The sequence below is a fragment of the Tyto alba genome, unplaced genomic scaffold (genome assembly GCF_018691265.1).
Source record: "Tyto alba isolate M040663 unplaced genomic scaffold, T.alba_DEE_v4.0 Super-Scaffold_27, whole genome shotgun sequence".
In the NCBI taxonomy this organism is placed as follows: Eukaryota; Metazoa; Chordata; class Aves; order Strigiformes; family Tytonidae; genus Tyto; species Tyto alba.
This window is the reverse complement of record NW_024881301.1, coordinates 14508342-14796699: the sequence shown is the minus strand read 5'-3', so window position 1 is coordinate 14796699 and position 288358 is coordinate 14508342. Positions and strand designations below refer to the sequence as shown.

At 40.9% G+C, this 288358-nt stretch overlaps 4 protein-coding genes across 12 annotated transcripts; 1 reads left to right on the top strand and 3 right to left on the bottom strand.

Annotated features, from left to right (window-relative positions):
* Positions 1 to 12754: 12754 nt before the first annotated feature.
* On the bottom strand, positions 12755 to 16694 carry MC5R (melanocortin 5 receptor). Of its 3 annotated transcripts, none has more exons than XM_009966700.3 (3): positions 16645 to 16694; positions 16446 to 16560; positions 12755 to 15608 (listed from the first exon to the last, which is right to left on the bottom strand). In XM_009966700.3, exon 3 carries the CDS (start codon positions 15524 to 15526, stop codon positions 14549 to 14551), a length of 978 nt encoding a protein of 325 aa, XP_009965002.1. In that variant the 5' UTR covers positions 15527 to 15608; positions 16446 to 16560; positions 16645 to 16694; the 3' UTR covers positions 12755 to 14548. The 3 variants fall into 3 exon arrangements, with proteins under 3 accessions (XP_009965002.1, XP_032866474.1, XP_032866473.1); XM_033010583.2 differs by having other exon boundaries at positions 16454 to 16560; positions 16645 to 16656; XM_033010582.2 differs by having other exon boundaries at positions 16454 to 16668.
* A 30820-nt stretch (positions 16695 to 47514) lies between these two features.
* On the bottom strand, positions 47515 to 69179 carry RNMT (RNA guanine-7 methyltransferase). Of its 3 annotated transcripts, XM_042798040.1 has the most exons (12): positions 68960 to 69178; positions 68394 to 68469; positions 66724 to 67000; positions 63852 to 63984; positions 62294 to 62416; positions 60841 to 60956; positions 58743 to 58924; positions 57978 to 58142; positions 56712 to 56829; positions 53723 to 53824; positions 51231 to 51264; positions 47515 to 49326 (listed from the first exon to the last, which is right to left on the bottom strand). In XM_042798040.1, exons 3-12 carry the CDS (start codon positions 66982 to 66984, stop codon positions 49289 to 49291), a joined length of 1272 nt encoding a protein of 423 aa, XP_042653974.1. In that variant the 5' UTR covers positions 66985 to 67000; positions 68394 to 68469; positions 68960 to 69178; the 3' UTR covers positions 47515 to 49288. The 3 variants fall into 3 exon arrangements, with proteins under 3 accessions (XP_042653974.1, XP_032866527.2, XP_042653973.1); XM_033010636.2 differs by lacking the exon at positions 68394 to 68469 and having other exon boundaries at positions 68960 to 69179; XM_042798039.1 differs by lacking the exon at positions 68960 to 69178 and having other exon boundaries at positions 68394 to 68503.
* FAM210A (family with sequence similarity 210 member A) lies at positions 68611 to 87150 on the top strand. 3 transcript variants are annotated; one of them, XM_033010639.2, is made up of 6 exons: positions 68611 to 68783; positions 69446 to 69564; positions 79905 to 80031; positions 81317 to 81789; positions 83949 to 84060; positions 85307 to 87150. In XM_033010639.2, the coding sequence occupies exons 4-6, from the start codon at positions 81341 to 81343 to the stop codon at positions 85571 to 85573; spliced, it is 828 nt and encodes a 275-aa protein (XP_032866530.1). In that variant the 5' UTR covers positions 68611 to 68783; positions 69446 to 69564; positions 79905 to 80031; positions 81317 to 81340; the 3' UTR covers positions 85574 to 87150. The 3 variants fall into 3 exon arrangements, with proteins under 3 accessions (XP_032866530.1, XP_032866529.1, XP_042653977.1); XM_033010638.2 differs by lacking the exon at positions 69446 to 69564; XM_042798043.1 differs by lacking the exons at positions 68611 to 68783; positions 69446 to 69564 and adding an exon at positions 70414 to 70552.
* Positions 87151 to 105066: 17916 nt separating this feature from the next.
* Positions 105067 to 287994, bottom strand: LDLRAD4 (low density lipoprotein receptor class A domain containing 4). Of its 3 annotated transcripts, XM_033010605.2 has the most exons (5): positions 287536 to 287994; positions 251623 to 251763; positions 119190 to 119344; positions 108033 to 108086; positions 105067 to 106736 (listed from the first exon to the last, which is right to left on the bottom strand). In XM_033010605.2, exons 1-5 carry the CDS (start codon positions 287573 to 287575, stop codon positions 106194 to 106196), a joined length of 933 nt encoding a protein of 310 aa, XP_032866496.1. In that variant the 5' UTR covers positions 287576 to 287994; the 3' UTR covers positions 105067 to 106193. The 3 variants fall into 3 exon arrangements, with proteins under 3 accessions (XP_032866496.1, XP_042653975.1, XP_032866497.1); XM_042798041.1 differs by lacking the exons at positions 251623 to 251763; positions 287536 to 287994 and adding an exon at positions 123122 to 123165; XM_033010606.2 differs by lacking the exons at positions 251623 to 251763; positions 287536 to 287994 and adding an exon at positions 122423 to 123082.
* Between the last annotated feature and the right edge of the window lie 364 nt (positions 287995 to 288358).

Below are 288358 nucleotides of genomic sequence, written 5' to 3'. Positions count from 1 at the left end.
AATCTAATCCTGTGATTTCTGCATCAAGATGATTGACGTCACTATTCCTCACTATTAACAACTCAGTTTCAGTAAGTTCTTGTCACAGCCTCTTAATTTATTATGTTAATACAATAGTGGCACCAGACATGAAAAGTCACATTTCCACATGTCTTGTGAAAAATTTACTCCATTGATGGTATCTACACAGTCCCTTGTGTTTTCTTGCTTCATCTTTGCTCCAAAATAAAACATGTGCACATTGTATGAAGAAGGGGCAGAGATTAATAACACTTTGCAAAACTAAATTACTTGATGAGTCATCTAATATCATTAGGCACTTGAATTAGTCAAGTACAGAACATGGAGACAATGATCCAGCTAAACAATTTACTCAGAGTACATCTACCCCTTACATTGGGCCACAGTGCAGAGATCTTTGAAGAAGTTCTAAACAAGCTGGTGCCAAACCTGTGGGCAGCATAACAGGACCTGACAGTGCCTGTCAGCAGCTGGATGTTACACTTAGCCCAAAAACACCACCATATTTACGTGGCTAGGTTACCTGGGAGCCTCAAGTCAGTCCTTGTGCCCTATTTTAATTTGTTCTACAGGGATATTGGGTCTAGTTGTAGGATCTCTAGCACAATCTTCTTATCCCAGAGTCATCAAGTATGCAGTATTACCAATTTCGGAAAGATAGTTTGCACTCGTAAAGTGCAGCCTGCTCTTATGTATTTGCTTAAATTGGAGACTGAGTCAAGAATGCTACCATAAAGTTAATGAACAGAAGGTGCCACTCAACTACAGATCTTTTAAAAGAAAAACCTGCAAATTGAAAAAGATGACCTCAAACCATATAACTGCAGATAGACTAAGGGGATTTTAGACCAAATGGCTACGTATAGAGTGAGTAATCAAAGACAACAGCCTTAGTAAAACTAAGGTATTTTTAAAAGCTTTACATGTTTTTATCCATCACTGATTTTCTTTTTCCCACAGGATGAATTAATTTTAAATTTAGTCTGTTTCTGCAGTGCAGAGGAATGTGTTGCTGCAGGAGGCACAAGCAGTGCTTATCACTACCTGCTATGAAAGTCCATGCTTATTTAAGGAAGTTCTCAGTAGATCCATAATACTACTAGACTGGAGCAGAAGATTGGTGAAGAGTAGAACTGCAAAGAAAACCATTATATGTGCAACAAAAACTGCCTCATCTGCAGCACAAGCAATACAAAACAGCAGTGAAGGGTCACTGACAGCTAACCAGCAATAGCCCCAACGTTCACAACAAACTAGGAGTCAAATGTGACTTAGTAGACAAGTAGAATAGACTTTTAAATGATTCCTACCCAATACAAGAAAAATAATTTCTGTAGAATAAAAATTGCTTCCATTGGTTTTATAAATATCTCAAGTTGTAGAAAAATATTAGTTTAAAACTGTAGATGTCATTAACAAATCTCCTTCTAATTTCCATATATTTGCACATTTCAAGAGCACAAAATGGTGTTTTGTATTCTAACTGCCCTTTTTTTACAGAGAATTTTCTAACTCCTCGGAAAATAGCAGGGAGTATTTGACAAGAGCTTCTGTCTTCGCCTTGTTTGTGGTTTTGCCAAGACATTTGCATAACAAATAGTGGTTTTAGACTACCAGTGTCCTTTCTAAGCCCTTGAGCTACAGTCTGAGCATGCTTCACTCTGGAACTACTGAGCCCTACACTATAGGCCAAAACAGAAAGAAGGTGGATGTAGACACTCATATCAGGGTACCTGATAGACATTTCATTGGCAAAATTTTTAAGTTTAAGATTCAATACTCTGTCAGGTTGAATTACTTTGGTCACTTCAATCTAGAGGTACTTTGCTATATCTTTGTATTCATTATATCCCACCTCTGCCCTACAAAGTTTCCCTGTCTGAAAAGTATTTTAAATAAAAGCAGATATTATATTGAACATACAGTTAAATTAGAACATCCATAGGAAAATACAGAAACTCATCAAGCACAATTTTTGAAGTGTGTTTCGTGTGTGGCCTGACTTACTAGAAAAACAATGTCAGTCTAATAAAACCTTACCTTACCTATCAGCTAAGTCTATTGCTAACATCCAAGCCAGTAACAATTAATGTGACATCCTTAAGCCTTGAAATCCTGTTGACTGTCACTGCTTCAGTTAATTAATAAAGGAAATGAGTTGTATTTTGTTTGTTATCAGAGGACAGTCCTAAGCAGTACAAGCATTTCAGAGGACTAAGTATGCATTAGAAGGGTTTACTAGTGTGCAAAGTGTCCTCAAACAGTTTGAAAATGCCTCCAGACACTTTCACTTCCTGCAAGTCACAGTGTCCCACTCCCTATCCTTAGCCTATGTTTTAGAAATGTATTTATATATTCAATCTCCTTTCATTGCAGTGATCATAGCTGCTGCTTCAGTTTTTCACATTACAGAATGATCCTGGACTTGTTACAAAGATGCTACTCACAAGTCACCATCCACAACCTAGAAATCAGGAAAAAAAAAAAAAAAAAGAATTCACCCAATTGTTTTTATCCCCTGAGAGAGCAATCTCATCACATCATCAAACAATGCACTTGTATGTTAATACTTCCTCCTGTGCTCTCCCTGTGTCTGGGCTCCAGAGGAGAGGAGGAAGAGTCAGGGATGGAAATCCACTTTTTGAGAAAGAGGAAATGCCCTGCCTGCCCTTGCAGTCCAGAAGGGACTCCAGCATCACAGCTGATACTACAGCACAGGGCATAACCCTTTTTCTCAGATCTGGTACATGAGGAAACTAAGCCTGGGACCATCCTACCAACCTATCTTAGACTGTGTATGTCTTTTTGGTGTCTTGGATTCCAGTTCTTAAGATTACGGGGTGATTTCAGAGAAGTGCTACTTACCCACAAAGGGACAAAATCAGTATTTCCGAGCTCTGCTTTCAAAAATAACTCATCTTTAGATCTCTATCTTCACCCTCAGGGTGATGCTATGCTTCTGCAAGGATTCTGGCAGCAATGATTTGAGATTTTATTCATAAGTGTTTGCAAAATACTTTGTGACTCTCAGAAGGGAGATGCTACTGAATTCTAAATATCTGATTAATTAGCTCCAAATCAATTTGGAGATGGTTAAATACCTCCCTATTTCTCTATGGGGAAGGCTTATTATATCTCTTCCAAAGTGGATGAGTGCCAGGGCCCCTTGGACGATCTCTTCCCAGGGCTGGAGTGTGGGTGATGGGGACCTGCTGCAGCCAGTGGGTGGCCTAGGACAAGGTCTGGGAGAAGCCTCCATGGCGCCTCTCCTCTATCAATGAAATTAGTTCACCACAGATTTCCTTCATTATTATTGGCTGTATTCTTGACAGTATATGCTTTTTTTTCACAGCACTAAGAATGCTGGCACTTCCCTGGCCATTATAAATTCAGCAAAGTTTTAAAGTAAGTCTAATTCCAGGTGTCCAGCCTCTCTGGATCTTTGCTCTGGTTCTTCCCTGAGCATTAAATCTTTCATTATTCAATCCAGTTATTTATTACCTTCTTTATAAATTCAGTACAATCTTCTAACTGACATTTTCAACGAAAGGTCATCTGAAATACACACAGTGTTCCTTGTATTGCCTGCATTCCCCTCTAAAGGTCCACCAGAGCTAATGTTGTACTTGTCATCTATTTACTCATTACATTGTGCAATAGGCCTTTGATCCCCCACTTGTCTGTATGCCAGAGCTGTCTCCCATGAGGTAGCTCTAGGGTGGCTTTCCTCTTTTCCATTCCCTTCTAATTAAGCTGGACATGTTTTCAATATCCCCCACTCTAAACACAGTTCCAGTGTATTGCTTAAAGTGCCATGTCTAAATTCAGTTATTAATAGCACATGACTGGAGTGCCAGGCATGTGGCCAACAAAACCAAGGAGCTGAGTGAGGAGCTGGGAGCCTAAAACCACCTGTTACTTCTTGTGCCTAAACTTGCACCTTCCAGTTTTCTGGAATCTGACCACCTCTGCTTTGGGCAGCAGAGGCACAGAGGGCTACAGACCACAGATATCATCTTAAAAATAAGTCCAGTCAAAATTAACCAAAAAGATATTTCTCCACTTGTTTCAGTAGAGAGACTGTCAGACTTTCCCAGAGTGTGACTAAAACAGCAGGCTATACACCAAATACCACTTTTTTCTTCAAAAATCCACCTCCATATTCAGAGGTGGCCATGCCAATGTCCCTTTTCATAGTGAAAACCTGAATATTTATTAGCTTCACTGTGAGATGAAAGACCTGGACTTCATTCAAGGACTTACCTCCTACCTCTTAATTTTTATGCACTTTATGCAGGGACATGAACTGTCATTGGAACTGCACTTGAAATTCAAGTGATTCATCTCTTTCCTTTGCCATTTGAAATAAGGGCTTTTTAAGCACCTGCTTTACAGACTGTGATTACCAAGAAAGGCACTTAAGCCCAGGAGAAATCAAAGGTTTAACCTACATTAATGAAGAACAACAGGTGCCAATTGCTACCACAACAGTGCACGGGCAGCAATATCACACTAACCGAGATTCCCTGACTCCTATCCATAAGCTGATTCATTGACTGGAGAGCCAAGGAGCGTTCAGCAAGACTTGCTCACCCTTTAACAGTCCCATGTGGCCAGTGCGAAAATCTAATGGAGAGCGGAGACTGACAGTAGACCATCATGGCCTGAATGAAGTCATGTCACCTCCGAGTGCTGCCATGCTGGACATGCTAGAACTTCAATACAAAGTGGAGTCAAAGGCAGCCAAGTGGTACACCACAACTGATATCACTAATGCAGTTTCCTCAATCTCTTTGGCAGCAAAGTGGAGGCAACAGTTTGATTTCACTTGGAGGAGCATCCAGTACACCTGGAATTGAGTGTCCCAGAGATGGAAACAGAGCTCTACCATTTTCCATGGACAGATTCAGACCACACTGGAACAGGGTGAAGATCTGTAACACCTGCAGTACATTGACAACATCATCATATGGGGCAACACAGCAGAAGACCAGAAGACTTTTTGAGACAGGGAAGAATATAGTCCTACTAGCGGTCACAATCGCAAATAGAACTTATCTACACAAAGCAGATAAGCAGGCACTTCTTTATTCCAGCACTGGGGAACACGGGGGATAACTCCACCAAAGATGTGTTCACCGACAGATACAAAGCACAACATATTTATACACTTATTCAGCAGAGTCATGGTTACAGAGTCATGGTTACATAGTCATGGTTACAGAAGATCAACAAAATTCATAAAGTTTAGTTTGATAATGATTGGCATTCAATTACCTCACCTTACCTTTTCTACAGAAATCATTGGTCATCTTTACTGATTGATTTAAATAGAATGGGGGGAAGGTAATGATTAGCATATTCATATTAATTCCTGGAAATCATTATCATATGTAAATGTCCCTAATGCATACGTGGTTATATAGGACGGGGGGCCTCTGGTGGTCGTTGATAGCCTTCATCACTGTGTCTGCTGATTGAACTCCATCCTTGCGCATACTCATTTCATCTTTGGCTGATTTTCCAAACCAAAACCAGTCTCTTCTGGTACTTATTGCCTATTGTTTTGACTCAAGATCCATAATCAGTACCCATTGTTTTGATTCAGAGTCCATAACGATTCCTATAGTGATTAAGGCAAACACCATACTAGTTACCTGTTCCTAAGGGCCTCAACATACCTTATATTGTCATAACTGCTATAACTCCATTTTAAATCAAAGTCATATTTTAAACTAAAATCAAAATAATATTCTAGGATTCAAACTATTTTATTAAGGTAATTGCAACAGTCCAAAATCTTTTGAATGACAGTTTTGCCATAAAATGAAGTAAGGTCAAGGGACCTGCACAGAATATCCAGTTCTTAGGAATAAAATGGCAAGATGGATGTCATCAGATCCCAGTGGATGTGATCAGAAAAACAACAGCTATGTCTCCACCAGCTATCAAAAAGGAAACTAAAGCTTTCTTAGGCACTGTGGATTTTTGGAGAACTCATATTCCAAATTGCAGTCAGATTGTAAGCCCTCTCTAGCAAGTGACCTGGAAGAAGAATGATTTCAAATGGGGCCCTGAACAACCACAAGCCTTTGAACAAATTAAACAGGAGACAGTTCATGCAGCAGCCCTTAGGCCAGCTTGAGCAGGATAAGATATTAGAAAATGTGCTCTATACTGAGGCACAGGAGAATGGCCCTACCTGGAACCTCTGGCAGAAAGCATCAGGGGACACTCAAAGTCAGTCCTTAGGGTTTTGGAATTTGGGATACAGGGGATTCGAGGGCTGTTATACTCCAGCAGAAAAAGAAATATTGGCAGCATATGAAAGGGTTCAAGTTGCTTCGGAAGTGATTGGTGCTGAAGCGCAGCTCCTTCTGGCACCCCAACTGTTGGTGCTGGTGTCCTGGGTTGAGTGAGTGGTGGAGTTTTTTGGTGGCAGGGGAGGGGGCTATAGGGGCGGCCCCCTGTGAAAAGCTTCTCGAAGCTCCCCCAGCTCCACGTCAGCTCCACTTCTGTTTGGGAAATTGAGCCAATCGGCTGCGCCTCTGCGATAACGTTTTTAAGAAGGGATGTGGTGACGGGCAGTCGGACTTGTGAGGAGGAGTTGCTGCAGCTGCATGAACACCAAGGTCAGTGGAGGAACAGAGGAAGATAGGAGGGGGGAGGTGTGCCAGAGCAGAGACCCCCCTGTATCCTGTGGTGAGACGGCAGGGCGGCCCCCCCCTGCCACCCATGAAGATCTACGGTGGAGCAGACATTGATTTGTGCCCTGTTGTTCCTGCTCGGATGATCAAGGTTCTGTGCCTGAAGAAGGCCGGGGTCTCATGGGAAAAGGTAGCCCCGCTGCTGTAATTCAGTGCTGGGAGGATTGCAGCATGCGGGGGAGTCCCACGCTGGAGCAGCTGGCAGGTTCTCAGTCTGAGGAACATGAGAAACAAATGTATTTGTTGACACACTGATTTTCCACTAAAGTTTAAAATCTTATTTTCTTTTCTAAGGAGGAAGGAGCTACAGAACTACCACATCCTGAATTCCTAACATGTATCTTTGTGGGGAGAAGGTGTCTTACAAGACACTTTAGTGGAATGGGATTCAGTCACACTTGGTGAGGGTCTTACACATACAGTTTCGGTCAAGTTTCAAGCACTCAGTGACACTTTCTCTAATAGTGAATTTGGCACAAGTTTGTCTACTACAACATTTTTCAATACAACTCAGTCCTTAGAGCAGGAAAAGGGAATTCATCTTCATCCTCTGTAAGAGTCAAGTGTGAACACAACACATATTTAAAATTCTTGTTTCCTCAAACTCTACCACCAACCTACCATTGTATGAGCAGAGAGCAGGAATCTCCTCTCCTTGTTATAGCAAGCGCTCTTTATGTCCTCTGGGAAAAACTTTTGGGAAAGAGATACTTTTGGTTTCAGTGATGAACCCCTGAGCTGAGGTCAATGTTGGCACTACTAATAATTATGCTGCTATAGACTTAAAAGAAAGTTAAAGTATAGGAGTATTTCCTGCTACCCTTTGAGAGGAAGAATATCCTGGACAGATTCCCCTGACTTTAAAAAGCACAAGGAACCTGTGAAAGAGAAATAACAGTGGCTATCCCAACACTATGAACTGCTGGGATATAGGAATTCAGGGATTTAGGTCCTGACTCAAAACCCATGCAAAGCTTTCTGGAAAACAGTTCAGAGAAAATCTATGATCAACAAAAAGCATAATAAGAAGATGATAGGTATTCCTGGGGTCATTTCTTCAGGGTAGGTGAAGTAGGTATGAAGTTTCTGTGCAAAATACAAAAGCCAATGTGAAAGTTAATTTATGGGCAACACTGCTTATTGCTTGCCAAAAGTAACAGTATCCTGTTAAAAACTGGCAAACTAGGGAGAAAAATTAATCCCATTTTCTTTGTGGGTTTTTGTTTTGTTTTGTTTCTGTTAATTAGTGCATTTATTCAACAAGACATCAAAAAAGTTCATTTGATGCCTTTGAAAATCATCTGGAGCCAACATACAAATCTCATAGTTCCAATTCTCACCTTACTTTAATCAAGTGTAAAACGAGCTTAATTGAAAGGAGAGGAGTGATGAATCCCCACCTGGATGTAGCTGTGCAAATGACATTCTTACCACACTTCTCAAAGAAATGATGGGCTTCCAGGATAAGTTTGTGTCTGAACTCAGGGTCCCTGATCCTCAGCCGCGCAGGGCATGGCTGGGACACAATGCAAGGCCCTTCCAGCCTCTATGGCCAGGCTTCCTTGCCATCGCAGGCAGGGAGATGGAAGCTGTGTCCATCAGATGAGTTCTGCTACACAGATGGGACACAGACAAGACATGTACTTGGACATGGAAACACAGAACTCCTAAGCACTGTATTTTTGGCACACATGACCAAAGTCCTCACCACTGAAAATGTAAGCCTATTTAGATAACAGAGTATGTGTACCTGTGACCATTTTCAGAGAAGAAATGCCTTTAGAGATCTTGAAATCTTCCAAATCATATTTCCATGCTGTACTGAATGAAAGTATGTTGTTACATACTACTAAGAAAAGAATAGAGAACAAAACATGAAGCATCATCTGACACTGTGAAAATCTAGTTTTCACCTATATCTGGATTATTATATGCTCATCTGGTCCCCCCTGAATCAGAAAGAACATAGGAGATCTAAGAAAACAACATAAGGACAAGGTATGAAAGTACCAGTAGAGATTAAATAGGCTAGAATCCTTGGCTGGAAAAGAGAAACTTTATAGGGGAATATAAGGGAGTAGGATAACGAATGGCACAGGGAAAGTGAGTGGGGACCAGTTACTTCTCTTCTTTATAACATAAGGACTCAGGGGCTTTGAAGAAAACTTCGAAGCAGATGTTTTATAAGAAAAAAAAATCACTTTTCCACACAGCATATCTAAACTGTGAAACTTACTGTCACAAGATTTTGCAGGTGAGTATAAAGGGATTAAAAAGTGATTAGATAAATTCTTGTAAGAAACATTCATTGAGAGCTATCAGTCACAAAACAGTAAGTATGACCTCCTGCCCAAGAAGTCCCTAAATTATAGTTTGCTGGAAGCTGTAAAGGTATTCCAGAGGATTACCATGTACATGTCCAGACTTTGTGTAATTCCCCTGAACAGCTGCTCCTTATTTTGATGGAGACCTTTTACTCTCAGTGCTCAGTACAGCCAAGCACACATTTTTAGGGGTTTTTTTAGGAAAGCAGCTCAAGAAGAAACTGTTCTAGGGATAGTACTTAAGGACCATAATAATTTAAATATTACTAGACAATGTAATGGTTTACAGAGGAGCTCTTTGTTCTGTCACACTGATTTACCATCATTTTCAAAAGCTCAGGATGCAAAAAAGCTCATGAGGTTTTTTCTTCAACTTCAGATTTATACTGTTGTTAGTTTGTTCACAGGTGGAGGAAATATGTGAAAAACAAGATGCAAATTGGAAAGTAGTTGCACTGGGTTTGTGTGTGGCAGGTTTTTAGTAGTGGGGGAGGGGGCTACAGAGGTGGCTCCTGTGAGAAGGTTCTCAAATCTCCCCTGGCTCCAAGTCAGACCTACCTCTCTCCAGGGCCAAGCCAATTATCAACAGTGGCTGCACCTCTGTGAGAACATATTTAAGAAGGGGAACCTGGGAGGAAGAACGGGCCTTGTAAGGAGGAGTTGTGAGGAGGACACGCAAACACCGAGGTCAGTGGAACATAGGAGGAGGAGGGGGAAGGTGTGCCAGAGCAGAGACTCTCCTGCAGCCCATGGAGGTCACTGTTGGAGCAGATGCCCATCTGCAGCCTGTGGAGGGCCCCATGCAGAGCAGGGAGCTGTGCCCAAAGAAGGCCGGGACTCTGAGGGAAGCCTGCACTGGAGCAGTCTGTTGCTGGGAGGACTGTAGCCTGTGGCAGGGACCCACACGAGAGCAGTTCATGAAGAGCTGCAGCCCATGGGAAGGACTCATGTTGGAGAAGGTTCATGGAGGACTGTATCCCATGAAAGTGAACTCACACTGAGGCAGGGGAAGAGTGTGAGAAGTCCTCCTCCTGAGGAGGAAGGAGCAGCAGAAACAACTGGTGACAAACCGACCGCAACACTCATCCCCTGCCCCCCTGTGCCACTCAAGGGGAAGGAAGTAAAGAATTTGGGATCAAAGCTGAACCTGGGAAGAAGAGAGGGGTAGGGGGAAGGTGTTTTTAAGATTTGGGTTTATTTCTCACTATCCTACTCTATTTGATTGGTAAAGTAAATGATGGTGGTGGTGGTGTCCAAATTAAATTAATGTTATTTTTCTTCCCCTAAGAAGTCTGTATTTTGCCCATGACCACAATGGGTGAGTCATCCTTCCTTGTCCTTGTCTCAATCCCCAAGCCTTTAGTTTTATTTTCTTCTCCCTATCCTTGAGGGGGAAGGAGTGAGTGAGAGGCTGTGTGGTGCTCAATTGCTCTCTGGGCTTAAACCTCAACAGTAGTGTAACAAATATCTGGATGGCAAAGAGCAGATAGGTTAAGGGAAAAGAAACTATACATCCTCACATACGTTTTGTTTGTTGATGTCATTTGTGATTATACTCTATATTTGGAAGTAAACTTATACACACATAAGCATTATGTAAGAATAGACAGACACATACATACCTCAGATTCTCCTTTTCTGTCCTGTATGAAGAACAAGCTGGATCCAAGATGCACACAGCTCAAGTTGTAATACATTATAAGATTAGAAATGGATGGAGAGCATCTCACATGGAGATAACCTAGCACAGAGGTTTATGCAGGCAGCTCCTCTGCAGCCTGCATGACTCTCCATCCCTGACATGGGGATCCCCATTTCCACATCTGTGTTCCCATATCTTATTCACTGACTCTACCTAACAGAAATGGCACTGTGCATGCAAACCAACACAGCTAAAGACTGGAACCATTCACTGCAATTCCCGAACGCAGCAGTGGTTACCACAAGCTGGTCCTTTGTACAGGAAGCTAATCAGCAACAGAAGCAGCATTTAGTGCAAAAGAGGCAGGAGAATCCCCAGTAAGTCTTTGGAGACAAAACAGAGTCCTTTGAGATTTTAGAAGCTGACTGTGTGAGGGAGTTGCATGCTTTTCCACAGATGTATAAATCTTTTCTGCTTTCTTAAAGGAAATGCAGAAAATTCCTGTGGTTTCTGAAATTATTTTCCACAGGATTTCTGGAAAACACCTCTAAAGTCTTCAGAGAACCTCTCAGATAAGGTTTTCTAAAAGGAGAAACCCAAGGAGTGGGAATGTGCAACCCATTCTCAAAAGGAAGTTGGACACTGGTTGCATGGAAGTTGAAGGCCTGTAGATTGTAGAGCTGAAAGCAACCAACCCTCCCAGCCCAGCCCCAGAAGTGGTAGTACTCAGTAGTTAGAGCCCTTTGTGGCAGACTTGTGCCCATTTGGGAAGCAGGATCATAAAGCCCAGGATCATAAACAACCTCTTTGCTCTATTCAGTTATGGCTGTTTTGTGTTACAGGTGATGCTAAGGCTCTTGGAAAATTAGTATTTCCAGGTACCTTATTGCAGCCTTGGCCTGGAGAAAAGATTCAGATTTTCTTAATGATAGTATAGGAGCACGCTGGGTATGGGGTTAACTAGGCAATGCCATCATTTGCAAAAGCCAACCTTCCGCTTCAGTCTACTAAAGCAAGGAAAACTTAGAGCAATGTATGAAGTACTTCAGTGTAATCTGGAGACAAGATTGCAAGAGCAATTTACATATTATCAACCACCCTTTGCATTATTATAGACTAAAGAATTCACCCTTCTAACTAGATGAAGTTCTGGTGCAGCTAGAAATTTTTGTGCTTTTTTGGTTTGGTTTAGCTTGGGTTTTTTTGATATTCTCCCTGCTCCTACTCATCTACTTAAAATGCAGATGAGCTTATAAAAGTTGATGTCACCTGCAACAGGAGAGAGTTCAGAATAATTTCTTATTAAAGACTAAAATAGCGACACACAAGTTAGAAGCAGTGAAGTGTTCAGTCATCAAAGCAACAATGGGCAATAGAAGTTGGTTTTGGGACAGAAATAGTGTGATTTGAGCTTCTTTCCAATGACTGATACCAAACCATAAATGACTGGCAGTGTAAGCAAGAGTAGTATCATTATCTGTGGGGGACATGGTGCAATGTCAGCCAAGCAGCTAATTTTTTTTGTGACTGTCCTTTGACAACTGATTTCATACTTACACAATGTTTGCTTGTACAAACCTATCAGAATACTTAGTGTTTTCCAAGCTCTGGTAGAAATGAAAGCATGTTAAACGTTGGTTTTATTCTGCAGCTAAACAGGAGAAAAAAACAGGTTAAAACACCTCACAGACTCACAGAGACATGTATTTTATCTTCATTCTTATAGTGCAAACAGCCTTTTTTGCAGTAACTGTTCTATCTAGTGAGTTCTTGAAAATACTTTCATTTCCCCCTTAAGCTGGTTTAGCTCCCCACCTGTAAGGCTTATAATGAGGTTGTGATGCTGTCACCTAGAGGAACATAGGTATGAATACAAATACATTTTATTAGTCTGTAGCTCTCTTTCAGAATATGTTCCTTAATAGAGCATCTGTTTAAATTGAGACATGAAAGCCTGTAATGCAATATTCCCTCTGTGAATAATCTATAAGGTTTAGCGGACACGTTACATAACAGATAATAGTGGGGTTTCCAGCAATCCAGTTTAATAGTTTCTTCATATATCTGCTTAAACATCAAATAAACTTCCAACAAAAAAGGTAATGTACAATTCAAGAAAATACCCAAAGCTATTACAGTTTTGGCTTCCTCTTTATCAATTTGCAATTATGTACAAGACTGTCTTATTTGCAATACCTAGTGAAGATTTAATGATTTATTTACATCAGCTGGTGCCTTTCACTATGCAATTGAAGTGTCTCCTTTTGTTATTTACATTCATAGCAGCAAGAGCCCACTCTTAGGTGCCATTTATGGATAGGGTTAAGAGGTGGACTTAAACAAGCCAAGATTCTCAGTACCAACCACAAACATACCTTTGAAATCCTGTTTTCAGATATAGCTGAAAGAAAATTCCAGCGCCCAGTGCACTGATATAACCATTATATTTACAGTCCACATAATAAGGTGTCTCCACTCAAAATAACATCCCCACTCATGTCAGAGAGAGATATGTGTGAGCTGGAGGCAGTATATATTTTAAGGTGCAGCAGACAAAATATATAACTCTGATGCTAAAGATGTACCCTACTTATCCTGCCAGAGACCTCCAAAGGAAATGAAGACACAAAGTATGCTATATTTCTAAATGTGTGGACAAGAATCTTTTACAATTCTTCTTACACAAGAGATTCAATTGGGAGGGGAAAAAAAAATATAATTTTATCATAATACGCAATCTGTTTCATAGAATGACAGAATAATTTGAGCTGGAAGGGACCTGTGGATATCATCTATCCATAATCATTCAAAACAAGGCCAACTTCTAAGCTAGAGTCAGATTTCAACTCAGAGAAGATTGTTCAGGGCTGTGTCAGTCAAGTTCTGAATATCTCCAAGGATAGTGATTGTATAACCACTGGGCACCTGTTCCTATGTTTGACCACCCCTGTGGTAAAAAAATTTTCCTAACACCTGATAAGAATTTCCACATTGGAGGTATAACCTAAAGCCCACTGAATCAATCATAGTTCTTCCACTGACCATGACAGTCTTAGAGCATCCCTAAACCACAACACAAGGGATATTCTTTCCACTTTTCAGGCATTACATGACCTTAAATGTACCCTTTATTTCCCTAGCCCTGGTGAATAAAGAAAACAGACAAACAGAATCAGATCAGTCTTCATATTCAGCCTTAAAATTCACCTATGGTATATCTTACCCCACAGTGACAAGAGGACATATAGTCAGATATAAAAAAATACTGTATTCAACCTGGCAAATCTCATGGTAACACTGTCCTCTTACATAATACATATTTTAAGACAGTAGCAGTCATGACTGGAATACAAGACTGCTGATATGTGCATATATATTAGTCCTAACTGTTGAGCAAGGTGTGTGAACCCTGATAATTTGAGCTACTTCTCTGGTTTATTGTCTTCAGAAGGAAATAGTAAAAAAACTGTTAATTCTGAGCATCAAAATAAACCATGCTATATCTAGAGAGACAAAGAATACAATGAGAAACACTGAGACACTGATGGGCTCATTAGCATGGCAGGTCACACTTGTTGCAATCCTCTTATAAGATCCAGTCTTCAACAGGGTAAATGATATTCAAAATATTCTTTCTCCCCATAATACAGATGCATTGAGTAGCTCCTACCACCCATGTGAGAGGTGTGTGGAGGGAACGAAAGGTAAAATCACGTATTAAAAAATGCTTTCTGATTGCCGTAGAAATCATGATAGCTGATTGGAGAAAGATATTCCATAAACACTTCAGCAGAATTACAAGATGCAGCGAGATGTTGCATTTACATTCTCTTCCCTGGTATGGTTTTATTTTCTTAATACTTGTTTGATAATCCACAGACCATTCTCAGGCTATAGCAACAAATTATCTCTTTGAAGGTCTTCCTCATTTCCTGGCTACGAAAGGCATAGATCAAGGGATCAATCACTGAGTTGCACATAATGAGAATGAGGTACATGTTGAAGTGAGACATGAAGCAAACACAGTAGAGGTTTTGAGGGCAGGATATCATCAGTATGAGATGAAGGAAGAATGGAGCCCAGCAAACAATGAAGATGCCAAGAAGCATAGTCAGAGTGATAGCTCCTTTCATGCTGGTTCTTTGATGGACAGAGTTGTACCCAGGCAAAGCAGCTATTTTCTTCACATGAGTACGAGCCAGAAGGAACATATGGATGTACAGTGAGACCATGAGGAACAACATGGTAAAAAACATAGTGATGAGACAAATGATCACATAAGTTGATTCATAATAAAGAATGAAGATAATCCCACAGCCTGTACAAAAGGTCCAGATGCATGCAATAATAAGACCTGATCTTTTCACTGTCATGATGTTGTGATAACGCAGGGCATAGAAGATAGTGACATATCTGTCTACTGCTATAGCCAGCAAACTGCACATGGAAGCCACCACAGATATGCAGATCATTGAATCAAAGACATTGTCTATATGACGGACAAAGGCATCTTCCATAATTATGTGTCTATTGTTTATTAAGTATATTGTTATGGTTTCCCAAGCATTAGACACACTAACCAGCATGTCAGCCACTGCTAAACTGCAAACAAAAAAATACATGGGTGAGTGCAAGTTCTTGTTCTTAACTATTGCACATATAACTAAGATATTTTCAAGGAGGCTTACAATGCCCAGAGTTAGGAACACCTCAGCTGCAATAACTACTTGCTCACATGGCGATGACTTGCTCTTGACAGTAGGCACAGTAAAGTTGCTAACAAAGGCACTCAGGTTTAGTTCAGAAACATACAGTTGAGAGGACATGTTCATTTCTGCGACCAAACACGTTCTGTTCTTTCTGAGGGACTTGCCAAGGAGCAGGCTAAATGCATTTTCCAAAAGGCAGAAGACCCTGCCAAAAAAAAAAAAATAAAGCATGATGAGAACAGGCAGAAGTTGACAAAACAAATATCACCCATTTCCATTTAATCTGGCTTGTACACATCCTGCCTTTTCTACACCATATTCTTCTACTGATTCTAAATTAACCTCCAATTGGCTCAGAGTTTTTCTACCCATCCTTACTGGGAAATTAAAATCACAAATTAACAAAGAGATTAATGCACACTTCCTTCAGAGTTTTGTTTATTGTATTCAGTCCCCCAGAAGTGAGAACAATGTCCTGGAAATTCTGCTGAACACCAACCAACAATTCTCAAAGTCTCAATTCTCAGATCCCAGAAATGCAGAATATAACATTGGGTTTGGCAGAACCTGGTCACTTGAATACAATATATAGAAGTTTGAATTATTGCCACAACTAAGAATTGAACATTTTCAGTAAAATATTTAAATGCTTTCCTGACCTTTGTACTTCCTAAGTTCATACGAACTGTGTCATAAGCAGCTTATCTGTGAAATACTAACATGCTCACTTAAGAGCATAGTAACAAACATCTAACCAAGGCAAATCCATACCTTTCAGGATACACTAAGGATGCAGAAACATTATGGGTGGAATTCTGTCATAAAAATAATTTGTATATTCCAGATTGTGAGTATTTTATTCAGTGTTCTTTTGTTAATGACAGTATTCAGGACAAGTTTTAAGCCATCGGATTCTTAATAAGGGGAACATTTAAAACTGATTGTCAGTGACTTGTTGCAAATAAAATTCAAATCATAACAAGATAAATAATTTTCAGTTTTTAAAAATAACCTTTTATTTGCAATCAAGAATTAACTGTACCTATTTACCAGAGCTGCTCCTTCAGCTGCTCTTCCTCTTCATCGCCTACAACCTTTCCTCCAGAGAGCAGAAGTTTCAGCCCCCCTCCTCTCCCGACATCTGGGGCTAGGGAGTCCTTGGAGGGAATAGATGACAAAAGTAGAGGAAAAGGAATTAGTAAATCCATACAGTCAAGACTAACCACGTATAAATTACTTACTGTGCAACTGCCTTTTTATAGACTCCAAGCAATACTGACTTCAGTACTCAAACTGTGGCTCCTCCTCCCCTTCTTTCCCATCTGAACTTCTCTTTTCGCAGATTTTGTTAGCAAACGCTTGGGTTTTTACCACCATCTAGTGGTCTTCTCCTGTCTTTCTAACTGAACAGTGATTCTGATCTAAAATTCATTACAAGCTTTTCATAATATTAAAGGGGAAAATGCATTAGGCATGCTCCTTTCCAAAAACGTTCCCGTTTTGTTTTCTCTTCTGTTGTTAGTACTCACTGACAATAAGTTCATATTGCAATAGTACTCCAAAAGAGTTGAGAGCAGAAGATTGGTATTGAAGTGGGAGGCTTATTACTGTTATAAATATTTGTCTCGTACTCACAGTTATAATTTTGCAAGAATAAGAACCACATCATTAAAAATCTCAGAGAACATACAGCCAAGCTCAACACATCACCAATAGGAGATACAACTCAAGTAATTTTTGTGAAAAAAAAAAGTAGAAAAAAATAAATAGTTGTGTTCTAGTCCCCTTGATAGAATAGAGATTTCAATGCAGACGTGGAAGGAGTATCACAGTGCATTATGTCAGGAGCCAGGGCTTCCCGAGATGGATGTGAATTCCTCCAGGTTTTACGTGGTCTAAGAGCAGGTAAACTCAGCACTCAGTATTACAATGGCTGAAGTCCTTCTGTGGGTCCAGCAGTCAGACAGCTGATGCCCATTCTGGGCCTTACCCAAAAGGTGGCAAAATCAGTACAAGTCATTTCTTTAGCAAATGGTCTCTACTCCTGTGCACAGAGGAATGCAAAGCACACACCTTCCTGACTGGCAAAAGCCCTTTATGTTATCCACTAACCAGCCTGTCAAATATCATGCAGGATTTGAAGTTAACTTGAGATAAAACATCTCTGCTGCTCCAAATCACCACCTTTCCCCCCAATTAAGCGATTGGGGTTTTTTCATGGTATGTAACAGCTTCAAATACTTATGCATTTTTCTTAAAGAATTGCCACAAACAAACACAAACTATTGCTGTATCCTGTGCTATTTTTGTGTTCTCAGTGTTCAGATAGAGTTTATCGTTATAATGCAGCAAAATCTGTATTTCTAACTATTATACTCCACAGAAGCTTCCTCTATTGTTACTACTAGCTTCACTCAAGGGATGCTGAAAGACCTGGGCCATGTTCTTATGTACAGTCCCTGCACCAAAGGAGACACTGAAAAGCATTCTTTATTCATCTGAGTAAAATGGCTCCTCTAGCACTATGCAACTGTAGTCCGGAGATGAACTCTGCATGTCCCTTCTCCCCACTACTGGAAAGAGAATTTATATTATCACAAACTAGGGGTAGAAAACTATGCTCAAGTGCAGGTGTTAGGTCTGAGCAGACATTGCCATCTAGTGAAGAGTAACACCCCACACTGTATCTCATCCGTTTGTGTGACAAATCTGAGCTCAAGGTTCTTTGCTATGCCCAAAAGAAAATAATAGAGGATGCCCATTTGCAGTTCCCTTTCTGTTCTTTAATGTAAAGTATGTTTTAGTTCTCCTAGGTTATCTTTAGTTATCTTACTTTAGTTATCTTTGGTTATTTTTTGCATAGTTTTTGATTTTCCCATTGCAGACCCTGGAAATCATATACCTAAAAGTAAAATTTTACTTCTTTCAGTGTTCTGATATCTATCAAGAACTGTGCAGACCTTGTGCTCTTTCCACTTCCAATTATTTCTCTTTCAGTATCCTATCTTTTTTGTTTATTATACACTCTTTTTAAATTCTGTTCATCATCTCATTTACAAATTCCTCTGTATGTTCAGTTCAATAAAGTTCTTTGCAGCCCAGCTTAGCTGCCTTTACAAAAGTTCTCACTGTACCTGGTAGGACTCAGTAGACCAGCTGACTACAAGAAATAAATCACACATCAGACTGGATGGTTTGGCTGTTATCCCTTAGAGCATTACCAGCTCTCTTGCATATAAATTATGAATCAGCCTTTGGATTATTCTTCTACAAGCCAGACATTGCAGGCATAAACCCTGGTAGAAGTGTCTGTGCTAGACAAAGAAACTTTGAACTTTGTTATTTACAAAGTTTGCAGAAAAATTATCTGCCTGAAAACTGGGGTAGTGATATAGATGTAGCTTGTTTATGTTAGGGGACAAAATGAAAGAAAAAACTTTATTTTTTTCTCATAAAAAAAAAAGAGAGTTTTATTTTTATGTTGTTGCAGCAAGCAGCTATAAGCATTATAGTTTGACAAGCAAGTAACTGAAGGGACACCCAGTTAGCAGTGGGTTGAGGCATGCCGATGAGTTATAAGGATCTTAAGTAAAGGGGTACGGGAGCAGATCTTTGAGTTCTCTTGGGAAGAATCTAAGAGTGGCTTCACCTTCCAGCCAGAGGACTCCTGATTGAACAGGTCTGTTTTTCAGATATTCGTGATCTTGGTGTTTGCCTGGCACTCAGTGTTTTCCAGGGCCACAAAGATCATATCTGGTCTTCCAGAGTGTGCAAACAGTACTTCATGCATTGCAAAGCCTGTGTTGATATTGAGCCATTGGGCTGTACTGACACAGCACAGGACCTGACCTCTTCAGTGCACAGAGTGGGTACCCTGAGGAACACACCGAAGCCCCTGTCTCTTCTCAAACTACCATTTTCTTTCCACTGATGGAAAGAGGAAAATAGATTGGAGCGGGGGGCCATACACTGAGGATCCTGGATCTGGAGTTCTTGGGAGTGCTCCTGAGGTCCATGGTCATCCCCAAACAGATTCTAAAACATACCTTTAGGAAAAGATGTTTTGTTCTGTACTTCATGTATCATCTTATCTGGTGTAAGGAAAATGCTAACTGCTTAAAGTCCCTATGCCACTGAACTTACCAAAGGTTTGGTTTGGACTCCAGGACAAAAAGATTTAAAGTGCCCCAGAAAGACATCAGTGAACATAAGAAAGAAGTAAAATATGATTCTAGCAGAGAAAGAGACATCAGGGCCTGGTTTTGTCCCATGCCATTTCTTTCCATTGTGAAGCAGTGGGAGAGGGCAGAAAACCACTCCAGCCATAAATCTGCCTCTCAGGCTTCATCAGTGACCGGAGTGGGAGCTGTGACAGCATCCCTCACAAAAACCCAGACCCTGCCTGCCACCAGCAACACCAGTGATCACACGAAATCTTCCCTTTGTCCAGCACATCCGCTGGAACAGAAGAGGCCGCAACTACCCTGACCCATAAGCCAAATTACATCATGTTAAAACCAGCTGGAAATTGCATGCTGCCTTCTTGACAGCAAGATACTGATTTTATCAATGAATGCATAAATGAGGCCAATGGTGCAACATGCCCCCAAAGAAGTTTCTGTAAGAACTTATTACGCTCGGATACCTTCTGGCGGTAAACTGTATTAATCTTAACAGGTTCAGAGAAGAGTTTTACTGACAGTAATACAAATCTACCCAACTTGTCTAGTGTTAATACATTGAAGCAATTTAATTCCAGTGTCCTTCTGTAGCTATTTTTATTGATTTACTTGATAAAAATACATTTGTCCTCCACAACATAGCTTTGGATCGGTGATCTTGGACTATTTACGAAATATCTCTTCTGCTTGATCCTCTCAGACTGTTTTAAGAGATAACCCATGGATCACCAAAAGTGAAGATCATGGCCTTCTCTGCATTTGAATCACATAACAAATGTTTTCTAACTTCTCACACTGAGAAAACTATTTCTGTTGACCTCTGTGCCAAGTAGCTTTGACTGAGCCTCATGAAGGTCCCCACTGTTACCTCCCCAGCATTACCATCCAGTTATCCTTTAATAAAGACAGGCAATTAATTGAGATAAAAAGTAAAAGGCATCAGTACTTCCTATCCTTAAATAAGAGAGCTGGATGAAGTGGTGATAAAACCTCAGTGGTTCAATCCCCTCCCCTGTCCAGAGGATGGCTGAAAAACTAAAAGTTAGGTTTTGCAGTGAGCAGTGGTGTAGTGAATACATTCTTCTACATCATGACTCTAATCTTCAAATCAACACTTGAATGTTTTTTGCATGAAGAATCACAGAAAAGCAAAACTGAAAAAAGTCATCAAAATATCACATAAACTGTGCCCTATCAAAGGGTAGGATCAGTCATATTTAATATGACGGCACTAGCACTTCCAATCATCACTCCTTTCATCTGAGTCCTTTAAAATGGTTTGAGATAAGTTCTGGCTGCTCTCAGTTAGTACCTATCAGTGGTGCTTCTCACATCAGAGTAGAAAGCTGAGAAAGATGCAATATGGTATAAAAAGCAATTTAGAAAGACATATCCTAATAACCTAAACTGGATGATGTCATAACTAGCCCCCTAAACTGTAAAAGGGTAATAAGAGGTTTAGTAACCATCATTGTTATATGTCTTCTAATGGGAGCCAAGTCCAGTAATGAATGATCCCCTAACATTTTGTTAAAGTATGGGTCAGCAGTGCAGACCTGGTGAATTATACAGCAGTGCCAGCTGCAGACTCCACAAAGCACAGATGACCAGTGAAAGACTGTAGAAACTTTCTGACAGAAAGTAGGGGTAATTCAATAATGGACAAACAGACTGGAAAAGAAAACAAAAAAAAACAAAACACTTCTCAGGTTCTTACTAGACACTACTTTCTACAAGAGAAAGTATTTCTTGCTAGACCACAGAGAAAATTTAATACGTCTTTATCCATTATATAAATATAAGAATATAAATTATTAACACTGCTACTTTAATTACATATTGTAAGACATTTCATGTCTCATTTCTGCAAGCTTATCTTGCAGCATGGCAAAGGCAAACATTAAGAGCATATTGTTCATTTGTTTCATAAAATGCTTGTGCATAAGAAACTTTTTTATATAATGCTGCTAATTTGTTGTGCAGTTCTGCTCCTCAGTGAGACTTTGACGTTTGAACGTTTTAACTTTGTTAGAGCGATCACAGGCAACTCAGCGAAAGCTGATGTATGATACCCATCCTTCAGTTTATTATATTCTAATATTGAGCAGAAAAGTACTAGATATTACTTAGAATAGAATAGAATAGAATAGAATAGAACAGAATATAGACTAGACTAGACTAGACTAGACTAGACTAGACTAGACTAGGAATAGAATAGAAAGAATAGAATAGAATAGAATAGAATAGAATAGAATAGAATAGAATAGAATAGAATAGAATAGAATAGAATAGAATAGAATAGAATAGAATAGAATAGAATAGAATAGAATAGAATAGAATAGAATAGAATAGAATAGTTCAATTGGGAGGGACCTACAATGATCATCTATTCCATCTGCCAATTCACATTCACCATTCCCCGTTTTTCTAGCCCAGTTTGTCACACCAATGCTAGGCACATATTAGCTGCCAGGTGGACCTTCCAGTCACCCATGTACTAATAGATATTCACAAGTAGTTTATTCTGCAGTGGGAACTATTGCAGGTCTGCTGTAACATCTGTTCCCAGCAAGAACCAGATGACTTCATTCATACTCTTCTTGACAGGATCTAAGAAGAAGTAGCCCAGCCTAAGACTCATTTTGTTTCGGTCAGGACCAACATGGGGAGCTCTGATTTTTTAACAGGCCTACACTGTGATGACAGCCTACCAACTATTTCCCTTGGCTCAAGAAACAGAGGTCTCCTTTTGATGGCGAAGGCCTTTTAAAGGACGTCTTTGAGCAGGATAGCCACACATCCACTGTCTCATCCTCACCACTAGCACATGGAACAGACATTGAATCTTAAACATTCCCAGTCTAATCAGAAACACAGGCACCATTCTTCTGCCCTAGAGTAAAGTTTCACACATTCTCAAAATACAGACCATTTCTAAAATTCAGGCTTTGCTTTTCTGCTCTCTACCCTCATGGTCCAGCTCTGGCTTGTCTTGCAGCTTAACTCCACAGTTCCTTAACTTTCATAACAGTTGTGAGCTCCCTGGTTTAGAGTTTGCATCTTCCTCATGAAACAAATGTGATCAAATTTGTGTACAACCAGGCACTGCACAGAGTGTCTGAGAACATCATTGCATTTACATTAACAGATAAAAACCAAGAGCTTACAGACCACTAGCAAACAGCAAACCCTCTAAACCCAGTTCACTGCACTTAGGTCATCCTTCCCTTGGAGTCGCCTGCATGTCCATTTGAGTATAAAGAGCCATGTATCCCTCAGAGTAAAAAAATTCTGGTTTCTGAGGTTTTATAAACTTCTGGTCTAAAGAGATCCCCTGAACAGATGCTTACTTCACTCTTCCCTCCTGTCACATGAACACGGGAGTATGGCATGAAACCTCTCCTGGAAACATTGCATTCCCCATCCCGGGCTGCCTGCTTGGTTTGAGCAGAGTCCTGACAACTCAGTGTCTCTCCATCCTGTGTTATCTCAGTAGCCCAGCGTTGGTGTTTTAGCCCAGCATGGGTATGGAAAGATGACAAAGAAGCTGAAGGACAGCCTCAAGAAGATGTACAGTGAGAATAATCATTAATTCAATGTACCCACAAAGAGACATTGCCACTCACACAAAATTGCAGATGCAGCAATGTGTGCACATAGTTCCTGTCTAGGCAAGTGCAAATGTCTCTGATTCAATACATAAGATAATTAAACATAGATATACATGCTACTCAGGCAAATTTCAATAATGTTATGACATAAATATCAACATTTCTCTATTTAGTAGTAACTTTCAGCACTAATCTAACATCTCTGCATTGATCTACAAGCTTTTTCCTCACTTTCTGTTAATGTTGGTAAAAAATTCAGTTACTTCCTATTTAATGAGGTGTCTAAATGCACCAGAAATGAGAATTAAATAATAACCATTTAGTTCAGAACTTATTTTTTTCCAAGCCCTTACTACACTACTTTTTCTGAGCTTCCTTGCAACACAAGTTTGTAATGTACAGTATCTTTTTTTAATGTCAGGATGGCTTTTTAATCACTATATTCTGAAAGGAAAAATAAGCAACATTATTTCAGGAGTAGGAATTACTTCTCTCCTAGCACTCACCTGCTAAGGAGTGAAAATGTGGAGTATTGTTATGGCTGAAACCAAAGATGTCAAAATTAAAAAGGAAAATTATGCTAGCTAGAAACAAACAGATCTGCAGAAAGGAAAGAAGCCCAGTATCATGTCTGAACCCAGAACAGTGTCTTCCATACTGAAGTAACCGGTGCATTCAGTTGTACCAGTGAGAACTTAAATCAGTTTACACTAAAGCATTGTCCTCAATGGCAAGCTGTTTGCTAACATACAAAAATCAAGTGACTCTCATACATCACCCAGATTCAGGCCATTCAAAATTTCATCACCATTAATCCCTCACAAAAGCAGGCACTATGTGCCAGTATTAAAAATGAAGCAGAACCTGAGAAAATTCTTGTCATACTGATTTGGTGAGGCTGCCAATAAGCTGCAGCTTTCTGGCTTTCCTGGGTTTACAAAGTGCCCGGTTATAAAAGAAGACCACAAAAAAAAAAAAAAAAAAACACAGAAAACTCAGTACATGGGTTAATCATTAGGCTAAGAGGGATGGCAGATTTGTCTCCAAGAAATCAGTTGCTGTTGGATCAACTGAAAAATCAATTTCTGCAAGAACTAAACTAGATTATGACATGGTTTCTCAATTGAATTACATTTCTTCATGCCATCTCTAATTGCTAATATATAAAAATAAAAAATTGCTTGGCATCTACAATCTTTTTTACTTCCTCTTGCTGAGCTCCTCAATTATTGCATCATGGAGGTCAATACTGGCTAAATATCACAGCCCACAAAGGTGTGAAAAGTTGCATCTTCGAAAAAGTGACTTTCATGCTTATTAAAGATGCTGAATGCTTAAAATGCACCTCAAACTCTATGGTTAGTTGAAAACTGCAGTTGAAATATTTCCATTTGGGGAATGAAAGACAGACACTTTAAACTTCTGGGGGAAAAAATTGAAGCTTCAATCTTAAGGAAAAATCAAACTGAATTTTTCCTGTGAATACGTATTTGAGTTACCAGCCTTTACGTTCTCCAGGGCTGACCGGCAGAAAACTGGAGGAAAGATGTAATTGTGTAGACCTTACAAAAGAACAACACCATGATAGGAGTTCCTGTTCCATATGTCTATATGTCACATCAGTGGAGCAGCAGTTTGATACCACAAAACCACCATGGCCCTCTTAGTTCCAGTGACTACACTTATACTCCTTGTACTCTCCCGCGGACATATAAAGCCACTACCAATGCTGTTACAGAAGTTTAAACAGCAATGATTGAACTCATTAGTATAACTCCATTAATGTCAGTATTGTCACACAGCTACAGAACATGGCTCTGATTCACAAAACCGAGTATATTTTTGTTGATGCATCCTGGTCTGTCAATGACTAGCTGATATGATATATTCCCTGAAAGCCAGCAGAGAACGACTAATAGGTCTGAACACCTACTTAGGAATGCACAAAGGAGTAACAAAGAATTAACTTTGGCTTCAGGGAAAGTAGTAGCAGGGTAGTCAGCTTATATATATGCAAATATATTTTATTCAATAGAAGAGGACAAACAAGTTAATCCAAAGTTTCAAATCAATTAGAAGAATCAGGACAAAGAGAAATTGCAAGTCTCCTGACTTTTCTCCAGAGAATAAATTTGCAGACAGAGCAAGTCCACAGGTTCTTATTCAAAGAATAGGACAAAGCTAGAGGAGCTTAATTTCCAGCAATGAGAAAGAAATGCCCTAGGTTAGCATACATTTCAATTTTAGTAACAGAATTAATATTGACCTACAGTACCAACCGTATCACATTCAATGATACCATCACTTCTGAAAAACAGGAAACACAAAGTATACTTCCCAATACAACCTGAATTCAGACTTAGCAGTAGGACAGTTGGAGCTTTGTCTTAATACACAGTGAGAAGCAAACTAGAAAAAATTTATTATCTCACTAAGTATGATCAGTTAATTTGAGATTTGAAACCAAGTAGTTTTTCGTGGTGAGAATTAAAAGTAGCTGCTACTAATGCAGTGACAATAAAAATGAGAAAACAAAACAGTAAGATACAGTCTTCTTTTTCAGATTTATAAAAGTCTATTCTCTGCAGACTAAATAAGACTAGGAAAATATTGCAGTGCTTCTCAGTTATAAATAATACAACAATTGATTAAAATACAAAGGCAAATGAAAGTTTAATATTATTATATAATTTATAATGTAAGAGAGATAATTGAATCAAGTAATGAAATTTCCACCTCTTCATCTTCACTAGAGTCTTCCTAAAAGACAGTAAATTTGTCAGTAACTAGCTGCATCTTCTTCATGTCTTTTTATATTATTTTGGGATTAACATCATGAGCTTGTAAAGTGCCAGAGAATAACAGGAAGGCCATGAGAATTTCTTGCATAAACATTCTCCTACAAGTTAGAGAATGCAGTGAGAAAAAGTTCAGGACACCTGATTCAGTGGAAGAGATATTTTTGTCCTGAAGGTTTGTGCCAGATTTAGCACAGAGTAGAGTTTATGCCCTGCAATGGGATAATCTATGCCTGACCTGACATAGAATTAGAATGGGGTGGACAGGCAACTCAGGCACTGCAATAAAGCATGTCAGTATCAAGTTAACCCCCCAGAATTGTTTAAAGAAATTTGAACCAGCTGAATGAGTCTGTATTGCATCAGAGCTTTGCATCACAGCCAGATTTCTAAGAGAGGATCAGAACATTAACTTTATTGCTATGTCAAACCATAGGTCCTACATCCCTTACAGTTGAGGTCCTTGCCAATTTTACTATTGCAGGCTAACATGCCAACTACTTGCAATTGTGATAATAAGACTTTTTCCATGTGAATGTATGTCCACTACACGCTCTCAGTAAAACCAAAATATATTAGATCTTAATATCTTGGCCCTATCTAAAAATTTTTCTTCCTATTCTGTCATCCCATTTTTTATTTTATTCTTAACTTTTGATTATTTGAATTTCCTGAGGTTGTCCTACACAATCATTGAATTCTTTTTTTCCAAAGGCATTCCAGAACAGATTTTCATTAACAGCAGAATGATCATTACTTTTGAAATTCAGGACATATGATTGGGTTATTAAATATTGACTTAAAGGTTAACTCCAGGCACAGGTTTTAGAAAACCTTGCCCTATATATTCTCCAGCCTAGAGTTATGAAAATATAATGGAGGGTGAGGCCTAAGGGTTGGTATTTTGTTTGGGTTAGGGGGTTGTAACTTTCTTATTTCTTTGGCATAACTGAAGTTATCTGAAGTTATCTGAAAATTATAATTTGCAAATAAACACCAGAAAACAAAAACATGAAAGTAGCATGCGCACACAGTATGACATGAGTGGAAATCCATTTATTTCTACAATTACGGCCCCTTAAACTGCTCTCAATTCCCAGCCTGGCCTCCACCCCAGCCAGGCCAGCAGGAACACTTGGAAGTCATATGACAAACAGGATCAGGGAACAGTTCTGAGTTGAAAAAAAAAGTAGCCTCTTAAAAGAACGGTTATTTTTCTGCTAAATTTGAGCTCTAGGTCTATGTATTCACACACAGATATGTGCAATACAAGTGGGAGAAAAAAGTGGCCAATAAGAGACAGAAACTGTTGTAGCCAGCGGAGACACAAAAGAAAATCTGTGCCAAACCACAGCCTTAGAAATCAAAACTGTGCTGTTAGCTTAAATGTTTTTTCACATACAAATAAAATAAATACAACTGACCTTACTTGTTGATGTGTGTGCTAATAAACTAAATCTGTTAACAGGAATACAGATGCACAGCAAATATTTTTTGTATTTACTGAAACACAGCACAATTAACAAAGGGGTGAGCTAGCTCAGAAAAAGACTACTTAGATGAGGGAGCTAATTAGTAGATTAAGTCAATGAGATGGTTTCCCTCAGCAGAAGGATGCTAATGCAACCTGTCTCCCTCATGTCCTGACCCAGACCCAATCACAGCATTTAGCTGCCTGAAAGACCATATACTTAATTGAGAGAAAGAAGAGTTGAGTGCTCTGAGGTTTATTGCTCTTTCTAATCCAACAACAATAAAACACTTTGTACAGGGAACAAGGTCAAAAATACCAGCTTCTCCTCTCTCAATGGAGGGTCCTAATGACCAGCTACTATTAAAAGATCATGGGTTACTATTGTTTGATCCTTTTCCAGCTCCAGAGACCTCGCTTTGGTGTAGCTTCAACAGAAGAGTGCCTCTGACAGCTGTTCTGCAGTCAGACAAGCAAGTCTTATTCCATGGGAACTGGGAGGCTTGGGGTTGAAGCCCCTGCCTCTGAGGGGGCCTGTGATGGAGGCACCACTGTCCTGAGTGAAGCCTTGGGCCCCAAGGCTGTTCTATTGAACATTGTATATGTTCTATACCATTTATTAATGGTAGGCACCTCTTTCAACACATTGCTTGAGATCATATTTACAGGGCTCAAATTCAGCCTGATGCTATATTTATTTCACCTACAGCAATCCCAAGCTCAGTGTAACTGTAATAGAAAATATGTCAGACAGAGTGCATTGGTTAAAAAGACAAGCTGTATAGCATATCTTCCCTTCCCATAACAGGACACAGGGCATCACTTTCCAAGTGAGCAATGCTGGCAGGACAGGAGCAAGACCAGGAACACCAAGCTGTAAAGAATATTCCAAAGCCTTGAAGGTTGGAAATGCACATCATGACAGGAAGATCAAATTCCAATTCAACATTCTTTATCTAGTTTATGAAATATCTATCGATTAGAGGTATGACTTCTTTACTAGCATAGTTTTGCCTGGAACACTTCATTGTACTTTAATGGCTAGAGTTGTTTCTGTGTATAACATTTGTCTTTTTGCATCTGTAAATGGGCTGTAACAGTGCAACTACACCTTCATCGAGAAGCTGTACCACTTTCACTTAACTGGTGGCACTAATGCAAAAGAGCTGCTGTCTATAGGGAAGCCCTGGGTGAAACTGGATGCTCACACACAACCTCTTAGAGTAGAAATGATGTATTTGTTCAGCCTATTTCTATTTGCTGCCTGAAAAAAAGTCAGAGCAACTATGTCAGCAAGGCACTCTGCCCTTCTTAAAGGGCACAGAAACCTTCTTTTAGGCCTGATGCTGAAATCTTAATTAAAATTTACCATGCTTTTGATTTTTTTGGAGCAGCTGTGCTCTGACATTTCACCCTGAAATCAACTGTTATATCTAAATACCTTTTTGTGTGAACTTTTGTACTAATTGCACTTCATTCATTGTTTGCAAAAAAAGCCAATATTACTATTAACAAGAAATAACCACCCATGCATTCACAACTGTAGTTTGATTTCAAGCTCTCTACTCCAAATGTTTCCCTTGCATAGCTTTGAAAAGGCTTGCATAGGACAATCTCTATTTGTTTCAGACTTGGTTTAATATTTTTACTTTACAAGACTACCAACATTTCTTTGATTAAGGATGGATGTTGTTCTGAAGCAGTGGTACAGACACAGTCGCATTGATGACAGTCAGATACTGGACTTCAGAGGAATAGTGTCCAAAAATTAGCTTTCAGTGCAAGGACCAGAGTTCAGTCTTTGTGACGAATGTTATCTAGGCAGAAGGAAATTCCACTGGCTCTTTCGCTAGCACAGGATGACACAGTGACAAAAACCTCCAGCTCATACATTAGGAAGTATGAAGACATGAAACATGCTGCTAGGTTTGGATTCACAGGAGTAGGGCAACTGCAGTAGAGTGAACTTCCTTACCTACATCTCCATCTTGGAGAACAAATACTTTTACGTGTCTCTTGAAGCTGGAAGCTTCTTGCAACATCTGTAGCACTAGATTTATTCGCATGAGATTAGGTCGCTGTGTAAGAGACATGCAGGACTTGAAGCTCACTGAGGAGTGGATTTTCATCTCAGTGCCTGTTCAGTTTATTCTCCAGATAAGATATGTAAGGTGATAAGAGGCAGTGTTGTATCTGTGTCAGGAGTAGACACACACACTGAGGACTGATCATTTTGTTGGGCTAGAAACAACTCTCAGACAATGGAGCTGGAGTGAGAGAAGGCAGGAAACCCCAGCTGCTACACGATTCCTAAGAAGGTCACTTGCCTTTGTCTGGCAGAGACAAGAAGTTAAAGGAAACCATGTAAATACATTTCACTATCCCCAGTTTTTCTTCATTGGTCCAAATCAAAAAGTTACTTTATGAATTGTTTCTTTTTCAATTAGCATTTGGGAAGCCAATGCCCTCTGCTTCATCCGTAAGATGAGTGAGCGAGTGAGCTTTTTTCTTAGTGATGAGATCAATAAACTAACAGTATTTTGTGAATTCCAAGCTTCCCATTAGATTAAATTCTACCATTTTCTTTCAGAAGAAAAATGATCATATTTAAGTATACTAGATTAAAGTAATTTGTTATCTCCTAAGTTCATAACAGTCACTTCTTTTAACCTTTTTTTTTACCATTAAAATCAAGTAAAAAGTATTATCAGACTTTAAGGCAAACCCTTAAGTGTGGCAGTAGCCAAAGCACTGGCATGTTATCAACAATGGTTTAGCCATAAATGCAGAACACAGCACCATACAGGCTGACATGAACTCCATCCCAGTCGGGCCTTGTACTTACTATATTTGATTTTGCCAGTGTTCCTGCAGACTTTGACAGTGCTGGTTTGTCTAGGTACTGGTTTTGCTATTCCATCTATTATTTTTGGCATATATGCTAATTGCAAGCCCACTGGGCAATTAAGCTAACTCTTTTATAATGAACAGTAAACTAATGCCCTCAGAGTTCAGCCTATATAGAAGAGGGATTATAGTAAAATAATTTAGAATACTTAAAGCATTACGGCATTGTACTTGGAAAATACCTTAATACAAGTCCAGAGTATGTATTAGAATGCTTTCATACTGTAGCCTAATTGTACAACCAGACACTGCATTTCTACCTTTAAGAAAAATCAAAATGGTTAGGTGTGCTGTGTTTCTGTGGCACGGTTTTTGGTAGCAGGAGAAGGGGCTACAGCAGTGGCTCCTTTGAGAAGCGTCTTGAAGCTCCCCCAGCTCCAAGTCGGCCCCACCTCTGCACCAAGGCTGAGCCAATCAGCTGCGCCTCTGCAATAATGTATTTAAGAAGGGACCTGGTGAGGAGGAGTTGGACTTGTGAGGATGAGTTGCAAGGAAGACACCCATGTGAACACCCATGTCAGTGTAAGGAAGAAGGAATGTGGGGAGGTGCGCCGGAGCAGAGACCTCCCCTGTATCCCATGGTGAGATGGCAGGGCCACCCTCTGCCATCCGTGAAGGGTCACAGTGAAGCTGAGGCCAAGCTGAAGCCTGTGAAGCCTGTGGAGGAGCCCACACCAGGACAGAAGGCTGCACTTAAGGAAGCTGGGACGCTGAGGGGAGATGGAACCCCCCAGTCTTGTAGTTCAGTGCTGTGAGGACTGTAACGACGGGGGTGACCCACATCAGAGTAATGTGGGAACGGCTGCATCCCGTGGGAAGGACTCATGCTAGAGAAGCTGCATAGAGGACTGTCTCCTGTAAGAGCGGAGACACATGGAGCAGGGGAGGAATGTGTGGCATTCACCCCACCTCCCGAGAAGGAAGGAGTGGCAAGACTGACTGTAACCCCCATACCCTGTCTGCTGAGCCACTGTGTGGGAGGAGATAGAGAGATCAGGAGCAAAGCTGAGCCCATGAAGAGAGGGGTGGGGAAAGGTGGTTTTGGATGTGATGGCACTTCTCACTGTACCACCTTCTCTGTTAAGTGCTGGTTTTGCTAGCATTTGAATTAAAGTGATGTACTTTCTTTCTTCCCTCAATGAGTCTGACTTTTGCCCATGACCGTAATGGGTGAGCCACCCCTCCCTGTCCTTATCTGGATTCCTGAGACATTTATACTTCATTTTTCTCCTTCCAATTCCTGAGAGGGGAAGGGGTGAGTGAATGGCCCCATGGGTGCTCAGTTACCCTCTGGGCTCAGACAACAACATTAGGTTTTATTGAACTTTAATTCGGAGATTAAAATGTATTATGTGAAGAGGCGAAGACAACAAACCTTACCTTGTCGGTGATGGTCTTCAAGTAAAATTCTTAGAACTGAAAAATGAGTCATAGATTTGCAGAACTCTTTTGCAATGTTTGAAAGAAATCTCTTGACAGATGGGCAGTGTCTCAAGAGAAATACTCTTTATGTTAAACAAAGACAGGGTAAATGTGCTGTGTTGAAATCTAGCCTCTATTCCAAGATAGGTTGTTTGTGACAATATGCAGACAGATCTGAATTGCAGCTGCATGCCTGCTCTGAGGCAGAAATGCACACACACAAAGTAAAGAGGGAAAAATTATACATTAGATATGCAAAAATACCTGAAAAGGAGCCAAGGAGCTTTCTATTAAAGTACTGGCTTGGAAGACATTTAAGACAAAGGCACTATCCCTATCTGATTGATACTACCCTGTCAATTACATAGGACTTTCTGGGCCTTTTTGTTGAATAAGCCTCCTTATTCAGGATCCTGGCAGTGTAGCACAAGTCTTATAAGCTACTCCCTCAGGACTAGACAAATAGGAAAAACAGCTTTCTTCTGCATTGTGCTTTACTGATTTCACTGTCAGCTTACTTATCTGGAAACTTGGCCTGAAGTCCAATTAATATACTGAATCTTTTTACACTGCAATACTGGTTTCCTACATCATCACCTAAGATCCTGAAGATGGCTTCAACTATGCCTTTGCAATAAAGTTTATACCTCTGTATGGTATAACTGAGGACATACTCTGAAGATGAAGCAAAATCACAGGTCAGCTAACTTGTCTACATGATTATTACTATCACTTGAGAGATATAGAGTCTATAAGACCATGTGGATTTCATTCCTGTCATTGTAAGGCTGGTAGCTGAGTTATCCAACTTAACACATGTGAATGAAGCAGTCTTATAATGGTAGTAACTAACACACAAAAGATCACAACTCCTCTGTACTCTCCATGATGCTTCTTCTGAAGGGAAGTGGCTCTTGTACAATTTCCATAGGTACTGTCTTTACATTTCACCTTTCCACATTCTTGTGCAGCTGAATACCACCCTTTACCCTCTATTTGTATTTCATGGTGAATCATTCCAACCTCTGTGAGGTATATGAGGCATTTTTATATGAAAAACACTCAGAGCAGTAAGTGGCTTTAGTATTATACCCTCAATTAACAGAGGTTTAGTCTCTTTATAGCCAAATCTTCAGGCACACTGAATAGCACCTCTTACTTCATATACATCCTCTCCTTAATGTAACAGCCTACATTCTCACCTGTTGTAATAAAAACTGTAAAATTTGTCTGTAATTATGAGCTACCTTTTGCCTTTCTTCAGTAAAAGAATGAGAGCAATTTGACTTCACCTTGTGCAAGTAGTATTGTTTTATTCTGATTATACCTGACAGGGTTCCAATGGCTGCAAAATGTGTTGCAGGGCCACTGTTTGCTGCAGAAAAACAATCACCACAGTCAGCATATAATTATGCTGTACTAATTGAAGCAGAAGATATTTCCTGTGTAGTAATGAGTACTAGAGAGGGTTTAATGGACCAAATTGCTACAGAAGCTCAGTCATTCATTATTCCTTCAGTAGCTGTCCTGTGCTAAGTCAAACTCAGCAACTACACAAAATATCCGATGAAAACCTAAGTGTGCACTGCAATAATATGATTTTTAAAGTTTCCACCAACACATAAAGCTTTAAATGTGGTATTTTATGCACCAGTAAAAGTCACATAGTGCCCAGATCTGCAGAGTATCTTCACTTCTACACTGGGATTAGTTGTTGGAGAAAAAAACGGTGCCAAAACCACCTAACATGCCTCCTTGTTCCACATGTGATCATAATAAATTTATGCTTATCTTGCTTTACTTTTTTCTACTTTCACTTCTCTTAGGAAGAACAAAATGACTGAGTTTTTTCATTCTAAACATTTATCAGTGTTTATGATGCAAAGTCCTGCCAGACAGCTGAAAAAGCATGACCTTTCACATGTGCTCTGCTCCCTACTGCAGTACATGAGAAGCAGAAAAAGCTTTCTCAACTCAGAAAACCATCTTAGATTTATGGACAAGTGGTCTTGTCTCCTCCAAGGAAAGTGTTGCTTTTTATTTGTGATGACCGGGGTTTCTCACAGGGTGACTTACCAGCTTCAACTTACCAGTTCTCCCAAAGAAAGTCCCCCAGGATGCATGAGATGGCTTGTCTCACCAAAAAAAGTCACATAGCAATAAGCAGCCCCAGTCAGACAGGGTAAACCAAAGCAAATACTAAACATTATGACACTACCACATCAGAATATACATCCCAACTTGTTTTAGTGTGGCCAATATGCTGCAGATTCTTGTTAATAGATAGGTCATGTTTACTCTGAAGTTAATCTGCTTTGTATTGCAGCCCTTTAAAATCAGATGCAGGCAAAGAAATGCATGAAGAGAAGTTTGAGATTCACAGTAAAGCAGAAGAAAATATATGCCTATGCTGAATAATATGGACACTGCCCCTTTTCCTACATTTATTCAGACATATTCAGCCAGAGCACTGGTGTTCACTGTTAGTCAGGGCAGTCAAAAATTTATCTCCACCTCTGCAAAAACACAGGAGCCTGGAAGAAACACCCTGTGCCAGGAAAAGTAGACAATTCTTTCTTTTCCTGCCTGTATTTACTGTTTTCACACATCACTGTTACCTTTGACCACCATCTTCTGTACCAACACATAACAAAAGACTCAGTGATGCTTCTGCTCCGTTTGTGGGTCATCCCAAAGGAAAAGCAGGCAGGTAAACAAAGCACTGACTTTTGCACCACTCTGTCCTTTTCCTCTTTCTGATATCAAGGGGCAACTGTAGATACTTCTCAGTATTAATTCAGGTTTAAGAAGAAGAATGCAGACAAATGCCTAAAACTCTTCATGTGAATATGTAGTCAGTCCCAATCAACACATCCTGTATGGAAAAAAAGAAGCAAAGAAAAGCTTTAAATTGTGTGAATGACAACAGAGTGCCTAACTTTTGCTAGGATGGACATTACCACCTTGCAAGGCTATACACAGGTTTGCAAGCACTTTTTCCCCCTCACTTAATGAGCAATCTTTACTCTTGGAAAAGTATGTAGCCCCTTACGGTACTCTGTATTGCTCAGCATTTTTTGTCAGAGTAATCCTGGTGGCAAGAAAAAGTTACCCTGTCTTAGGAGAATGTAGCCACTGTCTTGGACTCGGGCAGCATTTGATGCAAAGCTGCTATGAGGAAACCTGACCTTGGTCTTGGACTGACAAAGAGGGGGTTGAATAAAAAAGGACGCAGTACAACATGGCACTCCCAGGTTAAGCATTAACTAGTTTTTCCTCTGCTAAGAAATGGACAGAATGTCTGTTGGACATGTGATACCAATCAGCAAAGGGACAAAGGCAAATGCCAAAAAAAGGACAAATAGTGTGTTTGACATTCACATCTGTGTAACCACCAGGCTGCTCAGAATTAATACAACCGTATGATGAGCCTGCATTCTGATTATGGCCCATCTGTGCAAAATCAACACCAAGGAACAAGCTGAACTGTGAACTAGCTTGACAGAATAATTGTGCAAGCTGACGAAAAAACGATGACAACTACGAACCAATTCCTTGGATTGTCAACCTCCTTCCAGAGGTATAGTGGTTCCACTAACAAGCCAAACACACTCAGGGTCACAAAAATAGGCCACCTCCAGCGCAAGAAGCCTTTATTGGATCAGTATTTTACATGCATTTCTTTGGTAGCATCAGAAACTGGAAAGGGCAATGACACTTCTAAACAGCATACGAATGAGTCCCAGTTGCCATCTACTCGTGTTTCCCAGAAGTCTGTAGCAAAACTTTACTCTTTTCACAGTATTTTCCACCCTGGCCCTTACTGAAAACAGTCAGAAGTTAAAATTTTAAAAGGAGCCTAGAAAGGCTAGGGACAAAAAATCGTAATTTATTTGATGCAAATCCAGATCCCAGCTCCCTGTAGCCTCATTGGAAATTCTCAGTCCCTGCTGTTTTGAGAGCTTAAGAGAAACATTAAAGAAAATAAAGAATTCTTGCCTTAAACAGTCTTTACATTATGACATTAAAAACTACTGTACACACAATACAACAGGGTAGACATACACAAGCCTAAATATTCAGTGTGTACAGCACCACTGTTACTGTGCAAGGGAAAGGGAAATCTCCAAATGTGAGTACCTGCAGCCTTTTGAGTGAAATATCCTCCAGAAGAGACACCATATGATACCTGGGTTACCCTGATGCTTTGCACTTGAAAAATGCTAAAAAGTTTTCAAGTAATGAGGATGGCTGATAATAATTGTATCACCAGATGCAAACAGTTAATGAAAAAAGCAGAATTTAAAGATGCAATGGAAATTATTTTAAAGGCTGCAACAGCCAAACATGTAATCTACTAATAAAACCTACTACCATGTTGTTACTTTATCCTTCCAGTTATGTCAGTGCTCTGATGTGATTAAGGAAATATCTCAGTTATTTTATGCTTGACTTCTTTTCCTCTGTCAGGCTTAATTTATGTGTGTCACTAATGGATTTCTCTCTGAATTACAGTTCCTGTCAAATTCTGCTTCTGAATGTACTTGAAGCTCCCACATGATTTAAGGAAACCATTTCCAAGTGTTGAGGTATCATTTGGTTTCTAGCAATTGAAAGTTAGTACAGAAATCAGCAAGGCAAGGGACCAACTTATTTCTTTTAAAAGAAGATGGCTAACAACATAAAATGAACCTTTCAAAGTATATATTTTTAGTTTGGATTCAGGCACAATGCACACAACGCAGATATAGACAGATTCTCCTGCATAGCTGTGGAACATCCTCAATAAATTAGTGGCAAGTTATAGAAGACTGTGGAAAAACGCCCTCTGACTGCAGTGGAATTCTGAGTGAAGCTTGATCTTAATTTCATGAGGTTTTTCATCCCAACAGCATGTGCTAGCCTAAGGTTTTCAGCAAACGTTGAGGTGGGCCAAGCATAAATGGACTCATAAAAGTTTAAGAAAAGTTCAGAGTTGTCATATTTTTAGGACTGAAAGTAAATGGACTTCTAATTTGGCATAGGTCTACTACAAAAAATACCTAAAGGCTTATACCCATTCCATCATGAAAACTGTAGTTTGACCATATTTTTCTCCAGTGTTGAGTACCAGGCACAAAAATTACATCAGGCACGTGTTTATTTCTGCTCCACACAACTCATGACTGTCGCTATCTGGCATGAGAAATGCTGCCTTCAAGTCTGAGACTACAGAGAAAGTCACATACCAATTATCAAGGAAACACCATCTCCCTTTATTTCAAGATGAACCTGCTGCCTTCATTTCTGCCATTTGAGAATGTCTTGCCTAAATAAGGTATTGCCTTTCAGAATATCAGCAAGCCTCCAGCCAGAGAAGATTGTTCTGTTGCTGTTACTCCACTTTTCAGTAACAAGTTGGAGATCTGCATATAAGCTTGAGTTGTACCTGGATTAGCTTGTGTTCCCTGAAGCACCTACCCTAGATTTATTTTTTCACAAGCAGAGTAACAATTATAAATACATTATGGCCTTCATTTAATAAAAATGTTCATCAACTGAGTAGATTTATGATTCATAATTCATAATAAAATTTCACTTTAAATTACTGATCATTTCCTCTTTGCTTTTCTGGCCTCTGGAAATAAGTAAAAGAACTTAGAGAAGGATTGGAAATAAAATCTAGTGGAAAGTATGAATTACATTTTTGGTGACTTCATTTTTCCCTGCCCTGCTCCTATTTTTTACTACCTACACAGAACATGGTTTGCCAGCTCTTTTTAATGCACATTTGAGCAAGGAAGACTCTGGACAAAGACTACAACATTTGGACTGAAGAAAGACTTTTTTGGCCTGACTCTCTGTACAAGCATTGTCTAAAGAACTAAGTCAGAAACCTATGGCCTTTGGAAAATGACAATGAAGGCATGCTGTAATTATATTTAATGGAGAACTGGATCTGAGAGAAACTCATTCTAGCAAAGACTGACATGAAATGTTATAGACACGCTGTTGCATCAGTACTGTATATGAATGCAATTGAATGCACAGGAACAGGACAGAAAGATGAAAACCAACCTAGACCTACCAAATACTGATATTTGGTACAGGCAGAAAAAATGTTATGTTATATATGCAAAAGCAGACAACCAGCAGTTAAAAGCAAAACAAACGGCTTTTAAGGGACAGTGTTAAAATACTATAGAGTAACCCTGTTGTTATCTACAAACCACTTTCTGGCCAAATCAATCATCTAGCCAGGAGACCAGAAACATTTTTGTGTGCAATAACACCCAGAGATTTTGCTGAGTCACTTTGCATTTTTCCATGTCTATCAGCATATCAATAGATATCAGAATTCAACTACTTATTCATACAGTTGTATTAGCTCAGCATTTCCCAGAGCCCTGAGCTTTTGTTGGTGGTGTGCAGGTCTACCCTGCATTCATTCTGCTGCCTGCCTTATGTCATTATATAAATTTGTATAATTGCCCAGCAGAGCACTGCCTGGCAGGTCTCATTAGCATTCTTTAATTACAGCAGGACTCAATGGCATGTCATTTACTTGTAGAAACTATTCACTGTATAATACAAAAGTGATTATAAACTAATCTCTAAGCTTTGGCTTTAGCTTGGACCTGGCATTTTTATAGGCATCTATACTTGATTCTGGTAGCTCTTGACAACATATTCCCTTGACTAAGATGTTGCCTGTTAATAAGCAATCTTTCCCAATGCATTATCTCACACTTTGTTAAGCACAGGTAAACAAGAGTCTGGGAAATTCTTTTATTGCTTATTTAACTTGTTAGTAAATGTTCACACTGATTTAAGCTGTTCTCCCTCTTAGCTCCTACTTGCTGATTCCTGTGACTAAAAGAAAAATTACATTTCAGATAGAGTTATGTAAGTTTTGTAGGACAAATACAAATTAACATGCTCTGCCTCCATATTGGCACCTCTACCCTAGCTCTCTTTCTGTCCCTTCTCTTTGTAGAAAGTTATGGCAGTGAAGTCCACCTGAAAAAAAGAGACTGTTCTAGGTGATACTTATTTAGCTCAACACAGCCTGAGTAAATCCACTGGATCAGGCTTCTCAAGGACTCCACCACAGAAGAGGCAAAACTGCACTTAAACTTGGGCAAAGCAAGAAAAAGGGGAGAGGAAGAAAAAGGAAGGTTTCTACAGGAATTTGGAGTCTGCTGCACAGGTGTCATGATGGAATCATGAGGAAATCATGATTTCAAACAGAAATATTTAAAACTTCTTCTCAGCACAGTTTTAGAGATCTAAGATCTTTGTATTATTAGCCTTTTGTCTAAACCTGTGCCAAGCAAGCCGGAGAATAGTATAAAGTTTTGCCTCACAACACAAGGTTGAGCTGCATAAAGTCTTAGTGGTCTTAGTGAATGATCTACAGGAAACCCTGTCATTGCTATCTACATAGATGTCATCTCCTTAGTTGATCAAACTGGATTATGTTTTTAGATCTAACATTTTTAAATCTAAAAAGAGTTTCAAGGTGACAGAAGTAAAACAAATACTTCGCTGTGTAAGTGAAAAGCCAAGATTACCCGGTTTGGTTTATTACTGAAAGAAAGAAAGAAAAATTACTATATCCTGTAGGGAGTATATGCCATTTTCCATTTAGACTGAGGAGAAATGCAGTTAGTCACACAAGTTGAATATAGAAATGTTGACTATGAATTGGTTTTTCTCCACCACACTGAACACAGTCACCTTTATACTGAGTGAAGTGGGCAATATTAACACCCTAAATCAATCAGGATTTAGTTTCATGCCCATATAGGAGGTTCAGCACACTAAATGACTCAAAGGTACCACATGTGTGAAAGATTCATTTTTCTTTTTATGAGACATGCTTGAATGTATAACTGATAGATTGCTGATAGAAAGGGCAGCTGTGAGAGGAAAAAACATGATAAGCAAAACCACAGATACTGTCTGGAGACAAGCACACTTTCAAGAAAGGATGAAAGATAATATTCACTGATTTAAGCTGTTAATAAAGTAGAAGTTGCTAAGGAAAGCACAATAAGGGCATGTTCTCTGTACCATGAACTGCTTCTGGCCTTGAATCCACAAACAGAATGTTGTATTTCCCCCCACTGTGGACAATTTATGGAAAACTTCTCACCTGCTAGACCCCGAATGTTTACAATGCTTTGTAATACATATTTCCATCAGAATCTTATTTGTACTGGAGGACCCACGGTCTTTTAACACATTAAATTGAAGTGTTTCATACAATAGGAAACAATTTATTTAAGGCAGTGACCACCACTAACTGAGATTCATTTTAAGTAAAACAAAGGGGCAGTGATTATTCTACACTATAGTTTGAAGGAACTCCTGCAAAGCTGAATAATGTATTTTATTAATAAGTGTTCTTCTCCCTAAAATACTCTCACTATAAAAGTCTGTTACAGCAGTTGAACTGATCATCTCCCACAGGAAACAAGAAAAACTCTTTCAGCATAGCATTTGATAGTAGAATAGAGAACAATGAGGGAAAAGGAAATTAAAAAAAAAAAATCCTTTTATCTGATCTTTTGTTTATTGTAAGGTGTACTGCCCTACTCTGTACAAACCATTTTTAAAGCAAAACTCAATGAAACTAGTTGCTGAGCCAAAAAATTCTACAGCAGGCTCCAGCTGTGACTCATGTGCAGGTGCACAGACACTGCGGATGCTCTTGGTTAATGCACCAAAGTAATCTCTGGAGTTAACACAAACTGACAACAGGAATTATGACTAAAATTAAAAATAGTACTACAAAAGTAATGTCAGAATAGAAGAAAGTAGTTCAACACACTGACTTCTTCCATTAGGCTGGTTGTAAGTAAAAGTCAGCTAATAAAAGAACATTTTAAACAGTCTTTTAAAAGTGGTTTCTCTATAAAACTCCATTTTTTTGTCTTGAGACATTTGCTTGGCATATGAAAACACTGAAGACATCAGCCAAGTTACATATTTAATTTCCATTTACCTCAGGAGTCAACAAAAACCTCTGAAAAGGGAAAACATAAAACTTGCTTTTTTTGCCTCTCTTTTCTAATATGCTGCTAGTGATTAGTAAAACAGTAACCTCATCCCCATCAGCAGATTAATTTCATAAAACAACAATGATTTTCTAATTTGTTTTCTGGCAGGGATGAATGTATGGCAAGAACAAGAAAAATATTTCAAAACTGGCAAAGCTGATATAAGTAACATGCGCTTTATATAAAAAATTATATTCCCGTAATAAATGGGTTATTGCATCCATTAAGTGTCCTGAGTAGTTTTAAGGCATTTAGTAGAGTCTCTTTGCCTTCTGTGCACCCTCCTGCCTCAGATTTTGGGCTAACAGCTTCTGCACAGCTATTTAAAATCCTGGTCTCAAGGGCTAATGCACATATTTATTAATTGTTATAATAGGTCGTTGGGCAACTATGTAGTCATGTGGTGGCAAGAACTATGATAAAGTGCCAGGTTTTGCTACATTAATTTTGGATGGTTTTAAATACCAACATACAATAAAATGTTGTTGCTTTGCTCAAACTTATTTAGCCTGGAGAAGAGAAGGCTCCAGGGAGACCTTATTGAGGCCTTTCAGTACTTAAAGGGGCTTATAAGAAAAATGGAGAGAGACCCTCTACCAGAACCTGTAGTGAAAGGACAAGGTGTAACAGTTTTAAACCAAAAGAGGGTAGATTTAAATTAGGTATCAGGAAGAAATTCTTCACTGTGAAAGTGGTGAGACACTGGAAGAGGTTTCCCCCTCCCTGGAAGGGTTCAAGGCCAGGTTGGACGGCGCTTTGATCAACCTGGTCTAGTGGAAGGTGTCCCTGCCCGTGGCAGGGGGTTGGAACTAGATGATCTTTAAAGGTCCCTTCCAACACAAACCATTCTATGATTCTATGAAATTGCCAAAATATTCTTATATTACAATAAAACATCAATTCATCTCTATTCAGGCACAAACCCATAGTACTGCTGAAGGCAAAGGCCCATCTGGGTAGGGCAACTTCGAAAACCATTGTCTTCTGATTTAAAGACTGTTCTTCAGAGGATAAACTATTCTTTCACCTGTCTGGACAGCATCTAGCATGCAGGTGCTACCACATCACAAACAAGTGATATAACACACAAGCAAAAGGACAAATTCAACCTAGTAACTGACAGGTATGTCTTTAGGGCAGCCTTAGGACTGTCTTCCTCTCAGATTGTGTTACATTTTATATAAACTTCACCTTAAACAAGCGTTAGACAAACTGTACACTATGTAATCAGCCCCTTGGTTATTGTAGTTGAGGTTCCATGGGTTTGCCCAAAAGCCTTCTGTGGGCTCAGACTCACAGTAGTCGGCCCAGATCCCCCAGTTTCTAAAAGGTCCAGCAGTCCATACCATCATACTCAAGGTGTAGGGGGCCCTACACACCCTTAAGGCAGCCCAATTATTCCACAAGGCTGTTATTAAGAGGAAGCAGTGATTTGCTTCTAGCTGGAGAAACATTTAATTGAATCTTTTATGAATTATGCAAGGAAGCCAACAATTTCCAACCCTGTAATTATTGTTATTTGTTCAGCTCACTCACAGCTCTTTCATAAATAAAGAAGCAGGCTTCAGTTCCAGCTGTCTGTTGCACAGATGTACACTGGCAGGTGTCAAAAGCAAGGGAACTGAAAGAAGAAAAGAACTACTTGGACCAAAGAATTCAGAATAATTCTGCTACCAGAAAATTACTAGTCCACAGAGTAGTTTCCTTGGACTATAAAAATTTTATATTTTAAAGCTGTATTTTATATGCAGATGAAGGATGCTTTTGAGTTTATCATTTCATGTAGGTTTTTTGTAGTTTTAAACCAACAAACAAAGACTATTCCTGTGCCTAAAGTTAGAACAATTCCATCACTGTCAAGTTAGAAGAAACGAGTGCAAACTGAGAAGGAAGCTGTTACTCGTTGGAAGCTAGCAAGTCATCAGCTGAGTTAGTCTTATCCCGAGACTATGAGAAAGCCATAAAAGTCAAGAGCCAGGTACCTAAGCAGGAGTAGGAAAGTATGATTCTAGAAAATGTGAATATTTTTACTCTGAATCTCATGGTGATGTTAATTTCACTGGTAAAAGTAGTACATTTCCAGTTTAATTGCTATTAATGCATAATTAAGTATGAGCAAAAGCACACTCTTCTATCTATGTGTCAGAAACACAGCTTGTATGAATTCAGACAAGACTGTAAGACTCAGAGAGAGCGCGCAACTCTTATGAAGCTGCTTATTGAAACAATATGGCCTATGAACTAAAAGAATAGCCCTTCCTTGGGCTTCAGCTATTAACAGCACAGATCAGTCAGACCTTAAATGTTCAAACACCTCACCCTGAAAGTGAATTTCAGCTGCTGGGAGACACATTAAAGCAAATGAAAAAATGACAGTGTTGAGAACCAGCTTCAATAAAATGAAGAAAGGATAACAGCTCCCATTAAAATGGCATTTAGGCACCACTGGAAAACTTTTAACTCATCAAAATCTAATTTATCAAATCAGCTTTGTTCTGCCTTATGTCTGTTGTCTAAGTAACAGAAACATTCAAAGCAGTACATTACTCTATGATGGTGATGTATCGAAGGTGTATGCTATAAGGGAGGTTAAGGGAAAACCATTTCACCAGCACTAGCACTTCTATGTAAAATGCTACATACTGAAGATGCAAAAAACTGAACTGTATTAACAGCTTTTTGTTTGGTACACAGTATTCATAATGTCATCAGCACAAGGATTCAGATTTTAGACTTTTTTCTTTAAATCCCAAATGAGGTTTCTTGTTCAAAAAGCACTCAAACACCTGTCTCCATGTCTTCTGGCACTTAAATGACCTGATTTTTGTACTTCACACTTCTGAAAAATCAGGACGCTTATCTGCATTCATAAATAACAATACAGATGTCCATTCCCCCCACTTCTGTACAGACAGAGGCTTTTATTTGTAGCATACGAGAAACACTGGGGACTGATATTACAAGACTACTGTTAATCCTGATTGATATTAGACAAGCCATTTCTCCCCCCAGAAGCATTATTACTTTGGCAATAAGTGGATTGCAAAAGTGGATTTATTATCAGCCCCTTAATTACTCTGTAGATATTTTAAGTTTATTGCTACCTAGCTTAATGTTCCCTAAATGAACTGTTTTCAAAGTCTTTACAAACACAGTTTAGCAATTAGAATACAACATATAATTATTCTTTTTAATAAAAATAGCTATTAAAGAGAGAGTGTGTGGTTTGTTTTTTTTTTTAATAGACTTTGACTCAAAAGGAAAACACTTTTAGTCAAAGGACTGAGATGTTCATTATCTAAATTAAACTATTCAAGTGGTGTAACAGGAGTACGTGTAAGATTTGCAGCAAGACTAGCTTCTTAAATCAAAAACATTCTACCATGCAACACACCTCCTTAAGTGTTTGCTTAAAATTTAAGCACAAAACACAGCACATTTAAGTGCTTTGCAGCAATTTCTACCACACCCATGTGTAACTCACAAAAAGCAAAATCATACAATATAGAACTGATACAACAGTAAGGTACAACAGCATGAAACATTTCATGCACAAATACAGTATTTCATTTCATTATTTTTGCCATAAATGTTGCAGAATATCCTAAGCCCCACAACAAACAGTTACCTATACTAACAGTGCTTGGGAAACTTTGTTGCCTCATAACCTCAGCTACAGGACAAGGACAAAAAATACATAGCTCCTTCTTTCAAAGGCAAAGAAAGATGGGAGAAAAAAAAAAGTGGCAGCCAAATAGCTTTTTCATGAACAAGTCTCCCATCCTTACCTCAGCAAATGCGTCTTTCATGATCACTGTATCCATCTTAAGTAGATAGGGCTGGTGCTTCACTTGACTCTTCATCAACACAAAATTGTACATATAAAGCATTGTACCTTTGGGCATATTAACCAAGTAGCTGAAACAGGATTTTCATACATCCACTTTCATGGAAAAGTGAGGTGTTTCCTGAGGCAGGGAATCTATTTAACATAATTGCAAGACAGTTTTTTCAGCTGTGCTGGCTCTCCACAGTAACTCCATGCTGAGCAATTGGGTTCTACCATAGTTCTCCAGTGCCTGCCATCACAGAAAGAAGTAGAGCAAAAGGCTGCACCTCTTCTAGCTCCTGTTCCCAACTTACACATCTCTACACCTAGGTGAGAGGCTAGACTGAACTACAAAGTTAAGTTTTCATTTCTAACTTTAATTCCTTGATTGTGTAAAATGAACTTGAAAATTGAACCACTTAATTGGTGGTTCATGTATCACTCCTCCATCCTTTCTTAATTCAAGGGATTGCCAAAACTCCTTCTACTGCAAAAAATCATCCAGGTCAGATGATCTCAGCAATCCTTTGTCCTCACTTCTTCATCAGCAATCTGAGGGCCTTGGTGCTCTGCACTCCTTTAATTGCTTCTCTGAAGCCATCCAGTTCCACTGGGAAGATATATATTGTATCAGGAAATGTTGCAAGTCTACCCAGTTGCTGTTGCAGGACCATGGTCTTGTTGAGATCAAGGAGTCCGGTGGGATGATTCACATGACTGCAGTGCTGCAATGAAGGGGTACAGGCACTTTAGGAAAGACAGGCCAGGATGACAAAGTGAAGTGGTGCAGTTGCCATTTGTGTGAGAACACAGCCGAAATGCATGGAAATCTGCCTTGGGATGAACAATGAGCCAATTGAAAGCTTATGGGTAAGGGCTAAAAAGATGACAGATACAGGTGATATTACAGTGGGTGGTAGCTATAGGCCACCTAACTGGAAAGAAGTGGATGAGGCCCTCTACAGAGAGCTAGAAGCAGTTTCACATTCACAGGCCCTGATCCTCAATATCTACCAGAAGGACAACACAGCAGGACATAAGCAGTTCAGAAGGTTCTTGAAGAGCATTGATGACAACTTCCTGACCAAAGTGATAGAGAGGTGCTCTGCTGGACCTCATACTCAACACCAACAAGGCACTTCTTAGGGATTTGAAGGTCAAAGGCAACCTTGGCTGCAATGACCATGAGATACTGGAGTTCAGGATCCTGAGATAAGGGAGCAGGGCAAAAAGCAAGCACAGTGCTGGACTTCAGGAGAGCAAATGGCCTCTTCAAAATCAGCTTGATAGAATCTGATAGGATAAGGCCCTAGAAGGAAGGAAGGCCCAAAGAAAGTTGGTTAATATTCAAGGAATCACCTCCTCCAAGCTCAAGAGTGGTTTCTTCCCACTGCATGTCAGACAAAAACACCAGGAGGCCTGCATGGACGAACAAGAGCTCCTGGCAAAACTCAAACACAAGGAAGCCGTACAGAGGGTGGAAGCACAGACAAGTAACCTGCTAGGAACACAGAGACACTGTGCAAGCATGCAGAGATGCAGTCAGAGAAGCCAAAAGCCCACCTGGAATTGAATTGGTCCAAAGATTTCAAAGGCAACAAGGTCTTCTGGAAGTACACAGGTGAAAAGAGGAAGGCTAGGAAAAATGTGTGCCCAGTGCTGAACGGGGCAGGGGCAATGATGACATGGGAAAGGCTGAGGCCCTGAGCACCTTCTTTGCCTCTGTCTTTTCTAGCAAGACCAGCCTTCAGGAATCCCAAGCCCCGAGACCAGGGGGAAAGGTCAGAACAAGGAAGACATTTTCCTTAGTTTAAGAGGATCAGGTCAGGGAATACTTAAGCAAACTAGACATGCATAAGTCCACGAACCCTGATAGGATGCACCCACGAGTGCCGAGTTTGCAGATATCATTATGGGGACACTCTCAATAATTGTTGAATACCCATGGTGACAAGAAGTGCCCAAAGACCAGAGGAAAGTAAGCTTCGCTCCTATCTTCAAGAATAGCAAAGAGGAGGACCCAAGGAACTACTGTATGGTCAACCTCACCTTGATGGAGCAACAGCTCCTGGAAATGATTTCCAGACACATGAAAACACAGTCACCACTGATTCACTGAGAGGAAGTAATTTTTGTCCAACCAGATAAACTTCAATGATGAAATAAATAACCAGCTTGGTAGATGAGGGGGAGCAGTGGATATAGCCTACCTTGACTTCAGGAAAGCTTCTAACACTGTCTTGGATGGACAGTGAGATGGATTGCAAACTGGCTGAGTGGCCAGTCCCAGAGTGATCAGTGACACAAAGTCTAGTTGGAGGCCACTAATTAGCAGTTTATCCCCTGGGTCAATACTGGGTCCAATCTTGTTCAAAATCCTGGAGCATCTCTTATACAAGATGCTGGAATTGGAGCATCTCTTACATGAGGAAAGGTTGAGAGAGCTGGGGCTGTTCAGCCTGGAGAAGGTTCAGGGTAGTAGTTTTATCAATCTATACAAATACCCAAAGGGAAGGTGTAAAAATGGAACCAGAATCTTTTCAGTGGTGCCCAGTGACAGGGCCAGAGGCAATGGGTACACACTGAAACACAGGAGGTTCCCTCTGAACATCAGGAAACACTTTTCAATGGTGAAGGTGACCAAGCACCGGCACAGGTTGCCCAGGGAGGCCATGGAGTCTCCATTCTTGAGATACTCCAAAGCTGCCTGGACATGGCCCTGGGCCATCAGCTGTAGGTGAACATGCCTGAGCAGGGGGTTGGACCAGATGACCTCCAGAGGGTCCCTTTCAACCTCAACCATTCTGTGATATGTTGAAATTTGATTAAAAGAGGAAAGACACTCCACTGTATTTCCCCTCTTTTTATTACTCTGATTTCTTCCAAAAAATAGCATACTTTCAAATGAAATTCCATGCAAGAAATTTAGCAGAACTAGCTTTGACACACACAAATTCCAGTGAAACACTCCAGCACTTCAGAAGTGTCAGCATTTTTCAGCTAGTTTAACGAGTACTGATTCTAGCAGACAAGAAAGTCTTGTTTTCTTAAATTCAGCAGCAGAACTGGCTGATTCTACTGCTTTGGTGAAAGTTGTAGGTGGTCTATACAATGAACAAAAAAAAAAAATCAGAAGTCATGGAGTATGACCTAATTACAGGGGGAAGGCAACACAACTACAAGCTCAAGTAATTTAAATGCATAACTGTAACAGAAATGTTCTTTACTAGGTTTACTGTAACTTTTTAAAATACTCATGTACTATCAACATTTTCTCACTTCATCTCTATGTAAACTATATTATCCAACAGCAGCAAACAGCTACTGTTAGCCCAAGAAGGGAGAGAAAAAACATGAAATACCCAGACCCTCTCAGTAGTGGGTGGCTACAAGCATGTGGAAAGCCAAGAAAACACCATGTCAGAAACCCCTAAGCCAGATCTAAGAGACTGATGGGCAGTTAGGATGGTAGTTAGGCACAGGTCTGCCTACTGATATAATTAAGTTACATTCCCAAACAAAGTATTTGACTCTAATTTGGGGATCGTTATCCACATGCACTGGGGTGTGTACATACATATACAGTCCTCCCTCCCAGAATGAATTCCTAGTATCCTCAAATGTTATGCAGACTCCCCTCCTAGCTCATGATCCAGTAAATAACTATGTTCCTAATGCCTTATGAACTGCAATGAGGTTCCCATCACCACTCATCCTTCTGCCAAGCCCATCTGGAATTTGATGAAACAAGTAAGAAACACATCCTAAGATCTGTCTAATAATTTTCAGAAGACATTAAAACTACCAAAAAGTCATGAGAGTCTTTAATACAATAGAAAATGTTCAGTAATCTAGGTTCAGCAGCTGTTACTGATTACCACAGTCATATTTGGAAAAACAACACAGAGATTTAAAACTCCTGAAATTCAGTTCTTTCAGAGCAGTTTTGTACAGAACAAATTCGTTTAATCTTGAAAGCACCATGAAGTGACACTACATATTAGCAAGCATGGAAAACAAGAGCATCGTGGGACTTTACCACGTAAACTACACCTTGAATACCACTAAGGTAGATTTACACTGCAGGCTTGAGCACAGCACTGAGGTACTCAAACTGACTCAGGTATTATTTGCCACTTAGCTCTGCATGCAATGTAGACATACCCTATATTTCTGAATATATCTCATTATGAATTAACTGAGCTCTGCAGTACAATATTTAGGCCCTCATTCTGCACCAAAGTCAACAGTCATTTTTCCATCAATTTCAAAAAGTGCAGGGTCAGGCTTGTAATCACAAACACACTTCTACTAACAAAACATTTGATTTTAACAAAGTTGCGTCAAGTTCAAACATGAGTTTTGAGAGCATGCAGATTGCTTACAAATGCTTAAAAAGACTGGTTCAGAATCTTTCTTATATATACACACACAAGTCCATCTGTCACAGACAGGCAACCTAACTCAGAATCATGAGCTTGCTATAGGTTTTTGGTAGTGTCCTGCACACTTCTGATAATTAAAAAATAAAAAATAAAAAAATAGTTGCCACAATGGATTTCTGACCATTCCAACTTGCACATGGATATGATCTCTTCTTGCTGCACCCAGTATGTGACGTTTCACAGTTGCTTTTCAAACGCAAATACCAAGTAAATACCTGAAAAATAAAATGGGAATATTTAAAGTTTCAGCTTCCTCTGTGACTCAATTAAGTTTTCAAAATGTAAACAGGCTGATACTCCGCCCAACCTGTTAGCAGATTACTGAAATTATAAAAAATGCTGTGGTTTCCCAATAAATAACTCTAGCATTCAATTCCAGCATGGTTTTAGACATGTTTTCACAACAGAGCTAAGAATGCACAAGAGCAAAATACTTTAAATACTGCTAATACGGTTAATGCAACACTAACTTCAGTTAACAATATTACTGAAGTGTGAATGGAATTCATAAATTACTATGCCATTCTACACATAATTAACATTCACTGGTGCCTAAAAAAAACATATGAAACTGAGTCTAAAGACCTCTTCATACAAGCAGTAATGGACAATTAGGGGTAAAATTATCAACTTCATTTTTAATTAAAAACTGAATAAACTATTGGTACAAAATTATTCATTTTGTTCTTTTACATTATCACGAACAAAGAAGAAATATTTACAAACACTAAATGGCATTTTCTCAACTCCAGAACAGTGTGATTCCAGGAATGGATATTCATACAGCCCACACCAGCACCCTCGAGAAACTCTTACTTGGCACACAGTCAATGCCAGCTATGTCAGATGTTCTTATGCTTCCTACCAGACAGGTAAGTTAAACCAGTTCCTTGAGACCATGATGTCTAATTAAACATTTAAGGATTTCCACTTGAAAACAACATCTATTTTAATGGATGAGATGCCATAGCTTCATTGCAATCTTTCAAGACAAGCCTATCATACAATCCTTAGCAATAAAGCAAAAAAGTTCCATGTAACGAATAAGATGTGCTTATACCCCAACTATCAGAAGCTCTGTACTCCAAATCTCTAAAAAAAAAAAAAAACAAACCCTAAGAAAATAGTCATCATTGAACTTCTAAAAGGCATAAAAAGCCCCTCTAAATTAGATTAATAGTTACATAATACTTCTACATTGTTGGAACCTTATGATTCATACCTTTAAAAATTAGATAATAGATTAAGAAAGTAAACATCTTAACTAAAAATTTTTTTCATTCATGAATTGAACAGAATTTTTTGTTTTTAAAACACTAACACAACCAGTATAATGGTCTGCAAAAATGCAAATGCTTGTTGGTTACAGTTACACAGAATTAAGTAACAATCTCTCCAGGAATCAATTTTTATTTAGAATTCTCAGTCCCTATATATGTGAGTTTAATTAAATTCAACATTGGCAAAACCTGATGTCCAAAGTTTTCCATTGCACATGCTCACATAATTTCAAAATATATTTAACAATAGCGTATCCTTTTCAGTGTCTGAGGCACTGACTTTTTTCTTCTCCCTTTATAAAACATTCAAACACCTCTTCACCATCCATGCTTTAATTGCTTCTTCCTGAAGCATACATCACTACAGACAAAGAGTAAAGCTTCAGTCCCTGTCTCCCCAGAACTGATCTGTATTATTTTTGAGGAATGTATGTCCCAACTGGATTTTGTTTTCTAGTTGACTGATAACAGTATAATATCCAAGTGCACCAAACAGAAATATAATATTTAATTCTCTAACAATAGCAAAATAATTCTTTAACACTGGCATCCTCTTCTCATACATCCTAAATAAGGCTTCCCCAAACTATTTTAGCCCAAAAGTTTGCACAGTAGAAACTACTTAAATAAAACAAAACTTCAACCCATTTTATACACTTTCCTCCCAATTTCTTGAGATGTGTGCACTATATATATATATATGCAGGCATTTGAATAACACAAATAAGAAAATCTTGTTATATTTAAAATCTGGATTTTCTCCCATTACCAGCAGGCTATTTTGCACACTTTCCATAGCAGTCATTCAGTTAATACTGAGTTTTCAAAGCAACACTTACTTGTTGCTTCCCATTCTGATTTACTCAAGGTTCCCTAGAAGGGGACAAAAGAGAAAAAAACAAAATCAGTTTCAACAAAAAAAAAATGAGGAAACAACAAAACACTGATTTAACTCAGGATAATCAATCTTTTGCAGACCTACTTCTAACCACCCACACTGAATGGCTATTTAGGGACTAGAAGAACTCTGCTGTAGACCACAGATACTTATAACTCCAATAACTAGAACAGTAGGGAAGTGGAACACCTCAGGTAATGAAAAACACCTAAATTACACAGGTATAGGCAAATGGGCCAAGACTCTGTTGGGCTGGATGCCTCTGCAATGCAGAGCACAGTGTGCCTTGACCTGGCTGCGGCTGCTCTCCAGTCCGAGATGCCCAATACTTGTGCAGAATTCAGGAAGAGGCCCTATATTTCACAGTGCTGCCACCTTCCCTGGGAACACTGCCTGCCTCCACCTAACACCTCCCCACAGCCCACAAAAACTACCTGAAACAGACTAACTCCCAACCCAGTTCACATTTTGTGAAAAAACAGCCTGCCTTGCAGTCTAGGAAACCTAGTCCTAGCTCAGCCTTTCAGATGAAAGCAGGGCAAGTGCACAAGTAAAAAGCTGGTGCCATTTACACTACAAATTAAGAAGCATGAGCTAACAAGCAGCTGGTTTTCTGATCTGCCTACTCCATCCCCTTCCAGTGAGTTCACAGGCATGATTTGGCCCACCTTCTACCCACTGACCAACCATGATCAAGTGATTCATCTTTTACAGTGCTAGTGAAAAAAGGCTAGTTCAAGCAGATTTCTTCTTTGTCAGGTAACATAGCACCTGGCAAAAGAGGTCTTTGGTCTGACTTGACCATTCTCATGTTCTTAAGCTTATTTCTTAAAAGAAGTGGTTTTCTTTTTAAAATTTTTACATATCAAATACAGAGAGCAAGTTTCTTTTCCCTCTTGATGTAGGATTTTTATATATAAAGTAAAAGGAATACATTTTCAAGAATTCAGAAAATGAATGGTAGATAAATCAATGATTAAAAAAAGAAGAATCCAAACGGGAAAAACTTCAAGCTGACCAGCCTCATCCTATATGTATGACAATGAAATAGGATGACATCTATCAGTAACTGCACATGATTTTACTAAAACTACAATCTTTACTCAAACTAGTCTCTTGTCAACAGGCATAAAGTTCAGACTGAAAGAGTAAGCACAGCTTATCAGGAACCATTCAGCATGAATAGTTAAGTTAAACCAACCCTTGCAAGATTTCCATCTAGCCCAGCTCCCCAAGTGCACAGACAGAAGCAAAAACACAGCTATATGCAACCCTGAATAGCTAGCCTGGCTACAGATGGAGAGGCAACAGCCAAATGGCATCAGTTCCTGAGGCAAAATGACAGCAGACATTGCCTGTCCTCCTGCTCATTTCCCAGGAACAGCAGCTGTGCAGGCTCCTGTCCATCATGAACCCAACTCTGAGACCAATACAGAAGAATGGAAGGCTGTGAGTGAACCAGCTGCAGACAACTACAACATTGTCATGTACTGTTAGGACAATGGAATAAAGAAAAACCCTTTATAAAAACATGAGAAAGATAAGAAGCTCAGGAAGGTAGTATGTGCATTAGAAGACGAGTCTAGTAGCAGAAAAAACATATTTAATTGGACCACTGATCTAAAATCTAATATGACCTCATTAAAGATGGTTCAGTATTCTTTTATTTCTGAAGTCATAAATCAAGCTGCCAAAACAGGAGAAATGCAGAAAAAAAATGTGACAAGATAACAAACTAAGTTTTGTACAAGGTAAGATTATAATCATCACAAAGAAAGTTTCTTTTCATTCCAGAATGTGAACAGAATATCATATATAATAAAATCAGGGGCAGAAATATATGGATTTAGTTTTATGCATGTAGGACTAGTCTAATGCTAGGAGCTATGTAAAAAAAAAAAAAAAAGGCAACACAGCAGATTTAAAAACAATAGCATTTACAGAACTTTAATAAAATCAGCTGAGAAGGGAGCTGGATCTTCTTCACCCAGAAAGACAATAGAAAAACCGCACTTAAGATTTCAAATACTGTGTTATGCAGTATTATGAAGAAAGTTTCCAACTCCTGTCAGAGGATAAAAGGAAGAAAACTAAAGTGTTAAATCAGTAGTATGAAGATGCAAAAACCTACAAAAATTCTTCAAATTAGGAAGAGTTATGTTAGAACAGCTGCCAAGGAAGATGGCAAAATATTTTCTCCCTTTTGCATTGTTACAAATTTCTTAATAGCTAAAAAATTAAGTAAATTTGACTCTAAGTACATGGTATAGATTAGATGAAGTCCTCAGCCCTGCAGCTCTGCAATTTTTCACATGCATACAGACATTTATACCAGTGTCACTGCAGCTGAAATGAAGAAGGCACCACATTTCCAAAAGATCAGTACACCAATTTTAGGCACCATTTGCTCTAGTGAAGTAAGAAGGAACTTACTAATGGTAACTTTGCCTTGCCATCTTTGATGAATTCTTTTGCATGCTCATAATCATCAGCTTTATCAGAAACAAGCCTGGAATCACCAAATGTAGAATATGGCTGAAGAACATAGAAAAAATAAGAAAAAAATATTAATTGCATAGAAGATACATCACATAAGTCAAGGTTTTGTCACAATATTGCCCAGAACAAAGGTCAGTTAGAGGACCTTAAATTCAGACTTCTCCTTTATAGCACTTACGAGATCAGGTCTGATATACCCGAATTGCCAGAATATCTGACAGCCAGGATTTATGAATTAACTTTCATCCTTTTATCTCCAAAATACGGGGAGTAACTATAAAAATTGTCCTCTACATACAGCTCGTTATGAGTATTACCTAGTGTCCTGGTTTCAGCTGGGATAGAGAAAATTTTTCTTCTTAGTAGCTAGAATAGTGCGGTGTTTTTGATTCAGTATGGGATTTGGTATGAGAAGAATGCTGATAATACACTGATGTTTTCAGTTGTTGCTGAGAGATCAAGGACTCTCCAACTCCCCATGTCCTACCTGTGCACAAGTGCACAAGAAGCTGGGAGAGAGCACGGCCAGAGCACTGGACCCAAACTGGCCAATGAAATATTCCATATTGTGTAACATCAGGCTCAGTTTATAAAGGAGGGGGTTCTCTCTCGCTTCTGGGACTGATTGCAGGATCTTGGTATTTCAAGATCACTAGCTGGGAACAGCCTGGGTATCAGTTGGCAAGTGGTGAGCACCTGCATTGTGCATTGCCTGTTTGTACTTTCTACTATTGTTGTTGTTTTATTCTATTTCAATTATTAAACTGTTTTTATCTCAACCTACAAGTCTCCCTTTACCCCTCCAATTCTCTCCCCCATCCCTGCAGCTGGGGAGGGTAAGTGAGCAGCCGCATGGTGTTCGGCTGCCAGCCAGGTTTACACCATGACACCTAGGTATATCCTCTTTTAAAACAGCAGCTGAACAAAGGTGCGTCTCTTAAACAGAAGTACTAAGAAATGAGCAACTGTAAGATTTCAAGCAGAATGCTTAAAATGCTTCAATAACAGAGAAGCTGTAACAAAGGACACAACTGATTCTTCAAAACTAATATACACTTATTAAGGATCTCAGTTACTGCATAATGGTCTGTACTTAACAATGCAGTCTTCAATTGTAAGTGGCCACTAATTTAAAACAGTTCTCACTTTTCTAAGGACAGAGATGATATGTCAAAGGATGTGTCACCATGCTACTGGCAATATGAGCCTATACAAAGCACAGTTACTTTCAGAGTCAACAAGGACAGTCAAGTCCACTTGCAGCCCATGTGACTCAGTTTAATAAGTCACCAGATAATTGACAATAGTTTCATGCTGAAAAATTCTACTGTTTGAGGGAGGAAGGAAACAGAGAACTGTGAGTAAAACCCAAGCCTCAGAGATGGCATTGAAAAGCTCCTCTGAAGCTGCTGAAGTCATGCAGGATAAGAGCTTGAGGATAAAAAAGCAAAAACATTTAGGCAAAAACACAAGCTCAGTTACAGTTAAGTACCATTTTCTTCTACAAACACAGTCCATCCTTTTATTCCTACAAAGATTACTTCCTGTCTTTTCAATCAATATTCCTTGCAAAGATCCAGCTTTCAGTCTCTCTCTCATGAGGAAGAAATGCATTAGTTATCACTATGACACCAGGCATGATTCTTGTGCTTCTTGCTTACTACTTAATAAAAATAAAAACTTGCCTCAAAATTTAAATTTTATCTACAAAACTGAATCACTCTATTGGGTGCTGTGCCCAGGTGATGGCAGCAGGGGCAGCCTCTGTGAGGAGAGGGCAGGGCTGTCCCATGCAGAACACAGCTGGTTCCACCAGCTCCAACAGAGCCACCACGGGACAGATCTGAGCCCCTCAGCCATGGGTGGAGCACCTCTGGGAAAGCATACTTAAGAAAGCCCAAAAATCCTGCAGAACAGCTGTGAGAGAGGAGTGAGGAAAAACGTGAAACTACCCCGCAGACATTAAGGTCAATGAAGAAGGAGGGGGAGGAGGTGCTCCAGGTGCTGGAGCAGAGACTCCCCTGCAGCCCAGGGTGAAGACCACAGTGAGGCCGGCTGTGGCCCTGCAGCCCATGGAAGTTATCGGTGGAGCAGATCTCCACCTGCAGCCCATGGAGGAACCCACACAGGAGCAGGTAGATGTGCTCTGATAGAAGCTGCAGGCTGTGGAGAGCCCACATAGGAGCAAGCTCCTGGCAGGAGCTGTGGCCCATGGAGAAGAGCCTAACCAGGCGCAGGTTGTCTGGCAGGAGCTGCAACCCTGTAAGGAACCAACCCACACTGGAGCAGTCTGTTCCTGAAGGAACGTACACCATGGATAGAACGCACACTGGAGCAGTTTGTAAAGGACTGTATCCCATTGGAGGGATCCATGCTGGAGCAGGGTAAAAGCATGAAGAGGAAGGAGAGGCAGAGACAAAGTGTTATGGACTGACCACAACCCCTCAGTTCCCCATCCCCCTGCACTATGGGGTGGGGAGAGGACGTAGAAAGGTCAGGAGTGAAGTTGAGCCTGGGAACAAGCAGTGGGTAGGATAAAGGTGTTTTTAGGTTTGTCTTTTTCTCCTCACCATCCTACTCTTTTTTGTAATAAATTAAATTAATCTTCTCCAAGTTTAGTTTGTTTTGCCCATGACAGTAATTGCTAAGCAATTTCCCTGTCTCTATCTTAACCCACAAGTTTTTTTTCTTATTTTCTCCCCCCATCCTGTTGAAAAGAGGGAACAAAAGCAAGTTGGTGGGTGTCTGGCAGCCAGTCAAGGTCAACCCACTAGTCACACTTTCCACCTGTGAGTTTAGTTCTTCTAATGGTAGCCTTTAATTAATTGCACAATGTTCACAACGGGAATCTAAATTATTGCACAAATAATTAACAAGATGTAAAATGCTATTTAAATGAAAGAAGTTAACACTCCATATTTACCTCCAAAGCCTGCATTCTCCTTAACAGCATTTTATGCTCCTCATTCTTGGTTTTTTCTTCATAGAATTCCCGAAATGTCATTTTGTAGACTAATTTCATACCATGCTTCTTTGCCATTCTGTCAAAATAGTAAGCTTAATTAGGGAAGCCACAAAATTATTGTAGTTTTATTTTCAAAGGAACAATTTTATACCACAGTGACATCTTATGGTATTCACTAGCATTACACTCTGTCTAGAATTTGCCTTTTTAGTAAAGACATTTAGATGAAAACAACTGCACTACCACCACAAACTGTACTTTTTTTTAATTAGGACAACAAAAATCTACACAGAAGAAATTTACAAACATTTTAATAGAAAACATTTGTTTTCCCAACACACAGAAGTAAGTTCCATTTGAGCTACCAGACAGACTTTGCTATTTTCCCTACAGTATCATCACCCTGTCACATCAGCTACTATGGATGTATTTAGAGAACCTATTTTGTTAGATTTAGGGACTTACATCTCAATTATATGTAGACACTGCAGTCGTACACCACTGAAGTTACAGGTGTCAGTGACAGATATAGTTCTCTATAAAATATACTAACAAGTGAAGTGTGTGAAAATAAACAGGTTTTAAGGTAAAGCTTCATATTGTTTAACAACCGTACCGAGCTAGAACAGCATGAAAAAACCCAACATGGAATCATTTGCCTGTACCTTGGGAGACAAGCTAGGAAGGGCAAATCTGAATTCACACAGAGGTCACAGCAAAATATATGTTCACGGATGAAGAAGATTTAAAGGAAGAAAAAATAAGTCATAGGAAAAATCCTATGAACATCCAAAGAAAGTTAGAGAAGGCAAGAGGCACTGTGATGAAGAGGATACACAAGAAGGCTTGCTAAAGGACTAAAGAAAGGTAGAATGAAATCCCTTGAAAAGTTAAGATTAAAGAAGAAAAAGTTGACAGCAATAAAGGTTTGTCAGCAGATCCAACATATCAGGTACAGACAGTCTCATCTGAGACCTAGTTTAAGTCTTCACAGCTTCTGACCAGAGCATCTTCAACTGAGTGCAATGGACAGAGTACAGTTCTGGATGGAAATGCAAGAAATCACTGCATTTGGAGCAACAACAAAAAATTAAGAATTTAAAAGTATAGTAAGACATCCAAAATTAAATTTTCTGCAAGTATTATGCTGTGACACATAAACTAAACAAATGCTTATTATGTTTCACAGCTTTCATTGTGTAAAGAATTCAAAACTTAACTTACTCTTCTAGTAGTGGAAAGTAAACCAAGAACTCGGGAACATCAACCACTTCTTCCAAGTGGAAGTCATACTTGCAGCCAAACAAGGGATATTCTCCCTTCTTTTCAAATTTTACACTGTATACCTCATTCCCAAATGAGTTTGTTTCTGAAGCTTCAAGTCGCTTTCTATAAAATGAGATATAAACAAACATGAATTGACCAGTTTTCACTTTAATAGACAGAGAAAACTATATGTAAGAGGCCTGAAGGTGTTTCTCCCAGTACTACAGCATTCATTGTGATCTCTGTAGTTCCTCACCTCCTTTATCTAATAAGGCAGTGAAACAATGAAATATGAAGAGAAGCAGCACACTAGGTTTTAACAGCTTATCATTCCTATACAACATACCAAGGACTAAATGGACCCAGAAAATTAACCCTTAGCCCAGACGCAGTCTATATGGACAAGCAGGGCTTCTTGGAACCACCACAGCAAAATCCTGACAGTTACTCCCCAGGCTGTGGCTATTTTGCCGGTATTTAAGTCACGACAGAGGGTTTATGCACAAAGATCTGTACTCTATACCAGGAAAGCCATGGGTGCAAGAGATAAGGATTAGTATAGATTTACCTGTTTGAGTCAAGTTCACGAGTGACATTTGCCTGACTAGAATCCAGACTTGTTACAAAAAAACTTGCTTTTGTTTGCACAAACTGTAAGAATGACTATCACTTAACAATGCTTCACAGACTTTCGAAAGACTAATAGAATATAAAAGTACTCACACAAGTTCAAAGCTATTTGGAGTTGTGCCAATGAAATACCCTCCAGGAGAGAGGTTCCCACAAGCATTTTTAAGCATCATGTCAGCCTGCTCATATGTCTCAAATGAGTAATGGTAAACAAACTGACAGCTGCAAATGTCAAAGCGCATATCTGGATCATTGTATTTGGAAGACAAGAGATCCTGAAACAGATTAAAAAGAAAAAAAAGTTCTAACAAAAGCTACAGAAACAAGCACGATTCACTTAAATCTTCCAACAATTATGTTATTCCCGCAATGCTTTGAAGTTTTTCTTTCCAGCCTCCATTCCTTCACAAGTTCAACAACAACAAGATGAAAAAGATAAGAGTAAGAAAAAGTCCTCTGCTACACAGAAAACCATACACAGCATTTGGGAACAAGAATACACATACAAAGTTATCATGTCCTCAAATCCTTTTCACATTGTCAAGTAACACCATTACACTCGAAAGGCCAAAACCCAAGGTTAGTTACCTAATATTTTTCAGAGATATTTTACTGATAAGGGTTTATAACTGGCCACAGTTTAGCTGGAAACGGTTATTATAATAAAATGAATTTTCAGTTTACTAAGTCTCTGTAATGAGAACTCACCCATTAAACATATAATTGAAATGAGGAGGGATTGTTTTAAATGTGGCAATTTGCACTGCTCACCAAGTTACATTATTTGTCTGTATTGTCACACACGTGCATACATGTGTACCATGTACTTGTCCCACCCCAGACCAAGTAACCAGTAATTCTGAAGAACTTGGAGCCCTTCAAATTTGTCAGGTTAAAGCCTTGCCACAGTTTGATCCTGTAACTCAGCAGTTCTCTTAACTCTTCTTGATCAGGCTTCTTTTATACAATACTAGTAGCCACCATAAATAACACAGGAGCACACAAGTCTACCCTGAGGCCCATCATACACATTCCATGCTTAAAATATGTCACACTTAACAGTTCTACTCGAGTTTCTCTTCTCTCCCAGATGTCCCATCCACCCACTCCCAGACTCCCCCAGTTCATGCCACATACTGTCAACATTTTGTACATGGCAAGACAAAACCGGACATTTCACATACCCATAGCAATTTTATCTGTTCATTTACTCCACCCACACATTTTGAGAAACAAAGATAATGGAGAAACAGAAATGGGCAGAATTAGACAAGCTGCGAGAATGAGATTTTGCACTATATATAACATAGATGATAGAGATACAAAGTTAGGGAGATGAACTTTTGTGTGCATGAACAGACAGAACAGAGCATGCAACAGAAGATACGTGTGCATATAGGACTGAGCTGTAACAGCAACATGAAAAATATCCCTTTCTTTCCTGGCCAAGGTTCCCTCCTCTCTCCTTTGACTGCAATTTTGAGTCAAGTGAGATGACCTAGAACCTGCAACAGATTTTATTCCTCAGGAGAGGCAACCAATAACTCAGGCAAATAACACTACTACAAGGCCAGAAGAACAGGCTCAGCCTTTCCACAGATATGCTTGAACCAAACAGGCTCTGACCCTCGGTCTGCATTTCTAGGAAGCAAAAGCAGTGCTGGTCATAAGAGTGTCTTACAAGCCTCAGCAACATATTCACTATCACCTCCAGACAAACTAAAAAACCTGCTATTATCATACACGTTTTGAAGATATGTACTATAGTAATTAAAGTGCTGCCAGAAAAAAAAAATACTGGGATAAGGAAAATGTACAAGTCAAATCAGAAAGCAACCCTTGTTCATTTCAACATAAAAACACATTCACCGAGATAGTTTTCAGCATCCTGTGCTGGCTCCTGCTGGTCAGGTAAGCCCCCTTGTCAAGTGAAAGAAACTGAAAGCACCAGATTTACTACCTGGAAAAGACATTCAGGCTTCAAGAATGTTACACTGTAAAACAGTAACAAAATGCACTTAACTACATCTTACGTAACTTTTCAGTAGCCCATATGGTTGATTCTCTCCACAGTACAATAATCTGATCTTAAAAATACATGCCCAAAGTATTACAGCATGACCATCACTCCTATGCTGGCTAAATAAAAGAATGATAAATCTTCAAATATTACAAAGCATAGGAACTGTACCTTGGTACTATCTGCCTGTATAAATTCTGCATCAAAGATATGCTCGTTATAACGACATCGGGCTTTCATGTCTTCGTATCGCTGCTTGCACTGTTGCACAGAAATGTCAGCAATATCTATGTACAGAGAAATTAAAAAAGAAAACAAGTGCGTAAATGTCTCCCCAGACAAGAAAACTGGAATGTTTACTGGAACACAGCAGATCCACTATGGCAAGGGTAAAAATTGATCTTCAGTTACACTTTGAGGAAAACAACCACTTTTATTTCCAATTTGTAGAAAAGGAATTTAATCTGCAAGAGGTGTTTGGGATTATAGCTCTTTGCCATTTTCAGTCTTATCTTTAAGACAAAACTTTTCATCTTAAGATTTTAGAAAGCCCCCATCCTCAAAAGTACAAAGCAAACCTCCAAAATTTCAAGTGATGGATACTAGGTGATTGATACTAAGTGCTGTCAGCATTGACTAGTATGCATTAGCTAAAACAGTTCAGCACCCAGGGTTTCTCACAGTACTGAAAGCTCTTCAACTTACAAATATACACGATGTTGAAATGCAATTATTTCTGATATACACTGATATATTGCATCATAGGAAATTTTTTTTAATTTTCTTTTTAAGAGTGTTCCTCTCGAGCATCGAGTTTCACTGAATAGTAAGTCTGCATAAATTTTAAAACAATATGCAATAAATTTATGTAAGAAGTTTGTAATTGATTACTTTGTAAGTAATTAATTGTATTTGAAGACTGCCAACTGAAAAAGGCAAGAACAAACTATAAAAAGTAGAATACCCACTCCCACTAAAAAAATCTTTATGAAATTTTTGTATCTAATTAAATTTGAAGTAATACTTCTTGTGATTATCCTTGGGATATCATCTTCCCTTTTCCCAAAAACTATCTCCCTTCAATATCTAAGCAAACTATCTAAACAAAGTATTTTTTTATTCAGCTTTCAGCTCCTCCCCTTTCTGAGTCTGAAAACCTTTTGTTGATTGTAACATCCAAGACCATTTTTTGTCACAACACTGTGGGGTTTATTTGTTTTTCAAGTGCAACTCTTCACTGTGTTTTCAGAACAGTCAAAAACACTACAAGAGATTAGATGTGGGAGAAAAGACATAAAATACAAAACGTCAGTCTTTTCCCCTGTGCTACATTTTGCCTAAGACAATCTGGGGCAATTGTGCGTTTCTTCAGTGGCACTAGTTTTTATCTGTGAGTTGAACTGAAAGCTAACTACACAGAAAATCAATGGTTCTTATATTTATGCTGGCAATCAAGTTGAAATATTCTGGTTAAAACACAAAAGACTTTTTGACAGAAGGTGTATCATTGCATTTTTGGGTTTACTTAAAAAAAAAAATAATAGAAGACTGGAAATGTGCTTAGTTTTCACATAAAACAGTAATGTACTTTCCCTGGAAAGTTAAAGTTATTGTGTCATCTTACCAGTACAGACAAGTTTTTTAATTCTGCCTTTTTTCCATTTCAGTAAGTCTCCACCTTTGCCACATCCAAGATCCAAAACAGTTATATCATTCTTTTTCCGTCGTACCCGGTCTATAAATTCACCTAGAAAAATAAAGAGAGTGAACACATATACAGGTGTCTCTAGTGTATTTGTATTGGATAGAGGAGCCTAAAGGTCCAAAAGCATTTGACAATTTTAGAACACCTCAGAATTTACTTTGCCTGTAAGTCTTCTTAACATTATGGACTTAAATCTTTCTAGAAACCACTAATGATGAGAGGAACCACAAACTTTTAAAACTATGGACAAGAAAATGAATATTTTCTGTGCTTTGACTGGAGCTCTGAACCGTTTCCCTGGCAGACAAAGGCAAAACTGCACATTGCTAAACCACCACTCTGTTCATGAGTAGGGAAACAGAGTTCCCTTTCATTACCATTATAATGAAGACAGATGTTATTTGAAAGCATGGGAAAGCCTTTTCCAGAAGAGTAAAAGCCAATTAAATACATCAGCCACAACATTTCCTTGTGGTTGCATTACAAAAATGCATAATGTTTTCCACTCATTCTCCTAGGCCTTGCAATAACATGAGCTATTTGTTTGCTGTCGTTTTACCACACATATACCAGTTTCATTTTCTCTTCTATCTCCACTCTGACTGATGTTGGCATATTAAACAAAACATATCAGCATGCTAACAACTTTTCTTCACAGTAAGAGACATATGTTTTGATACAACCGCTGTAATACCACACTACTGAAATTCATCATGACAGAAAGTCTTCAACAACAGCTTTATATAAACCTAAAAATTGCTTCTAACTGCTCTGATACAACACAACAAAAAGCAGCATGCTAAGATAAATGGTGCCAACATCTCCTGGCATAGATCCCGCTTCATGGATCCGTGGTGCTGTGCTGATAATTCTTTTGTTTGCAGGTATCTGATGGTTTTGTTTCCTCACTTTGGAATTAATTTTGGGGACAGCATATTTTTCCTTTTATAAAAAGCTGCTGATTCTTAAAGAACTACATCCTCCAGCTTTTCATCTCTTAAGCCACTGACTATGGGTAATACAGAAAATATTTATGTGTCTAAGTTCCCTGCAGAATTGCTTAATTGAAACCTGAGGACAGACTTTGGGAAAATGGCTAAGAAATTATTTGAGATAGATTTAAATAACAAGAACATATTTTCTTGTTAGATTTAGCTGGATTCTTTATGATTTAAAGCTGTATCATCTTCTTTTAAAATGTAATGAAGAACAGTTTCCAGTATGGATTTCTTTTACTTTTCAGGTCAGTTGATCTTTAAAACTTTAGCATACATTTGGCACTCCAACAATATAAAACACTATCACAGAAATTCAAAATAAAAATAAATACAGATATTTTATTGGACTTCAAAAATCTTACTTCATATTAAGAGACAAAGTACCATAATCAACATCAGAAAGCAGAAAAAGTTACATTTTGATACCAAAACTAGTTACATTTTATTAAAGTTTAAGTGATCAATTAAGGGAAGCTTACCAATGAGGACGCTCTTTGTCCAATTATTAAAGTTTCGGAGGTAGAATATGCGAGACTGGCTACGTTTTTCCAATCCAACTTCTTGAAGTTCATTATAATGTGCAGCTACAGCTTGCCCATGTCCTATCTCACGCTGGAGAAATAAGGGAAGGAATAGAGTCTAGCAGTGAATTCTTTTTATTACTTTTTCATTTAATCAAATGACATGTGTTCACTTTAAGGATTTAAGAAAGTAGACAAGAAATACTATGAAGAACACCACTCATATATAGAAAAACATTTCCCATATCTGACCTGGTACTGACATCAGCACTTGAATTATCAGAGACAATGCCCTTCAAAATTTAATCCCCCTTTCAGTTGGTCCAAGTAGTTTCTGATGGATGATGACCAGCATCTTTCCTTTACAGAAGTATTTAACTTTCAGTTCTCTAATACTCTCACCACTCTCAAAGAATCAGTTTAATTCCCCTTAAACCTGGGATTGAAGATGATGTTCCTTCTCGGGGAACTTTAAGCTTCTTCAAAAATCCCATTTCAGAAATTCAGAGTTTACATCTAACAGAAGTGTATAACTCAGTTTAACCACAATGCCAACTGGTTGATGTCGCATAAAGCCCTAAGTGGATGATCCCACTGCCAGAGCTTTAAACAGACCATGGTAAGGGAATGAGAGTAATGACTTGACAATGTATCCCATTTGATGCTTAACAGTTAGCTGCAGAAACGTGTCTCAGCCTTGACTGTAAATACTCCAAGAGATTTCTGTTCCATGTAACACAGAGAAGCAGTCTACGTCCAGATATTATGCTCTTAATATTTCTTCACCTTGAAAGGAATCTTCAACTACATGCATAAAATTAAAGTAAATTATAAATACAATATAAAGTAACAGAGCATGGAAAACCAACACAAGTTCTGTGAGGCACAAATGCATTTGAAATAACAATACAAACTAGAATGAAGATTCTCAGTTAAAACGCACAAGTGTGCTACACAGCCCCAGCCAGTACAAATTCACACAGCAATTAAAAACATTCCCAACAGTTGACTACAAAAGTCAACATCCCCACATCGTATTTGCGGAGCCGCAGACGAACAACACGCCGAGACGGGTTCAACGTGGAAGATAGAGCATCAATCCACGTGTGTGTTTATTGGTCCAGGGTACATACATTTATACAGACAATGATAATTATTATGCCTACTAGTCACTAGCTGATTGGCTTAAGCTCTAAAGGTCGTATTCGCACGGTCCACCTACTTGCAGTTAGCTTACAGCACAAGCTTCTCATAACACTAAGTTTCTCATGTTACTATTTCTGATTCCTCTTGACTTGTTTTCGATACACAACAGTACCATAACACAATGTTTCTCAGACCACCGTTACCATAACACTGGGTTTCTCAGACCACTATTCCCAATTCCCCTTAGCCTGTTTTCGACACACCACGGTACACAAGGCCAAAGCGTCCTTGACAATCTTCATGTATCAGCAGCTGCGAGCAGCTGCAGGCAAACCCTAGTGAGGCCCAGCATCAGCGAGGCAGCATCAGCCCCTAGAACAGGCTCTGATCGTACAATTGCTCGGTGGGCTCAGGACCCTTGCCTCTGAGCCATTCTCCAACACTTACTCAAATAGCAGTTCCTCAAGAGAAAAGATGGTTTGACTGACTATAATATACTACATGAATTCTTCAGTGTTTCATATAATTTTGGTAACATTCAGAATGAACACAGACATGCTTGTCTGGAATCTCTATGACCCCATCATCTGTTTATTACCACACTCAGCTGACTGATACTAACAAATATTTTGACCATTTTTACTCTTTTTTAAGGTAAGGACAGATGGCTCCCTGAATGGACACTGAGGGTGACGTAAGCTAGAACAGCTGACTTTGACAAGTGTGGGTGATGTATTCATACAAACCATTAACACATCCCAGCTGCTGCAAGCACAGTTGCAAACAGTCATCAGCAGTAACATCTAGATGCTGGCAGCTGCGCTCAATGCAGTCACCTCTCTACACCCTTAGGCTACACAAAACCAATGTATTTCTTATTCATCTAAACCTTATCCCAGAACTACCTTACTGAAGAGATTAAAGGGTTAATAATGTTTCTACCACAAGAAAGGGCACCCTTTATTTTACCAGATTACTTAGCCATAAATTAGCGTCCTCAAAAAAATTTGGAGAGAAACCAAACACTGGGTCAAAGACATTTTCAAATTATACTTAAATGTCCTAACAGGTCAAAATTAAACTTGATATTACAGCATCAGTTTCTACAAGCAGATACATAATAAAGGACAGTGTCATATAAAGCATTACCCTTTTCACCCTCCCAGTAAAAAGGACAAATATTTTCTGCTACTCTTGTAGTCATTAAAAAAAAAAAAATATCAGTAAACCTTTCAGTACTTCACTTTGCCAACAAATCAAACTGAAATTATATCACAGATGATGCAGTTTATAGTGTTTTTTATCTTACGGAAAAACCTCCCATGTACAGATAACTATACTAACAAACAGGGTAACAACATACAAAACATACGAATTCAAGATACAGGACTTGGACTAATGCCAGTAAACCCTATGCTACAACATCAATGATGGAACAAGTCTTAGAATTAGACTAAGCATGTGCTGAGAATTTTTCTTAACATTGTAATTACTGGCCCTCTTTCTCTTCTGTTAAGCCCAACATAACTTATGGACCTGTTATTTTGCTAGGAAGCTAACAACAGACTTTGACATTTGGTGTTTCACATTGGTGTTCGCATTTAGTACAAACGTTTTCAAACTTTTCCTGAGCTAAGGCTTTGAAACAAGGATTTGAACATACGTCAAAATGGATGATACTCACTAATTTCTTAGGAGGTTCATCTTCAGGCTCTAAAGTCTTCTTTTTTGCTCTGCTGTCCTGACTGCCACTATCAACTTCTTTTTCATTTTCAGTGGAGTGCACTGTACCTGAAGTTGAACTATTGTCTTCCCAACCAATACCCGAATCTGCCTCTAAAGTACGAGGTGTTTTCTCCACTTCTCCATCCAAACTCTTCTCTACTTCCTGTTCTTCCGCCTTGGTTAAATCAGCCATTTTTGACAGGTTAGTCTCCTTGTACATTGATCAGAATGGAAATCTACAGAGGGAAAAAAACCCCACCAACTATTTTCAGTGTTGAATTTCACTTATGGTTATGATCATGACTTTCAATCGTAATATTTGCATTATAAAAAAAATAACATGCCTTTTCCCTAGACAATACATAAACTTCAAACTTGCTTAGTTAGTTAATAAAGATAGCACAATAAAATATGCAGAATTTCAAAATTCTCTCATTATAATAAGACTAAACTAAGATAAATTTTTACTCTTCATGTTTAGTCTTTCTTAGCTATCTTTACCAATTCAACTGCAATATTTATTGGCTTTGAGCCCCTAATCTCCCTTTTCCCCTCCCCATAAAAAGTAACCTGCAAATCACTTCATGTTTAGAAATACAAATTAGTCCCTCAAATTAGTAAATTCATTATTTAATCTGGTATGCTTTCAAATGGATGTCCTCAAACAAAAAAATCAAGGTTGTTTTTAAGAGCAAGCTTTTGTATCAGTTGTGGATTTTCAAGTTTGCTGAGAATGTCCTCTATGCCTCAAACTTCAGTAATACTAGGAATCTTCAGCTGTAACTGCATTTCTGTATCTCCACAAATATCTACCCAGTCTGCCTGACTACAAAGCTCATTTAGTCTCTAGCCCATCTCAGCCTTCTTTACACCATCATCACGAAGCAGGTGCCTACTTTTTAATAAGGCATAGGAGAGGATAACTTGGCAACCCTTCTTCTGAAACAGTGGCCCATTTCAGTCTAACAAGAAACACACACGCCACTGTACCCAGGCTTAAACCTCCTAATGAGGGCCAGGACACGTTAAGCCGACCACTATGCAGAGACCCCAGAACAGCTTTCCTCAAAACTGATGGCCCCTAAGTATAACTTACAGAAGTAGCTTTTCCACTACAGTACAGCATCTAACTCACACTTCCAAAGAGGCTCACCCTTTATTTTCACCCGGCTGATCCAAGCAGTTTGCCAGGTGCTTTTAAGACCTAAACTTAGAAGCGATCAGGATTTCGTAACCACTGACGGCAAGGAAGCGCCCAGGAGAAAGGGCAGCTCTTCCTCCGGCAGAAAAGCTGGGGAACGCGAGGCGCCAGGGGAGCAGGTCGGGACGCGCAAAGACACGGCGGAGGCCGCGGCCCCGCAGGTTCAGCTGCGACACGGGAGGGCTGCGCAGACGGAGGGGCGCGCGCCCCAACGCCGGCAGCAACGGAAAAAGCGCGCGCCGCCGCGCCGCCACCCAGAGGCCCCGGCACGGCCGCAGCCCACGGCCGACGGCCCCGCCTCGCTTCCCCCCCTCCCTGCCCAGGCTGTCCGTGGGGCCGGGGACTCACCCCACACCTCCCGCCTCGCCTCGCCTCGCCTCGCCCCACGTACCCCACGTCGCCCGCCCGGGAGGGCGAGCGGCACTCACCCGGCCTAGTGCTCCGCCATCTTGTTTGCGGAAGTGACGCCACCGCAGCGCGCCGGCAGGAACGGCGGTGTCACGGCTGGGGGGCGGGAAGGGAAGGCGGCGCGGCGCAGAAAGCGTGACGGGACTGCGCGGCCCAGCAGGAGGGGAGGACTACGAGCCCCAGAAAGCTGCGCGACGGGGGTAACGATGCGCGCATGCGCCATCGCCCCGCCCGGCCTCAAGGTGATGGTGGGGACGGGAGCTGCCGCACGTTGCCTGGCCGCGCGCGCGGGGCGGGTAGGGGGAGGTGCCGGGAACGGCGCGCGCGGGAGCAGCCGTTGGTCAGCCGCCGCCCGGCGCGTCTCCATGGCTCGGGGCCCGTGAGGGGAGGAACGGTGGCTCGGCCACAAGGTACCCGCTCGGTGGGGCCGAGGGAGAGGGGCTGCCAGCCGGGAGCGGGCGAAGGCGGGCGCGGGCGCCTCCCGGAGCGGGGCCGGTGGGGAGCGGCAGGACCTGCGGTCGTCGGGCAGGTTCCCCCGCCGCGCACGGGACCCCCCGCGCAGTCCTGGGGGGTTGGGGTGACAGACCTGCGGCCGCCGGTGGCCGGGGAGGACAGTCCGCTCGGAGGCGCCGAGGCGGAAGGAATGCCTGCCTGCTCGGAGCGCCGTGCCTCCCGCTGGGCTGCTTTCGCTTTTGCAAACTCTGGGGCCGTTCTGTCTGGCGTGAAAAATGTCGGCCGCGAGTCTCTGACAGTTGTAGTCGTTAAAGGGCCGTAGCTAGGTTATGCTCCTTAGGGTGTTTCTCTCCCGGGACGACTGATTCTGCGCATGTCTTGGCTTTTTAGACTCCTTAAAGCGGCTGCACACATTTCTTCTAGTAGAATAAATGTTTCGCACGGGGTTTGGTGTCTCGCTTGTGGCATGTGACAAATACGAGCAGAGGGCTGGCTTCCCTCAATAGGAGAATCTCAAAACTGAGAAATAGGACTTTTGCTCCTCTTATCTGTTTGCTAGTGAAACTATGTTTTCTTGCTCATCTTGAGATTTCAGCACATTTTTCTCTGACATTTCTAGCTTTGGGGGTCTCTGAATCCATAGGAGGAAGCGGCTGGCTGAGTGAAACACAACCCTCTTGGCAAAGTTGCATAGCGTTACGGTTCTCATTAGTAATCAGCTTCTGATAACTGACCGTGGTGAGTTATCCAGACTGAGAAGTCGTAAGAATTTTTGTTAATGCTGTTAAATCAAATGTCAGGTATCATAAACTGCATGTTCAGCCTCATTTATGTCTGTTAATGAAATGCCTTCTACAAGCTGGACCAAAAGAGACAACGTTAACTTGGAAAGTAATACATGAAGTGGCCTAGAATTCCTTACCAAAACTAATTCTTAAACTTGACCATGTTTCTCAATTTACCTAAACGCCAAGATGCTATTGCTGTTACAAGTATAAATGTAAAATGATTTGCCAGAGTTTTGCTGCTTTAGAGAGAGATGGGGAACAGGACACATTTAGAACGTGTCTTGCTGCCTGTGCTGCTAGCTTATGTGATTTGCACCTGCTTCTGTGTGGGAAATGCATGTACAGGGGATAATGTGTCCCGACCATTCATATCCTCCTATGGGGTTGACAGCAGGTGTTTGTCTCCTTTTCTGCTCAAGGGCTGTTTGAGGTAAAAGGGGTATGACTGGCCTCTGTGGCAGCATTATTGAATTGCACTAGCTGCTTGAGAAGCACTTCCTTCGGGGAGGTAAAAAAAAATAATTGATGATTTAGGTAGGTGGACATCAGGTAGCTTGCACTTGACAAAAACTGAGGAGGCAAAGAGAGTATGTAAGGACTATAGGAAGGTAAAGAATTGTTTAGCATAACTGTCTGCAGGTCTACCTCACAGACTATAGCAGCTGATAAGAAGTTTGATCTGTTTTTGGTTTTTAAAATGGTCCGTGTAATTCTCCTGTTGCAGATGACCTCTTCTGCAGATCAACTGACCTAGCTCTCTGTGTATACTTATAGATATCACTAAGAAACTGAAGTCTGTTTTTGCAAGACAGGGAGTTCTTGATGTCCCCTTATCTCAGATGACAGCCCTCAGTTTTCATCTTGACAAGCTTCTGGATCTGTGAGGTGTTCTGACTGGTCTTGAAGATAAAGCCACAACAAATTCAATGACAAAAGCAGTAAGAGCACTGATTTTTAAAATGTGAAACTGCTAATTGAAACCATAACATTCCTTGCAGTTGATTAGTTTTGCAGATTAGGAGAAAGATCCAACATAGTTCTTGTTGGTGTTGATAGACTGTGAACCCATATAGTTGAAGCTGACTACTGTTCAAGTTACAGGACTCTTTATTAATTTTTAATTTTAACCTCTAAGAACCACAGATTATTTATTCTTCAAGTTGCTGTCATTATAAGAAAATAATAGTAAGAGTAGAAAGTTATTAGTTAGTTAAAAAATCCTTATGATCTATTGTGATGATAACTTCCTAAGTTCAATTGATCTTGAAGGTACCAGTGCAGGTGTGTTAAGTCCAACAGACTTTGTTCACAATAAGTCAAGAATTTATTGCTTCAAACTGTGGAAAAACTATGGAACTACGGTTTGACCAGGTGCTACTACGCCAGATTGGTGTACCTAGTTATGTTAGTCCTCCCATTTTTTATCTGTCTTAGTAAGTAAGCAGTCAAGGCACTTTCTCCTTTAAGGCACTGGCATTATACAATAGGGCTTTACCTGTGTTGGTTTCTAGACTTCTGCAGCACAAATGGTAATGATCTATGTTATCATGAACCTGGTGTTTCCTCTGAACAGCTCCAATCCTTTCTACCACAGCACCTTCCATCACTCCATTCTCCCCACATCTTCTTCAAACTGGCTACTCATTGTATGATTCAGCAAAAAATTAAAGTTTTTTGTTCTGTTTCTAGACACGACACTGTTCCTTCTAAACAAAGATGTTTGAATGGTAAAACTAGGTCTTACTCTGTGCACATCAAAAAATGAAAGTGCCGCTTAGCTGGGCTGTAAATTTTAATTCCATGGATCTACTATTTGATCTTGTCCAGAAACTGACCTTGACCATGTGCTACAGTTCTTCTATAACCAAAACAAGAAGTTGTGTGGCTGGGATTGTGGCTTTGTAGAGCGTTTTAGCAGATGATCCCCTGCAGATCTCTAGAATTTGTGTATTCTGTCCTTACGGAGTGGGATGAGGAAAGGGAATGGGAGTCAATCCAGTCAGGTGCTCATGAAGAAATTATAAAGCACAGCAGTAGTTTTTTCAAAGGGATGGATTTTGTTGGTTCTAAATAAAAATATGTGAGTGGATTTACAGGAGTTCTAGAAGTCTCTTCCAAAAGACTGGTGAGAAGACTTGAGTAGAACATGAGGGCACTTATCTTTTAACTGTAATAATGGTATTGCTTAGCCCCCACGTGTCCCAGTCAGTTAACTATTTGCTCTTAATATTTTGTAGATTTAAAAGGTGATTTTGCTGATGTTAAAATTAGATGGCATCTTTTGCTTCCTGCTGTCTCAGACCATAGGACATCACTTTCTGACAGAAGGATGCTTCTGTGATGAAACACAAGCCTTGGGCTTTGTTGCTCACATCTCATAGAATGCAGTGTGCTTCCAAATGTTGCAGTCACAGGATTCATTTCTCAGCCTGAATACAGCAATGTAGTAAATCTGCTACCTCAGGTTGAGCGGGAGCGTTATTAGGGTCCTATTACTGAAGTCCCATCAGAGTTCCTTCTGGTATATAAAGACACAGCTCTGTGTGACTGATGCTTTTTCAAAAACATGTAGATGGTGTCATGTTGTTGTTTGCATGGCTGACGATGTTAGCAATCATGTCCTCTATGCAAAAGATGCTGTGTAAGGCAGTAAACTGAACAGTGGGCAAGAAAATTTATCCACTTGGATATCAAGACCTTAATAAAAATAATACTTCTTTCATCAGAATAGTTCACATTCATTTGTAGAGATGTGGGGAATAGCATTTACTAAAAATTAGATGAAGAGTGTGGTTTTCAGCATGTGTGTGTTCTGTAAATGTTATGATCAGCCTCTTCACACATAATTTTTCAAGATATTCTGATTGATACTACACATATTTCCCCATATGGACAAGTTTGAATTCACAACAGAGAATTCAACACTTACTTTGAATATTTAGAAAAGATTTATACTGGAAGTGAATGTCTGCCAACACTAATTCTGCTGAAAGATGAACGTTCTGTATTTTTTGCTGGGAAAAATGACAGCTTTTCAGTGTTTGAAAATGTGAAATAAATGTAGCGAGAGAGTAAAGGGAAAAAAATCATGAACCTAATGCTTCCACTGTGAATTCTGTTCTTATTGAAGCTGTGGGTTTGTTTTTGTTTTGGTTTGGGTTTTTTTTCAGTTTGGGGCCGGTTTACATTTATTCATACTTTGCTCCTAATTGTAAGGCTTCAGAGTTTTTCCCTGAGCATGTTTTTGAAAGTCTTAGAAGCACTTTGGGCACATTTGACACGTAAAAGATTAGTTACTTGGTAGGGGTTGTTGTTTAAGTGTTTTGTAAAATTGTTACATAATGTAATTTTCATTTAAAACATTATTACAGCCAGTACTGTTGATTACGATTGGGTTATGGAAGCCAGAGACACAGAACAATGAGACAAGACCTGCGAAGATCCAAGGTGGCAAAAATGGCATTTGTCAAGACCAGAAAAGAAACTGTTTTGGTAGTCACAATGCAAGATGAGGCAGAAGGCTGTGCATAGTTGATGCTAAGATCTAAGTTTAAATGAATTCCTAATAAATGCCTTTTACAAGTAGTAAAGAGAAAGTATTTGAATACCTAAGCTCTTATTCTATGGTATGTTCAAACAGGCTGAACTTTATTTGGGTTAGCACTATTTGTTTTAGTGAAAGTCACAGTATCTGCAGCATGTCTCCCGTTGTTTCATTAGACCTTTCAGGAATAAATATTTGATTAAAACTCCAAGAGCTGTTTAAATTAAATATTATAATCTAAATTTTATATGTCAGTGAAGTCCTGAGTGACCAGAAAGACTACGAATTAAAAAATGGGCTTGGCTACTAGAATCCAAATTGTGAATAGCGGGAAGTCTTGAACAAGCTGGAGTTCCATTTTTGTCTGCAACCTATTGACTGTTATTGATTGTTCTGTTAGTGAAAAGAGATGTTCACAGCAGCTCTGAACTCTAAAGAGAGTTGGCAGAACTTCAGAAAAGAAATATGTGAACCCTGAATATAGAACTAATAGTTACATTTCTGATGCCTTCCAGCATGTGTTAAAGTGTAGAATCAGAACTCTTGAGATGCTCAGTGAAAGTTGAAAGAGGTGAGGAATCTGCCAAATAAAGTTCAACGAACTGTCAAGAGGGGAGATCCTAAGAGATTCTGAAAAAATATTTTGGTGAAGTGTAGAAAACTGATCTATGTATTTATTAGTGTTTTAGCGTCCAACTCCTCACCAGTTGTGGGTCTTTTTCTGCATGACTTCAAAGCCATATGCAAGAAACTGCTGACATGAGGCTTGCTTATGTGAATTACCTTTTGCAGCCCCTTTCAGTTATTTAGCAGAAACTTCCCACTTCTTTATCTGCACCACCACACACACACACACTCACACCAGCCACACCTCTGTTAATGGCACTCTAGCTGAAAACCCTCTGACAGAAAAACAGAAGTGTTTTGAGAGGAATAAACTAACGATGCGTTGGCAGATACAAGGATGAAAGAGGCTATTAGGGGTTGCTTGGGAAAGTTGCTACCTGAGAGTGGAAATGAGAGCAAATTAGATCTTATTTTGATTAGCTTAAAGTGAAAGGTAATGTGCAGAAGGGCAAAATAATAAGCAGATGAGTACAATCCCTGCTTTGAACTAACAAAGGGCTTTTTAACCTTTTTAACGTAGATGTATATGCCTATTTTTAAGCTTAGTTAATGTCTAAAAGCATAACTTCTCAAACTTGCTTATTGCAGATGTGTCTATAGAGTGACAAATGGACAAAACCCCAAATAAGATAGCACTTCAAAAGGCAGGTGTTATTCCCCTTCCCTTGACATGTGCATATTACTTTGGGGGGATCTGGAACCAAAACAGAAGATGATCCAGCAAGTTTACACTTGCTGGAAGGAATCGTGGAGATCAGAGACCTTTTGTAGTATTAGTATAAGGAGTGTACTTAATGTAAACATTCAGTAGAGGGCAGAATGAAACTTCTGAATGAAGGAATCCAGCGTAGCTGTTCAGTACTGCAAAGCAGGAAAACAGAGTTAAAAGATAGATTAGCACCAGTTATTAAAAACATAGTTCTGAAGAGCAGAAAGCACTACAAATGATTGTGATACATTCTTTTAGAAGAATTAGAGAGAGAACATCCACACTTCTATATAATTCTTAACTGTGTGCAAGCTTACGATCTGATGCTTTCCAACGTAGAAGAAAATGGGGATATTACTGTCATATCAATTGGATGCAGATCAGCTGTTAAGCCTCCTGTGTAGCATTCCAGATCTATAACTCAACATACAGGTATTGCATTAGGTTATTCTGCTTTATTTGCCTTTCAAATCCAATGTTCAGACGTTATAAACATCTACAAGAACTTATTTCTTCCTAAGGCTACTTTTTGTTGTGCTTTCTAATACTTAAGTATAAGAAAATTGTAGTAGTGAAGATTGCTGTGTCTGTAAGGACCCTGTGAGGGTTTATTCTATTTTCTTGACTTCACTAAGTTTGTTTTAGCATGAACAAGAGTAGTTAGATAAAATAAGAGTAAAAAAAGCTGTTGGCTTATGTCCACTTACATGAATATTGAACCACAGTAATATGATCAATTTTTAAATTATAGCATTTACTAAGTGAAGATATTGTAGAGGTTAGACATGATGGAGGTGGGATGGCACTAATGTTTTACGGTAATTTGTCTACAAGATTTTACTCTTTCATTTGTTTTAACATGATGATTTTTTAACAAGATTTTAATAAATTTCACCATGACTTATTTTGCTTTACTCCCTTTAACCTAAAATGTGGTGCTATATACTTTTAGACAGCCCTAAGTGATAGACGAGATTAGGCAGTGATGCCCAAACTTCAAATTATAACCAAGTTTCTCAGTTTAGAATGAATAACAGGTTGTAACAGGGGCACTGTAAAGGTAGTAAAGGTCAAAATACAAATTCTACATACTCATTCATGCACTCTAAAAGTACCAACACAAAGAATAAAAAGTCCCTATACACTGGCATTTTCCCATCCATGGATAGTGACTGCATGCTATGCTGAACCATTGCAGTTGCTAAGAGGTTTATAGTTATATTTTTACATTGAGTTTAGGAAAAACAATGAAGCTTTGTATGTATTGCACAATTATTACAATGATTTTAAAATGTGTTTCCAGCTTTTTGGGCAACCCATATACATATTCTGTTCAGTTGTGGTTTTCTTATTTTGGTTTGTTATCTGGGCAAGACACTTTTCTTTTTTTAAAAAATAAGTGTGTGTATATATATATATTGTCAATAAGTTACTGAAAAGAGCAATTTAAATCTCAAAGCAAGTTTTGATTTTTTTTTTTTTTTAATTATATTTAGTAAGACTGTAAGCAATACAGTGGGATTTTTTATTGAAGTGAACTGTTTGGATGAGATCTCTGTACATTTGCTTTTATGCAATCTGAAAGGTGAGCGGGAAAGGACTTCTGAAAACTTGGTTTGTGTTCTTTCAAAATTCTTCTGTATATACAATACACGGTCCTAAAAGTTTTCTTGATTTTACGCTAAAAATGGCAAGAATGTAAATGAATTCTCTGGTTTCATAGCAAAGTGCCTTGGAAGTGGAAAAAGCTCATGGATTTTCTTTGGGAACTCTCCGATGGTATAATGTTCTTTTTTAAAACAGTAACAGAACAAGTAAAATTGCTTTAAATTCATCCTTATTTACGTATTTTATCCAGAGTGTTTCTGGTAGAACTAAGAAAATAGTGTAGTCTACATATACTATACCTGCAGTTCCGTCCAAGGCTTCCTGACGTGTTTTGTAAAAGGACTTAAATTGAAGTTTTTGCTGTCTTATATCCACCCCATTTCTTGTATTTTAATTTATCTAGTAGCTTAGAGAAACATAACTGTAACAGGGTAACTGTTTTTGTACAAATTACCCCCATGACAGTTTCATCTGAGAGCATCTCTGTCATGATTTCTCTTTCCAGCAGCAGATACCCACAGCAGCCTTTTCTGTACCTGTATTCTCCTGGCTCGTTACTTTTGTTTTCCAATGATCTCCTGTTTCTTTTTTTGCATAAAATGTTAGTACACATCCAACACCATGAATTTGTGGTAGCCATATAGACCAACTCTGTAACATTAAAAGATCCTGAACTTTTGTTGTCCTTGAGAACAAAAGAAATTCTAATCTCTACTTCCTAGTAACCACTGGATGGCAAAGATTTAGCAGAGAAATGCAAGAGATAGGGTACTCCTGCAGTACATCGGGTTTATGCCAAAGCTGATCTCTCAATTATAACAGAAGTACAAAAGTTTGCTAAACAAAACCTCTAGCACTGTAATCAGAAGTTGATCTGTACTTTTCCTCAAGATGCCACTAGAGCACTCCCTTTACATCAGAGGGCTTGTTAATAGCTTGTCATGAGACAGACGTGCCTTCAGGAACTAAATGGATATTTGACCAGGAGTATGTCCTGAACAGCCAAGATCCCTTCAGCTCAGTTTACAGCCAGCTGGAGAGACTACTAAACAGACAGAATATGACAGCACTGAAGAGGAGACCTTATCCCAGAAGTGTTTGTATATTATTTCATAGTTTGTCCTAATAGCATCTATTCAGTCACTGACCACATGGGATTCTTACAGCAGAGAACAGCTATATTTGTCCTTAGACATCTTTTTTTTTTCCCATTGTGGCATTTTTAAGAGAAAGCTGATGTAGAAACCTAAGATGCTTTAAGACACCACCTGCCCACCACACACACACACACACACCCTCCCTTAGAATCTGAGTGATATTAAATTACAGAGTCAATTGTATAGCTTACATGGCTCCAACAATTTCTTTAAGTATTATACTTAGAGAGTAAAATTGTGTCTCAAATCCACAGGCTGACACGCTTTTTCCCTCTGCCTGTTGAGTGCACAGGATACTAGGAACTTCCTTTTGCTGGTTGCATCTTAAAGGGCAGATTTCGCTGTATTCATCTCATGTTTTAGAGGGACAAAACAACTACAGTTTTGTATTTCTTTGGACCTCCAACCACATTTGTTGTGTGCTTTGAGTTGTCTGTCCTGTTTAAGATTTGTTTGTAATGTTGAGCCAAGTAATTAAAAAATTACAACTGAGCAGCTTCACCCATCACCCCTTTAACAATATTCATTTATTTAAAATCAATTTACAAAGTGTATGCTATTTTAATCTGTTATTCATTTGCCTTCCCTACATCCTGCTGTAACCATTATAGTATTTCCCTCGTTTATGCTTGTAGTGCTGCTGGATATTAGTGTAATCCTCAACTTACACTTCAAAAGTCTCTGCTTTGTTCATTTAGATAAGTAAACTAAATCATGTACCTATGAAACACAGTAGGATCACTAGGAGAATTCCAACCTTGTTTTGAAAAACCTGTTTTTTTTTTTATTCTCTCAAATATAAGCACTATTGTATCTAAGCCTTTTCTTATATATCAATCATCTAGCAAAAAGCTTTCTTTAAAGTGGAGAAACAAAAAGTAAGCTGTTTCACATAATATTAGCTAAAACCTATAAATAAAAGCTATCATCTGTGCTTAGAAGGTTCAGGACCCTTTCAGGATCTACCCTAGATGGTTAGAGGACTTTCCCTTTTCCCAGCCAGGCCTTGCGCCATGGAGAAAAACCCTTTAGTTAGAATTCCAGGACTATCAGAGGATATAAAAACAAAACCAGGGGTATGGCAAGTCTTGACAGTGGCCCTGGTAGTTCCTTTGCTTTAAAACCATTGGTGACATTCTGTATTTAAGTCTTACATAGTGCACCTAACTGTGTGAGCAGAGGCCTTGAAACTCGTTTACTAATCACAGCTATGTTAGCTACTGACTGATGCGTGTTGAACACATAGTAGCAAGCCATTGCTTCTTCACCTTAAGGAGAATCCTCACCCCCTGGAAGCTGTTTCACACCCCAGTGTTCAGCAGCCATTGCAATGAATCAGAGGTGTGTTACCATGTTACTTTTATGCTGTCAGTAGGTGCTGAACAGCAAAACCTAGAAACAGTTTTCTGAGAAATGCTAGTGTATATATATGCTACACAGAATGGGAAAATTCAGAAATACTTGTTCAGTTTCATCTTGCTTCTGTACAGAGGAATGATCTCCTTTGGCTGTTAGAATGCAGAGTCCTGTTAATAACATTAATGAATCAAAATCAGTGCTGAGCATGGTTTTCCCTGTGCTATATGGTGGCAATTTTCAAAGCTTTTTTGGAACAGGTATTTTTCAGTAGGTTACCATCCACTGAAAACAGATGAACAGCAGAAGCCTGAATCAAGAGCTCACAAATTTCCATGGATGGATAGGTATCCTTTGCTGAGTCTGCTGGCTGGATATTATGAAAAATCTATTTAGGGCAGATGCTCAGTGTTGTGTACAATTAGTGAGAGGGAAAAACAGTCCTCTGTGGTGAGTGTTATCCCTCAGGAAAGGAGTGTAAGTCACAATAGGCAAGCAGTGTAGTTGTCTTCTTCCAGTTGTTATAATTTCTATCAATCAGTAAGGTCGCTGGTATATGACAGAGTGCCATCTTTAACAACTGAGTTTTGCTGAGTGTTTTTGCTACTTGTTTTGAAAAGCAATTACATTTGGATCTGAGTAGTCAGCAAGAATCTCTGCTTTTTGTAAAACTAGATACCACAAGCAGTTGCTGTGTCCAGTGAATTCTTACAGAAGACTGACTTGTTAAGAGGTAGTACCTGTAGCTGATTTACTGCTCAATAAGCAGCAGTCCTTGGCTCCCACTGAGTTAATAACTCAACAGGAGTGAGCAACTGCTTGCTCATAGAGAAACAAGAGCTCCTTTTTCCCCTCTTGATGCAGTACCTCCTGTTTAGTATGAGTTCAACAAAAGTATCTGTGCTTCACATGCAAGGTAGAGGTTCCCAGGGAGTTTGAAACCATTTCTCCAATCTAGTCCCCACATCAAACATCATAATTCTAGTAATTGCAATAAATTCATGCACAGCAAAAACATAAAAATAGCTAGGAAACATACAGGTGGAAATGTTCAACAGATGCATTTGGGTTATGAAACTTGTCTCTCTTGGAAGGAAACAGTAATTCACAATTGAGGAGCTTCTAAGTTACACAAAAAAAAATCTCCCATTAGTGTGCCAGTATCCAAAGGGGAATTTATACCAATAACTTATTCAGAAAGCAAGGTTTCAGACTGACCAAAAATCTTTATAATATTAGTTTGCTGTTGTTGCTATTTCTCTAAATGCTTCTTTTTTATCCTGCTTTAGCAGAGACATCGGTATGGTCAAGACGTATATTTGAAAGGTAGTGAACTAGTGGAAGAGTTGCAACTTTCTGAAGATATAAACCTTACCATCGTACTTTTCTTGTGGTATATCTGGAAAGTAATAAAGGGTATGTATGGCTGCTTTTTTTTTTTTTTTTTTTATTTTAAACTTCTGCCTATGTTATGAAGTATTGATCATTTTCAGCAACCTACACAGATTGACCGTCAAAACACCTGGTTGAAACATATCTAAGGCTGTAGGTGAAGGGGAAGCAGACATGAAGACAACAGTCGAGTTTAATGAGAATCCAGTGATTTCTAGTTTGGATCAAGAATTGGTATGCTAATTAAAAATGTAGAAGCATCAGAAAGATTTGAAAGTTGTAATATAACTGACTTAACTGGCATTTGTTACATAAAATCAATCAGTGGCACTTTTTTTGGAGGGAAGAAAAATTAGTTCTATAACTTGCAGTCCCTGTATAAAAGAAAGGAGTTAGTATTTCATTCACTGGTTCAAAGCATGCATTTTTGGGGGGGGAAAGAAATGACTTCTTGATGTCTATACATGCCAAACAAAATTCCTCTCTTGTGGGGAATCTCTCAGTAGTTCTTTTGGACTTTCAGGAGTAACTGTTAAGTATTCAAAATCGGAAAGTTAACTGGGTTATCTACAGTTTAAAAATATTATTTGCATTGTAATATTTTGGAAATTGCAGTTCAATTTTGCTGCTGTTAATGCACGACATTCAACAGTACCATCCCCCCTTCCTAACAGATGTATACTGGCAGGTTGTTATGGTTAGGTTTGTTACTATTACAGTTATTTACTATTATTGATTGTTATTGGTTGTTTATTATTATTAATAATAATTATTATTGGGTTTTTTTACTATATTAACTTTTCGCTCAAAAGAGTATAGAACATGAAAAATTATACCAAAGCTCAGAATGTATTGACACCAAAAATTAATTTGAATTGCACTTCAGTGAGTTCATAGTACATTTATGTAGGCTCAAAGTATCACTCAAACTATCAGTTTCCACTGTGAGTGACATTTCAAGAGTAGCTTTTCAATAACTGTGCCAGATTATGCAGATAAAGGCAGTAGATAGCACTAAACATCTAAAAATGTTTTTAGAGAGTAGAATGAGCATTTTAGCTGTGAGGAGCAGAATGTGTTAAGTGAAGGGTCCATTTTAGTTCAGAATGCTAAAGAGGTGATATCTAAAATTATTTGCTTAATTCTAGAAGATAACAATTTCTGCAAAGCAAGATAAGGAAAACCTTTTAAAGTAGAAAAATAGAAAGCAATTTAAAATTTGAAAATTTCATGTTGCATTGGAGCAAATAGAAATCAGATTATTGAAATGCAATTTATTTACTCTTTTCTTCTTGTTTCCTCTCTATAGAAACCTCAGCCATACTTAATCAAAATGCAACGGAGTCTATTACATACTGCATCTCAGCTGGTGCATGGGACATGTTTGGGTTTTCCTCGCACTGGTATCTTTCAGCACGTAAAAGGACAATCAGTGTTGTCTAATGTTGGATGCAAAGTGATTTTGACACTGGACCCTCCTAAACGATGTCTTCATGCAGGTGCAGCACACTTTGCCTCAAAGAAGAGTGCTTTTTCATCACAACCAGCAAACGCTCCTCACAAAGTACCAGAAGAAAGAATTCCTTTGACTTCAGCCACTGAAACACCCAAGCAGATCCCTGTAGAGTCAGATTCTTCAGATCCTGACCCGTTACAAGACAAATCAATTAGTCTTGTTCAGAGATTCAAGAAAACTTTTAAACAGTATGGAAAAGTCATGATTCCAGTGCATCTTCTGACTTCCACTGTCTGGTTTGGATCCTTTTACTATGCAGCCATGAAGTAAGTTGATATTTTTGTTGCAGTGCCCAATACTGCTGTTGAATCGAGGACGACTTTCACAGGCGAAAGGACATACAAATTATTATTACATGTTAAAATGTACCTCTGTACATAATAGGGAAATGAGGCTACATTTTTAACTGAAGCATAAGACCAATATAAAAAGTATATTGGATTCATGAAAGTGTCACGTACATACTATTATCATGCGGTTATTGCTGTGTACCAGATATATTGCTAACATTTGAAGGAAAGCTCATCTCCCCAAAATATGCATGGATGTAAACAGCATTAAAATTACTAGTAACATCTCACAAGGTAAAGATAGGGGTTTGGAATCCTGATAACAAATTGCTAGGTGAGAGCTTTACAGACCTGTTGATTCTTGCTGTTGGACTTGAGGAATATTTCACTACTTCCCCCCCTGCCCTTCTTCATCCCCAATCCTCCCTCACCATTGCACTTTTCATGCCATTCACCTCGCTCTGAGCTCCTCACAAGCCATGTGTATCTTTTCCTTTTTTTATTTGTTTCCTGTCTTTTCTGCCTTCCACTGAACAAACTGCTAATGTAGGCCAGACTTTTTAACTGGAAGTTAAATATTTGTGTGGCTAAAAAAAAAAATATATATTCTAATTTTAGGTTTTTTAAGATATAGTATGTACCAGATACAGTTCTGGAAAATGGCATTTATTAGAAAAAAAAGATACTATATCAGCTATGAGCTGCTAATTCAGATGAAAGAGGTTTAATCTATTTGCAAATGTTTTGCTAATTATGAGTAAATGTTTATCTCCAGATTGCTAGTGTTGTATATTTAATAATAGAAAGCATGAAACAATGACAGTTTGTGGCGGCAAGGATGGGGCTTTGACATCAGAATGTTTTACCACACAAGTGTTTGTTTTAGTTACTCTAACCAGCTGGCATAATTGCCCTTTGTAGGAGCTATATATCCAAATGTCATTCTAAATTTAGCTCATGTCAGAGCAATAAAGGTCTTGAGTTATAAAAATATTTTGCTTTGGATGAATTCAGGTTGATGCTTACCTCCAGACATTTCAGACTGAGTGAAGATTACTTTTCTTGAAAACACTTAAGTTAGCTGCTAACATAGGTATTTGACAGATGAAAACAACTGAAATATTTAACTAGAAACTAATTATAACAAAGCTTCAGTTTGTCACGCCACAGGAGCAGCACCCTCTTGAAGTGGAAAAATGACTGTCAGAATGACTGCTCATGATAGGAGACTAAAAAAATTTTTAGTCTCATTTCATAGTTTATGAAATAACATGGTTAATGCTGTCTTTCAGATCTTACTAAGTCTATTCTACTCTGGGGATAGGCCTTCAGATTGTAGGTTCTAGCAAATGTTAATAAATTACTGTTATTTTTCCTGATACTAAAGTGATGGCATGCACAGAAGAATGCTTAAAATATTAGATAGAAATGGATAATCATACTAATAATACAACATCTCTAAATATTGGAAAGTCAGGTCTTCTATCACTGCCTGTAACGTTCTACTGTAATGTAAAGATGGGCTGTCTTTTTTTCTCTGGTGCTGATGTTAGCTTCCCTGCTTTTCAAATAGAAAGAAATTGTGATAGGAGTTCCCTCCACCCATGTTGGCACCTTATATTGGTAAGGTAGAACAAATGGACACAACACCCCTGAAGTCTTTCAACATTTAACACGTTGATCCTTTTTGTCTGATATATTTAAAAGTGAATGCAGGACACTGAAGTGTGTGGATTCTGTGTTTCTGGGCATCCTGCAGATTATTCTGAAATTTTAAAAAGAAAAACAACAAGTTTTAGGCAGATCAGAACGTGAGGTTAAACTGGCACAGCCAGAACCTGTGTAGATGTCTTACCACCATTATATCTACTTGCCTCCAAACATAATGAACTGGAACACAAGTTAGTAGCTACTCAGCACAACAGGGATAATATGAATGGGTCACCTCTTGGAATGCTGAAAAGAACATTGATTTGCCTATAAATAGAAATCCTGTATTTTGCTTAGATGAAAAAATACTTTGCTATCAAATTACAGAGTTTGTATCATAGAGCTAAAGAATGGAAATGATACTGTAAATCACTGTTTGGGTTTCAAATTCCAATTCAGGTTGCCAATTTTTTTCTCTTTTATAGAGGAGTGAATGTTGTTCCATTCCTGGAGTTGATTGGCCTACCGGACAGCATAGTAAACATCCTGAAGAATTCCCAGAGTGGAAATGCACTAACTGCATATGCATTGTATAAAGTAAGTATCATTATAGTTTGTAAATAAGCTCTAAACCTTGCCTGGTGAACTAAACAGGGTTTATTTGTTTACAGCAGAGAGAATTAACACTGTTTTCTCTCGTTGATAGTTACACATGCTTGAGGACTCATTTTTGTGGTAAAAATAGCCACATGCAAGTTGATACGGGCTCTGTGTTCCTTTAAGGAGTCTATCTGTATTTCTAAAATAACTTCTTTGTTTGCTGCAGAACTGTTCTCCGCCCTCAGAGATTTAATTACAATTAAGTTATTCCTCTGTATCCCTGACATAATTAAGAGGGATAAAGAGATAAAGTCTAAACACCTCATGGTTTCCAGATAAAAGTACAGTTATTTTTATCCTAGAGGATTCACTACTTTGTCTTCCTGTCTTGATTCTCCATCATGTCATTATACATGCACAGCCCATGTTGGGGAAATTTGAAACATGCCAGACCGTGCAAAAGCGAAGTACTGTATTTGCTTTGAATGCCACTTATCTGTTTTGTTTCCAAATGTGATGTGCTGCTTCTCTGTTATTTAAAGGGATTATTTTCCCAGACAAAGTGAAATTGCTACTCTTGCCAATTATTGCTATGCCTGAAAGAGACCAATAAATAAAAGTGGTTAAATATAAAGATTTTATTATAGCTGGGAGATAGGATAGTGTTCAAGTGTCTTGAAAGTGAACCTTTCAAGATATGGAAGCACTAAAATAGGTTGAAAAGAGAAGACTGTGCAGGCTTTATCTTTGAAGTTCTGAAAGAACTGGTTAGTCTATGTGTCTGGGATTAGCTGATCTCTTAAGGTCTCGGTTAGCTCTAGTTTTCTATGTGCAGATCCTAGTTTTGGACCGAAAGATGCCTATACTCTTTTGAATTTTAGAATTTAAAGCATATCTTGTTGTCAGTATTTCCTCTTTGCTTATATGGCTCAGAGTTCACATACTGTCTGTTCTGAATTGCATTCTGAGATGCTTAATGCTCATCCCACAACCTGCACAGGGCGGTGGTTTTTTTTTTAAAAAATGAAAGTCTAAGACCTGTGCTGGTTTTGTCAGAAGGGTACTTTAAGGAAAAGAGATGAATTTGGGGGGGATGCACTGTAAATTGGCTTATTTCCTTATAAATAAGAGATCTTTATAGTATCTGACACTGATCAAAATAAATTCTCAATACTGAAGATATCTTTTGCTAGATAATATTGTCCGGTTTTATTGATATGTTGTGTTCTTTGGTTTCTTCAAGATTGCAACTCCTGCCAGATACACTGTGACTTTGGGAGGAACATCCATCACTGTTAAATATCTACGTAAGAATGGCTACATGTCCACACCACCACCGGTAAAGGAATATCTGCAAGATAGAATGGAGGAAACAAAGGATAAAATTACAGAGAAGATGGAGGAAACAAAGGATAAAATTACAGAGAAGATGGAGGAAACAAAGGATAAAATTACAGAGAAGATACAAGAAACCAAAGATAAAGTTTCATTTAAAAAGATAAAGGACTAGGAGAGATGCTTAATTTTGGGATATATCAAACTTAGCACTTTAACCCTTTCTGAGGCAGGATATACGAAGTGCACTTCTGAGCTTTTTTTGTTTGTTCTTTTATTTTCCTCCTTGTCTGGAGACTACAATTGCTCTGTGGATTTAAAAATTCTATGTATTCACCGAGATTAAAGTTCCCCGGGGAGGGAGGGATTGTGACAAAATTTCAATTTACAGAAGGAAAGGTGAATCTCAGAAGTTCGTGTGTCCATTGGTACTAGTGTTGACAATTACTCTTCCCTCTTCTCCCCCCAAATGAAGATTGTTTCTTCCAAAAGCCACTACTTTATTCTTCTTCCATCATACTGCACAGCCATTATGCCATTAGACTGAATCTTCCATTAAATGAGAAGGAAGATTCCTCTGCTGGGAAAGGCAACGTGTTTTGGTTTTCAGAGTATGTGGACCCAGGCCTCTTCAATCGTGCTCATCTCTCAACTTGGAGACCGACCATTATCACGGATACTGTACATGAAGGAATCAATGGACTAGCTACTCGATCTGAATGGATTATAATGGCTACACTGACTGCAGGTGAGCTGTGATAGTTTACAGGTTGAGACTATGAATCTTTCTTGGACGGTGTATCTTTTCATAAATCTCAATTGAAAGCTTTAGGAAGATGAGTTAATCATAGTAGCCACACAAATATAGTTTGTTTCCTAAAGCTGATTTACAGTAGAAAGTTATTAGATGAAATTAATCAATAATTGTATATTAAAAACTAGGGGGGGAGTGTTGTTATGTTAAAGTTTACAAAACTGCTCTATTCCATTTTTGGAACAAAAATATTCTGAAAGAGATGTTTACTTGAGGGGCTTTTTCAATACATGCAAAGTTACAGTTAAGCCCAACAATTCCTCCTCCTATCCAGGAATCCTTCAGACTTCAGTAGAACAATTTAACTAAAATAAGCATAATTTCTGAGACAGTGATCACAGTCTACCAAACTTTTTTCCCATAGATTTTCTTAGGTCAAGCAAATACTTATTCTTGGCTGAAGGCTGAAATGCTGTCTCAGAGATGTCATAAAAGGACTGAAGTTGAAACTATTCTATTTGACTGGACAGGCAAACTTCTCTCATGGTTTTAGTCAAGTGTAGGCTAAATTTAAGGGTTTTTTTCCCCTATTTCTATTACAGATCTCACTTTGTAGCAACTCTCTGCATGTGTATCTTGTTGAACAAAGGTGTGTTTTTTGCAGGGGAGTATGGGGAAGCAACAGAGTTGGACTCTGAGCATTATTAGTTGACTAGAATAAAAGAATATAGCTGATATTCAATCAGCTCCACCCCGCTTATGTTTTTGGTCGTCACCAAGGGCCTCTCCATGTTTATGAGTTGAAATTCATTAACTTAATTGTGCAGGATTGATTACATACTTCTCTGCCTCTGTCCACATGTCAGTTAGTATCTGCAATCTAATGCCTACCTCACAGGGATGTTGTGAGGAATAATCATTGTATATTCAGTGCCATGAAGATGTAAAGTGCCAGGTTTCTGAGAAATATTATTAAAAAAATAAATCTCTGAACTCTAGCACTGTTGAGATGAGCACTACTGTAGGATTGCAGTTAATAGATGCTTTTCTTCCGTCTTTCTATTTTAGTGTATGTTCTTCTGATATTGGCATTTTTTCTAGTTTGTCATTTTCAGGGGCAGCATGCCTATGTCCTGCCACACCCTGCAAAGCCCAAAGTCTTCCCCAGCAATACTGCAGGATCATCTTCTCAATCTGGGGCCAGATATGTGAACCTCTTGGTGCAGCTCACAGGATTCCTCTCTTTGTACGTGGCAGGGGTTGCACAGGGGCACCTTGGTGTCCTAGGATGGGCCTGTAGACCCCAGGCATGTTAAAAATTGTTCATTACACAGACACACCCTTGTGATACCCTTGTCCTTTTGCCCTTCCCCGTGTCCAGTTGGCCTGTGACCATTCCAGAGCTTATGTGATCTATCACTACCCACGCTAAGTACAAATGATTTAACTGTGTGCAGCAGACTGTCCTGTGTAACTGTTTCTGCAACTGCAGGACCAGCTCATAGTGACTACTGTCAAGTCCCTCATCTGTGTATTGTTTGGTCATTGTTGCAGCGTGAACAATCTCAGGGAGTTTCTGGGACAGCCACATCCTCCACCCAGGATGTCAACTAACAAAGCATCAATAATGCCTGTGGATTGATCTACATAAAGCGAGAGGGGAAATCTTCAAGGCTTTGAAAATCCAACCTGGAGAGCAGTTGTGACAATTAGCAAATGCTTGGTTGTACTGGTGACCTTCTCTCAAGTTGGCCTCATCTGCAATCAATGCAGAGCCCCGCTGGGGAGCTCCTGGGCCACCCAGGGAATGAACGATGTTAGGCTACCGGGTGCCCAGCACATACCCAGCTACACCGCAATTTTAACTGTAGGATAAAGTTGACTTTCATCCTTGTATCTCACTTACTCCTGTAGCTTTTGCCAGAATATTAGAGTGCAGTTCTCATTACTGAGAGTGAGACATAGTGTGGGCGCGTGGGGCTGGGTCCACCCCGCTTTGGTGAGGCAGTGCACCGGGACTGCATTTGCATCAGGCAGGGGGCTGCCTGGGAACAACACAGGGCCTCCTCTTTCTTACTGGTGACCAAGCCAGCACAGGTGGCACACTGCCATGTGGCAGAGGTGTCCCTCAGGGTGAAGCAGCATCAGTGGGTGATCCTTCGGCAGCGCATAAGGAACAGAAGAGCAAGTGCCACGGCCTGAGAAAGCAAACAGTTTGGCTGCAGCACCCAGAGCTGGCACTGAGGCTGCCAACAAGTGACCCGAGCAAGGGAGTGCCCAGCAAAGTGCCAAGAGTCCTCAGGGGGGTTGAAGAGCCCAGGAGCACTTTCCATTGCCTGCTGGCCCACCCAGCCAGTCCTGGCAGGGGCTGCCTTGCTCCCCTGGCAGCTCAGCATCCTCATGGGCAAGGCCTGTTCCTTCACAGCCAAAGTTACAGCCTGAGATAAGGCTGGAGCCAGTCACAGCCCGTGATGGAACCAGAACCAAAGTAGCAATCTGAAAATGAGCTGGAGCAGTAGCGGCCCAAGACGGAGCTGAAGATGCAGCTTGTGCAAGGAAGGGCCCAAGCCAAGTGACCACTTGCGCAGGAGTTCAAGCAGCAGCCTGAGCAAGAGCTAGAGGAGCTAAATTAAGAGCCTGAGCTGGGACTGGAGGCAAAATAATGTCCAAATGAGACCCAGAGCCAAAGATATGACCCAATAAGGGGCAGAAGCCAGACTTTCAGCCCAAGCACTGTTTGTAGCCAAAGTCACAGCTGAAGATGGGGCGGGAGCTGAAGTCTCATCCCAGTAGCTTGGCAAAGTCGAGGTTTGCTTTGGTGCCAGTGCCAAAGCTGCAGTCTGAGCATGGGCCATAGCCTGCCTGGTGTTGGGCAGGACCTAAAGTCACAGCCCAGCTTAGCACTGGAGCAGATGACAAGGACCAAGGAAAAGACAGAGTAGTCATGAGAGCCCAAGTCGGGGCCAGAACCAAAGCCATGGCCCAAATAGGGGACAAGTCACAGCAACCTCCTGAGGAGGGGCCACAGTCAAAGTCTGGCCAGGGCCAAAGTAGCCACCTGAGCAATGGCCAGAGCCAAAATTGTGGCCAAAGACGGGGCTGGAACCAAGATTCAGTCTAAGATGGAGCCAAGCAAAAATCTTGGCCCAGTATTAGGCCAGACCCCCAGCAGCAGTCTGAGGAGGGGCAGAGCTGCCCACATGGGGCAGGAGCTAAAGTCTCACTACAGTGTCTTGACAAAGCTGAAACCACAGCTCAGTTTGGCACCAGTGCCAAAGCCACAGCACAAGCAGGGGCCAGGGCTAAAGTTGAGGCCCAGTATCAGGCAAGAGCCACCATCACAGACCAAGATGGGGCAAAACAGAAGTCGAGAACCAAGCAGGGGCCGGAGTAGCCTGAGCTGGAGCTGATGCCATGACTCAGTATCAGGCTGGGGTCAAATTCATGGTCCAGATGGAGCTAGAGTCAAAGTTGTGGCTCAAGTTGGGGCTGGAATCAAAGTTGTGGCTCAAAGTGGGGCCTGGGGCTGAAATCATGACCAAAGATGGGGCTGGATCCATGGTGGTGGCCCAAGATGACGACTGATATTTACTCACAGCCTGAACAGAGGTCAGAGCTGAAGTCATAGCCTGAGATGGAGCCAGGGCCAAAATTGCAGCCCAAACTGGAGCAAGAGCTGAAGTCACAGCCCAACATCAGCCTGGAGCTGAAGCTGTGGCCTGAGATAGGGCCAGAGCAGGGGCCAGAGCTGCACTCACAACGTGATATGCAGCCACAGTGAATCTGTGACCAACATTGGGCTGGAGCCCATGTATTAGCCCAAAATAGGCAGGAGCAAAAGTTGCGAATCAAGATGGAGCTGAGACAAAATTGCAGCCCAGTATTAGTCTGGAGCTGAATTTACAACCTGAGCAGCACCCAGAGTCAAAATCCTGGTTCACGATGGAACCAGAACCAAAGCCGTGCCCTGCCATAGGACCAGCACCAAAGTCACAGCCTGGCATCAGGCCGGAGCTGAAGTCTCAGTCCGAGATGAGGAGCTGAAATCATGGCCTGAGCAATGGCTGGAGCTGAAGCAATGACCAAAAATGGGGCCAATCAAAATAACGGCCTGAACAACGACCAGACCCAGTTGTTCTTGAAGTTAGTGCCAGAGCTGAAGGTTCAGCCCAAACAGGGATGGGAGCCACATTAGTCTGAGCAGGGCTGGAGCCAAAGCTGTGACCCAGTGACAGGCCAAAGCCAAAATAGTGGCCCAAGGTGGGGCTGAGAGCCAAAGTCAAAACACATCTTTCTGATTATGTCCTCTTCAGGGCGTCATCTTAGAGCGTTGTACCGCATTCATCCTTGTTCATCACTTACCGTCAGAAACAATAATTAGAGAATTGTAATTATCCCCTGGCAACTGTCTGGCTATTTTGATGAACTTCTTAAACAGAAAGAATACATCTTGATTTCATAAGCCTGCAGGGAAACATGTAGCATTAAGTCTGTCCTTGAGTTTGATGAATTGATTGGACAATCACAAAGAAGGGAACACAGGGGAGGATACACATGCTTGTTTACGAATGAAAAAAGAAAAAAAAACAAAAACAGACCTAATACAATAGGGGAAGAGTTTCATAAAGAAACAAAATTAAAGAAAGATTTCTAGATGCTTCTGGGTCTGACCAAGTACCCAGAAAGAGACTAAACTGCAACCAGAGGAGGCCCTACCTCAGTTAAATTCTCCAGTGCTGTTTTAAAAAAGTTGTTATTTTTTTTTAAATGTACTGTTAAAAAAAAAAAAAAAAAGTAGTCTGCAGATCTGTTACTTTTTCTGTGCAGAACTGGTATAACTGAAAGCTGCTCAGTGCTTTGCAAAAGCCAGACGGGAGACATCGCTGTGACGCGGGGCAGCTCCGTTAGTGCTCAGAGAGCACTTGCTCCTCACAGACACAGCAGCGAATGCAGCTCTCTGGCCAAGAGCCACAGGGGTAATGGTGGTGGTGGCAGTGCCCACCTTTGAAGGTGAAGCCCTGTTTCTCTAAACCTTGTCCGCTACCATAAAGAACAGTCTTGAAACAGAGGTTCAGGCAACGCTTTGTGCCCCAGTGCTCTGAGCAAGCAGCACACGGATGAGCTCAGGGAGATAGCAATGGGTGCTGCTGGCAAGATCTCATTTGTAAGCTCTGGGCTTCAGCATCCCTCTAGAAGTAACTCATGAACTGTGTGGCAATATTGCTGTGCTAGGTGGCTGGAGCAGCTGAAGGCAGAGGCTGCTGCCAAACAATGTTTTGGTAATGTTGGTTCACCAGTGGGCTAAATCCAGGTTTCTCATCCTTAGTACCAGATTGTATGTGCCACAGCTTCCTAACATGTAAAATGCAGTATGATCTCACATTGCTTGAACATGCTATAGTTTTTGAGTCAATTCCATTGGCAGTCTGACTCATTGCAGAATCAAATAGTCTGTGACCTCCTCCTTTTAATCTCATGCTGAATCAAGGATCTTATGTTCTCTTGCCATCAGAATAAAGTCATAAAACTGACATAATTTCCACGAGATTCTGTGTTGAATCCACCTGAAATGCAGTTGTGATCCTACACCTAATCCAAACCAGAACTGTACTGCTCGGTAGCTAGTAGTATAACAGATCCAGTACTGGTAACTTCAGAGGGCTGTCGGCAGCCTCTGCGCAGTAAAGCAGGCTTGGAGAGTCAGCACAGGCTCCCTCTGAACTCTGCCTTCACCTGGCCCTTGTGCCTACTGCTGTCTTCCCAAATGGGGTCTCAAAGCAGATGGAGACACAAATGCAGATCTACCATTTGGCTCTCAATATGCAAGTATACCACATGCTTTTTTTAGTATTATTTCATGTGGATTTGCCCACAAATGCCAAAAGAGTTGCCAGAGGGCTCGTAAGGATGTGGATCCAAGAGAACACGAGAGAAGTTAGAGATGAGAAGTGACTCTGTACTTGCCCTTCATGCTTAATAGGCTCTGCAGTAAGCAGTGTGAAGGGCCTCAGCTAGAGACACTGGATCTGGAGTACCTTTCCCCCAAAAGCAGGTGTCTGCACACAGCTACGGCGTTCAGCCACCTTCCAGTTGCAATAGCCGTGTTTTAATGGGGAAGAAGACACTTTGGAAGAATTTTAGAGGCGGAAGGGAAATTTCTCAGCCTTGGCTGACTGGTGGCTAATGCTTCATTCACCAAATACCTGCCTTTAATTTTTATCTTGGATTCGATTAGAAAAGCCATGAAAATAAAGATAACACACTATAATTTTATAAAAGGAATATTCCAAATTCTATCTAACGTCAATAACAGTGTATTTTATATTGCTGGATTGTTGTGCAGTAGTCCTCTATTTAAGCAATCTGCACATCTCTGCACACAGCCAATCTGCTTTGAAAAAAAGAAAGTAAAACTGCCAGTGCACAAGGAGCACTTAAACTACAGCTGCACAATTTACTCTAGAGTACAGTTTTACCGCAGACAGGCACTTTATTTCTTCTGTGCTACTGTCAGACAGCAATTTTAGTGTACCTGATATCATTTTCCTGACAGAGCATAATTTTACAGCAAAGTGTGTTTCCCCTAGCATATGGCTGGAGCTAGCATGCGTATTTTCTTATCTACAGGTATAGTATCAGCAGAATATACAGCATAATTCTAAAAGGTGAGAGTGCTTGAATGTTGAGCAACTAATGCAGTTATCACTCAGCCATAGGGCTTTTAACATGCACCAATGCACCTCGCGCTGAGAAACCTAATACTGCACCAGCGACTATCCAAAACAAATACAGTTAAAGTGACTATCAGCGCCTTTGATCTGCAGAATGAAGGGGGCCAAAGGAAGTAGACTGACTTTGCAGTCAGTCAGTCAAGCCTTACCTGTTAGGCTTTTCCTGACAAAACATTAGTGAAAGTCACCAGCTCATCAGCTTTTTCCCTGAGAGCTGTGAAGTTTGCAGCTGTAAGCAAATTTTATAGCACTTAAAATCCTAACCCCATTGTCAGGAAAGAAGTAGCTCCTATACATTTTGCTGTTGCCATAAACCCTGCTGAATGGCTATGCAAGCACATTTGTGCTTTTACATTTGACTTATATGGCTTCTTCACCAAGAAAAGCCAACTAGGGCAAACTTGGCTCAGCTTATGAAATATTCACAGCATTGTAACACAATTATGCATGTATGCATATACACAGGGGCATGTAATAAGCTGGAACAGTCTCACTGCTTTGAGATGAAAATTGCTTTTTTTTCTTTTTCCCCTAAGAGTTTCTTGCTGCCCAGGGTTAAATGTAGGTCAAGCTGTCTGAGCCCATGTCTCTGGCACACAGAGCGGGATTAAACCGGAATTTTCCACTCAACTGTCAATCACTGTAATGTCTGCAAATGTTAAATTAATCTGGAGTGATCTGGTGCTGGCATTGAAGGGAGCTTCTGGGGCTCAAGGATGGCAATTTGGCCTCCATGAAAAAGATGCCCTCTTTCTCTGGACAAGGGGTGGCTGTGTTCTGGCTGCTTGCTCAAACCCCTGCAACTAGCAGCCAAACACAGAAAAATAGCTCTGTACGAGATACATGGGTGTTAGAAGTGAGCAGGGAAAAACTTTGCCTCGCAGGTGGAAGGACTGAGAACAGTGGTGATGGGAAGGTTATTCCCAGCATCACCATAGACTGCACTGAGACCTGCCATGTCCTGCTTAATGCTTGTTTCCTCATCTTTAAAACAGTATTAGCACCCTTCTGCTACTGTTCTGCAACACGCTCCATAATGGAAACTGTTAAAGGGTACAAAATAGTTTACGTTAAGCATCTGGTTTACACATTAGTCCCGTTATTAAGGAGATCAAGCCTTCAACATGCCCCCCTCTAGCTGTTGTTAGTATGTCCACTGGCATCCCGGCAAAGCTGCCTCCAGCTTAGCATGTGATGGACATCACTGGGACAGATCATTCAGTCCTGACAATGTAAATAATGTATAAGGGGCAACGTGGAACACCTCAGGTAAGCAGAAATAGGCAGTTAAATAGTAGCAAGTACAGCACATAGTTTCTCCCTTATGTATTGAAACATTCTGGGGACAAGTAATGTTACTGACTATACAGGATACTGAGAAACTCAGCTCATCAGTTTTACCACATGCAAATAATTTGGTATCTCAGCTCTAATGCCCACTCTCAGGAGCAATCATTTGGCAGTCAGTCTGGGAAAAAAAAAATGTAGAAAACAAGCGAAAAAAAAACTGTGCAAGTTTTTATCCTAATCAGTGCTAGACTTCTGTAAAAGTGGCACAATGCAAACTGCACAAAAGCAGGGCATCGCCACAGTAGAAGCGAGCTATTAGAATAGGATTCGGCAGTAAGGTTTTTTAAAATGTGCATTTTAATTAGCAGTCATTTAAAGCACAACCGATCAAAACAGTGATAATGAGAGAAGCCTAATTAATTTTTGTCTAAGTAACGAAGTCTCATTACAGAGGGGTCTTTGGAAGAAAAGGGTTTGGGATGTTAAAAACAGGGTGTTTGTAATGAGACGCAATACTGTTGGGAGCCTGGAAGCCAGACCTAGAGGTTTCACAGGACTGCAGCAGCCACTGTATTAATCTTTTAACAGAAAAAAGTAACCCTACTGAGATGAGACATCCCATTTATAGCCGAGTTCTGAGTCGCAACCACTGGCAGAGATATTAAAACACAATCAAACAGAATGGCATATTATAAAACAAATATAAATACAATTAAAACCAGATTAAGTAAGAGATCAAAGCAAGCTCAACAAAAATGCAGTTTCCAGGGAGTTCAGGGTTCAGACAGTAGAGGAGGAGCAGAAGCTCGGAGATCTGGAGCACTTCTAAGGACTAAGGAAAATAAGAATTACAATGCTGTAGAGGGAGGAGAGCTAACTCAGGGTGGTTATAGAAAAATAAAATGGTTACTTTTGAACCAAAAATAAGTATTATAACATTTAAAGAATGAAGCTATTTGAATGAACACCCCCTGGCTCCTACCTGAGGGTAATATAAAGGCTGCTCCATGAGCAGGGTGTCAGAAACTACCCTGGACAGGGGCTCCCACAGGAAACCTCTCTTTCTTGAAACAACCTGTGAGAAAGCCCCAAGTTTGAATCACTACCACCCTCTAAGTATTGCATCTCAACAACAGAGATCAAGCTCCAGCAAGCACAGACACAGCTACAAAATATATACAAGAGAACTATTTCATTAATAATCATGCTAAATAAAGCATCACTTTATACTTACACATAAACAGAAAGTAACTGCTCTGTAAAAAAAAAAAAAATAAAAATTCTTTCCTACTTTTGTTAAGCTGTAGTATAGCAAAGCTACCAGTACCAGCCAGGGATAGCTTGATTTAACTTGCAAAGATCTGTATTACCAGGTAAGTGTCTTTCACAGGATCCTTTTGTCTAGCCTCTTATGAACTGCATCATCCCTCTCTTCCCCCTGTCCTGGATCACAACTGTTCTTGTTTTAAGCATTGCCCAGAGCATGCTCCAGGTTTCTTAACCCAGGTTGTGCTTCCTCCTCCCGCAAGCCGTATCTTGTATGCTCATTTTTTAACCAACTTTTGCAACTCAATAATTTGGGGCCCCTGCTTATCCCCCCCGGCTGGTCAGGCAGCACTGATGTGCTAGAGGCTGTCACCAACACCCAGTACTTTAAATGGCACTGAGGTGGGGTCCTTATCTTAAAGGAATGGGAATCATGAGTGGCTTAGATTAAATGCCTAGACTTAACTACAGTAGGTGAGAGGCAGGTGCTCCGACACAGCTGCCTCCTGCTACAGCCCATCCCACGGCAGAGGCAGGGCAGAAACACCAGCAGTCACCCCAACATTAACCACCAAAGGTTGAAGGTCAGAGCACTGATGCAAAATCCTCATCAGACATGTTTCCCAGGGCCCTCCCATATGCTTCAAGGATTGAGTCCACCCTCTGATTCCTTAATGATCGGCTGCCAGCAGCAAACAGTGAGGGGAAAAGACAAGTACTTGTTTTACAGAAGGCCAGTCTAGTGTTTCACCTTGTCTCGTTTTGTTGGCTTTTCTTTCTTCACTTTAAAGGGAAAATAAATTCAACAGGAGACAAATGCATTTCATGATTTTTAATAATTTTGTGCCGTGGTTTAACCACAGCATATTAAGAACAAGCATAAAATCTGTATTTAAAACTAACAACAGCACTTAGAGCAACATCTTCCTTTAAAAGTATTGCAATAAACAGACCTTAGGTCTAAAAACTAGGACATCACCATTTGCTCAATTAAAAGAGTCAGATACACAACAGTTGAAATCTTTTCCTGCATATAACTGGGAGTTACGGTGGAAAATAAGCAACAAATTAATTGTGTTAAAAGGAAAATAATTAAAAAAAAAAAAAAGTAAAATTAAAGCAAGCCAGGTTTGTCATAGCATCACATGAACAGCTATTGAGAAATTCCAATACAGTTGTAAAAAGACTTACTGTTTTTAATAGCTTTGTTTTTACAACAATAAAATTTAAAAGAAAGATTAAATATTGTTGATAGTGCTGTACATATTTCAGAATAGCTTGAAACAAAATGGACAAAAGTAAGAGATGTGTTGAAAACATGATCTTGAAAGCCACAATGTTGGAAATACAAAAAAAATCCATACAGCAATAAAGCATTTTACACTGTAAAATAACTAGCAAGAAACAACAAAGAAAGGGTCAACACTCTAAAAACAGACATGTGATGGTTAATTTTAAGTGTAACAGCCTGACTGATGTACATACCATCGTGAAATGCTCTGAGCACAGCAGCATTGGGCAGTTGATAGCTATAGAAAGATAAAACCCCTATCGACACTTATGTAGTCTTTGTACTATAAGTAGAAAAGCTTTGTTAAAGAATATTAAAAGTGAATTTTTTAATTATTATTATTATTATTTTTGCTGTCCAGGTCTACGATGCCTGAGGCTCTCATAACTTCTGCTTATACTTCTTTTAACATCTTGGCTGCCTGCTGTGCTTTGTGGTAAACGGAAAGCGTGAACACAGCTGTGAATACACTTAATAGATAGTCTGCTCTTTCCACTGCAGCTTCAAAGCAAATTAGTGCCTCTAAAAGGAGACACGCTCATGTTTGGTCCACTCAATATGCAAGTTTTGTTATGATAAATCCTATCCTAGATTCCTCCAGTGGGAGGTTTGCTCTATACAGAGTCTTCCTAGTCAAAGGCCTGGGGGTTTTTTTTGTTTGTTTTTCTTCCTTCATGCACAGAAGTGGTACTGCAGTGCAAACAGAAACGTGAAAGTGGCCAGGCAAGGCATACTTCCAAAACAAGTACTCTATGCCCTGACAAACAAGAAATGAGTTAACAAATGACAGTCACGAAATATGTATATTTCCCTATGGTACATGCTTACTGATAAAACAGCTCAATATATAGAGGGATGGATACAAGCTACCTGTAAGGGCTTGATGATGCCGAACTGGCCATAAAAAAAAAAAACCTTACACACTTCTTTAACACAAAACAAACCAAGCATGATCAACATTCAGACACAGGACTCCTGTGAGGGCTTTAAAAAAAGATATTTACAGACAAACACGTAGCTGAAGTTTCAGGTCGACAGAGAAGTCGTGAAGGACTGTGCTCCAAAGCACCATCCTTGAGCGTGATGGACCGGACTGAAAGCCCACTCAAACCTGAGGAAGCCTCACCATTGACTTCACTGGGCCCCGGACAAGGCCCCCTGAGTTTTAGCATAGCTTTTAGCTAGTCATCTGAAAAACCAAACAAAAATGCCATCTCAAACATATCCCAGCACATTGCTACCTTACATCTGTGGTTAAAGCCTGACAAGTATAAAAAAGCTACATATGGACACGAGTATCTATGAAAGATTAGTCGGCATCCATCTGTGAGAGGACTAGTCTGTCTTGGACTGATAAACTTTTATATCACCTACCATCCTGGGATAGTTAGAACAGTTTAGAAAAATAAGTACAGAATTTGCAAGTCTCTACACTAGAACTTCATGTTGAGTTTTCCTGAGGTATTTGCTTTACCAAAGAGCCTGCGGCGAGAGCGCACAGGGGCATGAGGACGGACGGCCAAACGTGCGGAGACACCAGGGGAGAACCAAACCACCAAGGGAGCCTGGCAGAAAGTTAAACTGTTGAATTCCTTTCCACATCTCTTCCCGCGCTGGGTCTGAACAGCTTTAGGCATTTCTCCATAACCTCACCATACGAACTCAGGTTGAGCCGTCGCTGTCGCAGGCCAACGCAGCAGCAGCGCTGCCGACCCAAAGCTCACGCTCAGACCCTGCAGTCAGCTCGCTACCAGCTGCGTTTTTTTCTTGTCTCCCCCTTAAGGCTTGCACCCCTGCAGCTAGGCAGGCCGCCAGCGAGCCCCCCCTGCACACCAAGCCTCGGGGCAGGTCGCAGCGGCAGGGTCGCGTACCAGCAGTGGGCACAGAGCAAAGGCTGGCTGTTGTCACCAAACTCTCCTTGGCCTAGTTTCAGTTTTGCAGGGATGGTTTGGGTCAGTTCCCACTTGTCTGAGCTTCACTTCAAATCTAGGATGTGGATAGAAAGATTCTAAAGGTTTTAGCCCACTTCTAAGTTAAAAAAAAAAGAAGTAAAAGGTAATCAAGGGTAATAATAAATAACATATCTGCTAGAGAAATAGTAACCAATACTGATCCAACTCAGCAACAGCGAGGCAACAACCAATACCAGAAGCATGTAGTTGCAAGGTTAAAGCTGTGGAGGTTTTGTTTTGTGTTTTTTCCTTTTTCTTAAAGTGACACATTAAAAAAAAAAAGAACAAATCTTCACAGCAAAGATGCATCAAACGACTGATAACTATACACAGGCTAGTCGAAAAGGATTTGTTCAAATTTTTTCCCTTGTGATATTACATTGATATTTAATAGGAAAATAAAATACATAGACTTTTTGTCATTTGTATGTATTCATTTGCAAATTTTCTTACAAAAAAGGACCAAGCACAGAAGTTGGCATTCACAAAGTCTATGCCCTTTTTTTTGTGTGTTAAAATTGGTATAATCTATACATTATCTTACAGTATTAACATTTATTTGTTTTTTGTATGTTTGTTTGTTCTACCCATTGGGTAGGATATGTGCATAATATATTCAAGTTATACACAGCACCATACAAAGAAAAAAACAAAACAAAACAAAAAAACAACCCAAACAAACAAAAAAAAAACAAAAGAAAAAAAAAAAAAGACAGAAAAAAAAGACAGACAACTGAAAAAGCACCATTTTAAGTGAGGCACAACAAAGGTGGGAGCATAAGGCCTGATCCAAAGCCCCCTGAAGTAGGCAAGAGTCTTCCTATCAACTTCACTGGGCTTTGGGATCAGGCCCTCTCGAGTGCAAGGGGATTCCTATCTGCTCAGACCTGAACATGAGGCACCTTAGTTGCTTACGAACTATCAACATGCAAACCTCCTCAAAATTATATCTAATACGGACACATATAATTTATTAATAAACCTACCACAGCAGACGGACAAGCACAAACCAAGGAGAGAAAGAAGAAAAGAAACAGCTTCGTCACCCACGAGATCCTACACACACCATGTTGTTTCAGAAAGCTCACACACCAAACCATTTAAAACAGCAGCAGCAGCAGCAAATATAGGAAAGAAATGACAGAGTCACCTCTAGCAGTAAATCACATGGCTGTCAGAGGAAACGGGGAAGTATCTAGGTTACAAGTTTGTTCCTTTACTGTTAACCAACGTAACAAGGTAAACTCTTTTAGAGCAGGAAATCAATGCTAGCAATACCTGGGCTGCTTGTGGTCAGTCTAGAAGTGGGAGAGCCGACAGCAAGGCAGAAGTAAGAGCCAGGAGAGTTTGCAACACCTTTCAATACAAAACCTTTCGAAAGCAGGAGAAACGGAGTGAGTGGTTACAAAAACGGCATTAGCAGCCCCGAAATCGGTTTAATGCAAATAGTTGCAATTTCAAGGAAACACCAGTAGACTCCGTCACTGCATGTCTGGGGTGCTTAACAGCGTGGCAAAGCACTTCATCGAAACTGAGCCATCACCTGCACTTGAGTTGGCTGGGAAGAGGCAATGTGGGTCTGATGTTGTTTTTGGAGGCTGAACTTAGTGGTGCAGCTTCTGCTAATTTCCCAAGTGGAGGCGTACCAAGAAAATGTCTCTTTTTTTGCTGGTGCAAGTATGCCCAGTGGGCCTTTTGCCAGCATAGTAATGGCAATCAGAGGTGGGTCAAGGTAATCTATATCCCTGACTAATGAGCACAAGCTGGCAAACAATATATTAAGTGCTAAAAAAAATTTAAAATCTCACCAACCAATATTTTCAGCTGAACTACTCTCAAAGCTTTAAACTTCAATTTCCTAACGAAACATACAGAACGAAGTCTTCAGATGGGAAACTTTCTCTAAGTCCAACACATCCTCACAAGGGATTTTCCATGCTTTAAAAGGCCTCAACAGGTCTCAGACAATTCAGGAAGAATGCCTCTTTCCAGAGATTTAAACAATTTAAATATTTGGGGCTAGTTTAGGAGAACTATGCAAGCAGGCAACACAGTGCCGGAAAAGACCAGATATGTGTAATTAAATTATTTGCAAAAGCCTTTATCTAAAACGCAAAGATGTAATCAAAGCCAGCCTGCATCTAAACCCGCTGTACAAATGGATCACTTGGTTCTCAGCATCACGTAGGTTTGAAAAAACACGCTTCTGAGATTTAAAGTACACAAAGTACATTTCTGTCCTGTACACCAATACACAAGGTCTACATTAAGGCTGTCCCAAAAGCCCGAGGATTTTTCAAAGCTCACCCAAAAGGAGAGAGCTGTTGGATGGAAGATGCACTAGCCCACCAGGTCACGGGCAAGAATTTGCACAGCAAGAAACTCCCCTGCTGATTAAAACAGGGCCAGGATGTTTACAGGACTGAAAAACAAATATTCCTTGTGCCTCCAGCTGTTCGACAAATGACCTGTCACTGTTCCTGAGAACACAATATATAGCCGTTTAGCTCTTCTGGAAGGTGATTATGGAATAGTAACTAATATACAGATTAGTAGGGGTAGGATACAGGCACAAGTTTGCATGCAGGTATGTACACACACACACACACACACACACACGTGCATGGACACAACTTAATGGTAACAACCAAAAGGAACTTGTGAATAGTCCTAAATACCTTCAAATGTATCAGCAAGCCTACTGTTTACCCTTGAGGGAAGGAAAAAAAAGCAAAGGGAAAAAAAGAAAGCAAAGACCAATTTTGGAGCATATCCATTTTCACCAGCCTACTATTTTCTTTTTCTTTGCCTATGAAATCAGGTTACCTTAGTTACCATGAGCGTTCAGGGCTCGGAGTCAGAAAAAGGTTAGTAATCAATCTTCCCCAAACCATCCAAACATTCCTTACAGATCAGAGCATCAGTTTTAAGGTCCAGTATCTCACTACCTGGCAGGGTTAGAAACAACCACTTCAGACAGCACTGTTCACTGTTCCAGACAGCCTACACACAGGACTCTCCAGTAGGACAAGGCTGTCTTCCCTATTGCAAAGAAAGTGCATTCTTTCAGAAATAATGTCATTTTACTCCTTGACCTTTGCTGAACCACATTCACAGAGAGGAAAAAAAAAAAAAACAAACAAAAAAACCAACAAAACAAACAAAAAAACCACCTCAGTGACACTTTTTTTTTTTTTTTTTTATTTCTGCAACACAAAAATCTAGAGATTTGGGAGAACAGAAGCAGCTTCTGGCTAGGACAAACTGGTGGGAGAAGTGGGCAAGCAATAATAAAAAGCCAAATAAAGCACAGCTTGACCCATGGTTCCTGCAGATCCCATGACTGCAGGAACATAAGCAGATTCCTCACTAGCCATCAAGAACTTGTACATGGGGCATGCATCTGAGTTTTCATACTTACAAGGAAAAAGCACGATGTAATAAAGTAATATCAGTCTGAGGCTGGGTTAAGTGCAGAATTCAGCAGTGACAAGACTAGAAGTAGCTTAAGTAGGTCCTCCCTGACAAAAACAACCTATTCCGCAAAGTATCATGAATTCTGCATGTGCCACACGCTACAGAAAAGGGGCCTGAACACCTGCTGTTGATGGGGTACCAGTCTCCATGTTCCTCACTCTCAACTTTTAAGCAGCGTCACATACGCAGAGCCTGCCTGTACAGCACTGGGATGCACCCAACCACCATCAGGCTAAATGTACATCCAGAATTAGAGCCGAGTGCTCCATTGGGAACCTGGGAGAGAAACCCCTTTATGTTGCTAAACCCTCTGCCTTTTCCAGTCCTGAAAGATCACAGGGAGGCACCAAAAGTGGGGCATAAATTTAGCACTAAGAAGGGAGCCATACTAAGCCACATAAGGGAAAAATTAACCTTTGCGGCAGGACAGAGGTCATAATGCTCTATTTTTTAAATACACATTTAAAGAAAAATCTTTTAACTTGACAATTTCTGAAGTGGGGACATCACTGGACTGAATTTTGGGAAGACAGGTTACTGGGCAAAGGTCGGGAGATGCAGCCAGAATTCAGGCTAACATGATCCATCACACAGAAAACTCCACACACATATTATGTGGGTTTTGCGCACGATACAGAAACCAAAACACCAGTGTGGATGTATAATCTACATGATTAACTCTATACTGTTTGCAGAAATCTTTTATAATTTACAAAGCTTCATTTGAGTGGCTGTGGAATACAGTTTATTAATTCTGGATATTTTCAAGGGGAGTTTTCCATAAATGCTTCATAGAATTACCTATCTTCAGAGATCACCAATTTTTAAGCCTGTGAAGACCGACAGTGCTATGTAATTCTGATATTCCTTCTTTTACCATTTTGTTCTGTTAGCAAGGGCATATTCTCTCTCACTGCAACAAAAGAAAAACAGAAAAAACACACACTGTTGCAACATTATTCTATTGACAGCACTCTCATCAGAGGTCCCTAATATTCATCAGAAAATACCATATTTACTCCTATAAGAGGCCCCAAAACAGAAGTAGCAGATTGCAAGCTCACCTACAGCAAGCAACAGGTGACTACACTTTCAGAGCTGACAGGTATACTGGCTGCACAATAGGTTTGGACAGCAGGGTCTGATGACACGGTAAAGATGCAAGAGGAAATGCAGCTATTAGGTGAGCAAATACTAAGTTCTTTTTAAACAAATCTTTTCTACAGAACTGGAACAGGTTGCATTTTCCACACAAAGAAAAATTTCCTCACTCAAGAAAAATTAAGAGACAACAGTGCAGGCATCACACTGAACAATGTTAATGGGAAGTGCATAAATCCACTGGCATGCAGAGGTGGCAAAAGATGGCCAAGGGCTGCCTTCAAAGAAAGCACATTCCCAAGAGGTGACTTTGAAGGCAACTTCAAGGCTCACTTTGCTGAGATCTGTGCATGGGGAAAAGTTGATCCTCAACCGGTCCAAGCCCAAGGCCCAGCCCAGGAGTGCTCTGCCATGACAAATGAGTTCGAGCAGTTCTCGCCTGAAGGCTTCTCCGCTGAATAATCCTCGTGTAGGCAACAGCACAGTAGCTGTGTAGGCACATACATTCTCTGGCTTAAAAAGCTCACTTCTGAAGGACAACAAAAGTCACTGAAACCAAACCCAACATTAGCTGGTTTTGTCTTCTATTTGTTTTACTTTTAACTAAGAATTCTGTTCATAGGTTGTTTGCAAAAATCTGATTTCACAGCTTTTATTCCCAGGAACCAGACATGATGAGAGCCCTAGCTGACTGACAGCCACCTAGTCATCTCCCGAACACCTGTCCTGTGGGTCTGAGTGAAAATACAAAAAGTGAATTCCGTCATACAATCTCTATCTCTCCCTTCAAATAATACATAAATTAAAAGGCAGCTTTACTCTGCACTACCAGCGTGACTCAGACCGAAAAACAATTACAGAGACAAATGAGGCTGCGTACTCAGACTAACAGTTACACAAAGGTTTCCTTAACTAGAATAAAACCAAATTACCTTATGAAGAAATTAATCTACACTGAGGCCCATAAAACACGCACACAGACACGCACACTGTTTTGGCATTAAAACTCTGCATAGATCAAAGATGTACTTCAGTTATCAGAGCCCCCGGTGTACACAAGTCCTGCAGAAATCCAGCCTCCAGCCACGGGACCGGGTGCTAGGGCACGTACTCCTCCGCAGCGCCCGCCGGGCACTCAGCGGCTGCTGCCCATGACCAAGCACAGGGCTTAAGAAAATAGAAAAAAAGTGAAAGATCTTAAAGTGAAAAGGTCTATGACACACTCACACACAAGTGTATTAGAAACTACTCAAGCTAAGACTCTAAAGATCCTTTAAATCCATTTCCGAAATGCATTTTAAGTGCAAGTTGTGCTTTTTCATGTGCTTGTGATGCCACTATCACCATTTGCCAACCGCCTTCCAGCGCCGCGCGTGCTCCCACACAGAAACAGCCAGGGAAGAGACACCCCACGAGCCACTCCACAGGCAGGCAACGTTCTCCAACTACTCTTAAGACCAGCACGGCAAAACTAGGGCTTGCAGACACTTGGTTAATACGCGAGTCACCTTTGCCCATGAGCGTGGTCCTGCTGGCGTCGGCCGGATGACGTGCACGGAGGAGGGTTTCCGCAACAGGGCCCAGAGCAAAACGGTTCGCAGTGCGAATAACTGGTGCTCCCCCGTCCCTGGCAGATGCTGCAGAAGCCAGCACCGCTGCCACGGGCGCTCTCGGTACCGCTGCGGAAACTGCACGGGGGGGTCAGAGCTACAAAGGCCCCTTCACGTCAACAGGATGGATCTCCAGGACTGAACTTCAGTATCTAAAGGATGAAATGGAGGGCGAAAAGCACAACAGAGTCTCACGTATTTTAACAGCATTGCAGGGGAAAAAACCCACCTTGCATTTTTAAACAATTTATTGCATAATGTCATGATATGTGACTAAATACATTTCAGGCTACAGTGAGGACAAAAATCTCTAGAACTGTAAGCACTGGCGATACTGCATTATGAAAAGGAAAAGAATGGCAGCACTTAGTTAAAATCAATACAAATTAACACATCTGGGATTTTTTTTTGCCATTTACGAAACAATTAGTCTACACTGCAAAATAGCTAAACCCTAAGTGATGGAAAACGCTGGGATTTCGTATTTGCCTTCTTCCATCCAAAAGTCTCCAAGACACTTCATTGATGCACGGTTATTTGAACGCAAATTATTGCAATGACAAGTGTCCCTGTATTTCTTGATTTGTAAAAGTCAAGAGATGTTAGGCTAAGTCCTGTCCCCTTTTTCTAGCAAACCGGGGGGAGGGGGGGGGCAAACTCCTCCAGATTACTTCTGGGGCTCTATCATTATTCCACAGGTGAAAAGACAACATATAGAAGAACTTCACATAAAACAGTTCCCTCATATATATTTTTTTAAAACATTAAGATAGTGCAACTTTTTTAAAACACATTTATCACAACACAAATTAATTCCTTGCATTCATCTAAGTTCTCAACTTTATACCTTGGCACACAAAACAGGAATTTTGTTTCATATTAAAAAAAAAAAAAAATCCACACCCTGGGAGAAAAAAAAAAGCAAACTGGCCAATTCTTCCCCCCTTTATCTAACAAACCCACCTTCTTCCTTCTGCCATTCAGTGAGTATAAAACAGGCTGTACAAAGCCTCATTTCTGTGCTAAGTTAACTTTTAGAATTAAATAATTGAAATAGTTTATAAAAAAAAATAATATATCCCCCCCCCCTCCCCTGAAACACTGCTCGTAGACAAACTGAATGGAAGTTTGTATTTCTTTCAATCTGCTTTGCATGCAATTCCCCTGAAAGGAATCAGAAACAAAGAACTGGTTTGCACGTTTGGTTTTACTAAGTTGTACCACGTGAAACGTAACAACATTGTGCACCGGAGCATGGGGGTCTTCCTCCACCGCCCTGCTTGAATCTCTTGTCTTCAGTTCAAATGCACCTGGGCGAGTAACTTAGACCAGGTTTCCTGGTTTCCGGTCTTGGCCTTTGCTGGGGACTATTGTGCTCTCTGAATTGTTCTGCTGAAACTGAAGTCTGCTCCCCCTCTGCGAGGAAGGAGGCACGTTGCTGTGCTGGTGATGGAAAAAAGAGGAGCCTGGGTAATGCCCCATGACCTCGCTGTACGTCGGGGGTGGTCCTTCCATCCTTCCATTACTGCTATAGTTGGTTGCACTTATGCCCGAATTGCTGCTTGGTGGGCAGGGGCCCCCATTGTACATCGAGATGTCTATCAAGTCGCTATCAAAAATGGTTCGGTTGGGTGGTGCCCTGACGGATTCCCGGTTGAGCTCCATCTGCTGTTCTGGGTCCCGGAGCTGCAGGGTGCACGGGCCTTGGTAGGGCGGTGGCTCCTCCCCGTCGGAGAGGGAGATGGTCGGAGGAAGGTCGATCTCATGCTGCATGTAAGGGTAAGTGGGCTGGAAGCGACTGAAACGGTCCCGCTGCATGAAAGACGGGGCGGTAAACCTGTCCCTGGACCTTGGAGCATACATGATCTGAAACAGGAGGAGAGACACACGTGACTCCGCATGCGAGCAAAGTGCTCTGGGTGCTCCATATTTACGAAGAATTACTGATAGAATGCAAAATGCTTCTCTCTGTCACCTATCTTGGAGATGAAACCCAACAGATATTGTGCACACACGCTCCCACACACGTGCACGTAAAATGAAGAGGTAGGAGCTGCAGGAAGGATCCAACATAAGATACTGGAGAATAGATTCATGAAGGAAGACCGAGACCCCACACAACTCCTTCTGACATTAAAACGTGCAGAGCCAAGAGAAAATGATTCTGTTTCTGAGCACAGGAAACGCATTCTCTCTAGTCTTGACAACTGACTAGTTCTACAAAAACGTCCCAATTCTGAATTTCAGCTGCAGACTGAGCTTCCCCTTCCTACTCAAGAGTTAATGTAATACCCTGCATCACCAAAGAATTCAGATGGTCATTTCAGTACATTATGTGAAGGCCCGACATATCTCACGCCTTCACCACCGAAGTGTATCAGGTGTCCTCCTCCCCCTCAGTTCTCAGCCAGAACTCAGCCTCTGGGGAGGACCTACAAGGCTCCTGCACTCGGAGTGGAAAAAATGTCCCTGGCATATCAAGGCCTGGAGAAAGTCAGGCTTTATAAAAGAAAGAGCTCAAGATACTCTCTGAGGAGCTATTGCTCCTCATGTGGTCTGTCCCAGATCTAGACAGACACACCAGCTTCTTAGATCTAGATCTATCAAATGACTCTTCTCATTTCTGAGACCATGCAGGGTTTTTAGCCCCCCTAACCCTCACAGATGCTGGGCCAACTACCAAGAAGTTTGCACAGGAGAGCTGGATTACTTGGAGCAATAGACCCACAAATTACACCACAGACCAGAGAGACCTGTGCTAGCTGGAAGGTGGGAGATGCTGGTGGCAGGATATGTGTTGCAAATCCAAGCAAAATTCAGGGAGAAGAGCAACTGGTCTCCTAGCTTCCGCTGAATATTCAAATTACCAAGTTACTGCATGAGAGACACACACCACCACATCCCTGTGAATGACTACTACAAAGGCAGCTCCTGATGGAGACGAGGTGTCAGGTAGGGAGAATTTAATTCTTTTAATGAAAAAGTCTTAGGCATTTACGGAATGGGAGTTAAGGCAGGCTCAGATATCCACATGAACCTGGCTCTTGGTCTACACTGAAAAAACTTTATTTACTAAATACATACATGTTTTTGAAAGAGCAAAATATATGTTACAGGAAAGAGGAAAGTATGTTGGTAAAGATATAAGAAATGTGTCCGTACCTCTGAAGCACCCTGGCGTGAAACTGAGCTCTCTGAAGGCCACAAGCACCCTTCCTGGAATGTAGAAGAAAACAATGAAAGACAGAAAATTAATAGATCATATTACCATCCTCCCTCAATACTACAGTTCTTACAAGCAGTCAACTTCTAAGGACTAGCTGTCTCCACCTAGAGAACAGCGATAAACAGGTAACATCCCACCCCTTTCTTTCCAAAACTAGAGCAAACAGCAGCTCTGCACCCAAGCAAGTCCAGCGTGGTCCATTTTGCAAGGGCCGAGACGCCAGCCACAGCACCCAGCCCCGGAGGCTGCAGCGAGCCGGCCGCAGCCACGAGCGGGTGACGACGTGCAGAGGTGACAGGAGACACCAGCACTTGTGTGCCGGGCAGGTACCTGTCACCTCCCAACCTGTGATGAGGCCACATCAGCAAGGTCGGCAGGTCTGATGAAGCCGACCTGCCAGCCAGGATCCCCCACTACACACCACAGCCGAAACAGTTCACAACGGAAGCTGGTGTCTGTAATCGCAGTGAAGTGACAGTCACTCTAAACCCAGGTATATTCTGGTCAAAACAGTCAGCTGCCCAATTCCCACCATAAACAGTAATTAAGCAGCTGAGGTTTCAGCCAGCAATTCTCCTCTCCAACCACTTCCCCAACCACCATACCAGGCCAAAGTGTTTTCTCTCTCATGCCTTGAAAGGCTGTTGTGACATTGTATCAGCACTCACAGAAAAATAAAAGGGTGAAGAACAACAAGTCAATAAGAAAAAACAGCTTCAGGTGTATCATTATTTTTCTTCTCAATTAATTGTTTAGAGTAGTAGTAATTACCACAATGGATTTATTTTATTGGAAAATTTCAAAGGTGAAAAGGACACAGAGCAGCTATAAAACACAGAATTTCAGTCTTGGTGCAAAAAGAGAAAATCAAAATATTGTATGGTCATGACTATTTTCTTGGTGCTAATTCAAGTTTTATAGACAAAAGAAATTTCAGGAACAGGAAGGAAAATGCATACTGTCCCCAAAAGCATTACCATGTATAGACTACTTTCAAATCTTACTGTACTACTACTTCTCACCATAGCATCTTTCAACATATTTCAGATGTAAAAATAGACCTAACTAAATGTTCATCATGACACTCAGAGACCAAAAGACGTCTGTGATCTTGTCAGGAGAGTCCACTGCAGAGGAAAGCTGCTCCAAGAGGAATCTCCCACAGGATTCAGCTGTTAAGGGAAATGTTTTGAATAACAAAGCTGGTCAATCACTTCTCTTCTGTAGCTTTAGAGAACAGGGAGAGAGGGAGGCTGACAATTGCAATTATTTACAACTGTCCCTTTCCAAGTACCCCCATTTGCGAAGGCCTGATAGGAAAGACAGATCTTATGTAGATTCATGTATTTCAGTGCCTATATAAGGTTTTGGCAATAGAAGAAATCGTAACTGTATATATACATGTATATACATAATTGTACCTACCTTCCTTTCTACCCCTCCATCGCCCAGATGCCCCACATTTTGAAATATCTGAGGGTATATTTGCACAATTAATGACAACTAAGTTCGAAGCAGCTGACCCAGCAGGCTCCAAGTCTGTTGCAATTCTTAAGTAAAACATACTAGTCAAAGCTAAAGTGCTTAGTTTACTGCCTGTGAACTACAGGGCATATGCAGCTCAACAGCAGATTCCTGAGTGATGGTTTGAGAAATACAATAGTGTGTAGCTTTATGCTTAGGGCAACTGTCTTGATCTCACCTTTCATGTGTTCAGGCTCAGAGGAGGGGGAAAAAAAGGCAAAACTGATGACCCAACCCAGAAAGGAATTCAATCTACCACCACCACTCATCTTACTTAAATTCCCTTATGAAAGAGAGTTTCCACTGTGGAAGTGGAAACGAGGACTCCCACCCTAGAGCCCACCTCCCCTAAGGCAGGAGAGTAAGAATTGCAGAGGGAGAGTGTGCAGTATATGGAGAAAAACTCCTCGGGCTGAGATGGGGCAGGACCTGCACGCCGAGCCTAGGCACACAGACCTGGTTCCAGCCATGTCCAACAGAGACCACTGGCTGGAAGAGTGGAGTTGCCCATTACTTCTCCTGATGATGCCTGAATCCCAGTACAGTAAAAAACCCTGCCGGGAGGCACTGCAACTACTGCAGGGGCCCCACTGAGTGCGACCAGGATGCTGGGATAGTCAGACCAAGACGATGAGACCAAAGGAATCCAAGGCTCTCCCCACTCTGGGCTAACGACTCCAGGAGGCAGACGGCTTGGGATGGAGCTGAACTCCAAGGCTGTGAAATCCTTAGGATGCAAGGATGTGTAACAACATGAGCTCTGTGACAGTGTGTCCTACAGCCCACCTGTAGCTACCCCCTTCCCCAAGGTTTCCTCTGGAGAGAGCAGCAAGCTGAATAAATCACTTGGTGGCAGCCAACCCCCGGTAAGATCTCTATCACAGGAGCCAGAGAAACTCCCCAAGCATATCGCTGAGTAGCACTTGCTCAGCATGCCCGTGTTTGGAAAATACCAGGCTCACACACCACATGCAGACCAACCTCACCATGCATATGCGGCCGGTCCAGGTCCACAGTACAGGATTCTCTCACCACCACTAGAACAAGCCCAGACTAACTGGCCCAGTGTAGGAAAACGTACTGCACTCTTACTTAGTGCATGGACAAGACTTAAAATGGACAGCGAGAAAGGCAAGGAAAAAAGGTAAGGACCTGTCAGATAACTGGGTTTCCTGCACTCAGCTACAGAGGAATCCTTGAACTCTTCTAGGACACAAACTTATTTTCTAGTGATCTGCAGTGTCAAACGCAAACATGCACATGGGCTTCCTAAACTTTAAGAAAGCAGTATGACAACACAGGAAGCTGAGTACGAAGAGGAGGAAAAGAGAGAGAGAGAGAGAGAGAGAAAGAGACAATGGACAACATACCAGTGCTTAATTATGAATAGCTCTGTGGGGTTTATAAGTATTTGAGAGATAAAATATAACAGGAAAATAATTTATGCTTAATATCATGCGCTAGGCATTAGATATGTAAAAGGATAACCTTTACATAGCACGTATTTCATTAGCTGCCTCTGAGCCAGACTCAGTAGCTCTCTACTGAGCTGTGCAGCTCCCGCTTCAGGGCTGGCCTGGGAACTGCCAGCTCGGAGCAGAAGCAGGCTCTGCTCTGGCCTATCTGCAACCACTTACTCAGATGTGCCCTTCTGCTAGCATCCCAAGGCTGAGAGAAAAGTTAGGAAATGGAGAGAAATTTAACACACTGAAGTGCTTTGCTGAATCTTGCCCTGAAATGCTATAGTGGTTTTCTGCTCTTTGCCTTCCATGGATAAACCCCATCTCCCCTACAGAAGGTGGCATCTGTCTGGAACAAGAGAACTGCATCCAAGCAGAAGCAGGTGCAGGTGCCTGCCCCATCTTCCCAATTCTGGTCTTTTCAGTCATTCTGCCTTCCTGAAATTGCTGCATCAACCACAGAAGACTTACAATCTATCTTTTTCAAGTCTTCTTATCAGGGAAATTCTCCCTCTCCTGGACTGAGTAGATACAACCTAACCCAAGGGTTGGTACCCACACCTAACGCCACCGTTCTCGGGGTGATGGCAAGGGGTTGAGAGAAGAAGAAAGGAAAAACCTCACTGTTGTAGAAGGAAAATATCCCCATGACTTCCCCCCCGCCAAGACATGGATCTAAGTAGTAACATGCTGGGACTACCGTGAACAATCCAGGGTGACTTGCAACAAAGGAAAGTGTTATTTCTTGCTCTCTCCCTGTCCCTTTACCTACAGACCTTCATTTGACAGCTAAAACGTTTCCCTGTGCTTAGATCAGTGACAATCATGTAAGAACTGACAGGATTTATACTCCTATTCCCTCATCTTGTTTCTCTCTTTATTATTCAAAGTACCAAGGTAGATTGGCCTAATGATAAAGAATTACTTCCCACTTTGTTTCACTCAGTGCCTTCTCCTCCCACTTCTCCTCCCGTGGGCAGGCGATAGGGCTCGGCAGGTCGGCTCGCCAGCCGCCAGGCCTGGTGCAAACTGGCGGCCCCAGCACCGCGCCGCCGGGCACTTCCCAGATAGCAGATCCAGCGCTGGCAGTCCTGCTCCATACCCCCTCACTCAGAACACCCGGGGAATTGTACAAGCTGTTCTCAGGTATGTGCCATCAAGGTTAAAGTGAGCAAACACAATGAACCCATTTTTTTTTTTCCTGTGGGCAATGCATAATTTACCTGCTTCTTATAGGTTCTCAATAGCTAGCCACTTCAACTTGCTCCTTCTTAAAGGGACTAAAGGTATTCAGGCGTGAGCCTCGATACATAAAAATAACAGGGAGAGAAAGCTTATGCATTCACTCCCTATATTGTATTCATTTTTAACATTGTTAGCTGTTGAAAAAGGATGAGTCTCCATGGTAAATCCTAACTCCTACAAATAACATCAAAGCAATAAAAATCTTAGGGATCCAGCTATGTCATTTGCTGACCTTTGTCATTCCTGGGTTTTACAATAATTTACAGATATTAACCTTGCAATTAGGTTTTGAAATAACACTGTCCTTTAATAAATCCAGCTGGGTGACTACTTAATTATTTTATGGTGATGATTATTTAATTCAATATTTAGATCTTAGGAGAGTGGATAAGCCTAAAATAATTTGACTAATTTGTATTTTACAAAGGTTTACAGCCTCTAGAATTCAGCAGTTCAGGATAATGACTTTTTGAGACCATTTTTAAACACCATGTTTCCTGGAGCACACAGAGTCATCCAACTACCTCAGATGAGCATCAGCACATTGACAGACAGCAGGAAAGAAATTTACTGGAAGGAGAATTTTTAAACTCGTGACAAATTGCAGGTAAAATTTATGCTCAGTAAGAAGAATTCCTCAAACTGTAGTGAAGCAAAAGCATCCTTGTGCTGGTTTCTGCTTCTCACCCCACCCTGCCCCGCCAGTGAGGAGGCTGGGGGTACACAAGGAATTGGTAGGGGACACAGCCTGGACAGCTGACCTCAACTGACCAAGGGGATATCCCTTATGGTATGGCATCGTGCTCAGCGACAAAAGCAGGGGGAAGATTCAAAGTTATGCCGCTTCTTCCCAAGTCACTGTTACGTGTGATAGAGCCCGGCTGTCCTGGGGATGGCTGAGCCCCTGCCTGCCCGTGGCGAGTGGTGAATTAATTCCTTGTTTTGCTTTGCTTGTGTGCATGGCTTTTTCTGTATCTACTGAACTGTTTCTATCTCAATACAGGTGTTTTCTCACTTTTACCCTTCTGCTTCTCTCCCCTATCCCAATGGGAGCAAGTAGATGTGTGGTGCTTAGTTGCTGGCTGTGTTTAAGGCACAACAATCCTATATAACTTTGCTTTTTCACTGACTCTTAAGAAGACTTTCACTTTTTCTCCACTTTCCAGCTTCTGAGAATTAGAACTCAGCCTGAAGTTGTATTTCCTGGGAAACAAAAGTGTTTCACTTTCTGAAATGAATTATAGGTATTAAGAAGGTCCCTCTTTCCCCTCGACTCAACTATATTGCTTTTTTAATATGTGTATATATGTCTACACAGACACACACACAAACATACACAGCTCTTTTGCAAATGAAGTGTTTCAGACGGCGGTGTAGTTTCCGATTTTGGCCCTAGGTGGCAGTGATACATTAAAGCAGTGGCTTGCTCAAAATGCCCGGGGCAGGCAGAGGGGCTCCTTCCTCCCTGCCTGCCTCTTCCTGGGCCATACAGACCACCGCAGCTCTGCAAATTGCAATATTTTCCCTGTCGAACACAAGCAAAGCAAATCATTGCATTGCCTTCAACAGAATGACAAGTATTCCAGAGGATTGCTCTTTCCTTTAAAAGCTGTGTTTCCCCAAGGGCAGGAAAGGTTACGGTGTCTGGCAGAGCAGTGCACCATACCAAGTACTAGAGAGAGGTAATTATGGGGAGCGCCAAACCTCTCACATGTAATCCGCCTCCCTACACTTACAGCAATTATTTCTGTTACTTAATGCTTTAAAACTTTTATTTCCCCAACTTCACAGCACTTTACCACTTTAAGTAATCTTCATTTCATCCTAGTGAAGGAAATAAAGTACCATTAGCCTTCCTCCTTTATTTGGAGATGAAGCAAGTTGCCCACGGTGACACACCAAGTCTGGAGCCACCCGAAGCCGGCGCTTCCCCACTTCTAGTCCTACCTGCAGGTTTCCTAGATGATCCTGCCCTCACTAAAGATATTCTGACTTTATTGTGGTAGACTTCAAAGAGCAGCAGGCAGCGCACGCTGTCCCTCCTGGCAGCACTCCCTGAAGAGAGGTAAGCCCGTGTCCCTCCTGCAGACAGGAGATCACAGCGCACGTCCAGCTCCTGCCAGCTGATGTCTGGAAAATGTTTGGCAAAGCAGAGTGGTCTACAGCACTCACACTCTCTCGCGGGCATAGAATGGGTTCTTGAACTCAGTGAGATTCTCTTCCTTTCACACACATCAGTAAGAAAATGAGAATGAGTGGGCCAGAGATGCCAGCAGGGAACAGAAGGAATAATGCTAACACCGGCAGGGAATAACTTAAAAGGCTAAGAGGCAAGACTAACATTTGAAGTCACCGACAAATCCCTGGAGTTATCAATATTATTGAATATTTTCTGTCACCCTCCCGATGTCCCCATTTTATTCTGAAATAGCTGTTTCAAGAAGGAGGGCAGTATTTTTGCAGCTGTGCTCCTGGACCTTACCATTCAAGATGGGCATTATCAATGCAGGTCCTAATGCAAGCTGACTCGCCCTAGCAGCGATGCTGCCCTCGGTGCTGGGAGGCAGGGGCTGGTCAGGTCGAGCATCTTGAATGATGGATGCAAGGACTTTGCTGCCAGGAGTGGGCCTGGGGCAGTCCAAGTGTTCAGTACTCCCCCGACATCCACTTTATAAAAGAAAAAGATGCAAAGACAGAAGCCACCAGGATGAGGAGAAGGAATCAATTTAGGAACATCAGAAGCTCATTAAGTACCTCCCTGTAAGTCAGTTAGTTAATCTCTTTTCCCTCAACGTCCCCCTGGAAATCACTGGTGATGACACTAAGAGTTAATCATCAGAAAGCAAGATTTATCTTGGTTTTATCCCAGCAAACAGCAAAGTGCCACGGCAGCTGCAGCTCACTACATTCCAACAGGATGGTTTTGGTTACCAACAACGCTGCCCTCCCAATACGACTTCAGCCTTCCCAAGGCACTACCAGCAACGCCACAACACGTACCTCCCCTGGGACATCAGACTGACATACCCTGTGCACAGATGTGCCTTTCCAAGTCTGCCACGTGGCTCTGCCCTGAAAGCCCCCAGCACCGCTGGTAGCATCAGTTGCTCCCACAGGAGAGGTTGTGTCTTCCTGTTCATGCTCCTGGTATATCCCGCACCCTTACAGCCTTTGCATCCCCCTCAGATGCTCTGCAAACTTTGGCTGGCTCCCGGCTGGGAAGCCAAACACTGCTGATGGATCAGTCAGCAGGGGGAAACGCTCAACTTTTTACCCACTGAGATCTAGACACTGCTCAGTACTGTGCATGCTCACTTCAGGTCGCCGCTCTTGCCAACACTGTCATCACTCAGCACTGTTCTACCTCTCACATTATGACCCCAAAACTCATATTTCTGCTAATGTTAAAACAGGCTCTGAATTTTTTAATATCCACACCAAGGGAGGGCAGGGCTTGCCATGGGAGGGCAGGCAGCATCCTTGGCAGCACTGCTGCAGAAGCATCCAGTACTCCTGAGCACTCAAAGGTTGTCCCGTCCCTGATGTGATCTGTTTAAGGCCTCAGCACACTAGCCAAGGTATTCAAATACAAAGACCAGGAGAAAGACTGGAAAGATTAGACTTCATAGGGGGTGAAAAGGAAAAGCAGGACAGATAAGAAAAAAAGGAAAGCATATTTACAGAACAGCGACGTAACATCTACATTTCAGCATGTACTTGTCAGAATAACTTTGTTTTTTTCTGGGATTGGTCCCTTTTCTTCCCTTTAAGTGTCACGAACATTTGTGATTCCAGTGATGTTTCATCTTATCACTACTCTAATTTCTGGACTTGGAAGACAATAGGAATTTCAATTTCCAGGACTTTTCTTTAACATGAAGGAAGTTCAGCTAAAGAAGAAACCCACAAATACCTTTTATTCCATTATTTTGGAGGCCTTACCCCATGAGTTTTACAGATACGAAGTTGGCAATAAAGGCAGTAGATAATTTAACTGTTCATTTCTATTACACTTTCTAGAAGAATCAGAGATCATCTGTTTGATAGTTGGTCTTTATGGGATCAGAAATCTGTGCAATTCAGCTACAACTCAGCTGTTGGAAGGCATGATTATATAGAAATAAGACAAGAATGAAGAAAAGGAAAATTGAAGGTAACAAAAGGACGAAAAAAAGGTCCATCTGAATAGGAAAGGCATGATTCTGCATCTTGAGACACCTCTGCTACCTCAGTAAAGGGTATAATAGCTCACTACAGGAACTAGCCAAGAGTCTAATTTGCTTTACTATTTTCTTTTAATACAGCAGAACTTCCTCTATTTCCATTCACTATTTCTCCATCAGCAGAAGGCCTGAGTCAGAATGATATTTTCTTCAGACATTAGTAGTTAATAAACATTTAAATCTGTTTTCAGAGTCTATATACCATGAAAAAAACCCACAATCCCTTGGAAGAGAATCTGTTTACCAATAGCATTTGCACACAGAACAAGGCCTGCCTGGTTAAAAAATAAATATATTTCAAAAGCATGTAATCTAACCTGCATCTTCCTGCTCACGCTATTTATTTGCCTTGTGCTACTCACTCTGCCATGGACAATGAGAACAGACTGCTTGCTTCCAGTTTCACATCACAGACCAAATGCTTTAGTTGCCTGACCCTCATGCACCACAAACTTCTTAAGGTTTGCACTACAAGCAGCACACAACCAGTTTCTATCAGAATTCCCTTCTAGCACCTGAGACAAAGGAAAATTCAAACATATTTGACATCTGACCTCAAGAGACCTCCAAAGTCACACTCCCCACAAGTATGACCTTCTTTTAAGAACACCTGCATCTTATCAGAAATCCAGATGAGTAATTATGATGACAAATCTACACCAGAGAGTTTTCAGAAGAATTAGTAACGGGTTCTTGGGGTTCTTGCCAACCAACCGTCAATTCCCATGAAGTGCTCACCTGGCTATGATTATCATTACTTACAATGGTGCCAAACTGAAACTGAGTCAGTGTTTTAAAGATTATTTAAGACCAGTTCTGGATACTAAAGTCACTCCCAAGTCCCCACTGCCAAACTGCACATTCTTCTTCACAAGAAGGTGAGGTTTCCTCCCTTGCTTCCATGAGAAAAGGCATCACTTGCTCTGGTAACAGACAACACTAACTAACCATACAAAGGAAATAATGCGTTACTTCACACATTTGACAGCTTACTGCAGTTTTAAAAGATTTGTGAAGATGAAAATGTATCTCCTTTGTCTCAAATTATTTCATTTTAGGTACTTATATCAATTATAGCTAACATTTTTCAGACAGAAGCATGGTTCTTTAATTAAAGCATCCATTTCAAAGCAACACTCAAATTAATCTACCCAATTTTTCCAGCCCTGAAGTCCACAAGGTTAAGGTTTGACAAGTTCCATTTGTGTCTGTAACCAAATTAGAGCTAAATATTCCTGCGCTACCAAAATGCTAGGAATGAGGCAACTTCCCCTTGAGGAGACAGCTCCTTTTCTCCCCGTGCAGCCTCCAGGCTAAGGGCTATTCACCCCAGCAAAGGGGTGCAGGTGATGTGCGAAGCGAGAGCTCCGGGGACCCTGGGCTTGTCACATTTTACAGCTGGCTTTCAGGAGGGAGCTGACAATTGCCAGGATTGCCAGGCTGGACTGCAGCATCCCTGCCTCCTCCCCTGCCTGGGCATTTTGCTCACTCATCTGGTTGAAATCTAACTGTGAAAAAAATAAAAGCAATTAGTGTTCAGCCAGATCAACCCCCTGAGGCCTCTCGCCACAACCTTAGCAGCTCCTTAAGGAGCACAAATAAGGAGGAAACATGGGACTGGGATGGAAATAAAAACAAGACTATGGACTTATGACTGGTGTAAACCATTACAGGACTGTGCCTTCCAGCTACAATCAGACCACTTTTTTTGACAGGGAAATGAAATGAAGCTGTGAACCCAATGCTGCTGCCAGGAATTCAATGCATCAAAAGGCTCCCCTCACCAACGGCCCCTTGGCCATGGCAGTCAGCAAAGAGGCCAAGGGCACCACTCTGAGGACATCCAAACGTATATGAGAAAAAGGACCTCCCTGCAACATCGCCGGATACTGCTGGCACTGCAGGCTTGCGGGGATGTCTGAAGGTCAGGGACACCCTGCGGTTAAGCCTCACAAGGGAGCAGTGCACCCCACCCAGCAAACTTCTGGCTCACAAGGCAAGGCAAGTGCCCATCTACTGCTGGGTTGACTAGGGATAGCCTTTAAAAGTCTCAACCGAGATCTGGTCTTAAGCCTTTAGCTCTGTAATGACACATCTTAACCACTCCAGGTCCCTGGTGGGACCACCTTGCTAGTATTTTCTTGATGTTTCAATGAAACGAACATTACATTTTCCTGGGCCATTACTGGACCAGTGGTTTGGATCCAGCAAACAGTTAATGCTGCTTCACTAAACAGTAATAGTGATAAAACTCCAGGATATTAGTAAATATATGGAAAGTCACAACAACACGTATTTCAAGTCTTCCTACCCCAGGTGACTTCCATTCATTTCCTCTCCACTCCCCTCCAAATTACAGCAGCAGCAAAGAGGATGTCACATCTGAACCTCCAAATGCAAAAGTGAAAATATGCTACACAAAACACAGCAGAGTCTAAAAACAATCAAAGACAGTCTAACTTAAATTTATGTTCCAATTTTTTTTCTACTGACAAATACAACCTCAGCCAAAGACCTAACTATAGGGAGCACTAAAAGCAACATCAGAAGTTTTTCCAACAGTTGCCTATACTCCTCGGGAGGCTCTGCTGCAGGCACGTATGGCACAAGAAGGAATTCAGTCCAAGGGGCTCATACTCACCGTCTGCAAAGTTTCTTCCTGTCTTCTGCTTTGGCTCTGTCGGTTGATAAAGGAGCGTGTCGAGAGTTTGTAATGGTTCAACAAGCAGATGATCACTACCACCATAACAGTTATAACCACAATTATAATGATGATTTGAACAAACTCCAGTTCAGCTAAAACAAAAGAAAAAAAAAAAGAGAGGAAAATGTCAGTCACACACAGAATGTTATCCATCAAAGCAATAATCTGAAAACCCCTCAGTATTTCAAGATTGATCTCAAGCAAGATGCTCACTGCTGTCCATTTTGCAAAGTTTTACAAAGAAAAGTACTATGAAAATTATTCATGTTTTGGCATCGCAGATCAATTGGTATGAACGGTTGCAGGTCAAAGCTAAGAAACTTCTTAGTGATTCTTCTCTGCAGCCTTCATAGGTAATAAATTCTTCACTATAAACACCACAGACAAACATTTTGGATAAAACAACAATTTTACTGGGGATAAAAACCAAACCCACAGACACAAAGTGCACCCTATTTTAAACAGCCATCTACAATGCCAAGAGTCCAGAGGGCTCCATAATCCTCAAAGCAGAGTCCACAGAGAGAGGAATCTATCTAGCAAACTATCCTTAATTTTTTTATCAGCTAAATTGCACAAAAGCTACCTAAATCAAGTGGAAATCAAACTTTTTTCCTATTGAATCTACAAGCAATGTCTTTTTCAATTAATTCTCTCCAGCTAGAGTAAAATTAACTTTTCTAGGACATTCCCATTCAGGTAAAAATCTAAAAAGAGATCTGGCACTCTAAACCAAGATATGTTCCACTATGGTTAAAAATGAAACTGAGGCTTTGGCTGTTGCAAGAGATACAATTACAATGAACTCCACCAGAGCCCATCATTTTATCTGAAGTCCTGCCTATACCACAAATATTAAGTATATTTAGAAATGAGTCACTCTTGCACCCTTTTGGCTATACTGGAGCAGCAAGGATGAGCAATGTAAGGGGAGAAATTGCCCTTTGGAGTTACACAGTTGCTGATATTTCTATGGAAACTGCATTGCTCACAGGGGATGCTCTCATCTTGAAAGCCAACTCCAGTTAATGGGAGGAGGTCTTTGGTTGCTAGGCTGGTAGAAAAAGCAAAGAAGCAGCGCGAGTTGCTCAGTTTCAGCACTTTCCAAAAATGGCACTACTTTTGGGCGCTAAAACATGAATTTTGGGCAACTGATATTACATTTCTGTTTTAAAAAGCCAGTGAGGAAAGAAGGATAACAAAATATAAAAAGAAAAAGAAAACATCAGAGAAAACAAGCTGTTCCCCCCCACCCCCACCCCCTTATCTCTTTCATTTGTAGTCATCCTCAGCCTTCTGTGTAAGAGCAGTACACTTATGCAAACACAACATGACTATGAAGCTGAGCTAGGAAAATGCTGTTCACGTATAAAATCCAAAACGACCAGTGGGTGAAACGAAAAGAAACCCAAGGCTGCTTCACTGTTCTAAGATCTCTCGCGAACAAAACCTCAGACTACAGGAGCAGCACGTGCGCTGGTGCCCAGTGAAGGCTGGTGCCAAGGTCCAGCTGTTTGTCACAGGTTTTCAGTGGGCACAGGCATGCCACCATCTAAGTGCTGAGGGTCTGGTGACCATCTTGGTAGGAGTAACTAAATCTATTTAAGGCTAAGGAAAGAGTTACGGGCAACAATACATCTATCAATTTCTCTTTGCTGTTAAGTACCATCCACTCATCTTTAAGACCACCAACGTTTAAAAAAAATTTGATTAGTCAGTGCTTTGCTCTGCCTTTGCTATCAATCCTATATGCAGTGCAGCAATCTTTCCCTCCCCCCCAAGTCACTGGGAGCTAATGATGTCAGCACCAAAAGATCAAAAAGCAGGAATCATAAAATTAATTAAAAAACAAGCCCACCAAAACCATATATACCAGAAAAGTCAGTTTTTCTCAGCTCAGACACAGAGAATACAGACTTGATGCAGTTAACTGCTGCGGTTCACATTCTGCAGCTACCAAATACTAAAGGGTTTCTTTACCCAAAAGATTTTTTTGGGGTCCATGTAATACTTTAGACTGGAAATTGAGAGACTGTTGCTAAAGGGCAACATGCAAAACGAGCAATGTTGATTTAGGCTTTCCTAGAATGCAAAGATCACTGGAATGACATGTTACTTCTCTATCTGCCAAGGGCAGAGTCTTCTAAATTTATCAAGGCCCCAGCATTTCCGTGGCAGGAGATGGTACCTCTGCTCTAGAAATCAATTATTGGGTCTGTGAGTATTTCCCCTGGGGGAGAGGAGGCAGTTAATTTGGAAACGTTTGACTAAAGCATAGCCATACAACGAAAAAAAAAAAAAAAAAAAAAAAAAAAGAAAGCCACAGCATACAGGTGTGAGCACGCAGGATTTTCCAAGTCCAGCCTCACACCGCAAACACTAAAGCACAGCAAAATAACCCTACTGATTGATGTTGTAGAGGATTTCCTCACTGGAAAGTGGAGGGCAAGGAAAGGGGAAGGCAATTTTTAATCTCTTCTTCCTCCGGACTGGCCCTCCTGCTACTCATTAGGTTATTACCAGAGGAAAGCAAAGAGAGAAGAGCAGCAACAGCCTCTATTTACCGGCGCTGCTCAGGACAATGGGAACCGTCTCTGGCAGCTGCCGACAGGCACTGGGTGACTCCGGCCAGCACCTCGCCTCCTGCCCCGGCTGCCAGGGCCCTCCTCGCTGCAGCGTCGCCCTCCGGGGGGGGCTGCAACTCCTGCCCACTCTTCCCATAAGTTAACTGGGGAAGAGACTGGGGGGAGCTTCAGAAAAAGAAGTGGTAACAATTTTGCCTCCCCCAGTCTCTCCGTCACACTCACATATACCTGTTTCTTCACGGGCAGGAAATAATATTTGTAATTTTTTTTTTTTTTTTTCCCCAGGCGACTATTTTTCACGATAAACACATAACACGAAAAAGGCCACTATATATTGAGTGAAAACACCTCCGCAGAAGAGTATGGAGAAAAAGAAAGAATTTAAAACCCTCTCAACAGTCCCACAAGCAAAAGCGTCTGGACCGTCACCCTCCTCCGCAGAGGGGCGGCCCCGGGGCTCCAGGGAAGCGCCCCCCGCGCCCCGGGGCGCTGCTGGCGAGCGGGCCGGGCTGCGCTCCGGCGAACCGGGGAGGGAGCTCACAGCAGCCCGGCCCCCACGGACACGCCGGCCGCGCGAACGGGTACCTCTGTCCAACAACAGGTCTTTTAACCGCGCATCCTTCACCGCTGTCCTGTTAAGCTGCTCACTGGACATGCTCGCCTCCGGCGGACGGCGGGGTGGGGGGGGGCTCAGGCCGCTCCGCCAGCCCCCGCGGCGGGCACCGCATCACCGGCGGCGGCCCCGGGCTCCATTCAGCGGGGGGGGCACCGTCCCCCCTCCCCGGGCTGCCCGCTCAGCCCTACGCGGGGACTAACAGACGCCCTCCTGTCCGTCCCCCCGGCGCACCGGCAGGGCCCAGCCCCGGCGCTCGGACGGCGGCACCGAGTCCCAGCTGCCGGCGGGAGCGGGAGCGGGCAGGCGGGGCCGGGGCCGGCACCGGCCGCTCTCGCGCCCCCCCCCCCCTCCCCGTGCCCCCCGCCGCGCGTGTGCGCGCACGCACGGACACACGGACGCGAGAGACGCCTCGGGGCTCCTGACGGCGGGGCCCCGCCGGGCTTTGTCTGGAGCAAAAGGAATAAAAACGCCCCAAAATAATTAAAAAAAAAAAAAATAATACAGCTTAACCGGCAGGAGAGGGAGGGGGGAAAAAAAAAAATAAAAATAAAAAAAAAAAAAGCCGAAACCCCACGGCGCCCCGCTGCTCCCCGAGTCCCGCCGCGGGGCCGGGAGGGCAGGAGGGGCGGCGGGAGGGAGGGAGGGAGGGAGGAAGGTGCGTAGCTTACCCGCGCCGCCGCCCCGCCGCTCTTTAAGCCCGGCCCGGCCCGGCGGGCGCTCGGGGCGCCCCGGCTCTTCCGCCTGCCCCGGCCCGCCGCGCCTGCGCCGCCGTCGCCGGCCCCGCCACGCCACGCCCCGCCCCGCCACGCCCCGCCCCGCCGCCGCCAGCCGTTCCCCCGTCGCCCCCCCCGGGGAGCCGGGCAGGGGACAGGCGGGACACCTCCTCCCCACCGGCCGGGCTCCGTGCCCCGTTCCCGCACCGCCCCCCCCTCCCCCCCGGCTTCAGAAGGCACCGGGCAAGGCAACCTCGCCCCGTGGGGACACAACCGGCGACAGTGGCCACGGCAACCGTCGGCACGAGCCGCGCGGCTGCAGTTTAATTAGGCAGCGTGTTTTCGGGGAGAGTCGGGGGAGTGAGGGGTGGGAGGGGGGTGTGTAAAGTGTTAGGGAGACGCGTCCCGGTGCGATACTGCCTAACGATAACCAGCAGCGGAAATAACGCCTGTCACCTCAGCGACCCACCCGCACAAGTTAAAAAAAAAAAGACAAATGGAGGGGGGAGGGGAAAGGAAAGCACCGGAGGTTCGGGGACTTGGGCTTCCGTCACATGGGCGCTCCCTGGGCAAGACGCCCGGCTCCAGCAGCCTCTGCCTGCCCCGGAGCCAGCCCCGCTGGCTTGGCCGTCCTCCGGGCACACCGGCTCCCCATCCCGATCCCGGCCCGTACTCACGGTCGGGGCGTCACCGTGGAGGCCAGTAGCAGGGCCCCGGAGGCTGCCCCCGCCGCTCACAGGAGCAGCACAGCCCCTCCGGGGTCCCCGCCAGGCCAGGAAGCCCCGGTAGCACCCCCTCCCTCATTAGCGCTATGTCCCTCATCTCCGGGATGTCCCTCCTATACCCGCTTCACCAGCATGGCCAAGCCAGCTCCTAGTCACTTCTCTAGGTGATGGCAGCATCCCCCAAAGCGCCGGGTAAGACCGGCGCGTGTCTGCGTGAGCAGGAAAAGGGACTTCACCCTCCAGTCTGCACTCAGCCAGGTCCTGGGTCCTGCAAACCCCATGGACCAGACTTAAAAAAAAAAAACCAAAACAAAACAAAAAACCATCCCTTGAACTCAAAGTCAAGGAACAAAAGCCAGGAGGGGAAGGAGGCTGAGAGGAGAGGGCCTGCTTGCAGTCACCCATCAAGCTAGCACTAGTTAGAGTCAGGGGGTTTAAAATACTAGGGAGACATCCTGATACATACATAACCACTGAACACGGCAGGACCCTCTTCCTTGGTTACAGGCTATCCTCACTGTCTGGATTTATTAAACCATTGTTCATGTTTAGCTTGATACTGCAAGGTCTAAGGCCCCAACCCAAACACTACAATCAAGTTGGGGGACTGTGATTGTGGACTGTACATAAATATCCTTTGAGAGCTCCTAGAAGAGCGGAATGAGTTTAAATTACATGTTGATGGAATGCTTTTGTGCGAGTGGGGTGTTAATCAACTATAACACCATTAGCAGCAGAAAGAAAAAAATCAGTAGATATAGCAGATGTGGAACACCTTCAAAACTACAACCTTACCACTTCTAGACTACTTTCAAAACAAGTAATTCAACAGACCAGCCTTTTAAACATGACTGTTGGATGGGCATGACTGTGTGTACAGAGTCGCTGCAGAGGCTGATTAACTCCCTGTTGCAAATTCTACCTTGTCAAGGATTTAAGTGTAAAACAAAGTTTCTGAGCCAAAGATTGACCCACATACGTCATTCCCAAACCTCATGTTTAACATGAGAGGTTGGTTTCAGGTAAGCATAGTTTGAAGACTACAGTCAGAAAACAAACCAAAATTAATGTATTGGTATTAATGCTGCTTCTTTACTTTGGTCTTCTACAACTGAAGCCTGGATGTTTAGCGTCTTTTCAGTTCCTGGAGGGCACTGATCTAAAACACCAAACATCTGCTTTGGCAGGACTGGGGGTTCAGCACATAGACTGATACATTCCACACTTTACTCCCTCTCTAGACCACTACTTCCCTACCCAAAAATTTGTTTAATAATACTGTACAAGGGCAGGCACAATGACTGCAAAATGGTTACAGACTGCTGTATCCATAAGCAACGCACCTGAAAAGCATCCTCAAGAACATCCTCAGACCAGTATTGGGCTCTACCTATTCATTAAGAATTTATCATCAAGTTTGTAATGTGAATCAAGCCCTTTAGGGGCTGAGCAACTGCACAGCAATTGCCAGGTAGCTCATAAAAGCTGCTCTGTCAACAAGGATGGGGGACTGGCTTCCTTCTAAATTTCCCCTCTCAGCACCAGGTTCTACCACAACCTCTGAGCAGGACGGCTGCTCTGGCAACAGGGTTGAAGCTCCCTAAGCAGACTTTGGCACACCAAGTCGTAATGCTTCTCCACAAGCCATTACAAGTCTAGCATATCAATGCTAAAGCTATAGGCTTGTTAAACTTGCTAACACTTAGGTAAAATTTTATAAAGGACGTGTTTACTGATCTGTCTCCTCAGTTTTGACTGGGAAAACAAAGAACTCATTCTGAAACCTGCAAGAACAAAACCTGATTTTTTGTTTTATTAATAATAAAGATGCTAATCTCTTAACTGTAAGAAAACACAGTCATGCTTTGGTGACCCAAACCTGGACAGATGCTGCTTTCTCAATACGAGTTTTGCATTTCCGCTACTCATCCCTTTTTTTCTCTGCTTCTCTTTAAAGACATTACTGACTGTGGGTAGGCTCTTGGCCAGCTCTTACTTTGAACAGTAAGAGGAAAAACACACAGTCTTGAAATTGGAAAATAAGGGGGGGTGTTTCCTCCTGCCTGCAGTCAGCCCCTTGGGGAACCTGGACGGTGGGGGGGTGGTGGTGTGTGTGGAGGTGGTTCCCCCTCCCTGTGCGGTCATACAGCCCAGAGCCACGCGTGTAACTTCAGCCCAGAAAACCATCTGAGCCAGGCACAAATCTACAACCATTAACACTTCACGCAGAGCCACGCATCCTTACGTGACTCTTCCCAGCAGCACCAGGACAATGCTTCATGGTCAAAGCCGTGTTGGGGTGACGTGCCCATCGAGGGGGCCCCACACAGCAGCCCCGTGGGTCTTGGGGACTGCCCTGAGAGTCGCTGCCTGCTGCAATCCCAGCCCCGTCTCGATCCAGCAGCCACGGGAGCGCGGCCCCGGCTCCTTCCTGCTGCCCGTCTTGTCCACACAGGCGGACGGTGACACGGTGGAGGCACAGACGAGCCAGACCAGATCTCTGCGCACAGGGGCAAAAGTCAGATTGTTTGCTGGGTGAATGCTGATGCCAACACAAAAAAAGGAATCAGGAAATGGCCAGTGAGGGATAGAGCAGCAGAACAGGACCATCCCCTTTTGGGTAAGGGTCTGTACCTGTATGGGCTTCAAGCGACCACAGATGCACCCACTGAATACCCCACATCCCCACCTCTCAAACTGCCACTTCCTGGGGTAAACGTTCGCCCTTACAGTTACATCTAGAGTTTGTAAATTAAACTCGTCAGAAGAAGGTACTGATGAATGGCACCACCACAGGGAAAGGAAAAGTGCTTTTCTCATTGGCGGTGAATTCAGGAGAGGTATCTGCCAGCAGTGTGTACCCTAGATGTATTATGTCGTGTTTAATTACGTCGTGTTTAATGTGATTAGGTGCAAGGAACAAGCAGACAGGAGCAGTGTGGAGAGATTAGTGTCACAACCCAAAAGAAGCAAGTTTGGTGGAGGGATTTGACACAGAAAAGGACAGTGTTTAAGGCCTCTAAATTAACTCCCTGGTAAAACTGTTCTTTACTCTGCATTCATAGGAAGGATTGTGAAATCGATTTATCTTTTTTGTTGTTGTTGTTGTTGTGGTGGTGGTTTTTTTTTTCCATAAATCACCCTTTTCGATCCTCAGTTAAAGAGCTCCCTCCAAATCTTGCTCCTAGAAAAACAAAGCGGCCCTTCATATGCATTGTTAGTTGCACAGCCTACAATGTCCATGTGCTGGACACGTGTGTGCGGTGGTTTGTTTTCCTGTGCTGGAAGGAGGGTTCAACCCGGGACACTGAATTATAACATGCTGTTTTAAAAAAGTAATCACCGTTTCAGACCTGACTAGCCCTAACTCTGTTTACACTGGCAAGTGAGAAAATCTACTCATGAATTATCCCCACTGCAGTTCTATTAGTCCTCGCACGCTGGCTCGACACAGGCAATTTACAGTCATCTCCTCCAGCAGGGTTAAATGGTACAGTGAGCATAATACACTGGCCCTGTTTACCCTGGAGATTATGCTGCTGGTAACTTTGATGCTCTCCTGCCACAGCTGAAAAACAGGTACAAAATTCCTAGTGCTCATGCATAAGGAATGAGAAACTCTGGGCAGTGAAAGGCAGCTGTAAATCTGAGGGTGATAATCAGCCCAGGCTACTCAGACCATGAAAATATCCCTAAAGGGACGAAGGAACTGGGTGGCTGAGAAACCAAAATTTCACACAGGTACCCGTTATGCTGAGCACTGTTATACAGTGGCTTCCACTTATTTTAATCATCAACTAATTCAATCCTCCATTTAGTCATATTACAAACTCATGAACAAAATCAGCTGCACTGAAAATACTGCAACCACTGCCATCCTTAATTTTGATGATATTCCATAGCTTTTAGCTTATTTTGAGCTCAAATCTAATCAGTGGTTGTAAAAACAAGCCATCTAAGTAAGAGAAAAGGCAAGAAAGGATCACAATGTATTTTTTTTTAATTCTGCTCTTATTCAGAGTTCTCCCAGCAGTAATTGCAATTAGTACCTGGTACTGGACTCTGTGGAGTCTCAGTGGTTGCAGCATGACTACCCTGCCTAAGCTCCCCGTGGTTTCTAGGCAATTCCCAGCAAGTACAGGGAAGAATCATCCCTCATTATTATTATTTTTTTTTTAGCCCATTCAAACAGGAGCTATCAAAAAGAACCACATTTAAAAGCTGAGAGATCACATCATGCATTATCCTACCATAGGAACAGATGAAAGTTAAACGAGAGACAGAATTAGCATGGGTGCTAGAATCTATGCATATGCAAGAATCCACCTCCAGCACAAAACCGAAAGTCCTGTTGTCGAAATATAGGTTGCTAAATAAGCTATTAGCAGTATTTTACACACAAAAAGGAACGTTCATTCTTCCACTAAAGAACGCTCTTCGGAGCTACAGAGTCTCCTGCCAGGTGGATTATTCACTCCATAAATCTCAATTGCCAACAAACTCCCTGGCAGCCAGGAAAAGAAAACAAGGGGCACTTGACCACAGATTAACAGACTATCAAGATATTTGAGTACTTTGTAAGGTGTGTAGAAAGACTTCAGAAAGCTGGACAGTGCAGAAACCTTTCCAGATCACAAGAAAAGCCAGCAACCCTGGTCTAAAAATGAAACCTAAGGGCAAGACACAGAATGGAGATAAGAAGGGAAGGCAAAATCAGGATTACAATAAGGTACTAAAAATACAAGTAGAATGTGAAGAGCTGTATTTTATTTCTGACATTAATATAATCAGCTGGCTTAGAGATATGAAGCTCTGCCTCACTGGTGGTGCTGTCTAGTACCTTAAAGTAAAGGATTAAGAGAGGAACTCGGAAAAAGTATCCAAAGAGATATGGGGGAGAAAGGAAATCAACATAATGCAAAATTTGAGGTCAGTGAGGACAGAAAAATAATGCTTTTAAAGAACAACAATGCCAATATTAGCTAGTATTAACATTTAAACATAAGGGAAATACATCAATACTGAAAAAATTGATCTACAAGCAAAACAAAGGGATTTTCTTAATTTTCTTCTATCCTAGAGTTTTCTTATCATTTGTCTTGCAGCACTTACATACGTGCTGTCTGGATGTGTAATCATAAGGGAAATTAACCCTGGATAACCCCATGCTGCAGCATGTTTACAGAAATTGCTCTAGAGAAAACAACTCTAGGAATAAAATGGGGGATGTTCAAACTGTCGGAAATCAAGTGAGTCATAGACATGATAGGTCTGAAGGATGGGAAAATCTCTTTATGAGAACATGCCATTAAACATTACAATCAAGCATAAAATTGCTCTGCCACAGTATTTTGTTTTACTTGCACTGTTAAATTTTTTCTCCTAACAATAATGGATAGTTTATAGCACTAATGATTTATACAAAAGGAGCTGCGTAAATGCATCCCAATGGGCGTCTTCTTTCTTAAGAATTGTAGACTCAGTTTCCATCAGCTTGATCGCAAATCAGTGACTCACACAAATTTCACATCTGCCTCAGGATACAATGGCGCAGCTCCTAAGAAGGTTTCATGACGCATTAAGTTCCTATGGTGCAAGAGAGGTGTAAAAACTTACGCTAATTTAAAAAAGAACACTGCATTTCCACAAATTGCCATGGTGCAAAAACTACAGATGCTTTGCCATTGACAACTGTTATCACTGAATCCTGTTGGCTGTTTTACTAAGTTAATTACTTCTGGTTTCTGCAGCCCCACTTAAAATAAAATACATTGTCTGTATAAAATTTGTGTATGCCCATGCACATAAACACACGTTTTCCGCAATAAATCAATGTAATTGATATAGAGAAGGGCATCACAACTTAACAGTATTTAAATTGGTCTGCAAATCACATTCACCTCACTTGCAGAGCATCCCCAAAAGAGATGGGGACTGAGATTTTTGACATGCAAAATGATTTGGATTTGCTGCAGTTTATAACCCACTGTATGATATTACAGAGTATTTTATTCTCAATCCCCAGCCAAAACTGTTAAACCAGGCTCCCTCAAATCAGTAATCAGAAGAGTGGCATAAAACACCACTTTGGGATACACTTTGATCACATCTTCCCAGTGTTTCTTTGACCTTTACGTCAAAATGAAGGCATTAATCAACTCTTTTGATTCCAGAAGCTGAAGCATTACGAAAACCACTTAATTTATGGTAAAATCTTGAGAACTGACCAACACTGGGAATAAGAATCAGAATCTAGTCAAGACTTCTTAGGCCAGCAAGAATAACTGCACATATAATGTGCTCAGCTCATGGGAAAGCATCAGGAAGCTTCTGATGCACTTCTTTTCTGACTAATGGCCTGAGTGAGTGTGTAGACAATAATCCTTACGTAGGAGATGTGAAGAGGAGGTGGGAGAGAAAGTCCACAGAGAATGTCAGTCGTCGGACGCTTCCTGCAGTTTTTCCATAACTACTTACTGGGAGCCAGTTTTAACACACCATCATAGGCATTCCTCGGCAAGCAGCAGCATTTCTGCTGCTTCCTTCAGACTGGCAAAGGAGTAAGACTTCCCAAAAATACATCCTCTAGAAAAGAGGGAATTAAGGGAGCGAGCTCACTGCTCAATGGGAATTGGATACCTCACTGCTGCTTGTGAAAAGCAGACCTCTGAGTAAACCACCAGCAAAATGACAACCACATTGCAGAAGCTACTAGGCTATTTTTACCAAAGCAGAATATGTTATCTTTTCATTTTGTATAAAGGCAATAAAAATTCATAAGATTCATGCTCTGCATTTAAAGAGAAAAGCTTGGTAATACAGCATTCAGACCACATGGTTTTTAACATTACCATGAATGGTCTATGTTCTTCAGTCTTGACATGTTCACAGGGATGGTGTTTACACTGACTTGTTCATAGTACATCATATCACATTTTAATGATTCAGTTCGGCTCTGACAAAGGGAAACATCTGCCATAATTTTTTTCTCTCGTGAACTTTATCACAATTAAAAATCTGACGTTTCACCAGCTTGTGTGCCAACCAAGAAGCACGCCAAGTTCGGCACTTCCTGATACATACAAATGCGTGCAGCATGAACAGCTAGTACCAACAGCACCAAGCCATCACTGACTTGTCAGTTCCCACCACAAAAGAGAAAAAAGATCACAGTTTGTGGGCAATAATTTCATAATCTTGATCTGGTTTCCATATGACAGAGTGCAAGAGAGAGAAAGCAAAAAAAAAAAAAAAAAAAAAAGACCGCTTCACAGCTCTGTGTGATGACAACATAAGATTTCTATGTCTTGCCCTATTGCAGCCAGAAAAATATTAAAACAGCATGTCAAAACTGGCATAGCTTCTAAAAAAATTATTTCCAAACATCACTTGATGGACAGCACCCTAGCAACTCGATATGAAGCTTAAATTTGCATCTACTTTACATAAAACAAGGCTGATCCCACCCAATGCAATGACAGTATTCTTGTTTTCATCAGATTTAATGGTATCTACAAACTCAAGCCACTTCTGAGACACTGAATATATGCTGGGAAGGCAGCTTGACCATTTTCCACGAAGACCACCAACCTCTTGTATCCTAAGTAAGGCTGGGGTAACTCTTGTATCTCTAGGCAGTTCCAGTGACACCATCATTTCAGGGTGGAAGCCAAGAGCCAGAAACAAAACCATCAGCCTAGTGATACAAGCAATGCAGTGCTGCTTCATACATGGAGTAGCAGGGTCCCGCTGCTCCGTGGGCTGTGATGTTACTGCGCCCAGGCAGTCGGGAGGGGTGGATGTTTCTGAACAGGCTCCAGGACAGAGCTGGGGTCTCAGTGAAGGTTGGGGGGTGCTTTCTGATGCTGTTCCTCCATCCATTTTTTATTTTCCTGTACTATCAGCACAATACTGGATCAGGTAGGATACAATTAAACTTGAAGTGTCTCACAGGAGGACTTCAGGGACTGAGAAAGGAAAAATGACCCTGCATACCGAACATACAAGACTGCCCCAAATGTACGGCATAGGAGATATTTAGGGAGATGCATGGTCCACTACCTATGAGATCAGACTGAGATTCAGCTTCTCTCCTCAGCTCTATCACAGACCTGCCAGTGACCTAAGGGAAATCCCTTCTGCTCTCCCTGCCCGTCCCCACTCTCTTCTCTCTCGGTACTACAGCAGCACCTATACAGCACTTCCACAGAGCATGGTCTCACTCACTTTGGTCTTCACACACTGCCTGATCCCAGTACCATGTCAAATTTGGGCTGCTGAGCCACTTTTGAAGATGACGTGTGAGCACCGAAATCACAAAGGTACATTTTCAAAATCTGCCCAGTGGCAAATGGATGGTGCCCTTTACCCAATGAGCAAAAGGCTGGCCCCAAGCGACTGCAAGAGCATTTCCCTGTGTGTGACAGCAAAAATCAAAATTTGCTTGAAATCTCACCAGACACACTGGGAACTGACAGCTATTGTATCTTACAGTTGGTTGGCTGGTATTTTTGGACAGGAGGCTGCGTTACAAACTACTTCATCCTATGTTCCCACTCTGTGCAACTGTACATCCGACACTGTACTGACTCACTGCTAGCATTTTTGTGTAGCCCACTAAAGAGATACCATTACACCCTGTGTGGATGGGGCGAGACTTTCTGGGTGAATCTGCTTGTTGGAGAGGAAGTTTTGTGATTAAGATAAGCATTTTCAGGGTTACAGAGAAACCGCGCTCTGCCATGTGTGCGTGCACACGCAGAGCAGGAAAAGCACGTTCACTCCCTGTCACTTCTCCACGTTACCCCATTGGGGTAGCAAAACTACTGATGCTTCAGATTTGGCACGGTCCCAATTTTTAATAAAAAACATGGTTTTCATTAGTATTAAGGTAAAGGGTTAAAACCAAATAAAACCAATTTGTTTTGCGGCCTCCAGGGAGAGGGCTGTGCTTTCTGACCAGCCTAGGAGGGGCCGATGCTGAACAGCACGCCTTCCAGACTGCCTCCAGGCAAGTGCAGGGCAGACCCAGACTTCTGGAGAAGCAAAGGGCAGAGAGATCACTCCATTATCCCTTTCGGCCTGAGATCAGGGGTCTCTGCCATACTTCTGATCCGCTGAGTTTTAAGCCAAAGCTGCAGAGAATCGGCCTGAGCCAGGCAGGCGCTTTGCAATGCGGCTTTGTGATCCCCTGCCACTGGGACCGCTTCATGCATTTGTGCAACGATTGAAGAAACAGCCTTGACTGCTCACCCATTAGCTGTAGGACGCCAGTCAGGTTTGCAACGCTGGGAGACAGGCTATTTTTACCACACTTAGGATGTGCTGTCACGACGGCAAATCCCAGTTGTAGATTTACCAAAAGCGCTAAGGGGATTTGTCCAGGATTTCAGGACGCCCAGCATCCTGATCTGCATAGCAGCTCAGACCAGGCTTTTTGCCATTCAGAAGTCCCAGACAAACGACAGGTGAGAGCGTGCAGTTTGCCAGCACAGCGCGTATTCAGCGAGCGTGCGGGGTTGGGGATGTGTCTGACATGGGAGGCACGTGCTGGCCACCTGCACGCGGTGTCTCAGCCTCCCCCACACGCTGCGTGCCAGACTTCATCAAACACCTGCGTGCACACGCGCGCCCCCTCTTCCGTCCACAACGTCTGGGCACCCAGACCACAAGAACCACGCACACAAACTCCCTGCGGCACGTGGCAAAGACCTGGCCACATAGCCCCTGCCCTTAGGCAGGGCAGTATATACTCCCCGTACATCCCGCGCCACTCGTACTTCTGTAGCCTCAACCAAGTGCAGCGTAAACTTTCAATTACTTCCCTCACAAAGTTTACACCCTACAGCAAGAGCTTCCCAGCCCGCCTCTGTTCTCAGGGATCTGATCCCTTGGCTGCGGTAGGTACACAAAAGGGTCTCATGGGAGAAATTCCAGTGCACCCATCACTGATGGCTCATGGATGATGTCTGAGAGAGATGCTGCCGTTAAGGACACGAAGGGCAGCGAGGCTGAGATGCTGCTGACACCTCACCTGCTGCATTTCCTGCCTTGGAACCTGTGTGTCATCGTATTAGCACAGTTTGGCTAAATTAATTAATTAGAAAAGGAACACCCCTTCCAGGGCTCATCCTGGTTTTTTTAGACATGTCAAATAACTTTACCTTGCTGTTTGTGTATCTGGTTTCTGTTTTACACACAGAAGACGGGAAGAAGGGAATAAAAGGGAATTGCTCAAGCCAAGGTTGTGCATATAATGAACATGAATCTGTCATACAACCCAAACTGGCTCGCAGCTTGAATCTATCCTTTTTTGGGCAGACAGTTCAGACATTTTGAATTTAAAAGGACTCTGGCATTTTTTCTTCATGTCCTCTCATATTTCCTGCTCTGAAAGCTCAGACTACAGCTTTTTGTTCATTGTAGGTGACTTCTGCAAAGCCAGTTTAAACCTGAACACCTCCAAAAATTTTCAGGAAGGTGGGATTTTTTGGTTTTGGTTTTGTTTTGGTTTTTTTTTTTTCAGTTTTAGAGGTAAGAGTTGTGGTTCCTAGTGTTAAATCATGAAATTTTGAGGATCTGTTTTTCTGCTAAAAACAAAAAAAGTTGCTCTGTTTTTTTTTTTTTAATCACAGTGTGAATTTCTGTCACATAACGAACTGAGTCCCAGTTTCCAAAATGTTCATATTTTATTTTTTCTGCTAAATTTCTTCAGTTAATACTTTACAATTCTGCCTGAAACTAACGTAGTTTTAGTTTATTGCCTACACATTTTGTCATTTCTAACACGACAGTACTGTAACCCATTTGTTTTCTCAGTACATCTTTCAGCATCACTTGTACTTCACAGTGCAGATGTCTAATGCAGATCAAGGCGGGTGCTGCAGTATATTCTGTTCCAAAAGATATCCCCACCTCCTCATTTGTTTTGCAACATGGCTATCAAAGCACTGAATAAATAATAGTTAGCATACATCCATTGTTTTACATATTCTGACTGGTTTATATATATTACTGAATTTCTTCACGTGCTGCTCCCGTGAAACAGATACAGAGGTGATCATTTTATGTGAATTGCAGGTACAAAGCAAGTCAACAGCTAAACTAAATAATCAGATCGATAGCCCTTTTTCAATTTCTGAGGGCAGTTATAAGGAAGAAACAACAAAAAAACTGCAGACCACCTCCTGCAAACAAATGAAATGTAGGCTAAACTTTGATCACAGCTTTTTCTCTGTGAGCTTCTAGCCCAAATCCAAAGCCTGAGTTCTCTCCCTTAGAGCTCACACCCAGAGGCACGGCTCACCGGCCAATGCAATTTTCAGTTTCCCATCTTGAACAATTTATTTTCAGGAACAAAGCCTGGAAAAAGTCCAAAAACCTCGTGTGGGTTGGCAGCAGCTCAGGATGCTGTCTAGGTGTGTCTGGCTTGCCCAACTAACAACTCTTTCCACTTCCTCCATTCAGAGCACACTTGTGTTTTGCCGTACTGCAGCAAGCCACCCATTAACTTTTATTCCTTCATTTCTAAAAAGGCTACCAGTTTCTCCCACTAGATCCCTGGCTTTATGGGCTGTCAGACACTTTGGGTTTTATCTGGTGGCTGAGAATTCGACAGCAAACGTACAGTTTAGGATTTACGGCTGGGAAAACAATTTCCCAAAATATCTGTATGAATGCAATGCAGAGATATGCCACATTATAATGGTGAGCATTCTTTCTCAAAATGGAAGCGTTAAACTTCAAGCACAGTTCTATGCCTGAGACAAGCCAAGAAACTTCTGAAATGAGTAACAGGCCTTGCTCAGCACCCTGCAGGCAACGCAGCCCCCTCCTTCCCACCCCTCTCCCCCCTCTAGGTAGCCCCAGCACTGTAAAGATTTGTTTCTCAGCTATGCTTTTAAGCCAAACTCCCCTCAATACTGATACCAGGGCAGCATTTCCCAGCTGCTGCCCTCGAATTGTTAAATCCTGAAATGGGTCCCTCTGAAGGTTATTAGAATCTTCGAATCATCTAAGTCGGCAAAGACTTTTAAGACCAAGTCCAAACTAATACTAATTTTTCATCTGCAGAAACACGGAGGGAAATAGACATTACTATTAACCTGTTCAAACAGCAAGAAATTCCTCCTTTTCCTCCTCTCCCCTGCCTAAAGATACAAAAATTAAATCCATAAGGGCATTTATAGAGAATGTCTTATTTAGGGAAGAAAACAAAAGTGACTGACACAGTTATTTGTCACTGCTGGTAAATAAATTTGTGCGGCTTACAATGTTTACCCTGGAGTATGGCTGAAAGATCCATTCGTGCTACATTAGAAACCCGCTTCAATGACAAACTTCAGCTCCCTGCTCTAGCAAAGCTGATGTATTGACTAGACAGGTAGATATTAGGTGCTCCGACTGTCTGGATGCTATGGAAATCATGCTGCACGCATCTGACCGTTGTCAGTGGCAGAAGACAAGCGCCGGCCTCATTCTTATTCTAGCCAGGAAAAAGGCCTCGTCTGCATTAGCCTTTTTACTGAAAGGCTGCCATATTTGTCAGTTCAGACGCATGTAAGATAAGCTCTTTCCCCGTTATCTAATATTTCACCAGGCAGTGGAAACGAAGGATAAGCAAAACCTAATAGTCTATGTGGGCAGGAGATCTTGAATGCTGTCAAGCTCAGCGCAAGGCCTGGATGCCCTAGACAAGGGGAAGTTTACAGCAGAAGTTAATCACTTAATTTTGAAGAAAAACTCACAGGGATTTGGAGAAATGGTTACGACTTATCCTGGCTACGCAGCAAGAAAGGAGACAAATGTAAAACCCTTAGTGCAGCATTATACCCAGTGCCTCTCCCTCCCTATAATGTAGGTACTGCTTGGCTAAAACTGCAGTCCAGTCAAAGGGGATTAAAGAAGGCAGCTGTAAAGCTCCTGCTTTCCCTAAGCAGCCAGAGGAAACAGGACAGGCAGGGAGAAGCAAAATGAAAAAAAAACAAATTCTGCATTCCTGAAATGTCTTGGGCCAATCAGTCCCTTGCACGGCAGCTAGCAGAGAAGCCAAAAGTACCGCTGGTTTACCTGTACTCCCCCTCTCTAAAACAGCCCAAGTCTCATACAGAGTTGGTAGCAACCTGGCAAACAGATCAGAAAGGCTCTTGCTCAGTCACAGGGCTCCCAGGCGAGCATGTTTCTAACAGGCTTTTATGCTGCATAATGTGGATACAACAGTGCTAAGTGAATTCTGAATAAAATTAAGATAGCCTGTTTAAGAGCTCACAGAGTAAGTCTGATTTAACAGCATGTCTGCTTAACAGATACACCATTTTAAACAGTAGTGACTATATGGTCACACTACTTCATTTTAATGCACTGACATGAGAATCAAACCATATTTGAGCAGAAGTGCAGTCCCAAGTACAAGCTTTCAGCGTTGTTTTGGCCCACCCAGAATGGTCAAGCTATGCCCAAACTTTTTTTTTCATCTGGCAAAAGTGGATTTTGTGGGTGTAACTGTTAATAGGTACCCCACTGAAACGTAAGCAATAGGCTCGGAGGGAAGGGTTACAACACGCGCACGGGATGTGGTATCCAGCATCCCTCTGCTGCCTGTTCTGGATCCACTGCCCATATTTTAAACCACCGTAGAAGTGACACAGTGATTTGTGTCATGTGCATGGACTCTTGACGTCAACTCTGCGCTTAATACCTCATCTGGTCACCAACAGTAATTCTGACCCTCCGTGCAGTCAGCAACTCTTTGGCCATCGATAGCGATGTTCCCAGGACAGCTGCTGTCAGCAGCACCGCACCGCGCGTGCCTGCACGTGATGGCAGCTCTGCCGTGTCGCCCGCCTGCTCCCATCGTGTGACGACGGGGTGTACAGAGTGTCACAAGAAACCTATTCCCAGGGAGTCAAGTGCTCCTCGGCGTCAGCACTCACCGTCCTCGCGGAGTAGGCCAACTGGGGGAAGACGTGTGCAGCATGTGAGCCTGCAGCGAAAACAAAGCCTAGCCTGCATCTAATTTTAGGCTTGGCAGCCTTAAGGATGTTCTGGGCTGTCTTTATCTTTGGCTTTTCCAACTCCACTTCTGTTAAGGTCATATCCTTAAAAGCAGTTGTGCTGCCTCTTGTCCCAGGTCTCTCCTCTTACCCACGTGAGCCCGGTCAGAAGGTGCAACAGTGTGAAAGCCCTGACCTCCCCAGAAAGCCTTCCTTTTTCTGGGAGCTGGCAGGATGCCTTGCCTGGCAAAGACCTCCCAACCTGCATAGGTGGGACAGAGAAGGGACAACCCCTCACACTTTATCTCATCATCAGCTGGCTGCACAGCTTTCTGAATCGCTGTTGTCCTCAGGTCAGTCAAGAGCTGCTCTGCCTTTTCTCACATCAACCTTGAAGTGTATTTTTTCTCTCTTTTTTTTTTTTTTTTTTTTTTTTTAATCATGTACATTAACCACTTAATTTGTGATGAGCAGTTTCACAATATTGGGAAAGAAAAGGGAATGGGAAGGTGCCAAGAGCTAATGCCACATGGAATCTTCTAGTTGGCCAAGCTCCATTTCTTCTTTATAGACCCCCCAAACTCCAAAGCCCGTCCAACAGGACTCAGATACGCACTCCTCACACAGCAGCAATATGCAATAACCTAGCTGCTTTGCAGCAATTGCCCAGAGATACAGGCAGGGTAAGGCCAAGTCTCCTCCTGCTCCGTAAGAGCTCGCCAGGGGAGAGCAGCGGACGCTGGGCCACCAAGTCACCACTGCCATGGGGAAGCTGCTCATCCCCCCGCTGCCTCTGCCCAAGGCTGGTCCCACCACCTTGGCACGGGCCCTCTCCAGATTGCAGCTGCAGTGAGCAAGCACACGGCAGCAACACTGCCAAGCCTGCACTCTCAGTCCCAACGTCCAGCAAAGTGGCGCCTCGTATTTAGGGACTGCAGAAATGCAAAATGGAGAGAAAGGCTATGGTGGCTTTCCAAAACGTTTTCACTTCACTGTTAATTTCCTAAAATGCAGCAGGGTTTTATTTACAAAATGGAAGAAATATATAACAACCTAATGGTTCTCCTTCACCTTTTACAGTATTATACCTCTGCCAGTGTTTTCCACACCCACATCTGGAGAACGCAGCAGGTTACCTACTGCAACAGCACTGTTGGGTCCCAGCCCCAGAGGTACCACACAGCCTCCTGCCCACCTGTGATACGGCTGAACTAAAATACCAGCTTCTGGAGGAAAGTGCCTTTTGTGTAGACATACAACAGGACCGCTTCCTTTTACTACACATTCCAGTTGCCACTCCGAAGCTTGCACAGAAGTGAATAATCTAATTTTCTCTGCTTGTTAATCTTTTTTTTTTTTTTTTCTCCAGGGGGAAGGGGGAAACCTTGATTAGACAGACATGGCTACTTAAAAGCAGTCTCTAGCAAGTCCATTCTCTGATGAAACAATTGGGGCAGAATGGCTCTCTGTTAATGTTACATTTAGTCATTAAAAATGTGCATTTGTGATTCTAAAAGCTGCTAGAGGCAAAACACAACAGAGAGATACATACTCAGATTTACATTCAGTTTCCAGCCTGGCAGATTCAGTGAAACTAAAATTAACATCTCTACCTTTCATATGCATTTATGGACAAACATACACAGAGTAATAACCACCACTGTGGTACCCATGTGAATCCTCTTTCAGCAGAGGACTAAATGCCTTTTGAAAAACCTAAATAATTTAGCATCATAATAGTGTGAAGTGTGTAAAGTCACTTTTATATACTACTGCATCTAGCTCTGGGGTACAGTATAGGGGATGTCGTCATCTTAAAACAACAACACGATGGCTTTGGGCAGGAAATACAGCTAATAGATAAAAGGAACTTGAACTGCACTGGAAACTATCACTCAATAGTAATAATAGGTGATAGAAATAAAAATAATAGCAAAAAATAATACAAACTATACAATGGGTTCTTTAATTATAAGGCTCTACAAAGACCTTGGTTTCACATTTCATCCATGCTTGTTAAACATCTTGGTAAAATTAGTTCATTCTCAGCATTTATTTGTATTACAGGAACATAAAGATCCTTCAACCAAGAATCACAGCTGCAGTGGCCTGAGCACTGTGTAATTTAAAAAAGACAGTCCTTACATCTATGATCTTGAGGTCTGGAACTACCAACAAAAAAATGATGAATTGCTTATAAAACAGGAGGTGATATTAAGGAGTAAAATGCTCACATTCACGGTACAAAATTCTGTGTATTCTTAGCTCAACAGCTGCCTAGCGAAAAAAAAAAAAAAAAAAAAACAACCCAAAACACCCCAAGGGAAGCCTTTCTAGGATTTTTACAGCAAGTATTATTTTCCATATATCAGGGACCATCTACTGAATCACCAAGACAGTTTTCTGTTGCACTGGGACAATCTACCACCAAGCCTCACGCGGCAAACACACAGCCAGACTGAGGGGAGTAGCAGGAGAAATCAGCGCCCATTGTACTGTCTGTATTCCAAATGCTTTCTGCTCTCTTTTTTTTCCGAGTAGTAAAAGAAATAGTGAAAACAAGGTGCAGATACTGTTTCCTATCTTCCTATTACCTATCTTTTAGTAATTTTCCTGTCTCAAAAAACAACACACATTGGGAAGTAATTAAAGGTTTAAAAAAAACAAAAAGGCAATTGGAAAGGTTCAACTTAAGTAAAAGCAAATGACCTAGATGAACACACAGTTCAAATGCTGTGGCCATACTACCCAAAATTCTCCTTCACCACCAGCAGCTGGAAAAAAACAAATCTCAAAGCTGTTTAATTTTTGTGCTACCACCAAAAATTGGCTTTGCTTTGCTTCCAGACTGTGGAGATCGGGAACAGAAAACTATACCTGGTTTTCCCGTACAGTTTGAAAATTTCACAGCCCACTTCAAATAACTTTTGGCAGATTTTTTTTTTTCCCAGTGCTCCTTGAAGCAGGGAACCAATAATAATTTGCTCCCGCAGTGCCAAGCAGAATGCCAAAATGAAAAAAGAAAAAAAAAAAAAGAAAAAAAGAAAAGAAAAAGCCATAGACATATGCAGAAATGAATCAACAACAATGTAATCACTTCAGTGAAAAAAAGTGGAAACCACCCCTAAATTAAGGTGAGTGACTATGCGAAAGTAAGCGGGTGAGATGAAACAGGCACCCATGCACCCATGCAGGTGCTCAGAAGCGGTGATTTAACGGTCTCTTCTGATTTCACAGTTCAGGAGCTCCTGGCACACCACTGCCCTGTATCCACAGCATCTCCATGCCGGAAAGAGAAGTCTCCATCTACAACTCATTTGTTAAAAAGTGGCTCTTTAGGCTATCATAAGACAATAATTTACAATGCCTAGATTAACTCTGTGCTTTGTTGCTGAGGAGAGCAGAATCAAACTTACTGTTCCTCTTCTACAGTGGTTTAAAAGCACAGCGCAATTTCAAGGGCAGATCAAAGTTAGACTAATTATTTCCTTTCTGCATATCCTATAACTAAATGTAACAGGTCACTAGGGAAGGGTGAAACAAAAGATGAATGTATTTGCACATACTAACAACAAACACTAAGAAACAAGGACATTATTTATATAATAAAAAGATGCATAAGGGAAAACATCAAAGCCTGTATTAAACATACAAACCCAGAAATATATCACCAATGGTGCCTAAATAACTAGGGAAATAAACTGGCTGCTCTCTTTCTCCACACTTCAAATTAAATCTAACTGCTGAGGTGGTTAAATCCTTCAAGAACCTTTAGCACTACTGATCATGAAGGTTTGATAATTCTAGTATTGCCCACCTGAAGTTAATCCCAAGACTAACAAAATATGTTTCCATTGTTTTCTGTTGTTTAGAAACAACTGAGTTTACTAAGGCCATACCTTAAAGATTTAAGCTGCAGTCAGGAAGGCTAGAAACATGTTTTACTATAATTTTTTTATGAAACTTGACATTCTTATTTATACAGTTCTAGGAATTAGAGCTTTAAAATACTCCACCTATCATGAGAACTAAAGAGTGGTCAAGAATACAATTTGCCTGTAATTTGCAGAAGCAAATAGCTCCTGTTGTGCCGTAATTCTTCTCTAGGAAACCTCAACAGGGATATTTTGCTTATGTAACTGTTCCTTTGTCATTTTCCCAGGTTACTTCATCTGCTAGTCAAGAAGTTGCAAGCTTTTTGGAGAAAATAAACAGTGTGTAACTCCAGAGTTTTGTCCATCTGTCAGCAACTGCAAAAGCTGTCTCCCTGGGATGTCATTATGCATTCCTACTTCACCACTGCTTCGAAGTACCTACACAAGGTAAGATGACCCCAGCATACAGGGACTTCTCCAGCAGCATCTGGCTCAGGCAACTGTCCAACTTCTGTTAAGACCCATTAAACTCTCCACAATTCAAGAGAGCTTTTGGTATAGGAGCAGTACTGCTTCTTGTTCATAGATCTTCCCCTGAAAACTATGATCTTGGAGAATATGCTTTTTTCCCCTCAAAGGGCAGAAGAGGTTCACTGGAATAGGAGAAGAAAAGGGGACAGGCCTTTTCAAGGCAGAGAACTGGAGGTCTTCAGAGAAAGTACCTCTTGAAGGTACCCAGGCAGGACAGAGGGATGGCCACTGCTGCACGGGCCCACCACCGCCATCTGGGACTCCAGAAATGGCAAATTGTGCAGTCCTGAAGGAATAATACTTTGCATATTTATCACTCTTTTCTTTCATTCCCGAAGCCTTAGGGAAGACTGTCACCTGGCTCACATCCAGGAAAGGTTGCACGATCAGGCTGAATGCAGACAGAGGACTGCAGCCTGGCACGCAGAGGTCTGAACGGCACACCTAAGTTTCTACAGTAAAGACAGGAGCAACCCCAAACTCCTTCTCCATTTCTACACACAAATAAAGGGCCTTTTATTTGCTTGACAGTGCTATTTATTTTTTTAATGTGCGCCCTTTTACTGTTCCTTGACTAAGAGTACAGATACAGGCATTTCTCACCCACACAGTACTCAAATGACTTTCAAACCTTTGTGTTAGCTTGTCATTTTTGGTAGCTTTCACACCCCTATTGAAACAAAGCTTAGACAAACCCTGAAAACTAAGGATCTCTCCAGACATGTCTAGACTCTCAGTTCAACAAGGCACAGTATTTTTGAACTCTCTAACCTTTATGGGAGGTGACCAAAGCCAGCTCAGACAGACTAAACTGACACACCGCCAGCTAATACCCTGAACACCTTAAAATGCAAATAGCTCTAATCTTATTAAAAATGATGCAATTCGCCCTACCACAATAGCAAGAGGGGGAAGGGCAAGAAAAAAATACCGTTGATAGCATAGGCTACCGTTCTCATCAGACAAACAAAACTGTAACATTTATGAATTATTTCCATTTGAAGTTGAAGAAGATGAAGAATTAGGATTTTTTTTTTTTTTTAAATCCATATTGAGCCCAGTAAAAGACTATATCTAGGCTATGCGTGGGAGGTGAAGAACTGCCACCATCTCCCAAAGACATGACTAATACAAGATTTGGTAAATCAGGAAGACAATGCCAAGTCTTTCCTCATACTGTACAACTTGGATGAAAGCAAGTATGTAGGAAGGTAGCTAAAGCATGCCAGTGTAGGCTCATGCTGTACCCGCCACTATAAAACAGGTACCCGGCTAACTTAGATGGAGTAAATAATGTAGAAACATAGCAGAAAAGTAGCTCTTTGCAAGCCAGAGCTATCACGCTATCCTGCCTCTTACCGCTGGTGTGGGACAGCAGGAAACCCACACCCCGTGTAATGGAGGAGCTGCACAGCTGTGAGTCAGTTCTACCTGGAAGAGGGATCGTGCCACTGATGTGGTGAGCCTCACACACCACCTGATTCAAATTGCCTAAAACCTGCTCACTTACAACCTGTTAAAGTACAGTCTTGATTTTCAGTCCTACAGGGCACCCCCTCTGAACATAAGGTAAATGAGGATTGGTGGAAAGTTCCTTATTCTGATGAGTTACTTGTATCCAGTATGCCTGAAAAATAACACTGCCTTGGATTTCTGCATGCCCTTCCATCAAAAGATTTCCAGATTCCTCCCAAAGTCTTCCAAGTCCTCACTTGGCCCCCAGTATCAAAAAGGACACTGATAATAAACTGGTTTCTACCATGCAGTATCAGCGAATGAGCTGTGCTGCAGAAGCACATAAGCCTTTCAGTCATGCTAACAAGCAAAGGCATATGGGAGAAAGGACTGCTGGAGTTTTGGAAGCTATTTACTGTGGTAATCTGCAACTGGTGTAGAGCAGCATGTACAGAAGAAGTGTGGCAACTTGACAGAAAGCAAGTAGCAAGCTTCTCTTTTATTGAGGCTTTGCTCTGCTGGGTTGCCTTACGCAACCACCACGGGAGCAAATTCACCATGGGAGGCAAGAGGAAAAAGAGATTGATTTATCTTAAGCCCTGTAGAGCTTCTTCATTCTCAGTTTTGCAAAGAGTGCAGCCCCAAAGCACAGATCCTATCACATGAAAGACCAGTCAAAATTAAAAAACTAATCATTCTGTAAACACTAGGGTATCATTAGACATATACTTGCCTCCAGATCATGCATTATTGTTAAATAAGGACAAATCTCTTTCCAAGTGACATCTCAAAGTAAAAAAAAAAACAATCATACCACCCAAAACCAAATGAATCAACGTCCCTACAGCCTATTATCCCAACCAGATGCACATAGACCCACATTTCTGTCTGTTTTGGATCATAAGAGCGTAACTATGAACCTATTTTCAGACAAGCAGTGTCATGCCATTAAAAAAATTGCTAACCAGTCTTCAATACTGAAAACCCTGGCTTAAGTCAGGTCACAAAAGAAAGGATGGAACAGTCCCTGTAAATGAGATGGGGTTTGCTACTTCTCTGATAGCTTTGAGATGAGGGATCTGGTGACAGTCTGCCAGACAAAGGGCCAGCAAGAATGTCAGCAATTAAGGAGACTTGTGAGGAATAGGCAGGACCTGGAAAAAACCTCCAGGATGAGAGTCGGCAACAGGGCAGTCGGCCTGTGCCATGCTAGCTGGAAAGCAGCTCCCTGTAGTGGCTGCTGATCTTGTAAAAGGAGTTTCAAAAACAGCAGGCAGCACAACTAACTCTCCCAAGTTGCACTGGATCACAAAACAGATCAATTCCATTAACAAAAAATGAAATTCTGCCACTGTGAGACACTTCAGGCAATACCTACACCATAGTTTGTTTTTCCAGCTTACACAAGGGTCCAGCTGAGCGGAACTGCAACTCTGCAGAGAACCTTGCATGGCTACTGCAAGGTCAGTGCTGTCAACTCCAGACTTTCAGTGTCTCCAAATTACTGCTGAGTACCTTCGAAGTCCAAAAATAAGCCATTGCTCCTGTTACCATTTAGGCTGCTTTGCAGAACTTTTTCCTGCAGGATCTGAGTGTTCACGTGGAACATGCCGGGTCTTTACATTGATTTCAGAATGAATTGGCAAACAAAGTGGGAAATCTGAGTGCATGGTGGAGCACTGGGCCAGCAAGACAGGAGTTCCAGGATTTTCTTCACAACCCTGCAGACTCCACAGAATTTAAACCCAGCTCAAATGGCAACACCGTTGGAATGGGATAGTGTAAAAAAGAGGGGCAGGAGGGCTTCCAGTTACAAGCACCACCTTCAAATTGCTAGAAAGCCTTGGGTCAGTCATTCCAAGTCAATAACCTCAGATCCTTACTGCAGAGCTTCACCCAAGGAAAGAATTTTGCTCACGTCTTTTGCTCCTCTTCTTTGGCTCTGGCCCCAGCACAGTGCTGCTGACTGTCTAGCTCCCATGATCTGGCATGTAGAGGCAGGAAATCGGAGAGGCATCGCACTATTGGGAACGTAAGTGGTGCCAGCACAGTGACAAAGAAGCAGGAGTTGAGAGATCTCCATGCTCAGCAAATCCATGTGGACGATCCATCTCTGTGCCACAGAGAAGGAAAAGGTTCTTAAAAATAAAATCTTCTGAACACTGAAAGAGGAATTGGGAAATTTTGTGCCATTTTCCTTCACACTGGAAGGAAAGTTCAGTGAGGTTACTGAGTGCAAGGGAGGGATGGTAGATGGACCACAGCCGTTCTATGTGGCATGCACTGCTGCATGTCAAAAATAAAACATCCGAAAAACACCAGAAACCATAACAACAGAGTTTGAGTGCTCTTACTGCCTGCACCTTTGAAACCTGCCAGGGGTGGCAAAGTGCAGAGGAACCGTAGTGATCACCAGATGAAGCAGAAGAGAGATCCAGGCACTAAGAAAGCATCTATGATACAAAAGATCTCTTTTTTCATCCATTCAGGCAATTATCTTGGATCACCTTGCCAGCGCCCATGAAAGCTACCTACGTCATTCTTATGCATACAGCACATGCTGCACCATCAACCATGAACAGGCACAGCCCTGCCCAGAGCCACTGGATCCTTCAGGCTGGAGGGGCCCTGGGAGGTGCCTTGTCCGACACTGTGCCCAAAGCCACGTCAGCACTGAATCCAGATCAGGTGGCAACTTATATTATCCTGATCAGATTGACTGTAAGAAATGGCATTTAACTCATCAGGACAAGGAGGGAACTCCACTGACTTAAATGAATTCACTTCTAAAAAGACATTAAATTGATAATTCTTGGGTCTAAGTAAGGTTGGCTAGGGTTTCTGAAAAGAGGCCATCTTGGTGTCAGGAAGTATTTCTCCTAGCATGAGAGTACTTAACTGAGTTCATCAAGTTCCTCAGGTAACTCTCACCCCTACACAGCCTATACAAGTGAAGAACCCCTCAGACAGTATAGTTTAATCCTGTTCCTTGGAAGGAACAAGCTACACCAGCAAAATAATATTTTTTATCTTTTAAAAATAATTTCATCTACCCTCTAGTTTCTGCTGGCACAGCTGAATGTGTTAGGAGAGTGATTTACACACAACCCTTGCCAACATACCATTTTCCAGTGCAGGCTAAGCTGCAGTCATTAACTAAGAGAACTTCTGAGTACCATGAGTTTAAAGGAGCTCCCCAACCTGTTCAGAAATACGTCAAGCAATTTTTACATGTACAGTAAACAAGTCACTGATAATCTTTCCTTTACGAATGAGACTTGTCTTTCAAAAGGTTCAAAGCAATCATCGTGGTCAATTTTGGAAAAGCACCTTGTGACATTTAAGATTACCCAAAACGACCAGTGCTGGAGCAGGGAGACAAAATTTCAGCAGTAAAACATACAGCTTTATAGTCTGAGGAGTGCCAAGTACATACGTTTTACCCACGAGTTTGCTTTAACACATCATGCATATTATCAATACGAGCTGATACATGAAAAACTCTCCAGGTAATATAAAAGCATGTTTTCAGATGTGCCAGCACTGTAACAGCTCTGCTTATGGCCCACAAGCTGACAGTGACAAAACAGTGAATAGGAAAACTTTATTTAATTTAAACAGAAAAGTTCTCAAATCAGTCAATGAGTTATGCTTGCACTACCAAGGTAAGCAATTTTCCAAACACACCTGGTTCAAAGCTGCAAATGTCCTACATGCAGGTTTCCTGAAACCTCACCGGAGTACTACATTCGTTTAGAAAACATGTGCTTTCATTATTTTCCTTACTCTGCTCTCCCTTCTGATTCCAGAGGGTTTGTTTTCCCTTGCCCCAAATGACCCATTGCCTCTACCACAAGCTAAAATTACACATAGCTGGCACATACACTGAGAAATATGAAGAATCATTTTGAATGTGATTTGTTTTTAAATGCAAACCAGCAATTACTAATCAGTTGACCTATTTCTACTCTAATTTACCATACTTCAACAAACAACGCACAAAACCCTCTTCAGAAATTAAAAACCACCTCAAAAACTTAACTGGGGTAGAGAAAGAGGTAAAGATGCCATTACCTATGAAATTCATTGGGAGAAAGAAAATTTGTATTTAGAAATAAGATTAACAATAATAAAAAGAAAAGCAAACCAAAAAAAAAAAAAAAAAAAAAAAAAAAGGAAAAGCTTAGGGAAAAGATCCAGGTCATGAGGATGGTATTTCCAAATTTTTTAAAGCTGCAATGCAACATTCCCAAGCTGAGAGAAACATGTTCCCTGCCTTCACGGCAACCCTGCCACAGAGATGCCAGTGGCCGTCTATCTCCTCTTCCAGTTCTTCATGTCCCACACCTCCAAACCCAGAGACTGACTCCTCCAACCAGGCGCCAAGCTTCCCGCACGTCTGAAGGAAGACTGGCAGAACTAAAGACATTGCTTACAAAACATGTCCCTAAGGGTATTTGCAAAAGCGTCTGTTTTAACAGTATTGTTTATTTTCACCTATTTGTGCCTTTTTTTGTTTGGCTGTTTTTTTAAAAATATTTTCTCCTTGTGCAGGCTATAGAAAGAACCTAATCAGTGTCCCTTTTCTTTGCTGGCACAGATCCTGGTCACAGTGCCGGGGCTGGCAAGATGCCTGCTGATTTCAGTGGGAAGAGGATCAGGCCCAGTCCTGCAGATGTTATTCATGCAAGTACTCAGCTCCACCCTTCGTTTCTCACATCGCTCCATTCTCTTCTCCTTAAAAAACAGGGACAAACTGGAATGACAGAGCCCAGCGTGCAGCGCTTGGCCTCTCAAGCCTTCTCGCTCTTATTATGTGCTGCCCCTCGAAGCTCTTTGTCACCGCTCGGACAGGGACTGATAGCACGCAGCACTGTGCACCTACAGCTGCCAACACCAGGCCATTCCCAAGCAGAGCTGAGTGGGAGCCATGTGCTGTCGACTTTGTTTGTCAAGGACCATGGGCTCTTCTGGCCTGTGGGAAAGTCAAAAGTCAACAAAGCCACCTCAAATACTGCAGCATTTGCTCTTTTTCTTAAAGTCCCAGTTCCTGGAGTCATGTTTCTCCTTGAGAAACTTGGCTTTCATTTAAAAATTAATCTTTCTGGGTTCCCATAATTGCAGAGGATAGCCTGAAAATCTGGCTTCAGAGTTTCCCAAGAGGAAATAAAAAGCCAGTAAACAAATAAAAAGAACTGGAAGTTTTTCTTGGTTTGATGTAATTTGTTGATTTTTCTTAACATCACTATTTTAAGCACTTCTCTCTCTTTTTTTTTTTTTAATGTCTTGGCAAATTATTTTTGAATGCTTCAGAATGGCAATTTGCTCTGAGCTAAATCCTGATTCAGACTGCCATGACTGAAGATTAAAAAAAATGTTTCTTCACTTGTTTGTCAGCATTATCCAGTATCAATTAATTATATTTTTATAGCTATTCTTTTATAGTAACACTTTAAACCTCTTTATTGGATTAGAGATGAACTTGGGAAACAAAGTCCATTCCCAATCTAGAAAACCCTCAAGGCAACTAAGAGACTTGGATCTCATTTTATGCTTATGAAGCTGGTGTAGGAATTGTAAATATATACCTGTGAGACACCCTAGATTGGGCAAGAAAAGCTGACTGCTGCCCCTTTGCAATTGGACAATTTACAAATAAGTATGTAATTGGGCTTTAGTTGCTGACCAGTGTAATATGCACTATTTCAGTATTTCTGAGTCAAATTAGAAAAATGTTCAGCTTGCATTATTTCAATACTCAAAACTGCTCTTCCCTAAGCAGAACTGAAATGGAAAAGAGAGATCTACTTTATTTATATATATATATGTGTCTACACATACAAACACCAAACACACTTTTTTGGGTTTTTTTAATCCACACTACGTGCCTTTAGGAGAACAAGATATGCAGCTTGGACAACTGCAGATGTTTAAGAAAAAACCCTTACAATCCTCAAAGAAAAGGAAAGAAAATTAATTGTGTTTGCTTAATGTCTGCATATTTTATGCACGTGGGTGCAAGAGTATATTAGCTGTAACCCTCTCTTTGCATTGTTGATTAAAAAAAAAAAAATGACAGGGAAAAGAATGAGACTTCAGTGCAGCTGGGCCAGCTCGTACCATGGGACTCGTATCTGGCACTGGCATGGCCCAGCTGCGCAAAGTATCTTATGCCAATGTCACGACCCAGCTACTACAAACGAGGGCTATTGCGCAGTGGTAGCAAACTCGAGCAACAGGCTGTCTGGGCTGTAAATACGCAGCCCTGCTTTGTCCCCGGCCACCTGGAACCATGCCTGGCTGAGAAAAGTTCCTGCTCACAGATGGGCATCAACTAGGACGTCGCTGCATCCCAGAATTTATGACCTTCTACACTTTGGCTGCTTACAACAACCTTCATCATAAAGTGGCATGAGATGGGCTGGGCTGTCGGTGCCAGGTTCACCAGAGCCGAAATATTTTCCCCACCCCCAGAAAGAAACCCCACACGTTTTCCTCTGTGCACCCAGACCCAACAGCCATCCTTCTCCATGACCTGCCATCATAAAACAAGCTGCCTACAGAGAAATACACACAAGGCGCTATTTCACATGATTTTTTAACAAGAGTTTGAGCCTGAGCTCACCATAACACATTCATGAAAGGTCTCTGGACTGCCCTCTATCAAATTATATCACCATACCAAAATGAAAATGGCATTTATTTGCATCTTTTGATATCAGAAGTGAGGGGCAGGAGGTTGCAGAAGAGATTTTCAGGAGATAAGAATTAAACAAACTAACAAAAAACCCCACAACAACAGTTCAGCAAGGTTTGAGACAATTATATGTAATACATTTGACTTCAGGTCTAATCCTGCCAGCCAAATAGGAAAACTACAAGTTTTGTTGGGGAAGTCAGGCTTGGAAACCTCAGCTGGGCTATTCTGCTTACCCCTTACAGCCTTATGGGTTCTTGCTGAAGCCTTATGAATTTTATGTGAAAAAAAAATAGCAAGTCAGTATCCTGGAGCTTTATGAGAAAGGTAGCAATGACTGAAGAAAAAGTACTTCGATTCTGGTGCACAGACAAGTGAGTGAGACTCAAGGATGTATTTCTGAGAAAAATAATAGCAATATGCACTGCGCTAGCCCATCAGGTGATGGAAGAACCATCAAGAGAGCTTAAGGAACTGCTTCTACCATGAAAATAATAAGATGTTGCAGACTGGGTGCCTCAGCTCAGGGAAAATATGGGACAAGATAAAAGTACCAAGATAACACCATGCTATCAGGACTGACTCCAAGTTTCTATACCTGCAAAATATTCTCATGTGTTAACAGTAAAGCATGGACTTTTACATAGGATTTTAATACAGACCAAACAAACCCAAGAATAAGTCATGTAGAAATTTAAAATTACCAGGTCCTTTCCTTCTCAACTCTTCCCCGAGGACTTCAGGTCTAATTTAAGCATAAGAGACATCTGAGGCATTGAGGCTATCTGGTGAAACTATAATTTGGAGGGACAAAACAAGGACAACTGATTCTCTGGAAAATACCTGTTCCCTTTTAAGATGGTAGCAAAAAGCACCCATTTGAGGTATGCACACACTCAGAAGACTGATGTGTTTACAACACAAAAAAATAACATATCAGCCCATGCTGAGAAGTCAGGAACTGTCAATTGACTTCATCGTGACTGCACAAGGAGCATTTTTCCCAAAGGCAAACTTCAAAGAATTTTCAGATACTGCATGCAAGTCTTTTTTTTTTTTTTTTTTTTTAATGGTAATTTATTATGATGCAGGAAGATACAAATAATCTTTTCCTGTTCTTGAATTTTAAACTTAATGAGATCAGAAAAAAAATCAAATCAGTCATTTTTTCCATTCCCACAGAGGACTTTTTTCATGGGTTCTCTGGAAAATGCTTAAATTTACCCAAGTGTAGCCTGTCAATCTAACATTCCCTAGGATTAAGCTAGTATTCAAAAGGTCACATAGAAAATTTTGCAGTGAGTACAAATCTTTCCTCCTCTAAACTGCTCAGCCTTTGTTAGGTTCAAGTAGTAACAGTCTTAAGGGCTTGAGGAACTGAGGAACTGTGCAGTTCTGCAAAAAACAGCAAAAAGCCTCAACTGAACACATGATAGAACCCTTCAAACCCTCTCCCCCTTCTATTTTTTTTTCCTTTTACATGTGTATGTTTCATATCATCCTGATTTTTCTATGCAGAGAAATCTGAGAGTGTGTTCTCCCACATTTCCACATCTTCTTTCAGAATTTTTTTTCTCCTCTAGATGTTTTTCTGGGAATATGGATGTAACTTTGGAGAATAGAACTCTTTACATCTACATGGAAAATTGAGCTCCAATTCTGATTTATCCCACAGTGGTTGGAGTCAACGAGAATCTCAGTGAAAACAACTGAGTTACTCTGGTGGAAACTTCAGAGGAAAAAAAAAAAATAATTAGGCTATCGCCTCACTACAGAAATAGATCAGTGATGTATGTTTAGGCAGTGGCATTTTTCAACCACGCACTAATAAGAATACTCAGCTTGAATATTCCACAGATTCCTTAAGATTCTGATGCCTCTTTCTGGTACTAGCTCTTCATTAAATTTAATGACTCCTTAAAACAGAAAAGAGAAAATGTCAATACCACCTGCTAGCATGAGTGAAAACTATCTAGGTAAACCCGGTCAAAAAAATTATACTGGAAACTTGCATGACATTTAGTGGGATAGTGAATATCTTCTTGCACACACTCATGCACACACAGAGGGGTAAAAAAGCCCAACCTGTTTAAAGACAAATTCCTGTCTTTCCCTTACAGTCCTCCCCACCCCCCCAATCCGAAAATGTGATTTACCAGAAGGAGCTCACAATGCTGCTCTGGCTGAGAAAGTACACTGAGAACTTCACAGCGAGCCCAAAATAGCCTGAAAAGAGGAAATGGGTGGGGGTGAGGTTCTTTCTTCTGCTCACAAAGGACTTCACCAGCCGATATAGATCAAGTAAAAACAGTCCTGACATGCGGAGCAGCACTTGGTGACAGTCCTCCCCTCTTTTCCCAGTCTGGTCTATTTTAAGATCACATCACAGGAAACTTGGCAGCTACATGTTTCCGAAAGTTGCCCCTGCCACTTCCACAAGTTCAAATCGTTTGTAAGGGCACAGCTCACAGCACAGAAATTTCTGAGGGGACAGAAAAGGTACTGTCGGGCTATGGAAGGCAAGTCCTTCAAAGAAAGAGGACAATTATTGATAATTAAATGAAGCAGAAAACATGTTCTCTTTTCAGTACTGTACTACTGTTTTTCAAAGAAATACAACATTTACACGAGCCATCCAAGTGCTGACAGTACTTGTGATGGATACCGTGTGTCTGCTCAAAGAAAGAAGCCCTCCACATCAAGACATTCAGTTGTGTGGGCTGTACCCTCATCATTTTGTCATAGACTTTCTCTCACCTTAACATTTTTCCAGAAAAATTTAACACTGTTAATTACAAATTAAAAAAGGACATGCGTGTGTGAGTTACACGCCCAGAGACAGAACCAGGAACAAAGAACAATATGGTTGTTGCATGTGAAATTTCAACTCTGACTCCCATTAAGCATGGAATATGAGAAATGTTAATGGTATGGTCTGATTAGAGAAACAGATGATAATTAAAATACTAACAAATAATGCAAAAGCACATAAACATTGTTAATGCCTTCATTCTACATTATAAAATCATCCATATGTACAAAAGGAGCAATAGGAGACGAAGTTTTCTGAAACTAGGAAAATGAACTGTAATTATAACTGAGCAAAATTCTTTAAAAAACACGTTTTTATTATTTCATAATCCTATCTTTCACACATGCAAAGCTTCGTGGTCCCCCTTAATCAGAGACTTAAGTTTCTGAGTAATCTGAGCTCAAAAAAATTGTTGAAAAAAAAAAAAATCTGCAGGGGAAAGACATACCATTTAAACTCAATGGATTAAAACTGTCAAACAGATACTTATCTCCTGTTCCAGAAGTAATTTATTTTGGGACATGGGAAAAGCATTCTCATCCCCAAAAGTCAATTCTGAGATACATGTAAATAACTTAAAATACAAGTCCTCCAGTTCAGTCTGTACACTAACATGTTTACTGGAACACCATAAATCTTGAGCAGCAATCTAAAGCTATTAAAAATAAATATGTATATATTAATATTGTCTATGAAGAAAGAGAAGATGTGCAAGTCCTTGCCTCTTTATGATGTGTAAAACCATGTGAAAGCTTTCAGGGAATTTCATATGGTTAGTGCTTTGTATTTTAGTGACATCTGCTTCAAAAGGAAGGCCACCAGAGGAAAGGCACATTAGATCTCTTCTTGCAGAGCTCACTCAGTGCTCCCATGCTGAATATCACTGCCCCCTCATGCAAGGGCTTTCTATTCAGCTTCCACACACAGACAGATTAGCTTAAATTGCTGTAAATAACTCCCACTTTCTATTCTTGAGCCATTTATTCCAGGCTGCTCTATATTCTTAAACTGTACCTGAGTCACCTTCATGTGTTATCCTTGGCGCTCTGGGAAACTCAGGGTTTAGTAAACAGGTTAAGCAAATGAAAAGATTAGTCAGTATTGTACTTCAGATGGATGAGAGATGAGATTACACTGAAAGCAAGTATATTAACAAAATTAAGAAAGAAAGGCTTCCAGGATTTCTGCAGTAATCTAAATAGCATGTACTGCACAAAAAGAAACCACCCCCATGTTTTGAGCTTGAGTCTTTTTGACCCTGGTATTTAAGACTACTACCAATGCTACCAGCTTACTGGGCAAACTGTGTTTTTTGGTTGCCATACAGGCAAGATGACATAGGCATTATGAATTCCCTATAACTGAAAGTAAAGAAATTGGAAGGAACAGAGATTAAGTTGACAACTAGATATTAATAGACAGAATAGCACAGTATACTTACATTTACTCCACACCATGCGTTAATGTGTATCTCTGCAGCAAACAGCATGAAATTCAATATGCTAAAATACTCTTTACCACACAAAAGACAAACGAAGGCAAGTTAAAGCAAGCTCAATTAAGAATGAATACTGACATTTAAGAAAGGCTCAAGATAACATTTCTTTATTGATTTTTGTGGGTTCCCTCCCCTCAAACAAACGTGCTAGTGACACTAGGGCATGACAAGCCATCACCAGTCCAAACTCAAAGCTTATCAGGGACAAAAACATTAGATAGGAAGCAACATGATCCAAACAGTATGGCGGTGGATAGAAAATCTACAGAGGCTTGGAAGCAATCCGGTCTCTTCCATTCTTCTCTGTACCTCTGTCACAAATCAGTCCAACCTTCACACCTCTGTTTTCCACTGGCCATGAGACAGGCAATGATAGTTATTTCTCTATAAAAGGACTTTATAGACAATTGTAGAAGAATTCTGTACCAGAATTTCTTGTTCTTATGTCCTAAAAATAATTCTTTGCATGAGCTGGCTTTACAGTCTTCGTTTCTCCAAGTTATATGGTCCCTCAGCATGAACACATTCAGGTTCTGGTACGTACGCCATCATCTCAATATTAGTGTCATCGTCCATCATCTTGGATCGTTAACAAATCAGCACCCTCAGAAATGAGAAGGGGAAAGGATAGAATGATTTCTCGCCTGAAAATTACTCCTTCCGAATAACTGAAAATATCTTGGATGTAGATCTGATCAAGCAGAACAGAAACTGGCGAAGTTTTCTGACTGAAGAACCACAAACCAACAGAAAATATCTGCAGCCAGTATCCCCAATAACCCAGCCCTCTAATAGTTTTCTGATGCAGTCCTTCAGCTGTGAGATAAGGTGATTACTGCAATAAATCTTTACATATACAGAACCCACACGGCCACAATGCACAGCTGAAAAAGTTTTTCCAATTCAGTGGCATCAAAGTAAGGAAACCCCCACACTGGTGCTGGTGCACGTAGCAGCAGGGCACCTACGAGTCCCTGCAGTGCCACATGCAGCCCACACACATCGTGCAACAGTAACTAATTAAAGTTTCAGTGAATGTAAAAGGCGAAGGGTAAGCAGAGAAATAGGCACAGTGAGATGAACCCACTGTCCTGAGCACCAGCTGAAGGCAAGTGGCAAAGCCAAGAAGAAAACCCAAGGCTAGGTCTACACAGTTGTAAAAGCCTGACTTCTGGAGAAGCTATAAGCACAACGTACCTTGCCTCGCACAGCATGCATGCCCTCCTTGCTTCCAATATACAACACTCATTTCTCATCTGTCCTTTCTCACAAGCCATGCAGAATGCCATGATACCTTCTCAGCTACCTGGACTGCCATCTCATTATTTATTTTCTTTGAAAAGATTCACAATAATTTCATACAGTGGATCACATTTTCAGAAGTTCTCACCAACCAGAAATGTTGAGCTCTAAATGAGCTCGGCACTTCACATTTCTTGAATATGTAATGACGTATCTACAGATCTGTCTTGTTCAGAAATCTAACCTTTGCAACCTCTCTGAAGGTTGCATCAATACACACAATCAGGAGTTGTTGAAACTCTCCCCCTCCTGTTAAAAAAGAAAAAAAAGGCTTAAAACATTGTTTTGGTTTTTAACAACAACTAAAAGTTAAAAACCAAAACCTAAACCTCTCCTGGAACTCAAACAAGTGCCCCTTCACAGTGAATGCTAGCGAAATTCTCGCGGGGATGCCACCAACTCTGTATAACTAACTTTTACAGTATCTCTAAGCTTTTGAGCCTCTTGGCTAGCTCGAGGCATAATCAGAGTCATGTACCCTACCAGTCTAGCATTCACACGTGTACACTTCTTTTTTTTAAATAACATTTTTTCTATGATATGAGGCTGCTTTTCAAAGATGCTCATCACTCTGTTTCCTGTTGACTACTCAGGAAACAGTGGATCCTCATCATTTCTGAAAACTAGGCCATAGACGACTTTAGAGCTGACACTCACTGGGATGACATCTTCTGCACAGTTACAAAAGTCAAAGTCTTCCAGAACCAAACAACTGATCAGCAAAATAACAGCTCACAATGTTAAAATGCGAGGTACAATGTCTGCACAAAAACATTAAAACAAAAAAAATTCTAAAGATCTGGCTGATTTTAATATATCAGCAGTCACATTTTCAAACACAGACTATTTTTCTAACAGAGGTATGTCTCAATGAGGTGAAGGATCTGTTCTGCAGCTAGGAAGGGTTTATCATTAAGACAATAGCCACTGCAATAAATGACACGGAACGTAGCCTTCGTCGCACCAGCTCAGCCTTGGCGTATGTTGGCGGGCGCTGCAGATGTGGTTGTTAGCTGGGGAGGAGCACCTGGGGCACCACCAAGAGAAGGGGGAGGCAGGTCCTGGAGGACACCTGCGTGAGGAGGAGGCTCAGCTCTTGGAAGGGGTGAGAAGGTGCCATGGGCAGCCTGGGGATCAGGAACACACCTTTCCGAGCAGGGGCTGAAATGGTGAGACGCAGAGCCGGTACAGAAGGAGCGAAGAAATAAAACTGGCAAGCTGGGGTAGATACCACCAGCATTTTACATAGGCAAGGTCCATCCACTCCTGTTTAAGCCTCCCCTCTTTGGATTACAGGATGTTGGTCTCTCGATGGTGGAAAATGGTTGGTGCAACTGGGTCATCACCCCAGGGTCAGCTGCTGGGGACTTTTCCCCCTCAGGTTATGGGGGCAGGGAGAAGCATGTAGGTTTAGACAGCTTTGAAGAGCTGGTTGGAAGGCTTCAGTGGGGGGGGGGGGGGAGATTCTTTAGTAAACCATTAGAGAAAATTGATTTATGTTTTGCTATCGCCAAGGTGATGGTTTAGCACCCCCACCTCTTTCCCTGAACCCAGAAAACTTTATCTCTTCCCAGCTTCTTCATCAGACAGCTCTTGCCAGGGAGGCCGGCAGGAGGGAGCGAGCCCTGAGGGGAGAGGGGCGGCGGGGCCGGGCGTTCCACCCGCCGGCGGCGAGCGGGGAGGCCGCGGCCTGGCGCCGGGGACACCTGCCGGCCAAGGGCCGCCAGGGCGGGAGCACCCCGCGGCCCGGCCCCGGCCCCGGCCCCCCCGGCCCCCCCCGGGGCTGGCTTTTTCTGGAAACATGACAGCCGGCCTCGGGGAGCCGGGGAGGGGGGCGGGAGGCGGGGGGGGGGGGGGGGCCGGCAGGACGCGAAGGCGCGACGTGGCGACGGTTGTTAAGGGAGTGACAACAGTGCGATCAACAGAGGGGCTGGTGCGCGGGGAGGTGTGATGCCCCGGGTTTTTATAGCCGCCTCATGATGTCAGCGAGCCGCGCTGGCCGCCGCGCACGGAAATAGCTGGGCCCTTCAAACGCGCGGCCATAAATCCGTTGGCAGGCCTGCAGCGAACGGTTATTTTTGAAAGGCCCGAGCAAGATAAAACTTGAATCGGGGGAAGAGTGGCTGATTAACAGCCGCTTTAAGGTCAATTGGCTTTGCTACGGATGGGTAAAAAGGCTTTTTAGCGTGCGCAGGAACATTTCAAATCGGGGAGCTTGGCCCCCCGCTACCAGAAACGCAGCCAGCGCGCACCTCCCCAGCACCGCCCTGCTGCCCACCTCTGTAGGCAGCGGGTGCAGCTTTTGAGCAAGAAGAAGAGGTCTGGCTTCCCACCCATGCCATCCCGGCTGCAGAGCAGCCCCTGCCATCCCCCTTGGCCCCACGGGCTGCCCTCCCTCCCACGGCGGCTGGCCCTGCGTGGCAGGCACGGCGCGACAGCCCTCCCGCGAGAGGAGGGAGCAGGCAGCCCGGGCCGCAGCCCGGGCTTTGGGCTTTTCAGCCTCGCTCCAGAAATCCAGTGCTGCATCTGCTCAGAAAGCTGCTTCTCCTGGTCAAATCGGGCCACCTGGCCAAAGCCTCTGTACCTGGACGGCAAGAATGCACAAGAAAACCCAGTTTGCTTAAGCTCACGCTGCTACACTGTGCCTTAGAAAACAAGGAAAATGTGAAATCCCCCAATCGCAAAAATTAATGTGTTGAAGTACAGCAAAAGCCTTGGCAATCAAACTTCTGTTCCAACAAAGCAGTAACAATAATCTCCTACACAGCTGTGGCAAGGCCCTGAGTCATGTTATATTTACTCTTTTTTTTTTTCTCTTGTTAAAAAGGAAAATAAAAAGAAACATTTACTAAGCTTTCAGAAGAGCAAAAGATTGGGTACCTTTAAAAAATAACAGTATTTCAATGCAAATATAAACTTATCATAAGCTTCCTGAAGCACACACAGCATAAAGGCAGTATCACTGCAGAGAAGGTATCTGCTTTCAAGGGGATTTGCATTCTCATCGAATGCTGGACCAGGTCCAGAGCAGCCGGAGGATAACCACCCTCTAACCTCCCTGCGGAGACTTACAGAGACGAGACTGAAGCAGTATCATTTCTGACAGAAATCAAATCCTGGCTACTGCACTGCTGGGAACACTACAGACAAGAAAAAAAAAAAAAAAAGATAGGGAGGAATTGGAATTGAAACAATTCTGTGGAGCTCATTTAGATACTACCTTGTCAAAGGACTCAATAGGGGAACACATTATATATTTACTAAATGCATGCAAAAGTTAAGTATCTGCTAGCATAAAATACAACTTTAACAAATGGGAATGTACAAATCTCAAAGCTGACCAGTTAGAAAACCAGCTCTGTTACAAGCCTAGGTTAACCAAGCTAAACAATATGTCTAGTCAAATCATACATAAAACCATGGAGAGCATTCAAAAAATACAATTTGTTCAAATTTCCATCAGTTCATATTTCAGCACTAGCATCTCAGAGGACAGGATAATGCCTAGCAATATGACTCCAAAGATTCAAAACCAAGTGACCTTAATGGAAGCTTACAAATATTACGATATTGCAATACAGGTGCTGGGTATGTGTTCAGTACTTCCTTCTTGATGTAATGCACCCAGGGACATATAAGAAAATACCAGGACAGACTGATGAACAGCTTCTAGGTATTCCCTCTCTTGCCATACCCATTCTGCTGTAGGGGTAGGAACCTCTGAGCACCCACAGAGCAAACTGGATCAGAAAAATTATAAGCAATGCTTGAGCACCAGCAAAGCACAAGAGGCAGCACAGGAATGGGAGCAAAGTGACTGAACAAGGCAGCAACCACTCAAATGGTTTTGTCAAGATGGCCAATAAATGAGTAATCTTCATATATTGTTTTCAGGGCCAGTGAGCTCTAAGATTGTCCCAAAAGTAGCAGCACCTGAATTGTGTTGGACCTACAGAGACCCTTAGCCATGGCTGGACTGTTTTTGAAAATACATCCAGACTACAAGAAAATGTTTTAAAATGTCCTAGTTGGTCTGTTTTAGCTGTAATTCAAGCAACACAAATTATGGATATGCCAAACCCAAATGACAGGCAGATATAAAATCACATTACAAAAACATTAGACACAATTTCTGTCTCAGCTGATACTTTAATTTGTACTTCTTTAAGTCACAGTTCAAAATATGTCCTGTTAGAATCCTAGTTCTGCTGTTTTGCAGCACTGGTAGCAGAAATATTAAGATTGGTCAGAAGACTGTATGAATAGAATTGTCTGTGGGTAAAGGAAAGGCAATAGAGCAAAGTTGTGAAAAAAACCCAAAACATTTTGATAACCATGGACACAACTGACAGCAATCAAACAGGTAAGCCCTGAGGAATGTGGTGTTTGCAAGCAGGAACAGAAGGCCTACAGTGCGGATTAGCAGAAGACCTGTGCTGTGGCACAAGGAGGATGGCAGCAAGGTTTCATGATGCTATACATGCTGTTCCCCTTCCTGTTCTCCCAACAGGGAAGCTGACTGTAGCCATAAAGACACGTGCAGCAGGGAGACCCAGGAAATAGCCATCAAACTAAGATTCACCTAGCCTGAGATAAGCAAGATTCAGAAGTGAAAGGACACACCATAATAATGTGCTTGACTCCCAAAGGATAGAGAAGATCTACCCCAAAAATCGGGCACTGCAGATGCAGAAGTCAAGCAACGTGGTGAGAACTTGGTGGGTGATGTCTCTTGTCCTCCAGGTGCACACGACTGATCCTGGCCAGATCACTTCTTGGGCACACATCTCTCAGAGCGCAAGAGTGTGGGTGTTGTGAGAGTGGGCATGACATTGATAAGAGAATGAGTGTGGGAGGAATCAGTTTTGTTTAAAACAGATATCACCTTCCCTTTCCATAATGTCTGAGCGAGGGGGGTTTTTTGCATTAATTTCCTTGTCGCTATGCTTTAAGATTAAAGCTGAGATTCTCAAAAAATTACTAGAACCTCAGAGTTGAATCTTGCAGAAAACTGTGGAATACGCAATGAAATCACAAGAACTAGCAGGCAATACTGCAAATACAACTTTTTAACATGCTAGCAGATAAAACGGGCAGGCCAGTTACGGCAAACCCCACTGCTGTCCATTTTACCTAGTTAACAATTTTTGAAGTACAGTTTGCTTTCAAAGAGTGTTTTAAGAGTCCTTTCTAAAAACCCCACTTTCTTCTCTGTTTTTACATACCTTCCTGGTGCTCCAGGAGAAGCTCCATCAGCAGTGCAAGTTAGACTAGGTTTGGGGTCTGCATGTATTTTAATATTTGCATAGAGACAAACTTTGTTGAAGGGAGAGGGCTAGGAATATACAGTAATTGTGGCCTGCCTCTAAAAATGGAACAGATTTTCCAGAGGGTATAGTATTTACAACATCAAGAGACTTGTCAGCGTTAGTGCTTTGCTGTCATGTGTCTGTGTGGGTTCTTACTCTGATACCACATCCACAAAAATCTAGGGATCTTTGCCTAGGGAAGGCAACTCTTCATCTGATACAGAATTCAGGAGGTAATGGAGTTTTGTAGAAGCATTTGAGTCAAACATTAGGAAAGGCAAAAAAAAGGAAAAATTGAAAGGATCAGGGCAATCTTGTAGGAGAGACAATCTGAAGCTATTCTAGAGGTGCAATTTCCTCCTGGAATGAAAGCAAATACCTGAAAATAAATTTACTTTTATGCTGAAGTGAATTACTCTCACAGCAGTTTGGGGGGGGGGGGGGGGTGGTGGAAATGGGGGAAGAGTCATATCAGTACAGCTACAGCTCATAATCACTCTGCTAACACTACACTGGGAATCCTCCCAGTACAAACTAGCTCTAAAATTTGGTCTGTTGTTTCTGTGCAAGTACACTTGGTTCAGTTATAGGTGTGATTCTTACCTAGTTTGTACCAGCACAGCTTGTAATACAGACACATCTCTACCGGTACAGAAGTTTCTGTGAGGCTGCTGCAGCTGTTCCCACACGGGAATACTCTGATACTGGACAGAGTACACCTGTACTGAAATCGAACTGCTTCCACACTGTTTTCAAAAGAATTTGTTGCTGCAGTGCTGCAGAATGCGTGCTTCTGAAAGCTGGTTGCTCTTCAAGCACCAGTTGCTCTTTTCTGGGATTTATGACCGAAAGGATTAAAAACAAAGAAAACTAAAATAGATCTCCAGAGGATATTAATAGCTCCTTCAAGCTCTGTCACATTCCAGATCTTATTATTATAGAAAAATATTCTTAAGTTAATAGATACAGCCCTCCATTTATACGTTTTTTTCAAAAAAGTAAATTTTAATTCATTTTACAAATATCCAGTATCCCAGACACAACCATCCATGCAAATGGTAACTGGGTGATTATTTGCCCCATTTGCACATATATTTAAAGAGCAGCTGAAAATTTGGGCCATTGTATATGTACGTGCATGCCACTATTTTGCAAACATAGGGCTAATGCCCTGGAAACATTCAAATGCCCAACAGCAGCAGTGGGAATTGAGGGCTCTCGGCATTTGGCAGAACTGAGCCCTTCTTATGTGTGGATATAAACACATTTGCTTGCACGTAGGTTTTGAATAAAACACAGATGGTGGACAATAATTTCCTATTCATCTGGACATTCTGGGAAATGACATTCCTGATTATAGTTTTAACATTATAAATTAAGATTTGGTAGTCTATTTAAACGTAGTTCATTTATTTTCTAAAGATCCTGGTTCTCAGCAAATAAAATGCATTCCCAGCCAGCAGACCAATCATAGTATTAACTCTCTCACACTTGCAGATAACCTTTAAGGAAGCTTTATTTATATCACAGCCATGAAAACATTCAAGAAGCATATTAATTAATAGTGATAATAAAAAATAAAGCCTTCAATCATGTGTTCCATTCAATCACTTACACCATATATTTTTAAAATGAACAAAATACATTTGCAGTTTGCCGGGGAAGTATTTTAAGGCCCTGGTGTCCCTTAGAATCTCTTCTCACGTCTTTAGATGTCTGCCTTTCGCTCGCGCGGACTGAAATGTCTAGACATCCAAATTAAGGAGTGACCAATCACCGACAAACTGATCTCTCTGTGTACAAGGTCAGCACTACAGAGGCACACGCGCACGCACACACACATACACACGCATGCACACATACTTGCAGCAGGCACTGTGCAGGAGACCTTTATTTGTGCACAAAAATATTGATGTTGCTAAGTGATACACAGGCGGTCACTAGCCCTAAGTCCTTCTGTTTGTTTATTGCTGTGTCTTCTTTCCTGAGTAAACAATGCAACGGTGATGCAGAGATAGAAGAACCTGTCTAAATTAAAACAGCTATGGGACCTAATTTATTATGTCTGTATGATATCAACCTATTACTTTTTTCCTGATTTTGTTCTGTTAAGTCAGAAGGAAAAAATTTAGGAGGAACTTGAAAACACACATGTCCTGAACCATCCCAATCATCCTAGTTTCCTTCAGTTAAATAATAAAAACAATTTATTTGCAAAGGTCTCTCTGCATCTTAACCTTGCTGGCACCAGATTTAAGGACATTTTTTTGGAAGTTAAAATAATGGTCCTGTATTAAATTCATATGTCTAGTCAACTGGAGTAAGGGGCAACATGAAAATAGTATCTCATGACACCACATAATAAGTGTGGATACACTTTCCTTATGTAAAAATTCAGTCCAGTTCCATTCAGTTCTAGAATCCAAGTTTCTATTTAAAAAAATGCCCCCAAAACAAACATCACCACCACCCCTTTTTTGAGTCATCCCAAATTTTAAAAACTGTATCTTTGGTGGTAACTAGGAGTAGGTTTCTGGAAACACAAGTGTTCGTGACAGAGGTCTCATTTGGAGTTTTGAAAATAATTTGGCTTTCTTGACTTCAGGGAAAGCAGAGCATGAAGAAGCTGGGTCTGCATAATCACCTCCTTTGGCTAGCCTTCCAGGCTTTTGAGGGTTCCTGAGAAGTGCCACAGACCCCCAAGTCTGTGAGCCCTGCTGCTGTGACGTAGCCCTACAGGTGAGGTGCTCAGGTGAGATCCGGGGAGCCCTGCAAACACAGGTCCGCAGAGGTCACCGTGCTGTCTGCAAGCATGCTGGGTGGAAATCAGACCAGTCTCCTCCTGGAAGCTTCCAGACTTCCAGAAATTTTTACAGTCAGCATGGCAGGCCATTAGATTGCAAATCCTTTTTTCGACAGAAAAATATTTCATAGAGCTTTGCCATGTCATAACAGAGATGCCAACAAAGCAAGGCCACTCTTCCCCTCACTTACATACACCACTGCTGACACCTGGAACTACTACTTACTCATTTGAGTATTTTGACTTCATTTGATTTTGGTTTAGCAACGAGAGACAAAGATGACTACCAATGGCAACTGGCTGTGGTGAGCACAGCTTGAGGAACATTTCAGAATCTTTTATACCCTACAGGAACAGCAAAAGTCTGCCCAGCAATATAAAGATGAAAATGAACTGGGAACTAATGTAAAACAGTAATTTAGGTAACTTGTTTTTATTTTTGCTCTAGGTTACTAGAAGTATTGTAATAAATCACAAGACAGGTGTACACTTCTGGGTTTAATTGTCATGTACATACAAGTTCCTCCCAAATTCCGTTTCTCTCCCACTGAAACAACAGCAAGTTTACTAACCCAGTGTTCTGTTGAAAAACTACATTTAGAAGTCCTGATATATAACCATAGCCAAAGCAGCGCTGCTCCAAACCATCTTCCATTCAGTCAGCCAAGTCAGACATGGCAGCAATCAGTCCAGCAGGAAACCGAAGGGACAGGACAGCTCAGTCCCTTCCTCTCTACATCAGTAATTTGCTGGATGAGTCACTGGCCCTCTCCATCTCAATTTGTCCGTCTGTACAATGTTAATAGTAATGATACCTTCCAAGCAAAGAGTGCTGCCTTAAATTCCAGAGATCAAAGACCAGAAATGTTCCTGTTCTGGACAAAAGCAATACTTTGTCTTATTCTCAAGCTGCTTACAGGGCCAGCACTGGGAACAGACCATTCCTGCAGTAATCATGAGGTAAACATATTAACCCTTATGCACCAAATCAATTCCTTCCATTAAAGCATTACTTCTGCACATGTTCTCTGGACAAATACTTTAGTTGTCGGGTGGGGAAAGAAAAGGGAAACAATGACATAAATAGAACACATTTTCATGAGAAAAGCTGTATGTTAATTAAAAATATTCTCTTCCAACAGACTTCTATTTGTAGGAAGAATGAGACACTGCAGAAAACAGGCCTTAACAGCAATCGCACTACTTTGAAAGACCTGACTTGCCTTCAACTACAGTGTGACCTCGTAGGCAATTAACACACCCTGTGAAGAGCACATAGCTTAATCACATGTGAACTTACTTATTTTACTTCTTGTTCCTCTTTTCTTAAAAAGCATTTTACATCTCACTACAATTCTAATTGTCCTATGGAAAGTTTATGCTTTTGATTTTGCCTTTCTGGAGGGGAAAACTTATTCACAAATAAACCTTGCAGGATGGAAAAATTACAAGGAAGAAAGTATCAAGTCAGACAAGTATAACTGGAAACTCAGATGTAAAGAATTCAAGTATTTCAAAAGATGTCTTGATAGGTATATTCCCACCTCATTCCAAGCAAATAAGATTAGCACGTATTACTGAGAATTTTATGCCTCAGTAGAAGGCCCTAATTGTATTTCACACTGCTCTGAAGATTCCTGTAATATACACACATCTTTAGTGTGGAATTTTATACCCTATTTATAGCATATAGGCTCTTTTTGATATTATTACTTTTCTATGAAAGTTCCTTTGAAGTCAGGTAATTACCTTAAGCGAAATATTTAGCCTGTTGTGAGAACTGAACTACGAGATTTGTGTAGAACAAATAAGTCATCATGTATCCCAGTATAAAGGTTTCTGAGCCACAAGTGGGTACGGAAACATTAATTATGAAGACAAAGCCAAAAATGCATTTTAAAAGTCATTTAAAGTGAGAGCTGATAAATCTGTATAGTACTGCATCTTGCTTCATGCATGCCCCTAAAATCTCTTTGAGCTAAGCACTAAAGAGCATAAAATTATTTCATTACTAGTTACCAGCCTTAGTAAAGTCTCAGCTTTAGGCTACCACAGTTTTGGCCAGAGTCAGGCTGTAACTATGAAGAGGTCAGGAGGAGCTACTAAAATGGCTAATAATGATCTGCAGTAACTTCTCCCCAACCAGAAATGTTGCATCATGAAATCTGTTGCACTTGTAAATCTGGATTCTTCCCATGCTAGAAGAAAGTGTCTCTTTCTCTGCAAAGCTATGAACCTCTTTAGTGGGATAAATGACGTATGGCTACCATGTATCAATATATGAAGTTACATAATTTTTATATTGCATGCTGATCTAGGACTGAACGACGACCATTTTGTATCTGACGGCTGCATTTTCAAGAAAAGTCACTTGTATTGAGGAGTCACCAGTGGATCCCCTCTTCACCTCCTCAGACACAGTTCCTTGAAAATACCCTAAAGTAAAGGATGTTAAAACACCATACCATATGGATCTGCAATTTGTCATGCAAATGTTATCCCTCATATGCAATGCATAATACACGAAACCAAAACTTCAAGATGTAGCAGGGCCATACATACACATGTACACGCACACACACACAAAAGGTGAATCAGCGAATGCAGGACCGCAAAACCAGTTTAATATAATTTTTCACAGATGGAACAAATTCACCTAGTTTACTGCATCCAGACAGGTTTCCCCAACCGCATGCACTTCAATAATCAGAGAACTGGAACTGCTGTTTCTATTATATTTTTTTGCCTAAGCAAAATTCTAGCTTCTTATTAAGGATGCTTAATAAAACCAACACACATTAAAAACAGTCAGCAGGGAGTGTTGCAATTAGATGCTTGCACGGTGCTTCCCTCTGTGCCTACATGCAAGTATTTTTCATCTTATACAGACTTTCAGAAACTGCATCATATTGCTGCAGTAAGAAAGACCTCCTCCCTTTTTCTTTCATGCGAGATGTTAAGCCATCAACTGCATATCACCACTACTTTAGAGAATAAACCAAAATTTCTTGTAAATTGACTAAAAATCTAAAGCTCCCACCCCTGTGTGGGACCTCATTACAGCCTACCTGAAGACACTGATACTGCAGTTTCATCCCCCCAAAAACAGGGGCAAAGGAGAGACTAGGACTAAAAAGGAATATGAGATATGGGTTACTAAGGAGCTAAAGAGCTGGAAGAACCACATTAAGATGACTGAAATAGCAACATCGATTATATGAAACATTTTCCTTTACAGAATATAGAAATGCTGTTGAATATGTTCTTGGGGGAAAATTGTTTGGACTAATAAGGGCAATCACGGGGAAGACAGGCTTACAGTTCAACCCTGTCGAGTTTGTCAGATGCAAAATTCACTCTGCTGTGGGATTCTCTATATAAAGCCATAGACTACAGAGTCTACAGAGTGCTGCATGGTCTCAGCGTAATTCCTTCCATCTGAGTGAATGATGCTCGGCGGTTTATAGGAGGCACTCTTCCATCTTGTAAAACTGGCTGCACATAACTTCGTAACAACACCTGCAATGCTCTGTCTTCATATCCTTTCCTCCCTGAGCAACCTACTGATGGGACTATAGCATATACATGGAAGAAATCAATAAAAATAAAGAAATAGGAGGAAGGCTCTGAATCACAGGCTCACAGAAGGGTTGAGGATGGAAGGGACATCTGGAGATCATCTCGTCCAACCCCCCTACTCAAACAGGGCCACCCAGAGTCAGTTGCTCAGGACCATGTGTGGCTCCTTCCAGCCTTGCTCTGGCAAGTGAGAGGGTCTGTTTGAGGGGAATAACTAGAGCTGTCTCACCTCACCCCAGAGATGCTACAGGACATAGTCCTTTTCTAAACTAATTCCACAGCTTATCTTTTATGAAACATTCAACCTTTCTGTAAAGGCTTCCAGTAGGAACCAGTCAGAGACATCAGCTTTTCTGATGCCACAGTCTGACAAAGGAGGCTTCCATTTTGTCAGAGCTTTGTTCCCACCGCCGTATCGTCGTCTGCAAGCACAGCAAAATGTCTCTACCAGAAGCGAGTATGCAAACAAAAAAATGTTGCAAAAATATTCAGTGTGAAGGAAGGCCACACCCATCATCTAAGTCCGTCCAACTCTGTCTTTTTGCCGTATTTGTATCCTAATGTTCCAGGTTCGTTGGTTTATTAATCGCAAATTTGTCTGTGCGAGTCTCTTGCACATTCATTATGGTCTTTTTAAAGATATTCCTTGCAAATGCCTTGAGGTCACACTTAAAACCATGGTGTGAACTATGCCAGACATCAAGTTTGTGAAAGAGCTTCTTCCAGGACCGTGCGTGATGTCTGCCTCCCCACGTGGAGCAATTCAGAAATGAGGTGCAACTACAGCAGGCCTTTCCCTGCCGCTTAGCAGCCGCCACATCTCCTGTCAGCCACGGCCAATTCCCACAAGATAGCATAGCACAATTTAATCTGACTTTAATCTGAGATTTTAAATGATGACTCCTTTACTGACGCAAAATGCTGCCAGCGCAGTGTGTCGCTACACATCTCTCACGATCCACTTCTCTCACGGAGCATCTTTGTAATTTTCCCTGAATTAAAACATTGCCCTTCTCTCCCTGCTGTCAGCAGAGCACTGTTTCTTTACACCTGTTCTGCAAAACAAAGTTACAATAACTTGAAAATAAAGGTAGTTTTGGGTTGTGTGATCTACCTGAAACACCACTCAGGCAGCGAAACGTTGAAATAGGAAGGAGTTGGGAAAAAAAAAAAAGAAGACATAAATGAAGAGCACGTTTTGGTTTTGGTTTAAGATTTTTCAGCTCTGATGGTTGTTAGTGCTACTAGTGTTTTGGTTTAAATCATTCTTAAAAGATACTTTGCCTAAATCTTTAGGAAGAAATTTAAACTGAAATTGAAAATTAACACTGGTTCAATCAGTACAACCCCACAATTACACAAAATCTCCATTATCAAATTGGAAAAAGAAGAAATAAAATTACATTTCTGGTAGCCATGCATGAAGTTGGAGAGAAAAAAAACCTTTTGCCAAAAGCTGAGTAAAGGCTTTCCCTTCTTTTCCCTATCTTTATGGTTTCTATCACTTTGGCTGCCTAAAACGATATTTCAGCTCCCTACCCGGGAGCTTTCTGTGCAGAAGCTCCCGTGCTGCTGGATGTGTCCCTGCCTGTCCGCGGCCAGGGAGAAAACAGTTAAGTTGAGCAGCAAAGCGACAAGAGAGGCAGCAGTCTCTGGCAGCCATGGGAACAACAATTTCTACAGACTAGAGGCTGAAATTTCAGAGGGAAATAAACCCAAGCACAGTAGCCAGGTCAGAAAGGGGGGCCCCAATGGCACTGGCTTGAGTTTTAAGGCAAAAGTTACCACAGACATGCATGGACCTGACTTTACCATCCTCTGAAGGGCCATAATAATGACAGCCACATACCTGCAAGAGGTAATAAAGCAAAGCAGGAATTTTGCCTGCACAAAATGTAAACATCAAAACAGATGGCGCAGTTATGTTAATCAGTTAATGTTTGCAGAGTGCTTTGAAGATGCAAAGCACTGTAAAGGTACTAAATACTTACAGTCTTGTCTAGACATCATCAAGCTCATTTTTAGATTGTAAGCTTTTCAAGGCCAAACAGCGCCTCTCTCTATATCTTTGCACCGTGCCTCCTGTAACGGGCTCCAATCTCAGGATGTATTTGTAAGGGAGGAATAACAGAGAAGCAGCTCCTGGAGGTGAAAAGCACAAACCAACAGCTCCTGCTAAAGCAGTATGAAGTAGCACAGCAGAGAATCAGGCTAAATACCATCAGGGATTCAGATGGAAGTCAAAATGTACTATACTAGGATCAAAATAAACACATCACTTTTTTTGCAGTGCAATACATAAAATACTCATTCAAATACAAAGACTGTTTTTTGGATGTTTCACCAGAGGAACAGGTAAAGATTGAGGCTGTCACAACAGATAACCCTTTACAAAACAGTTTGCCACAACGGTGAAAACTGTTTACTGCATTAACAAGCCAGGATGAGAAAAAACATCTCTGACAGAATAAACTATGTATGTAGACTTAGCAGAGCTGTGAGAAGTACAGTGGAAATGACTGTCATGCATAGTCCAAGTATGGAATTTAACGAAGTGAGTTATGAACAATGAGATCACAGATTTTGATGAGGTTTGGGAAAAATCCATCTAAACCATTTCAAAACTTGCACTCTTTATTTGCTCTAAGGAATGTGGCATGCAAATAAAATTAAACTCCAGAGACTTATTCTGCAATAAGTGAGCCTTCTGTGTCGGACTGACTTGCAACCTAACTCAAACCTTACTATGCTGATGTTAAGAAACCACAAATTTCAGAAACCTTTTCCACTCATGTTTCCCAGTCAGCTCAGACTGTAAATGGGCAAAGAAGTCTGGTGTTATACAAAAGGTATAGACAGCTGAAACACGTAATCCTTATTCATACCCTAAAAATAGACCCAAACTGACCACCCAGTGCATAACCAGTGCTACTGAGCATGGAGTGGGAGTTAGAGGTGTCGGCCCAGCCTCGAGCTCCCAGCTAGCAGCAGTGCGGGGTTGGCGTGTGGAGGCCTGAGGGCGAAGCAGCTTCCAGTCCCTCTGAAAGGGTCTCTGTGACCCCAACCCGCTCCGAGGCAGCACCGACCAGACCCACAGCGGAATGGCATCCCTCTCCCTTTTGCACAGAAGCTCAGCTTTGGTCAGAGGGCTTCTAGTCAGGATAGGAAAGACTGAAGGAAGAAAGGGGTGTTTGCATTTAGAAAAACGATCCCTTCCACCCCAAAAATAAAACACCATTTTTTTCAGATCAGAAATGTACATTCCGAAATGTGGGGGAAGACATGGTTTTCTTCCTTTTTGTACTTTCGGAGCATCCCCAAAAATCTACCTTCCTACTCTGCTGGGGGAGTGTGTGAAGGGTTTGCTAGTAACTCACTATTCCCATGAACAGCTGTAGATTCATTTGAATACTAATGAGAGGTAAGGTTATTTTCTTGCTTTTGAGTTTTTGTTTTACTTATTTCCAGCCTCTTCACTTCATCTGTTAAACATTAATTTCTAAGCAGAAGAAATGCCTTCATATCATTACAGCTCTTACTGCTCAATTTGTTCTCAAATAATTTCTGTCACTGTCCCAAAAAGAAAACTTTAATTGGAAAAGGATTAAAATAATAAAAAGAAGTAGTCCTTTGTACTGGCAAAGCACATTAAAGAGCAATGCCAACACCATACTGACTTCTTTCTTTCCAGGGAAAGTGTTGCCTCTCCCTCTCTGTTTCAAAAAGCATGTATATATAATAAGCCCAGTTTTCAGTCTCACCTTAACTGGGTTACCCTTTCCTTGCCCGTAATTTTGCATATGCTCACATAATTATGGCCTGAAATTTGCAAATACAATTACTTGCTGACACACTTTGTTATTTGAATGATAAAGTATTTGACTGTATCCAATGAAAACAAGATTAAGATGTGGAAGCAAACGTGTTTTAGCAAACCTAATGTACTAACTTAAGCTTCTGTTGTTGTATGGAAACATGATCCTCTAACAGCATTTCTACACCCTGTAGTGAAGTATTGTCTAGAGACCTTGCATTAAAAGCAGGATAGCCGTTTCACTGCATTACCACATTGGCACTTGCCTGGTGAGAAATACAACTACATAGGAACAATCACCTTTTTTGGGTTTGTTTGTTTTGTTTTTTTTTTTTTTTTTTTAACAGGAAAGTTTGCTTGCATAAATATCAACCAGTTAACAATGGCATATTAATGGAGTCACAAAATAACTACCAAAAAGGTGCTGCTAAATTAAACTAATTTAGAATTCATACTGCATCTTGATGTTTGTAAGTTCATTACATGTAATAAAACTTCCTGATTTATCTCCAGAAAATTTCCAAAAAGGGTTAAATCAGAACTCCTGACAGGAAGCGCATCTGTCAAGATACTGAACTACAGCTTAGCAAAACTAAGAGGTTTTTGATGGGGTTTAGTTCAGTTCGTCAATGACTTTTGAAGCTATATTTATTTCTCATTAGTTCAAAGTCAGCAAACCTTTTATTAACAAAATTCCATAGGAAAACCTTAAAATTGCACACTGGGTCTATCTGCAGGCTTGCCTTCTCTCACTGCAGTCTTGTAGAGTTCTCACTGGATTTCCTAGTGCTCACCATAAATGCAAGGAACTAACTGGAAAATCCAGATGGGGTTCAACTGTATTTCAAGAATGGTTACAACATAAGACTTTCTTTATACAGAGCACAGATGTGAAGCTAGGGAGATTACACTAACAACTCATTTTGGTTAGCATCTTTCAGGAGAGTGCAGAGTAAGGGTAAGCAGCAAGCTAATTACATTTAAAGATATTATTCAGAAAATCTAAGGACAGCAAAAACAATTACCAGTATACTTAGAAGCATTATCAATTAGGTCAGGAAGAAAAAAAAGCTTTTTGCTACTAATATTTTTGTCTATGTTTGAATATATTGTCATCAATAAAAAAAAAAAAATAACCACAGCCTGGAGTCATTAATTTTAGGTCTCAAAGCTGTCACTGAATAAAAACACAGCCAAACACACAAAGAAATATTTAACAAATTAATATTATATGGAATCAATCAACATAACATGAGTTACTACTTCAAACTAATCAGAAATGATGGCAGTGCTTACATCAGGAGAGCTTAAAGATTCCTACATTTTTTTTTCTTTAATTTTATATAGTTTCAAAGCCTCCAGGGATCATGTGTTTAAGATTTTCTTTGAAATCGAGAGAGCTGGAAATTAAACTTTTTTACAGTGAGACCAAAATTCTTAAGTATTTCTATAATCAGTAGCCTTGGAAGACAGGTTTTAAAAAAATGCAAAGCAATGCATGACTATAGAGGAAGGCTGCAAGAGTTGGTAACTATAATCCAGCAATGACAACGCACCATAAATTGGATATTAACTTCAGGAAGAATAAAGCAGCAAAATTCCAGTGAAGTCTTGAGCAGCATCAGCTTCAAGTTATAATCTAGGATGTCTGCAACATGTTGGCCAAACCATAGATAAAGCATCATACAAGTATCTAGTTAGAGGACAGGTAGCCACAGAGAGCAGCTCAGTATTTACTGCTGCATTTGACACGCGTGTATATACATGAGGGTCAACCCAACTTCTTTGTGCTTCAAAACCTATAGATAACCATACTCAATCATCCATATATAAATACTCTGGCAGTCCAGGAGGAAGCCCACACTTCATCAGACGTATTTAAAAGATACATCCTACCAGCACGCAGTCCATTGCCACCAGAGAGAAGCACAGCACTTTTCTGCATGGTCTGCCAAGTGTTGCTCCTAAAACCAACCTGAACTTGTGTTCATATTCCAGACTTTTATTCCCAGTGGAGCTACACAGGATCAAAAGCTGTTTACTCCTGTGGCTTAGTAGGTTCTACACCAATGAGGTTTCAGGAAAATGTGCCAAAACCGCCGATCAGGGCTTTCATGTTGTTGCTAGAGCCTAAGGAGGGATGACACAGTGTGTTTACAGCTCATGCAGCTCTGAACTCTCCAGTTCTCTGGGCAGGAGAAGGACAGCAGGATCACAGTCTCCTGATTGCAGCTTGCATTTTTGAAATGTTCAAATCTTTGCAGCCTTTCCATAGTATTCAATGCATTTTGACCATAAACTGCTCCAGAGTGTAGGCAGAAACAGTTGGGAAAATATTAATCCTCTCCTTATATGGTGAGAATAAAAATGAGAAAATACAGGCTGCATTCAATGTGATAAATGTCTAAGAAATTTCTCTTTGAGTGGATTCCCTGACTCTACCTTCTGCATTCACAGGGGACAAATTATTTTGGCATATAGAGATAAGAAATTGTGTCAGCTCAATTTAATTCTGTACCACAATTATCAGAAAATGTTGTTTTGACCTTTGGGAAAAAAAAAATAGTATTTTCAGACTTTCACCAACTCTTGGAACTTAGAATCCTAAGTGCTGTACAACAGTTTTTGCAAGTTAGACAAGTATTTTTACTTTGCAGACAAGGAAACAAGATAAAATTATTAAGTGACTTCCCCGAGTCATTATTAGACCTGGCGAAAATTTCAAAAGACCTGATCCTGTATCCTGCTTTGTCCATTAATCAGCATTCCTGATAAAGTACATAAGTTATCACCACTATATATGTTTACATTGTATCTACTAAATGGCTACATTAGTTGAATATACTACATGAAGCTAACCTCTCTTACTGGGTTGCTTTCCTGTTGGGTCAGCATTACAGCCTAGGTCACCACACAGCTGTAGGAGAACTGTCACAAGGAAGTAGGCAAGAACATGTGGCTGGAGGTAGACCAAGACCAAGTGCAGACAGAGATAAAATTAGACATGGGAAGCAGACAGTGATTTAACAAAATCCTCCATTTTAGCCACAGGGTGCTCTGGGTTTTTTTTATTCATGCATAAAATCATAGAAATACGGGGCTGAAGAATTCAGAGATCTGCTAGTCTGACCTCCTGCTCTAAGGTAGGATCAAGTGCACACAGGCTGCCTATGACTGATGATTATCTAAGCTGTTCTCACCTCTGGCTAGGACACTGCACTGAGTAACCCTCTGGTAGCCACTGATGACGTCTTACCATCTCAGCAATGGAAAGATCTTAAAGACTTTTAGCCTAAATCACCTCTGTGGCACATTAGATTTATTTCTTTGCCTTCCTCTGGAAATTATGGCAAGCCATTGATCACTGTCACTTAAATACTGACATTTTGCATATCAAAGACTTATGTCCCTTCTGGTCTCCTTCTCTATAGACTAAGCAAGCCGATTTTTTCAGTCTTTTCTCTATGGTCACCTATTTGAAGTATCTTATAGTTCTGAACTTTCTCTACATGAGGAGTTTTGTCTCTCTCAAAGTGAGAGAACTCAAGCCTAACACCATATCCCACTGATGAGGATCAGTACCAAATATAGCAGAAAAATTACTTCTACTGTCCAACTGTTAAACTATCCATACATGCAATGGAAAACTAAAATATCACTGAAGATGCTGAGTGAATTCCAACAATATATTTTTATATAGAGAATAAAATTAAATATGATGCAAGGAAAGTCCCTGCCCTACAGAGCTAGCTCATCTTTTGAAACAGCATAATTACATTCTCATACACATTATAATCTGGCTAGCTGCCTATATGACCTACAAATTCTACTTGTTGTTATATACTTTTATTTATTCAGCAATCTTCATTTTTCAGAAATGCTGTGTGCCATGACCTTGGAACTACAGTCACCAGACCGAGTAGGAACATCCTGGATGTGAGAACAGTTGCACCTATCAGTAACGGCAAGGACTGTCCTCTCAGACGAACGTACCTATGGGAAAAGCTTGCTGGCAAACTACTCTTTCTAGTTCAGACACCATGTCTATGCTGGACAAGTAGCCAGTCACCTGAAGGTGCTCTTTGCCTCTCTAGCCACTTCAGAGGAGAGAAATCAAAAAGCAGAGAGCAAGGCTCCCAGCAGCAAGGCTGCCAGCAAACAGAGAAGATGTGGATAAAGCACCAAAGGATGGCTGCTGTGGTGAGGGAACATAAGCAGGCATTCAGAAGCAGGTCTTTTTATTTTCATAGGGCTTCCCATATTGCATACTGCCTGAGGTCAGAGGGACTCACATACAAATCTTTTTTTACCAACTTCATCTCTCTCTTTCAAAGATAAACCTGAAAGAATTGACTGAGAACTGCAAGCTGCCAGAAGAACAGGAATCTGGGGAAGCACCTGCTTAAACTCCTGAGTACATGGATTGATCAGTACTGGCTCTGCTGCTCTTTGGGGTTTTTTTACAAATTATTTTTCTGCCAGATCAGTTCCCGGAAGTATTTCACAATAGTGGAAAACACCTGTATTTGCACAGCTCAGGGCAGGAAAGAGCGGCTGGAAGGCACCAGCTGAAAGTCACCAACACTGACTCAAATGTGAAATCAGTCTTCAGTCCCTCTGGCCAGGCCTGAGATATCACAAAGGAAATTGAAAAATCAGTTTAAACAAGACTACATTTATATCTTGAGAACCTGTAGATCCATTCATATTGATTATCTGAATATTGCAAACTGCGTGTTTTTTTCTGACATACTACAGCTACCAAAGTGTGTTGGGCTTCACTCAAATTGCCCCTTATACTCATTGTAACACAAGCAATCTATAATGGTTTTGCAAATCATGGCAATAGATTTTCGTTAATTTCAACCAGCAGCTGTTGAAGCAGACCAATAAATAACCACAGCACTGTTCCCACCAAGCTCCCAAAAAAGGCTGTAAATATATTTAACAACCTGCAGCATAAACACATCTTCTGCTTTCAACTGCTACTGAATACCTTTCAGAAACTGTTTTTGTTACGAGTGTATGTGAAGAAAGGCTTTAAAGGACACAACTGAAATGCCTCTTTTTTGAAGGGATGTATCCGCACTCTCTGCTGCATTGCATCTCCCAGATGAATCAGCGATCCACAAATACCAGCAGCTAACCATCTTTCTGAAAATGAATGCACTAATCAGTCTGATTAATTTAACATTTACTTATTTTAACATGAAAACTTTAACTTGGGGAATACCTGACAACTGATGGAAGTCACAAAAGCCTGTAATTGTGTCTTGGTTGGCTTACGATTTCTATAATACACTCCCACTGTTAGTGCTTAAACTAACTCCTATGTCTGAGTAGCAGGCATGTGGCATTTGACAAATTGCTGGTTTTGGCACTGAGCTGAGGTTTAAAGAGTCTCACTTACCTGGACTCACACCACAGCTAGCCACCACAACTGTTTGTGCCACCGTCCTTCAAAATACATAATTGAATTGATCCAGCATAATAATATCCAGTACTTTTTTTCCCTGTAGTGTTGTTTTTCCATGCAGATATTTTCAGTGATGGCTCAGCAGTTTGGCTGTGCCAGCATTCATACTGCCAAAAACTCAGTGGTGGCAGGCAGATGCACTGAGAAGACTCTTGCACTGACTTTGCCAATGAAGCCACTGTCTTACTGAGTTACGCTCTCAAGAGGCAGCAACCTCTAAAACTTCCCTTGAGCTTAGCTAAGAAATGCCACTACAGTAGCATATATAGCACGCTGAGGAAGCTTCCAACTTAAAAACTATACAGATAAAAGAGACAGAAAAAACAACCTGAAATATAAAATAAAAGTGTTCTTGAATGAAACTTGAAGTAAAATTAGATTATGTCTCTTTATAGCATCAGGTACCCTGATGCTTCATCAAATTTGCAATTCATCAGAGTCACCCTGAATTTGTACAAAATGAAACCAATTACAGTCTCCCCCATCTTTACTAAAAGTGACAGTCTTCAGTAAACATATAACCCGGTGCTCAGACAAAGAGTCCTTAAGGGGACGACATCTCTAGGAGGGATTTGATGCAATTTGAGAGAGCTGGTGATGCAAGCCCCATTGCCTCCTTGCCTCTGAGACCAGTCTACTGTAATCTCTGGTTATATTAAACCAAAGCCAGGCCTTTACTGTTGCTGAATGTCTCACGTTCATCCCATTGTCAACTGCAACTTACATTAAATTTCTGAAAAAACAGAATATGCAGGGGAAGAGCAGGTGTACATCTGCCTGCCATTTCAACTCCACCTCCAGCTGGGGTGGGCAGGAGTCACTGGGAAGGTATTAACACTGTTTTTCAGCCAGGACCATCTCATCAAGGACACATAAGAAATGACTAACAAAGGAGACATCAGTTTATGCGGTGTGCTGCGTCACTGAGAAAATCATTGTTTTGGCTGTGTACAAATGCACTTTTCAGTTTAAGTATACATCTCGTGTGTGGTGTAGGACTTATGGCAGGGTTAAAGTCAGGGTAGTTGGATCAGGCAGGGAGGTTCTGGCATTAATGCTCAGGTAGTTTGTGAGAAAGTCACTTCACTTTCTATCTCTGTTGCCCTCTCTTGCTCCGTTCCTCCATTTCTGGTTTTGTTTTGTTTTGTTTTGTTTTCTTTTGCCATTTCAACACTTTGAGGCAATGACTGAATGCTTCTGCACAGCTGTACAGCACACAGGTTGCCTGGCCGTTTTATGACTTGTCTGTTCCACCTTGCCTTGTTTCCAGTTTCTACTATTGCACAGCATCCTAGTTTCTAGAGAGTTTCTGCTCCTATTTCTAATTGCAGAGCCTGTAAAAGGCCCTAAGTTTTCAATAACAACAATAAATCACTATCAAACCCAGAAAGAAATAAGAATTTGATATGTTCCTTCTTTAAGCAGAAGTAAATGACTGGGAGGGAGCAAAGGATGATCAGAGAAAGCTAACAAGAACTCCTTCCAAAACTAAGAGCACTTACCTAGAGTATGGAAAGCTACCTCTGCTGGCTTTGAAGAAAATACTTGACCTTGGGCCACCCCAAGCATATCTGTTAGGCTACAGAAGCAGTCTCTGCTCACCTCTGATGACACTTGTAAGTACGTGCTCAAAGTGGGAACTCCACCAAGCAAGCACAAGACACGTGCTTTCGGGTGGGCAGCAGCCCCCTGCGTGAGGCTTTGGTGGGGCATGCAGGAGATCCAACAAACTGGGAATAAACCGATTCATCTCCAGTTCCACCTCCATCTAGGAAAAAAAAATCTTCTGGTAGGCACTTCACTGCAACTCTTATGTTTTCCTAAGAGTTTTCTTTAGGTTCAACTACTCGACTCAAACCCAAGCCTCCTAAAGGACACTGTAATGAACTACACTGGAATACCTTGTACTACTGTAAATGTTTGACATAGTCTGAAAATGTCATGCAAAGAGTAATGAATCTTTCAGTCATTAATGTTACATTGTAACTGAGAAAAAGATACCTGGAAAGAAAGGATTTCATTACAGTTTGATAAGGGTGAGAGAAAAGTACCTGAAAAGAAAGAAGCATGATTTTAAATGATATTTGCCTAATAACTAACACTATTCTTAATGCAGTGTGAGTGAGTAGAAACACAACCATGCTCAGCTGCAAAAAAAAGTAATGCACTTTTCTGCTGTCAGAAAACCTTCAAGCAAATTCTTTGTACACTGGTGAGGAAGTGCTTTGGCTCTGCTTCAGTCAAAGGACTCTTTACACTGTGGAAGAGTCCCAGTTAATGCTCCTAAAGCAGTGACAGAAGGAAACCTGGAAAAAAAAAATAGTTTGCCACAAAGTTACTTGATTTTATTAGCTTATACATTCCTCTTTTGGAAAAGATGTACAAATAACTATCCACAGTGATGTTACCTCAGCTACATAGTTGTCAGAGAAGCTGAGCAACAGAGTCTGGGAAAAGTGTAAACTATTTCTCAAAGTAACCTCTTGTCTGTCTGGCACATTTCAGGGGACAGGACGTCTGGGTCACATAGGAAAGAAGCTGGAGTCTCTGTGAACCTTGACAGAGCCATGTTGCAAGCTGCGTGAACTGCTTCAAATGAGGCAGCTAAGGGAGGCGGGGGGGAGGGAAGTGCCACTCTAAATGTCTCACAAAAGCACTTAAAATACTCTAAAGCTTCTAGAATAAGAGACAGGGTTGCCAACCCTTGCAATTTTATTGCAAATTTCATGATGCTCTATTTAAAGTCATAGCTTTTGAAAACAACTGATTACCTTGCAATCAGCTGCCATTAAAGAAGGCCTCCAGCAGCCGTTACACAGAAAAGCCTGAAAAGCCCAAGAAGGCTGCAAAACCTCGAGAAAATAACCTCTTTATTAAAGTCTCATGATCTTTAAGCTAATCATGATTTTGACAGACTGGCTAACAACTTTGCTTAATAGTTGGTGTTAGCTATATCAGAGAGGTGAAAAAAACACAACAAACCCTGCCTCAAAACTAAGCCTAAACGAATTCCTCAATAGCATGAGAAAATTGGCATCAAGAACGGAAAGCTATCTCCGCATTGCCTTGCCTTTGAAAGTCTCTCAACAAAACAAAACAAAACAAAACAAGTCTTATACTTCTCTAAATCAAAGGGCAATAATCAAAACCAGCAGAACTCCAGAAATATGTTGGGCTTGTGAAGCCAATCCTGGAAGGAAAGGTAGGAAAAAGTGGAAGAGAATCTCCAGGCTGTTGATTCCAGCACGATAGCTGGAGCCTGGCAGTCAGCTGCAAAATAGGTGCAGCAACTTCAGAAACAGGAGATGTGGGAGCTGGTGGAAAACAGATGGATAGTTTGCCTACTATGCCAGGGAAGGTTATTTTTTGCTGCTTCTTCTTCCATCCACACAAATTATAATATACATCCTGTGGATGTTGACTGTGAGGGAAGTGGGGCGAGAGGATCAGGCCGCGGCCACAGCAGTGGGAGAGAACTATCAACACTCATCAAAGGAGCTTGGATGGGAAAAAAACAGTCTTCAAGTAGGCCAGATCAAGATAACAGAGATGTAACACCATGAATAAACTATCACTTCCACCTTTGCTACATTTATCTCTTCCTTCATCGTTACTTCTCCACTCCCCCCCACCACTCCTTCAGATTTCCATTTCCAAGTAAGACAGAAGATCAAGATGTGTGCTTTAATTTAAAAGGGAAGGCACAGAGGAAGACACAAGGAGATTAAAGCAATCAGACTTATTTCTCACTTGAAAGTTTTGTTTTTACAGGGAGGAGGCTGGTATGATTTGAGTCAACAGTATTTTGTCAGGGTATCATTGCCACGAGCAGCACAGCATCTCCAGCCAAGAGAGCAGCTGAGCCTGCTGGCAAGAGCCACGCCAGAGATGGGAGCAAAGAACAGGGCAGGGAGGTTCTTCCCATCCAGCCTATTTGGCAGATCCCCATGGAAGAATGGGAACGGTTTTTTCCTGCAGGAAGGGTGTCTGCTTACCTCTATTAGACACAGATAGGCATATTCTTTTCACAGTCCCCTTCTCTCTGAAGCAGCTTCTCTTTAAAGCTGCTATCATGCCCAATACTGTTAACAATAAAAACCATACTTTTCTATCTAAGATGGAAATTAAAACTAGTTACAACCATACAAAGAATTTGTAGTGACTCCCAGTCCATGCCTGTTGGGTCTATCCCTGCTAAACTTGCTGCATGGAAATAATTTAGAGGTGGAAAGCCAGCCAGGCAACTCACAGGAGACTTGCAGTCCATCTTTTTCTAGATTTTGGTCAAAGTCTTGTTTCTCATTTGTTTTTAATATACCCAGGATTCCTCCCAGACCTGATAAGTTCTGCACTGCTTTTGTTCATTCAGTTTAAAATCTGTTCCACAGACACTAGAAATAAACAAACAGGGGAAAAAAAAAAAAAAAAAAAAAGCTTCAGGGAATGGAGTACAGCTGCCATTAAAACTGCTTTTCAAAAGCCAGTTTTACTGGCCCAACACACCTCTAGACAATGAGCACAAAGCAGAAGGTTAGCAAGACCAGTCTTCCTCGTCAAAATGACCATACATTCAAATGGTTAGAGGGAAACACTGCTGCTTTCCTTAAAATGAGGCCAGGGAAACATGTGGATGTCAGCCTTGCTCCCAAGAGTGGGGCCTGACTTCAGCAGGGAGAAGAGAGCAGGAAGGAGCAGTGGAATGTAGTCTGACCTTTCATCCACCTCCCCTGCAGTAAGCAAAGCAGAGCAGCTCTGTTAAGAAGGACTTGTGCCCCTACAAAAACTGTGTGAGGCAGCTGCTGCCATGTACTGGTGTTGCTAGCTATTTCTGAAGCTTTGGCAGATGTTTTTACTTTGGGCAACCCTTGCCACAGGCCATACCCTGTCACCCAAACAAGAGTTAAACTGGTCAGGGCTGGAGGGAAGGGTGCAGATGCAGTGGTTTGCAGCAGCTTCTGCAGAACTGACAGTTGGTTTGCCCGGGCTGCAGAGATGCATCTGCTGTTTGAGCACGGCTTAGTAAGGCTTTTGAAAGACGTTTTTGCTTCACTAGAAACTGACCGAGTATGTCGTTGATCAAGGACGGAGAACATTCCACTGCAGAGACACCAGATAAATTGTTAGTTTACAGGACTCTGTGGCCATTTGGAAGAACTGGGATGGTGCCATGCTTAAACTCTGAAGTCAGGCTGACGTGTTACTTGTATAGTGTACACTTATGCAATAACACTGTATAGACTGATAAATCACTGCATGGAATGTATTTATATGTGCCTGCTGAGATATATACTACCACAGTGAAGCCCTGCATATAAATGTAAATATTTAACAGCAACATAGGGGTAAGTCTGTGTGTGTATCAAAATATTTTTCACTCAAGGACTTTGTTTAAAACTTACTTGTAACATGCCAGCTAAATATTACTCCCTGTTTTACAGAATCTGTGGTTTGTTGGTGATTAATATTTGTTTACTAAAAGACTGTATGTACTATTTGAAGCTGACAGTTACCAACATCTTTATACACACAGTAGTCCTCAGAGGAATGTGCTACCCTCCGTAATATTTCCTGAAGAGTCACAGCTCTGCCCTGTGCTAAAGAAGAGTGAAGACGAGGTAGAGGTAGGACAGAACACAATGCAGTCACACACGGTACACACAGACATGTCGTGCCCTACCAAGAACAGATAAGGCTAAAAACAATTTTCAGGGAAGTAGCTCAATACTACAGATAAAAGTATACAGATGAATGTGTTGCATAAAACTTTTCAAAGACTGTGTGTAGCTAGATATGAAATCAAATTAATGGCCAACATAATATTGTGTAAGCACAATTATCAAGATGATGGGATGTCTTAAGTTAATTTAAGGAATATTAACAGGTTCATAAATCTTGTCAGATAGGTTTATCAGATTGGAATATTTTGAAAACCTCACCAAACAAGCTCTGACTTTAGAAAGAGGAAGATCAGATTCTGCTGTTGCACATCTCCTACAAAAACAAAACAAAAAGGTCAAAGCAGTATGCCTGACATAAATTGCACTTGGAAATTTCATTATGGATTGGCACACACTCTATTCACAGCATCATCTAAAGTTACCTTCAGCCAAGGAAGCAAAAGATAAAAGGCTCCTCAATATTCAACAGAATATCAGAAAAGGAAAACTATCTCAAGTGCAAAGCCCTCCAAAAAGCTCAGTAAAACATATTCCATCTATGAAAATTAGGCTCAAGTTAAAGGAATATTTAAGGACTATTCTGCTTCCTAGCCTTCCCACAGGACCCAGCCATGCTTCCCAGGCATGGATCATGTCCTAACTCAGCACATAGTTTCAGCTCCCATAACACATCTGCAACTCCTTTTAGTCTGAGCTACACAGACAAAATTAAGCATGCCATAACTTAAGAGATAATGGTATCAAATTAATTCTTCAGCATAATTGTAACTGTAGTTGATATAAGATTCAATTTTGTCAGTAAAGTATCAAAGGAATTTTGGCATATCCTAGACAATGATTCAATCGTCTAGTAAGAAGAGACTTTATGTCATACATAGTTTAGGTTAACATCCATGCATACTATGCTGGGACCTCTCTGATGCAACAGATTTTATTCCATTCCATGTTATGCTGTCAACAAAAATGTTTCAAGCCTTACTGGTTAAAACATTTTAAACCAAAAATAACTGTGTGCATCATAGTTGCTACAGAATCATGGAAGTTAGGAGGAACATCTGCACCAATGCTTTTCTTCTATAACAAAGATGACTGTGTCTTCTCCTGAGTTGATTAATTTGAAACAACAGGATGCCCATAACATCTTTGGTGAAACTTCTGCAGTCAGTGTAAGGGACTTTTTGTTGATTTAACTCTTTCAATCAATTTTACTTCCAACCTTAAGATATTCAATAGCTCATTAATAATTAGAAATAATCCTCTGTGAAATAGCTTGTCAGGTGTTTTGCATGGTTTTAAAGAGTCCTCTGATTTGAAATATGGCCACATCATTTAATAGACCAACAACCTTAGCAGAAAGGTGGAACTCTCTTCCAGGTTCTGATATTTCCCCCTACCCTTCCTCAGCTTCATAGATTAAAAACAGAGTCATCTCCTGCCTTTCTATATGTTGTGAGGATTAGTATTTGTTCACTATTTTAGGCATAAAAAATACCATATAAACATGTGAGCTTGCTTACTCTAGGTGCACAGAGCCATACAATTCTAGGACTCTGCAGTTTCTACAAATCCTGACACTGAGCAATTTACAACTTGATCAAATCTAAACCTTGGCTTACCAGGCCTTGAGAAATAGTGTTGACTAGTTTCCTGAAAGGAAACACTTTTCCCTGCAATATGCAGTTGATAGTAGAACAGGCTGCTGAGGGTAAGAATTTCACAAAGTGTATGATGACATCTGTACAGATCAGAAGGCTGTCCAGAGTTACAACAGTTAAAGATTCAGCAAGAATATTAAGTGTCTTACTTCTGGGTTTATGCCAATCATGATGAGAAATCAAGCTGAATCTTAATATGGAACACTTAGTATTTTTTTTTTTTTCCCTTAAACATTCCTCTAAAAAAGGAATAGTTCACTTATGGACAATTAGGGGCCCCCTTCCCTTTCATCCAGCTGTTTGGTTGGGCAAAGGATGCTCCAGGTAGAGTGTTCATCTCTGTAAGACCAACATAGGATCAGTGCCAGACACACTGAATGAAAGCGTGACAACCGCTCATCACCTCTCCAGCGATGGGACGAGCTCACGGTGGGAGCGCGACACCCCATGGCCCTGGCACCCGCTAAAGAGGGTCCCACTAAACTCGCAGTGGGAAGGTGGAGCGCACCTTCCGCACAGATCATACCGGGCTATCAGGGCTTACCGGCTCCTGCTCAGTGTAAGCCCCTCAGGATACTACAGTGCAAACTGAGAGAGCGGGCGGCTCGGTTCAGGCACAGAGGCCAGCCCTGAGCCGAGCTACTGTGCCTTTGAGGTACCAGAGCTTAAGGAGCTCAGTGCACTAACACCCATGTCCTTCAGCATGCAGTCAGCCCAGTGGCCACCAGCACGTATGAGCTAGCTCAGTGCTGTTGACGAGTGATTGCACTGTTGAAATAAGCTGGAAAAGAGTTCAGCTATTCCTATGCAATGACTCCTGTGAGCTAAAAAAATCTTTTCAAGCCAGAAGTCACTCTGCAGGGGGAGAAAGCTCTACTATTCATGTTTCCTCTGAATCTGCCACACAGGTAGTGTCTTTCTCCGGGTGCAGGACTCCAGTATTCCTTATCCATAACCTATTCACACTGCCTCACTGCATACCCCCTCCTCCTACATCCACTGACTCTACTGTGCACTGAAATCTCCATCTTTCGTCTTCTTTTACATGCTTATGAAAGAGCTGTACAACAAGCAGCATGCTAAATGATTTACATGACCCACCAGGGATAGAGAGAGATTTACAAGGAAAAAAGTGTCACTGAGCTAGACAGATGGCTGTACTGCAGGGGTTATGGCTACGGAAAAGGCTGCAGAGACTAATCAGAAAAGGGAGGTCCAGACTTTACAACAAACTGCCAAGCAAAGGGCTGGTAGGGACTGCTGGACTGGGGCAAGATTTATGTAAGAGATCATCCAGTTAATTTTAAGGCTGGGTCACTAGCCAAACATGTAGGCAAAAGATTGGAGGGTTGCTCATTAGATAGGGGTTAACAGTTCCAGTATGCAAAGTCTGATGAATAAACCTTGTTGCAGAGAGGGCTGCTAGCAAAGGCTCTTTTCTCCAGCTGCAGGAGCCCTGCAGTCTGCAGGAAGGCACAAGCAGATGACTATTAAAAGAGAGCAAGAGTGCAAGTAAACCATCGGGTGGCGTAAGTCAGAACAATACCCTAACCTCATCATTGCCAAGTTTCTGCAGACACAGCAGCAAGGGAGACTTCCCAGAAGGATACTGTGAGTGCCCAGAGGATGTTTACAGGAGCCTTCAAGAAAAAGCATCTGTGTTGAAAGCACAAAGCTCAGGAAAGTTTGCCCATGTCACTCTTCTTCTAATCCTTCAACCAGTTCTCCTTACTCCATAACAAAATCTCTAGCACATAAATTGCTTGCATTTGCTTTCAAGACCTATTCTTTTCCTACCTATCATATCTCATTTCTCACTGGAATACCAGCTCCTGTTTCTGATCAACCAGTGATGCCAACATTCATCATCAACTTCAGTGACAAGCTGGGACAACAATCTTTGCAGGAGCATTTGCCATGTATATAAGCAAGACTGCATTTGTCAGGGCAAGAGAAAAGTATACAGCAGTAGTTGAAACATGAAACTGAATTTTAGCTAGATGAGAAGGTGGATAGAAAGAGAAGATGTTTTGAAAAAATTCTAATTTGCCTGAGACTCTTCTCAGACTCCTCTTGCAGCTGTGTGTAATTCCACATACTCTGTCCCAAAACCAAAACAAGCTTGTGTTCTGAGGCTATCATAACTTTCTCCAGCACCTCCTTGCTTTTGGCTTCATGTGAAAAAATTCCATTCTTTTCTAAAAGAAAGCTCAGCTACCCAATTAATTATAATGAAAGGCAGCAAAACAATCATATAGACAAAACAGAGAATTCAAAAGCTTAATAGGAGCAGTAATGCTGCTATTAAAAGGAGACTACTTATTGTAAATAAAGTGTTGTTTTGATTTAATTTTTACATTTTTTAACCTTTATTCAGACCCATAATATGTATCAACTTGATCATGTTATTTCAAGTGCAGTAGCTGCATGAGCCACAGACACATTGCGTGGAAACAAAAACCAGAAGAACTTACACTACTTGTAAGTTTGGACTTCAGGTTTGACAATGAAAAATGTGAGTTTGTGGGTAACTGAGTAATCATGATGTAATTATTGTGTCTTCCAGCATGTCATGTTCCATGGATCACAGACTCACAGAGTGGTCGAGGTTGGAAGGGACCTCTGGAGGTCAGCTGGTCCAACCCCCCTGCTCAAGCAGGGACATCCAGAGCCAGTAGCCCAAGAGCCAGTAGCCCAAGACTATTTTCAAGCAGCATCTGAATATCTCCAAGGATGGAGCCTCCACAGCCTCCCTGGGCAACCTGTGCCAGTGCTCAGTCACCCTCACAGTAAAAAAGTGTTTCCTGATGTTCAGAGGGAACCTCCTGTGTTTCAGGTTGTGTCCGTTGCCTCTTGCCCTGTCACTGGAAGGAGCACTGCTGGAAAGAGCCTGGCTCCATCCTCTTTGCATCCTCCCTTCAGGTATTTATGGACACTGATAAGATTACCACCCTGAACATTCTCTTCTCCGAGCTGAGCAGTCCCAGCTCTCTTAGCCTTTCCTCATAGGAAAGACACTCCAGTCCTTCACCACCTTTGTAGCTCTTTGCTGGACTTGAGACTCCAGTGTGTCCATGTCTCTCTTGTGCTGGGGAGCCAAGAACTGGACACAGCACTCCAGATATGGCTTTACCTGATAAAGTAGCCATAGATAAAACTTCCTTCATCTTTATCTCTGCATTCACATATGCGCCAAGCCAACCCTATCAAACACAAACATTAGGAAACCTGTCCTTCAACTGCTCAGGCATTCAAAATTGCAAAGTCATTAGCCACATGTAAAAGCTGGGCTTCAGAGCCTGACTCGGATCTCAGTTTCTCTCATGCCAATAGTTTTGTTGATTTGCACTGTTATACCCATTTCATATCAGCAGTAAGTGAGTCCACAAGAGGCTTCAATTCCTCATAATTTTTTACTTTACTAGCTACCTCTCTTCACACACACAAATGATGGAGTGAAATAGGATGTGATATTTCTGAGTAATGCATAGCCAAGTGACAGCGCAGGGGCCACCCCGCGTGTACCCGGTGGCTGAAACACCGTGGCAGCTCCTCTGAACTGGCTACAACAATTCCCAACAGCCAGCTGAAGAGAAAACAAATGCCAGAAGGAAGGAGAAAGGCGGATGATGAGCCTGTGTGCCAAAGTGGACTGCACTTGGCTTGGTTACCTCACATACAGGTCAGGACCTGTGGGTTTGCCACATTGTAGATACCTAGTTTCAGCCCAGACTACATTTTGTGTACAGTAGCCTTTAAATCCTGCCTAGCTCCCACTGCACAGACTTGAACAACTTGTATATTCATATGTGGGACACAATATTCATCTCAAAGAGGCACCTCTAAGACTACTGAAGAGAGAGCATTTGTGAGTTTGAGACATCCATAGAGCATTAATGTTAAAGAAGAGATGCCAAGTACAATGTCATACATAGTACTCTGCAAAGACTAAGTATTAATTCAACCTATCATTTTACTAAAAAGTTCTAACATCTATTGAACAGAGTTAGTGTGAGGAGCAAGCAAGAAAATTATTGTTGGCTCAGCACAAACAACGCTAGTCCAACAGAAGTATTTCACTTGCAAATGAGAAATTATTTGCTGAAACTCTTCACACAATCAGCAGTTTACAGGGGTTTTTTGCCCCTCAAAACATAAGCATCCAATGACAATTACTCTAACCTGCCAGCATATCTGACAGAATGGACCTGACATCGCCGCTATTACCAATGAAGTGCAAACCCTTTTACAAGATGAAAACCAGCAGAGCTATCAAGTCCTTCAGGACTGGCGAGATGCCAGGTGATGATGGGTTGCCACCTAAGTTCTGTAAAGTTCACCGAGACCAGGTGGGTTCAATCTAACAGGCAGCATTACAGGAAATGGAGAAAACCAAATTTTTGCAATCCATCTCATAAAACTATCAGTTCTTTGACAGACAGAGACCTCCAGAAAGGCAATGAGATGCCATGGATAAGAACGGTCATCTAATTTTATAACCCAGTTTGCATTTAAGTGCTATGTTAAAGTATAAGAGAATGCTTTAACACCATATTAACTGCAAGAAAGTAAATGCAAATGTAAAATCATGTCTTGTTTGACAGACAAAGTGGAGGATCCATTGTACATCCTGGAAGGGTTGGTGGTTACCAAAAGGTCTTTTGACTGGGTGAAGTGAAAGAACTTTTCAAAACTCCTGAAGGATATGCACTGTTATTTAACAGCAAGTATGTTTTTCTTTTGGATACACGAATGCAAAAAAAAAAAAAAAAAAAATTTTTTTTGAAATGTTCTATTTCTCTACCATTTCAAGCACTTGAAAATATTGCTCACTCTACTACTACAATTTGAAATTTGTCCTGGGAAGAAATATGCCAAAAAAGCATTAATATGAGCAATCAAGTTTATAAAAATTATATGATGTTGAAAGAATGCTGCAGCCACTCCAACATTCTGTTATTGATATTTAAAGGTCAGTTTGCTGAATCTTAAGATCTTCAAATTAACCAACTATTTAATGTCACTGCTATGCACTCCTGGGTTAACCAAATCTGAATGATAATTTAAACTGAGCAAAATAAAGCATGACCTGATTAGGTAATGGATGATGAGGTACAATTAACATTACTATTCAAAATAATGGGTCAGATTCTCTTCACTGTAGAACTTCTGCTTGGTTCAGCGGGAAGGAGGGTCAGAAAAACAATTACAGCTTCCCACTTACTTGTCCAGCCTTGAAACACAGACAAGACTCAGGTCTGCTTTCACATGCAGCAGAAGGAAAAACTCCTCAAAACATATTCTGTCGGCTAAAGAGAGCTGGAGTACTTAAATCACAATTTCTTGCCTTCATCACACTGCTTGAAGGTACCCATGTCCTAGGATATGGTGAGAATGGCGTAAAGACTAACTGTCTTAGAAGAAATCCCCAAGATTTATCTAAGCAGAGCCCCAGGTAGGTAAATGTGAGGACAGGAAAGAAAAACAAGTGAAAAAAATCTAATGCATTAGGTAGACAAAAACTCTATTAACAGAAATAACTGGATTATATGGTGTTGCAACTATGTTTCAGTGCAACTTGAGTACTTACAGAGTACCACTGCAACAGCCTACACTGAAAGAAACATACAGAGATTAATTAGGAAATAAAAATGCAAGTTGTTTAAATTCAATATAAGGCAAGTAGCTGCCTGAGAAAATATTAAAAACTGGATTAAAAACGTGAAACTTCAAGCTTTTATATCTTTTGTCCTTCTTCTAATTCCAAAATCAGACAGCAATACACTTACAAAAAAGTAAGACACATTAGGATATAGGCATGCATTACACCAGGGAAAATTCAGCTCTGGCTGCTAAATCAAAGTGAGCTCAACAGACCATGGAGAGGGAACACAGACCTGTGCTCCTTTCCTCTTCATGAGGTCTTCATATACTGCCATGAATAGTTTTACATGCTAAGTAACCCAGAACTGAGTAGATGTGGCTTTAATACAACTTTTTTTTTTTTTTTTCCCCTCAAATACAGAATAAGCAGTGCCTACCTTCTCAGCAATATAATAAAGTGTATAGGGCACTTCTATCTTCTTAAGACTAGTTTAAATGGGGAAAAAAAAATCATACACTCACACAAATCTATTTCAAACTTCTTTTGGGAGTCTCTATTTGTGCAGTAGAAAACCAGCAGGTTAAGATCTTGGAAAAATCAAAAGAAGACTACTCAACCTACACGTGAATAAGGTTTAGACTTTCAAACGAAGCATTTCGTCAATTATTGTAATGACATATACACACACACTTTGCCCCTCTTCCTCTCCCCAATCATTTAGCTTTCTTAATATATGCATCAGATGCATTTCTAATATAGCACCTTTCTCCAAAGGGCAATATTTGACTTAGATTTAAGGTTGAGAAAACAAACCCACAGTTTAAGAGAAAGGAAAAAAAAAAAAAAAAAAAAAGGAATAAAGATTCAAAGGCACTGTCAATAGCACCTTTAGAAAGCACAGAAATTTAGAGACCAATTTTGACATTAAATCTTTATGTTTAACGGCTGTGGAAGTGCATAGCTGACAGCATAGAAACACCTTAATTCTGCTTTGTAGAGATGCCATTTATCCCACCCCATCCTCCCCCCCCCAAACTCCCACAAAAACATAAAAACCCCAAGAAATGCTTATGGAGGGTGGAGATGCTACTTTATTGATACTAAATTCACAGAATTCTTTATAGGAGAGTACATCAAGAGGGAAATCACCCGTGAAAACAACTATCTCATGATCAAGTGTCTATGCACAATAAAAATGTTCAAAAAACTGTGTGATGCTATTCCCCTCCTTCCCTCGTTTTGAAAGCTGAGACTGAAAACCATATATAATTAAGAAGCAGTAAAGTGTTAACGAGATGAATACTTTGATATCTACTCTTTTAGATGACTGAAAAGAAATTGTGCTAATTATCTGCATTTGTTCTCAGTACACAGCTTCCCCTGACCAAAGCCAACACCTCAGAATTAAAGGTGGAGGTATAAGACACTGTAATTGCCACTCCCTCGCACTTTCTTAGAGTATCAATTTTTGACATAATTTGTCTGTATGATGCTGGAAAGCTGTGAAGTTATTTAAAAAAAAAAATGTTTATTATACAGGATAACTGGGTAGAACTGCACTTCAGTTACCCTCCTAGACAGGAAAGGAAACAAAAACCAGGAAATGAACATTCCAAGGAACTTTTTGTATGTCCCAACTTAATACCAAACAAGTTTAATGAATGTTTTATTTGCTTACTAACAGGCACCACCTGAACAAAGCTGCAGTGCAGTATGTTACGTGGCAAGTTTGATGATACTCAGGAGACTGCTTGATGCTTCATTTCCACTTGGCAATAACCAGGAGCTCCCCGGGTATTCCTGGGAAAAGAGTGCCCTGGCAGGGAACTCGGTGCTGAACTGCTTCTTGGTTTCCACAGCTAATTTATACCTGAAATGTCCTAAATAACAGTTACTGAACTGTTCCTGATGTGATTTACTGTGTTTCTCTTTTTACAAATTTGTTTCTAATACTACAGTGAAGAACTAACACCCTTGATTTGCTAGCAGAAACCTGCTTCTTTAAAGTTTCAGGTATTAACAATAACTTCAAAGAAACTCAATGAACATTTTCCTAAATAATTCATCCATATCACACTGCCTATTGATGTAGATTTTCAAATGCCTGTAACTTCGCAGGAATTTCAAATGCACAGGAGCTGAGCGCATTTCCATTAAGCTGCCACGGCCAATCTGAGAGCTGGTACCTACAGATGTCGCTTCTGAAGAAGCTGATCTCCCTGAACTGGCATGAAAGGCTTTCCTGTCAAAAAGACACTGTCAATGACATTAGATACCAACCACCAACCACCCACAGCTGCCTCATGACCAGTGCTTACAGGAAATGTCTGGTCTCACAGATAACCAGCAAGGCACTGGCACTACCCCTGCCCGTGGCTTGGACTGGTTACCAGCTGCTGGTTCCTTTGGAGGTTCTGCAACTTGGACCATTCCTGATGATTATTAGGAACTAGCCTTGACTGACTGACTCCTGCAGGAGGAATTAACAAGATGACAAGGGGTCCAAAAGACAAAGGAAATCCTGCCCTTATTGTGGACCCTGTTTGAAGCGTGACATCTGCACTACTCTCTCCCTTGATGCCTCACACACTCATCATTACAGACTACACATTGCTGCACGACACACTGACCGTGGTTTTGCTTCGATGATGCTTCTGTCTTTGCCTTGTGTCCTCTCCGACAATTGTGTCTGCCAATGTCGGAATGGCAGCAGGAGACCTAACCACTAAACCTGACGCAGACAGACACCAAGTGCCTTGTCACCAGCAGAAGTGCCATGGGGTTTTGCTCTTACTCGTTTTGATGAGCCTGCACTAACACGTCAGGGCTGTTTTGATGAGCCTGCACTAACACGAACAGTCGTTGAAACCCATTTGGAAATGACGAGTTACCAATACCAGGACTGCACACCCACATATCTACACAGAAGTGTCTTACAGACACTTGGATCTACTTGGTAATTACGTTTGTTTTCCTCTGTGAAAAATCTGGATAATATAAACCTGAATGGATGGATATAGTAAGTATGGATACAGTAACAACTGGGCTTAATAGTCTGAGCCATTCATCTGTACCCATGTACATTACATTGGTGTATAGCAGCATCATTGTCCAGTGATTTCAAAATTTAATTTTAATGGTTTTTACTACCACTTTCTCAGCAAATAATTAATTAATAAATAATAAATAAATAAATCAGGAATAGACAGGCACATGTGAATAAACATTTCAACCAGGAAAATCTCAGAAGAAATGTTTAGACTTATCTGTTGTTTATAGACTCACATCATCTCTCCTGTTTTACTAATCTACAGTATACAAGTCACACCTCTGGACATGTGATAGCATGATCCTTATGATAATATCAAGGGAGGCAAACTGTCCCTTAACATCTCTAAAGTCCTATATCTTACTACAACTCAAAACCTAGACATTGTTAGAACTACAAAATCTGGCACCAAAATCCCTCTCTGAAGCATTCTGTTCCCTTTCCTTCTGAGAAAGGAAATAATTCCAGTCAACAATGGAAGTACTTGAAATCATCTTCACCATTCATGATGCATCTAACCCTCCCGAACTGTTTTCAGTGCTAAGATGCTTTTTACCCTGCATGTAGTTATGACAGAGATTGTATCACAGTGAGAGAAATGATGCATTACCTAGATTCCATGGGTGACTGTAGACTAGTATGAATGATATTTTGCATAAGTGACATAGTTTTTGTGCAGTATTGCTTTGATGAGCAAATAAAAAGGAAAAGGCATGGGATATAAAGGTTTGCTATCAAACACAACTTCCATCCTTCCCTGGAACTTCAGCAATAAGGATAATTCACCATTTTACTGCTTTAGTCATCAAATTTTATTACACTTTTGGTAGCATGAATGTTTTCTCTCTAACACTCCAGCACTCGGTGATTTGTAAGGTCTCTGCTCAGCTTTGAGCAAAAAAAAAAGGTGCAAATTTGAATACCTGTTACAATCACTCTGCTCCCTCTCTCCCCATGCCTGAGACTTTCAGAGCCTAAAATACATTTAATAAAGTGAAGAAAAGTATTTGCAAAACATGGGTACTCTGAACAGCCACACACTTACAATATCACTTACAAACACTTGGGGCTACAGTCCCAACACTTTGGCTCTACAGTAATGGCACCAGTTTTGTGTTTTCAGCAGCAGAGTATTTGTCTTTGTTTTCTTCCCCAGTCTGATGCTTCTTTTCACTATACTTGTAGAGTGAATCCTTTCAGATTTTTTGCCAGGAGACTTTAGTAAGTTCCAAAGAGCATCAGAGGAGTCTTAAGATTCGGTATTCAAACCTAAAATTACTGAAATGCAGGCAATGTGAGCCACACATTGTTAATTTCATATGCATGATCATGCACCATTGTCTTTATATAAAGAGGAGCACAGACATTTTGAGAGTAAATTTAATATGTGGCCCTGCAATTAAGTAGATGTGCTAAGTCAAAAGTCAGGTTGGAAAGTAGCGTGCCAGTGTGACGTGTCATTTTGCCTTTCCCTCTGTGCAATCTTTCCCTATTCATGCACTAAAGCTTTATGTAATTGGATTTCAACATTACGTAACACATGAACACATAACAGTGTTCACAGCTGAATCAAGTAAGTGCATGCATTAATAATGGTCGTAATAATTTTCTAATGGTTTTGGAGTTGAAAGCTCTGGAGTCCAACTTTAATGATGATTACCTGCAAAACACACAAAAACACACTCAGCCTCTTTATGTCTCACTCCATCTGCCATTTAAAAAAAGGGGGTCAATATGATGTCAACCCCACTTTGACAGTGTTATCATGGTAGTTCAATTGCTATTTGTGAATTATATTAAAAGCTTCAAGATAACATGTTTCAGTTGTACTTGTTAAACAGTCACATTCAACACATCATCATTTGTCTGCATATCTGCTCTGTTACTCATGCAAAGAGCAATGACTTGCACAAGGTCAAGGTGCACAAAAACTGTTGGCCTGAGATTCAAAAAATCTCAGAAGGCTGGAAGTGACTCTTTTTCATACAAATACACAAAGTCGCAGATATGTTTGACCATCAAAACACATGCACATACCTGTACCTATTCACATGTGCTTTTTAAAATGTTCCTAGCATCACAGCAGCTCTCTTACCTATTCTCAAACACCACACAATTCAGAAAAAAACTACTACAGGAAGCAGCTCCATTGTCCACTGAGGCTAAACTGTACAATCCTGGTCTCCGGGGAATTCATTAAATCTTTTGTGTTTTGTTTGAGCAAGGATAGCGACAGCATTCCACACACAGCCGTGTGTACATGGAGACAGATACAGATACATATGAACACTTCTAAGATTCTGCAAATTATTACTTGTTAATTTTCCATAAATCAAAAGAGTTTATGAAAACTCTATTGTTCTTAATCTCCACTTAACACCACCTCTTAATTCAATTTAGACTATTTTTAAGCATCTCTCAAGATACATTCCATAGCATCTTGCAAGAAGATCAGAAAATACAGCCCTAATAATGTAATGAATCACCATATTGGAAACAACTCAGTGAGAAAAATAAAATCAACATTTTGGGCAGCCCTTTAGCAAAGGAAAATTCCCTAAGGCTGACGCCTCTTCTTTTATGCCACATTCTTACTACTACGTTTTTAAACATATTGCCTACCTTCGGGTAGAGCCAAGACTAATGCATGTTTCAGTAACTAAACTGGGCTTTCAGAATTCTCTAATATGGCAACTAAAAAGAAAAACAGGTCCTAAAAAAACATATAAATTCTTACATGTACTAACACCACCACTTTAATGATGAGTAAAAGCTAAGGCATTTAGTACATACTTTTTGTTTCCTCTTCAGTATATCTAGGTACATAGGATATTGCAAAACCACTTCAATAAAACTCTGCATTCAGCACCGTAACATGATTTATCTAGCCATCCTTTCTGCCAATTTGTAAAGCTTAAGAAAAAAACCCTACTAATACAACCTCAACCTATTGTCCTTCAGTATCTGAGTTACTTAAAAAAACAACCTTTGCTTTTAACTACAAGATACAGAAATATGAACAAGAAGAAAAATCTACAATAGATCTTGTGAATTGATAATCAGTTCACCAGAACTATACCTGAAACACCTTAGTAAGAAAAAAGTACCCTTAAAGTATCACATCACTCCCCCCTCCTCCAGCCCACCAAACCAAAGTGGCCAGAATACAGTCTTTTGCCGCTAAATTGCCAGTTCAAATTCATCTTTAATTGATAATAACCGAAATCAGATGCCACCTTGAAGGCTTTTTGGCTTATGTTGAAGGAATCTGAGGTCCCAGTCTAGCTCTTGGAGCAAAGGTGACCACAACATGGCCCATGACAACTGATTCAACTTGGCAAGTTCCTTTCCTGGCTCATTCACAAAGGCCAGAAATAAATGGATATGAACGAGGAAGCACCTTTGAGCTTTTGCAGGCAGCAGCAACTCTACCTTGCTGAAGATCTTTGATGAAGTGTGCAAGCAAGCCTACGTGGCTACTACACAAACCACTTTGCTATTAGAGAGTGTACAACTCTGAATCATATATTTAAGAATTATCATGAGAATCCACATTCACTACACAAGATAGTTTACACATCAACATCAGAACAAAAAGAAAACAAAACCAAACTGAAACAGGAAAAAAACCTTCCCCATACCAAAATAAAAATAACATTAACCAAATACTGAGACACAGTACATAAAATCCACCCCTAGTACCTTCACCACACAAGAAAAAAAACTTCCCCACAATTACAACTACAGAAATTCCAAAGATCTGGATTGCTGATGTTTAGTAAGATGCAAACACTAAAAAAGTTCTTCCAGTAGCTGAAGCATCCATACCATCCCTTTCTCGCACAGCTCTGGTGTGGACTAGGCACTAGGCTCTTCCTGCAGCTTTTCTTTCAATGGGCTTACCAACAAGGTCTTTCTCTTTCACCTGCTTCTCACTTTTGAAGAAACCCTCACATCTCTAAGACCTGCTCTTCTTCTGGGGAATTCCTGGTTCCAAAGTTGTTGTGGAGGGGCGAGAAGGAGGCAGACAAACAGGCAAATGAATGTCTACACACACATGCATGCATGCACACACACACAGTGTTCACAGTCAGTCACTGTACCCTTATTTCTTTGGGAATCTCAAACAAGGAAGAAATGTTTTGCAGCAGTTTTAGTACATAGCAATTCTCATTTACTTCCAAGTGTCTGAAACAATGGCAGAGGAAAATGTCCAGAGTTTAGCAGCATCTGGTAAACACTGCACTCTGCTAAAAAAGTAGCTTGAGCTTCGTGGAGAATGAAAGTCGGCCAGAGCTCCTGGCTCGGTGGAGATGTGTGCTCAGTAGCCTTGTCCCCCAGGAGAGCAGCTGAGCATCTCTCCCTGCAGCTGGAGGAGCCTTCTGACACTTGCTCTCCATCTGCACTGGACACGGACAACACTGCTGAGCACAGAGCACACCATGGACAATGCTGCACCCTCCCACCCCAAACACCAGCACCTCAGCAGCTGTGAATCAGCTGAAAATTTAGGATGTTGAGGATGCTGCCCCTTCCCTCGCAGCCCCCCTAGTGATTTGGATGCCACTGGCAGAGCATGGCAAGCAGAGACTCAGCAGCCTCTTCTCAGATCTGAGCTCTGCCTATTCCACTTCTGTCTGCAAAACCCATGACAATGTTTAAATTCATGCCATTCAACAATATGCAAAAAGCCTCTTCTCTTACAAAAGGCATGCAGGAAACATTCTAGTTTTGTGTTCCAATGTAATGAGCCAAGAGACTTTGTTTATTTGGAGTTGCAAATTTACCACTAAAACAATAAGGAACTGGAAAATCAGATTACTGAAGTAGTATATGAATGAACTGCTGCTAAATGGATGACAACAGTAAGCTAAAGAATTGAAGTTATGTTGCCTATCCATTTGACAATTGCTAACGATACCATAATTAAACAAAAAAAAGCAAGTGCTGCGCTTTATTTATTTGTTCCTTATTTATTGACTGAATTGTATTTTACCTGTTTATGTCAGTAAAACAGGATAGCTGTTAGGTTTTAATGGCATCGTATCCTGGGATAAATATTATGGAGTAAGATCATAGCATTTGTAAGGAAGTAGTAAAATAAAAGGAAAAAAATCGAAGTCAAGAAAACTTACAGAGATCACAGTTCAGGGCAGGGGTGGAGGCTCAGGAGTTTATAATCATCATGTGAAAGGATACATCTGCTTAATGCAGAGATTGCACCATTCATTCAACAGATCTAGGAGTTCAAGGCGATTAAGAATATATATTAAAGAGGAAGTAACTTCATTTGCCACCACTTATACAGTGCCAGCACTGTTTTGTCATGTTGACGCAGGCAGAGATTGCTGATAAGATAAAGTATTCTGGAATCTACCATACCTCCCTGTTAGCAACCTGCTACATTTCCAATTTAGATGAAGATGTAAATTGTCAGGTCAAAAGATAAGCCACAGGACAAGTTCTAGATACTTCTCTCTTTTGAGGAGAAGCAAAAAGGCTTGCTAAAGAGGAGTGCTGTAACCAATAGTTTACACATTTTTTGTCTGAGCCTTGGGATTTAAAAGGAAAATTTAATTGGGGACATACTGAAAAGAATTTTGTTCACTCTTGTGTGGTCACTGGCCGAAAAAACAGCACAGGTTGTGCTGGCACTGTACATGACTACTGAAACAACATAATATTTTCTGTCATGTCTTAAGCAATGGTGTTCTTACTTTTGCCTTAAGTGAGGAAATATTCTGAAAAAATTTATGTTCCGCTTCTGTTTTCCCTTGGGAAGAGTTTAGAGAGCAGTGTCATAACCCAATGTCCATTCTTCTCAACTGCAGATGACAGAATGGAAAATGCCACTTTATTTCAGAAATTAGCTACTTTTTTCTTCTTCCGTTAGTCATTCCTGCCTGCAGGCACAAGGGTTATGGAGACAACTCCTTCAAACTCATGTTTAGAGTACCAGCGCTTCTCCTATCCAACAAGCTAATGCTTGTATACTTTGATAACTTGGGCAGCTCAGTATTCTATCACACTAGTTGGGGCCGACACTATGGAAGATTTAATTCTTAAATCAAGAAGCCCGATAACTTTTATAATTTAGCTACAAATTAACATCCAGAAATATCTCAGTGGTCTACTTGTCCTTTCATAAAGAAGACAATCTGATTTTGTGAATCTTTTACCGCTTAACTAACCTGTCTGAAATGTGTTCAAGTTCTTCTGCCTGCATCAAACTAGGCCAAATCACTAGCAAGAGGAGAGTGCCCTTTTTTGACTATGAAGTATTGGAAATACAAGGACAATATAGAATTTTATTATCTTTTACATTGCTGAGTAAAAAAAAAAAAAAAAAAAACAAACCAAAAAACCAAACATTTAGGTCAGAGACCTCCCTCAGATATTTTGATGAAATGCAGAACTTTGACATAGTTTACCAAGATCAAGCAAACATCCTGTTCCTTCTTTGCTCCAGGGGGCCATAAGCTCCTACTGTTCCCTTGAGGAATGTCAGGACACTGCTCCCCTTTTTGTGGATGGCATCTCTTTCATGCTACTGCCTCTTAAAGCCACACTATTAAGATAGTGCTACTGTTTGAATGAATTTAATGACAACAGTGACAAAATCCTCTTAAGCAAGGTTGAGCATCTGGATCCTTACTCCTTTGTGAGCTTTCTTTAACATTTCTGTCAGAAATACTAACTGCCAGTTAAACAAAATTATAGTCTTAAAATTAAAACGTCCAGCTCTACCAGTAATTAGAGAGTGGAGAATCAGTGTCCACTTCTGTGTTTTTACAGGGGCTTTATCACTGCTATTAAAAGATACAGGATCTTGTTTTTTAAAGGATTTTCTCCTCCTTTAAGACACTCAGGAGACAGCAACTTGCTGCTGTTTACCAAGAGAAAACTCCCCGCCTAGAAAATAACTTGGCCATTATGCAGGTCTACCGGTGCAGGACTCTACATCTCCAGTCCCCACACCATTTCCAGGAGAGCGATGCATGTTTCAGTGATACACCTTCTCAGAATTAGCAGCAGTAACTGTGAGGAGAAAAGTTACTTCCAAACCTTGGCCACCTGGTAGAGCAGGTCCAGGAGAAGCCACGTGTGTTTTGGCATGACAGAAAAAGGTGGAAGATGCCAATCAATTCAGTCGTTTTCTCCATGAGGTAGTTCCTCATAGTTTTCAACAGCTGAGCAGACTGCAGTTTAGAAACACATCCACTGATCAAAACAGGTAGGAAATATACTGTATAATTACTATCCTTGTGCAGAATGATTTATGAACATCAAAACAGAAGAACAAGAGGCTTCATTTCACTGTGACTTTTCTCCATGTCTTCCTGATAATGTAAGCAATGAAGACAAATGAAGAAAAAGCACAAAGGTGGCTGGGTGGCCAGCTTCATACAGATTTGAAATGGAAATAGATGTACACATGGGAAAATACTGTTGTGCCAGCACCAAGTTAGAGGGACAACCTATGGGCATCTGCAGCTCTTGAATGCTAAAAGGCATTACTGTGAAGACTTCAACAAATCAATAACAGTGATATTGTATCCTGGCCTCCTTGAACATTGCTATGGAAAAAAGAGTAGTGGTAGCCAAGCAGGTGGACAGTGTGATGCTCTTTTAAAGCTGCTGCTACAAAATCAACTGTTGTTGTAGATTTTTTTTTCCTCCACTTTGTTTTTTTTCCTATTACTATTTTTATTACTACTTGTCAGACTACTTGTCTGAAATGCATTATGAGGCTTAATTTTTTAAGGAATATACAGCATGCTGGGAGTCTGTGATAGAAGACAGTCTGCACAGGCCGACTATCATAATTATGCGATGATTTTATGCCCAGCAGGAAACTTATGATTTGCCACCCAGGAACAAAGCTAAAGAAATGATCTAAGGTAGCCAATTAAAGTTTTCATAAAGAAACCCTCATCTGCTCTCAAAACCCAAAATCTCCTTTTATAGCACAATCCTCTTAGCACTTATCTCTCCCTTCCTCATTAATCCAGTTTCACCTAGCTGGCACTGACACATGCAGAGACGGGAAGGGAGATACACACACATATATACACACTTTACTTTTTTCCTTCTGTTGTTCTTGACCTTTCTGATTTGGTTCAGCATTTATACTAGCCCACCTGTCTGGCCGACCTCCCCTGCAATGTGCCCTTCAAGATGAAAACCAGAGTTTGATAACGCATGGTGACAAACCTTGCAGAGAGCAAGCGGGCGAGCAAAAGAGAGAGAAAGCGCTAAGGGAAATCGCTTCTAACCAGGATCTGCTGCTGCACAGCTAATCAGGCAGGTATTCAGTTGTTCACTCCTGCAGACTTGCTTAGCATAGAAATAGGCTGTCTGCCCAGGAAGATGAGGTAATGTCTAGGTTTAATGCCAATCTCTGTAACTGGCAGGACACATCGGGTAAATATTTCTGCTGTAGGAGACCACATTAATTTGATTTTGCTACCAATTTTCATTATTGTTATTATTTCTATCACTATGAATATACATGAGTTTACCTGCTAACGCTGAGGATGGAGAGGGCACAGGGCTCCAGGTGAGGCTGCCTCTGCGCTGCAGCACTGCTCTCCCCCTTCACACTCCTCCCCACACTCACTGCTGCTTCTACTTTGTCCTTTCATCTTTTTTACTGAAGGACCGGGCCTTTGTCTGCTCACTTATCTACTCTACTCCATTTATGTAGTATTAGATCCTCTTTTCCACTCACAGCATATGTTTTTTCCCTACCTACTGTACCACAAAACCCACCTTCCATTCAGTACTGCAATACTGTGGTCATCCACAAGTGCTTCTCACGCAGGCACTGCTTTATCCTCATATTAATACAGCCGTATCTTCTGCTAAACTGTCAAAAATGAACAAAACTGCCAAAACATCAAACAAAACTTCTCACTGCCAAGCAAATATACAGAGAGGTCTTTTCACCCTCTTTGCTCTCTTCCCAAGCAGAAAAGATCTTCAAAGGTCGAAGTGAAAACATAAATGAGAAGAGTGAGTCTGTCTGTCCTTCTCGGAGCTTCACAAACACAGCCAGAGCTCTAAAACTTAAGAGGTCTTTAAAGTAAGTCAGGAGCATGAGAGCTTATGAACAGCAGCAAGAGGTAAGTGTAACAATCCTGCAGGAACATCAACATGAACAAATTCTCCATGACTTGGTGGCTCCAAAATGGGCAAAGAGTTGGGGGGAAAGGTTTCATGACAAAGGAGGACATGGACTTACAGTCTGAGAATAGAGTTGCAAACCAGGATTTCCCCAAAGTCAGTCGTTCTTGGCCTTAACCACTCTTGTATTTCTCTATCAGTTAGAGGAAAATCAACAATCTGTGCCTTAAAAAAATAAATTCCATCAACATACTACATTTTTAGTTTCTGGATCATTTGCTTTTCAGCTCTACAGTCTACTTGAAAACAATATCCTGAGGATACAACAGTGTCCATTGTATGCTCATATTTGCTTAGAAACAGAGATGAGGGCAAAATTTTTGTTTTAGCAAATATAAAAATATTCAAAGTCTTCATGTTGCCTTTATTCGATTTTAAAAGTCTCAAATATAAATACAAACTGACATTTTCCTCCTTTTTCATGAGGTCTCTCCAGAAGATGAGATTCCAACCACCTAAATACTATGATATTAATTTCTTTCAATCTTCAGGTTTCTCAGCATAATGGGTACAATCACACTTTTGAAGCTACCACGCTTTAAGACAGTTGCATGTCTTGCTCTCCAGAGTCGCTCCAGTCTAGACTAAAGACTGTGACAGCAGGGAGCTCTGGCTGAACACCCCTCTCCTCTAAGGGGCTGCGAGAGCCTGGGACAGGTGCACACCGTGACCAGTTCCCCCAGTCAGAACCAGTTTGCAAGTCCCCATTTCAGGTCCGCCATGCAGATGTCTACATCCCGCCCTTCAAAATACTAATTTATATGTGGTTGTTGTGCACAACTCTATGAATGTTGGATAAAATCAAATATGGTCATTTTCTTCTGTTCAAAAGTTCAATGTGCTTAAAGCAATCTTCTCAGTATTAAAACTGAACAGGATCTTTGAAAACTGCTAGCAAATTTCTTGCATTAAAACTACTTTTTTCCTTGTCTCAGCTTTCATCTCTTGAATGTCAGCACGTATTTTAAATCATATAGGATCAAAAAGGGTGAAGATATGTTTGAGTTCATTCTTTTCCCTTTGATACAAGTATATAGATGACCATTTCAGTTTAAAATCTGTTACCACTTGCGATCAGCATCCACACACCGAAGACTGCACTCCAGCTCTTCACTTCTTTTCTTGGTGCTTCAGGAGATGTTGTCTTTTGAAACTGTGCTGTTCCATTTGGTTCCACCACAACCACTCCTCACACCAGATTTAGTATTTAAAATACATGGTCTACCACATGAAAGTAGTATACTAGCTTCCTTGGGGTTCAACCAATTCAGGGCAGACATAATACAGATCAATCCACTTTTACTAATACATGTATTTCAATCAAGTTCTTTGTAGCTTCTGCTGAAGAAACTGCTCAGGCATCACAGTTACATTACAAATTTGTTTCTGGTTCATCACTACCAGCAATTCAAAAACATGAAAGGAATGTTTTATATAGAGAACAACTAAAATCTGCATGAAGAGGAGAGGCAGAAGGTGTCACGGTTTCTTCCAGACAGCTCTTTGTGGCAAACAGCAAGGAGAACGGAAATTGAGGAAACTTATGTAAATCATCCATCCGAAGTGAGGTGTGCCTTCTTTCCTCTCACGTGTGCCAGATAACAGTGATATCTGACAAACCTGAGACAGAAAATGATCCAGAGGCCTTTGTCAGAACTAGAAATGAACGTGACTCTGTCTGGCAAGAACGTGGTGACTATTCCGAAGGTGACTACAAGCCAGAGCATGAAGAAGGATGCCCATTTTCAGCATTAGGGATGGGCAGGCACAGAAATCCAGCTTCAAAGGAAAAAAAAAATCTCCCCTCACTATGAAGAAAAGCATAGCTAAAATTAAATCTGTAGGCTTTGTGTTACTGGGACCAAGAAACGAGACTCTCTGCCCAACAAACTTCAGCTCCTTGCGCTGACAAGACAAAGGTAATGGATGTGCTCTGTACACTGCTTTTCCTGGCAGGAATATGTTCTCATATTGCATATTCAACTGAGGCCATGCCCTGGCAAAAAAAGACCACCATGGCTTTGACAGATGAAACATTAAAATAATTTTCAGTATTTTGTAGCAGAAAAATGTTTCTGTTCAGAGAAAGGTTGGATATGCCCTCTGCAAAACAGCAATGGCATCCAAGTATTGGACATTACCAGATTGCACTGTATACCAAAGTGTTAACATGCATCCTTGCCTGCTTCCATTTGCTGCCAAAAACCCAACAAAACAGGTTTTCATCTCTAGGTCCCTCAAGTTAGCATCTTTTACAAAGGACAATTTCACTTTAAAATACTGGAATTATTTTTAGCAAGTCCAATTTTAAGTCATGATGTAACCAATACATGGTAATCAAGGACAGCTGCTTTTGAGTGCCAGTACCCTGACAGGTTGACGATACATCTGTTTTATGCCCTTGAGTCACTCATTCTCTCCTTCTGTATGAAAACTCCCTCAAGAGGTTCTTAGCAGAGATTTAGCCACATTCAGTTTCTACCCTGGAGACCAAGTCCAACGACAAGTTAAAAAGAAGTTACAATTGCAACAAGATTCCTGTTGCAACACTTGGCCTTCTCAAGGATGCCCAGGCTTTTTCAACAAATTTTCAGAAACATGTCAACAAAAAGAACATGTTACTCTGAGTGTTTGTGATTTTATTTTTTAATAGACTGATAGCAGCTTTATAGCACTTAAAAAAATATAAAAAAAAAAAAAAACAACAAACAAACAAACAAACCAACCAAACAAAAAAAAAAACAAGGAGAAAGAGATGGGAAAATTAGTGTCCGAGCCATGAACCAGCCCTGTGGAGAGGTAACAGTCTGCACTGGAACAGGCCAAGTTTGAGCCAAAACGTTGCCTTCAGTGTGTCCTGCCAAGCAGAGAAAAGAGAGCAGAGCGGAGTGGTGGGTATGCCAGATTCTCCGTGACACAAAATATGTGGCATATTGTGGGTGCAAGCAGCCGGAGCAGGAAAGCCGTGATTAGGTCTCTGCGATCGCTGGAGCAGCTGTGACAATCAGATGAGGTGGCAGACATCAGGGTGCCTTTAGGATACAGGAAAAAAAAAAAGGCCTCTCTTCTTTGCCACTACACAGAACTCACAGCAGCGCTCCTCAGCTGAAGAAAGGGGATTGGGGCACTTTGTCACTACTGAGCAAGGGTTTTGATAACTGGAAAGGGAGGTCTGGTGGATACAATGAGGGCAGAAGGAGAATTTCTTTTTTAAAAAAAAACAAACTTAAGAGGATTTTGACAACAGGGTGTACTAAGGGCATCTACCACAAAAGTCACGCGGCAAATCTCACACATACCTCTAGGCTGATGTGAACTTTTCACTCTTCCCTCCAATCTGCTGAAGAAATTCTCCCAAATCCCCTCAAGTGGTGACAAGTGCTCTTATTCCTGCTGGCTGCCAAACCTCCTTCCTCCCCCAACTTGTTACAGTAGCAATGCAGGAGGAAGATAAAAGGGCAGGAAATAAAAGAGTCTCTAACTTGGCTTTCCTAAATCCCAATCAGTGCAAACCAGGTTGATGGATCTTAACCTGAGAGCAAAAAAGCTTCTGTGCAATTGAAGTATTTCTTATTTGCAAAGTTCTAATTGTGCATCATAACCGCATGACTAAAAAGAATATTTGGGCCTCTTCAAATCAAACAGAAATTGGGCAGTTGAGGATAGTGATTAAGTGAATAATAAACAAAGCTGTTGCTTGGGGTTTTTTTTCCATTTAGTACTTAAATTTTCTCCAACATAAGTTGTCTTGTAAACAATATGCAAAATTTAAAATTAAAAAAAAATCTGAAATGAAATGTTTTGAAAACTTAAAAATTGAAATACTGAAATACTTCCCTATAAAAACATTTACCAAGTTTGACAGAAAATTGTGACAAGATTGAGGAAGATCTAAACTGTGTTTCTCAGCAAGCTTACACCTCACCTGCTTTGTGGTTCACACTCCTGTACAGCTTAGCTTCTCACTCAATCTTCAACAGCAATTTTCCACCAGCAGCTGCAGGTCAGACTACACCAAAGTCCAGAGATCTATCAGTAAACCTGTATCGAGATTGGCCGGTTGCTTTTCAGAGCATCAAGACATTATTCAGTTCCCCCTGATGTTAGCACAGAATGTTCAAAATTCAAATTGCTTCGTAATTTGTTAGCTAACTTTGTGGCAATTTCAAATACCAAACAAAAGATATTCCCTAACTATCTCCTTCATGTAAAGACACGCTTTGTTTAATGTTGAGGTTTTGCGAAAGCAAGCAAACTGATTTTCTACCCTTCTTAAAAATCCTACTACTGCTCTATCGCCACGTATCCTTGATGACTATGCAGTGAGTTGGTTTCTCTGTGACATTCCTGAATCGGGAGCAAGATTCTGATTGTGAAAAGGCTTCTTCACATGGCTCTACCACACAGATGTCCAGGACTTCTAGAATTATCATTATTACTTCTTAAAGAAAATGCCTTGATTGCTTCCTCACCATGTACTCCCACCCCTCTTTTGTGTTCCTCTGTTGTACCCTCTGGGTAGCAGACAAGCAAGAAGCAATGCAGACATTTTCACATAGCTAACCTTTATGAACCAACAGCGTTTCTGAGAAGCCATTACCTACAAACTATAGCTATTACCAGAGGAAAGATGTTTTTCAACAACTTACGAGGATACAGCAAGAGTTAAAAAAACCCTGACAAGAACATTGTATGCATCACTTCAAAATTTTACGCTAGCCTACATCATCCTCCAGCAATCTTATCTCTCCAGGGAATAATTTTTCTTTTTTTCTGCTTCAATTTTTCTTTTTTTCTGCTTAATGTCCTGTAGTTTGCACACATAGGCTGTAAAACCAGGCTCTCTCCAGAAGACAAACAAGTTAACTCATTGGAAGTAGCAAGCCTAAAGTTTCTTAGACTGATGAATATAAGACATTTGTTTACTGAAACCAGTAAAAAAACACATAGCATTTTTTTTGTCAACACGGAGCTCTAGTTTTCAAAGGGGCTTTGACAGTAATGCCTTAAATTTCTTTTCCTTGCACTAATCAATTAATTTAAAAGGTGTGACAGAAATTAATACTAGATTATTTTAGTAATTTCTCCAATTACGTTCATCCTTCCACAGATCTGTGTGCTCCTCCTCACTCACTGCCCTCAGGCAACGCACATAGCAAACGATGGCTGTGGTACAAAGCTACCACCAGGAAAATAATGGCTTCAGCAAAACCAACCAGACAGATTTGGCACCATTTCAGCTCAGTGAAGATCATATGAAGAAAAAATGTGAATTACGATTTCAACCACCCACCTGTGCCCACTCGTGACACTGTTTGCTCACACTACCCACGCCGCAATGCACGGATCAGTTCCAAATTACCACCTCTAAAAGAAAGAGATGAGTGGAAAGTTCCCCAACCTTTCCAGAACAGTATGGTTTAACATCAAAATACCTCCGCATACAACACTACCTTCCTCATTTCTAACCACATTTCCTTCCTATACGGTTATAGACTATTTATATTTTCAGTAACAGCTCATGATAACATCACTTCTCTAGCATCTTTAGTGGAACTTGGCATATGACATTAAGATCAGGGAGATCTGTCATACTAAGGTCTAACTTAGCCTTGTGAAGTTATTGCCGTTGAGTAGAGATGGCTAAAGCAAAGTCAGGCTTTCATTTGCTGGGAATGCACCAAAATTTACTCTTTAAATACAGCACATCGCAGGCTGTTAGTAAGTCTCAGGTCTTTCACTACTATGATATCTATGTATTAAACCCATTTTTTAACACAGTGAGCTCATTAAAGTTTTCAATTAAATAAAATCATTTCCACTGAAACAGTCTACCCTGTAATCTTGACACTCAAACTCCAGTAGCCCTTAGGACCAGAATCCAAGTCCCTTCAGCATCTCAGTTTTGGAAGCCTGCACCTGCAACATCCCCAAATAATAGATCTTTTTATTTTCCCCTTCCCTTTGGGATATCCAGGAGAACACAGACAAGTGTTTTTATTTCCCATTTTCACTGAATATACGTTTTCATGTCAGCCAAAGTGAAAGCTAACACAGTTGGAATACAGTAAATGTCAATATTTAATCTGGCCTTTCCTCTCCAATTTTTTAAACCACAATGCATCATCTCAGCATGATTAATAACAACTCTTCTGTTGCTTTCCCTGAACCGACCTGAGGTATTTTTGTTGCTAGGTAATGTTTTGTTGTGAGCTGTCCTCCCAACATAGGAAAGATTAAGAGATCTCAGATGGAACCAAAGACGGCATGCCAGTAATCACAGCTGAAAGACGCTTGCACTTGACATCTTGAGATGGGAACAACATGTCTATTGTTTGGAGCCATCAGTCCTTTGCTATAATGCATGACAGACAAAACCACCTACCTTGTCAAGAATTGGGAACCTTGTCAAGAAGTCATTTGTACTGATTGGATAAACAAAAGGGGAATCTGGAGAAGCAGGTTCATAAAACAAACAAAATGTCCTAGAAATGGCCCATATTCACCATTACATTCCAGAATAGAAAGCAGCTCTCAATCTACTTTAAGTGGTTGCAGGAGGATCCAATACCCATAAAGAAATCTTGCATTGACCTCAAGCTTCCACAGCAGCTTTTATAAGAATACAACACAGCGCTGCCAAGGGAGTGGGTTTAGCCAGAGAAAAGAGAGTTTTGGCCAAGACATCCCTCCATCTGACTAATCCTTGGCTTTCCAAGAGCCTGTTGGAGCCACTGGCAGCCGATTCAAAAAACCTAACACCTTTTTAGTCCCAATTTATATGAGATAATATTTCAGCAGCCCCAAATCAGGCAAAAGTGTAGTCACGTTGCACAGTTTCTCCAGACTTTAACTATTCTTTTGCCTGACCAGGGCATTTATTCTAAAAGACTTTTTCTATGCAAGGATCAACATTCTTATTAGTGTATTTACAAAAAATACATAGCCGTATCTCTGAGTTTCCCAGCAATACTCTTGCCAGAAATAAAAGAAGCCAGACTGACAGAATAGTTACACTCCAAGATTACTGTGCTGTATTCATTGCCAAAGGGTAATTTGTCAATGCAGTTGACAAATTGAAAAAGGGGAACATTTTTAGTACCAGCCCCAGAAAACAACAGAAGTGAAAAACAATGCTCATTCTCTTACTGAAAATATCACCATATAGCCTGTAAGATAAGGAGGGGAAATACAAGGGAAGAAAAAGAAGTCACTGCATGAAGGAACCTAACTCCTTAATCTTATATTCTTTAAGACTATCTAAGTAAACATAAACACAGTCTACTTTTCCCAGTTAACAAGCTATTTGCGCATTCTGGTGGCACCTAGGCTCCCATCAGGAGTCAGAGATCCTTTTGTGCTAGGCACTGTAGAGACACTTACTAAAAGGACAGACAGCCCAAAAGGTTTTATTATCTAGAATAAATAAATTACCACGGATTAAGACTCAATTTTCTAGAAGTGTGGGTAATTAAACACTGGAACAGGTTGCCAGGTGGTAGACTCACCATCACATGGGAGTCCTGAAGACTGTATATCTCTCTAAAAAAAATGCTTCCAACTAGTTTATTGGAAAACTAAATAAATAACTCTAACAAGGAGGGTCAAGCTGAGAAATAACAGTGATCAGTTCTGACCCTTGAACTCATGAACCCCCTATTCAATCTCTTATTGTTAAAACAAAGGCAGATAAATAATAGTACCACACTCAACTGCTACTAAACTTACCATTCTGCACAAGGCAACAATGACAACCACATTTCAGAGCTTCAGCCACCGTCAATAAACTATTCCCCTACTGTGCATCCCAGTTTTATTTTTTCCTGCGAACTGGAATCGTCCTCCAAAGTGCTATGCCACAGCAAGAGCCACTGGATAGGATGGAACAATATTCTATGGCAATACAGAGGGTGGGTGTTATTTGGCTGTACCTGCTTATGTTGGCAGCATCTTCCCAGATCTGGAAACCCAAAAGAATTTTACTGTAGCCATATAACGACACTTTCGCTTTCTTTTTTAGCATGGTGTGTGAATGACAGGATTCAAGCTCATACCCTGCTTGAAGATGGGCATCTTAAACTTTTTGTGTGACCTCTGTTCTGATCTCTCTTCTGAATGTGGCATTCAACAATTTAATCCAATCTGTTACTGGCCCCACTGGGGTCAATATTATGGAGGGCATATGAATGAAATTCCAAGGCCTTTTAGACCCTCAAATTAGACAATCTAATGAAGGCCTTTGGGCTCCAAATTCTGTGAAGCTTCTCCATGGGCAAAAAGCATCCAGAACATTCTTTTCTACCATATATAACTGTTACCTTCAGTTTAATTAATACTAAACAGCTTAATCTTCATTATATGTCTCACTGTGTCTATGCAACTGCCTTGGCTACTTGGAAGCATTAAACTACTTCTCTTCAATGACTTCTTAATGAACAGCATTCTTCTACTGCATGTTTGAGAGCTTCTCTTCCTTTATTAGCCATATTACAGACCACTGTACGTAGGTGGTCATAAACAGTGTGCTACATCTATACATTATTTATATGAGTTACCATATTAACCAAACTCAGAAACAGAGAGCAAAATTGAAATAAAATGTATTTCTTCAAAACAGCATTCTTCTCCTGGATTAATACAAATCTCTGTGAGACATTTCACTCCCTTAGTCCCCCAAAACCTTCCTGGACTGCAGCAGAGGGAAGGCAGCAGTAAGACCTTCAAGATTATGCTGCGTTTTGTTATTGCAGCTTTAAGAAAGCTGGCAGACTGCTTGCCACATCCCACACCCTTCCCATATCCCTGCCAGTTGTCTTGAAGAGTGAAGACAAATTAACCTTAAAAACCTGAGGTAGTCAGCCAGCAGCTGTGGAAATGCTAAAAACAAGGAATGGTTGAGCCAGCCAAATCACTTCATTTCCTTAGGCAACAAGAAAGAGAAAAAGCAATGGGCGAAAACCTTTTGGATCCAGGGCACTTTGGATATATATGTATGTTTGTGCTTGAGGGCAAAGTACTACCTGCCTCAATCAGAGAAGAGAAATAGGTAAGAGAAGTTGGTGTTTCAGGTTAAAAAATCCTCAAGAAACCCAACAAAACCCATCATACTCAAAATTCAGCAGTTCTTCCTTCTTTGCTGTTCTGGGTTGAGTGAGTGGTGGAGTTTTTTGGTGGCAGGGGAGGGGGCTATCGGGGTGGCCCCCTGTGAGAAGCTTCTCGAAGCTCCCCCAGCTCCACGTCAGCTCCACTTCTGTTTGGGAAATTGAGCCAATCAGCTGCATCTCTGCGATAACGTATTTAAGAAGGGACGTGGTGACGGGCAGTCGGACTGGTGAGGAGGAGTTGCTACAGCTGCATGAACACCAAGGTCAGTGGAGGAACGGAGGAAGAAAGGAGGGGGGAGGTGTGCCGGAGCAGAGACCCCCCTGTATCCTGTGGTGAGACGGCAGGGCGGCCCCCCCCCCCGCCACCCATGAAGATCTATGGTGGAGCAGACATTGATTTATGGCCTGTTGCTCCTGCTCGGATGATCAAAGTTCTGTGCCCGAAGAAGGCCAGGGTCTCGTGGGAAAAGGTAGCCCTGCTGCTGTAATTCAGCGCTGGGAGGATTGCAGCATGCGGGGGAGTCCCACGCCGGAGCAGCTCGGGAAGGGCTGCAGCCGTGGGAGGGAATCCAGTCGGAGGAAGTTAGTGACCCATGGCGGAGCAGTGTGGGGAATGCTGCGGCCCATGGGAGGAACTCATGTTGGAGAAAGTTTGTGGAGGACTGTCTCCTGTGAGAGGGGGACCACGATGGATCAGGAGGAACAAGTTTCGGACACTCCCCTCACCGAAAATGAAGGAAGTGGCAGCACTGACTGCACCCCCCATTCCCTGCCCCTGTGCCACTGGGGGAGGAGGTGGAGATACTGGGAGCAGAGCTGAGCCCGGGAAGAAGGGAGGGGTGGGGGGAAGGTGTTCTCAAGATGTGGCAATGCTTCTCACTGTCCTACTCTGTTATGTGTTGTTAGTGTCTGTAATAAATGTATGTTTTTTTTTTTTCCCTTCCCCTAACGAGTCTGCCTTTTGCTCGTGATCATAAAGGGGGGATTCTTCCCCATCCCAGTCCTATCTTGAACCCCAAGCCTGGCTCTCTGTCCCTTATCATTGCCGGAGGGGAAGGGAGAGAGAGCTGCTGCCTTGTGGTTGGCTGCCAATCAGGCCTAAACCACGACATTTGCAAGTATGACTTTTATTACATTCTCATTTGTTTGAATTCCAGATACGATGCAAAGCACAGAGAAAACAAACTCACTCCTGTCAAAGAAAAACAGAACCAAAACCCAACACCAGACATAATCACCACTTTTCAAAAAAGCTCTGCTTATAAAACATTAAGAGGAAAATCATTTGCACCCAAATACCATTCAAACTGGCATTGCTACCCAGTAACACTTCCCAGTGTAATCAATAAGACAGATTCTAACCTTCAGGGATATTTTAATCATTACAACCATCCACAGTTATCAGCTCAAATTATGTGTCCACCCTTAAAACATTCTTCAAGGAGAGTTCACTGTACTGGCATTAGTTTTAGGGCATGTATTTTATGATGTAACAAGTAGCTACAAGTCTAAGAACCACGACGTTTCCAAAATGGCATAGGCATGCCACCCTCCTATAAAATATAATAAAAATCTATGTCAGATCAATGCAGGGGCTAAAGTTTTATGCAGAGCAGACATCTGCCTGGTAATCACCATCAGCATAGAGCCTGGCTGAACACTGCAGCACGAACACCTTAGGTGCTCTTTGTCCACCAGGGTTTATGCTGGTTTCAAGCCCAAGTAAGCTCCATCAGCGCAAATAGCAGCTTTGTCTCAAAAAACAAAAAACCTAACCCAAATCAATCCACCCCATATTACTACTCAGGACAATTACACCCAAGCTACGCAGACTCTCTCTCTGATCCAGAGAGAAGCAAGGAGCAAGACGAGACAGATTTGGAGAGGGACCCTTCAGGACAACACAGGCACTCTCCACAGAAGCACAGTTATCCAGACCTGACTCATCTCACGTCTGCAGCTGAGCTGCTTACACTGCACTTTACTGTAACTGCCATCTTAAAAAAAAAAAAAAAAAAAAAAACCAAAACAAAAAAAAACCCAAAACCAAACAAAACAAACAAAACCCCTTTCAGTCACAGATAGGCATCATCTGCTTAATATAACCGTATCACTCCTTTCCAAATTTGAGAGATGAAAGGCTTCTCTTTCAAAAAGCTGTGAGACAGCAAATTAAACATTGTGATAAAAGAAGTTTCTGATCAGCAGGTGCCTCCTGTGCTGGCAGCAGGCAAAGATACTCCTGTCTGTCAGCAGCATGGCAGCCCCCGAACAATGAGGGCTCCCACCTTGGGGGCTGTGCCAGAAACACTATCACCACCAATATCAAGTAGCTGGCAGCACATGGTGTTATGCGCAGAGATTGCCCAAAGGTCACCGAACATTTACCTTATGGTTAAAAGCCAAAATGAGATTATCCCCACGGATGCCACCTAATAAACACACACACCAGGCTGTAAGGGATGCCAGCTTGTCTGGAGCGATAACTGCTCATAGTGCTTGCGCTGGCTGGCAGGGGGGGACCATGGAGAAGGGGTCTGCCATGTCTGCACAGCCCCCCTCTGGGAGGAACTCCAGACATCTCCACCACCCGCTTCATGGCCCACGCGTTGCATTTTGCTCTTTAAAGCCTTGCCCTGCTCACAGCTCAAACGGCGCCGCCTGAACGGCCTCAGCGTGCACGAAGCAGTGCTGCTTCTCCTCGTCTCTCAGTGGGGACTGCATTGGGTGGCTATTCCAGCCAAGGTCTGCAGATTGGCACAAGAGTTGTTACACAGAAAACCTATGCAGCAGACACCTAAAATGTGGGCAGTCCTCAGAAAAAGGACATTCCTGTTGGAGAGAGCACTGCAGAAAAGCTCACTTTGCACAGATTCCGAAGGTATAATTAAAAAAAAAAAAAAAAAAAAGAAAAAACCTAATTCCCTGAGAGGAAAGGCCTGCAAAAACTACAGAGCAAGGGCTGAAACAAGATCCTTTGGTATTTTTTTTATTTTTTCCTTGTAAACATCATTTCTACAATGATGCACAAATGTAAATAAATAAATAACAAGTGGGTACCATGCCAGGGAGGGATATTATTTCACAGCAATTCAACAAGGTACAACAGAGTGCAAAACAACACACTGCATCAAACCGTCATAGATAAAACCATCCGGCACTCTGGCAAGGACCAAATGCTCAAGAACTCTAGGCCACAAACCCGGCTGATTTCTGAATAAGGCACCATCTTGTCCTGAAACCTCCTCTGCCACCCCAATGTGTTGACAACTGAAATTCACAGGTAGCTGTCGGGTGGTGACTCTGCTGCCAACAGGGAGCCGGATTTGCAGCTTGCCGTTACCTCCGCCCGCTCCTCTCGCCGCCCCTTCCCACCCCCGCGGGAACGGCCGCGCTGCCACCCCCCTGCTGCATCCCCGCCGGCCGCTTCGCTAGGTGGGACACCGCGCCTGTGCCCGGCCTCCATCATGGTCATGCACTTGACCCAGGCCAACACACTGACTCACCAGCGCCGTACTATCGATTAAGTGTATCTTTATTGAGAGTACTGAGGGATATAAGATGCTGTGATGGCCAGTAGTGGGTCATTTCTGCCTTTCTCCCCTCCTGCTTTTCCACCACCAACTCCTCCCCTCATCAAGGGATGCTAGAGGGCCTCTTCCTTCAGATGACTAGCTATAGAGCTTATGTTTACATAAAATCCAAAAAAGCCTTTGAAGAATATATTATCTGTGGCTAATGTTATTTGTCCCTGACATAGAGACCACTGATAATGGTTCTCCTACTGTTTGAGATGCCCCAACACAGCACCAGCAACACACATCTCACACACATCTAACAACTTCTACAGTCAATCTGGAGAAAAACCACCAGAAAAATAAATAATCCTGCTGTGGCAGCTCAGGATCAGAGCAGTTGAATGTGCCTAACTGCTCCTGGGAAACCTTCTCTCTTTATGAATTATTGCGAGGTAGGTCCTGAGTTCTCTAAGTAATTTTAAGATGTAGCCTCTGGAGTTCTCAGAGGCAATCAAAGGCAGACAGTACTAGGCCAAAAAAAAACAGGTTAACACTTTTTAGGATCATGCCTGTACTATTAGCAAATGCCTTTTAAAAACAATCAGTGTTTTGAGTTTGTTGCCTTCACAACATCAGGAAAACAAGTGTCACACCTCACACCAGCTAATAATGAGCTGACTTCACCTAGTCGGTGGACAGACATTTGCGTGGCCCCAAGAATATCCCACTGTTCACCCTACACCAGAAAAAGACACCATATGGCCTACTATATTGGTGTCATATCTAATTTCTGAAATTATGTAGGGCACTCTTTCAGAGAAGTAGGTCGCTGTGATATTTTGGATGCAAAGGTCTTCCACTCTTGGAGACCTGAATCAAACCTTCATGTAAGCATAGTGCTTGTTGCTATGACATAATTGCAAGCTTGTTTATGTTATGAATACTGTGTAATGAAGTCTGCATGCAGTCTCCTCTATTCTGGGATTTAAAGTACTTTGACTTATGAGTTATGGCAAACATTTTCAGTCTGGGTATCTGCTGTCACAGGAACTATTTGGAAGGCAGTGGGGCAGAAAGGCGTGCACAAGGAGAAGGCGCTCAAGGACATGATCAAAGGAACAAGAGTACTACTCAAAAACCAAACCCACCAAAATAAAAAAGTGCATGAGGTAGTATGTTCCTTAAATTCCTCTCTGCTTAAGACAAGGCTACTCCTAGTAACCCCCCACCCCTCTCTAAACTAAACTGTGTATGACAGTCACCAATCTGACTCAGTACATACATCAGTCCCTGAATACACCTCAATTTAATTTGAGACAATACACCAAGTCATCACTATTCTTTCCCTTCCCATGGCTGGCACAGCTCCCTAGTCCTCCCAAATGAAGAGGGGTATTACCAGAGTAGGAAACAGTGGCATGACCTTTCACAAGTTAATTTGTCCAGTGCAAGAAATACGCAGGTTCCTGGGCACATATCGTAACTATAACTTCCCCATCTGAGGTGACAAAGGGAGCAGCTCTGCTCTACACAAATGTTCTTCAGCACTGATCTGAAGCTTATAGATAGAAGATGGGTTAACATTTTCTTTCCTATACATATGAAAAAGCAGTAATTGTCCTTCTCTGGTTGATTCAATCACAAAGGCAGTAAATATCTCAACAGGGTAGCTTTACCCGGAAGAGTCTTGGGAGAGTCTTGGCACTGTTATTGCCCTCCCCTGACCAAACCAATATTTTTACTCTTTACGGAGACATCTGCAACTTTATTTTGAATGAAGTCTCAAAAATTGTCAACTATTTTAGGTGGGTAGATAGACCGAGATAAAACTATAGAATGAAATTTAAATGGTCTCTAAGAGATAATTCTTCAGGAGCATGGAAAGAACATCAATTGAGAGTGGAGTATTCAACGCCACAGCATTAATTGCTCTACCTGAGAGCATAACAATAATTTAGCCAGGTTTCTGCTCTCAGAGTGGAGCCAAAAAAAATAATTTAATAAAACGGAGCCATGGTACAAAACTTTATTTCTTCTCACAAGGAGAAAGTATTGGTAATTTTTTTTCCTCCAGAGCTTCAAAAAATAATTTTTCTTATATTTTTCTTAAGCTTTTAACAAAAGGCAGTAGAACAAAGCTGGGTGTCAGAAGGGCCGCAGCACTGTATAAAATAGTTTCCTAAATGGAGGTTACAAATGAATTAACTGCACAACATACTCTAGTATGGAAAAATAATGGAGGGACTAAAGCTACATTCAAAAAGGAAAGAAAAAAAAAAAAAAAAAAACAGATTATCTAAGGGCAGACCACCAGACTAACTTCAGGGTTTGGAAACCAGATCCAAACGTTAATGAATGACTCTCTCACAGATGTAGACACCACCACTGAAACACCAACCTCCAGACATTACTTTCTAACATTATATACAACCTTAGCACTCCCTGCAGCTCTGTAAATGAAGCTTCTCAAAGATACTTCTGCAGTCAGCTGCAGAAGAAACCTGTCTGCACTTCTGGGCATTCGAGGTAGGGAGCCAAAATTGTGAGACAACTTTGAAGCACCATCAACCAAGTTATTTAGCCCGTGTCCTCACTGCAAGGTGGCTGCAATACAAGCCTTGGTGAACAGAAGCTGGGCTCTTGACTCACAGTCCTACCTCCAAGCAGATTAGCCCGTCTGAGGACAAAGCACCAACAAATTGCATTGAGAAAGTTTTATGTATAGATAGGAGCAAACCTAAGGGAAATGCCTGAGAAACCACATTAAGACATAACCTGGAGTGCTGAAAAGGTTGTATCCAAATCAAAAGGAAAAAACATTTTTTCTTGTTAGTCACATTTTTATAGCAGAAATAAACACAGTGCCTCTGACAACAGGTCCAAAATCACGAAAAAATTGTTATGAGAGGGTGAGTAAAATAAAAAGCACTCACCAGCAGAGATTTGCATTCAGCTAGAGGAAAATCAAAACAAAACATAGATGTAAGGCAAGTTGAGCACTAGAGGGGTGGCAGAGGTCCCCATAAGGTGCTGAGATACACACCAACTGAAGTACATTTAACAGAATACCAGCATCTTAAAGCTACACTATCATACTTTTTCAAAGTCAAACTAGAAAGCTACCTTACTACAACATTTATTTTTATGAACAAGACTCTGTGCTGCCTCTGGTGATCTGCATATTGTCTGCATTGTTTGCCAAATGCCATCAACAACCTCTCAAGGCCATTTAAAATTGGTAACATGCTGTATCTGTTTTAAATTAGCTAAGCAGGTGTGCATGGGTTCTTAGGAAAACAGGTTTGGCTTAAGGAGGAAGAATAAAGCCTTTAGTAAAATAATAATAACTGGAAGATAAACATGAATTTGAAAAACCACCAAGGCAAGAGAATGACCTCAAGTTTCAAGTCAGAGCGAGCTAAGTAAAAAAAGCACAGAAGTGTGTTTTGCTGTCAGCTTCTACGGGCCAAATCATGAGATGTACTGAGTGTTTATTTGCTAGGGACAGCAGTTACACAAGGCACTCTTCCTCTCCTGCTGCCTTACGTAAGCTTCCCTGTCTAGACACAAGCTTGACTTTGACGGAACATGCTGGTCCTACATTTTTCTCAGGACTTTCCTCACCATCTGGAAGCTACAGGGGAACAACAATGCACTCAACAGTGACTCTGCCTTCCTTTGGTTGCTTATACAAAAAGTCTGCACTTTTAAGTATTCAGTGCAGGATGAACAGAGTAAAAATCCACCTGCTTGGATTTAATTTCTTACTTCAGTGATATTTCCAAGGGCTTGATCTGTAATGCCAACATAGACAAGAATCAATATTCCTCGGTTACTTCTGCAAATAGAAAACAGAATCTGGATCAGCCTAGAAAATAAATACACAGAAAGGGAAAAAAGGAAAAGAGAGGTAATAAAGGATAGGGAAACTACACATAGCAGGCTATATATAAACTGTTTTATATAAAACACCTTCTATACCCCACACACTTTTTCAAGGCTTCCTGGTAATAACAAATGGTATTTTGTTCTCTGGGAAATAACATAGTCTAAATCGATGACACATTGAACTCTAATACAAGAACGCACTGAAAGTAACATATGGGTTTGGTTGAGCTCACAATAATACCTTTGCTAGACAAGGTAAAATTGCATCTTTCAGTGGAGTTCTGAGCAAACCTGGCATTTTAATAATTCTTAAGGCAAAATTAGGACAGGAGAGTCTCTATTAGATGTCAGAAATTGGTTCATGTACCAAGTTCTGTTTTCCTTTTACTGAAAACACAGATACACACAAAAGGAAAACGGCACAGCCAGTATTCATAGCCAATGAAATTTGCTTTCTGATAGAAAATAAACAAGAACAAAAGATAACAAAGTTGATCTCCTAGTGGAAAACATGTGGGCATCCCTTCAACTTCTGTCTGGCCATTATTTGACCAATACTTGCCCATCCTGATCCAGTGGCCTGACACGAGCTAGCCTATGTACAAACAGATGCACCATCGGGCTACCCACACAAGACACAATTTTGCATACCTTAACATATTTCTAAATGCTTAGCAAAAACGCAAAACCAAAATAGGTTTCTGAAAATTATCCTCTGGAGCCTGTGCAAAGCAAGGCAAATATCATATGAGATCAGCCATAAAATAAAAAAAAAAAAAGGGGGGGGGGGGGGGGGAGGGGGGAAGTATGCTGTGGTTATAAACAGCTTGTTAGTGGAGTTCAGCAGCAGGGCAGTCTGAGATTGATCAAGTTGGCTGTCACCAGTGAGAACTGCTATAAAGGTTTTTGGCAGAGGGACTAGGATGGGATGATGAAGGTATTTGATCAACTAAGGAAAAAAAGTAAATAATAATGTTTAATGAAATATATATTAAAAGATATTCACAAACATGGTTCATGGTAACCCTATAAACTCAAGAATTCTCTGCAGTGACACAGGAAGACTGAAAGAGCCGTTGAAAGGAGGAACAAAAAGTATTTTATTCTTATACATATATAATAAAAAACACCCTTGGCTTTTGTAAGAAGCCAGTTAAAAACTGTTTGGCATCTCCCAAGATTCCTCCTCTTTGATCTCACTGCCAACATGATCCATACTAAATGGAGAAGCAGAGCTTACACTATGTATTTGCCAGTAAGAGGCAGGAGAGCCATTGGGAGAGGCATCAGAAAGAAACATCATGACATTCCCACTCATGCCATTTTTGCAAATCAAGGCAGAGCTTGCTATAAAAGGAAGAGGAAGACAAAAAGCCATCACTTCTGTGCGAAGGAGCTGTTAAGTAATGGGTGAATAATGCAGAACAATACGATTAAACAAAATGCCATTGTTCACTACATATAGGGGTGTGTGTACATGAACACACGTACACACACATGCAACTCTCCTGGTAGAAAAGAAGAAAAAAAGGGTGCGAATGTCTTGACTGCCAATGTGGAACTTCCATCATCACCCCAAATTGCCAGTGTTCATAACAGCTGTGATTCTGGGTCCTTATAATTCAGTGATATTCTCAGCATAGCAGTCTCAGGAGAATAAGGAAATTAAGGAAAGAAGACTACAAGTGACCCTGTAGCAGGAATGTAAACCAGCCAACCATGGAGACACTGGTCCATTCATTCTCCCTGCCAACCCTACAGCTGCACAGTGGCCAGGGCATAGTTGGTACCTGCCACCACATGGAAAAGTGGAGAAACAAATTTAAGGAACAATAAAACTGAAGTTAAATAAATGATGGATGGACCTTAATGATTCTGCATTTAGCCAAACAGAATGTCTGACCATATAGCTGAGAAAAAAAAAAAAAAAAAAAAAAAGATGAACCACTGAGATCTGAATGTTTGTAAGAATTAAAAGAGAGGGATGAAAAGCTGAATATGTCCTGTATCAGCATCCATTTGAACAGTGTTAAAATTGTTGCGAGTGGATAGCTTTTGAACAGCCTGCATGAGATCTCACCTCTATGTGTATTGTACAAGTGTCCACACCACAAAGCCATCGGCCCAGCTGGCACTCTTACTGTTACAGCAAAGAAGTCAATACTTCAACCTGACCTGAAGACCAAATACATAAAAGGTATTTGCTGCTGAGACACTAATGCTGGGCAAGCTTGTGGTGGTGATGTCCATATGTTCTACTCATTACAGTACTGCCAAAACCAAGTACTCAAAAATATGAGTCAAGTACCATTAAATTTCACATTTGGCATAAAAACAGGCATTTCTTTTAATAAATAATGGATTTAACATTTTATTTCCTTCTCATTTCTAAGCACTTACAGGTCCTGAGCATTTTTCAGGAATATTAGGAAAGCACTCTTCAATGCTAGTAGATGGGCCTTCCAGTAAGGAAGAAGAAAATATCATGAAAGAGAGGAATAAAATCAGAAAGTTAGCAACGCTTTTGTGTAAGTGACTTTAAGATCATCATCTACAGAAAAGCAAGAGGAAAGCAATGCATATCCTTCTTGCCCAAAGTCCAGAGTTCAAAGTAAATAACCCATTTTAAGTAAGGCTATCTGAACTCTTGTACAGTAAGTTAATTAATTGCATATCTTACACAATATGGAACAAAATATGCACAAAAAGGAAGAAAAAAAAAAAAAGAAAAGTGTTTCTATGTTAAAAGGAACTGTAGCTCAAACAGACTTTTAGTTTTGGAAACACATATTAAAATACCACATGATCAGAAAGAGACGTACCACATCTAGGTGAACATCACCATTCTGGGGATCACCAGATCTCTGTCTGGAAGCCCCATAGCACAACACCAGCTTCCCTCAGTGGACCAAAAGCAGCTCACTGTTCACTCTTAACACTTCTTCAGTCTGACAAACTCAAAACCTGTAAACCTCAATTAAATATCCTGCTATTATAGAGAGCTGACATCCCTCGCCAACTGAGGATGTGCTACAACTCAGCTACCTTAGGTCTCTGTGACTCATAGTTGGGAAATCTGCAGTTTCACAGCGTAGTGTCTCTTTAAATAACTCTTTTTCTCAGTTTCATTAAGTTGTGTGTTTACTTTAAGGAACAATTCTTCACTGCAGTCAAGGGACTACTGTGATTTATTCCTCAGTGATTCCTCACTGCACAGACAGAGTTGCTTTGACAAAGAGGCAGGAGGGTGGGCAACAAGTCCGTAACCCAGCTGATCATTGCTGTCCCTGTGGAAGCTGCTCTCGTGCAAGCTCCCTGCCAAGCAGAGCAGAAGAGGAAGAACTCCCAAGCAGTGACCCAGGGGCAATCTGTTGCTCACCTGTTGATGCTACCAACTTAATTCACAAGGAGATTTTCTGAGACAGACCAATTTGGTTATCCTCATCATTATCTGAGCACTGTTATCACTGTGCAGTGAACAAAAGCCAAACTGTAAGATGTCTGATCAGTTATTGGCAAGTCCACCTCTCTCCCTACTCTCCTCACCCAACACAAACTATTTCATCTATTATTCATTACTCCTGTTCTATGTGGTCAGGCCCAGAGTGCACTAGAAATATGGGAGATGTAGAAAGGACAGGAGAGAATAAACAGGCAAACCTGGGGAAAAAGCAATGGTGAGAGCGGCCACATGTAGAGTATACAAAAGCCTGAGGGATGGCAGAGTCCAGCTACCCTGTGCTTGCTGTCTCCTACAGACCGCCTTGAGTGCTCTTCCCATTCACCACCTTGCCTGGATCCCCCCAAGAGCCGCCCCCCTCTCTGGCCACCAGCCACAGGAGCACGGCTATCCCAAGGCTTCCCCAGCAGCCAGTGACCCCCAGCAGCTCTCTATCTGCAGGGATGGCTACATGTGTGACTGCAGGATCCCCCAGCAGTGAGCTGTAACCCCACGGATTTGCGCTTTAACATTACTGCAGCTACAGAAACAGGTTTGAGTCTGAGCTGGATTCACGTATTCAAGCAGCTGGGCTGAAGCCTGGCTTCTCCAAACTCCACTTCTACCAGCGAGTCAGCCCACGCAGGTATCGCTGTGCCCGTCGCAATTAGATCTCCGAATTGCCACGCAGGCATCGCAGTGACAAATCTCTCTCCGTGCCTTTACACTCCCTTCAGCCTTTGCCAGATCCAGCAGGGCATGTGAGATGCAAATGCTTTCACACCTACGTGTTTTGTTTAATCAACCACAGATGCTCAGATTGATTGAGCAGTGATTTGCATAGATTAGCGTGATGTCAGTATTTATAATACAGGAGGAATATCATGCCAAAATCCACCCCTGAAGAGGTATCTACTCACAAATTAAACGATAATCGGTTAGATTTTATGAGACTAAAGTTAAAAAAATTGAGATCTTCAAGTCAGATTTATCAGGTTTCCTCAATCTTCTCCCCACTTGCAGGCTTCTTTCTTCCTGTCTATCCGGTGACATCAGAAATATTCCTCCTTACTTTTCCTAGAATAATTACAACAGCTGTCAAGGCTGTCACTGTGACCAGATCTACCTGAAGAAGATATACACTGCAAAGTAGGTATTTCTACACACTATAATTAGTATCTTCTTTGGAGCTAGTTGTGTGTAAAGACCATAATTTTTCCTATTAAAATCTTAATGTTTTAACAAAAAAGTGAAAAATAAAGTGGAAATAATTTCAGAAGTTCAGTTTAAAAGTAGCAAGAGTTGTTCAAAAGAGGTCAGAAATCTGTAGGAGTTTTTTTGCCAAGAAAAATTAAATTTTTAAAGAAGACTTAATTTCAGACTAATAGAAATTGTCAGCACTTCTAAGCAGCACTAATCATTTTTTTCTCCTGGCCTAAATTACAGACAGCTACAAGATTAACTTTTGTATTTAGGTAATTTGAATAGTGACTACCTTTATTTAAAATGAATTTTAAAAAAGGTCCAGAATGTGACTCAAAAGGATGAACTGAAATACAGTGAAATGCAGTGAATACAGATTACTTCAGATAGGCAATAATCCCCATTTTATCATATAAGAAATTAATACCTATTTTACAGCCAGCCCTAGTAAACATCTATCAAAATGGCAGAGCGGAGAACTTCACTTGCAATGTGAAACAGTTACCATGACCAAAGGATGCAAGTATAGTCAGCTGTCATGAGATGCAAGTACTACAAACAGCAACACAAACCCCAGATACTTCAAAAAGTAAATCAGATAGGCTTTTGCAGAACTTCAGAGAGACTGGCAACATTATCATTACTGTACTGACATACAAAACTAAGGGGTTTTTTCCCCTGAAGTTTCAAAATAAGATTAGGTAGACACTTTGGAATTGACATCTACGTTACTGCCTGCTTCCAAGGGCCAATCTTTCCCAACCCACCCCCCTTTCAATGTAACAGCCCAGGATCACATCCCAAATATCATACCACCACTAGGCACCAAAATCCAAGACCACTCAGTGTAGCTCAGGCATTAATGGCGTGGCACATCAACTACGAGTTCTTGCATTCTTGGTTTACCTCCTCAGAGGATGACAAACTGTTTCCAGACCACTGAAAACTAGCTTGGGGTTGAAAAACTCATTTAACCAGTTTTGAAACCTAAATGTAGCTTGCATTCTGGTAAGACTGAACAGGAGTCTCAATTCTGCATTAGATTTTTACAATATTAAGAGAAATAGACATTTTGTTTTCTAAACTGGCCTTTGTTTTACGTATTTTAAATAGTAAACACAGAGAATCAAGAGTGAACTCAGAGAATATTTTAATCAATGCATATTTAAATTTTACTCTATGAAACTGTCCAGTTCAGTGCCCTAGCACTCAACTAACCTCACCATTCTGGGCAAAATCAGGTATTCTTGATTGATTTTAATGCCCTCTTGCAGATGTTTTGTTACCAAAATATTTGTTTCTTCCTTGCTTTTACACAAAAGTTGGAATATTTCTAAGAGTAACAAATTCCTAAACGTGGCTTTAGCTGGCAGTTAAAATGTACTTTTTGGTCCCATTAATTTTCATTGAACACCTGCATGCACTGAGGAATCTCCCCATACTTCCATTAGAAAGAGCAAAACTATTAATAAATGAAAAGTGAAGAAAATATAAACAAAAAAAAATTCAACAGACCAAAATCCCGACATACACAGCCCTGTCCTTGAACATCAGAACATTTAGAAGGTACAGAAATTCTTGAGGAAAATGCAGCCAGTCTGTAGGAAACTACTGTGGGTACAGTGATGCTGGTGGAAAAAGCATGCATTCACTTGCTGTTTCTGAAATACATGAATATGCACTTTCCTTTCTATAAAATGCCAATTTACCATTCAGAAACTGCAAAGTGACAATTAATGTACAAGGTTAAAGAGAAAGGAAAAGAAAAAAAATGTCTTTCAAGGATGTAGCAAGAGAATTTTCTGCCTGAGGCTACATTAGCCAAAATAGGAATGTCCACTGTACAATATCTAATTTTATGCATGAATGCTGCTCTGGGTCACAGCTCTACACTCTCTCCCTCTGAAGCTTCCCCATTCACCCCTCTACCCCAACCTAAAACACTGCTATTTATAAACTGCTTGGAAAACTGGTAACCCAACAGTCTCATAGGTTTTATAAACAAATATGTCTGTCTAAGCTGATATTGAATTTGTAACATTTTTTAACCAAGAGGAGTAAACAAGATGATGCAGAAGGCCATTACTTCCAGATTCAAACAGAATGGAGAGGAGTGTTATTGACAGATGAAAAATTGCTCCTATTTTGGACACAAAAATTAAGAACTCTGCTGGAACAAAATGAAAACTACTTCCAATTTCCATTAAAACATTTTTTTTTCCTTAAATAGCAGAACTCAGGTCTGTTTTAGGGAAACCATCCTCTGGGCCAGTTAAGATATGGTTTATCAGGACAAACATTGTCTTTTTTTTTTGAACAAAAAATTGTTCAAATTTGTCCTATATTCTATCCTGGGGGACTGAACTCTATGCTGAAATAAAATGAGGGCAGATAACCAGGCTCAAGAACAACAGCTTTAGGGCTGGCTTAAACAGGACAGTGTAGTAACATATATGAGCAATGAATGATCTTGGACTTATTTATCCACATTAGCACAGCATTTTCCTAGACTAATACAATCATGCTTCTGATCCTCAAAAAGTTATCTGGGGCAATCATGACTATATCCTCATGGACACATCTTCTGATGTTATGTTGTATAAACACACTGATTCACCAGTTTCAGCCATCAGTGGACAGCCTGTATGGGCAAATCAGGCACAAGCTAAGAAGACAAAATAAATCCAGTACGAACTTGCTCTATGCACCTGTGGAAATGCTGTGATTGCAAGTGAGATACGCTGCAAATAACAGTTTTATCTGTCTAGACTAAAGGTTTAGATTGGCTTGCCGTCAACTGCTTCAAATAAGGCAAATCTCCAGGACAGGAAGACAAAAAAAAAAAAAAAAAAAAAAGAGAGGAAGATCAGCATAGAAAAGCTTTTTTAAAGATATGACATATCTTCATGGAATTACAGAATGGTTGAGGTTGGAAGGGATCTCTGGAGGTCTTCTGGTCCAACCCCTCTGTTTACACAGTGCTATCCAGAGTTGGTGGCCTGGACTGTGCTCAGGCAGCTTCTGAATAATCCCAAGGATGGAGACTCCACGGCCTCCCTGGCCAATCTGTGACAGTTCTCGGTCACCCTCACAGTCAAAAAGTGTTTCCCAATGTTCAGAGGGAACCTCCTCTGTTTCAGTGTGTGCCCATTGCCTCTGGTCCTGTCACCAGGCACCAATGGAAAGAGCCTGGCTCCATCTTCTCTACACCATTCCTTCAATGTATTTATATACATTGATGAGATCCACCCTGAGCCCTCTATTCTCCAGGCTGAGCATCCCTAGCTCTCCCAGACTTTCCTCATAGGAGAGATGCTCCAGTGCTTCATCATCTTCATGCTCCTTTGCTGGTCTCCCTCCACTAGCTCCAGATCTCTCTTGTACCAGGGACCCCTAAAAGACACATCTTGAAAGACACCTTTTCCAAAAGACACTTTTTTCAAAAGACACTTTCTCAGTCTGAAAGTAGTAGATTTCTCCAAATTCAAAACAGCAAAGAGTGAGGATTTACTTGAGATGATTAATATAATCTACCTCCTTGCCCAACAATATTAAGCCATTTTAAGGGGTCAGTACTACTATTAGGCCCACAAAAAAAACCCACCAAAGTCTCTAAACAACAAAAATTTTTATCCATACTGAAGACAGAATTATCTTTTTCACACAATTTATAGCTGTCTTCTAGAAAAGGCTTGAAAATGACTAAAAAGGAAAGTTTATTAAATTGTTTACTGCTCAAATACATTCTGAAGCAAAAATAAATGCCTTGCCAGCTGGTGTTCTTGTGCTCTCTGCAAAGAAGCAGTGTTCGACACTTACCTCATAGGACCCAAAATTCTTCTTTCTGCCTTTTTCTCTCCCCTGTGCTGTCAGGTTTTTTCCTAACATTTCCTCTTTAAAAAAGCGAGATCAATAAATAAATTCTTGATATAGCTGTTTGCATAATGTCATGAACATTGTGGGAGAGTACAAAGTGATCCTTAACCTATCCCTCACTGCCCAGGGCAGCTCAGGACGGGACCAATGCCGCAAGAGGGAACAGACCATCGCAGAGTGCTGCTTGCAGCCCCCCTTGTGTCCCAGACCTGAAGCCCCAGGTGCCCTCTTTAAAAGGGAAACTTCCCTCACCCTTTAAAACTGCAGTTTCTGAGACTGAAAGGAAAAGGTGGGGGGGGGGGGGAAATAGGAGAGAAAAGCATATGTTAGAGTCCTCTACCGGGAAGGAAGTAACTTGAGAAAAGACTGTTAAAACCAGCATTTTAATGAAAGCAAAGATAGGGTATCAACTTTTAAAGTATTCCTCTGCACAAATTTTTCCAGTCTGTGTTGGGGAAAAATATAACAGCAAAAACATGTTAATCTTGTTCTGGCTTACTAGTAGATTATTTATAATACACTTCAAAATTTTGGAAGGTTGTATTATGGAGTCAGATTGTATTGTCTATTGTTTTACAACCAGGTGCAGGAAACTCAAGTAGAGTCAACATGCTTACTGAAAAAAAAAAAAAAAAAAAAACAAAACAAACCAAACCAAACAAAAACCAAACCCCCACAACCAGAAATCTCTGGATTGAAGAACTTGCTTTGTGTACTTTTCTCACATATTTTAGTAAATGTAGGTATCCCATAAATTAATATATACCAAGCATAATTGGAGACACCCTCCCATTTTCCTTGCTTGTTCTCCTATAAATGCCAGTGTCTATCAGATGCTCATCTGTGAAGGGAAACTCCAAACTTATCTGAGAATTGTTCCATCTTGATAGCTGATTCCATGTTAAAGACATGTAATTTAAAATGGTTTTGATAGGGAAAGGCAAGCTTTTTGCAACAGTCTGGTCTCTATACTTCAAAGTAGAGACAAAAAGTCGTCTTGCTTTTCTGAACAGACAAGTAACAGAAAATTATGTGGGCTACTCTTTTCTCTTACTCAGTTCTTGCAGACCAGAAATAGAGTCACCTATTGAGGACATCTCATCTCACTAGGGAGGGCATTCCCCAGGTCTTAAGGAGATGGAGAAATCCAAGTAGCAATAGCACAAACACTATGAACAGGAAAGGAATCTGCATTTTAATCTAGATGAAATAATACTGACTTCAACAAACTGTGATACCTTTTTCCATCAGCAGACTATGTTGAACAACCACAACGTAATTACTAGACAGCTGCCAATTCTGAACGGGATGCTTTTTTGATCTTGTGCAGTAACAGCCAAAAATTTGCTTAATTTTAGCTTTAGGTCAGGTAGCCCAACACAAAGCCTGTGTCTGGGGAAGTTACATTTATGTACCACTTATCTGTTCTTCCCCTCTGAAAATTCATTACCCAGTTTTCCTTCCTGCTTAACCTTAACCTCAACTTCCAAAAAAGTATTAAATTCCGCTTACACAGTGTTCTTTATAATTAGACACAAATTGTTCAAGACATTCAATTGTAACATTTTTTGCTGTAGTATCTAAAAATGCTGGATATTAATAAAAGCTTTAATCATCCTGAAAAAATACTGAGCTATCACAATTCTGTTCCATGTTTTAAATTCTTCTGAGCAGAGAGAAATATGAAGACCGATATATTAATTATTACTGTGCACATAGCCATCATTCCATGAATTTTAAAAGTTGGGTTACAACAGTCTTACAGTGTTTAGAACATACCTGTCAATTAAGTTGTCTTCTATGGTGTTGGATAAAGCTCATTTTATAATACACAAGGTTTATATTATCATATATTAATTTAAAATGTAAATATAACTATATTGTATTATTTTATGTCAATGTGTCTTTTATTGTACATATGTATTCTAAAACACTAACACAATACATTAAATATGTGCATCTGTGAGTTGACATACATATATGTACATGAAACAGGAAAAAGAAGCATTCAGATCCTTGGGTGTCTTTGAAGGGCAATGTACACAACATTACAGTGCAGATCCTTATATTATTCAGTTTAAGTGTTTAAGTAGTAGTCTAACAGAAACGTACTGCAACACAAATATATCATTGTGCAAAGCTAAAACAACCTATCAAACCATTGGCTGTTGCTAACAGAGCTTGTAAGACATGCTAAGTGTCCAAAACTATTTTTATGTTCCTGAAGCTTCTTCCATATTGATACACATTTTCGACCTAATATAGGCATTGAGGGAGTTTGTTGTCTTTACATTTTAAGCACAGATCATGTTGTTTTTCTTAATAGTCTCAAATCTTCCTCCTTTAATTCTGCTGCCTGATAGCAGGTCAGCCTCCCATTCTCATTTTCCACATTTTACATATTTCCTTCTTCGGTCATTCACTGGCACTCGTCAACAAAATTTACCCGCTAACCTGCTTGCTGATGTTGACATTTTCCAGGAATTTGTGCGTCAGCGTACAAGGAACTTAAATAAAATGAAAAAAAATGCAGGTTTCCTGGAAGATGCTGAATTACAGGTCCCTTATGCAAAATCTCTTCAGTTATATGAAGACTGGGCACCCAGTGTAATGTCCTGCCAGATAAGCTTGAGCACTGCCCTTTGCTCTTTCACATCAAGTGACTTTTTCTGTCATCAGCTTCTGCTTCCACAGCCCTGGGTTTGGGAGTTTTCTATGGCACTGCTGGTATTTGGGAGGATGTTTTGGTTTGGTAAGCAGTTATGATGGATAAATAGAGTAATAGATCACTGTATGCTGGAGAGTCCTCTTGTTAATAGGGAACTCTTGCTCCCTGGGTTTTTAAATTTGCTTCAGGAGCTGCAGTGCTTTTTCCCCTTTCATTTTCCTTTGGCATAGTTTTACTTATTGATAGCTCTGATCATTAACAAAAGTGGACAGCCGCAACTCTTCAAGAGCCAGCTACATTTTCTTGCTTTTCAACATGCCTATCTGCAATTTTCCTCCAACCTATATATTTTAGGTTGGCGAAAACCATTTGCATGATGACTTCCCCAGAGAGACACTTCCAAACCTAAACCAGAAAGTTTCTTATTTAATATCTGCTCTTTGTTTCACTTCCGAGCAAAAAAGGTGTTAGATCAAAGAAGTTTTCATTGCTACATGATGAACATATTACAATTTACCAGTTCAGGTAATTTGGATACTATTGTGTCAATACAGACTTCAAAATCCCAATTGAAAAGGTTTTAGCCTTCCAGTTTACCTCAGAAAACATACAGCCTTTAAAAAACCACCTTTTTTACAAGGTCATATCATAGGTCACATTTTCCTTTAACAAATGCTTACCTGACCAAAATATTGAAAAAAACCCCACAAAACAATAAAGAATTAGGATATAATTCCAAACCTGAGGACTCAACAAAGCAGTAAGACATGAGGACTCAGACATGTCAGATCTTACAAAAATTCTGGGACACTTCACATGGAAGACTTCTGGGGATAAGAGTAGTTTCACTATAAGCATTCTTTTTTGCAAAAGCATACATTAGGTTTTTTCTAGTACACTCGTCCAAAAGTAAAGTTTTGTTCTAAAACAAGTGTAAATTTGGCCTTGTTACAGTCAGTAATGAAAAAAAACACAGAAGAAAATGTAACCTGTAAATACTGAAGTGCAACTACACTAGCAAGAGGTGAAAGATAACACTTTTCTCAGGCAGCAAAACTAGTCTGTGCTAGGTCGACTTAGAAAAAATATACCATGACATATCTCCTTGTAATCAGCTGAAGGAGGCAGATCTAAAGAGAGAAATGAAATCCAAACAACACAGATGCAATGAAGTTTTCCAATAAAACAACAAAGGAAGAAACCGGTTGTGCTCATTTTATTGAAAATCTTTAAGAAGAATTCAAAGAAACCAATTCCCAGGGTTTTTTTTTTTCAACTGAATGACTAAAATCTACTGAACCGGAACACTATGATGGAAGCATGGTGTAGGAAGTACAAATCCAGTTCTTCGTGAGCAGTGAAGAGGACCTAAACCCAAATGCATATAAAAGCAAAAAATGTTACATACAAAAAACAGCTTTATGAGAAACTTGGGAAAGCAACATCTATTATTTCAGCAGAACTAGGAAAGCAAGTGCAAAAACACCTTTTGAAGATCCTTGTGGCCTTTAATAATTAATAGTTTGACATTAATAAATATTTGATAGTAAATATTATATCACATATAATACATGCTAGCATTAACTAATAAAGTTAATAATTATTAACTTAATTTTATTAAAAATTAGTTTATTCATTTGTTTATCACAGTTTATCTTTATTATGTTGTCCTTTTGAATAAATGAGCTTCATCATACCCTCTAAAATTATGTGGGCTTTTTTCCCCCTCTTTTCCTCTCATGCCCTTTTCAACTTAGCAGCTTAATTAGTATCTATTTCTAAGAAAAAGTGCTGTCCTGGAGAATTTAACTAAACATGCTGAATGAACTCCGTTTCTGAGAAGACCTATAACAACACACCAAGCTTCAGCTGAGCTTCATTTCCTGGAGTACAAATCCCTCCTTCAGCTCGCTGTAACATCTGACTTATCACTGGGAACGTACAAAGTTTATATTATGTTCTGTGGAAAAAATCTGTAGAACTCGGCTCAAGTTAATACAGACCCAAATGACCTTCTCCAAAAAAACTTCTCAAGCTTCCAGAAAACAGCTCTTCATGATAAAGTGTCTATTTTTTAAGCAGATTTCTAGCTCTATAGAGCTCTTCAGTAAACACAGACCCTTCCAGCACACTGTGTAGACTACCTCTCACTGAGGAGATAATATAAATAAGTTTAAATAATATAAATATGTTTATAAAGAAGATATGAATCTGTTTAAGCTGGAACTGCTCATCAGGCAGTGGCACACTCATGCAAAGCAACCCTGTGATCTGACATGGGTCTGTAAAATCCAGACTTTGACCCTCAACTGGTTCCTGAAAACTCCTCCTACAGCGGCCAGGGGGCATGATTTCAAAGTACAGGAGAGTGGGAAGGGAAGGGAAAAGTGAGCCAAACCGACAGGTCATTTTTTTCATCAAACTTCCCATGGCTCAAAACCTGGCATACAACACAGGGCAGGATAAAAATCCAGCAGATACAGCACTGAATACTTCTTTGTTCATTTTATTCCAATATATTTTGCCACAAAGAACAGAAGCAATACTGTTAGAGTGGAATATGTCACCAAACTTGATTCTTTTATCTGAAACCAAAGTATAAATGACTCCTTTTTCTGCCTTGCTGGTTCATTGTCCCTCTCCAAGTGCCTGAATGAAAGCGAAGAAGCTCAAAGCTGTCAAATTTCCAGATGTCAGTGGACGTCGCAACACCCATGCTTTGAACAGAAGGAAGTAGATTGATTTGGCTAAAAGGATTTTAGGAGGCAAAACATCAAAAGATGGCAGGAAGCAAGAAGAAGGAGGGGAGACCGCTGGCTAGTTCCAGCCTTGGCACTGATTGAAACGGAGGGAGATGAAGCCGGATCTAACAGGCCCCTTTCACTGTTTTCCTCAGCAATGCACAGCTGAAACTGTAGGTATGACTCAGTGAGAGGAAGGCAATTTACTGAGCTTAGTACTTCTACTTACAAGCATGAATTCAACTCCTCACAACTGGTACCACTGTACTATTTGTTTTCAACATGTTTATTTCAGCATCAGTTTGAGTTGTCAGTGTATCTGTCCACCAAGAGTGTCGTTATCCTACAATCAGCAATTCCTTACATCCTTCTCTCCAAATCTGGAATTTACTGAAGCTTATCCAAAATATAGATTTGCTGTGACAGGCATTAACTATGTCAAGAAACATTTTAAAAGAGCCCCCTTTTATGCTACCAGGTATCAATTTTACTACTCTCAATGTCCACGCTTTTTAGTGGCCTCCGTGGATGTGTTCTGTGTGTTTAGTTCTCAACTTCTTTTGAAATTAAAATGAAAAGTAGTAATCCCTTGTATTACATTTGATGAAGTAACTGAAGACGTGAAGCAACTTATACTACAAACACAAATACTATTAAAGCATAGCTTATTCCACACTCATGCTATTTAAACCTCCCCACCACCACTGGTGGCAATAACCTCTACCTTATCTTCTTCCTCTTCCTCAGGCCCATCAGCATGGCCAACAGAGCTGCAGATAAACGGGAGCCGTGCACACGCTGCTGGGTCCCTCGTGTTTAATCTGCCAGACAAACATAGGTCTGAAATACACTGATTGCTTGAAACACTTTATTTATTTTTTTCTTTTCTTTCTTAATTTATTAATATTGTCTGTATTTAGTACTTATGAAAGTAACAGACAACATGAGTAATTAGACATCCAGCAGGGCTAAACCAATGAAGCTCCATCGGACTCAGCTCACAATGCATATAATTTCAGTGTGAGCTTCCTCCCATGCAGCCCTGTCAAAGGGCCTCATACACCTCCAGTTATAGATCTTTTTAATCACTTCCTAATTTAGGAGTGAAAGGAACGATGCCATGAAAGAAAGAATAATCTGTCCTTTTAAAAAACAGTAAAAGCAATTGGGAAATTAAGTGGTATGGGATTAGCATCCTAATTCCTCATATATGGTGTCTCACCACTAACCTGAGACATCATATATGAGGCGTTTTTAGAAGGACAGATTATTGCTTCTTGTTTTCTTCATGAAAATATATCAAGTACAATTAGGTGCCCTAATACCTTGTATCTGAATGAGAATCTGCAGAGCTCCACTTGGAACAACATCCTCGCTACTAACAGGCACACGCAAAGTAGCTGATTGTAAACCCAGCACCGTGAACCCCACGACTGACACTTAGGTTTTACCTACATGATTCCTGCAGAAATAATAGGAACCAAAAATCCCAGGGAGTTGTAATAAACTGACTTCAAGACAACCAGCAGGAAGGGCAGCTGAGAACATGTGTGCACGCAGTGAGTTTCAGATGGCTGTAGCTACGCAAGGCAGGGCAACGTCTCTGGGAAATCCAGCAATGTTTTCTTCCCACAACCTGCCACACCTCCTGCCTTCTTCCCAGCCCCTGACTCGTCAAGCAGCCTCACTCTGCCTACCACAAGTTATCCATCTTCCAGTCTCCCTACCAAATCTCACCCAATCTCTTCGCTCACAGACTGGTATTATCCCTGTTTCTCCATCCTTTGTGGACACACCTAAAAGGCCCAGCTGCTTTTTCTAAGGATTGTCACTGTTTTAGTATGTCCTTGTAATATTTTGTGGAAGTCTCAACTCTTTTAAGGTCAGCTAAAGGGACCTCCTCCAGGTCATGTACACTATAAACATTTAATGTAACAAATTAAAAGCTCTGTCAGAGTACAGTTACTCCTATAAGCAGAGGAAATACTGTGTAAAACTGCAGTGCAAGGTAAGGGCTTTACGCCCATGAAATACAATATGTTTTATCCATGCCTACTCTCAATATGCTATGGCTGCCAAGGGCCAGCAGGCCTACCAAGCAGCCTGTGAAGGAATCAGATGGAGGCTATGAAGTCAAGATGTTGCTTTGAGTCCTGTTTTAAAAAAATATTGGTAAGATTCATAGGCCAGTTGTAGGATCCAGAGACCAGGGCTGATGCCTTCAGGAAGCCAAGTGATTCAAACACATGGAAAAGAAATACCTCTGCAACTGAAAGGATTAGATTTCTGCTCCTGTTTATATCCAAGTACCTTTAAGAGACCATCTTCTAACCCAGCCTGCTACTGAAGATGAAAAAAAAAAAACCAAACAACAAACAAAACAACAACACTATGCTACAATCTTCAAACACTTGTGTATTTATAGCTGTTCTCATTTCAGCTGAATTTCACAGCGTTCATGGTCAGCAAGCTCGCCCTCACAATACTGTACTTCACCACAGAGTGATGCACCGTTAGTGTGGAAATATTACGCCATATGGAATATAAGGGGGTTTTAAAGATCAACACTTTAGGAATGCAAGTTATGTGGGATCATCACCTATACCTGTCCATTTGTAAATAACACTTAAAGCCCTGGTTTCCAACATACAGTGCCTGTGCCTTCCCCTTGTCTGCCCCAGAGTAATGTTTTCTCACTGACAACCATGCATAGATGCAACTTCATACACAACAGGAGGTAGAAAAAACAAAGTATTTTTCTGATTTTTTTTTTTTTTTACATATAGGATAAGTGGATCACTAAGAAAATCTCAGTATCTGCATTTCTTTTTCAAATTCATGTGATGAACACAGATTTTTAAACCTCAAAAAGCTGTTTCACACCTGAAGATTTCTAGCAGTTGGTGGACCTACTCTGTAATCAGATTTTCTCTGGAAAATCACCTCTGGAGTTTTTTCTCCCACTAGTTGACAACTATAATTAATTAGAAGAGAGGTGTGTGTCTGTCTGTATGTATGTATGAATAATGGAATGAGACGCAGCTGGTCAAACTAGCAAAGCATAAATGTAATGGCTTGACCACTTGTCGCTATTACAAAATCCTAAGGCATTTTTCCCTTGTGTATCAGTCTTGCAATGGGGATAATTACACCCTGACTACTTAAATCCTTAGTTTAAATATGGTCACATATAGAAAGATATTTGTGTGTCTAGCTCCTACTTAAGTGACTTAACTGCCATTGAAATCAGGCACAAACATAGCTTTTGAACATGGCTTACATATGACATAATTAAAGAATATGATTTCTATAAAGAGCCTATGCAGTCTGTAGTTTAGCAAGATAAATTTTCTATTTAGCAAAAAAAAAAAAAAATACATTTCCTACCATAACCAGTTATCCACCTAGGTAGAACATGCTATAAAGTCTATTATTGCTCTTTTTAAGTCAGAGACCACCAGTGTCATAAAAAACACACTCTTCAAGCAAGGTCTTGACAGTGAAATAATACTTCATCTTCCTCACTAGAGAAGCCAAAAATTAGAAATATAAAAGAAAAGGTATCTAACAGATATGGTTCAAACAAGTAACTAAGTTCAGCTAGCCCTGCAGACTGGAGAAAGGAATTTAATCATTATTTTTATTATTATTATATTTATTTATTATTATTAGCATTATCATCATCTAATCCAGCTCAATATATTGCAAAGTACTGCAAAATTTTTTATCTGTGGGTACAAATCAAAGATCTCTGAAATTAATTATTATTGTGCATAAACTTTTTTGTACACAGTTATTAGCTTGACAAATGATGTCTTTATAGAATCCATAATAGAATGTGTCGCCAAATATGTAACTGAAGTGTTCCAGGCAATATGGAGAAACAGTTGTGCTCATGTAGAAATTAGGCTTTCCAACAGAGATCTCTGAAGCCCCATTTGTACATGTCTCTTTTATCACTTTATTTTTTGCTAGACAACAAATATCTCATCTGTATTCTGCAAAGCACACCTTTCAACTGTGGGAGGAAAAATAATATTTTAGCATTCTGTGGGGAGGGCCGATAAGGAGAGGCAGAAGGGGTAGGGGGAAAGAGGGATTATTTCCCCAGTTACCTGAAAAAGATTAGAAGCTCTCTTCTCATTCACAAGCTTTTTCATATGGATAAAGAAGTTGTTTCAGGAAAGCATGAGAAATGTTTTACAAATGCAGAAGCTGGATCAGAGAAAAGTAATCTCTACATTTAAGTTCTGGCAGCAAATTTGGAGTTGGTCTTTCTGATCTGCAGATGTGCCTTTTACCCAGAATATAGCGCACTACAGAGTAGTAGATAACTTATAACACCAGTGTGGCAACACTAATTATGCTGTCTGTTACTTACTGCCTGTTCCTGTAACGGTGGGCAGGGATGAAATGTATCTCAGATCTGGACTTCACAAAATCAAAAAAGACTGTTCGAGAATATCAGAGAATCATAGAATGGTTTGAATTGGAAGGGACCTTAAAGACCATCCAGTTCCAACCCCCCTGCAACGGGCAGGGACACCTTCCACCAGCTCAGGGTGCTCCCAGCCCCGTCCAACCTGGCCTTGAACCCTTCCAGGGAGGGGGCAGCCACAGCTTCTCTGGGCAACCTGGTCCAGTGCCTCACCACCCTCGCAGGAAAGAATTTATTCCTTACATCTCATTTAAATCTACCCTCTTTTAGTTTAAAACCATTACCCCTCATCCTATCACTACACCCTCTGTACATGTGTGTACATACATGCATCTATTTTTAGGATGTATAGCAATTGAAAATACTAATGCTTTGTGTTGAAATTCTTCAAGCTAATACAGTAAAATACAAACTTTAGATAAATTGCAATAGTGCTCCTAGGGAGCCGTTCATCATAGAGGTAGTATTACCACATACTTCCCCCAGCTATGGCAGTTCAGAAATTGGCTGATCTCTGCAGACTCTTCAGTGAGAGGTACAGTGAGAATCATCAAGGGGGTAGTTTAAAGTTGAGATGGCAGACACTGGTTCATTAGTATGACAGAAAGCAAAATGGATGAGTCGGGTTTCCTCTCCAGTGTTAACCCAGTGCTGTCCCTTCAAGGGTACAGAAATCTGATGGCCCTATACCTGCAGTAATCTACATGAAGAAATTAGTATTTTGCAACAAGGAAGTTCTAGAGACCTCACTTTCAAAACAATTTTAATTGAAGCATGGTACTTACGGCACCGTGTTGAGAGTAAGACAAGTGTGAAAACCAGATGCAGGACTGCACTCAAGCAATCGCACAAACACCAATGTTATTCAACATTCCAGCTGCTAATTAGCAGATGGATGGTATCTGAGTAATAGCTAGCTGGTGCATATATGACCACACATCTGTTTCCCACCGCTCCGCATCACTCTGCATGTTCACAGCCTACACACATTTCTCTCTGAAAGTCCTAATTAACGGATAGAGTGTGTTGCAATAAGCAAAGAAACTGTTATCACCTCCTGCAAGAAGAGAAGATCTACAAGTATCATCGACTACTGTTGAACATCTGTGTATGGGGTTCAGTACGTTATGTTTAAGGAGCAGACATTTCTGAAGGTCTGGTTTAGTAACTACGTGAGCCTAACGGACGGAAGAGCTGTAGGAAGTTTCAAAGAATCAAATACCAATCCCTACTGCAAGACATTTAATTCTAAACCTTGCTTGCTTAAACTGTCTTCCTCTGCAATTCCTAGTACACGTTTCCCGTCAGCATCTCTCCGGCACTGGGGATGTGCTCAGCCACCCTCCCAGGGCTACAGCCTGGTGCGCAACAGGTAATCCAACACAGGCTGGCAGAAATACCACAGTTTTCACTTGTTGAGCAACTCAGTGTGCCAGCCCTGCCAGTTAACCATCTTCTATGACAAACAGATATACAAGACAGTCCCGATTACTGCTTTATAAGATATGATGCAAGGCTGCTACATGCAGTACCAGTAATCACTTAAGTCAGGGAAACTGCACGTAAGGACTTTGATCATGGCTGCACACAAACACTATTCCAAGCAACTCACTATGGAATTCAGCTTCACACCACACATGGGAACCTACGTGCTGTCCTCCTCGATGAGGATGTTCAGTTCTGCAAGAGGCCGAGAAAATGTCCTCTCAACCCACTCCTAGAGTTAGGAATAAGTTTAATGCTTGAAACCTCAGCCTTATACATTTCCTAACTACTCCTCTCTGGATAGATTACACACAAGTGAACTCAGTATTCAGAGGCTTCCTTTCTTTAAATATTGCTAAATTCTTGCCTCAACAACACTGCACGGCAATGAAGTATACAACCTAAAGACGGGATGTATGAAAAAAAAAATTTTTTATCAGCTTTGAATCGCACTGAGCGATCTTCTAATCTTATGACACAGACTAAGTTCCGGATTCACTGTCTGTTCAACACCCATAGTTCTGTGTACCTTTTTATTTCCCCACTCTTTAGACTCAGAAGTAAACTATTCCAAACTTTTTGGTGTCTATTCATATCAGTCTGCTCACAACTTCTTTCTTCTGTTTTCCTATGTTTTCTACATCCACAGCACATTTCTATGTTGTAGCAACACGTGAACACAGCATTCTAGATAAAGGCGAAATGCGGATTTATGTAACATCATTGTAACATTTCACATCATATTTTTATTGATTCAAAATATTTTATCTGTCCTCAACTATATTCTCTACAGAGGTCTTCATTCAGCCCTTCATAGTGATGCTTTGGTCTTTTCCTTAAATTACATAATTAATTAGGAACCAATAAACTGTATTAATAGCGCATACTTTGCCCTCCAGTATGAATTACTTTGCATTAATCAAGATTGAATTTCATCCATCATTCTGTTGACTGCTGACCTCATTTGATTAAATCCATCTCATATTCCTCTTCAGACTTTGCTAACACACGACCAAATAACATTACATTGCATTACTTTCACCATTTTTTAAGATATTCTGCTCCGATTGTGGAATTATAGCTGACTGATGAAACTCACTCCTATTCTTCTGTCTCTAGTCACACTTTAATGCAAATTGATTTTTTATGTACCTACTTAGAAACTATTTAGCATATCAATTTCCTTGTTCTTAGATGTTGACATAGAAGTGAAAAATTAAAGATAAATTTATTAATATTGGACAGTATGTGCTAACATTAATATGCAACATAAAGCACATACTTTCTAAACATTTTTTTTAAATTCTCGGTCAGATTATCATTGCATTTTTTCCAGTTTAATATCCATTTTTCTGAGATTATTACAGCTTAACATCTCTTCGCATGTTTTTTCAACCATGTGAAAATTTCATGTTCTTTTATTCTGCAAAGTAGATGAATATCATTCTCTCCATTTTATAAATAAATTAAGGAAGAAAACCAATAATGATTTCATCAGGATTGCACAGGACGTCTGTGGCAGAGATGCCAAGCAAACCTAGAATTGTTGGTGAGATCTATTCACCGATCACCAAGTCTTCCATTCCTCATATCATTTCAGTCCTTCCCTTACTTTTCTAACATCTAAAATATATTTTCCTGATACATTATCTAATAGGATTGTCAAAAGGGGACGTGATTTGAAACCTGTGTTATACAGCACAGTAAATGCATTTGCAGGAGGAGCACTGCCAGCCCCAAATACTCACGGCCAGTTGACTGATCATCTACATTGTAATAGACTATCAAAAGTGACAGGTATTCACAGTGAGAGCTGCAGCTTATTCTAAACAAAAGCCACATGCACCTTTCATCCTGGTAATTAAAACAAACAAGCCAGTACCTTGTCAGGGAGGGAAAAAAAGTAGGTTTACAACATAATGAATCCTGACAATGTCTAGCAAATCTTTGACTTCTACGAATGGTAATTTCTTCAGGAATATCTGAATCTGCTGGAAAGAAGTCAGGATCATTTCCTACTGAAACAGCTGAAAGGCTTTGCAAGATAGCAGTATCATTCTTGGCCTTAGCTGCAAAGCATTGAACATGAAGGAAGAGAGTGAACATGTGAAATACCATGAGGTGGGTGGCCAGGCTGAGGGACTGGAGTGGAATACAGACCACTGTGACTGTTCTCCAGGAGACTACCAACTCTCCTCTGCAAAACACTGGGAGATGACCCTTACATCAGATCATGGCTCTGCAGTCTCTCAAAGCAGATGGTTTATTCTGGCCAGATTGGTTTTGAAACCAACAACAATAAAACTATATGGAATTTAGTAGAAGATGTAGAGCATGAGCTATCCAAGGACTGAGATACTGACCCCCACCATCACACACAGGGGTGCACCCATACTCACAGAACCTCCTGTTTGAATAAAGACAACCCTAGCCCAACCTGACTTGGCCATACCCATTTGTTTATACACATTTAGATTCGTTATCTTAGACCACAAAAAAAGAACATTCTAACTCTTGGTAAAATATCAACGAAAGGAAGATTGTTTTGGAGGGCTGTTCTGCCAAGAACACAATAATATCACCACCAGCCCCCACACATTTGTTATTGCATTCAGCACAAGTGCCGGATGAACATCTGCACTGTAAAAATTCAGCCCATTAGCTCCTTCAGCTTGTTAGCATATTTTAATACTGTGATCACAGCTTTCTATTTCTATCAAGGTGCTACTAGGTGCCAGACTCAGTATTCACATAGTGCGCCATTATTATCTCTACACCCCCCAGGTCCTTAATGTGTCTTACTTTTATGAAGCTATTACACAGCAATACTGAAACAGAACGAAATAAGAAGGAGAAATCTGAGAAGGAAAGAGGAAGCTACCAGTGTAGCAATACTGCTGGAAAGATAAGTTGAGCTGTGATCTTATCATGTATGGTTGGACTAATGCTGAGTTACACACATCTCTCTTTAGCCTCTTAGACTGTATTGTTAAGTTAGAGAAAAGTCATCTATCATATACAAAAGGCAATCAACCTAACAACTCACTCTCCTGATCTGTTTTCCTTTAGCTCCTAACAGTGGCTCAGTATAAACAGTTCATCAACTGTCTCATTTACAGTCCAAATAGAATGTGAAAAAATATTTTAGCCTTGATTTTAATCCTAAATCTGTAATTAAAAGTGGGCATTTCTACACAAAGAGAGAAATACCATTTTATATTTTCATATGAGCTGAGGTACAGATCTTTGTATGTTGCTGATATTTTTCTTAATGCTCATCAGTCTGTATTCACTCCTTAGGTTTGCATACAACATGTATGTAAATAAAACACAAATGAGGGCAAGCCTGCTGTAATATACACAGATGTACTCCCACCGTATCTGATGCTTGTGTGCTACACAGTCACAGGTGACAACTGTGTTTTCTATATGGAGTAGGCTTTGTGTTTGCATTTGGTTTTTTTGAACATCCAAGTGAAATTTAGGCTTACTTCCATCACAAGATGAATTTGCTTCATTATTAAATATAAAGCTGTCACAGTCCACAAATCCTGACCAAAAAAAAAAAAAACAACACCACTCAGAAAAAAACAGTAAGCTTAGAGAAATTAAAAATATCTGTTCTTCACAAAATAAGTGAAAAGACCCAGGCAAATAGTCTTTCAGGTTCACATGAATTCAGCACTTTCAAGCTTGTGTCCTACATTCAAAATGCTTTGCCATGAAAAGTAGGTGCTGAATATAGAAGAAACCAACATGCCCACACATCTACTGGTTAGTGAAGGGCTGATGGATCTTCTCTTGTTCTTACACTTATGAAATTAGACATTTTCTCTTTACCTCAGTTCTTGCACTTTCTAAACACCAAATTCTATCAGGAGGAGAGAAATCTCATGCTCCTCATGCAGAGCAGCGCAGCATTCCTCCAAGGAATCAGACTTACTGGTAAAAGCACAACTGTTTATCTCATGTGCTTACACTCTTCCATTTAGCATCTGCAACTGGCCAGTGCCAGATTCAATACTGGTCTAGCTAGGCCTTTGATCTGACCTAGGACAGCTGTTCCTATGAACCCTGTTAACCAGATAACATTATTCCAATAAAGCCCCATGTCTTAAGCCAAACCGGACTTTGTTATTGAAATTTTATACTACATTCTACTAGCATGGGTTCATTCCAAATTAACTCAAGCCCATGAATGGTCATGAGAGACCCCTTCTGATGCTTCATTCCTCTGTTTCATTTCTCTGTAGCAAAAAGTGACAAATTATGAGATTTTCAGAATGGGGGAAAAGGGCGAAAGCAACAACTAGCTCTTCATTCCCAAGCTCTCATGTATTCTGGGAAAGGTTTTTAAGCATATGATTTAGTAAGACAAAGACTAAGTCATTTAATAACACTACCATTTCATGGAAACCTTAAACCAGTCAAGGATAAACCACCACTGAATGGAGCCACTTGTACTGCTCTCTCCTTTGTGCTGGCACAAGAGTCTGTACGGTTGAGCTAAGAACAGAAACAAAGACATGACACCAGCCAAAACAAAGTGGAAGTTTCTCAGAGTTCATCAGGACCAGACCAGGTCTCCAACCCAACTCATGTGTGGCTGCACACACATTTGCACAGGGACAAGTGCGGGAGCAACTACAAGGGGCAACACTGGCTTTTGCTGGTTTCAAGAACTTGCAAAATGGTGGAGAAAACAGGGTTTCTCAGACTTTCCAGTCTGAGAAAAATAGTTGCACACTGATGGCCAAAGCAACATGTTTTGATTAAGCACTACATGATATGGAAAAACATCATTTCACACAAGATACAGACCACAGAGATCACTGAAAAGCATGGATTTCTTTGAGCACAAACACGATGCTATACATTAAGCTACACAGAAACTTCAGACAGAAAATTTTCAGTGTGCATTTATTTATACCAGAACATACAAGCAAAATCCCAATTCACCTTCATCTCAACTGTTGCTTTGAAACAGAAGATGAGCCTGCCTAAGAAAAATTAAGGTGGTTCATTTCATCAGGGAGATGAAGAGTTTCTGGAAATACAGGGTCAGATATGCATCTGCATAATGAAAAGCAATCAAACATCACAGTCTGCAGCATTCCTAGAGAAGGAAGGTCATCTAGTTTGACTCTATGTCCCCTTTTTGTGAGGGTTTTTATTTTTTATTAAAAAAAAAAAAAATGCCTCAAAGCACGTTCCTAAAACACTTTAAACCATATGAAAATATAAATAATCTTCATACTACCGAACCACCTGAACAACTTCCAGTGCTGTACAGAAGAAATAGTTTGTGATGGCTCCTCTAGGCTTATATTAGCCAAGTGCAAATGCTGCACAAATACAGCGTTCCTAATAAGCATTTACCAGCGATAACTAATGTGAATTGAATGAATGACAGGGAGAGCAATGGCTTTAAAATTCACAAAGGAGGAGTTCAGAACTGTATCTAAAACTTACAGAGATCTACTTACAGCGTGACCCCTGCAACTGAAAATGTAGACAGGAAGGACAGCAATGAATAATACTTACTAATGTAGACGGAAAATAAAATCAACAAAAGTTGCTCAGTTCCACTCTATATGATTTCTGATGTCATGTTTGAGCATGTACTATTTGTATGTGAAATAAAGTTTGAAAACACTTTTCTCATTGTTTATTCTCTTCATCACTCTAGGGGATGAATTGTGCCCGTAGTATGATACTGTGCTGTGGTTTCTGTATTTTAGTTTTAGGCCTGAATTGATTAAATATTTTTGCTACCATTCACTTCTGGTGGAGAAAACAGTTTGGAAAAGGGTGTGCTCAGAGCCTGTGGGAGGCCATTTCCCTGCCTCACAGTGCTCCACAAGGAGCTCCTGTCTCTTGCAGAACCAAGCAAACCTGTAAGATAGAAAGTCACATCATGCCTGGCACTACTGCTCTGAGATTTCCAGCCTGAAGTTTAGGCACTCTCTCAGATACATAAAAATCAGTCTTTGAGTGAAGATTTTAATGCACTGTTACTCTGAGCACTTCAAATTCTCTTTTGCACCTGTAAGAAATCAGTAGCAGAAAAAGGAAACACAAGAAAGCAAAAGTATTACCAGGCATAATCGTACTAAACTGTAATGTTTAGTACTAGATGAAGTTTTCTAAAAGCTAACAGGAATTGAAAGAGGGGTGAATGAAATGTGTATGAAGAAAAAACACAAACAGTTCTAACAAATGTTTCTAGATCTTGATTAAAGGTGATACAAGTGACTTACATACTTTGCGAATGAATAATACAGCATTTCAGAGCTATTGACATTCCCACATTTTCATCTGAAGGGCACTGCAGGCTTTTTTTTCTTTTCTCATTAACTGTAAAAATATGATTAATGTTCAGCTGGAAACTTTGTGCAATGGAAATCCCTTACCAGGAGCCCTGTTTGTAAGCAGATGCAAATATCTGATGTTGTACCAGCATATTTCGTGTTGTTACCAGCCACGTACATGTGTGTCTGGCTTGTCCAAGTTGCTAATACGGTAAAGGTCTGAATGAAGAATGGGTAAGTTCTAGCATTACTGAATTCCACTGCAGTTTTATGACAGAATTTAGGGGATCAGCATTCTGCTTCATTTATTAAACACCAGGAAACATAGTATTTTTAAAAATACAAAATATTAAAGGAAAACACAAAATTCAAGCTAATGTTTTGCCTTTTTTTTTTTCCAAATTTTCAAGCTCATATTAATTGCTAATGTTCCATGATGTGTTTCAAATATGCAAAGATGAAATGATTTCAAAACAAAGTGCAGAACCTGCTTCAAGCACTTTAAGAAACAAGACTGCACTATAGGCTGAAAACCAACTGGACTTTCTAAATAAAAATTCCCATCTAGTATTTAGTTATACATACACAGAAATAAAATCCAGAATGCTATGGCTTATTCTGTACTACAAACCCCAGAAAACCTCTTGCTTCTTAAACAAGTTAGCATATGTATCAAATTAAGTTCTTGTAACTCCACCAGTCAAAAAGCATTTATTGCTCCATCTGCATCAGAAATCTTTATTTCCTTATCATTAATTGTACTCAGTGCAGAGAAAGGACAAGTAACAGCATGAGAGATCACTAAGTAGCACAAGATCTGCCCTAGGCTATGGGTCTCACCTGGTTAACACAGCTTCTCCTTTCCAAACTGCAAGTGGCCTCATGTAACCTCATCTTAACAGCCGGGGACATATGGAGCCCCAGGTAGGGAGGAGATGAATCCTTCTGAACAAGTGGGCCAAATCAAGAAAACGTAAGCATTTAAGTGTATAGTGTGACTAAACTAATCAATAAATACAGGTGACTGAGCAGTTTTATGCATGCAATTTATGGCCAGATGATGGCTCTCCCAATCCACCCCTCCCGAGATCTATACTCCCAGCTAAATCACCCTGCAGTCCCTGGGCAGATGCATCTGAAATCAATAGCATCATAACACCATCCCTCTCTTTTCCCCTTAAAGCCCTGTAATAGCCAAGTTTCAGCTGCGATCAGTATTGCCGGGCTCCCAGCACCAGCGGGGCCTCTGCTCCCGCCTGGCAGGGCAGGATCAGCCCGGATGGCTATCTGATTAGAAGGGAGCACGTCCTGACTTTCCCCAGTCACTTAAGCCGGCGTCTCATTGCTTGTCCTTAGAGACCACAGCTCCACTCAGGCAGAGAGCGTCTAGACAGTATTCATGATCCATCTGTCTGGCACAGCCAGGCTGATGACAAACTCTATTAGACCCGAAACAATTTTTTTTTTTTTTTTTCTTCGCTCTTCCCTCCTCCCATCTCCCTTTTCCTCCGAGAAGCAGTAAGTAATCTGACACTGAAAATTACTATCATTGTTGCAATGCTCAAAATAGCAGTGCCAGACTTTCATTAACATCAACGCTAGACTGCTAAATATTTAAAGAAATGGATAAATTTCACCTGAAGTGGGACAGCCCGGCACACATGAAAGCAGAAGCACAATCAAAATGTAAATCTAAGCGGTTGTTTTTATCTGCACAAATTCGATGTCACAGTCAAGGGGGATGCCAAAGGTCTCTTTAAACAAAATATTTTCCTTTGATTGAGCTTTTTGTTTTTAAAACAGAAACATTCTCCAACCCCCTGCAGATCCCTACAAGGCTCAGAGCTGACAGAAGTAGGTGGGGGTGGTGAAAGGGAGAGCTATATATTTGATTTGTTTGGGTTTTTTTTTACCTTGCAGAGGAAAATTAACTCCTACAGCAAACTCTTCTGTGCCAAAACAGCCATGACACATCACCTCCATCAATGCTGACAACTTGAAATTTGATGTAGACATAATTTCCACATGACAAGAAGGATTTGTTCTCCCTTATTTTAGTCGCCTTCAAATTCTCATGCATGTCAATATTTGTGTTTCATACGCCCACGAACACATACAGATCACAGCACAGATACCCACCTGTACTGTTTTCCACCGAACAATTAAAGAACTAAAATTGCCACCACTGCAACCCTTCTCAATTAGACATGACTCGAATACTGCAGCCTGCAAACAGACAACAGGCTACACTTCCCATTTCAAAATCTAATTTACTTGTAGCAGGACAAGGCAGGCTTATCATTTGTTGCGAAACAAAGGGAAATGCTGGAGCAAATGAACTGTGTCCTGCTAGAAGCAGGCACATTGTTTCAATTCCTCAGAATCCAAATTTTGCAGGTGATGTGGAGCAGCAAGCTGCCACCAAGGCCAAGTCTGCAATGTTTAAAATCCTACTCTTCATCTCATTTTTCCTATCATGGCTTTTGTCGTTAAATACACCCTCGACCTCCAAGTAGTGTTAAAAGAACAGTCATCTCCATTATATCAATCAATAAGTCTTTATAGTTGATGAAAATAAAAACAGTAAGTAAAAACCTACCAAAAGTTGACATGGGCTACTTTGCACAAGGCTACCTGTGGAGAAACCTGCACTACAGTGTCCTTACTGAGAAGGGGGGGTAATGCTTCAACATGCATCGCCAAACCTGTGTTAAAAATCCCAGTGTAAACCAAGCAAGATGTTACCCTAACATGTTCAGCTTAAATGCCTTAGCATGTATTTTGACCAACTTGCTGAATTGCAGCTTGTTGTCTAAAATCACCCTCACATACCTTGGATGGAGCTGGTACAGATTTTCCCCAGCTGCCCTCCAGTTTCTCTGTGCTATACAGAATAAATTGCCCATGTAGCAGCGTAAGGAAACCCTACCCAGAAGTCAGCAGAGGACAATTAATTAAACCAAAGGGCTGCAGAAATACACATTTTGTTTAACTTTGCACACATGAGACACCGTACTGAGTTCAGTAGCAACATTTAAAAGACTGAGTTAACAGCCTTCACACTTGAGCCAAATAACAACAGCAAGGAGAGAGGAACACCGGGTCTGGGAGATTCAAACTCCTCTAACACAATGAGATAGCATCTGCTATAATCACGAGATCCACGGAGCAGGTCACCCACAAAAAATACCTTTTTATACCACTGTTCATGCAACTTAACTAAACAACAAGCTTCAGTGAGACATTCTGAATTTGGCTGCTGGCAAGAACACAAATGAGAAATGCTTCAGTAGCTGGGAAATACGGGCTACTGCTAACATGGCACATACTGCTTAAATAAATTAAAGCAGAACTTCCATATGAAAATTTGTTTATTTAGACATCATTTGGGGGCAGTCTATGTATTACTGTGAAATGAGGTGAATATTGTTTCCACCATAGGAGGACATAAGGTTTGAATACGGTATGAGAAAGGGATTAAAAACAGCAGAGGGGAAGGTACACCACAGTAATGCCAATGTGCTCTAAAGGCAAGAGCAGTCCCAGGGAGAAAACGGCCACCCTGCCCGTACGTAGACCAGCACACATTTACACATGGCTCCTTTCAACAGTTTCCTCCCCATTCAAGAACTGTGAAAAAGCAAGAAAATGCAAGAACAGAGCTGGTATGCAACACTGACCAGAAATAAATTCCTGCTTTAAAAATCCTCAAGTGATTTTTTTTTTTAACACCCATTTTCTTCTTATTGAGCTGTATTATGGTCCTTTCACTAATTAGAGGCCAATGAATGTATGTACTTCTGTGATGGAAGGTAGCCTCATCAGCTGGGACATTTCAAGCGTATATACTCTGGTGTACTCTGGTAGGGATCCCCATTAAAATCACTGAGCAAAAGCATGCACAAGTTTCTTAATTCAACATGTCATCCTTCTAAGGCCTGGGGACCTCACTTCTAAAAGTATTCTAGAAGCATTTTTTCAAGGCTGGAATAAGCCGACACAACCAACTGTCACGTCCATCATAATGCTCTTTCCCTTGTAGCAGACTGTTTAATAGCCAGAACGTGATAAATATCACTAATCCTCATTTGTTTTAAATACTGTTTATAGTTGTATTATTTTTCTGTCTGGCTTCGATCTTTTTTCTCTTTGTTTCACAATTAGCAACCTGTTTCACTAGGTTTTAGTTTTTTATTTAAAACAGAAGTCCCTTTATTTACCAGTACTTGTCACACAGTCCCTATTGCAATGAAAAAGTACAGTCACTATTAATATCCCCAAACGCAAGAAATAATGAACTGCTCTCTCTGCCAGAAGGTAAGCAAAAAGTGAAACAGTTCTGAATGCTCCTAGCAATAAATCAAATATTTCCTCTACAAATTCCTCATCTGCAATGTTGTTACAAAACAAATAGCAATATAGTTCTTGAAGCAAATATAGTTCTTGAAGGACTTAATAAGGCTGTTTACCTACTTATTCCTCTTCACTCAGCACTGGGGAGGTCTGAAGTAGAAGGACTATTGGACACCATATTTTAGAAGGTGCCAGAGAAAAACAAATAGAACAGATTTAAGGAAACATAATCCATGTGATGGAACTTGGTTTAATTTTTTTATTTTTTTGTAAACCGTCCTAGAGGGTAACTGACAGATGGGTAGTAACTGTCCTCACATCTATAACAGGATGATTTGAGAAGGAAGCAACTTATTTTTCACTGAAAAGTGAGAGAAATGATGCCACCTTGACCTGCACAACTTTCCAGAGACAGGATCATGAAACACACCAACCAAAGTTCCTGTGCAAGCAGTATGAAACCTGCTGCTGACAGTTTTTTAGAGACACATTTTGTTGGGTTTGGTTCAGATAAACTTTACACTGCTGGCAGTGAGGGGGGTAACCAGCCAGCTGACTGGCACCACTCCCTTTCAGGCATGCCTGTCTTCATGTTCATTACCTACTGCAATGCCTGAGGGGACAAATGTGACTTAGGGGAGGACCAGAAAGTTTGCAGATCCTGGATCAAGCAAGAAACAATTTCTAGAGTACAAGCCTTTGGAGAAGGCCAGCACACGGTGCCAACACGTTGCTGTGATTACTGCACAACTGCCACCAGCGCAGAGAGGTACCAAAAAACCACCAGTGCCCCAGCTATCAGACCTCAAGCTGAAGGAGGCTTTGGGAGTTCCACCCAGGAGCTCCACCTGGGAATCCGCAGGCTGTCACCGTTCCACTGTGGCCACGCAGGGCCACCACCTGCGATGCCCCAACTGCTGTCTGTCACCAAAGTCCTCCCTCAGTCTGCTACCACAGTGTTTTTCATGGCTCCTCTTGGACAAATGGTTGTGCTGGCTTGGCCTAAGAGAAGAGCTGTACAGTATCCCAGTCAAAAAAATTCCACTATTTGAACTTTAAAAATATGCTTACAAGTTTTGCAAGCACAAATAATAAGCCATAACTTTTTTACAACTCAAAAACCAAGGTTAGCCTAAGTTCATGGGCAAATACATATGACATCTTGATCTGGACCTATCACCAAAGCTCATGGCTAGTCCTGGGGCTTTGAAAAAAGTTCCACTCCAAAAAACAAAACAAAATAAAAATAAAATTAAATAACATATAAAGCATATGTAGTCCATTATTATTTCAAATGCTATGAAATCACTGCAGAGGTGTCAAAGTACCACAAAGTATAAGACTTAAAAACACTTACAGTACAACATTTAGGAACATGTTCATTTGGAGGCTAGAGGGCAGGGGAGGAAAGGCATATATCCAAACCTGACTTCATCTTCTACTATGAAGTGGGATAGAATCTAGTGATTCTATTGAATCACTAGATTCTATCCCACTTAATGGCACATGTGTTTGTTACAAAAATTACAGATACATGCTGCTTGTAATTCTTGTTATTAATAACAACATAACAAAGACATTCCTATGCTATAGCCACAACCTAAGGTGAAACAGCATTCTATGGGGTGTCAGCACTGGCAGAACCAAACGATTTGGAAAATGGTAAGTAACATAACAACACTTCTATTGTACTTGTAGACCAGAAGTATTATTGAAAAATTTCTCCCCCACCCAGAAAGCTGAACTGTAGTTTAAAAATAAATTATTGCAGAACATACAAAAACAAAAAAAGTTTGATCTCAGTGTACATCACTGAAGGCAAAGCACTAAGAGAGCAATTCTGGTGATAAGTTCTGGCACTCTAAGTGAGATATTTATGCACCAAAGAATAGCAACTAAAGCTATTTCAAATATATACCTACAAAAGCTCAGTGACCTACCAAATGATGCTGATCTCAGCACTAATAAAATATATTTGATTAATAGGAATGACTGGAAAGATTACAACTTTCTTAATAGTTTTAATAGCATATAAAGACTGTCACACAGACAAAGCATAAAGTATTTTTTAGAACCTTGGAAAATAAATCATTTAATCATGTATATATTACACTTTCTATCTGAGAAGCCACATATGATCCATATGATTATAACCTCAATGTCTGCGGCACAAACTCCCTTTGTATAACTACAACTTTCCAGTTTTAGAAACCTAGAGAAAGTGTGTTACAAATCACTACTGGTTCACAGAAAAACAGTATTTACTTCCTGTCTCATCCTCCCACTAGATATCATACTGCAGACTTGAGTTTCCAGACTGATTTCTGAGGTAAACAGACATATTCAACATACATACATAAAGACATGGATGCACACAAAAGCCAGTACTTACAGCTAAAGATGCCTGGAGGTGGATGCTCTGTTACAAGCAGGCAGTTCTCTTCATCACTGTTATCCCCACAGTCATTCTGTTGGTTACAAATCAATGAACCAAGATACAAGCATTTACCACTGGCACAGGTGAATTTGCACTCTGAAAGGCAAAAAAGAAACCAAAACAAAAATTCGTGAGGAAAGTGATGCTTACCTTCTTCACTGATAGAATGACTGATACTAAGGCAATATTTTTGAAGTAGATGCTATCATGGAGGACAGGTCTTTGACACTCCACCACCAAAATAAATAATATAGTATTTGCAGCATTGCACATATAAACATATACGTGACACATTTTCAGAACACCAGAATCAAACCACTAGTAAATCAGATTTGCCATTCAAGGAAATTCAACTACTTCTTAAAAAACAGTCTTTTTTTGTAGATCACGTTGAATACAGTTCACTTCAGACAAAGACTGAGTTCTCATACATGTTTGTGTGGCACCTTGCATATTTGAAGCAAGACAGCACTGTGAAGAAATAATAATTGTCCCACAGTAAAAAAAAGTCTTGCACAATATAAAACGGCATCAGCTGTAAGGCAGCAATATAGTTTGTAAGCAGGACCAATCCTGTCCAGACACAGACAATTATTCCTTAACTACCTTCCCAAACCCAATTTGCCAGTCTCTCAACTAATTACAATCAAGCACACAGTGTCTGCACATTGAACTCCCACATGCCAGTTTGCTTTACAAAGTCAGTAAACTTCTAAAACCTCTATAAAGTGTCTGAATGCTATACACGGGCATGCTGTTTTACATTTTGTTCATTACCAAAAAAATGGTTTCCCCTAGACATGGTTCCCTCATGAGAACAATTCATATGAGACCAAGTACTTAAACAAAAACTTTGTTACCTCAAGTTCCTTCTTACTTCTCTCCCTTTTCCTGAAAAGGATGCAAGCTAACTAATCCTGTGTAAAACACCTCACTAGACTGATCAATAGCTCTTCAAAATAAATGTTAAGAAAAACTCCTTACCGCATCTCCCACTCAAAGTTTACACTGGCAGAAGAGCTATGCAGTTACCCCCTTCAGACAGGAATGACATTACCTCCATCCTTGCCCTTTTGTTTACTGGTAAAGATTCAGTAAATGATAACCAGTGGTAGCTTTTTTATGGGAATTATAGTCCAGTGCCTTGTAATCTTGGATGTTTTTCTTTAATTTTCAGAGCCCGGTCAGACAGAGCTTCAGTCTGACTGACTTGTCTTCTGTCTGAAGCTGTAATACCTCAGTAATTAAATAACGTGTTACATACTAAGGATGTCTCCTATGGTTGGTAATTAAAATTCCATTGACCTTCTGCTAAACTGATCATTTAAATGTCACTTACAAAAACAAAGCTTTATAGTAAGTATTTGAAATGTAATAAGAAAGGTTCACAAAAATATACATGCAATCATTTCTCACTAGACTTGTTCCAAAGTTAAATACACTACACATATAGAACAGAGGACATATTATATCTAGACAAATTATAATTTAATGATTAAATTTCCAGCATGTTGACAAATTCTGGCGATCATCATTCATGAGCAGAGGCAAAGTTGGAACACTCACAAAGTCAGAAACACTCAGAAGTAGTTTATTAAAGTAGCGCCATTCCCTGAACCCTGGGCTTCCCTAAGGCTGCAGTTTGGGTTGGATGATTCTGCTTCAGAGAGATGGTCTCTTGTCCTTGACAGCAAAGACAGAGCATTTGCTCATCTTCATCGGTATCAACAAGAGACTTTCCTTTAATCTTAACAGCACCTGGACTTACTCTGAACTGAGACAACAGGACCTCTAATCCTAAAAAGCCCCTGAAACACCTTCCGAGGTGTGATATTTACCCACATGTATCTGATGTGTTACATAAGCATGGCAATAGCAAAGGAGAGGAAAAAATAAATTGGAAAAGGGAACAAAATAATTTTTCTTAGCAAATTCGCTTTGTAGGTAAAAGAGATTTGTGGACTTCACTCTGAACACTTTTCATCAAGAGTATTAATGATATTTTTGTACACATACCAGCAAGAATCTGCTGCTGCAAAAATACATGCATCAACATGTGTAACATATAAAATGCTACTTAGGAATATAAATAAAAGCCATAAAACAAGCAAGATAAGCAAGCATTTCCTCTGGAAAAAAAAAATCTATCTACGTCACTTTGTCAAACTGCACTTAAAAATCAGTGAGTATTTGCCTAAATAAGACCCTCAAGATTTAAGTTTTTTCAGTCCAACTTTGTAGCACTTAAACTATTCAAATTGTACACTAAAATAATGTATAAACAAAATATTCTTCCCTGTTCCTTTGTCACCCTGTCTTCTTCTACAACAAAGAACTGAAAAGGCATTTAAGGGCTTAGGTTTTCTGTTTTGAGTACAAAATATAAAAAAAAAATCATAACCAAACAGAGTAAGCCTTCGAAACCCAAGGAACTAAGAAGGTCATTAATAGTTACTTTTAGAAAGGAGACTTAAAAGATCAGTCTCAATATTAACAATCTTATAATTACAACACTTTAGGACTCATTGCTGCAACTTCATGAAGTAAGAAACTGGAACAAGAAAAGAACAAAGCTGCGTCGGAAGATTAGAAAAGCTGGCTTGAAAGCGTTCAAACTTTCCAGGTACCTTAAATGAGGAATATAACACAGGGTGAAATTAGAGTGGTAAAGGACATACTGCTTCTATTTGAAAGACAAATATCAAAGAACATATTGCTTGAATTTAGAACATTTGGCACGTTACTTTGGCCACGGTATTTAATTCTTTCCCGTGTCTTTGTGTTGAGTCCTAATGTAAAGCTTTCCACGCTTCCCCAATGGCTGATATAAAATGTTCAAGAAAGATGTTAACTCTAAAGCAATTAAAGCTAAAGAACTTTGGGTTTCTGTTTGCCACCAGATTATACAGTCTTCAGACAAAAGACCAAACAAAACACTACATTTTTAGTAGCTCTATTAAAGCCTTAAAGTTCTGGGTTTTAACTAACATTACTGTAGGAGGACTAACCAGAGGAAACAATTTGTGCTTCAAGGGTTTTTTTTTTTTTGTCCTAAGTAACGGACCACAATTAAAATTGGATCCAAAAAACAGACTCAATCAACTTTTCTTCTAAAATTTTATGGCCACTTCCTCCTTCCCTCACGTATGTGAACATTGCCATTGTCACGGTGCATAAAAAAAATGTTATCAGGCCTCTCATCCCTTGTTGATGTGCCCATGTTGACTGGAAGGTTGCTATTGCTTGGCTATTGCTGAGCAGTGCCTGCACAGCATTGGGGCTTCCACTCTTTCTCACTCTGCTACTCCCAGGGAGTAGGCAGGAGGTGAGCAAGGGGCTGGAAGGGGACACGGCCAGGACACCTGACCACAACCGATCAAAGGGATCCTCCGTGCCAACGAACACCGTGCTCAGCAATAAAAACCAGGGGGTTTGTCTTCCCGTTGCTTGGAGGCTTGTCTGGGCATTGGTCTACTTGTGGGAGGTGGGAAGTGACTGCTTTTGCGTGACTTGTTTTCCCCTCTTTCTTTCACTTATTAAAACTATCTTTCTGCTGTTACTCTTCCTGTTCCCTCCCCTATCCTGTGGGGCAGGAGGGGGCAGTGAACAAGTGGCTGTGCACGTGCTTAGCTGCTGGCCAGGATCAACCCACAACACATGCGTGTGCAAAAGCAACTTCCAGATCTAACAAAATTTAGTATCTGATGGCGGACACAAAAAGTACAAAACTTAGCCTGAATAATCACATTCTGTTGAAGTGATGAAGGAAATATTCAAAGGAAAAATGTATTGCAGGAATGTGACAAATTAATTAAACAGATCAGTAAATGAAAATAGAGATACTTCTGAACATGGAACATACTTAGCATCACGTTACTTGTGACTTGTAAGCAAAAATTCAGTACCTTAAAGTAGTTTGCATGGTAGATACATTTAAACAGTGTGTGCTTTTACTAAAACCAGAAGAGAACCCTTCCTTGTAAAACAAAGTGGAACGAAGTCAGGTTGATGGAGATAGCAGAAAGCAAATATTATAGTATCATCAAAATGAAAGTTAGTAAATAAATGTGCAGAAGTCTGTATCAAAATACTAGGAATGACCTCAAAATACTCTTGACAGGGAAATCCAGACCAGTCCAGACTAGACCAATGCGCCTATTGACACACCAGAGAGCCCTTTTCAGTACAAAGTCTTGCACTTGGCCTGTCTAGACAAGAGGAGGGGAAAACGCTCCTGTTCTGAAAACAAGCCAGCATGATCCTTCTTTCATGAATAATGTTTCAAAGCTAGGCAGTTTTCCTTTTCATTTTCAAGTGGCAATTAGTGAAACATCAGTAGGTCGGTCAGCAAGGCTCTGACTAGAGCTAAACCTGAAGCAAGATGACAGCTACTGGAGGTTGAAAAAAACAGCCCTTCTTATAATTATGTCTTACTATGCTCATAATTATGTCTGCAGCATAGTTTTAAAATTTATCTTGACAGTATACTGATTCTTCAACATAAAGTTTTAAGAAACATAGTTTCAGTAGAACTAGACTACCTAGAAAAAAAAGGAATACTAAGAATACTATTATGAACACTTCCTACTTTTATAAACTGTATGCAAGAAGTATAAATAAGTATATCGTTCAAATGTTCAAGGTAGCGGCTTGTATGTATAAACACTCTACCTACAAATATCCATTAATATATAACTGCATTTAAATAGTTAATTGAAGGTTATGTTTCAGCTGTAACAACTAAAGATGGATTTGCCTCATGATACAAAAAAACTCCTCTGACCAAAGTTTTTTTATTGTGAAATGCAAGATCTGCTGTATTGGGTAGGCTTATTTTACACTTTCTGTGCCTACCCAACAAGATAATTTTATGCTTGCGTTCAACTTAATTCTTTTAGACTTCATTTACACTTGACTTCATCCATATGAACAGCATTCCCATTGTTTTGTCATCCCACTTACTGTAGGGCATTTTTAATTATAGCTAACTGCTGTTTGTTTTTGTAATGCAAGTCCAACCACAGGCCAAGAAAAAAAAAGCAACTAAGTGTCATATTGAAAAAATATGGTGGTTTAGGCCATTGTTATGATGTATGTCACAGCTACTTATTTAACAGGTCGAGATGATTATCTGACACAGGGGCAGAATTCTATTCCATCCATTCGAATAAAAAATAAAAAACTGAAACAATAAAATGAACTAAAAAAGTAAAAACACAGCCAGTGATCTCCAACAGTTGTGGCTAAACTGTAGTAGTTCAAACGCAGAAAATTAAATCTTAAGTGATGTCTGGGACTTAAGCAGAGTGTAAAAGCACTCTCCCAAAATCCAGCAAACTGGTAGCAGCCCGGGGAACACAGCCAGCAGAGGGTGATCAAATACCCTGCTGGTGTCATGTAAGTAGAGGGTGAAAATCTCTTTGCCTCCGGGTGGACCTAGATGTCTAGAATAAAGGCCTAATTTCTGATTTCTTACATAAAGACTCCATTTTACTTCTTCATATTCCTGTTCATACTGCAACACATAACAGCCTGAAAGGAAATATGTTTAAAGGGCATCATCACCTGTTATAAGGGTAATAAGAGACAGAAGTAGTAAATTGGGGAGGGTGGGAGGAAGCACACTTCGCTAGAGATTAAAGAAACATAAACCACAAATACCAGAGTCAGTACAGTAAAACCCTGTTCAACCTCTGATAAACATCTGTCTCTGTATTATTTTTAATATTGTAGATTGTAGCTGTATAATGGGAAGTAAATCATAAATAGGAGGCAGTGTATACAAGGAACATGTTTACTTGGGAAAAAGCTTGGTTAATAAGAAAGATGGCAGGCTGCCATGTGATCTAATAAACCTCCATTGGTGCAGGGAAGGGAGGGATAAATAGGTCTTTACAAAACAAAAAAACACTTCATAAAAAGAATGTCAAGCAGAATACCAGCAAAAATTAAAGCGGATCAGCTTATGCAGAGTAAGAAGCAGAGCTGTAAGCCACAGTCAAAGGCCTGTTCCTCGCTGCCCACAGCCTCACGCAGGACAGGGGAGTCTGTCCCCAGAGCCACACAACATGGCGGCTGAGAGTCCTTCTCTGCCCAGGGGAGATTACAGCCTTAAACCCAGGCTGATTGAAAGAAGATTGTTACTGGCTCAAAACCGATTTGCTGAGCTACTACCCTCTTGCAGCCCTCCATGCTCGCTTGCTTATCCAGCAATTATCTTTTCATCTCCTTCTTAAGGCAAAGCCTGAAGCTATGCCCTTTAACTAGTTACTATTTATGCCAGTAACTAAAAGAACAAAACACAACATTCTTACACACAGGTAGTGAAATCCGCTGTTCAGTTCACCAGTTCAGGGTGTTAGAACATTTTACTAAGCTTACCTTAATTAACAGCCTGAATGAAATTACACTAGATGTCATGGGAGCAACTGAAAGATCTCCTTTATCTTGAGATTTGTCAGTAAGGTTTGGTTTTGTCTGTGATCTTTTCTTCCTCGTATGTACTGGTCTCTGGCGTGAAAAGAAACAGAAAGGTCTCTTCCTGGAGTCCACTGGGGCATTAGGAAAAGAGTTTTCATCAACGCTAGAAACTTTTCAGCATCTACACTAAATTTAGAAGACTGGCTGTCACTCGGCCCACACAGTGAGCCTCCACAGCCTCACAGCAGCTACCAGCAGCTTCCCTGAGCAGGTCTCTTCAAGAACGAAGAAACAACAGTTCCCATCACAGCACTCATCTCAAATGGACAAGCCTCTCCAAGGTGATCTCAAAGACCATCAGGCTCACCCAAACAGCCAGTTTTGCCACCATAGGGAAAGGCCACTAAAGGAAAACTTCTGTTATTGCCACCTTCATGGACGACCTTTTCCATTTATCAATTATCTTTCCGTAAAACAGCAAGGCAGTATCAGAGATCAGAGTACACACTTGTATTTTCTGTCCTTCTACTCACTTGCTTTTCCTGACCTGGCACTATTCTGCCTGCTTATGCCCACATAGCACTGAAACACCAGAACTTCTCAAGAAGACTTGAGAACTGTGTCCCCTGCTCCATGCTCGTGTAAAGCCTCCTTTACATCCTCACTAAAGCAGCCTGACACCTTCTCCAGCCACAAAGCTTCTGCGAAACACCCTCCCACCACCACATGCCCTGCACTCCCCCCACTCCGGTACTTGTGTCAGTGCCAACAACTCAACCAAGTCACAGTCTTGACTCTGATCCATGAGGTGCTTGGGTCAGAGCCCACAGAAAGGACGCAATGTGCCATGGCAGACACATGCAGCTTCCAAGGAGGAGGACAAGGAGCACCTTCACTCCAGCTCCTGAGAAGGAAGGACCTACAAGGGATGGGCTTCCACGAGCTGTGAGAAGGCTTCGTGCTTCTCCCAGTTCAATCCAGTGGCAAAGCTGGGTCTGCTATGGCATGCCAGACCCACATCCTGGCCCATCACCTCAGCACAGGGAGGTGCCCGATGCCTGGGGCTGGGGCTGCCCAGTGCCCCCCAGCTGCCTGCTCCTGGCTGGGGGTGGGATGGGCCATGGCTGCAGGCCCTGCCCTGGTGGACCCCAGGGGAGAACCCACCTCCCCCTGACATTTCTATACTCACTAGAAGAGTTTTTCCTAATCAAGCATGGGGAAGGCGCATTGGTGACTCAGGTAATGACACTCTCATTTTCAGTTGTGAAATTGCATGAGGAGACGATTAAAAATACATTAAATATGTACCTTGTAATTTTTGTCAAGCACAATGTCATTACCATGGACAAGTGCAGATGAGAAGAGTACGTGTAAATGAGATTTTCTTAACGTCTAGTTCTCCTTAATCATAATTCACAGAATTCCTGAATTATGGTAAATATTTTAAAATTATCTTAGTTGGTTTTCATCTTAAGAAATCTTTAATAATCACAGGCAGTGTCATTTACTGGGTTTGTAGATTACTGCGTACATACAGGAATATAAAATAAAAAGCCATGTTTCTGTAGCAGCTTCTTATTTTTTCTTAGGAATGTTGTTTGCATAGTAAATAACCCAAGACCAGACCAGATTTTATCAGGCAACATCACAATCTCTGAATCCAGAGAAATATAGACAACCACATCACTTCACAGGTGCATTGCTAAGTTTTGACTGCAGTTGTAAAAATGGGGCCAGATGAGGACACAGCATTTACTGCAACACCCGAGGACTATCTGGGGGTTGGGGAAATGGGATTATCAGTGGGTAAAAGTGGTTTTATGTTCTCTGTTATTAAATTAGGTCATATTGCTTAAGACTGTGACCCCTGTAAGGCAGGAACTGTTTTCAGTTAGCTTTCCTATGAGGTACTGAAATACAGCATAAATACCATTCTCATCTGCAATCATGTAATGTTATTGAAGCAAGGAGGGGTCTGAGAACACACCCAAGAACTTGACTTTCCATACCAGTAACATACAATGCAGGCAAGAGCATACCATGTTTCAGGTGGCTCTACAGAAGATGTCAACCTAATACTGATGACAGTAATTTTTTACATATCTTCCTGCACCTACTGTGCTGAAAATGTAAAAGAAATTAATGTATTTACTAAGTGTCAAGATGTAGGACAGTTATGGAGCTTCTGCTGTAACATGAATTCCAGATTTTAATGGACAAGAGAGTTCTCAATTTCTCAATGGCATTTGAATTGTGCAATGCACACTAATGTAATGACAAGTTTTTTACTATCTGTAGCATTTTTTCCAAACCACATCTTCAGAGATTTGCGTGTTCCTGTAGTAAATACCTTGTTACTGTTAGTTTTTTTACTTTAAAAGCTATTTCCCTTGAATTCCAATTATCTAAAAAATGTCTAACTCAGGTCACTGTGCTTCAGTGTTCATGTAACAAAAAATATAAGCAAAATAATACATAGAGTACAGCCAAACAGATTGCTCTCAGTGGCTTCCATTGTACAGCATAGACATTTTTTACAAACTAGCACTGTCTTTTATCAATTATTTCTCCAGTCCTCATTCAGCTCTAACAAATGAGTCACACAGTTTTTTCACCTTAGTAGCTCTCCCAGGAGGCTGGATGTTTATGGCTAAACCTTTTTAAAAAGAAACAAACTAATGCTTTTCCTATTAGAAAGTTCCTCTTTTCTATTCCTTTCCTTCTCCTCCAGTCAATTTCCATGAACACTCCCTCCCAAATATGTATTGCATTGCAAATGTATAGACTCCCACCTATATATATTTCCATATGGCTGAGCTGGTGGTCATTCGGGTTGCCTAAGATTTTCTGTCATAAATGTCTTGGAGAATCCCTCCCATGTTCGCTGCATGCAGCAGGTCTGTGGTGCTGAGCAGGAAGAACACCCACAGGCTACAGAAGTGTGTCTTTGTTCCAGGAAATTCTCTTCTGCTTTTATGGAAATAAAAACTGTTTTTAAAAAATGCAGTTATTTTTCCATTGTTTGCCCTAGGAGAGTCTCTGGCAACGCTCCAAAACTGCTAAAAGGCGAAGACATTGTGAGACTCCAGTGATACCACTGCCAGAGCAACAGCCCAAACCATACTGCAAGGGCAAGGGAAGAGGCAGGTTAACTGTGGTGGGGAAAGGATGTGAGCTCTGCTCCCCCACACTTTCACACAAGATTTTCATTTCACTTACAGGTATTTGTGTTGCCAAGTACAGCCACTACTACAACCACCAGATGCAACTCTTTTGTCCATAAGTGCTCCCAACATTCAGTGCACAGGACCGACAGAGAAGAAGAAAGAAATGTAAACACATAGAAGTATTTTATGGGTTGAGAGTGCCTCATTTAGCAATCTAAGCAGCATAGCTTCAATGCAGATTCTTTCACACTGAAATTATGCTATTTTGTTTAAGCATCATCAACATATTTACATATTTGACCATATAGCAGCTATTTAACCAGGATTATTTCATAATTTTCATGGCCAAAGGGCTCACAAAGTAGACTATGCAGAAAACATCGATATAGGCAACCCAGAGAAATCTGTACCACGTACATCTTTCTGTTGTTGAAACAGTATAATTTTAAAAGTAGCAGTGCATTTAGGACAGTGCATTTCTGGTTGTAAATATGAACATACAATTAACACGATCCTGGACAGTGCTGAGACTATCCATGCACCATGCACTATCTTGGGAAACTTTACAGCACAGAAAACCAAAGCAAACATCTTTCCTTCCCCAAACCACATTCAACTTTGCAGATACACTGTGTGTTTAAGTGAAAAAGTACCTGATAAATAGGCACAAGCCTGACCACGCAGAACTTGTATATGAACAGGGCCTTTAGTTCACAAACTCAGGCCATGACTACACTGCATGTGAGAACCAACATAAATGAGCTGGAGTGCTGCATCCCCATAACCAAATGCTTTGAGCTGGCACTGCTGCCCGACGCGAGGGCACAGCTTTCCTCTGCCATCGACTGCGGCTCCAACCCACATGCAGCCGCTTCTCTGGAAGGAGGCAAAGAAACTAAGGTTTTCAGCATGTTCATCTGAGTCAGGCAGTCCTCCCGACCCGAGCACCACCCCGCTGACCAAGTAGCAGGGTGGCGAGGGAGGAAGGATGGTGCCAGGATGCCAAGGTGTGATGGTAAGGGCTTGTCTTCACAGCTGACATCTGCACATCTGGCTTGAGTGGAGCCATGCAGCCTGGTACCTGGCTGGCACAGCTGGCTTGGAGAAGTTAATAATCCTTGCCTCTTCCTAAACTCAGTTTTGCAAAAGAAGCACTGGAGGCCTGGTGCCTGCTGTACTGGCACACGTGGGGAATCCCCACCTACCACTCGCGAGCACATGTGTGACCTGGGCTTGGGGGACCACTCATGGGTGAATCTGACTTTACTGACAAAATGTGCATCCTGTTTGAGAGCCAAGAGTTTGATTTCCAAACCACGCCCTAAAATCCTGACACATTACCACTAGCCTACAGCTCTTCTGGACATTATTTCTCTCTGTGGTTTATCTTAATATGCTGGACTGGAAACTACTGTGGCTGACATGCAGATCAGCCATGCCAGCCTCGAGACAGCAACGTCTGTCAGAGAGGCAGGGTAGGCGGCTGTTAGCAATAATCATTTCAGCCATCTAATTTTAATCTGCCACTGTATATCTGTCAGAAGCCCTACAGAATTTTTTGGGTGGGGACAAGAGATGGGCTAGGACACATCTTCAGTTACAGCTCAAGTTATCAGTGTATCGATGACAAGTTAAAGCATGTCAAAAATTATACAAGTGATGCACTGAACACAGAGAACCACCCAAAACCATACCAGCCATGAAAGAGAATAAACAGCCAGAGCATAGGAAACTCGAGAGCAGCTAATTGTGTTTTAACTGTGAGCAAGGTAGTTTGTCATATTGTACCAGCTCATTATTACTAATCTGTTCAGAGACGGTGATAATTTTCTGTGTTTTTATAAGCCAATATAATTAAACTGAGGTCAGTTTCATAGCACTGGTCTCTCCTCAGAAGACTTCAAATAGGGAGCTCACAGTAAAGTGAAAAAGCCAGCTAATACAGCATGCTGCTAATTTTCAAGCAAATACAAAAGAACAAAATATTTGTTGGAGCTTGTGTTCCATCACATCCTACTAACTTAGGTCCTTCAGCTTAAAAAGTTACGATGAGACACTAAGAAACACCATATAAACAGATTCATTTTCCTTGTCATTAGGAAATACTTCCTTAAACTGTAAAATGTGTTATTATTTAATATTATACTAACATACAAAAAGTATGAGGTGATCATTCCAAAATCCAGGCTGCAGATTAAAAATATTTTATGATTTGAAGGCACTGCGTTCAGATAGATGAACATAAAAAGAATGATCACATATCCTCAAGAAAGAAAAAGGAAGTTCAACAGCTACCAATATAAGGTAAAGAGCAATCTAGCACATAAATATTTGGAGATCAAATTCAAAGGTGAGTGAAACTCTACAGTAGCATAACATAGGGCTCCCTGATTTTCTTCTTAGCCCAGTTAAGCTCTCAGCTATTTACTGATACATAATGAAGGCTACAATTAAATGAACACTGTGAACATTTCAGTACATTTTAGTAAGTTTGTACATCAAACCTGTTGTTTGTAAGGTCTGAGCTGAGATGTGGCTTCCAGGGTGCAAGCACCACCTGTTATTTGCAGTATTAAAGAAAAAGCATTCACCTGAAGTACTTCAGCACCAGCTTACACAGACGCTTTGTACTTTGTGTTACAGTGGACTAGGAACAAACTAGCTAGCAAAGTTGCAATTATAATAACAGTGGGAAAATAATATTGAAATATGTCTTTTTACACTTCATGCAGTAACTTTGTATTTGAGTTGACAGCAAATTATTCAATGTGCTCTACTACCTAGGAGATACAAGACAGAGGAAGCAATGGCAGGACAATACACCCTGATAAAAGGCCATTCAAAAGGGTAGGAAGCCCCTTTCATAAGAGATCAGAGTTATATGAAATGTAAGAAAAGTTTCCTTAAAGGACCTATGTGTAAAGTTTTTGACTCTTACAGGTATAAGAGTTACCTGTTTTAAACAATAAACACACACTCTAATACTTACTGGTACACAGTATGTGGTCATAGAAGGCTTCAAAACGGGATTAACAAATTAAAAGAGATGAGTATGTTTACATTTAAATATAAACAGATATTCATGTATAACAGTAATAACTTGCAGTCTTCAGAATATACTGCAGTTGCTAAATGCATAGCTTAAATGGTAACACATTCGAGAGAGAAAAATACGGTTTTGGTTTAAACATGTTTTCTAGTTTTCTAAACACGACCTCACATTCTCAGTTTTACTTTTGTCAAATCTTAAAACATGAAATGGAAAAAATATTTTTTACAAGCACACATTAAGCATATCATTAATAAAAGAAAAATTATATTATCTGGTGACAGATAAACACACGATATGACACAGCAAAGCATCTGCTTACTCTTCTTGAAAGGCAAAGTTGTGGCAGAATTGCTATTGTCAGACTACATGGATACAGTTTTGTTCTGTTCCTCATCATTTCTCAGGACACTAAATCACCACTTTTTGATTTCCATGGTGATATCTAGGGAATACAGCTTTAGGATGCTGTTCTTTGCAACACTAAATTTACTAAATTAGGGCAAACATTTAAAATTCCAGGTATTGGACAGACACTCACAAAGAAATACCTGAAGAAAATAATTCTATTTCTGATTTCCAAACAGCACATTAGGATCCTTCAGAGAATCACCATCCTGCAGCTTTTTAGAAGTGTAATTACATCAGAAAAAACCTAGGTAAAAAAAAAAATTCTACTTGATGTCATCAAAGATGGAATTCACATATTTAGACTGTCTAGACAACCAGCATTAAAATTATAAGCATCAAAGAAATGGGCAATGGATATGGCAGGCTAGACACCTTCCTAATAATACAGTGATGTTCAGTGGGTCTGTCTCATTTTCAATATTTTGGGGACTGATCACACATATCTTAATGATAACTCTGCTTCACTGAATTCAAATCCTAAACATGTAAATATCTTGCTTACTCTTAACACTAAAGGTGATCTGTACAGACTGACTGTGGAGAGATACTATGCATATATATAGGTACAGGAAGACATAAAAGGAACATTGAAAAAAAAAAAAGGAGAGGAATGTTTTCCCCATTCTTATACTTCAAAATGTTAAGTATTTAATTCTCTTTCTCTCTTATCCCATGGAGAGAAAAAGTAAAGAAATATTACAAGTATGTATGTGGTGAAAACTAAGTAACTGAGATAAGAGAGGGCTATTCCTTAAATCACTTTAAAACTCTCTGCATCAGATCTTCAGTTTTAATGGGGTTTCACATACTTATTTCACTTAAAGATTATTTATATCAAATGCCTAGCAATCAGCAGCCTGCATCTTGCCTTTTGCATAAAGATTTCTGCAAGTGTCTCCTACATTTTTTTTCTCTCAAGCCACATACCAACAGCAAAACAAGGAGAACATAATCTGATTAATAAAAGAATATCAGTGTTCCTTTATTTTAAAATAATTTATTTCTTTACAATACGTAGGCAAATACCTCACAAAGAAATAAAATCCAAGAACAAAAACCCCCCCTTCTTTCCATATTCTTTCCTTACAAAATTCACCTTTGATACATACCATACTATACAGAGACATGTACTGCCAAATGAGTATATCGAACAGCAAACTCAAAGCACGGGCATTGCAAGCCAATATTTGAAGCAAAATCTGGCCTAAAATGTAGAGTACTGACCCTGGGATTCCTTCACAAAGTACTCAGTCTGTGAATTATTTTTCATACTCCTTAAATACAGGGACAATGTAGAGCTCAAAATCTCAATGCAGAAACACCAAAAAACTATTGGCTTATTTCATATGGAAATTCCCGTGGGTCAATAGGAAACACATTTTTTATTTTAAACAGAGTATCATCTCATTTTTGAACCCATGTATCAACAATATATTATATAATGTCTGATGTGCATTAGGCAATGCAGGGCAAAAAAGTACATTCCAATCACACATGGAATACTCCTGCCAGACTGTACTGCAATTTTCCAGCTTCCGTTTTAATACTTGATGTCTGCATACAAAATCAGCAGGCCAAACAAGAAGATGGCCTCAATTATTTTCATATTATGTTCAGGCCAAAAGAGATTTGCTGGCTATTCCAGTTGCTGTAAGAGGGAGCAGCTTGCAGTACTGCACCATTACACTTGCAAAATATGCCAGACTGGAGTCTTGTAAAGTAGAGATGATCCCTTGACATTAAGCAGCATGAAGGCAATGCATAAGGTTGTGTACCAAAAGATCCAAGGGGAAAAACTATTATGCTGTCTTAAGTAATAGTTCCAGAAATTTTTCTTCTGGAAAGTCACAGAAGATTTCCTAAAATCCTGAAACAAAAAGATTACAACTGTTTTCTTAGCCCAGTCTATATGATGCTGGGCAAGCTATTTGGCTTTTCTCAGCATATCTAGAGCTGGGAAAATAACAATAATGATGATGATAATAATAATGCCACTACTGCTGCTGTGAAATGATCAGGTATGTAAAGCTTATGACAACTGTAAGAAAGCAGGCACTAGCAAACTGAGTAACATCATCATGTGTCTCAGTGTTGAGAAGAATCTCTACAGATTAATAATTTTAATAAGTTTCTAGTTCCATTAATTTTTTTTAAATCTCATCAACTATGAATTCCTTTCTGTTATCTTTACAGATTTACTCAATGGAAACTACTAGCCAGTGTTCCAACTGTGCCACCCAGACAGCTATCAGATGAGATATAATGCTCCTGCTCACTTCCATTTAGTCCAAATATTTATGTCTATCAAAAAAACAAAACAAAACTAAACACCTCCATGTCTCATCTTGCATGAAAAGTCACTTTTTTGTTCAGACATGGTTCCGAGTGTCTCTTTTCAACCATATATGAAGAACAATTATGTCAGTATATAACCAGCACTGCTGCAATGGCTAGTGGAGCTTTACCTTGTTTATCTTTCATTTCCTGAGGCAGATACAGCACCTCAAGAAGAAACCTTGAGCAATATTCGCTTAGTAGACTAATTCATATTCTTTCTATATCCTTCACTTCATTCAGGATCTATTCTTCATACTCAGTGGAGTCAGTAATAAAGCTAATGTTCACTACAAGACTGCAAGGATCAGGATTTCAATGAAGAAGGAAGAATGATTATGAATTTCTTGCACCAATATACAAGGATGTCTTTGTCCTCAGTGATGCCTTCTGCAACTATTTCAAATTAAAGTAGTCAGATAAATGAAAATGCTTTATCTCTGCATGGAGGAAAGGAGCACTAGCAGGGTATGTGAGGCATCATAAAGACTGAAAGCTGACATGAACTCTGTCTAAAATACTGTGCTTCACAGCCTATGTCAGTTGTCCATGACCCTGTCACCTCTCCACCCTGAAGGCCATGAAATTGGGCCTGAGACAACCACAATTTCACAATGGCTCTGGGACAGTTCAGAATGGAAAAAAAAAATAGTTGCACTTTTAAATTACTAATTTATGAGAGGTGTGAAGGTTTGAAATAACTGCTCTGAGACTTCTGCTGCAGCCACCATGACAAATATGCTGAGCACCCAGTACCTCGTGAAAGGTTTTGAAGAGGAATAAAAATAAAAGCACAATTAGCAGGCAACTGAATGTAGCTACAGATTGCCTTTGGTTTATTATTCTATTCCCCAGCATGTCAGGGAAGGATAATTCTAAGAAGACCTACAAGTGAACAGAGACCAGTAACTCTTAGCTTAAATTGCTACTAAAACCTGAACAGACATTTTATTTTATTGCCAGTTCAGCCACTAGTATCAATGGGTCAAGGGCTCAAATTCACTTTCATTTGACATTATGTCTTCAGTCCCTAACACAGTGGTGACAGTATGTATCTCAACAGCCCAATTTCAATAGGACTGTAATTGGACCATAACAGGAACTTCAACAGGACACAGGACTACACCTCAAAACAGGGACTCTGCTATTCTGCGGCTGCGTGCCGGCCCTGCACCAACCGATGCTCCCCAACTCCAAGTGAGCAAGCAGCACCCAATGCTGATGGGAAGGAGTCGCCTTTGCGGTAACAATAGTAAATTGTGCACATGTATTTGCAGCACATGACGGATCCAGGTGCCTCTCCCACTTCCCCTATTCCTGAAAAATGAACAGGATAATTAAGCACGTCTGGGATTTACTGAGCTGGCAGATTTAGTACTGAAGGAGAACACCTTCTGCAGTAAGCAAAGTCCTGATGCATGCAACATTACCTGCAGGGGTAAGAGGAGATAGCTTTATTTGCGTGTCAGCTTCCCCTCCATCTTGCAGTCAGTGATTTTCCTACTTTCTCTCACCATGAAGAAAACACCCTTATGGTACACAAGTTTTCAGACTGAACTAATATTGATAAGGTCCTAATTTTGCTGGCACTACCAGTTAGCTTCTGAAAATTAGCTTCATATATATGTTTTTCCTTCCTTTTCACCACAAATAGCCAACAGACACTGGTCTTCTAGAATTAAAACTAATTCAAGCTTAAAAATATTCACAACTATTTTTTAAGAAATCACAGACACACACAAATTATTATTAACCATAATGAAAAAGAAGAAGTCAGAAGACTTTGTGCCTGAGCTGCTGAATTGCGACAGCTGCTTTTTGGATGCCATGACAGAAATAATGCATATTATATACAAATGTCATATAGAAACTGGCTCCACTGCACTCAGCATGAAAATCAAACATTGCAGTAATTGATGTAAGGTCTGTCATTGATATTAGCAACATTATTTGGCAATGTAATAAATCATTAGATGGAAAATTACATTGAAAGATAACATTTAAGTTTCTTAGAAGTTTGTAGAAATTCTCAGCCTATCTGCACTTCACACCTTAGACACGTCCTCCTTATCATTGATATTTCTATGTGTTTGTCTTAAAACTTGTTTCAGAAAATTTTCCAAGTTTCCAGGTTACTAGTTTAATACTAAAAGAGAAAAGTTACTACAGGAATAATAATTAAAAAAATGTTATTTTAGTATTAAAGCTTCCTTTCTTAGTAAAAGTTACAGTTTTATGGAGCAGTAGTGAGAGAATTTTAAGTGCAAAATGTGCTTAAGTAGTTGCAAAGAAGCCAACCAACCCACAAAAAAACCCTTATATGATGGCTCTTGCAAGTTATCCATGTACTCTTTATAAAAGTGGAATAAATGAGAGTAAAATAGACAGTGTTAAAGCCCAGAAATTCCAGGATTTCAAGATCCCACACCTATTTCTGCTTCTAACTGGTGAAGATAAATTTTCTGCTACATTTATGTTCATCACTTTACCCACATCTGAGTCACAAATACTTCATACCTTGCTACCACACAAGGGAAAGTGTTAAAAGGCATAAGCAGAGCCCCTTTAAACATTTTGATGACAGAAAGTTTCTAACTAAAGATAGCAATTATGAATCCTGATTTTGTAATAAGGCTCCTTAAGCATGATCACCTCTCCTACAGGAAGACAAACAGTAGTCTTTTAAAAAAAAATTAGATCTTGTTCTTCTTCACAACTTGCTGTAACTCGAAACACACCCACCAGTCCATAGACTGATAGAAGGGATCTCCCAATCAGTTACTCCTTAGCAAAGCTCTTCCACAGAAACCACTACAGTCAGCTTGGTCAAGTCTTGGCAGGACTGTTGGAGCTACGAGAAGCCAGTCTCTTGGGCTGTTAGTTGGAACAACAGGAGACTTCACAGTTTCCAGTAAAGCCTTCCATTTGACTGCTTCTCCCCTCTCCATGGGGAAGAGGCAGAAAGCCATACAGCCAGGTTCTCAGGCTACCAGCTGGACCACAACCCCTGAGCAGAGGCAGTGAGTCTTATCGAAACGCTCTTCTCTCTTGGACCAGTCATCAGAAAGAGGTGAGAATGCTGGCGTAATGACAGGGCAGCTGTGAGGGGACCAATACTTCTCTTCTGTGCATTGAATCCATTGCGTGCACTGCCGTTGGTCCCAAAAAGGTTTCTGTGGCAAAGTTACTAGTGAAGCATAGGCAGAGCTCTGAGAAGAGTAGGGGATCAGGAGGAAAGAGTTACATTCAGACTGACAGAAAACTGCAAATGCTACAAAGAAAAAGTGACCTACCTGCTCTAGAAAAATTCCCCTCACAAGGACACAAAGCTGTATGGTGTCTCCCTGACGCCGAGGTGATTTGACTGAGGAGCATGAAACCAAGCTTTAAACAGAGTGTTTGAATCACATATGACAGGCCACAAAATAAATACTTTGGCTACAAATAAAGTCTGTAGTGAAGTCTCAGGGCATGGAAACAACATAAACTGTAAAGCAAATTGCAGGCTCAACTGCTTTATCAGGTTTTTAGCACAACTTGATTTGAGCTTAGGTAGAACAGTCAGCCCTTCTGGCTATACCCAGAGTGAGAAAATGGGAAGGGAGAACTTGGCACAAAGCGAAATGGCTGAAAGTAACTTTAACTCAGGCAGTTCAAAGGAAATAAAGGTATGTGTCCTGAATGGCAAAGGCTGAAATTACAAAGTTGTGGTTTATTGTAGACACGACAGTTTAATCAAGGCTAGCTTTACAAAGAGATGGGTTATCTTTTAATTGATCAACGGATACCAGTGGAAAAAACAGGCAATGTTTGGTGCATGCAGACCTGTCACGCAGGATCTTTTCCAAAGACCTGAAGAAGAAGTTGCAACGCACACAGCTTGTCTGTTTTTTCCAACTAAATCTGACGGTCTAATAAGAGAAACTACTACTCCTATAATTTCTGCCTTGTAGAAATTACTAATACAGGGACGTATAGCTCAACATGATATATTTCACAGCAAACAGAACAACTCTTCTCAGTAACAAGAGTACCCACAAGATCACCAGAGATGCAATGTCTTCCAATGTCAGCATAAGTCATTATGGAGAACCTGAATCTCCAAATATCTAATAATAAAGTCCAGTAGATTAAATCTAAGGATAAGCATTAAATTTGACACACTGTGCAGCCACATACCTGCTAAGATCAATATCTGAACTCTACATCATGTGTAATTTACCCTTCATGACACCTACAATCGTAGGTCAGGAGCAGACGCAGAGCCATTAAGAAAGTAATCCAAATTAAGAAAGTAATTCCAAATTTCAACTACATTGTCATTGGATGTAAAATCCAGAGTCATCTTTTTTTTTTTTTTTCCCAGGGAAATCACCCTAAGACAAAGCAACTGTCATTACTACTACGAACAGAAAAACAAAGCTGTATCATAACTTCAGTTTGATAATCATCAGAACTTTTGCAATCAGCTTTATTTTAGCCTTTGTTCCTTCAATTTTTATTCTTTTTTAACATCTTATCATAATATAAAACTGTTTGCTATTTTAAGTATGTAGTTTCAGTTCTCCTTAATTCTTTCTAATACACAAAGTCTGACAGCTAAACTTAACTGATTATTACCTGTTCAGAACACAGAAATCTAACAGCAGATGTTATAACCCCTGTAACTTCTTGTGAAGCCTACTTCTGTTGTAAAACTTGACAGAAGAAAAAAAGAAACAGTACTACTTTCAACAAAGCTGCAGAACAAACTATAAGTAACAGAGACAGGAAAGGAAAGGGTTATTGTCTCACTTCACACTAAATCATTTAGTTATTCGTAATCAACAAAGATAACAATGGCAGGTAAGGGTATCATCAGTAAATTAGAACATCAGCACAGTGGTGAGAAAAATACATACAATTATTTTCACAGTGAACCAGAACAGTAGTGTATCCTCCCCTTGTATTAAAGGCATATCTGATTCTTTCTAATATTATGAGACTTGAAATGCTCCTTTCTAAATGAACTGGACATATTATTCAATTTTGTCTCTTCTAGTAGATACATTTAGCAAAACTAAGTGTTCTTAACAACTGTTCAAGTGTTTTTAAAATGGGATCTCTTGTACCATTTATACAAAGACTACGTGGTTCTTTATTTAATTTCTAATTTCCAAAGAATAATCTTGAAAGATCCAAGTATAATAAAAGTATGCCTGCTGCAGCAGCGTACACAAATATTCTACACATTATTTTCACAGTCTAAATTGCACTTGTTAAACATCATGAGTCATAAGATATTGACAATACTACATAATGTTAATCAATAAAAGAATTTTTAAGGTTATCATTTTGGAATGCCTTTGTTGAATGATTTCTGCTTTTATATCTCAAGGATTATTGCTCCACTCAATTTAACGATTCATCATTACCACAGAGGTAAAAAGAACATGTGAGGTTAACAGCTACGGCTATTAGATGTTAACCTAACCAACACCACACTGTATAATTGATCTATTTTCTTCAAGAATAAAATTCAGAAAAAAAGAATTACTACTAGTGTCTGTATAAAAAAAGTACAGAAAGCCTGAGGGCAAATGCGTGGGATAATAGCAAAGACAAGAGGAAGGAAAATAGGAGCACACCAAGAATTTATTTATAAATATCTGGGAACTCATTTCTTGGAATCATATAATGTCTACAGAGTCTCACATTGATCTAACTTTTAGACAGTGGCCCTATATCTAACAACAGAAAAACTAAGAAGCGGCACACTAGAGCTATGATACTTTTCTCAAAAATGAGTATAGCTCTTTCCCAGTTGAAACTGTTTCAAGGCTGTAGTTTAAGGATAAGATTTCCCTGTATAAGTATTTAAAGGTTTTTCTAACCCAGTGTTGGCAGAACTTCAGTGTGGTTGTAATGACAGCAATCACTGTTAAGAGAATCATGTTAACCACTGTATGCACATCTAATTTTATCTTCAGATTTATCTTCTGCAACCATCAAAAGTCAGGCTTTGACGTCTTTCTTCTGTCTCTCCATGAACACTTTCCAGGTGGCAGGCCCAAGCACGTATTTCTTTCAGGGTAAAATTCTGCAAGTCCACCTCAATTTTATATATCCTCCCCAGGTCTCACTTCTCTTTCCTTATTTCTCTCATTAACACATCCAGCATCCCATTGCCTCTTTGTTAGGTCACAGATACCACACAGCTGGAAAAAAGCAACTTCACCTTCTCTAATCTTCTGTTAGCAAGTACTGGCTACTCTGCTGGCAACAAAGCTATCTTGTGAGCTGAACCACAGTGCCAGGAATGGGCACAACTGGGGCATTTTGTTCACAATCACAATACTGAGTGAAATGCCAATACAGCAACAGCCAGTTTCACTTGCACGAGAATTTTCTCCCCATTGGCTGTCCATGACTGGTTTTCATGCTGTTTTGCTTATGTAGCAGAAGATGGCCCTTAGCAAACTGAAAAATCTTGAATGCTTATTTAAAAATTTCCTGGAGGTGAAGGGCTCATATGCCTGAATACTTGCGGGTTTTGGTATCTTGTTTGTTTGCTTTCCAAACAGACCACTAGTTGTAGTACGAAATATGATCTTTCCACAAAACTTGCCTTTTTTCCTTCAGGGAAAGCAAGTTACATAAAGAACAGACCTTTTTGAGGCTCTTCAGAATATGTCTTAAGACATCACATAAGTCTGATCCATACATGTATAAAGCAACAAAGCAATGAGCCTGCCTGCATTACATTAATGAACATCATATTTTGCATTTAAAGACCCTTGAAAAAGAAGTGAAGCTAATATGGACAGCTTTACTTGTATTCATCAAACCAAATTTTGTTCCCATAAATTTCAGTAATCCTACTCTCTAGTTGGCAAATCAATGAGAGATTTTTTTTTAAGCCCTTAAATAATATCCCATATCCTTCAAGCAGTCTTGTATCCCACCACCCCCTTCTTCCCAATGCACAATTAATACTTGCAAGTAAGAAGGGTTGTTTGTGTCACATATTTTATGGGCAGCTGTAATTCTTCTTCAGAGAAATTCTTTCCAGAAATGCTGGCATAAAGCAATCCACCAATTTCCACAGGAAATCCTACTGACTTATGCTCTTCTCCTCATGGCAGCAAGTAAAAAGAATAGATACACAGAGGCTGTAGCTTTAGTTCTCAGGTCTGCCAAGCTTTCGAGCTCATTCCATGTAAATATTTCATCTGTGCCTTGGTTGCCTATCCGTAAATAGAGGACAGCAGTACTTTTCTTTCTGCTTCTATCTTGCCTCTTTCAGATATTGAGATTTTAAAAGGGGATGACCTTCACTGTTTTGACACAGCAGGGTCCTCATCTCAGCTGAAGGTTCTCTGGTGCAACACTGATCACTACAATCAGAAGTCATATGCCTGAGAGAACATTAACTTGTTTACATTAAAAAGTAGAATAATATGTTTTAAAACAGTAACATACTTACGAAATTGGACAAAAGCCACTAAGTCAATGCTATGTCACTTTTTCCATGCGTACACTAGAGAAGGAATTGAATAAAAGCATCTTCAAGAACCCTGTTTGATGCCTTTATTGTTGGAGCTTACCCCTATTCCTTTTATTACACAGAAACTCTCCAACAGTTTCTATAAACAGCACCGGTCTGGGACCAAAAGTTATGAACTCTACAGGGGGGGAAAATAAATAAATAAATAAATAAATAAATAAAAAATTCTCTTTAGTTCACAGATGCCACCTACATCCTGAGTTAAGAACAGTGAAGTTTTTCTGAACTTACTCTTGCACTGTCATGGCAGGTCATGTGTCTCTTCAAATTCTCGCTCTGAGCAACTGGAAGCAGTTTTTCGAGATAAACAAATCAAGAATAATAAAGCTCAGAAAGGGGAAAAATGGAGACTCGTGCACAAACTCCAATTTCTTCATTTAAATCAAAGATGGACTGAGTACACAGCCAGGCTGTGAATCCATCTTCAGCCAGTATAAATTACTCATTTGTATAGTTTAAGCCTCCAGGACAAACAGACTAATCTTGAACAATTCATATCCAAGCAAGTCTTCCAGGCTTTTCTGAAGCCAGTACCTTCTCCTGGGTCCTCCTCCCACCACCTCAGCATACGTACACCTACAACACATCGGCACACAGCATTGTCAGCAATCAAATGGCATTGAATGAAGCCATTTTACCCGTTAACAACAGAAACAAGCTTATCCTCAGAGGCATGGATTGAAGGTGCTGCTTAGATGCTAGCTGTAGAGTAGGATTCTTTTTGGGTGTTTTCATCATGAAAAATCCTCACTGTTAATTCCTCACTCCTTAAACAAAGCTTCCTCTATTCTTGCCCTTAAATCATAAGGGAGTGATTTTCTAGTGAAGAAAGCTAAGGACAGAAAGCGCCCACGATAGGACAGAAATATTTAGGAAATAAAATCAAAACCCACAAGGTATGAAAGATATACTGCTCAATCTGTTCTTTGCTGTTAACAGGTCGTTAATCCTTGCATAAGAGAGCATGGAAATGGACCCGTAGCTGTGAAGAGCGGGGACAGTGCCCCTGCTTGCTACCTGCACACAGATCCCTCCCCTCAAATCCCTTGGAAACATATTTTGATGATTTTCAAAGAAAATCTTACAGATTCAGCTGCTCAAACTACTGGGTAAGTTTTATAGTCAAATTATAGTGGCTACAGGAAAGGACTCAAATATTATACAGAGGAATTTTGGTTTGATATCAAAATTCAAGTTTCTGGGCTCCAGATACTATCAAAGCCCACCTGCCTGAAGCCTCCTGGTTCAGAAATCAGCAGTTTCCCAGCGCTGCATGAGAACAGCTTTGGAAAAGATGGATCTTAAAAAGCAGCAGTGTTATGACAGATATATCAGAATATTTCATCATATTCTCTTCCAGGGAAACGAGTATCTTTGGGTGTTTGTAAGAGGCCTGCAGGGCTTGAACGCTACACCCTACTGGCAAATGATGATCCTACCAGAAACTGAACATTTTGCTTATTCACCATTGCTGAGGGTTGAGCAGAAATGAAAGAGGGCAGGAGTATCCCTCTAGAAAGGGTTTGGAGCAGGGGCTGTCCCTATGGAGAAAACCTGGGAGAGGCACGGTGTGGAGGGGGTGTGCGGGTGGATCCATGCTGCTCCACAAGGAAATGCTTTTGTGAGGAAAGCCAAGCCCCGGGATGGGAGATGCAGCCGATACAGCCGCCAGAACACACACACTCATATAAAGGCTCTGAGGCAGGACTATGTCGACCCATAAGAAGCTCTGCTCTGAACAAAAAACCAAACCAAACAGCAACAAAAAAAGGCCTGACAAGTAAATTAATCCCCATGCATCCTGGTCTCTTTTCCTAAAAAGTAAAAGGGTGCAAGTATCAGAGAAGTAAATGTAACATTTAATTCGGTATACATGGTGTCATCTTCTCCTCAACAACTTTTAGGCTTTTTCACTACATTTATCCTCCAACATCAAATATTTTCACTTCTCTGTTTACCCCAAATGTAAGTTCTAATTTGTAAAGACATAGTTACAGCATACAACAAAGAAACATAACATTAATTCATGCTATTTATTTTATGGTAAAAGAAAATTCCTAGAATATCAAGTCAAGTGGCCTCTTAGGCCAAAACTTCACCTCACGCTATTCACTCAAAATGCCACCGCCTGGAGCTGAGTGCACGGAAACATCCTGCATCACCTCTACATGAATTAAATTAGGTCTGGGCTAATATTGCTCATGTTTCCACTCGACCACTGTACCTCCTCAGCTTCCAAATGGCTGCAGTCGAGTGCATCAGTAGCTTTGCATCGATTTAGTTTTTATGCTTCCTCTTTTAGCGCTTTGAAGTGCGTAAGGAACCTGCCTCACGCTGGTCCCCTGCAGCACGGTGCCCGCCCACCCTCGGCCTCTGTCGCCTCCCACGCGGGTCACGGCGTGCCTGATGACATGCATCTGAAGGGTTTGTTAGGAAAGCCGCGTGTATTCCTGCGCAGGATTTCTGGCCGCCTTCAAGGGCCGCAGCCGAAGGCTGGTTTTCTGTCTGAAGCACCACCCGCGGGAGCATTACCTTCAGCGTGCAAAAGGCCTTTTCAGCACTGAAAATGCCCTCAGACAGCCACTGGCATAGCCTGAATGTCATATCCCACCTCTTCTCTTCAAAAAAAGAAACCAACCCACAATCAAAAAAACCTCCTACCTAATTCATTAGAAATAACTAACAGAAAACATACACTGCTAGTTGAACAATAAATTTTTACCCCTTTTTATTTTCTGGGTTTGACTTGAGAGACTACGCATTTTGTCCATTCCAAAAGTCTGCCTTTTAATTATGATTAAACACTGAAATGTAGCATATTTACAGCTAAAATCATTGTCAAATTCAGTCTGGAATTGGCCATTTGGCTGATTAAGTTGTACCATGCAAAGGCACTGTGACATCTACTATTAAGAAATGAGAAATGGCAGATGGGCATTTCCAAAGAACCATCAGCTCTGCAAATGGAAATGCTACAGATGAGTATCATCTACTAAAAATGGTTATCAAAGGGGGGATCCAGGCTCAGCATCCTCCCTAAACATGCTAAAGCATTCTCTCCCATGACTTTGGAAAGGAGAAATTTGCCATTTCCAGCAATACACTACTTCATAAAATAATTTTAATAATAGCATTGGCCATGATGCTTCTCTAAATTTGAACCTTTTTTCACCCTGGCCTGCACAATCCATAGCCTTTCATTTGGGCTCAGGACTGTTATAAGTGCAAGTGGACCATGCACATATAGCCAAGACTATACCTAGACTGAAAATTAAAGGACTTTTAAATGTAATTTAAATTAATTCAAATATTAATGAACATTTAATTAAAAATTAAAACTTAAATAAAAAATCTCTCCAGATCAGAATAATAATTTTAGGATGGAGTTTGATATGAATGGTGCTATATAATGGTGTTATATAGTCTGCAATTCCAAGTCTGTGGAGGATCCTTTTCCGAGTCCAGTGACTCTCAAGTTGTTTCACAAGGCACCACACCACTGCATTTCCTCTGGAGTCCTCTTGGCTTCTTTCCTGCCCTTCTCTGCTTCCACATGCACTGAGTGGCCAGGTAGCTTCACCCAGAAAGGCCACTTTCTGCAAGTGACTGTCACCCAAATTCTCCCATTCTTCCCCTTAGCAAGTGGGAAAGGATGTAGTACTTCACTGAAACAAGCAAACAGGCAAGGAGGTCTTCTACCCCAATTAAATAAAAATTTGAAAGGAGAAGCATTTAAAATTCTAAATCCTTGACCTGTGTGAAATGATTCCTATTTGTATAAAGACTGCCCCTGTTCAAGTAGCAAAAGCAGTACCTGTTCTGTTACAGATTAAACAGTCCTTCAACCAGATGTGTGAAGAGAACTATGTTTTCTTGAGGTGAAAGGAAAGAAGTAAGAAAACACAGTGCTTCACCTCCACAAAGTTTGGGATCAAAACTTAAAAGCTGACCTCCCAGATTTGAAGAGCGACCTGAAGTAGAAAGCATTGCTGTTCTAATCACTGATCTTAAGGACAACAGAAGAACTAGGTTGTGACCAGAAGCTATCACTCTCACATGACACCAGCACTTGCGAATTGATTTTCACAGTTTCTCACTCTCCTGTAATTCTATTAAAGCATTTAACCCTGAAGAGGAAACTTCCAAGCTCTGCATTACTATACTTAAACCAGTTTTGCTGAATGCTACTGAATGTAACATATTTAGATAGCAAACTCTTAGAGACTAAGGTTATACCTTCTTCCATGTATTTTTGCTGAGAGTACTAACTGTAGTCCAAAAATTGCACACTCTAAATAAAATATCTGAGGGAATACAATAGAATACGATCTGTTACTATCTGTGTGCTGAGTAAGGGGCATTGCAAAAAACAATCTGTTTCTCCCAAGAACTAAGAGACAGTAAGAGTTGTCTGTGAGTGACACAGTAACCTTGAAAATCCATAAAACAAGAATGCATTTGTTAAGAAAATTCCAGAGATTTTAGGAAGGCCAGACCAGCTTCATGAGGCTGATGAAAACAAAACTGGAACGGAGGGGGATGAGAATGCTCTGCTACATATTCAAGTTGTAATTTTTAATTGTTTATCTGTAATTGAAAATCATGCAAATAATAACAGTAGCAATATGGGAAACCTGTGTTAATCTACAAATGAGTACAAATGCTTTTTGTATTAACTACTTTATATACTTATTAGAAGACATTTCAAACCTGGTTTGCTGTTTTACATTGAGCCTCAATTATAATTTCAAGGAACAAGGCTACCTTCAGCAGCACACACCAGTTATATATTTGACGCTTGTTAAATCGCACAGTTTTATTCAAAATAAAGAAAACAACCTCAAAGGGTGGTTGCTTTGGCTTTGCTCTATTTTTATTAACAATTACCTTTTAAATATGCTTACTATCTAAGAGTGGTAAAAGCTTTTCTTAAAATATCTGCATACTGTGAAACAGAAGAATGGATGCATTATTTCTGTAGCATTAAAATATTTCTATATGAGTGTCCTGGGTTGAGTAAATGGTGGAGTTTTTTGGTGGCAGGGGAGGGGGCTATCAGGGCGGCCCCCTGTGAGAAGCTTCTCGAAGCTCCCCCAGCTCCAAGCCAGCTCCACTTCTGTTTGGGAAATTGAGCCAATCAGCTGAGCCTCTGCGATAACGTATTTAAGAAGGGACGGGGTGGGGATAAGTCGAACTTGTGAGGAGGAGTTGCTGCAGCTGCGTGAACACCAAGGTCAGTGGAGGAACGGAGGAAGAAAGGAGGGGGGAGGTGTGCCAGAGCAGAGACCCCCCTGTATCCTGTGGTGAGACGGCAGGGTGACCCCACCCTGCCACCCATGGAGATCTACGGTGGAGCAGACATTGATTTATGGCCTGTGGCTCCTGCTCAGTTGATCAAGGTTCCGTGCCCGAAGAAGACCGGGGTCTCATGGGAAAAGGTAGCCCCCGCTGCTGTAATTCAGCGCTGGGAGGATTGCAGCATGCGGGGGAGTCCCACGCCGGAGCAGCTCGGGAAGGGCTGCAGCCGTGGGAGGGAATCCAGTCGGAGAAGGTTAGTGACCCATGACGGAGCAGTGTGGGGAACGCTGCGGCCCATGGGAGGAACTCATGTCGGAGAAAGTTTGTGGAGGACTGTCTCCTGTGAGAGGGGGACCACGATGGAGCAGGAGGAACAAGTTCCGGACACTCCCCTCACCGAAAATGAAGGAAGTGGCAGCGCTGACTGCACCCCCCCATTCCCTGCCCCTGTGCCACTGGGGGAGGAGGTGGAGATACTGGGAGCAGAGCTGAGCCCGGGAAGAAGGGAGGGGTGGGAGGAAGGTGTTCTCAAGATGTGGCAATGCTTCTCACTGTCCTATTCTGTTATGTGTTGTTAGTGTCTGTAATAAATGTATGGGTTTTTTTCCTTCCCCTAACGAGTCTGCCTTTTGCTCGTGACCATAAAGGGGAATTTTCTCCCCATCCCAGTCCTATCTCGGACCCCAAGCCTGGCTCTCCGTCCCTTCTCATTGCCGGAGGGGATGGGAGAGAGAGCTGCTGCATTTTGGTTGGCTGCCAACCAGGCCTAAACCACGACAATGAGTTGCACAGACACAGAAACATATATCACATCCACAAAAATAAGATATTTGAAGAAGGCAAGGCTAGAAGGAATGCAATGCAGCAATACTCCAGCAAAAGGAGAGTTAAGACTTTAAACAACTAAATTCTTATTCTATCCTTTATCAATTATTCCAAGAACTCAACAGAATCTACTTAAACACTAAGAAGATAGAGTAGTGCAGGTGGACTCCTAACTTTAAAAATGTACATTTATTATCCAGGGAACCAGCAATAATAGAATCACAGAAAAGTAAGGCTGGAAGTGCTCTCATGAAGTCTATTCCCCTGCCCCAGGGTAAGATCAACTATACATAAACCATTCCTGACAGATATTTGTCTAACTTGTTCTTAAAAATCTTCAGTGATGGAGACTTTGTAACCTCCCTAGGCAACTGACTGCAGTTCTTAACTATTCTTAACATTAGAAAGATTTTCCTAATGTCTAACCTCAACCTCTTCACCACAGTAAACTTACCTGTTACTTCATGCTCTATCCCCAGCAGAACTGGAAAACAGTTTCTATTACCTTCCTCTTTACATGAAATTTCCATATACTTTTAAATGGTTATCACATCTTCCCTCACTCTTCCATTCTCTAAATGAATAATGGCCAACTGGGTCATATGTAATCTGCTGGAGCATTTATCTTGTCTCCCATGTAATCCCCTCAAGGAGCCTCCCTCTTCCAGAACTACCACCCCCATGCCAGTGACATCTCCACCCAAAACACCAGCAGTTAAGCAAAACAAAATGTGGGGAGAGATGCCAAACTGAGTGGCAGGCTCTCTTTCTCTTCCTGCAAAGAAAGGTCCCACAAAAAACAGCAGAAGTCACTGTGGAAGAGATGTGAGGTGGGGAAAGGCACTCCAGAGAAGGGCTGACGAGGAGAAGGAAGGGTTCAGTCTAGAAAAGAGGGGAAGAAGCTTTTAGACAACCTGGAATTAAGTTGTAGTGAGCCGCTCTGGAAACAAAAGGAGGTGAAGGAAAGTGATGAAAAGCAGGAAGACTACCAGAAGGGTAGGAAATCTGGAAGAGAAGTGAGACCAGGTGTATGAACAGGGAGAGATGGAGGAGCTTCAGTACAGAGGAAATTTGGACACTGATGGGTAAAGGGGCGGAGAGATGTTTGGAAAGCACGAAACACAGGGCAAGAAATGCCACAGAAGTCCTAAGTGCCAGGGGGGATACAGAGCAGAGGTGGGGGGACTGGGGAAGCTCCACCAAGTTGCATTCCTATGAGCACGAGGATCTCCTAACAGATGAGTTCAGCTTCTCTGCTAGTTTCTCTCTTCAGTTCCAGGGCCTGGGGGAATATCAACCAAGCTGAGGACCTGCTCCTTGGGAGTCACTTGGCCTCTCTGGATATGGCCCAAGGTCAAGCTTCAGCGACAATGACCTTGAGACATAAGGCTGCAAGGGATTATGGAAAGATTTGAGGGTACCATCACTTCCACAGGGAAAGGTGTGAGGGAGAAGATATGAAGCTATGACAGAATGGGATCAGAAGGTGACAGGAAAAGTCAGCACTAGACTGAAGGGCAGGGGCTCACTGCACAGAGCAACCTCTTACTATTTATTCTGGTTTCCATAGTGCCAGAACTAATAATCCCTCTAGCAGTGCTGAGGGTCACAGGGCAGGAATGCCTCCAAGTCAGCCCAGGTCTGACAGAGCTTGTGCTGAGACAGAGCTAATAAAATCCTGATGGACCTAAACTGACCTTGCAAAGTCAGGAGGCTTCATACACTGTTTCCTAATCCATCCCACAGTGTTCCCCTTATCCTTTGATCATCCTGGATGTCCCTGTGCCACACACTCCCCAATGATGGACAGCTGATTTCAGAATCCCACTGTGCTCCTAAACCAGCACACAAAACACACACTGTGAAAAAAAGTAGCTAATTTAAAAAATAGACCTCAGCTGTCCAGGATCCCTACCACTGTTACCCCAGCACTGGCGCAGCACTGAGAGTGGCCGAGGCAGAAGGTGTAATACTTCATGGCAACTAAGAAGTGTACAAGTGAGGTGGTCCTTCTGACCATCACCTCAAAACACCACCGTACCATGGCCACATCTTGCCATGTAGCTCAGTGCATCAGACACATGCCCCACCACAAATCCCCACTTCTTCATGGGAACGTAGGAAAAACATCTTCAGAAAGTTTGAGAATTACTGCTCTAGCCTGAAAAAGACCTTTTTTTTTTTTTTTCAGTTCTCAAGGGTCATGTGGTCTAGACCTCTGGCCTTTCCTTTTGCTCTTGTCTGGATGCTTCAGTGGGCCCAAAGAGCACTGCTCAGAGTAGATATAGTACACCAGCCACACAAATGCTAAGTAGAGTGGAAAAATGATTTTGCATGTCTTACATGCAGACTCCTGTCCGTATATTCTAGCATAACATTTATGGCATAGTATTGTTGATTCATAGCCATTTTCTGAACTCTTGCAACTGCCCATCTGTTTTCTACAGACCTGCTGCCTCACCAGTTATTCCACATTTTGATTTGCACAGCTGATTATTCCTGCCCAACCGCAATTTAGAATTTGTCCTTGATGAACTGCATCATATTTATGTTAGATCAGTTCTCCAATATACCACATTAATTTTGAATTCTAATCCTGTGCTCAAAGGGTTTACATCCTCTCCCTGGTTGGTGTCATCTGGAAATTCTGCATGCAGATTCTATCATCTAAGTCATTAATTAAAATATTGAATATTTGTAGGCAATCCAGGGCAGAATCCCACTTGACATATCCTTCTAGTTTGACTATGAATCACTAGTGATTATTCAGAGAACAGCTTTCCAGCCAACTGTGTACCCACCTTGTAGCCCATATTGCCGCCTTGTTTATGAAAGGGTGAAAAGCCTTCCAAAAATCAAGATATACTATTTCTCTACTTACAGGGAAATTAGGCTCCACTGACAAGGCACCTTCTGGAAAAAAAAAACATGCAAATTCATTTATCATATTATTATCTACAGGCTATTTATAAAAAAAATCAGTTGATTATCCGATTCAAACTTTTTTCCAAAGAATTTAGGATAAGCTATCTACTCCAAACGGGAAAAAGAAGAACCACAAAAGGTTACACGTAGGTGCAGTGTTTGCTCTTTCACAGCTTTTCTGAACCTAGACTATCCTCCAAATGTTCTCCAGCATAACCGCTAATTGCTCAGACATTGCTTCAGATATTTCACCCTAAATTGAAGAGATGATTTAATAAGCTCCAGCTTGTTCTAAAATACCTATTATCCTATCTCATTAGCTTATAATCAGTTCTGTTCCTGCTCTAGTTGGAATTCTTGCCTTTCTCAAGGTAGCCATCGTTTTCCCACCACCTAATTACAGGTCACCCTTTTTGGCAAAGAATGATGCAAAAAATGTCATCAGCTACACTGTCCTCTCTGCACTATCAGATCATGAGTTTTGTCATTCCTTCTCAACTAGTAGTCCAGAAACTCAGTCTTCCTCTTCTTACTACTGAGAACATACCATGTCTTCTTGCTATTGGGTCCCTTATTAGTTGTACTTTGCTTTGTGCCTTGGCCAACCTGATTTAGTCCTTGCATTCTTCTCATGTTCTTTTACACTCATCTCTAGTAACTTATCTAGTTTCCACTTTCTGTATGAGTCCTCAATTTTCAGATCATGCAATTTTGTCTCTTCTTACACTTTTCTATGGAGAAACATTTTAGTTCTGCTTTTAATGTTCTTTATTGTGACTGGAAAATAAAAAGTTAGTTCTTTTAGAAATTGCCAGCCTTCCTGAATTTCTTAGATTTGTCTCCCAAGAAATGTTACCTATCAGTTCTCTGAGCTAAATACAATCTACTTTCTTGCATACTATTGCTTTTATTCTCAAGTTCTCTCTTAATCTTCTGAAGAATGGTAAGCTTGCTCTTTCATGATTGCTATCACTCAAATTGCCTTTTACCATCATAGGCTCAGCCATCTCTTTCCTAATCAAGCCTAGGAGCATTTCCCTTTCATTGCCTTTTCTGCATTTGGTAACCCAGAACCTATTATATTTGCATGATCTACTGAAATTCGTATTGAGCCAGTAAAGTGAAAAAGATGTAACCATAAGCTATTGTTTGGCAATATATGATAAAGTGATTGGATGAGCCCATCTCTTAGAACAAGAGCCATCTGCAAAAAAGGGCAGCTTTGGCATCTGTGCCAGTAAAATGAGCGTACAGACAGGATCAAAATATCTCCTAGCTTTAGCTGTAAGCCCTTCCAGGTCACAGTGATTAGCAAGGTGGAAAGGAGGTTTATGAAATACTCTGAAGGTGGCTACACAGACATTGTCCTCCCAGACTTTTTTCTGCCAGCACTCTGTTCAGCTGTAAATTGAAATGGTTACTCTGATTGTTTCAATAGCTGCAATCACTTAGCATGGCTAGATTCAATGTTGACACTGCACAGGTTTCAGATATCAAAGCTTTTTCTGTACAAATCAGCTCCTTTCTGCATGTGGTCATGCCCCCTCTGCCACTATCAGGTACTGTTTTCTCCTACAGCTAATCTGGCATTCCAATAAAACAAAAAGGAGCAATATAGCAAGGATCGGAGCAGCAGGCGTATACACCTGCCATTACACTTTTATTGCAACTCTTAAATTAGCAGAACACAGTCCAGTGCCTTTCTCTAAGAAACACATATCTACCAAGTGTTTATTGCTGAATGCATTGTATAAATCTAACAAGGAACAAGAAAGATCTCCAAAAAGCAAATATGGATATGAATTTGATAAAGGTTGGAAGAAACAGAAGTCCTTGCCTTCTCTTCATATAAAGCAATGATATTACAGCTTCCTTTACAAGACTCCCGCCTGTTTCCTTTACAAGGCTCCTAAATGCATGGTGCAACTTAACTCAAGGTTTAATAATTCTTTAGTACAACTACCAAGATTTTTAAATGTTTATTAATAACTTTACCTGAGCGCAACTCCAAAGAATATAAGAATTCCTTACAAAAGATCAAGCAACCTTCACACTGTTAGTCTCTAGAACAGGTCTGAATCTACTGGGCTGTCACCACAATCTCACTGTTGTCCTGGGCCTCCAGGAACCCCTGTTTCAACTCCCTGAATTTTATGCAGCACTATTTGCCAGGTACCTTCCATCCAGCAGCAGTCACGAGGTTACCAGCTTTCTGACACACCGCCACCGCCCAAGCACCCTGATCACAGTGCCAACAACCCTTACCTTCTGGGAGCTAAGGGACAGCAGATGCTGTGGCAGGAGAGTGTAAAGTTGGAAAGAACATTATATAATATTACAAAGGTGCTAAAGGTAATAAGGTTTTCAGCAAAGGAGGGAGCCACAGAAGGCAGGGCAGGTAAGGAAGAGAACAGATATCTACACAGTAGGAACTCTGGTGGAGAGAAAGGAGTGGCAAAAACTCCTAGGAATGAGCTGAGGGCTGGCAGAGAGCAGCCAGGAGGAAGATACACGGTCAGGACAAGAATGGCAGTGAGGCGCCGTAGAGTGTGCTGCTGGCCAGGCAAGGGCAGGAGGGCCCTGAGGTGGTCCCAGACTTCACATCTCCCATCAGCGCTGGAGCACATGTGGAGCAAAGCTTCCCATTTCCTCTCCTTCAAGACACAACTCACTGACACGCACGGAAACGGTGCTGTAAATCAAAGCAACATGAGGCAACAGAGACAGTTCAGAACTGCTCTGCTGCTCCAAACCAATGTGCTGGTTTGGAACAGCCAGGCACGGAGCTGCAACCCCACTGCAGCCTGAAGGGAGGGTCCAGCCTCTGTGGGTGGATCTGCTTTGGGAACGGACAAAGTGGGAGCCTGCCAATGGGGAAATTAACAGTTTTGTTGTTCCTTCCTGGGAAGAGCTCCTTGAACATCAAGCAGCCCAGGGTAAAGCAGACCAAGACAGAAAAATGATCTTCCTGTACATACAACCCACAGCCCAGTAAACACCTAAAGGCAAAAAAATTTAATTGGAAAAATAAACATCTTGCACATCACTTTCACTGTGGTGCTAATGCATTATCTAGACCTACTAAAGCAAGAGGAATATCCAGCTGATTTTCTACCCATTTCTCGCAGGATCTCAGCTGGCCAGCACATGTGGAAACGAAGCAGCAGGATCTTCTGATCCCCATTTCCTTCTTCCACCTCTCAAATCAGAAACCAGTCCAGACAGGGAAAGCCCTGCATGAACTCCAGCAGACTTTACACTAGAGGGAGCTTTCCTCAGACACACACCACCTTGGCATCCTCTTTCTCATTACATTTTCGATGTATCTACAGGGAAATACATTGGACTGAGGTGAAACAGTGACGGTTTAAATCCTCTGGTTTTGCTAGTTCAAGCACTGCACACATAAAGGATTCGGGGTGGGAGGCAGTACAAGTAGAAGGTACCCGGCAAGTTCTGCCCAGAGGTGTGCTCTGGCTGATCAGATCCAGCTTTACACTGCTGTTTCTGAGCAGCCTCCTGAAATGAACTGTGTCCATCCTGCACCCTCACCAAACTCTCGCATTGAACAAAAGAGCAACTTAACAGACTATATTCTATACCGACCAGGAGGCACTTGTTAAGCTGTTAATGAGTACTTTAACAAGGAAAGCTAAGATATACCTTCCCTAAGGCTTGTGGCCATCCATTTTAGAGGGCCTGAAATATGGATAACTCTGTTACTCACTGTTAATACAAGTATTGAATTGTTCCTCAAGTGAACTGTTTTAAAATATTACTTAAACTGGAAGTATTACAAGATGCTAATGACAGCAAGGACCAATTCAATTTATTTTCTAAACTCCAGTAAACTGTCCCAAAACTATGAGCTGAACTAGAACAGAGGTCCTTACCTGTGAAAGCATTTGTGGCCTGAAAACCAGCTTCCTGCATACTGCTCTCCCAGCGAAGCTTGAGATTCCCGTCTTAACCTGTCCTTACTGGAGACAACTGCTGAGCTTGGAGCTGTCAAGTCACTTCCATTTTAGCTCCTCAGAGTCCATTTCTCTTTCCATTCCAGTATTTGGCACCATCCAGTTCCTACCTGATCCCGACTCTTTCGATCTGTAGGCAGGGAGGATCTGCACTGAATCCCAGCAGGAAGCGTTGGACAGTCCCATCAACCGGCCAGCCAGAGGATTTGGGCCATGATGAATTCAGAAATTAAGCAAATCGCCTGCCAAGACTTTATTTCCCTTTTACAATTAAGTTCTAATCCTCTGTTCATCCAGCACCATTTTTTCAGGTCTTGGCCAATGGTGACGTTCAATTGTCTCTCCTCTCTTGTGTTCCTCTCCCCTCAGGCACGCTCACTGAGAAATTAAAAAAGAAGAGATTATGTTTCCTGATGACCTGTAGCAACATTAAAATTAACAGACTCCAGGGAACAAAACCCCAAAACACATTATCAGGGATTGATTGTACACATTAAAGGAGATCTTCAGAAGGCAAATATTGCGATTTTGCTGAGATGCAAAGTGTGACCACACAGCTCTTTGAAGTGCAAAGAGGAACAGTGCTGAGGGTGTCATATGCATCTCTGAGAACATGATATGATTTACATTTCAAAAGCCATATTTAGCAGAGATGGGGGCAGCAATACAATAACAAAATTGCAGTTAAAAGGGAAAAGGAAAAATACTCAAGGCTCTCAAGTCTAGCCTATTCAAAACCACA

Coding starts and splice junctions, on each gene's coding strand:
- RNMT (XM_033010636.2), bottom strand. CDS start 66,984: ATGTACAAGGAGACTAACCTGTCAAAAATGGCTGATTTAACCAAGGCG. Junction 58,143..58,742: donor CCAAATAGCTTTGAACTTGT/GTGAGTACTTTT, acceptor CTCATTTTATAG/AAAGCGACTTGAAGCTTCAG. Junction 49,327..51,230: donor ATCAGAATGGGAAGCAACAA/GTAAGTGTTGCT, acceptor TTTATTTTTCAG/GTATTTACTTGGTATTTGCG.
- MC5R (XM_033010582.2), bottom strand. CDS start 16,611: ATGGATTTACTAATTCCTTTTCCTCTACTTTTGTCATCTATTCCCTCC. Junction 15,609..16,453: donor CAGCTGAAGGAGCAGCTCTG/GTAAATAGGTAC, acceptor TTTTTTTGGCAG/GGTCTTCTGCCTTTTGGAAA.
- FAM210A (XM_033010638.2), top strand. CDS start 81,341: ATGCAACGGAGTCTATTACATACTGCATCTCAGCTGGTGCATGGGACA. Junction 81,790..83,948: donor TTTTACTATGCAGCCATGAA/GTAAGTTGATAT, acceptor TCTCTTTTATAG/AGGAGTGAATGTTGTTCCAT. Junction 84,061..85,306: donor CTGCATATGCATTGTATAAA/GTAAGTATCATT, acceptor GGTTTCTTCAAG/ATTGCAACTCCTGCCAGATA.
- LDLRAD4 (XM_033010605.2), bottom strand. CDS start 287,575: ATGCAGGAAGCTGGTTTTCAGGCCACAAATGCTTTCACAG. Junction 108,087..119,189: donor AGGAAGAAACTTTGCAGACG/GTGAGTATGAGC, acceptor TCTACATTCCAG/GAAGGGTGCTTGTGGCCTTC. Junction 106,737..108,032: donor CACGCCAGGGTGCTTCAGAG/GTACGGACACAT, acceptor CTCCTGTTTCAG/ATCATGTATGCTCCAAGGTC.